Source organism: Sinohyriopsis cumingii, chromosome 11 (genome assembly GCF_028554795.1).
Source record: "Sinohyriopsis cumingii isolate HCF-2022 chromosome 11, ASM2855479v2, whole genome shotgun sequence".
NCBI lineage: Eukaryota > Metazoa > Mollusca > Bivalvia > Unionida > Unionidae > Sinohyriopsis > Sinohyriopsis cumingii.
Window position 1 is genome coordinate 13,391,047 of NC_142971.1, and position 288,358 is coordinate 13,679,404.

Genomic DNA, 288,358 nt, shown 5'->3' on the forward strand with positions numbered 1-288,358 from the left:
CCCTAACACTGATATACCATGGAAAACACTTTTAAATTGATACTCTACACTTGGTAGCTGGTGCATGTTTGTCATGCATTGAACGCAGGCAGTTATCGAGTTGTTCTGCGGTAGGAGTTAAGCAAGCTGTTAAGTTAGCTTGGATGTCGTGCATTAGTTTGGTTCTATTTATCATACGGAGGTTTCTCTTAGTAGCAGATACAAATGGAGAAAGTAACACTAATAACGCCAATTTCCAGTCATTACAAGATGGAGAAAGTAATATTAATAATGCCAATTTCCAGTCATTATACAATAGAGAAAGTAACACTAATAATGCCGGTTTCCAATCATTATACAATAAAGAAAGTACATTAATAATGCCAATTTACAGTCATTACAAGATGGAAAAAGTAACATTAAAAATGCCTATTCCAGTCATTATACAATAGAGAAAGTAATATTAATAATGCCAATTTCCAGTCATTATACAATAGAGAAAGTAACATTAATAATGCAAATTTCCAGTCATCATACAATAGAGAAAGTAACATTAATAATGCCAATTTCCAGTCATTATACTATAAAGGGACATTAATAATGCCAATTTCCAGTCATTATACAATAGAGAAAGGGACATTAATAATGACGATTTTCAGTCATTATACAAGAAATTAACATTAATAATGCCAATTTCCAGTCATTACAAGATGGAGAAAGTAACATTAATAATGCCAATTTCCAGTCATTATACAATAGAGAAAGTAACAGTATTAATGTCAATTTCTAGTCATTGTACAATAGAGAAAGTAACATTAATAATGCCAATTTCCAGTCATTATACTATACAGAAAGGGACATTAATAATGCCAGTTTCCAGTCATTATACAATACAGAAAGTAACATTAATAATGCCAATTTCCAGTCATTATACAATAAAGAAAGGGACATTAATAATGCCGATTTTCAGTCATTATACAAGAAATTAACATTAATAATGTCAATTCCCAGTCATTACAAGATGGAGAAAGTAACATTAATAATGCCAATTTCCAGTCATTATACAAGAAAGTAACATTAATAATGTTAATTTCCAGTGATTACAAGATGGAGAAAGTAACATTAATAATGCCAATTTCCAGTCATTATACAAGAAAGTAAAATTAAAAATGTTAATTTCCAGTGATTACAAGATGGAGAAAGTAACATTAATAATGCCAATTTCCCGTCATTACAAAATGGAGAAAGTAACATTAATAATGCCAATTTCCAGTCATTATACAAGAAAGTAAAATTAAAAATGTTAATTTCCAGTGATTACAAGATGGAGAAAGTAACATTAATAATGCCAATTTCCCGTCATTACAAAATGTAGAAAGTAACATTAATAATGCCAATTTTCAGTCATTACAAGATGGAGAAAGTAACATTAATAATGTCAATTTCCAGTCATTATACAAGAAAAAAACATTAATAATGCCAATTTCCAGTCATTATTCAATAGAAAATGTAATTTTAATAATACCAATTTCCAGTCATTATACAATAGAGAAAGTAACATTAATAATGCCAAAATCCAGTCTTTACACGATAGAGAACTAATATTAATCATAAAAAGACATATTAAGTGCGATTAATTATGCCAAATCCTGTCTTTTCGTTACATCTATTAAAGGAATTATTTTTCCTTCCTATTTCTAATATTGTGTACATCCTAAGAAGCGTATGTTTCGTTACAAGGTCTATTTCTGTCACACGCTCACTTGGTCTCTGATCCTTAAGTAGAGCATGTAAGTTCTGAGCAAAGCTTGTATTCTATGAAGTATTTTAGGACTTGGTACAAACAAATTTCATTTTAAAATGCTCTTTTAGTTACAAAACGCACAAATTCAAAAACTGTACATGTAAATTTGTAGAGAATGACAAAATCGTGAATATGCTCCAATTCGTGGAAGTAATTTCCATCCAGGAAGCAGCAGGGGGGGGGGGCGAATCCGACATTTTGTCCAATCGTTATTTTGCTTAATTAATACTTTCTGCACTCAGCGGATCCGGTGTCGTCAGCGCCCGGTAAAAAAAAAAACGACGACGGTCCATCCTACACGACGGTGACGTCATCTGGTTTAATACACTTTCTGCGCGCCGATCCCAGTGTTGTCAGCGTCCGGTAGACACAGCGACGACCGCGTCGATGTCATTTCCCCCCCCCCCCTGCTGCTAAGTGGTTATTTACAATGAAAATTATTTACAACTAACCGAATATTTGGTCAAGTCCAATACGATATCGTGTCCGAGGATCATGTAAATTTATCGTTACAAATCCATGTGGGGTCGACTGAGCATGACTAAAAAAGTTTCGAAAACCATTAAAGTCCATGTCACCGCCGCACCATGTCTGCCAAATATTTCGTAGCGTGTGTGTATCAACGCCGTTGAATACAGCAAGAATATTACAGTTGTCTCTGATTACTTTTGGAATCTGAGTGTATCGTTGAGTGACATATATCACGTCGGTGTTTTTATGCCTGCCTCTGGAAAATATCCTAGCTGGGTTTTTTTGATTGTCTAACATAACATCATCGTACACGACTAGATTGTTAACGTCGCCATCAATATCATCAATACCTGGTGCATCATTGATATCTGTAATAAACTCAATAACATTTTTTTCAGCGATCGCTGATGCATTCTCGTTAAAATCTTTCAACACCTCGTAGCATCGTTGATCATCCACGCTAGGGGCGATTAAATACAACTTATCCCACTTCATCCATCTCATTATTAAATTGAGTAACAATTGCGTCTTGCCGGATCCAGATGGTCCGATGATAATCATCCGGATCGAGTTTGGTAACGCTGCAACATGCTTAACTGGTTCTCTCGTTTTAGTCGCCGAAAAATCAATTATATTCATATCTCTATACATAAATTATGGATCTATATTGTGTGAAGTGTAGAGTGCGTACTGGCACAAATGATATGACAACCGTTACAACAAGAAATAACAGATCGGCACTTACTGGTAAGTGTGTACAATGCGGTACAAAAAAATTTAGATTTATTTCTGCTAGACCCCGGGATGCTTTAAAAAAAAGCGAGGAGGTGATATTGCAGCCAAGTTATCAAAACTCCCCGGAACACCGTGGGCAAAGTATCCAGGAGAAAAGCACCTCCCAGGATATAGCTACTGTGGCCCCGGAACACGATTAGATATCAGACTCGATGATCAAAATCAGCCCAACCCCGGTGAGTATCCAATAAACGCTATCGATAAGGCGTGTCATGCTCATGATGTTGCTTACTACAAAAGTAGCGATCTGCAACAGCGTCATATCGCGGATGTAAAATTAATTCACGCGTTAAATGCTATTCCTGATAAATCATTCAAAGAAAAATTGGCTTCATGGTTGGTAAAATCGGCTATGAAAGGTAAATTAATGATTGGAAGCGGAGCTTCTCGCGCTGGTAATTGAAAACGCTAGCGTTTATAATAACAACATGGAATCCATCTATTATTCTCCGAGAGGATACTGGAAGGGGAAGGCCGCAATTGGTAAACTCGCAAGCGCTGCAAAGGTAACAAAGGCCACTGCGGCTAATTGGTTATCCAAACAGGCTATATGGCAAATTTATCTACCACCACCTAAACAAATCAACTTCTCACACTTTGATGTCAGCGTACCTAATGAAGTTCATCAGGCTGATATACTATTTCTGCCGCATGACAACGGTTACAAATACGCGCTAACCGTAGTTGATGTTGCGAGTCGATACAAACAAGCGGAGCCGTTAAAAACAAAGTCAGCAACTGAAGTAGCCGATGCGTTTGATCGGATTTACCGAAGGGGTCCTCTGCGCTGGCCAAATCTATTACAAGTTGATCCTGGCAATGAATTTCGCGGCGCTGTTTTATCAACGCTGAAACATCATAGCGTCGCGATACGACGAGGTCATACTGCGCTACATCGTGATCAGGCAATTGTTCAACGATTAAATCGGACTCTTGCTGAACGGTTATTTGGATATCAATGCGCGAAAGAATTCATCCAGGAAAAACGATCTCGTGAATGGGTTAAAAGATTACCAGGTGTAATTGCAGCGTTAAATAACGAGATTACCCGAGCAATCAACATGAAGCCCAGCGACGCGATTAAAAAAAAGTATATACCCGGAAGATCAAAAATAGATAGCGTTTCCAAGCCGATTCTCGGCGATGTCACTGTTAGATATCTGTATGAACCAGGAGAGCTTGAAGGCGGTAAAAAAAAGAGCTACTGATCCTATTTGGAGTGTTACCACACATAACATATCAACGATAACACGATCAACTGGTAGACCACCGATCTATAGACTGGATTCAACTGCTCCTCAGCGCGGATTTACTCGCGAGCAACTACAAGTGATACCTGACGATACTCAATTGCCCCCACGTGGCCTTAACTAGCGCCGTTGCGTCTATTGCACTCAAGACAGGTCAACCTCACATTGTTTTTGACATGACCGAGACTGTTATCGATCCTGTCCACGGTAAATTGGCGAGTGTCTTTATCCGAATAACGTCAGCGCATTACACAATTGCAACTCGCGCAGTGATTATTCTGTTGTTGTCGTAACGCAATTATTAATTCGGCATCAATATCAAAACGCCGCTGTTTTTTTTATCCTGTTGGCGGTAACCCGAGAGTTTTCTATCAATGACGCTAGCATCAATAATGTCATCGTTGTCACTGGCTTCGTCAATAACAATTCTTCGAAGCTGATTCATTCTCCGTACTCGGGATACTGCAAGATAGACTAGATTTGACCATTCGATGCAATTATCAACCATCCAAACAATTGTGTCCGTGATGGTTAATCCCTGCGAGGAATGTATTGTCGTTGCGTATCCTAGCGTCCACGGGGATTTATCAGCACGTAGCGCGTCCTCGACGACGCTGATATCAACGAGCACGATATCATTCAGCACGAGAACTTGTTTTTTTGTCCCTGACGCTGTCGGGCCCGGGATTTCAACTTCAATGTTCTGCCGCCGTGTGTCCGCGGGTCTATAACATAACGGCACTGGGCGCGTTGGAAACTTTTCCTTATGCAACGCAAACAACTTCCGCTGAAGTGTGTCTCTGACTATCTTTCTACTCGCTACAATCAAATCGTTTGGTCTCCATGTTTCCCAGAATTCATTTAACGGCGTTTCCGGAATCACCTCGCGGATTATTTCACATTGAACTCTATCCGGCTGTAATCTGATTAATTTTTTAACCTCGCGCAGTTGTTCATCAAGTGCTCGGTAATCAGTATCGGTTTCTTCATAATAGTCCACAAAACCCTTTAACCAATCATGTGGACCCTCGCCGACAAATGGTGGTGGTTGGCCATGATCTCCGCACATTATCACCGCTGTATTCGCGCGCAGCAACCACTCAAGAAACATTTGTAAAACATCTAACGAAACAGTACATATCTCATCCCAGATGATAACCTCAGGAATAAATTTTTCACCCATTCGATCAGGAGTCCACTCACCGCCGCTGTATCGAAAAAAGCTGTGATAAGTAACGGTGTCAACATTTCGTTGTTTTATCTCTCGCGCTAGTCTATGGGTCGGTGTAAGCACGATTATACTTGCCCGCGTTCGAAATAATTCAATTGCCCGAGTCGTCTTTCCTGACCCGCCACAGCCGCTTAAATAAACTGTTTTATATCTACAAATTGGATCAGAACACGGTGGTGTATTAGACCATTCTGATAGATTATCACCGCGTAAGTAATTATTTTCAACGGTGACATCTGCTGACGGGGAATAATCGCGTCGTATTTCATTTTTAATTCTCCATATACCCCAACTCTCGTCCGGACTAGTAAACTCGGCTATGTTTCCCTTGTACTTTACGTCTATGTAAAATGAATCAATCGCAACTCTAACAGCGGTGTCGGGAAATCTATTTATCATCGAGAATAAATTGATAGCGGCGTAACCCAGCATAGACGCCCTCAAATGTGGATATGCCGGGCTGTCTCCATCGCTGTAGGTAACAACTGTACCCAACTTTGTTCCATTGGACAAGAAAGCTGTTTTGCAGTTCACGTATCTATTTTTTGCCACTGCGCCCTTGATTACGAAATCATATTCTGCGTCATCTATAATCAGCCGTGAGCAATATCGTTTGTAGTCGCAGTTTTTTCCACCTTGTGTGAACTTACCAATTATTCTTCTACCGAGATCTTTTGCCTCGCGGTTTCGTTGGTTGAATATCTTTTTGGACCATTCGATGATATATTCCTCGTCGGCATCAATGTGTTTTCTGGACTCGTCAATTATGCTATCTAGACGCTCTGGTTCTGGTAACCAGACTTCAGTCTGCGCCTGATATGATATAATCGCGTCACTGACAATCAACGATACAAGCATGCTACAATCAATCATAAACCGTAGCAGCGCTATTGGAAGCCATCTCTTTTTAGCCATGTGTCTACCGATCCAAATATAACAACAGCGATGAAGTCCTGCCGCGAATTCAAATGATACTATGCGAGCGAATCCGGTTAAATCAAAATCAGGCAGTGGTCCATTAATAGCAACACGAGTCATTTCATGTCTGGGGTGTCCAAATCGTTTAAAGTACTCAGCGGCGGATCCATACCCGAGAAAACTCGCTGGATAACAGGCAACCATATCAACGGAAATCATAGCGTCGCGGTTGTATTCAGTGTTCCATAGTCCACCGTGATAGTATTCCAAACAACTGGATTGTACATCCGGTATAAATTCCTTGCGCGTTGGTCTCCACGCATTTTTCCTTGCTGCAACATGAGCCGCAACCGATGGAATCGTAAAACAATTTGTTAGCAGTTGTTCATCATGCTCTTCAAATTCCATGGCGGTTTTTTTCATCTTGTTGTGAAACGCTTCAGTGCGATATAATTCACCGTTTGGTCTTACAAACTGATCAAAGGTATCCACATCGTTTTCAGCGCTGCGAAGTAACTACACTGACACAGGGTCGTTTTTACACAAACAAGCAATAGCATCAAATAGTTTCCTCTCCGCGAGAAAACCATCCTCTCCCAGGAATTCCCCCGGGATATACTTTACTGTTCTATCCCGTGGAAATATTGTGACCGCGGGCGTCCACGCGTGTTCGTTATGATCAATAATTTTGATTGGGGCTCCATTTGATTTATACTTTGATTCATATAATACTTCACCGGTTATCGTTGTAACGGTTATTGGAAATCTCAGCGACGTTTCTAATCTCGCTATGTCGCTGATGGTTGCTCCTCGCTCGCGCACTGTCTCCTCCCATTGGTTTATTTTACTACGTCGTAAATCGGTCAGTTTATTTCCTCGACACGCATTTGTAAAATGCTCTATTACTCGTTCTGCTACACAATTTATCCCCGTTGACTGTTTCATCGGCGCTAGTTTTCCGATATCAGGTTTCTTATTTAACGGGTATATTCCATAGACAACTGCTGTTTCAGGATACGCTCGTTCATAGTATGGTCTGTCAACTCCGGTTAACAGCCCTGGCTTGGAGTCGCGGCTAACAATGACTGATATCTTGTCGCTGAGAACCGGTTCAAATTTATCACGTATGATCCAATTACCTGATTCCACCCGGACAATGAATTTTACTCTGAAGAAATACTTTTTACCGTCAAGTTGTGATATTATCGTTGCTGCGCGGTTGTCGTTCATGGTAGCATCAACAACACCATCAATTCGAAATGTTGACCAACTATGAGATGCACCATCACGCTTGAATTCATTGATACAGTCGCGTATTTTATTCAACAGGGTTCTATCGTTTATTAACGCTTTTGGTGCGTCCTTGAGGACTCTATCGAGATTAAACCTAATATTTTTCCAGGGCTTAATTGCTGCTAATCTCTCGAACTCCTCCATATAATTAAAACAAGTATTTAAATGAAAGAATATAGTATAATGAATCACTGCAAATGGTTGATGAATGGGTCGACAACCCCGTGCAATAAATCATGTAGAGGTGAATTCTGCGGGTATCATTTACAAAGCGTTCGTAATGGTTCTCTTGGCCCCCTACCGTGCTTGGTTTGCCACGTTGGTGTAAGAGGAAAATCACAATTATGTATCAATTGTGGCGGAAAGCGATACAGAGAGTTAAAACGCTATTATGACAAGCGAATAAAAAACGCCGTCATTGACCCCACCGCTGACTCAGTCATTAAAACTCCTCAGGACTACATTGAAAGGTTTATAATTAAACCAAATAATGAATTAGACAAGTAGTATTATTATACAAATGAACCAAGAATTTCAGCCGCATCCTGTGCTCGTTAATTACGAGGAATCTCGCGACGGCGTTGTTAGAAATTGTAGACTGAAGAAGCCGGTTGGTACCGTAAATAATCAGGGGTATTTGATGTTTAGTGCCGGAAAGAAGAAGTATCTTGTTCACAGGGTGGTATATGAAGCGTTTAACGGACCAATCGAGGACGGTCTTGTTATTGATCACATTGATTCTGATTGTCTAAATAATTCTCTTATAAACCTACAAGCTATCTCTCAGAGTGAAAATAGTAAAAAAGGCGGAACTGGTAAACACGCAAAAAAAGCAAGGGGTGTCAAATCGTTTGATACAATAACGCACGAAGAAAAAATATTTCACTCTATGAATGCGGCTGGTAGGTACTTCGATATTTGTAGTAAATCAGTTCGATTTGTTGCAGAGAATATAACTAAAACAGCGATCTCAAAAAAGACGGGTCACAGAATTCGATTTTCATATATAAATAAATCCTTGTCACCGTGACGAAGTCGCCATGACGAAATACTTCATACTAGATAACACACCTCGGGATTGATACGCAGGGTTCATTTTGTAAAATAATTTTTTTTTTATTTAGAAATAAGATGTTTTATAAGAATATGAATATCGAAGACATCAATAATATATTAACCGAGATTTTAAAATTAAAAAATCAAGGAATTGTATTATCTGATAAGCTTGATAACCAAAAAATATTGTCCGATTATGAAATTATTAATGAGCAATCAAAGAAAGGTCGATATACCTTGCCACGCGAGTATTCTTTTATAAAGCGATTACAATATACGATCAATGAAAACCTGTATGGCAATGACGTAAATGCATTTTTATTGGACTATTTACTGCCGTTGAGACAGTACGAAAAAAACTCGGACAGGCTTTTGAACGACGTCGAGAAATCTCTAATAAAATTAAAAACATTAGAAGGATTATAGACGAAAACTCCCTGGAGCCTGGCATGTAGCGTACGGAAGTGAATTTTTCCCCCCACCCCCACCCCCCGATAGGTCGTGGTAACGGCTGCCACAGGGAAATTAGAAACTACGGAGCAATTTATAATAAATGGTAGGCGAATCACTTACTACTCGGCTGGCCAGAGAGCGGCTAGCGGCGCTTAAAAAGTTCATACCGTTACGAGACAGGGTCCGAAAACAACTTCAAACGCGGAAACAACTACAAACTGATTTTGCTGTTGGAAGCGAACAACTCTTTGCCCCGGTAACTAAAGCGACCAAAGATGTTACGGCGGCAACTGTGCCCGTCCTCGGTGCGCTTGAAAAGATAGCGGCTCAGACCGAACAAACAAAAAAGTCTTTAGAAACACTTCCCGTGGATATAGTAACCACCTCACGGCAACAACAACGAAAAGAACGAGTATTAAAAGAACTACAACAGCGCCAACCACGACCTATTGCACCGCCCCCCGATCCACAAGAACCTTATGTTACAATCGCCGACGAAGAAGAACTAGGCGCCACCGCAAGAGAACCAGAAGAAGAAATACCGGAAGAAATACCGGAAGAAATAGAGATAAAGGAGAATATACCCCGTAATGTACTTAAAAAGAGCACAATAGATAAAATTAGAAATCTCGGCTACGAAGAATTAGTTAATTTTACTGTTACAAATTTTGCTAAGGGCGTACGAGATGAGCATATCAATAGCGGCTACGAGAAAAATATAAGGTCGTTAAAGGACTGGACAAGAATAGTGTATTTGGCAAGTAAACATAAAAATGTATTACCACCGCGTGATAATAATTATATAATATTCCACAATAAAGTAAAAAATGAAGGACCAAAGCACGGAAAAGGATACTCTGTTGGTAAAGACGTTACTTGTCCTGGTAGTGTTCTCAGTGATATATCACGGCTGGAAGTACTAATCGGAGGAAAACGAGCCGGAAATAACTCTCCGGAAATAATCAATGAGGCCGCTGATATTTGCAGGCGGTTATTTGCCGGTGGTATCATGGACATTAATGTATATCGAACGCTCATAGACGAACTCGTGGACCACGGTCATTACAGCGATTGATCAATCACTGGTGATCAATCACTAATTGGAAAACACTGGTGTTTTTTATAATAAAGATGATTATACACTACAACCATGATAAACCAGTCAGCGTCTACGTGGTAAACTCACGATTGCCCGTATACCGCGAGTGGTACGGAGACGGTCTCGGTAGCACCATTGCGGGGTTATTTACAAGAATGGCTCCAAAAGTGGCGCCGTTAGCCAAACAATTAGGAATGAAGGCCATTGATGTTATTCGTGATAGGGGTATTAGTGCTATTGGAGATGTTGCCGGAAGGGCGTTTTCTGCCGCACGAGATAAACTAGCATCGTTGGTGAGAAAAAGAAAACAGAAACCACCGGTGATGCCATCAACGACAGTGATGCCTGCAAATGTCAGTAAAGTAATAAATAACGCCGTGGAAGAAAAACTAGAGTCGTTGGCGGCTCAGTCATCCACCGATGCAACAACCAACGCGCTCATGAACGCGATAGCGGGAAGTGGCTTAAAGAACTTACGACGAAAACGACGTTGATGAATTAAACATCAACATGATAAATAATAAAATGTTTGCGCAAACCGCTGATCCCGCGTGTGATATGGACGCCCCAGTGCGCAGGGATGATATGGACGCCCCAGTGCGCAGGGATGATTCTGTCCGTGATTACCAATTTTATTCCTATCAACCACCACAAGCCAACTTACGATCGCGAATTGAACTTCAAGTCCAAGATACCAGTAAATACTTTTTGCCGTGTGAAGCGTTTATCGAAATTGAGGGAGAACTTGTAACAAATGTTGCCGATAATGCACCATACGCAAATGACGGTCGTGTTCGAGTTGGCTTTGTCAACAACGGCATCATGGCGTTATTTGAGAGTGCTAGATATCTCATTGACGGGCGAGAAATTGAATCAATAGAAAACGATGTTGATGTTGCAACAACGATAATCGGGCTAGCAAGATACTCAGATGATTATACAAGATCGGCGGGCCCATCTATGATGTTCGCAAAGGACACCACTAATAACGCTGATCATATTCAGTACATTAACGTCCTGACACCACAAGATACTTCAGTTGCTAATCAAGCTGAAGCAGCCAACCCAGACCGCAGGGCAAGACCAGGCGCTGATTTTACTATTATAAAAAGTACTAATGATAATTTTAATCTAGGGTTTGCAACACGATTAGGGATGTTGCAAGGACAACGCCGACAGTTTTCATGCGCGATTCCACTCCATCACATATTCGGATTTTGTAGAAATGTCAGAAAAGTTATCTATGGGGCTAAGCATACAATTGCGCTATCGCGAAGGGGCGATGATAACAATGCAATATGGCGTGCTGCTGGTGTCGCTGCCGGTAAAATCATTTTAACTAAAATAGCATTGTGGATGCCGGTGTTAACTTCATCAGTTACCACGGAAGCACGATTGTTATCATTTATGGAACAGGGGGGAAAATCGTTGTTAAGTTGGCTAGCGGTAACAACTGATGCTAAAGAGGATAATGTCGCTGATACATTTACATGGCACCTGGAATCAAAACAAGGCGTTTCAGCCCCGCGTCATATATTTATAGCCCTACAGAATAGGGATCGATTGAATAATCAAGAACACAGTCATATGATATTTGATCGATTAGGAGTCAGGGAGGTTTCGCTGAGAATAAACGGACAACAGGAACCATCCGAGGATATACAGCTTAATTACGACAACAACCATATTGCTCGCGTGTATCATCGGATGCTGTCATATATGGGTCGTGATCAAAACGTTGACACCGGTTTGCAAATATCACAACTTGATTTTAAAAACCTGTATCCGATTTATTACTTTTCGCTGGAACATCTTGATTTAACGAGACAGTCCGTCGTTGATATACACTTCCGAGCTCGTATAGCCCCGGGTGGTGTTGATTATAGAGCGGTTGCTGTCATTCTTAGCGATAAATCAATGCTGTTGGAAGGTGTTGGTGGACGAATGAGAATCGTTGATGCACCAGTGGAAAACATGTAATTGAAAACATAAACGCGTTGACCGATGGTCAAGTCAAGAAATTACGATCAAAGTCGGCTAAACAATGTGGAACCACAATAACGTTAAAGCCGTCACAGATGGCAGGTGGTAATCATAAGATATCGTTGACGGCGCGTCAAATAAAACATTTCAATGATGCGATGAAGAATAAAAAGGGTGTTCAAATAGATTTTTCGGCCGCAGCGATTAAAAACATGGAAAAGACCGGTGGGATATTTCCGCTGTTAGCTGCGATTCCAGCGTTGATTGCCGCGGCGGCCCCAGCAGTGGCGAAGGCGGCGGCGTTAGGAGCCGTTGGTACCGCGGCGGGAATGGCATTGAAGAAGGCAACCGGGAAAGGCTATAAAAAAAAACCACCCGTAGCCGGAAAGGGTCTAAGACTACCGGGAACCCCGTATTCATGGTACTCGGGGAAGGGTCTAAGACTACCGGGAACCGTTTAATGACTCGCATGTCTAATTTTGATTTAATAGATGCCGCAAACGCGTTAGCGATAAAGAACTTCAGAGGTGTTTTTATGAGGGATCAATTACCGACAAAACCAAGGAATATTGAAACCGGTATAATTAACCTCGATAAATCCTCCGGAGCGGGGACTCATTGGGTTGCATACGCAATTGATCCGCGTGCGATCGTCTATTTTGATTCATACGGGCTATCCCCGCCAAACGAGTTCATGCGGTATATCCGGGCGTGTTCAGCCCCGGTTTTTTATTCCACGCTGCCAACACAACAATTAAGTGACCCACCGATATGCGGCCGTGAGGTATTGAACGTACTCGCGGCGATTTCATCATCGCGGAAACCACCTCATGTGGTTGTAAACGAATACACTAGTGGGGTCGTAGAGGCCCGGCGGGTTAATTAAAAACACTGTGTTTTTTTACAATAATAATGATTGATATCTGGGGACGACCGGTTTCGGCGCTGAAAGAATCCACGGAAACGCTCGCCACCGATGACATAAAAAAACTAATCGAGGATGAAATCGCTGATACGTTAAATCTAACCAGTGTTGACCCGGGCGAAATAGTTGTATTTCAAGACCGCCAGGGTAAATTGAAATCCAGTAATGTATCGCTGGATGACATTTTAATACGACAGCGTGATGCCACCGAGAACACTATCGCGTTGTATACCGATGACGGACGACTTAAATCAGGTGAATCCATCTTGACGATAAATGGAAAAATAAGTACACTTGGCGACAATTATATAACCATGTCGAATTCGTTAAAAAATTTCTATGATAGATTTAACGCGCAAGCAAATCAGTTCGAGGGGATACAAAAGTCTGTCACCGATATACAACTCACTACTGCTAGTTTTTTTGGAACCCCGACGGTAACCGAACCGAATCTTGTAGGGATAAAAAGTACTATTTCGGAGTTTACAACGCTGTCGGGCCAATTTTACACGTTACGAAAAAATTTTAACAGGGCTGATAACACCATTCATAAATTCTTTGGTAAAAAAAATACCAAACCGGATGAAATTACAATAACTATAAATGATATCACTGCGTATGGACAGGAAATAGAAACAATCAAAACTGATGTTGAAGCGAACAAAAGGAGTGTAGACGCGCATGGACAGGAAATAAAAACAATCAAAACTAATGTTGCAGCGATTAAGAGGGGTATAGACGCGCATGGACAGGAAATAGAAACAATCAAAATTAACGTTGAATCGATCAAAGGGAATGTATACACATATGGACAGGAAACAGAAAAAATCAAAACTGATGTTGAAACGATCAAAGCGGGGTTATACGTGCATATACAGGAAATAGGAACAATCAAAACTGATGTTGCAGCGATTAACAACAGACTATTGGATGTGATAAAAATAAAAATCCCTCATGAAAACACCATCAACTCGGTATACACAATTTGGCATGGACCATTCACTTGGACTCCTACACAGAATATAATAAATATCACCGCAACCGTCAAGGGTATTTATCGATTGACACTGGTTTCAATGATGCAGTTTAATATATCATCGTCAAGTTCATCCGGGTTTAACAATACAATATCAACAATTATAAACAAGGACGCAACTGAACAGTTTACAATTGAAGCCATTGAAAGAACTTTAACCAGGGCAAACATTACATGGTATGTGGAATTTGTAGCGGATCTAAGTAATTAAAAACACTAGCTCTTTTAAAATAAAAATGACCACCAAGGTAATTGAATCAGAGGTATCACCGACGTCACATCAATATCGATTCAATACCGTAAAAGAATTCTCCGCGAATTTGAAAACGCTTTCCGAACAATACCGTGTAAAAATAAAAAAATACCGCCGAAAAATAACCACCATCGACGCGGTCGTGTACTCGGTGTCAGGTATAGTAGCCGGTACCGGTGTTATTTTATCCACGGTGACCATGATGGCCCCGATCGCTCTTCCAATCGCTATCTCCGCGGCGACAACAATTGCTGGAGTCGCCAAGCAATCACTAGAAAGATATCATCGTGTTCTCAGAAAAAACTCAACGAGTATACAGTAAAACATCAAAGAGTATCCGACGCGTACTCGAAATTATCCGGGTTGATCTCGTTGGCGATAGATAATTCGTTTATATCCGATGTTGAATTCTCCACGATGGTCCAGTTGTATGACTCCGCGATGTCAAAAATCGAGGATTTTCAACTGGAAGCTGGAAACCACGTCGCTGAAACCACTTCAATGGGCTTAAAACATTCTCCTGAAAACAAGCAGGTTGTTAATATTCGGTGTTGAAATTAAACACTAGAAACGACAAATAATAATAATGTCGCTGAACCCCGAAGGGTTTCAATTACTTCAACGGATCGCGGAGAACACCACTCCGGTACAAACAAATATGATATCGATAACATCAACGAAGCCAGAATTCAGTGTAAACTTCCCTTCTCCGATTCCAGTGAAGGAAATAGCGCTGGCAAAATTGCGAATATATCACAGTTGGCCTAATATCCGAGCGGATGCATTTAACGGACAACAACCTAATAACTCGCTGGTTTTTGCATGGACAAATAAACCCGATGGGACCCCAGACTGGAAGGAGGTTACAATACCAACTGGGTCATACCAAGTAGAACAAATCAATAAAGAATTTCAACGCAGGATAAAATCGATCACAGGAAAAGAATCAAAAATCGCTATTACGGTTCATGAACCGACGTTATCGTCGACGATTGAAATAAGCACACCGGGGTATATGGTTGATATTTATAACAGTTCAATAAGAACCATACTAGGTTGGCCTGAGAATCCACCTAATGAAATCACCGCGGATTTGCACACGAATGCGCAATCGTATCATGAAATTAATCCCAGGTATCGAGATGATTTGTCTATTATGAAAAACACGTCACCATACGGCCGGTTTATATTTCAAGACAGGAATGCCATGCAGTGGTATTTTCAGTATGACAAAACCCCTGAATCGTTCACCATACTCACAGTTAATTTAAATGATATCGATAGTTTTTTTATCGAGATTAATCGTAATTACCGATTGCAACTAGAACAACTACGGAAAACAAAAGCACAAAAACACGTTGAGGTGTTAAATCAACTTATATCAGACATGGAATATATCAATGAACGAATCGTTAAAATAATATCCGATAGCAGCGATGATAATAAACAAAAATTCCTAACCGAGTATAATATCACAGAAGGCGATTTACCCGATTTCAAGTTTCCAGGATACAACGCGCCAGAACTAAGAAAGTCTCTTAATGATTTTCTTGGTCCATCAACTATCCTCAAACACGATAACGGAGATGGTGGTAGGCATATTGCTCCATACAACGTAAATATCGCATCGGTGATAGCAATCAATCTAGTGTGTGATGTTATCGAAGGGAGTTACCAGGTAGATACCAAGCAATCAAATCAAGCTCAACAGGGGTATATCCTTTATTCATTTTCACCAACAGCCCCTCCCGGATTCTTAATCGTTGAGAGCCCGATTAATCCGGTCTATATGCGATGCCATAATCGGTTTTTAACGAGAATTAATTTTAGACTTACCGATCAGTCAAATAACCTAATTGATCTACAAGAGGAGGAGTTAGTGATCACTCTGTTTGTAAGATCATTGTAAATAACTTCTTAGCAGCAGGGGGGGAAATGACATCGACGCGGTCGTCGCGCTTTTTTACCGGACGCTGACAACACTGGGATCGGCGCGCAGAAAGTGTATTAAACCAGATGACGTCACCGTCGTGTAGGATGGACCGTCGTCGTTTTTTTTTTTTACCGGGCGCTGACGACACCGGATCCGCTGAGTGCAGAAAGTATTAATTAAGCAAAATAACGATTGGACAAAATGTCGGATTCGCCCCTCCTGCTGCTCAGGAAAGGTTATAATCATAATCTGTAATAAAAGTGTGTGAAACTACGTCGACACTTTTCACTACAAGACATATTTATTAATCTGTCGGACAAAGAACAATTCTCATTCACACCAGTACACAATGATTTGCTACAAACTAAATTGGCATTTGCTTTTGTTAGTCATTAACCGCTCTTGTTTGAAGCGAACTAACCCAATATGGCCATCATCTACAATAAAATAAGTGTCATGCATGTCATAAACAAGTTCATTCTTGGTTAAAACAAGATAAGAAATGTCTTTCTAACCATGGGGATCACATTGATAGTAACAATTTAGTTGCCTGAGCTCATAGTGTATAGTCACATGGTATATTGTCTCATTTTTAAGGAATGTATATTAACCTTTAAGAACCTTACAGGTAGAGTGTGTGATTTGGATTTTTAACGTAGCTTTAACAGTTTTTCAGTCATATCGCTACGATGTCTGCAGTGTGGCAGTTTTTAGTGATGTCTAGCACTGGAGCATCATGCCGCAGACATGTAGCATGATGTCCCACCCAGTCACATTATCCTGACACCAGGCCGACCAGTCCTAACACTAACCTCTTAATGCTGAGCGCCAAGCGAGGCAGCTGTTAGTACCATTTTTGTAAGACTTTGGCATGACTTGGCCGGGGATCGAACCCACTACCTCCCTCATCCGAGGCGGACGCTCTAACCACTAGACCACCGGAGCGGTCCTTTACAGGTAGATGATTTCTGATTATGCCTCTTGATAAAGTCAGAGCATCAGCAACTAATATGAAACCATAATGTAGTGGTCCAATCTGACGTAGAAAACACGCAGCAAGGCGACATTCAATACATTTTAAACGTTTGGCTCTGAAAATACACCTTTTCGTATACAGATATTCATATATATTTATTTACCTGAGGAAGTTGTATCACTTCATTGTCAAGCTGAAGTTTGAGCTAATTGTTTGCAGCTCAAGAGCCATCAGAAAGACAAAGCACATCAACTGCTAAACCAGTTGAAACCATAAAACGCAACGGGTACTAAGCTATCGCCAATCTCAAAAGATGTAGCCATGACATGGTTCAAAAAGCAAGCTATGTGACATATTTACCTGTCATGCTAGTGCAAAATCACTCAGCCGCGGCTTTAATGTTTCAATTCCTAACAAATTGCACATGGCCAACCTCTTGTTTCTGCCGAACTACAAGTTTCAGCTGATCGTGGTTGATGTAACCAGACGTTACAATTAGTCTGAGCCTTTAGCCACTAAGGATTATTCCAAGTTGTTGACGCAGTTTAACGTATCTACAAATGGAAGCCTTTAAAGTTGCAAATGAGGTATGACGAATCCGGCAACAACCGCATCAGAGCTGCAAAGCGGCAAAGCCGCGCCAACAACGTTGTGTGATCGGCAAAAGCCAAGAGGCTACAGCATGCCGTTGCATTCCAAATAGGGCAAATTCACAATGCCTTTGACTATCATGGATTTGGTTCTCCAACATCGCTAGCTTTTTGCAGCTAGCCACTTTATGGGAGTTTCCTAATTTATGTATATCTATATTGTCCTAATTTATGTATCTCTATATTGTATGCTTGAGTTTTGTCCGTTATTGTGGATTGTCGATGGAGATTTTGCATTCGTGACTTTTGTCATGCTTATAAATAGCAAACAAGATGTTTACTAAATTTTGATTCAAGGCCTTACCTTGTTTGTAAGTTTATAATGGTCTGGAAGCGATCGTATTTATAACTTGATGATGGAATTTTCCATTATAAATTGCTCACATCTAGATCAAGTGAAATGCGTTTATATTGGGACTAAGCAAACAACTAATTCATTCCTGTCTGATATCAATCTTTGGGAATCTATAATCAGAGTTTGCAGTCGGGTTCAGATATAATTCGAAGGAATTATGTCATTGGAATTACTAAGTACTCTTTGACTGGACTAAAAGATTAATTTGGAATTATTGTGCACTCATTCTAAGATATTCTGGATTGCATTATTCGTATATCAGGACATTCAAGAATATTGGAATTCACTGGAAACATTCCATACTTTTAAACTTGTCATTATTTGGAAATTAATTCACAATACTGTATGTTTTGAATTTTCGACTTTTATTCTAAAGAAAAAAATCGTGTGCTGAATTTTACTTAAATTGTTGGTTTCACTTTTTCTTTTCGTTACATATTTTAAGACCTAGAGTCGTAACACCTGTATGGGCTTTCAGAGTGTTCTACCATAAGCTGCGCGACGCAATTACTGTGACCATCTCTATAAAGAGTCCGGTCGTAATCCGGCTCTCGAACGTGGTAGACATCGTTTTTTTATGCGTCACCGGTTAACCATTTTCATAATAAAGCTTATCATTACTAATAAATGTCTAAGTTTCAACCACCTTTTCTCCATTGCCGTGTTCTGTCGTCACCCGAGCATGCTTGTCTACTATCGTCCATTCATCCTTCTCCTTGTCGTGAAGTAAAACCTTTTGTGAGCATTGACAGACTCACATAGACGGGTCTGTAACTGTGTCCCTACCCACACACTGTCAACAAAGAAATGGAGGGCTACGGAATTGGTTACGCTTTTGCCTGTTGGAGTCCAGGCGAGCCTTCTGGTGGGACTCACGACTGCCAGCCTCAATGATGATCGCTTTTGCAAGGGATGTTTAAGGCTTCTCGTTTGGTTTCGGCACTGGCATACTGCGCGGCATTTTGTTTAGCCTCCAAGTCTTCCACACGTAACTTAATCTCGAAAATCACTTATTTTCAGTTTTTTTCTGACTTCCCTAAAAGCATTGTCGTCGTCTTTGGATAGACCGGACTCTCTACAACATTCAGCTTGTGTAAATAACAAACCATTATTGAGCTTACTCTCTAGCTGGCTATAATTCATTTCTTTTAGGCAAATATTCCGCATTCATTCGTGTTTTTCCTCATGAGTCAATCCCGTCTGCAAGAGCTATTTTTTTAAAAATTGTTTTTGCTAGAGCTGACAGTGGGTCTAATATCAATGGCCGCCAGGCGGTTTGCTTCCTGAGGTACTACGCTCTCGCTTCTTTCCTTCTCTAGTTGTTCCTGTGAGTTTTATAGAGCAACTCTATTCCAAGAGTAAAAGGGACGAATACTAGTCAAAGCTTCATCTGGTAGTCTACATGTTTGCTATGAATGTGTTATTACATCAGTATCACTATGACAGACAATTCTCTATTTAATAGTTTTAGACTAGGCAGACGTTCTATAGTACCGAGCTAGTCGAGGAGGTTGTGTGGACTGAATCTTAAGGCTCTATTAGGGCTACCTATTAGATAGCATGCATTATTTTAAACATATATAAATGTGTGCTGCCCCTTGTGGGGGGGGGGGGCATGGCCCATGTTTTAATAATGGATGTGTATGTGTCTTGACAGAATAAAATAGTAAAGAAGGCTAAACTTGTCCCATTAGCTGTGTCTATTTGCCTACTCTACTGCTTATACACCTCGGGCCATAAGTAGACGCCAACCCAGTTCTACCTACAACCAGTCTTTTGGTGGGGTTAGCGGTGTCGGCACAAAATCAAGACTTGTAAATCCGCAACTACAATATTCGTTGCAATGCAATTAATTCATAACACATATCTGCTCTCTCTCTCTCTCTCTCTCTCTCTCTCTCTCTCTCTATATATATATATATATATATATATATATATATATATATATATATACATGGGTGGATCTTACCCCAACTTTTTGTGCACATGCTATGCCACCAAGCAAAGACTATACAAGCCCGGCACATGAAAACACTGCCATCAATAACAGTAACGACCATATCAACTGGATGTACAGTACAAAAGGTGAATTCGACATTAAAACACATGCCACAAACTTAACAACTCCTGTCCATTGCAAAATCCTTGACACTGTATCTTGACATGTACCCGTCAGAAAACAGCCAGTATATTTAGGTGGGAAAATAGACAACATAATCTGAATTTACAAGTTATTTTTTTAACCATCCAAATGTTGTGAACAGAAAATTAGCTAAGGAAATTTTGTTAGGACGTTTGGGCCTTGGACTAAAACGCAACTAACATTTTCAAATATTCCACCCTGGGTGTAGGTCCTATAATAGTCCTACGTAAATACCGTTTGATCCATCATGTGTAATATCCAAATGACGAAGGCATATCAATCAGCGAAATTACTACACCAGGACAGCTACACTTTCTTATGCCGGGATCATAACCAGTAAAGACCAAGCTGATATGAAGAGCTTTGGAAACTGGTAGATACATGCATATATTTACATACGTATTATGTAAATTACCTTCTCCTCGAATCTACGCGAGCCTAATTTAAAAGCATCTGTATGGTTGGGTACGATATTCTATCTCGATCAATTTGACTGCGCATTTGAAAATAAAATTAGATTTGTGCAGCGGCTTATTTATGGAAATATGATAAAATTAGAACGTTGCGAAAAAGTAAACATATCTGTAAGTCGAATTTACATGCTCTAAACCATATTTTTGTCGTTTAGTCAGGTTTTAATTCGACTTTATAGTTACATACTTTATGGCGTAATTTAAAATAATTCATTTTGATTCAGCTCCAAACCTAAATCTTAAAAACTCAATTTAAAGTTGAACTTTTGAAACAAGGAAATTAAACTTAGAAATACACATGAATCCTAATAAACATGCCACTAGAAGATCAAAAGTAAATCTCTGGATACAATTTCCTGTGATAACACATGCCATATAAGAAGCTCTTGGGAAGTTTTTTATGTCGAAGACCCAAAATGAAAAGTTTACATTTTGTTTTGCCAAATCCCAAGTAAATGTCTGCCACAGACCACCACCACCACCCCGAAGGCTGATGCCACGATTGTTATTCAGGAAATTTAAAATTGTTGTCCTGTACCAGTCGTTTACACCGTCCACTCCCATCTCGCCATACACCACTTTTACCTATTGGTTTATTCCAATGATTATGTGCATCCAATGCACAATGTTTATCTTACGTTGTTTAGTTCTATTAGGATTATGTGCATCCAATGCACAATGCTTATCTTACGCTATTTAGTCCTATTAGGATTATGTGCATCCAATGCACAATGCTTATCTTACGCTATTTAGTCCTATTAGGATTATGTGCATCCAATGCACAATGCTTATCTTACGCTATTTAGTCCTATTAGGATTATGTGCATCCAATGCACAATACTTATCTTACGCTATTTAGTCCTATTAGGATTATGTGTATCCAATGCACAATGCTTATCTTACGCTGTTTAGTCCTATTAGGAATCCATTTCAGTCACAAAAACAGAAAGTGGTCACAATTGCACCACTTATGTGATATTGTTATTAGACGAAGCCAGTGCGACTGGATTAATAGACGCGCTTAGCACAATTAAGTGAATGGATTTTTATTTACAATGCATATGAATCATGAATGAATCTGACACCTTACTCGTGGACATACGCATCAACGAATATAACACAACGGTATCTCAATGGAACCGATGAAAGTAAAGAATTTCAGCAAATAATTACAGATCTCATTTGTCAACTTATCAATAAATATGACTGTCGTAAGGATCCATCAAGAGATATGAAAAACGATTTGAATTTAAAAATAAGAATGATCAATGCATTGGAATGGTAAACAAGTGGTCAGTGTATGATTCATCGACAAGAATAACAGATTATGATGGCTAATCATGCATATTGTTACACTGAATTTGATTGATTTCCAAAGATACAGTTACATTTAATTTTATTTATTATCACACATATAAAGGCATTGAAATTTATGTTCAGAAAGGAATATATGATGGTATTTATCTGTGTGACCCATTTGATTGAAATGAGATATTTCTGATCCAACAGCTCCAGTGAAATGATGAAGGAACAACCACGCATGGTCCGATCCTTCCAGCATGCCAGAGTGTCCATCGAGTTCTTCTTTATCCCACAGACGTGTTGGTCCAGAGAACTTTTGGCTACTCAGACTGAATAAACCAGTACCGTATTGTCACTGTACCAAAAAGATAATTTAGACCATAAGGTACCCAAATCGTAGTCAAATTTTGGGCCCCAGAAAACGGAGATAAACGGTTTCCCCACATCTGGCTCATTGTGTGAGCATCAAAATTTATTTATAAATCATCAAACCTAAAAGTAATACACCCCGCGCAAAGCTATGGGTGTCAACGAAGCCCATCAACATTTTCCTTAATATATAATTAATATGCATTTTCGCACACCCATTTCCTTGACAAATTTCACACTCTAAATTTACAAGTATCCAGGAAGTTGCTGTGCGCATGTTCGTACTTTGATCTGTTCAAAACATTATAGATACACCAACATTAAAACGGTTTGATCACCAAGTGTTATAGTGAGCAATTATTGGATTACTGAACTGAAATGTTCCGCTGTCTCTGTCACTTTCATGATATTTTTCTTGTGCGTCTACTCTCTTCTATGGCCTATCCAATATTTTTCCCCATTTCATTAAAAGCAACTGAAATACAATCCAGCCAGGATTTCATTTCTCAAGACCGTGTATTTGTCGGTATCGTCGTGGATCAGCTTGAACTCTTCCTCGGAGACGGCGTTGTCACCAAAAGAACTGGATACATTGTCGGATATTGTGATGAATTATTTTATCACGGCAAGGACGCGGATTTCGTCGTGGGTTTTGTTTTCGTTTTGCTTTTTCGGGGGGGGGGGAGGGTGCGCCTTCATTGAAGAAACAACTGACAACGTCAACGATGTCAACAAAAAAGTAGCCAAGAATGAAGCGATTTGCAGTTTCTGACCCTGGTAGAGTAAAAATACAAAAATAATTGATGATTGGATTCGTAATTAGAGAAAGATTGTTCGCCTATATACCAATGTCTTAACTGTAATTCATTTAAGGTAACTCGTGTGTGAGCTTGGGATCCGAATATCAAGCCGTATGCAAAAAAGCTGACATATGTGAGTTATTATGAATTGTAACGGAACCACCGCTGGTCGTGCAACATTTTTGTTGGGATCAACCACATCCGGTTCTAAATGCACCGACAACAGAATATCAACTGAAACAATTCGCGCATGTGCGTAATATACAAATGCATAAAGGCGCAAGAAAAACTGATATTCTTATTTAGTAGGCATTATAGCCGAACCGCGTCAGACTCTTGAGTTAGTTTCCTGAAACTACAGAATGATTCAATATCCAAAAGTCTTCCATGAGCCCGGCGAGTCAGAATAGAATTCATGGTCGAGGGTAAACAAAACCGTCGTCCTATTTTAGCAACAAATAGCTCTGTCTACGTTCGTGAATAAAACCACTGGTGCCTTGGACTCATATCATTGCTACCGAGGCTATCGCAAAAACACAAAAACAAGTACCCCAGTTTAAGTTTCACAAGCATGTAGGTGAATTACAAAATCATTTGACAATCATTCCACAAACATATAAACCATGCTGTGACAATAAACAATTTATATCAAATGTGATTCCTGAAGTTATATCGATATTACAAGGCTCTAGTACCTAGGGGATTAAGGCATATTGTTCTCAATCAAGTATGGGACTATGCCACTTAATCGTAAATAATCCGACAAAGGTAAATTAAAACTGCAGTCCAGTTGTTTAATGGTTGTCGACCAATAATCTTAAACTGCAAATATATCAATGTTAAAATCCACAAAGGCATTGAAAAGCTTCTTAACACGTTTCAACGTTGTAAAAATTTACGAACACAACATCGGGATGGACTTTTGACAGACACTGTGAGAATTCATGCTTTCTCAAACATAGTGTTCGCGGGTTTAATTATATACTGTAACAACCAAAGGAGTTTCTTGACGGATTTATGTCAAACCCTGTTGCAAATCCCGCTAGAAGTCATAAGTTTCCCCTGATTCCAAAGACTTCCATACAACTACTGTTGTAAACTTAAATACCAACGCGTCCAAATTATAAATAATTTTGCTCTAATTAATACATTACCACTAATCTCACAACTTCCCAATTGTCTGTCAATCTCACTGCATCATGGTTTGTCTTCATTAACTTTCCGTAACGTACCAGTATTTCACGCCTTGCAACTATACAAATCAACAACCTAATACAGGGAACTATTTTCTATGCCACATGATTTTAAGCATGATTTTAAGCCACGTTTTGCTTGTATCTCTATTCCATGTTTACCAACATAGCAGCAATAAAAGGCACCTGTTGACGACGGTACAGTCCCCTCTTGTTTATTCCATTGTATCATTTACTGTTCTCCAATCATAAATACGGCACCTGGAGTCACACAGTCAATTTACGCAATCAGATTTTAACAGGGACTACTGAGCGACAGGGACACTCGTGTGGCTCTGACCTGAATTCACCAAAAGTAAGCCATGGCATCATGAAGTCTCACTAATGTTTCCCTCATGGACGTTTGCTCCAAGTAATTAGTTAATTGTTTGCTCTGTGAGCTATTTTCCCTGCACCAACCTCCCTTATCAAGCAAGTAGTAAGAAAAATCTAAGAAATCTTTAAAATGGAGTGCTATAAACAGATGCACATACTCCAGATTTATTGTAATACCAAAGCACAAGTATTATTTTGCTGTTGTCAGTGATAAATGTGAAAACGATGAAAATGTATATTTTGTAGGGGCACTCTTATCCGTTCTACAGCCTGCAAGTGACAACACAGACCTGCCGCAGAAATACTGGCAATGCTTGGGTGAACTCAATTCAAAAAGTTGGAAACACTTAACCCATGTATCCATGTTAATGTGTTTATCTGAAACCAAAAAAAGGAGCTTTTATCCGCTTGAACTACCCTACACGTACAAAAGAAAGATTTTGATTGACAGATCTAGACTGATCTGCTGTTGCTAAGTGATACGAATGGTTCAGGATCGCTATCGCATTATGAATAGACAAATAATCTATCCCGGTTGCTTAATCAACACAGCAAGCACATGGATACGAAATTTCCTTGCAGACGTTGCATGCATATATTCGGCACACAACAGATGCTTGACGATCATGACTACCACCGTGGAGGAATCAATGAAAAGTAGTAGCGTACGGATATGACCTGGTAAAAACATTTAAACTTTACAGCAGTGCAACAACAAAAAAATGAAAGTAACTTGTATCATGTATGCAGACATAGACTGTTTAAACGTTCAAGTGGAAGATTCCAAGTCAAACACATACTCTCCAAGTTGCGGAACAAGTACCAAGTGGATTTTTATATAATGTTGATGCAATAGGCAACCTGAGTCACAAATGTTTTAACATTGTTAGGATTCAGTTGATGTGTTTCTTATAGAAACACAGTGACCATAAATCGAGGAATATTATTCGTCATTGTATCGTGAAGGAATTTCGCCAGATACGATAAATATGAAAACAAAGTTTGGTCTGCATTCGAATGCAAAATCATTGGTGACCATCATGCTCAACTTGTGTTTGGAGTCTTTCATGACACTGCTTTGCGTGTGTTTAAGTTAGTCCGTGCACATTACTATACGACACCAGGAATGGCTTGGGATGCGCTTTTCTGGGGGGATAAAAGAAACTAAATGGTAATTGGAATTGCTCACTGGTATTGATAGACATATGTTTATTGAGCCCTCACTTTGTGGCAAGATGACAATGGGGGAAGCCATCGATATGCGCTTGGGCAAACAGACCAAATAAAGATGGATATGACTCAGATATTCCAAGCAGTTACATCACGTTTATTTTTGAAAACAATATTTATGGCTGGACAATGACGTAACCATTGTCTGTTGGAGGGGATTTGAATGGCTTGATCCCTTACACTTCGACATCTGAACACATGTACACAAGTAGGCAGCAACAGCGATATCAGATACTTCTTTGAAGTGGCTCCAGAATACCAAGAAGTCAGAATGATTATCCGTTAGCACTAGAAGCGAAGTCAGTGCCTGCAAGTGGTTCTTACATTGTTGTGTTATTGTGTTAAAACATAATATGAGACGTCGTGTTCTAACTATCAATACTTTAATATATACAAGTGACTACTGTGAGGTCTTAATACAGAGTGCTATCAAAGAGGCAGACGCCTGTAGATAGTACCAGTGGAGCCATGACTCATGCACAGAGGGTTCTGATTGGTCAGTTACACATGTATAATGTTACATCTCTCTTCTTGCAAAGAAAAGGTTTTATTAACTTTTAATAAACTGTCTAAATGAATCATGAGCCATTATAATTAATATATCAAAATCAAGTTAGTCTTTGATAGCAATGCTTACAATGATCAACGAATAAAAGTCTGTGACAGACTGAGAATGCATTGTATATTTTTTTCAATATCCTGTTGCTTGTTTGATTGTTATTTAATGTACACAGCTGGTCCTTATCTTGAATCACCGTCTGTGTTTATCAACAAAACCATACACTGTGCTACACTAATGACTGTTCTGTTAGCTGAGTCTCTCTTATCTGTGAGAACAGGATTTCATAACTGTTTCTTATCCAGGATATGTACAGGTTTTAGGAACTGATATTACACTGACTCTATTATCTTTGGTTTTACTATCCTACCAGAACGTGTGTAGTATCCGCTTTGCTGACAATCTTGTGGGTTTCTTGCGGCAGGCTCAGGCGTACTTCGGCTGAAACATTGAGATTCCACTGATTGTGAAATTGGTTTACTGGCATTTGCGGGAAGTGTTACTGCTGTAAACAGTGTGTTTTCAATCTGAGAGAAGGGCGCATTTATATTACATTGTACGGGGTGTGTTTCATTAGTTTTCATGAGCTGACGTCAATTGCGACGATAAATGGTACTATCTTTGGTGCGAACTGAGTATGACCTTTCGTCAAGTTTTCTTATTATAACGGCAGGTTCCCAGTTTTGACCTTTGAATTGAACTCTGACTGATTCCCCTAACTTAAGTGGTTTTAGTGGTTTTGCACTTTTATCATAATAATTCTTTGTTTTCTTCTTGCGAAGTGTAATTTTCTTTTTTACCTCAGCGGTGATGGGTGTTTTGGGAATTAACTTTTCGCGGGTTGTTGGAAGAATTGATCTGAGTTGTCTCCCCATCAACAACTGAGCTGGTGAGAACCCGATATCAAGAGCAGTGGCTCGATATTCTAATATGCCTATAAGCGGTTCTCTGCCATCGGCTTTTGCTTTTGAGAGGATTCTCTTTACAGTTTGAACTGTTTTCTTCGCTAGGCCGTTCGACTGAGGGTATGTGGGACTCGATGTAACATGTTTAAAGTCCCATTCTTTCGCGAAGCTTGCGAACTCTCGGGAAGAATAGCATGTTTGATTGTCGCTGACAACGACTTCCGGTATTCTGAAGCGCGCGAATATACTTTTCATGTGATTAATAACAGTGCAACTTTTTGAGCTTGCTAGTGCCTTAACTTCAAAGTAGCGACTGAAATAATCTACTACAACAATGTAATCTTTATTATCCCATGTAAATAGGTCTGTGGCGACTTTTTGCCATGGATATTCAGGGACATCATGGGGGATGAGAGGTTCCTTTTGGTTAGAACTTCTGCGCTCCAAGCAGATAGAGCATTTTGACACTAAATCGGAAATGTCAGCTGAGATTCTTGGCCAGAACAAGACATCTCTGGCTCTTTTCAGACACTTCCCAATACCTAAATGTCCCGAATGTACAGTTTCTAGCATTTTCTGCCTGAGGACTTGTGGTATGACTATTTTTTGACCTTTCAAGATTAACCCATCTACAACTGAAAGTGTATCTCTATAATTCCAATAGTCAATTATCTCTGATTGACAGCTTGATCTCTTTTCAGGCCAACCTTCAATTATGACCTGTTTCAGTATGACCAGTAGGGGGTCTTGTTCAGTAAGAGATTGAATTTCTTCCTTCTTACGATCAGATACAGGTAATGCTGATAACATCATATGCACATGCATATCTATACCTTCAGATAAGGTGGGGTGTGTATCAGATAAGAACTTACGGGAGAGTGTGTCTGCTACGGGTATGTTCTTACCTTGGTAATGTTTTACCTCTAGGTCATAACGCTGCAGCTGCAAAAGCATGCGTTGTAGTTGCGGTGGGGCTGCATAGAGGGGCTTTTTCATTATAGCGACAAGTGGAAGGTGATCAGTTTGAACGTGTACCTTTCTCGCGTATACATACTGATGGAACCGTTTGCTTCCGAACAGTATAGCGAACATTTCTTTCTCTATCTGAGCATAATTAATTTCAGTTGTAATCAAGGATTTTGATGCATAAGCCACGGGCTTAACATCTTGCATTAGGGCGGTACCGAGCCCATATTTTGACGCATCAACTTGCAAAGTCAGTGGTTTCTTAGGGTCAAAATAGGACAGAACAGGTCCCGGGCTTATAGTAATTATGTCTTTGACCTTTTGAAATGCGTCTTTTTGCGAAGAGTCCCATGAAAACTCTACGTCTTTCGCTAACAGTTGTCTTAACGGCCTGGTGACCCCAGCCAAATTTGGGGCAAATTTGGATAAGTAGTTAACCATGCCAAGAATGGTTTCTAACTCCGTGCGGTTACGAGGGAGTTCCATTTCTCTGACCGCTGATACTTTGGCAGGTCGGGTTTGAGACCTTCTGCTGACAGAATGTGTCCGAAGCACTGTACTTCTGTAACACCTACTTCTAGTTTTTCCTCATTTAGCCGGATTCCTTTTTCGAGGGAACGTTTGAGAACATTTCTCAAATTTGTATCATGTTCGTCGCGTGTGCGTCCGAAAACTAGTATATCGTCGCAAATCGAAACGGTACCAATAAAACCTTCAAAGCTCTCATCGATCTGCCTTTGGAATTCATCCTGAGATGATTTCAAACCAAATGGGAGACGCAAGAAACGGTAACGGCCGTAAGGAGTGTTGAAAGTTGTGAGGTATGATGAGTCGCGTGACAATTTTATTGCCCAATATCCTGACCGTGCATCCTATTTGGTGAAGTATTTTGCACCTGATAATTGGGGTAGGATATCGTCTAATGTGCGCATAGGGTAATGGGGACGCAAAATTGCTTTATTAAGATCTTGTGGGTCGAGACATACCCTTAGTTTACCCGATTGCTTTTCTACGACAACCATAGAATTTACCCATGCTGTAGGTGATGTAACCGGGGGATATTTTCGTTTTCCATGCGATCAAGTTCAGTTTTGAGTCTGTCTTGAAGTGCGACAGGTACTCTCCGCGGAGGGTGCACAACAGATGTAGCCTTGGGGTCGATGTGTATGGTACATTCCCCAGGGAAAAGACCTATGCCGTTGAAGACTTTGGCATATTCCTTGAGAACAACTGTCTTAGTGAGGGGCGTTCTCTTGTTACATTGTAAATTTGACATCTGTGTCTGAAAAGAGTATGTAAATTTAACTAAGCCTAACTCCATACAAGACTGTAAACCAAGAATAGGTGGTGCTTTCATTTTAACAATGTAGAACTCGAGTTCATGTGTACGTTCAGTGCGCTTACACGTGAGATTGACTGTACCCATTGTACTCAATAATTTGCCGTCATATGCGGATAATGTGCTTAATGTAGGTTGAAGTGGATGTTTTATGTCTAGCTTTTTGAATATATGCGATGGTATGATGTTAATTTGAGAGCCAGTATCCAATTTAAAATCAATAGAAACTAAATTAGGTCCTACCTCTATCGCCGCATACGCCTGGCCGTTGGCAATTATATCCCTTTTTACACTGTCAATATATAAATCCTCGTTTTTATGTTCATTGTTAATCACACTGACCGTTTTTGATCTGCACACTTTCTCAAAGTGATTGAGTTGATGACACTTACTGCAAGTCTTTCCTTTTGCAGGGCACTTGTCCTGGCTTGAATGTGACTTGTATCCGCAGTGTCCACAGGTCGCGTTGGCGCTCCGTCTGGAAGATGTGGTCCATTTCTTCTTTGGCTGTAGTTCTTTTGTCTTGGCCTGTCGTTGAATTGTCGCATGTACTTCCGGTCTGGCTGATGCAGACATGGTCCGGAGCTGCTCCTGGGCATATTCATGGCTTTGACTGATGTTAATAGCCTTTTCCAAGGTCAACTTTTCACCTTCGTTGATAAGTTTTTCTCGTATCCTTGGTGACGATACCCCGAAGACAATTCTATCACAAATCATGTCGTCTTCGTCTTTGAAGAGACAGTCCTTGGAAAAAATTTCATTGAAGTTACATATTGGTCTATTGTCCTGAAGCCTTGAATTTCGTTGTTAAACTTGAATCTGGCAAAGACCGGATTTAATTTGGTTGCACGTGATGTTTGAATTTTGTAAAGAGCGTTGATGGGTCCTCTTTAACTTCATCAGTCAGAGTCCATGTGTTGAAAATATCTCTACCTTTGTCGCCTACCCAAAGTAGAATGTAATTGGCTTTGACCGCATCACTTCTTCTACTCATCGGTCCATTAAATATTAATTCACAGTGTTGTTGGAATTTAGCCCATGAGTTGGTAAGGTTGGAATTGTCCCAGTCCATGGTAGGGGTTGGTACGCCGGAAAGATCCATTTCGAAGGTATTAAGTTCGTATGCAGAAATTTCAACGTTTTTAAGGTTTTAAATTCGTGCAAAATCTTCCGTGGATTGTAAAGTTATTGTTTCAAAATATCCATTTACGATCCATGTACTATTCCAATTATAATTAGTATCCCACTTCTGACACCATGTTGTGTTAAAACATAATATGAGACGTCGTGTTCTAACTATCAGTACTTTAATATATACAAGTTACTACTGTGAGGTCTTAATACAGAGTGTTATCAAAGAGGCAGACGCCTGTAGATAGTACCAGTGGAGCCATGACTCATGCACAGAGGGTTCTGATTGGTCAGTTACACATGTATAATGTTACACACATTATGAGTATGACATTGTAGATAATTCGGACTCAAATTTACTGAATCAACCAAACTTGTCCTGAATCTTCGGAACAAAAACAACTATGAAGTGCTTGTACGAAATCTGCCGTTATATTTGCAATTGGGAGAGCATGCAAGTCAAGTTCATTGGGTGCTTTGATTTCGCCAGCAAAGCTTGGAAAGGTGCCGTATATATAAATGAATAAATATCTGCGAACGAGTGCATTTCAGAAAGATCTTTACAAGCTCATGAATAATTCCGTATTTGGAAAAAAGAGAGAATTTGCGAAAGTGAATTCTAGTTGAACTTCTTTATGGACAGTAGATAATATAAGGTTTGAAGGCTCATTCTTGAACAAGCATTTGAATCCCGAAGCATCGTTGATGGTAGACTCACTGTCGTACATAAAATCGAAATTGAAGCTAACAAACCTATCTATGTTGGCACGTCAGTGTTGGACTAATCTTAACTGCTAATGCATAAATTTTATTACCACAAACTGTTTTACAAGTAACCATGATTGACAATGTTCATTCAGATATTGCATCGAACACACTAGTCAATGAATTTAGTGACGAGTATCGGAAAGAACTTATTTTAGTAAAACCAACAAGAAAGTCGTGGGAAAATTCAATGATGAATATTCGGATAAACTATCGAGGAATAAATCTGACTGCGTCCCAAAATGTGCTCCATTGTGGCTGGACCAAAAGACATCAAATACGAAAAAGAATTACCCAGGTTGTTTTTGCAAAGGATCCCATGCATGTTATGCATGTGGAACGTTTTCCATAGCGACGTCAATTTGCAAGCACGGCAAATTTGGTTCGGTCAAAGAAAAATCGCTATAAAGACCAATGTGCCAAAAGTAGTTTGTCACTGCTTGATACCAAATAATGTATATTCCCCGATGAAATCACCTCTTATGCATTTGGTTCTAATGGCGCTTGTTGTGAAATTATTTTATAAGTAGTGGTAACAACACTTACTTCCGCAGAATCTCATCAGCAGATTTTAATACAAGCGTGAGTGTGATTTTATTTTTTGGTGCTTGTATAACTAATGGAAGATGTCTTGCCCTTTTGTTCGTTCACTCTGGTTTTCCATTTCCACCAACACAATATCAAACACAGCCATGCTCATTATTTCGTCTCAACAGCCATCAAGCCGAGTTTATTAATCTTATTGAAACTGCTTTGCGCTGTCATGAGAAGTTCTGAATAGACACGTATTTGCTGTTACGAGATTTTTCTACCACCATCATCAACACCAGTTACTATCGATATAGCACTGACAACAATCCTGATTGGTGTGGTTATAACAGTCGCTGCAGTTGCGATTAACACCACTCAGACCAATGTTTGTTGCTGTGGCGATTCAACAAATTGCATCAGCGACAATACAAACACATTTGTATTTCATAAGCAAAGCGATTAGCAGTTTTTTTTTTGATGCCTCACCATTGCATGCTCAAAGTTTAAAATAACTCTTAAAGTATAGATTTCCCTGCTGATACCAATCTGCAGTGTTATAGCTAAAGAGAACAAAATGCAATGGATACTTCACAGAATTTATCAAAATATCTAGCAGCAACATACTTCAGCTGCATGGTTATTGAAATGGCATGGCATCTATCAAAAAGCTGGCATAATACACCCAAGTCTCACAATGTTGTCAGGTTGTGGCTGAAGAAACAGGCCATGTGGCAGATTTAGCCACCCAGAAAAATTCCAAGACCGAAGTTAAAGCTCCAGCCCATAATGAAAAACACCCAGCCGACTTCTTGTTTCTCCTATATGACAGAGTAAAGCTCGAGGCAGTGACCAGCAGTAAGCAAGTATATGCTAACCCTTGTTAATGTTGCCATGGAGGCTGAGCCTTTGGCCACCAAGGAGGATTCCAGAGTCGCTGATGTGCTAGCATGTATCTACAAGCAGGAACCACTAAAAGTTGCCTTAACTGCTGCAAGTTGACCATGGCTGAAATTTACAGTAGTTATCTAGATTAGCATCCAAGTTGTGCATGGTATTGTGGAATGGTTCAGCTGTACCCTGGCTGAGTGACTGTTTGGGCACCAATACGACTAGGAGATATTGTTTACAGCCGAGACAGTGAAAGCTCCTCCAAAGTGTAACACGGAGTGCAGTGCAGTGGTGCTAAGTGGTGACACTGCGTGACTTACATTCAAGAGGTCTATTGATGTCATTCATGACACAGGGTCAGCTTGCCACGACAGCACAGTGTAAACTCCTGGACTTGAACTCATTGGTGTAGTACCTATATACCATCTTTTTGGCAATGGTGCTAAGCGAGAGTTGTTTGTATAATTAAAGCATATTAACCGTGACAAAAATATATCATCAATGAATTCCATATTCATGGAAACTGAATCAAACGTGCATAAAGATACATGTGCTAGGAACTGATTGCCAACATTATAGCTCAACATAATCTCCAATTTCAGATAGAAGATTATTTTTCAAATCCAGTCAAAATAATGTTCCTGGATTTGGCAATTGCACAAAAGTTCAGTTGAATATATGGTCTGTTTCATGACTGTTTTCACAACAGCTTTTGAATCAATTACTTTTACTCTTTAAGCTTCACTTCCAGTGGTAAATAATTGTTACCTTGACTAGTCTGTACTTAAGTAGAGTGATGATGTTCAGTTAGCTTCTTGAAAGTATGTATGTATGACTGTCAGAACTGCACCATTTGTACAATAGCTCCATGTTCCATCCTAAAGACCTATATACAGCCATTTATGTTACTGACGTTCAGACAAGAGCAAATGGTATTGGGGATCTGTATCATACTGGGGATCTGTATCATAACAGTTCTTTATATTGCTCTTATGTAGTACAGATACATAAAAATAATAATGTTGAAAGTTCGTCTCAAATTAACAATGTTTTCATGCTCTTCAAAGTTTTGTCTGTTTTCACAATTATTATTATTATTAAACCATATTGTTCACCTTACTACACTTTACTTTGGTGGCAGATAATTCACTTACCTGGACAATTATGTGGTAATGTTGCAATCTAGCTAATGCGATAGAAGAGGTGTGGTAGATCAGATCCCAAAAGTTTGAATTAAAATAAAAAATATAGTAATAATATCAATTTTGCATGCAGTAGATCTGAAACCAAAACCTTAAACCTAGCTATCACTGAAAATTACTGAGTTACTCACAAGAAAGATGAAAACACAGAACAAATGTATAGTAACATTGACATGGCTTTCAATAGTTTCTGCATCCTATTCTGAAAGCTATCATAACTGGACATGAAGCTTAAAAGCTTTCTTGTTGAAATTTTCAAACGTTCAAAAAGTCATAATGATGACTACAATTTTCCACTTCACAGACAATAAAACAAAAATCCATCTATACGAGAAAATAACATTGACCAATTCGATAGAAAGTTTGATAAAACTTCATGTAATTTCAGTACATGCAAATTTAAAATAGTTTCAGGAAATAAACTTTCAAACAGTCCATAATATTTTATTTGTAGTAAATTGCAGCAAGTGCCTGTTTGTATTAATTTTAAATTTTACACCATGAATCACTTTGGTGTATTCTGAAATCATTTAATTCAATAATCAACAAAGAATTCAATGCATCAATATAAATACAAAATTGCTCATGAAGTTAATCTGGCAATATTGAATAATTTTAGTACCTATATTCCTTTTTTGTGCATACATGATGAATTTTCTTTATACTTGGACAGATGTTTCTTTTCTTTGGTATATTCAGCTGGAAATTGTGGCCTTTATTAACAGCCAGAAGAGCGTCTAATCAGTGTAACTTTGATCTTTATGCTGTACTCTACATATAGCTACATCTGTTTCTTTCAGATGAAAACATTTTGTGTCCTCTAATCCTATTGCCCCACCTTACATATTCTGTAATCACAGAATTTCCAGAACATATCTGGGAAAAACTTACTAATGCTGTTTACCTATTATTTCTAAGATTTATGTTTGGTTCTAGAACATAAATAGTACTAAAGAAAGATGCACTTATTATTAAAGCAAAAATTACCTAATTGGACACACGGTGATTTAAAGAAAACAATTACTTAATTGGATACACACTGATTTAAAGCTAAAAACTAATCGGATACATACTAATTCAGCCACCTCTTCAAACGAGCACGATATAGTGAATTCAAACTGATGTGCCTAATTGGTAAAGGTTATAAGTCACTAAATGCCAAACTCATTACTTTGCTGACAGAATAAAAGTCAGAGTGAAGAGCTGAGTGTTTGTACCAAATTTTAAGATGAATAAAATCTAAGTATTTTTGAAAAAATGTACCAATGAACAGTTTGTGAAATTCAATAATAAACATCTTAATGACTAAATACAGCAAGATTTGTCAGATAGGAAATAAAACTCTTCTGCTTGATATCTGTCAGGAAGAAGCAATTTTAATGCTTCATTTACACAGTAATAATTTATGTCACAAAAAAAGGAAGTGATTGTGACCTAATTCCATGGAGTGGTTCTTGTTGAGGAAAAGTTCCCCGCTGATCAAGTTACACAAAGTAACCATGCCTACACCTTAGGTTCCATGTATGCCTGGAATTTTAAACTTGAACACTATCATTCGTGTTAACCTGCCAACAAAAAAAGTTACTGGAGTACATGCTGGTTATTGTGACCTTATTTTCCTTGGGGTGACTATGCAAGGAACGCTTGAACCAAGTTTGAAAAAGTCATGATTATGGTAGAAAAAACAAAATTGAAATACTATGATACATTAATGTTTACATAAGAGCCAATGGTATTTGAAAATTTGATCTTTGCCAAGAAAATGGTGTATTTTCCACAGAGCAAGATCAAAAGCAGATGAATATAACCTACTTTCCCATTGTGCAGTTTCCAATTATATGGGAAGACCTATTCAAGTTCCATACACATCTCATTACTACATCTCCTGATTTGACAAAAACTGATTTGTCCTAATGAAATGTTTATTTAAGAAAATTTACCCAATCATGACTACTACTTCAGAAATCCAGCCCTCTCATATACTGCTTTTAGCTAAAGGAGCTAAATGTTGTCTGACAACTCAGTGACTACTGAGCAGAGTAATCTCCCCTTAGGTATAAGCATCGGTGGCAAAATCCAAGAACCTGTCTCTTACTAATGGAGAGGAAGGCATGCTCTTTATGGAGGCTGGGATGCTGTAATTATATTCTGATTGGGTAAGTATTCTCAAAGAAACATCTGGAATGAAAAATTGGTTTCTTCTTTAAATACATTACCCGATAAACATATCTGGTAGGAAAAATTGGTTTCTTCTTTAAATACATTACCTGATAATAATACCTTATTAGAAGAGGTAAGAGGTTGAGGTAGGTACATCCCCTTACCCTGGAAATACCATCTCCAGTCCCCTAAGATATGTGGGATATCTTCTACATAACTTGACTGAAGGGGACTCCATTTGCCGGGGCATGGCATCAAACAGAGAAAAATGTTCCCACTGCAAATCTAGTGGAAGTCGTGAATATACATTTTAAGTAGCTGTCGACTGACATAGAAGGGTAACCTATTTGGCTGCAGATATTGGTCCCACCAGATCGAACTGAATCCTTTGGGATGACGGTTAGAGAATGCAGACTCTAATCTCCATCTCACTGCTTGAAAGATGTCGGCTAAAGAACAGTTCCAGTTGAATGTTAGTGGCAATTGCTCTAACCTTGTGAGCTAAAATGTGTAAATAGTTCATTAAGCTGATGTTATTTCTTGATATGCAAAGAGAATAGCCCATTTAATCCAGGACAAGATTGTGCTGATATATCCTATTCCTTCTTGAGAGGTAAAAATAGGCACGATCTCCCTATATGCAGCGGCTCTATCCATTTATGGTACCACTTCAGAGCCCTAAGTGGGTGTTGTAAGTGGCCTTGAGCAAATGTGTCCAGGCTAGACAGGCTTCATGTCGAAAGTCTAGTTAACTGTGGAAGACACCTGTTCTTGGCAATGAAAGAGGACGCCTTCATTAGTAAGACTAACCCGTCTTGTAAGAACTGCATGTAATTAGGGTCTGCTGAGAGGGTATATATTTGCTAATTCTGTCCAGTGCCAAGAGGAAGTAGGTCTTATATGAAAGATGCGCCAGAAATGCCCTTGAGAATGATTCAAAAGGTGTCTTGTTCAGCTAGGTTAATACCCAAGACAGATTCCACTTTGGGCAGAGGGCTAGTGTTTTGGCCATGTATACTCAAAGTAGGAGAGATGGTAGGATAAGTTCTTGTTTTGTCTGATATTGTCTCTGTGAGAATGAAAGGTATCATTGATCATGCAGCAGTAACCTTTTATTGTACTTGCTGCAATCTTTCTCTCTTCAAAGAGGTAGGATGTGTTTGTGCACCACTGGATGAAAATTTGTCATGTGCCCTTGTATGCTTTAAGAGTGGAGGGCCTTCTTGCTAGAGCAAATCTCTCCATGACTGGTTCAGAGAACTGTTTATTTCTGAGGGCATGTTTAATATAATCCAAATGTGCAGGTTCAGTAGCTCTGGGTAGGAATGAAACAACTGCCATCATGGATGCTTGAGTAAATGAGAGAAAATCCAAAATTTACAAGGAGTACATACTTCTAGGCATGAGTGGAAGTAATAACTGCAAGGTTATTGGGTGATGCTACCAATCCTTATATCTAACGGGAGATCACTCTGCCCAATCGTCACCTAGGTTGGCAGACAACTTTAAGCTCCCTTCAGCTAAAAGTATTATCTGGGAGGGCTAGATTTTTGAGAGGTATTAGTAGTTCTCTAAAGTTATTATGATTGGGTAACAGACTTAAAGAAGAATGACAAAACTTTCAACACTAGTGTTAACCTGTCAATAACTCATTCTTGGCTGAAAGGAGGTCACAGAGGCCTTTATTTCCTCTGCAATGCAGCATCCCGAATAATTTACATTCAGATAAACATGTTTTCATCTGACGTTGTGCCAAGAAAATTTAAACTTTAACACTGGCATTATCAATGTAAACAACAAAGCCATTAATGCTAGAGAAAAAACAGGTCACTGTAACCTACAATCTATCATGGTAGTTCAGAAAGATCCATGGAACACCCTACTGATGATCCATGAAAACCTCATGCCTAAAGTTCAAAGTTACCAGTGGAAAAGAACTCTGAACAGCTGAATTCATCTAAATGTGGATGATGCTGATGAATCTGGAGTGTAAAGTAAATGCTTTTCTACACATGACAAAATAACAAATGACTAATTACCAAGTAACTCTCTCATAAGAATCAGGTATTCCACAAAAATCATGTAAAAGTACCACATGAGAGATCTTTAGCCACAATCTGAGACAAAGTCATCCATGCTACTGTATATAGGTCTTTTGATTCAAACTGGACCACTTGTACTTTCTGAGGAGAAATTCTATCATTCTACTTTAGGCTACTTATACTTACTATTTAAAATATTTCCAGCTTGTAACTTTACAATGAGCATGCAATACACAATTAAGTATGAAGACAAGACAATGTCAGATTTTATTTGTCTCTCAATATCACAGTTAAACAAAATTCAATAAAATCTAGAAAAATTAACTGAATATATACAGACAAACCTGTTTTAATGGTCACCTACATCTAACAGTCACCTGGCCTCAAAGACTATTCTCATTTCAATACCCAAATTTTATGAACAACAGCCTTGTATTCAATGGTCATCTGCTTTCCATAACAAGAACTTGATGTTTCCTATCCAAACAAAAAATGGGCTTTTTTTTACTCCTGTAAGATCTTAAGTGCACTAACAGTGACTGATTTATACATCAAACAAAGCATCTGCTTTGAAAGAAAGACAAACATTTTAGATGACATGTCTTGTAAATGGATATGTAAACATTTCTTATCTTACTTATATTCACTGTGATCTAGTCACTTAAAGAAACATCCAATAAATCCATTATTTTAAGATTGTGAATTAAAGCTACCACATTTATAGTAATCAAAAATAATTTGGTCCAAAATATGCCATCTCCAAATTGGAAAAGTGTGCAACTGAAAGACAACAAAAACTGAAAATTGCAATATTCCCTAAGTGATTTCAACCAGTGACACTGATTAAAAGAATAATAGTAATAATAATAATAACAATAATAATAATAATATTTTTTCATTCATATTTGCACAAGAACATAATTTGAAAGGTGAATTTTCATTCACAGGTCTCCTGTGTTATGATTCCAGTTTGGCATTTTCCCATGTGTGGCTCAATGAAGACAGGTCCGACTACATCTTTACATCAAAAGATTATTAACGCAGCTTTAGCTGTGAATTATTAAATCATTACATGATAAGCATACTGCCTTATCAATGTTCATTATGGAATGCATATCAAAAAGAAAATATGTCAATATTTCACAACAATTTATAAAAATTGCAAAATAAAATGATGAGTATTAGCAAAATGTGCCATAAAAAAATAAGACCACTGATGTGACATTCACAGAAAAACACAAACATACAATAATGCTTCAAGACTCTTAGTCCTAATTTTGATATATATATCTGGTGAGCTAGCTATGCCTCATGGATTATTGAACCAAAGCCTAGTGTATATTTAATAAAGATCAAAATATGAAAATATATTAACATCTGATTTGCTTTCCTAACTGGATCTATTCACAGTTACAGCCATGATTCATCAATCCAGGGAACCTTTTAGTAAAATATGCAAAATACATAGACTAAATAAGGTATACTTCCTACCTACTGAAATATTAAAAACATACACTTTAGAGGACAAAACTATGATTTTCTAACAGAAATGTTTAAAAACAGAAAGTGACACTGAGATGTTTAAAATTGGCTCACACTACATAAAGAAATGTCTAAAGCCAACAAATGCATGGACATAATAATACTAAAGATTTTCACCACAAATTCAAATGTATCCATTATTCACTCAATTCAAGGAAATGTGCTTTGTATTTTATGCTCAAACATATTGGCTAGCAATATGCACAACAGATTTAAGTATCAGATTTTCAAATGTATCCTGCACAATAAAGTCATTGGTTTTTGCCATGTTCTGTGTATATTTGCATGGAAAATATCAGTAATAACAGAAGTTGCCTTCCCTATTCAAAATAAAATGACACACTAAAATATAATGAATAAAAATGATATGTACATCACTGGATTTGAATTTGGTTTGTTTGTATGCAAGGCAGCCATGCTTTCCACTATGCTATGAAAGCATTAAAAATAGCTCCAAATTTCTTGAACATGACATTACTGATGCAGCAGTGAAAAATATATATTTCACTACTGATAATTGTCAAAATTATTTCTCCTGGAAAATCCAGTAATTCAAGGAATACCATAAAATAATTATTTTTCATTGAAACTGAATAAAAATGAGGTACAAAATGATAAGATTAAATTAACTTTACAAAACATGAGCAATGATTCCCAGGGACCAATTTTAGCACAAGCAGCAATATGACTAGGCACCAATGCATTAATTTTAAATCTGTCAGACAAACTCTGCTTGAATCTAATCCACAGGAATATCAGATATTAATTATCAAAGTAATCATTCACATGCTCTGTCAATCAGGCCTGTAATTTTGTAAACAATTTTGAAAGTATAAATTAATTTAAAAAATTTAGTCACTCTCTGCTACAACTGTGAACACAATAAATCAATCTAAATGCTGCTTGGGTAAAACACTAGAAAATATACAGAACTGATATTTACTGAACCTTGATGGAGGAATGTGTTAACAGAAAATTAATACATAAATAAGAAACTCATTTATTTTAACCATATCTGTCAACCCAAATATATGTCCCCAAAAAATGCATATTATGTTTTGGATTTTATTTCTTCTTTCAAAGTCCAATAGATCCAAATTGTTTGTTTCCTGAACAGTTTTACATAAATGACTTTCCTATAATAAAAACAGTGTATATATACATATAAACATATATCAGCCTTTATTTCTTGTTAAAACCATTCACCAAAAGCAGCTAAGTGTTTGATTCTTGTCTAATGTCACAACTATTCCTCAAACTTAGCAGTGATGCATTTGAAAATGAAATGCAAATTCTAATAAAATATGCATATTTCTCCTCTTTTTTTCAGTCTGTACCATTTTTTGTTTATTTGGTGGGGGGGGTTTTTTGGGGGGGGGGAATGATGTAGTGTTCCAGGATAATGCAGGTGCTATATACCAACTTTGTCTTCAAATATTGTAGTCATTGTCACTTGCATTGTCTTGAAAAAATTATTGCAACAATACTAACACATCTGGATCCCACTGGTTTATAAGTGTAATTCTACCTATGAAACTTTTGTTCATTTGTGTTTGCCTACAATTGATACACATGGTTTGACAAATAAAGGGAAGCAACACAAATTTGACTTTTGTGCAAATTTTTGAACCCTGTATGCCTTGATCTAAATCAAAAGACTGTTGTCAATTTATTCACTTTATTTGAATTATTAAACTAAAATATTCTTTAATATTAAAATCAAATAAACACAAAAGAGACTGAAATACTCGTGTATCATTTCAAGTTTCTATTACTGTCCCCCTCCAACCCAACTGTTAACCAAAACTTATTTTCTTCACTATCTTGTGTTCTCACTTGTGCTTCAGATCTGTAGATGTTAATGAATTCCTCTGCAAATGAGTTATTGACAGAAAAATTTACATACATAAGTATAAATATCAAACAAAATGAAATACTAATTTCAAACTTTATATCCTTTGAATAATAACTTAATTTCATGATTAAAAAAAAAGTATTTCATGTTATTGCTAAGAAATGTACAGGGTCTTATCAAGAAACCTACTGTTAGCAATAAATTCCGACCTAAAATCAGGGAAAAAACCATAATCAAAATCAAATAAATAAATCAAACAGCAAATGATCATTTTTCTTCATCTATAAAATAAAATAATGACTAGACCAAAAACTTCTTTTAAAAAATTTCCTTGGACATTTCATCCTCAATTTTTCAGCTCCGGGAACAGTTCTTGTATTACTATATCCAGGAATACATAGGAAAGCTAAAAGAAAAAAGTATTTATCTGAAACAGTACTTTGCATTATACATATATAAACTGTACATTACGTAGATCAACAAGACATTATGAAGCAACTGAGAAACCCACACAAATTTTGCATAAGTATGAGAGATGCTCATAATGACAACATTTTCCATGGGGCTATGCAGAATAAACATCTAACCTTCCATATGGCTATATATGTATTACACCTTACCCAATGTGAAACCTTGTAAATAATCTTTTAATCTTGCATTAATGTATATGATACTTCACCTCAGGTGATGTTAAAAAGGATTCGGACTGAATGAACATAAACCTGGCATTCTGAAGAAATCATCAAATGTGTGAGGTAATACTCATTCCCACTTTTACGTCCAGTTGAATTTCACTGCAATTTAGCCACATTTTTTCAAGCTTTCAAGAACTCTGACAGTGTAAATGAATCAGAAGCTTCCAAAACTGGATATATTTTGTAATTTAAAGCAAACACTACTGTAAAGTCTATACTTAGCAACTGTCTATTTGTTTATGTCAAATAATTTTTAATCTGGAAATCTGAAAACAAAAATATAATCAACTATGAGTATTGATGTATTTTATTTATTGGGGGGTTTTAATAGCACTTGTAACACCTGACTGGCTATAAAATATTAAGCAAATGGGAGGTAAGTACAGTCAAACCTGTCCTAATGGCCACCTATACATAGCGGGGTCCAAGGTGGCAGAGTAGTCTAAAGACCACTGACATCTCACCTCTGTCTACAGTGGGTACGTATGAGAACTTGCCAGTAGCTTTCCTTGGGTTGGTGGTTCTTCCCTGGGCTATCCCAGGTTCTTACCCCACCAGTTTTACTGGTCGCCATGTATAACTTATCATGCACTGAAAAATGGTGTTAAACCCAAAACAACATCACCACCTATACATAGCAGTCATGTGGTCACAATGCCATTCTAATTTCCCTTGGCCATTTCCTATATAAATATCCTGTGTGTAATGGTCACCTGCATTCTGTGGTTAGTGGCCAGGTGTTTCATGAACAAAAGTGGTTTTCCCCTGCCTAAGCAGTCAATGGAGCATAAAAAACAGTGACCACTCTAAGTGTGCAAATAGAACTTCAGTCTGATGAGCAAGGCATCTTTTAGATAAAGGGATATGACATGAATTAATATGTTAGTGCTTCACATCTCTGTTGTACTCACTGTACTCCAGTCATTTCACACTCTCAGTCCAACTCAAAGGTGTCAATAGGTTGGGTTTGAGAGAATGGCAGGTTTTATTTCCCTTACTGGACAGGGTTGAAGCAATTTTGGATGCTGGATGGTATAAAAATAACAGCCATGTTAATGCAACAAAAAACAGAAGTCGCATGTTGTTCAATATCATCTTCTATTTGCCCACGAAGCTTGTGTGGAACATAAATTTGGGACAAACCAAAAGAAACACATATTTCACTATTTTACAAAAGTGTACTACCTTAAATACTTTTAGGACATCTTTTCTTGTTGGACTGATTATTATCCATTTATAAAGCCTGAACAAAACTATGGCCAAATTACTAGCTATACATTACCTGTTTGTTGAGCTTTGGTTTCTGAAGAAACTGAAGCAAAAGTTCGGTTCCAGCTTCATGGTTTGTATGTCCAACTACGGATACAATGACACCTAGATGGGAAAAATTAGTTCCTATTTATCTTGCAGTTTGAATTCAACTGATTGGAATATATTACAAAACATTAATAACTTCAACATTCTGATTTCAGTTTTATATTATTCCTAAATATGTTCATATCCATTATTTCACAATACTGTACAGAGAAACCTGCTCTAGTGGACACATCTACATAAAGAACATTTGTTTACATAATACAATTATGTATCATTTCTCTTACAATAGGATCATTTCTAACCTGAAAATAAAGAACATCTGTTAATTTTTACTCTCTGGAGTGTAATTTATAGACAGGTTTCAGTGCATAATGGACAAGAACATAAATTCATTTCCTTATAAAATCATGAGTAGAACTTCAGCTGACCCCACTAACATAACACACTCTTTTAGACATTTCATCCCTAGCAATCTGCAAATGGTGGCACCAGAGGTGCATAGAATCTCTGATAAAAGTTTGCAATATTTTGCATAAGCCCTTATTATGGAAAAATACTAAGAAAAAGCTGAGTAAATCTTTGTAACGTTCATCACATTATTTTCTAAGTAGAGCGACTTATTCACCGCTAAATGTTTCTAAGATTTGTACTCTTAATTTCAATTCAATAGCTGTATCACAAAATATTTCTTCCAACTTAGAAACCTTATTTTATACAGGTAAAGAATGCTCATGAGATGTTACACATTAAGTGACATCAGTAATGACACACACACAACTGATACCCAGCATGTGTCATTCAATAATAGGTTTTTCTCATTTCATAACATTTATGTGTTTTCATATGGAATATAGTTCAAGAGCTATAAATCTACAATTATAAACTCAAAAGTCTGAGTGAATCCTACATGTAACTAGGAAACATTTTGTTTATAAACAAACAACTGGAATGAACTTTCAGGTAATCACTGATCTCTTTGTCATTGATTGAGATTAGTGACTTCATTTGTATAGTTACGTTTTGACAATTTCATCAACATTAATTAGCAATTTATATCTTATTTATTACTGATGATAAAATAAAACAACCTGTTCTTCCCATTGCATCCTTGTGTTTACAATAAAACTATAGATTTAGCTCAGTCCTAGAAACAATTATAATCTTTTACTATTCTATTATGACTATGCCCAGATGCAGGGCCGTGAAACAATCACTAAAAAAGGATACTTCGAATATTGTAACAAATTATTTTTACCATGTTATTCTATTGTGCCTTCAAAAAACACCATAACACTGGACCTAATAATGTACATTATGTTAATGAATACACACATGCAGAGTCCAAACAAAGGTTTTACACACTGTTGCTCACCATGGCCTTTACATGAAGTCCTGACACAATCTCATGGAAACCAGACAACTCGGGGCAAAGGGACAACTTGGCCCAAGACAAATCAGTCCAGGTTTGGGACAACTCAGATGCAACCCAACTTCAACTCAGTTCCATGCACTTTGATAAAAGATGACAAGACAGACAACTTCTTAAAGACAAGTCAGATTGATTATAATCATATAAAAAAAACTCAAACCTAATTACACAGTGAACATCCTCTAATAAAAGACAGAATTTGGACAAAAGGATTTGTCATGACTGAAAGGAAGCATGCGTTGACTTTGTTAGCACTTGAAACTGGCACAGAAGTGTCTCATAACAAGGTCTTACTATCATTCTGTAAGAACTGTTTTAAAAATATCCTGGAATCCAGGTTAAGACCATTTCTTCTTTATAACAGCTGATTTCTGAAATGTTGTGGTGGTCATATTTGATGCAAGATTGTCATCACATTTATTTATGAATGAACAGACATCATCTATTCATGAAAATCTAATGTTGATATGACCATCATTTCAGCAAAAGTTCATGATGGCCATGTTGGATGTGATATCAGCACCATTTTCATTTCAAAAGAAGTCTTTTGGTGAAAATCCCATGTTGATATGATCATCCATTTAGGAGGAGTAGCTAAAAAAAGATTTTCAAGATAGTGGTCATACTGGCTGTAAAATTAGCATCATTTTCTTTTATAACCAACCTGACATCATAAAACATCTTCTGGTGAAACCTGCCTGTTAATATGACATTCCATTTATATGGAGAAGTGATAAGATTTTCAAAATGGCTGTCAAGATCACTGGATATCAGATCAGCAACATTTTTTATTAAGGATCAATTAGACATAAGAAAACCCATGTCAATAGACCATCCATGTGGAAAGAGCTGTGATGACAAGATTTTCAAGATGACCATTGTGGTGGCAATACTGGATGTCTCAGCAGAACCATTTCAAATTATTTTCATTAATGACCAATTAAATCCTGGGATAAATGTGTGCATCAAGTTATATGGCATTTCTCCAAGTAGTTTATGACAACCAGTGATAACAAACTTGTGCTACCATAACTGACAGATGATAGATGACAAACAACAGGCCATCCCATAAGCTCTTCTGCCTGATATCCAGTAGAGTTAAAACTGAGTTTGACTTGTTTTGAACAAATGGTCTGTGTTGTGCTTTATCAAAATGCACAGGACCAAGCTGAAGCAGGGTTATATGTACTATACCTGTAAAAGGTGAGTGTGTGTGTGTGTGAGATTTGGATTTTTTAACCTAGCTTTAACAATTTTTCAGCCATATTGCTACAATGTCTGCAGTGTGGCAGTTTATAGTGATGTCTAGCACGGGGGCATCATGCCACAGACATGTAGCATGATGTCCCACCCAATCACATTATCCTGACACAAGGCCGACCAATCCTAACACTAACCTGTTAATGATAAGCACCAAGCGAGGCAGCTGCTAGTACCATTTTTGTAAGTCTTTGGTATGATTCGGCAGGTTATCAAACCCATGACCTCCCGCATCCGAGGCAGATGCTCTAACCACTAAGCCACCAGAGTGGTCATAAAAGGTGACAGCATAGGACTAAACTACACTCAACCTCATATGTACGGATCAGGATTTTTAGCTAGTTTGTGGATTGTGTTGTACTCTATCCCTTCAGAGAGAAAAAACATGTAGCAACTCAATTCCAGATCAAAAAACACTGCAGTATGGTATAACACAGGACTCAAAATAAATGAAACTGCACAATAAGCAACTGCACAATACTATATAGAGTAATCAGGTCTAACTCTATTTACATTTGCCTGCATAACTGGATGCAAATAATCATACGTTTTACATGGTGCATGTCTGGCTTACCTGGAATAAACTGTTGACAAGCCTTCAATGTCTTTTCATATCTTTCCTTCTTCTGCTCGTCAGTTCTGTCAGAAGCAAGGAAAACATATTAATTGTATCTAACATTGTGATAGCTTTGTGACTCTATTATTTGTACTTTATTTGGGCAGTGGAGGGGTTTGCTTTAACAACACTTTTAACACATTACTAGCTATATCAAGCCAAGACACTGGAAACTAAGTGCATTTTCTTAACGACACACTGAGGCATTCAAAGTTAGGAAGATGACAATTATTTTACCACTTCCATTCTAATTGGGGTAAAATCTTCTTATTACCTTTCTATGGAGACCAAGAAATTACAATCAAGTGAAACCAAGAAACCACTGTGCTAGAGCTAGTCCACTTTTTTAAAGCAGCAGGATACATAAAGTCATCTGAAAGCAGTAGGATACATAAAGTCATTTGAAAGCAGTAGGATACATAAAGTCATCTGAAAGCAATAGGATACATAGTCATCTGAAAGCAGTAAGATACATAAAGTCATTTGAAAGTAGTAGGATACATAAAGTCATTTGAAAGCAGTAGGATACATAAAGTCATCTCGAAGCAGCAGGATACATAAAGTCATATGAAAGCAGTAAGATATATAAAGTCATTTAAAAGCAGTAGGATACACAAAGTCATCTGAAAGCAGTAGGATACATAAAGTCATCTGAAAGCAGTCAAATACATAAAGTCATTTTAAAGCAGTAGGATACATACAGTCATTATGCAGCCTTCAGATTTTTGGTAATAAAACATTTTTGCATTAGATCCTGTCAATGTCTGTATCAATGTATCTATGATACTCATGTAGTCATCAAAAGAAAGTGGTGGAAAAGGTAATAAATGTGTGTGTGTGTGTGTGTGTGTGTGCGCGCGCGCGCTTGGGTCTATAACATAGCTTTAACAATTTGAGTCATATCACTATGATGTCTGCAGTGTGGCAGTTTATATTGATCTCTATCACTGGGGCATCATACTGCAGACATATAGAATGATGTCCCACCTAGTCACATTATTAGGATACCAGGCTGGCCAGACTAAAATAAATGTCACTAACTGCTACTACTGTACCAAAGCAATCCAAACTGCCATTACAATTAACCCTTACTTCCTCAAAGGGAGTAGTCATGGATGTACATGCCTGTAGTCTATTACAAATTCCTCAAAAGGAGTAGTCATGGATGTACATGCCAGTAGTCAATCCCCAGTCCCTCAAAGGGAGTGGTCATGGATGTACATGCCAGTAGTCAATTCCATGTTCCCAAAGTGAGTAGTCTTGGATGTACATGCCAGAGTTAATTCTAAGTACCTCAAATGGAGTGGTCATGGATGTACATGCCAGTAGTTGATTCCATGTTCCCTGAAGGGAGTAGTCATGGATGTACATGCCAGTAGTTGATTCCAAGTTCCCTGAAGGGAGTAATCTTGGATGTACATGCCAGTAGTCAATTCCAAGTTCCTTAAAGGGAGTAGTCATGGATGTACATGCCAGAGTCAATTCCAACTTCCTTAAAGGGAGTGGTCATGGATGTACATGCCAGTAGTCAATTCCAAGTTCTTCAAAGAGAGTAGTCATGGATGTATATGCCAGTAGTTAATTCCAAGTTCCTCAAAGGGAGTGGTCATGGATGTATATGCCAGTAGTTGATTCCAAGCTCCTCAAAGGAAGTAGTCATGGATGTACATGCCAGTAGTTGATTCCAAGTTCTTCAAAGGGAGTAGTCTTGGATGCACATGCCAGAGTTAATTCCAAGTTCCTCAAAAGGAGTAGTCATGGATGTACATGCCAGTAGTTGATTCCAAGTTCCTCAAAGGGAGTAGTCATGGATGTACAGGCCAGTAGTCAATTACATGTTCCTCAAAGGGAGTGGTCATGGATGTACATGAATGTAGTAAATTCCATGTCTCTCAAAGGGAGTAGTCATGGATGCACATGCCAGTGGTCAATTCCAAGTTCCTCAAAGGAAGTGTCATGGATGTATATGCCCGTAGTCAATTCCAATGTCCATATTGTTTCTTTATCCTTAAAATTAAAGAAAACCCCATACAATGCAGATAATGTCCTATTGAGAAGTGTTAATAAGCTGCACTGTAGTGGTATAGTATGTTGCTTCTTCTGTGAGTCAATCCCTAATGCCTGGAGTGAATGAGTCTTTGTGAGTCAAGCCCTAATGCATGGAGTGAATAAGGTCTTTTGTGAGTCAATCCATAATGCCTAGAGTGAATGGAGTCTTTTGAGAATCAATCCATAATGCGTGGAGTGAATGGGGTCTTTTGTGAGTCAATCTATAATGCCTGGAGTGAATGAGGTCTTTTATGAGTCAATCTATAATGCCTGGAGTGAATGGTGTCTTTTGTGAGTCAATCCATAATGCCATGAGTGAATGAGGTCTTTTAGGAGTCAACCCATAATGATTGGAGCAAATGAGGCCTTTTATGAGTAAATACATAATGCCTGGAGTGAATGAGATGCTTTGTGTGTCATTCCATAATGTCTGAAGTGAATGAGGTCTTTCATGAGTCAATCCATATTGCCTGGAGTGAATGGGGTCTTTTATGACTTAATCCATAATGCCTGGAGTGAATGAGGTGCTTTGTGAGTTATTCCATAATGCCTGGAATGAATGAGGTCTTTTTCTTTTAAAGATACTATTGTTTTCCAGATCTGACAGTCATAGTTTTTGAAGTTATAGTTATTAAAACCCCAATGCCAAGCCACCACCAAATGTTGACTATAATGTAGCCAGTTACACCCTTAGTTTTTAGAAGTAATCTTTTTGTTAATGGATAATTAAGCCATTGGCTTTTGGCTTTCAATATTTATCTTGCTTCTGATGTTTTTTTTTTATATATGTCATTCACTGATACATATATATTCCATATTTTCCCAACGGTTGATCTTAGCCACTAATTCATACATTGAGGGAGTAAATGTTATCATGGCTAACTGTGCAATTCTTATGCTGCATTTCAATTAACTATGTAATTTATAGGCACATTAAGTCAACTTAAAGACAGGATAAAGAAATATGACAGTTAATTTTGCAATTCATTTGCTAATACATCTACACCTAATCTTCATATTTAAATGTGAGTATTTTTTGACAAATATATATCTTTATTGCCAAATATATAAAAATTGAAATGATATGAAAGATTTTAATAAGAACTTTAAATAAAGAATAAAATGCATGTACTTCATTTGTGGGTATCTGTCCTTAAGCCCTGTTAAATTCTGACCTTGAAAACTGGTAATCTTGCAGAAAGCTTTTATAAATGACCACCTGTCTTGAAAGACCACATTTTTTTTGGCAGAAGAGATGGTCTCTTAAAAACCAGTTTTGCTGTGCTTACCATATCATACTATATTAGGAGTACATCAACTACCTAAAACAATAAACAAATCCATTTCTACATGACATGTTTTAGCAACAGATCTGCTTCACAACTCTCAAACAATGACAAGTCCAATGCGATATCAACAACAAACTCCTTTTTAATGTCGTTGTACAAAATTTCAATTATATTAAATGAAAATCTGATAAATTTTGTACAAACCAGAAAAAATATATAATTCTCAACATATTTATTTCACGAACAAATACAAGAAACTTGGCCAGTCTGATTCATCAAGCAGAGTAGTCTGGTTCATTGCTTCGCATGCTCCCTGCATTAGAGAGCACATGTCAACGTGGTAGTCACATGATACAACAAAACTCCGGAAGCTGGTCTTGAAATAAATATTGAGAATTTTTTGCTCTTTCGTTTTTTAATTTTTATTACAACCAGTATACGACTTTCATTCAATTTTTTTCTACAACATTTGAAAATGACAGTTGTGAGATTCTGTGTGCTCATGCGACTAGCAATCAAAATCGCTAGTACCAGTTCAAATTTCATCATTGCATTAGTTGTATGGTCTTTCAGCAGATTAAAGACAATGATTTTAATACTCGCAATTTCTGAGAAAATAAATAATTTCATATCGATTTCATGCAGGTTTAACTTGATTTAAGTTTGCTAGCCCATCCGCGAAGCAGCTATGTTTTAACGCCATCATGTTGGCCTCTTGTGATGCTAGACTGGTTTTCATACCTTCCAAAGAAAAAAAATATATGGATATCAAACTAACAGTTTGGATTGTCTCAACAAATTTATTTATGGCAAGCACCCAAATGATCCATACTGCAACCTCCTAATATTATGGTTAGAACTCGATAAATTTAACTCACGATAAGTTCAGTTATGACTCAGTTAAGTAACTGTTTCGGGCATCAAGTTGTGGAGGAAAATTCCTGGGTTTTTCCTGACTTTCATCAATATTTGCAAAATTCATGAACTTTTCACGGTCAGGAATTTTTATATATAATTTCTTCTGACTTTTTCCCAATTTCCTGGTAACGTGGGATCCCGGTAAAGTATGCACAGACTTTATTTACCACTAGTGCAGTTGCACAAACTCAAGTTCCTAACCCTATGCAGTTCAATGGCTCATTGCTATCTCTCAACTTAACATAATTCTTGCAAAATCATTTCTGTTTCACACGATGATGGCAATCATATCTCCTGCCACGGGACATACTCAAATTGGCACGTGATGTGCAATAAACGTAATTATGTCCTTTCCAGTCACACGAATCTGAATACTCCTTTTTACTCTTCTGTGTTGATTATTAACATTTTCCTAGAAGCTTATTTTCCCTTTTGTCTTAAACATGCATCGCTTTCTGGATGCCATTTTTAAACTTTTTATCATTAACAGTTAGATCATGCAGATGCTTTGCATGAATAAATAGGTGCGTTTTAAAGTGTCTGTAGGAGTTGGCAGGTCTGTTAATGTCATGCCTAGATTTCCATTGAGACAACCAGCCATCTGTTGCTTTGAAATCATTGTGACCCAGCTTTTTTAGCTAACTCCTCTGCCTTACGTTTCATTATTGGTCCACTGACACTTACACATCATCCAGTTACAATAGAGAACCACTGATTGAGGGCCTCTTCAACATCTGGATCCTTGCCTTCACGGTTCCGTTTTTTGGGTTGTTTTATGATGTCCTTTGCGGAACGCCCATTCCTCTCTCAGTTTATCTTACTGCTGTATCATGCATTCAATTGTAGATTTTTGTACTCCAGTTATCTCAGCGATGTCTGGTGTTTGGCGGCTTGCTTTTAATTTGGTTGAGTAAGGCAATTTTGTTTGCTAATGTCAAATCCTTCCATGGCATCTTGGAAAGGGTCTGATATTTTTCAGGTAAAAGTGCATTACTGATTGAAACAGTGATGAACACAGTAATGGCTACCATGCCACTGCAGTAATGACTGTCATGCAACACAACACAAATGCACCATCTAGCAGTTCCTGTTCCAACTAAGCGGGATGTCGTCTCAAAAAAGCAAAGCATTATGCATTTCAACAGATTTTATTACATAAAGATGGAAAATTGTAAGTTGTAAATTCATTGATGACACATTTCACTCAATAATATAACTGTATCTTTCACTAATTTTGTCTTTATTTTTCCTCTCTATCTATCTATCTAGTTTGGCATGTTTATGTTTGCAAAAAGCAACTCTGACTCACTGATGACAAGTTGACCCTTCAGATGGATCTTACTTGCAAAATACACCCCAATTTATAGGATGGTCAAAGAGAAGTTTGCTTTTTGTAGCCCAACAAAGGGGTGGGTGGTTGACATATAGCCCAGTTGACTTTTAATCAAGTATGTATGGTAGATCTTCTTACTGGAGCAATTCTGTCCACAGCTCGTTTTGTGAACCGTTTTCTTCTGAGGGTTGCAAGATATTAGCCATGCATGAAGATTTCACATCCATGAGTAGAGAAGGAAGATTTGCATTCACAAATATATGAGCAGATGGGGAGAAGGCTGGACTTTCCTGTGAATCACAGTTGCTAAGAACATACGATCATAATGTGTGATTTTTTCCCACTTCAGGATTTGTCAGTACTCAGATTCTCTCATGTTTTAACAAGGTTTTGGAAATGAAAATGGTTGGAAAAAGTATATACAATGAGACTGCCCAGGCTTTTGGATGTGAGACTGGAGAGACAATGGCTGAGAGAATGGTTTCCACTTCATTATAGAAAGATCTATGTAAGGTCAGAAAGATTGGGTGCAGATTCATTGGAAGGCCAAGTGAGGAAAATTAACATTTGCTATAAATCTGTTGCATCTTACATGACACAGACTGGGAATGTGGAAGATGAGATGTGAATTTGTAGATGATGACACAACCTGAGAAAATTCAATACCAGAAAGCAGAGGTAAGTGATGAAAGTTGACTTGTCAGACAGAATGAGAATACCTTTTCTAGACAGCGCATCTTGCCATGACTGAAATGCATGTACCATTGCCTTCATCTCCAGATAATTAATGTGTAAGTAATAGGCCAGACTTTGATCACTTCTCGAAAAGAGGGCAGGAGATGGGTACCTCAGCAAGCATTTCTGGTGATTTCTGGCAGTTGCCAGAAAAGCATAGTTTTTGCATGGTACATGATCCATATTGCACAACTCAGTGTATTATATCTGGAAGTCATTGAGAGGCCAAAGTACACATGTAACAGAGGCTCATGAGTTTAACACACAATTTTTGATTGTTTGGAAGTGTGTGTGTGTGTATGTGTGTGTGTGCAACTGATTTGTATTTTTAACATTGCTTTAAAAAAAAATCTGTGATATCGCTGTGATGTCTGCAGTGTGGCAGCTTATTCTGATGTCTAGCACTGGGGCATCATGTTGCAGACATGTAGCATGATGTCCCACCCAGCCACATTATCCTGACACAAGGCCGACCAGTCCTAACACTAACCTCTTAACGCTGAGCACCTTGTGAGGCAGCTGCTAATACAAGTTTTCTAAATCTTTGGTATGACTCTGCCAGGCTTTGAGCCTGCGACCTCCCGCATTCAAGGCAGAGAAGGGATTCAGAGGTCAAAGCACACATGTGAAAGTGGCATGTATGACTTTAACACACAATTTTGATGGTTTGGAAGGAATTCCGGGCCATGGACACACATGTAATAGTGGCATGCATGACTTTAGCACACAATTTTGATGGTTTGGAAGGAATTCCGGGCCATGGACACACATGTAACAGTGGCATGCATGACTTTAGCACACAATTTTGATGGTTTGGAAGGAATTCCGGGGCATGGACACACATGTAACAGTGGCATGCATGACTTTAACACACAATTTTGATGGTTTGGAAGGAATTCCGGGGCATGGACACACATGTAACAGTGGCATGCATGACTTTAGCACACAATTTTAGCTTGTTTGGTAGGAATTCAGGGGCTTGGACACACATGTAACAGTTGCATGTTAATATGTAGGATTTTAACACATCTTTGCTATTAGTAGGTCTGAGTGGACATACATCTGTTCATGTTTTTCTTTATTTAACAAATGGCATGTTTAAAATTCCAACAGTGTACATACAATAGCACAGCAAGTTGAACTGATTTGATTTGACTAAATATCTCTTGATAATACAACATTTGTACTTGGGGAAAGGATGATATCCCCATCATAAAAACACCACCAACATGGCAGTAGGAAGTCTAATTATTAAATATAATATAACCTTTCAAGATTTTTCAATGTCTAATTCATAAAAATTATACTTTCCAACAGTACCATTTTATATCACTAATTCTTTTCTTGACACTCTCTCTAAAAATGGCTTATCTCCCCTGTGTACAACTAATGAGGAAGGTGTTTCAGATGATTGCCTATTTCTAATGTACCCTAATTGTGTGAGTTGAAGTAAACCAGAAATTATATCATATAAGAGTTCTTTATAGTTTCAGTAAAGCTTCAAAATCTATGTTGCTTATGGAAATAAAGACACATACTGATAAATTGTATTCTCCAATTGCAGCAATTTGCTGCATTTTTTTTAAATAATCCTTTTTTCCAGCTTAATTAAATTACTGAAGACTAACATAAGAATGTAAAGACCTTTATGATTTAGTTCCAACATATTAAATATACTTCCTCTGCTTTACAAAGTGATTTTTACATTATATGATCAAAGCTAAATGAGTCATGTTCATGGTTTTTCAAAATATTGCAGTTTCATACACACATTTTAGAAACTGAAGTCATGTTTTAGCAGGAAAACCATGCTTCATCCTTTTAAGTTTATTTGCATAAAAGATATCTAAGTACCATTAAAACATTCTGCATATAAATTCATAATGATGCAAGTAGATTTTACAGGAGGTGTGTGTGTGTGTGTGTGTGTGTGTGTGTGTGTGTGTGTGTGTGTGTGTGTGTGTGTGTGTGTGTGTGTGTGTGTGTGTGTGTGTGTGTGTGTGTGTGTGTGTGCGTGCGTGCGTGCGTGCGTGCGTGCGTGCGTGCGTGTGTGTGTGCGTGTGTGAGATTCAGATTTTTAACATAGCTTTAACGATTTTTCAGTCATATCGCTATGATGTCTGCAGTGTGGCAGTTTATAGTGATGTCTAGCACTGGGGCATCATGCCACAGACATGTAGCATGATGTCCCACCCAGTCACATTATCTTGACACCAGGTCAACCAGTCCTAACACTAACCTCTTAATGCTGAGCATCAAGCGAGGCAGCTGTTAGTACCTCTTTTGCAAGTCTTTGGTATGACTTGGCCAGGGATCGAACCCATGACCTCCTGCATCCGACGCGGATGCTCTAACCACTAGGCCACTAGAGTGCTTTGAAGGTGTGTTTGTAAACATCATTTGCAGAAATGCATTACAATGTTTGTAACAGGTGAAAAAAATATGACAACAACAGTCATGGCTGTCTTTCTTCAGATATACAGCATCACTTTGAGAAATTCAAATAAATTAATTTAGAGAACCCTTTCATTTATATAAAGGATAAGCCAATGCCTAACATATTTTATTTCTGTGTAATACATCACAGCATATTCAAATTTATTTATAATATTACCATATGTATAAATGATAGACGTGTAACAGCTAAATTGAACATTAAACATACCGAGCTTAGAACCAATCTATCCCCATGGATAAAGGCATCCAAATACTTAATGATAATTGTTTCCATTTTTGTATTAGTACTATTTTAGAAACAGGAAGCTCACATAATGATACATTAACACATTAAATTTCACAGGAAAGTAATGTTTTGTGGTTAACTTGTACAGCAAAGATTACTGACACTGCATATGGCATTTACTCCTATTATATCAGTAACTGTCTTGACAAGTGTCAGCCAAAGAAGCCCTATTTCAGACCTGCCAACCCTGACGAGTCCGTCTCAGTAAAGCAGTTGATTTTTTCCGTAGGTTTGACCAGTTTTTAGTAAGGTGTAACAAAATACCATAAACTGTTATTGTAAAGCTGGAAAACGTAATTAAAAGTTTGGTATTCAGAACATGAAGCAACAATAAACATTATGTTCAAATGAAAAGTTTGTGAAGTACGTGTAGACTTTATTTACCACTAGTACAGTTGCACAAATTTTAGTTCCAAACCCTATGGAGCTCATTGGCTTGTTGCTATCTCTCAACTTGATGTAATTCTTGGAAATTCTTTTTTCCATTTCACATGACGATGGCAATCATATTTCCTGCCATGAGTCATACTGAAATTGGCAAATGATGTCCAATAAACATAACTGTGTCCCTTCCAGCTTATATTCACAAGAATCTGAATATTCCGTTTTATTTTCCTGTGTTGATTATTAATTCTTTTCAAGAGGCTTACATCCCCTTTTGTCTTGAACATGCATTGCCTGCTAGATGCCATTTGAATAAAAGTCTGTGATCAACAGTTTGATCATGCAGACGCTTTGCATGAACAAATATGTGCAGTTTAAATCATCTAATGAGATGCTGTAAAGTTAGTCTGGTTCCCTGACCAATTTAACTACTTCTAATATGAAACCTGGATCCAAATCAAACAAGGTTGGACAAATTTTCTAGATTTTTTAGCAATGATCATTTTTCTGTAGTTTTTGCTTGTATGCCATAAGTTCGTCTTTTAAGGGTAAATTTTGTAAGACTTATGGCAAAATCATAAGAGTTGGCAGATCTGCTATTTTCTCCAGTCACCATTACAGTTTGTTGTTAGTATATTCTTGAATTTTGTCTCTAGAGTTGAATTCTTAGTTCCAAAGCCAACATCGATGCAATATAATTCATCAGTGTCATGCTGATAGCTACAGAGTGTCATGCTGATGGCTACAGTGTCATGCTGATAGGTACACAGTGTCATGCTGATAGCTACTGTGTCATGCTGATGGGTACACAGTGTCAAGCTAATAGCTACAGTGTCATGCTGATGGGTACACAGTGTCATGCTGAGAGCTAGTTTCATGCTGATGGGTACACAGTGTCATGCTGATAGCTACTGTGTCATGCTGATGGGTACACAGTGTCATGCTAATAGCTACAGTGTCATGTTGATGTGTACACAGTGTCATGCTAATAACTACAGTGTCATGCTGATGGGTACACAGTTTCATGCTGACAGCTACAGTGTCATGCTGATGGGTACAAAGTGTCATGATGATAGCTACACAGTGTCATTCTGATAGCCATACAGCATCTTGCTGATGGGTACACAGTGTTATGCTGATGTGTACACAGTGTCACACTGATATCTACACAGTGTCATGCTGATGGCTATATAGTGTGATGCTGATGTGTACAGTGTCATGCTGAAAGCAACACAGTGTCTTGCTGATGGCTACACAGTGTTATCCTGATAGCTACATAGTGTCATGCTGATAGCTACACAGTGTCATACTGATAGCTACACAGTGCCATGGTGATGGCTAAACAGTGTCATGCTGATAGCTACAATGTCATTGCTGATGGGTACACAGTGTCATGCTGATAGCTACAATGTCATGCTGATGGCTATATAGTGTCATGCTGATAGCTACACAGTGTCATGATGATGGGTACATAGTGTCATGGTGATAGCTACACTGTCATGCTGATGGCTACATAGTGTCATGATTATGGCTACACAGTGTTATCCTGATAGCTACACAGTGTCATGCTGATGGCTACAAAGTGTCATGCTAATAGCTACATGGTGTCATGCTGATGGATACAGTGTCATGCTGATAGCTACACAGTGTTATCCTGATAGCTACAGTGTCATGCTGATGGCTACACAGTGTCATGCTAATAGCTACATGGTGTCATGCTAATAGCTACATGGTATCATGCTGATGGCTACACAGTGCAATACTGATGGCTACACAATGTCCCACTGATAGCTACACAGTGTTATGCTGATGGCTATACAGTGTCATGCTAATAGCTACATGGTGTCATGCTGATTGCTACAGTGTCATGCTGATAGCTACACAGTGTTATCCTGATAGCTACACAGTGTCATGCTGATGGCTAAACAGTGTCATGCTGATAGCTACAATGTCATTGCTGATGGCTACAGTGTCATGCTAATAGCTACATGGTGTCATGCTGATTGCTACAGTGTCATGCTGATAGCTACAGTGTTATCCTGATAGCTACATAGTGTCATGCTGATTGATACAGTGTCATGCTAATAGCTACATGGTGTTATGCTAATAGCTACCTGGTGTCATCCTAATAGCTACATGGTGTCATGCTGATGGCTACACAGTGTCATGCTGATGGCTACACAGTGCAATACTGATGGCTACACAGTGTCATGCTGATAGCTACACAGTGTCATGCTAATGGCTACATAGTGTCATGCTGATAGCTACACAGTGTCATGAACCGAAAGGACATAACATCGTCTTACGAACAAACCCTCATTTGTTTCAACCCAAAAAAGTTTAATATGGTTTACATTTTAAACAATTATAAATATAACTTATACCTAAAGTTGTACCTACTTTTCTTTTAAAGAAATTGTAATACAACATTCAAAACATTTTGCAAAATGAGATTTAGTGAACACAGAAAGCTAATACAGACTTTTTCCTCCATTATTAGTTATATGTGTTTTCCATAGTCCCTTGCCACAATAAACAATATTGCATATTACACATTCTCCATATAATTATTCACTCTGATAACTTGGGTGCACTGGGCTAGAATATTTTATTATAAGGAAGATTTTTTGTAAACAAAAGTTTTGTGGTAGCTCCTATTTTCTGTTTCCTTGAAGAATAAAGCTCACATGAAATGCAGTTAACAAGGTAAATAACACTGCTTACCTTGGGGGATCGTTGTCAAAGAAGAGGACATCTGCAATGAGAGTAATGTGAATTTTTTCCATTAGTCACCAACTTAAAATGAAGGTACAGAATGGACCTCAACAATGGTATATAAAGTATACTTTAAACGTATAATTAAATTATATTTACTATTTATCCATAGTAAATATAATTCAGTTTTGGAACAACATTAGAAACCAAATACACAGAAGCCATTATTAAATAAATAATAGTACGTACCTCAAGACAAGATAATGATGCAGGTTAAAATACAGTTGTTTTCTGAGCTCTAATTGATCAAAGAAAATGGGATCAAGTACTGCAAATGTAACCATTAATATATAAGATATTCAACTTTGCTTCCCATGATGTCATATTTTGCTTCTTAAAAATGACAAAGGGTTCACCATGATGTTTGAACCTTGTAAGTAGAAGAAAAAAGTCACTTTCATGCCAAACATTGAGATACAAGCAAATTAGCCGTCTATAAGTGGGCAGTACCTGCTTCAATAATAGTGCATTGTACAGAACTTCTGTATTTTGTTTTAGGGCCCAATATTTTCACCTACATGTGTGTGTGTGAGTGTGTGATGTGGATTTTTAATGTAGCTTTAACAATTTTTCAGTCATATCGCTACAATGTCTGCAGTTTGGCAGTATATAGTGATGTCTAGCACTGGAGCATCATGCCGCAGACATGTAGCATGATGTCCCACCCAGTCACATTATCCTGACACCAGGTCAACCAGTCCTAATACTAACCTCTTAATGTTGAGTGCCAAGCAAGGCAGTTGTTAGTACCATTTTTGTAAGTCATTGGTATGACTCGGCCAGGTCACCTACATGTACTTCTTCCTTAATGACAAGGAAGCTGATGTTTTGCAGTGGTAAATAATCCAGAAATAAGTACTACATTTTTAAAAAACACATAATGTGCCTCCAAGACAAGTCTGTCAGTATATCAAAGTGCATAACACCATGATTCATGGTCCCCAAGGACAGGAATGGAACAATAAGCAAGTGCAATATGGGATACATGTATATTCCAGATTGTGTGTACACTGGCTGCAGAAAACTATAGCCACAGTATATACTGATACTTTATAATCCAAAGACCCCATCCAATGACACCATTCAATGACATCATCCAATGATATCATTCAAGAACCAGACTGGTACAAGGTAATAGGCAAGAATGATGGATGTCATGTTGAAAATACACACTGAATCAGATCATGAAAATATACACTGAATCAGATCATGAAAATATACACTTAATCAGATCATGAAAATATACACTGAATCAGATCATAAAAATATACACTGAATCAGATCATGAAAATATACACTGAATCAGATCATGAAAATATACACTGAATCAGATCATAAAAATATACACTGAATCAGATCATAAAAATATACACTGAATCAGATCATGAAAATATACACTGAATCAGATCATGAAAATATACACTGAATCAGATCATGAAAATATACACTGAATCAGATCAGGCTTTACTGAAGAAAACAAATTAAAAATAATAATAATAATGAAATTAATTTTTTTAAATATCCTATTTTCTGTACTCCTGACCCTATCTGGGGCATACCAATGTGGCAACAGTGGTATACAGGGAAAGGAAAGTATGGGATTATATAATATTCGAACAACAAAGTGAAGAGTTACTTGCATGCAACTCCCCTGCACCCCACATGATAACTGTAAGTGATGATACTTCTTGACATCTTATATCCAGGGAAATAACCCAGGAGACAATGAAGTATAGGGAGAAAGCAAAATCAGGGATCATCTAATATTTTACATTGCAGTGTTGTACAAAAAGTTAATTTCAACATAAAAGATGGAATTGAAACTTTCACTGAAAAGTGTCATACATAATGACCCAATGAACAGGAGTAGTAAAATCCATATGGCCAGTGTGTGATGATGTCATATTCCAAATATGAAATTTACTGGTTATGGAAAATCAAATATAAAATTCCAAACCAAAATATGTCATCAGAATTCTTCACTCCAGTCCCACCATGCATCCACAGGCAGCAGTGGTACTGATTAGCCCCCCACAGGCACATACACAGAATTGAAAAACAGGAGTGGTACTGTCAGACAGGGCATATGTGATGCTATGTTCCAAATATGAAGCAAATCAGGTAATAAGACAATGAACTGAACTTGATGAAATAGAATGTCACCAAGATCTTTAACTGAATTGTGTCCCCAATATAATTCTTGACCCCAAAACCCTAATGAAGGGCTGAAACCTGGGACATGAAATGTTTTAAATGAAGGGCAGTAGGTAGTGCATATTCAAAATTTTGAAGTGAATTGGGTCACTGAGCTACAGATGCTGGAAATCACAGTCGAAAGATCCACATATCCACATTCAAAACAAACACCCACACACAAATGGGCAAGCCAAATGCTAGATGCCCCCATCTTGGACGCATAAAAAAGAATAACATAAAGCAATGACTCTGTACAAGTGTGAGGCTTAGAAACTGAAATACAATAATTATACCAACAAAAATTTGGTCAAATTGTAAAAACAAAAATTGTAATCTCAATACTGGAGATGCTTTATTTACACCAATTTGATTTACACACTTCATTTTAATGCCATTTATTATGTAAAAATAACATTAAATTTGTGCAACTGTGCTTGTTTTTACACCATCACTGGTGCCATATGTTGAGACCTGCATGCATTTCACATATATAATTTCTTTGAAATTTATGCCTAAATAATTATTACCTGAAAACTATGTGGTATAATTTGCACAAGAATTTCTTTATTTTACAAATATCATATGGGAAATCATTTTCAATATATGCAATTTTTTATTTATGCCATAATCTCAGGAACAAAACTATGGCATAAATCAATCATCACCTGTATAATAAACAACATAAACATTGTGTGAATATCTCATCAGCAATACCAATGAGAAAGGGCTGTTCCATTAAAACACAGGTAGGACCTGAGGATGTCAACTTAAACAAATAAATATATAGGTTGTTGGGACAAAATAAATTTTGTCCCTTCTGTGGTTGGATGAAATAACTAGCTGGGTTGTTCTTAGTCCTACAATGTAAGACGTATCACATGTTATTTATGTTTTAGTGCACATCTTACTACCCAAATAACGGCCTTGTATAGCAAGTTCCAATGTGGGTTGACATCGCAATGAGTAGTCAAAGTTTCAGAATATCTCACACGCTTGGCAGACCATACTGACACTCTTCCACAAATTGATATATAACTAATATACTTACTGTGCTGTTTTTACTTACTGTGCTTGTGGAATCAAAATCTGACACTAGCAAATGGATGCATTTTCAGGTTCCATTGACATACATTTGAATTTGTTGAAATGTGATGGTAGTCGAGGTATGCCAAAGTATGTACAAGTAGGTTCATGTGGGGTATATGTTTCTTGAACGAAATGAAATTTTGCTTACCATTCCAAAAGGCATAATGTATTTTTATTCCTTTTGTTTAAGAATAATATTTCAACTTAACCCGTTTTCTGCATTCCCGGCTTTCATCGCTTTCCAGCCAACTGAAATGTAGGCCAACGAAACTTGAAAACAAGTCCATTTATTTTGAGAGAATTTGAATTTATTTGAGAAAAGACATCAGAGTAAGTAAAGTCTGATTAAAACATTATGACTTCACTTTGTAGAAAGGAGTCATTATTGGAGATATTCCTGAAAATTTGACTTTTGTTATGATGTTAGTCGACATCAAAACACGCTACACAGCGCCGTTAGTTAGGCAGTAAGACCCAGACATCTAAAACATAATATCAGTGTTGAGGTCTTACATGTAGGACTAGACTGTTCTGCCTAAACATGCAGGACAAAAAGGTGTGAACAGTCCATGATAGGACAAGTATATCTCCATAATTACCATTTTGATTGGATGAATAGAAAAATGTTCTTATTGGTAAGCAATAAATAGGATGGGGAAAGCCTAGAATAAGATTTCACAATAGTAGCCAAAGAATGAAGGTGAAGATCACTGAAGATACTACTGCAAAGTTAAATTCAATATCTAATAAATAGGATGGGGAAAGCCTAGAATATGATTTCACAATAGTAGCCAAAGAATGAAGGTGAAGATCACTGAAGATACTACTGCAAAGTTAAATTCAATATCTAATAAACAGGATGGGGAAAGCCTAGAATATGATTTCACAATAGTAGCCAAAGAATGAAGGTGAAGATCACTGAAGATACTACTGCAAAGTTAAATTCAATATCTAATAAATAGGATGGGGAAAGCCTAGAATATGATTTCACAATAGTAGCCAAAGAATGAAGGTGAAGATCACTGAAGATACTACTGCAAAGTTAAATTCAATATCTAATAAATAGGATGGGGAAAGCCTAGAATATGATTTCACAATAGTAGCCAAAGAATGAAGGTGAAGATCACTGAAGATACTACTGCAAAGTTAAATTCAATATCTAATAAATAGGATGGGGAAAGCCTAGAATATGATTTCACAATAGTAGCCAAAGAATGAAGGTGAAGATCACTGAAGATACTACTGCAAAGTTAAATTCAATATCTAATAAATAGGATGGGGAAAGCCTAGAATATGATTTCACAATAGTAGCCAAAGAATGAAGGTGAAGATCACTGAAGATACTACTGCAAAGTTAAATTCAATATCTAATAAATAGGATGGGGAAAGCCTAGAATATGATTTCACAATAGTAGCCAAAGAATGAAGGTGAAGATCACAGAAGATACTACTGCAAAGTTAAATTCAATATCTAATAAATAGGATGGGGAAAGCCTAGAATATGATTTCACAATAGTAGCCAAAGAATGAAGGTGAAGATCACAGAAGATACTACTGCAAAGTTAAATTCAATATCTAATATATCATCTTTCATCAGATTTTGTCAAAATTTGTTTACCCAAAAATATCTATTGTCGACATTGAGTAAAGTCAAAGGTGTGGTGTACTTGCATCAATACGATGTTCTCAGATACAAGGAACACTGCAAAAATGACCGAACTTAGATAATAAGAAAAAAGGACAAAGTTTTCTGCATTTTTTTGTTCTCTTTTGTTTGCTTTGTTTTAAGGGTACTTTTGATCAGTAAGATATAAAATACACACTGTAGATACATGCAAAAGGTTTCTGAAACTGAGCGTGTTTTTGCTTCACTTCTGCCTGAGTTGTCATGAGCAAAGTACCAAGTTGAAATCTTGCTGGTTAACTTTAACAAGTCTGAAATTAAACATAACCATGCATGTTTCTTGTCACTGTGTGTGCCCAGAATTTAAAATGGGCCATATGCTACATCCCGCATGTTGAAAGAAGCATCTAATGCAAGGCAAACTATTTCCCTGGGATGTGTCCCTTGATGAGGTTCCAACTGAGGAGGTCTTAGACACTTTAACTGATTAATTATATACTGAGAATATGACATATTTTAAGGACTGCACTCATTTTGCTTTTATTGTTGTTTTTTATGAATTTCTGGGAGGAATAATTTATAGTCTGAATAGCCATGATTGTGCTGATGTGCCCATATGGCATGATATTTTATGTGCTTTTTTTTGGCATGATATTGTGAAATATGAAACTACATGCCACTTCAAGTTTGTTAAAAAAGAAAACAATGGAAAATAAACTAAAAGCTACTATGTAGATCCCCTCTTTACTATAAGGCATGTATTGGAACCAAGGATCTACTGCCTAATTTAGTATTATGCTTGATGCAGTGTAATGCAAGTAAGATGGTGTAATACAACCTTATTTATAAGCAGGGTCCACGTAACATGATCACCCTGACAGAATAGGTTGAAGTGGTTGGAAAACAGGGAGAAGTGAGTTTACAGAAGTCAAAATTTACAAAGTCTAAAACAGCCACTTCAAACAGATCATTTAGCTAATCATTTGAATCATATGATAGAGAATAAATACCAACTGAAGTTTCTGAAAATTAAAACTTTTCACTTAGTTTGCCTAAGCAAAACTGCTGTATGACTGTTTCTGCCAAAGATGGTGAACTTTATTATTATATAAAACAGTTATTAATAAGCCAAGGCACGAGTCCTCTCTTCCTACTTTACTAGATGCAATAAAACTTCTTTATTTAAAAGCAATTATAAATACATGTATGATAAATGTTCTGACCCTGTATAAAAAAAACAAATTCAATAAATGGGTGGCTATCACCTGCAATAAATTATATGTGTGGATCCCAAAAGGCCTTAACCATGTCTCAGGGTTACAACCCAAATTTGAAAATGCTGTCCCCTGCTACCATGCACATTTTAATGGAAGAGTTTTATGTATGTGGCTTTTTAATGATACTTTCATTACACTTTATAATTCACAGTACTTACGTTTTAACAGATGTATCAAGCCAACCAATCTATGTTCCTGTGTCACCTGCTCCACTTTTTTGTCAATGTACCAGTCTAGGTAAGATTCAAGTGTCTGCTTGAACAGCATACGACCAGACAACAATACATGATGGACCCAGTTTGGTACCTGGTATACATAGCGTGCTGAAGTAAAATAAAGACAACAATGGTGCTCATTTAAACAATGAAGGTGTAACAACAAAGGTGCCAGGTAACATAAGTTTGATAATCACACCTCATTCATAATCAATAAATAACAAAGGCCAAAGAAAGGTGCCAGGTATCAAAGGTTTGATAATCACACCTCATTCATAATCAGTACAATAGAATCACAGGTTACTGGTTCAACACAGAAGATGAAAATAATTCTTTTAATTTTGTAATTTGTTGACTAAACAAATTAAAAATATCCTTTAGCTATCTCTTTATACTTGTATGCTGCTTAATAAAATACACTTGTTTACTGACACTTTCTTCCCATCCAAATAAATAAAAGACTAATTTACTAGTTATCAAGTCATTGAGCTAAGATGTTTTCACCTACATGTGATTTTATGATTCACTGGCCGGTACATGTACATGTAGACTGACACTTTCATCGGATGCAGAATTTAGTTTATCATTATTTTTCTTCATGATAAAATGTATTTATACAAATGTATGTTGTTTGAAAATATTATTACCATAACATACAAGTTTTGACAGTAATTATAGCACCAAAATCTGATTACTATATAAGTCTAACATCATGGAAAGGTACAAGTATACAAACATTTTGAAAATAAATGATGAATTTTGATATAACATTTTTCAGTTATAGCACTTTGACAATCCCAATCCATGTGAAACATTATAAACAATCTTTACTAACTCCCAATTCAAACCAGTTTTTGCAGTCCCATAAGGAATCCTAACTGGAAGGTTTGTATCAATATAGGAGAAAAATATTCACATGGACCAGATTGCTTTGATATTTCCAAGCTCATCTTGTATGTGGTGTACAAAGTCAGGTCCTTGGTAAACATACAAAAGCTTGAATACAAAACAATTTAGGATGGGCTCTAAAGTTAAATTTTTGGTTTCTGTAACCTTAAGTAAAAAAAAATAATGGTTTTTTGAACCATTTAATAAATTTACCTTTTATGTTCTACAATTATCAAAATATAATAACAGACTGTGTCATGGTATTAATCATACCTACATATATGATGGTATCAAAGATTCCTTCTATTTCCACACACTCTGTTACATCACTAAATTCCTCATCTGTTGTGGACCCTGACAAACCTTCTCCATTGTTCTCATAAATACTTTGACACAGCTGAAAAAAGAGAACATTTTATTGACTCAGAGAGAATATCTTACATATCAGGAATGAATATTTCTAACACAAGCTAATGTGTATTTTGGACAATTTTACAGTTCCTGATAACTCTGATTATAACCCACTTAGAATATCTCTAGAACAGAAACAGATGAACATCAATTAATAGAGAAATATATTTTATGTTGGATAAATAATATCAAAAACAAAACCATATTTGATATACCAGCCACACAAGCCTAATAAATGCACACCCTTCTTGTCTGAAACTCATATTAAATGCCCTTTTTAAGTGCACATGACTTGACTGTATTATGGTTCAAGAAATGGAAACCTGCATAAACCACGATGATTTTTATGGAGGTTACCATCATGCAAACCTGTTGTCTTGCTAATACACAATTTTGTGGGTTAATTAATACCAAAAAAAAAGATTTACACATGCTTTATTCAGCATGACCATACATGGAGAGAGAAAAACAAACTGAAAACTTGCTGTAACAACTGGAAAATCTAATCAGATCATCTGAATATGGATATAAATCTGCCTGCCAAATTATATTTGTCTATCTTAAGTATTTTTTTGTACACTCTTGTAACAAGTTTTCATGAATGGATGGATGAATGGATGAAAAGGATCAAATCAAGATGACCCCACTCCAAACAGTAACAGGATCCACGGTATATTTAATAATTCCTGAGATCTGGCAGTTATAGGGTTCTGAAGATGAGAAACATGAGAATAACAGAAAGCTCTTGTCAAAATGGTAAACCACCACAAAAAACCCTGTAAAGATGTATTATGACAAAGTAAATGTAAATACTGTTGCCAAGGTCTACTGGTCACAATATTTTTTTCAAAAAACTAAACACTGATGGATATATAACTGGAAGTGTATTTACCAAATAAAAAGGATTATAAATCTGCTCAGACAGCATGTAGCCCATTTTGTCTATCCAAAACAAACTGACATCACAAAAGAATATAATGCTCATCTTAAGACTTGCACATATTCTGAGCTAATTATTTCTAATAAACTTTAAAACTGGGTTTGTTTAATATTACAAAAGAACAGCTTGCATAAATATAAACATATGCAATTAAGATATTTGTTTTGTATACAGAAGAACAGCTTGCATACACATACACATATGCAATTCAGATACTGGTTTTGTATACAAAAGAACAGCTTGCATACACATACATATATGCAATTCAGATACTGATTTTGTATATAAAAGAACAGCTTACATACACATGCAATTCAGATACTGATTTTGTATATAAAAGAACAGCTTGCATACACATGCAATTTAGAAACTCATTTTGTATTTAAAAGAACAGCTTGCATACACCTACACATATGCAATTTAGATACTAATTTTGTATAGTTAACATTAATCATCTTGAGTGCATGCACACCAAACTTGGATGTTTTCAAGAATTTTAAATATTAATGAAGTAAAGGTTGCATTTAGTCTATAAGCCTAAGACTGTTTATCTCAATTTGGATGACTTGATTCACAAGCCAAATAGGATGACTTGATTCACAAGCCATATAGGATGACTTGATTCACAAGCCATATAGGATGACTTGATTCACAGGCCATATAGGATGACTTGATTCACAAGCCAAATAGGATGACTTGATTCACAAGCCATATAGGATGACTTGATTCACAGGCCATATAGGATGACTTGATTCACAAGCCAAATAGGATGACTTGATTCACAAGCCAAATAGGATGACTTGATTCACAAGCCAATTCACTCTACAATCAGTACACACTTCAGTTAAGAAGCTTTTAAGTGACTTCTGAATTAGTATGTGCAGATATACAGAAAGACCAACAGACAGAATCAAAGACAGACAGACAGACAGACATTATTTACCTTTTCACTTGATGTGGATTGGAACGAGGCATTTGAATCTCTCCTTTCCTGCTTACTAAAAAAAAGAGGACTTATTAATAAAAACAGTAACTGTATCAATTTTCTGTAATAAAATTAATAAGTAGATACTAGCCATAGCTTTCATATTCTTAAATAACCATTAACATGTACATGAAAGAAAAAAGTGGAAAAAACTGGCTTCAGCTCTCAAAGGCTTTCAATTGATATATGTAACATGTATTCATAATAAAACCATGAATGAGCATTAATTCCATAAATTTAAAATACAAAATATGAAACAATAAAGGTCTGGTTTGGCGCTTTATGTCACAGCAACACAAATAGGTTGTTGTAGGGTTTAACATCATTTTTCAGCACAAGATAGGCTATACATGGCGGCCAGTATTAATGGTGGAGGATGAACCTGGGGAAAACCCCGGAAAGAACCACCGACCCACAAGAAGCTACTGGTAAGCTTTTTCACATACCCACACTGGCTGAATCCGAGACTTGAACCCATGCAGACAGAGGTGAGATGAAAGTGATCCATATTGGACAGTAAAAAATAGGTTATTTAGTGCCAAGGCAATTAAAGTAAAGTACCTTGCCTAAGGACCCACCATGGTAGCTATCCCAAGCTGGTCCAATGGTAGGAATCTAACCGGCATCCTTTCAGTCGTGAGATTGGCTATACAATAAATGACCAAACTATGCTCTATATCACATAACTTTCATAAATTAATAAAAATATTACTTATTACAAAATCATGAATTCTGTGAACATACTATGTGGAATTACATAAATAGTACTTTCAGTGACCTACATGCTGAAAAAAGTAAAACTGAACATTTTAATGTATAAATTCAAGCAAATTTTATGAATAAATAAATGCCTCAAAATATTCTTCATGCCACAAAATTATTAAATGTACAAAATAAAATGATGAAAGAAAACCAAGATTTCCATATTTGTTTCCTATATGTGATTCATAATATAATATTTCAACTAAATAATAATGAAAACTAAAGTTGTGTATTGCTACAATGTTTTCTTATTAAGTGCTTTCATCTGAAGACCGCCTATATTACTTTGATCTTGGTTTGGGAGCTTCTGTTGAGGCCTCAAATGCTTGCAGAAATGTCTCCAAATGTTGTCCTTTCTGCAAAATCAAAGCCATTGAAAAGTGAAAGTGAGTGATCCATCAAAATGTATCTCATGTTATGTTCTATATATGTGTACATTCAGTTTGGTGATATATTTTATATAGATTTTGTTACATAACTCATTCACTGAAAGCAATAATAGAGGTTTTTAATCATTCTTAAATGTATCAAGATATTCATGATTTCCCAGCTTTTAGCAGACTCATAAAATCATATGTACATCAGGCTATATTTCACAATATAATAAAGATCATTTATTATGTTCATGGATACAGCATTTTTCTGTTAGAACATTTTCTGTTAGAACATCTTCTCAATTAGAACATTCCCTTATTACAATGTTTATCTGATCTGTGTGTTCTGCCTCAAACTATTAGCTCAATTATAATTGTTTTTATCACCTGACATGCCAAAGCCAGGTAAAAAAATTGGTGGTCATTTAAATAACAAAGGTGTGATAATCACAACTGATTCATAATCAATAATTTAGAAACAGATGATATGAAAAAATGTGTACCATTTTGACCAAAAAGGGAGAAGTATATTTCAGCTATTATTCTATAACTGTATGCTGAATAATTGATTACAGTTCAGAATAACAGACCAGAGATTCTTTGAGCATCTGCATGCCATTGAAAAATATATCAAAATAAAATCTCTGCTTAACAGAACAATAGATGACCACTGACAATACCTCTACATCCAAATGTGTGTGTGTGTGATTCAGATTTTTAACATAGCTTTAACAGTTATTTAGTCATATTGCTATGATGTCTGCAATGTGGCAGTTTATAGTGATGTCTTGCACTGGGGCATCGTGCCACAGACATGTAGCATGATGTCCCACCCAGTCCTGACACCAGGCTGACCAGTCCTAACACTAACCTCTTAATGCTTAGCACCTAGTGAGGCAGCTGTTAGTACCATTTTTTTAAGTCTTTGGTATGACTCGGCCGGGGATCAAACCCATGACCTCCCTCATCCCCAAGGTGGACGCTCTAACCACTAGGCCACCGGAGCAGTTACACATCCAAATGAATAAAGGATTAATTTGCTAGTCGTTAAGATATAGCACAGCAAAGTTTTTACACAGAAGAGATTTTTGTGATTCACCAACTAGTGTATGTATGACTCATGACAAAACATACTGGTTTCTTCATGATAACATGTATTTTTATACAAATACATGCTGTCTGAACTTTATTTTTGTTTCTAAGCTATAACTTTATAAAGAGCCAAGTCCCCATGAAATATTATCAACAATTTTTTCTGTATTAAGAATTTGTATTGGCACAATGATATGTGAACATGTCATGTTTTTAAGTGTATATTGCAATTATATTATTTGTTTTCAGACGTGTGAATTCCCTCTGAATCCTTTTCAAGCTTGTGGCTCTATTTATGTTTATTCCACTCTCTGTAATAAATACAACCATTACTGTATACTTTTACTACTTCATCTTCAAATAAAATTTGTTCCCATTTACCCAAAATAGCGTCATTCAAATTTTAATCGCTTACCTCTTTTAACAACTTCAGTGGAACTGATCTAAACATTTTTCCTGCAATAGGTAAAGATATATGCAAATGAAAAAAGATTGCTACATATAGGAGGAAAGACAAAACAAAATAAAAGTCCAGCAAATGCTTGCTAAGAATTCTAAAATATCCTCCTAATGGAAATAGCATTATCAAAGTCATGAAAGGTTTGTTTTTTTACACTTGATGAAATCTTTCTTTGTAAAAGTCCTGTTGGGGATTATAAGATTCTGATTTTAATTTCCAGGCAAATATAAAATTTGTTGCATGTTATTCATCATTTGTTAGCTTTTTGTTAACTAACTTTAATAATGTAATTGCCATATATGCGGGGATACAATAAAAGCTGGGATGCCTCAAATCATCTAATTAATTTATTTTTACTGCATTGTAAGTTCTGAGACAGTTTATTTTTAATAACTTGTTTCATGACAAATGTTTTGGGACACTTGTACTTGGCTCTTCTATACAGAAGGCTTGGTTTGTTTGTTCATCTAGCATGACTAATTAATTTTTTTCTGATGTCAAATTCCTCATCACCATAAAAAGATCTACTACTGTTATAATTGCTTATAATAATAGTCCAACTGCAAACTGCACAGACCCATATCTGCCACAGCATAATGTACCAACAGATCTAGGTCTGTGCAGTTTGTTAGGAGTAATCAGTAGAACAAACAAAATATACTCTGGTCTGCAGGTGCATCATGGTATGACAGATCAGGATCTTTCTGGTTTACATTTTGATTCAACATATAAACAAATATATATGGTAAATGACTGAGTAAACAGCTGCTTTTCAAGCTCATCCAAACACATCTGACACATGACTATACAAACAAAAGTACTATCCAACTATTTAGTCCAAATTTGACTGTATTTTATCATCCCGAGGGAGAAAATAAGCCAGAAAAATATTTTTGCATTGCTTGTGTAGTGTATGTATACCTGGCTGCTGGTATTAATAAACCTGGCTTTTAAACAGTTATAATGAAATGGCTTCTGTGACCATTAGAATATGAAACTCAAGCTCTGGACATTTTAATTCACAACATGACCTATAGTTTTAAGTTATCACTTCTGAGTCACAATTTGTAAGAAAAATCGGTAATTTGAGTAACTATGATGTCTGCAAAGGTGACAGTAGGACATGGTGATGTTTAACTTGTTTCCTTTTTGTTTTAATTATTTGTATAAAATTAGTAGGGGAAAAAACAAGCAAAAGAAAGAATAAAGGTATTCGTGAAATTCTGATTTTTCGAATGAAGAATAACTTCCATATTAGATGCATATTAGAATGATAATTTCTCATTTTTATCAACTTTTGAGACAATTTTTTTTATCTGGGTCTTCACTGAGGGCTGTTCCAGTAAAACATATATCCCCCCCCCCCGGGGACAACACTTCAAAAAAACTTCTGTAGGAGGTTGTGTTTTGAACTATTTTGATTCTGACAGTAGAAGGTTGGTTAGGAAAATCACTTCTGTTCTGGGTTGTATTAACAAAATGCGAAATCACTGGTGGGGTTGTCAGAAAGAAGAAGAAAAAATGAATATATATTTAAAATCGCATTTAACCACCTCCTAGCGGTCTAACGTGAATAAAACATTGGGTCAGAAAATGATGCCAGTTCATGCAAGTGCACATAATTTGTACGAATTCGCGTAGTTTTAAAGCAGTGATACACGTTCAGCAAATTACGAAAGGTCGCGGATATAAAAAAATGTGCTTTGCGCAGTATGCAATTTTTATTAAACTTTTAACTTTAAAAGTGCATTTCACGACATAATTCGCGCTGCCGCAGCTATCTCACAGCACTTGATGCTACATCCAGATATCTGGATACTTCGGTTCGACATGAATGGCTGTTAAACTAAATTTGATCGATTCATTGGCTCTGGAACAAGCATTTTATGGAGTTTTAGCCTTACTTTCATCGTGGAAGTTTTACAAATGCATTATTTCAATAAGGGCCACACAGGAAACCAAAATATTTTAATCACAACACGGTTTGTCTTCAGACGATGTTTTCAGTTGGCAAATACTGGCTGGTGATAGATATGATGACAATGAATTTCATGTATATCAGTCTGTTGGACATTGGGAAAATGTCACTGGAAATACCAGTGTGTGATTTTGAGCCCAAAATTGATGTTGAGTGCGAGTCCGATGTATGTGTTGGATTGACAATATGCCGGTTATATTTATTCAAGATACCCATGTCTGAACAAGCAGATTATGGGAATGTTGGACTTAAAACCCTAATACAGCATTATGGAAGAAAAAAATCTGGCATTAGAGGCAGCAAAACACTGATTCAAGGAAGTGACTCTTTGGCAGAGTTCATGTTGGTGAAAATTGACAGAGGTCTCAGAAATGCTTATAATCATGTATATTTGGATGCCAATTTTTTTTATTTAGGTGGGCGGTAAAATTCAAAGACTTGCCAGTCCTGCTTCAGTCACCTGCATAATGGGAAAATGTGTTGATCAGTTAGCTGTGCTGATATTTACAATTTAGTGGTTGAAAGCCCCCCCCCCCAAGTCGTCACCATTATAACAGTATATCAAAAGAACATGCTGCAATAGCTAAGCGGCAAGATCAAAGGCTTTGACTGGCAACTGGGTGGGAAAATCTACTGATATTTACAGTACTTGAATTCAGAGGCAGAAATACCCAGAGATGTACATGTGGTCATTTATAACAGTACATCAAATAAACAACTTTAGCTTTCATTATTGTGTTCATTTCCAAGAATAAGCAGTGCATGTGACCTCGGAATCATGACATGTTGAGACTTAGACTTGAATGAGTATTTTGGGGTTCAACGGCAAACTGACGAAGATTGTAATGAGATTCAGGAGAGTGCTAAAGTTGCTAGAACTGATAGTTTGGAAGGGACAGTAGCCAAGTGTAAGAAAGTGTGTGATGCCTAGCTTAGTGCTTTGAATAAGACCTTCCTTGGATTGAAAAAATTCTGACTCAATCTGACGGACAAACAAGAGCTATGTCAGTGTTATAAAGAATGTAGAAATTAAACTATGGCAACCAATAGTTACTATAATTGGCATAGTTTTCTGAGAGGGGACTGCAATTTTTCCTGGTGGGACTCATATTTTTACCAAAATGGGAGCCATGGACTCTTAGTTTTAAAGTCCTAACGAGACCTCTGGTTCAAAACTGTTCTTTTTGGAACAGAGATATCCAAGAGAGAATACCCATGAGAGAATACAACATGTGAGATATTGAAAATTGCACAACCATAAAGAACAGTAACTTGTTCAAGCTAGTTATGCATATGCATTTCAGACAGCTGGCAATGAAAGGAGTTCACAGCACAGAATAATATTCGTACACAGAAGAGGAGGATCATATTAAATTCAGAAACAATTAACAGATTAATGCTCATAGGGAACATCAGAGAATCCCCATACAACATAATTAAGTGTGTCTAGATCTCTAATTGGCAGAACCACTGAACAACAAAAGAATAAAAGAAAAACTTTTATATCATGCAGATGTATGACCAAATGAAGTACATGCTATCTATGTGCAAAAATTAAATGACATTAAACATAAGAGACTGATCTGTGTAAACTCAAAGCAAGATGGATAAAATTTGTCCTGTTTGTGTTCGGTTCTTCCTATGTATATTTTGATCATGGTGGTATTTTCTGCAGACCTTTTGGCACTTGGTTCCAAGCCATCATTTGGTATTTGTATTGCAAAATGGATAACTAAAACAGTCTATTATCTAGTACAATGCATTTTTAAGTAGTATCATTAACTGATGATGAAATTGATGAAAAAATACTTGATGTCATTCTGAAATATGGATTCTTTACTACACTACTAATCTGTTCATCCTGATTCTTTTCTTTCTTTTACCATCTCCTTTAGTCTTACTGGTACCAGTGCTTTTAATAAAATTGTAACTTCTATTTTCTTGCCATCTACATATTTGTAATGATGTGTTATTGTCAAAAGGTACCGTATATACTCGCTTATAAAACTGTTTGCGTATAAGCCTACCCCCCCAAACTGAATTGGTAAAACTGTTATAAAGTGCATGACCCGCATATAAGCTGACCCATAATTTCTAGACTACCGGTACATCACAAGATGCACAAAGTGAGTTATGAATACGTTTATTTAGGCAAATCACATTATTAAATAAAATGAAAGTAAGAAAGCTAATTTATATGTTGAAATAAAAACAATTCTAAAGTGTTAAGTCTTAATGGAAATTTAATTTATCCTCATTCTAAAATCATGAATTATAAAAGTTCTATCACTTTTAAAATCCTTCAAAATCTGGCTCTTTAAAGACTAGCCAAACAGTTCATGAAATTCAGCTTCTGTTATGGGCGTGCTTTCATCATATACGTTGTCATTGTCATCATGGTCATCCGATAGTGTGTCATTCTCCTTCTCGCTCTCCTCGTCATTGTCGGATTGAAATATAGCATCATCCTCTGTTCCATCCATGGCATTGCTGATACAGCACTTCCTGAATGATTTTGCAATCATTTCCGATGGAATTGAGTCCCACGCTTCTTTTACCCACTTGGCGACCAAATTGATGTCCGGCCTCATTAAATTCCCGCCTTTTGTCATTTTCACAGCCCCTGAACAAACCCATTCTGCCCACATCTTTCGTAACTTGTCCTTAAAAGGTTTGTTAAGGCAGACATCAAGAGGTTGTAACACTGACGTTAAACCTCCTGGTATCACAGCCAGTGTTGTTTTCATTTTCTTTCCGGCCTTTTTTACTTCATCGGTCTTGTGTGCACGAAACATATCCCATACAAGCGTTGAAGGTTTCCGAAGAATTGCACCTGGTCTCTTGTTCTATACTTTCTCCAACCATTCCAATGTTCCACTTTCATCCATCCATCCCTTTTGCTGTGCACGAACGATGACACCAGCAGGAAATTTCATGCTTTTTGGCAGCGTCTTCCTTTTAAAAATGATGACAGGAGGCAGCTTTGATCCATCAGCTAAACAGGCCAATACACCGTGAAATGCATTTTTTTATGGCCGGTCGTTTTTATCAAAATAGTTTTCTCACCAACTGCACTGACTGTTTTATTGCTTGGTAAGTCAAAGGTCATAGGCGTCTCATCCATATTTCCAATTTGTGATAGTTCAAATGAGCACTCTTTTCTGTGTTTGATGATGAACTGCTGAAATGATTCAATTTTTTCTTCCAAGTCTTTTGGTAGCTTTTGTGCTATCTTCGTTCGCTGTCTGAGGCAGAAACCATTCCGGTTCATAAAACGAGAACACCAGCCAGCTGATGCAACAAATTTTGAATCTGCCAACTTATATTTATCATTTTTCGCCATCTGCACAGCACCTAGATGAATTGCAGTTCGTGTGAAAATGTATCCATTTTGTCGACGTTCACTTGCAAAATCACTGAGTTCTTTCTCCAATTCAGGGAAAGAGGCAATCCCAGTCCGACGAGCCTTCTTGGATTTTGGCATTTCTTCTAATGCTGCTTTGCTTTTCTGCCATTCCCATACTTGCTTCTCGTTCACAAAAAAATTTGCATGCTGCAGCACAGTTGTTATTTGCTTCTGCATATTCAATAACTTTAAGTTTGAATGCTGCATCATAAGCAGAATGCTTTCTTTTACTTCCAACTTTATTCATTTTATCTGATTGAATTGAAAATAAACTTCTAGAGAGATTAAACTGAAATAATTTCTTATAGTATACTACTTATATACCTTATCCTGTAATTATTTCCAAGTGTGGTTGGTTATCAATTTGTATTATTTATCATTGTTGTTTATTTGTGGGTTTTTTTAAAACTACCAGTAGTGTGATTCAATTGATCAAGATATGATTGGTTTCAGCGTGGACATTATTCAAGTATTGTGACAGTTTATAACTTTGAGCAGAAACCATGTCCACTACCATATCTCATTAAACAATACATCTGAGAGTCGGCATGTATTAGTGAAGTCATTGGCATTGTGCAACAAAACAAACCTATTATCCCCGAGGCATTTACCACAGATTAAGCATATGGTAGCTATTGTACAACACTCTACCGCTAAAAAACCACTCTGCTTTACAAACAACTAAACAACAGTAGTATATAAACTGTGGCTGCTGATTACTTCTAAAACACCTGTCAAAGAAATCCCACAAATTATATTGTTTTACAATTATTCACGCTGACTCGTATACTGCCCTGTTATTTACCCTTCCTAAGCTTGCATGCAACAAACCCCTATGGAGCCTCTCGATATTGTTCCGTTAAGACTATCGTACATGTATTTCTACTCTCGATCAAAATGTTTGTCATATATACCTTCAGTATCGTAATTCTTTTATTTTTTTACGTAGATTCTTTTCATATTTACACTGAAATAAGCTAGCGTGCATTTGTATGATACTGTAGAGTTTAATGATTACTGATTAGCTGAGGGTTAAATACTTGACTAGAGATTACTAATATGGCGGTTCTTTTGGAAAATACACGTACCACCGTGGCTCAAATAACATGTATGGCTGCATTTTCTGATGGATGGACATCTGTCAAAAAGATGTCAAGTACCTTAAAACATGTTTTTTCATTCATTATCCTACCACTTAAGTTAGAAAAAAAATATTTGTTTCACTTCATGACAGCACAAATCTTATGAGCCATGTGGCATCATTAGGCATGTGATCTCATCTTCGGTGATCGAGAGAAACAATAAATACTGGAAATCGAGGGAAAAAAAGTGTTAAAAATTTCAGACTTGGACCTTGGCCCGCAGATAAGCCGACCCCCCTTCTTCCAGGCCTCATTTTGTTCCCAACTTTTTCAGCTTATACGCGAGTATATACGGTAAAATGTGCTTAGTGTTGTAAAATCATAAACTATTAATTAGCAGAGGACTAAAGTAAAAAGTGGACAGAAATTATTGCCATATTACAGTGTTGTTAGAAACAACAGAATAGTTGTACAAGATGTATTTTGCACAAAGTTGTAGAACTAGTGCTCGTATTGTCACCACATATTCTACTTAAATAATTATATCATTATTTCTGTATATTCCTATCATTATTTTCCCTGTGGTAGTAATTTTCTGATCTGATGTTCATTTGTGCAATTTTTACACATCAAGAATTCTCACCGTATCATTAAAAAACAATGTAATCTGCACCAAATTGAGTTGTTTGAGAAGAAATTAATTTTTTAACCCAAAAATCACTGAACCTACGAGTTCTTGCATTAAAGTCTCACATTAAATAACATTTGAAGTAGCCACGATAGTAGTTTAGGATGCAACTATACCAATTTCACCTTTGGTATATCCAAATCTTGAACGTGATGGAGGAACATAGCTCCAAAATAAACACATCAATTTTAGAACCTGTTCATTGACTATGAATCAAGTATCCGAGTTCAACTGAATTGTTAGAAATTTTTTCATTCTTTTGACAACATCATAATTAGCTGTCAAATATGAAGTAAGCCTACGGTCTTTATGCCATCCCAACCAAGACCCCACCACAACCACGTGACCATGCCCAATGACATCACAGTAATAATCACTATACAACTAGAGATAACATCTCCTCGAGAATTTTGATTTCAGTAGATCCGTAACAGAGTGGAACAGTAAGAAAGAGTGACAGATATTTAGGCTATTCCCACTGCCACCGCTTCCTCATTGGAGATCACACACACAGAAAACTTAAGAGTACATCCTGATATCCCGGCAGCATCCCTGCAGGGGAGATAACTTGACTATTCAATTTTATTGGTCTCTGGTTATCCCATGGTATTTCTGCTACTTGAACATTATCTTACAGTGTGTCCATTCAGCATGGTTGAAAAAGGCTTACAACCATTGAGAGTTGTTAAAGGACTCACATTACTACAGATGTGAAAGAACGAGAACCATACTATAAATCAGTGAAGATTATTTAAAATAGAGTATATATGGGTTTGACTGTCCCTGATTGGCTGATAATGAAAGTAAGATTTTAGTAAAAACAATTTTTTGAGAGCTTGTCCTACTTATAACTGAAAAAAGTGAGGGACATTGTTTAATTAACATAATTTCCGTCCCTTTACAGACCCGAGTTTGGACGACTCATTACTGAAATCAGCAGCTGACTCTTTGGTGCATTATTGAAAGCACACATTTCAAATTTGTAGATTCAGAAAATGGTGCGGCTGTTATGGTTTTCTTTTCACAAAAGCTGTCGTCATAGATGTGTCTATACTGATACAAATTTGATCATGAGCACTCAAAATTTTAAGTTACTGAATTTTAATATCATGGTGTTTGCACAGGTTTACAGTGGGAACTGAATTAGTACAGAGAGTCCTGAACTCTTGAGTTTTGTGCAGAAATATGGAATCCAAGCAGAATACATCCAGAAATGTAGAGGTTTTCAATCTTGGATTCAGTCTCCCCATTGTGTTTCACACTGATATGCATATTCACAGAACATCTGTATAGTAGTAGGAAAAGTAAGTGAGAAATTTAGATACATATCATAAACAAGGCTTTCATCCATTTTTTAAAATCTAACTTATGATATAAAAATGTTTGACTTGCTATATTTTTTTAATAACTTTATATTAGTCTTGCAACAAGGTGTAAAAATAAGACATCGGTAACTGAAAAAGATGCTTTTACAAGAAATGGTATAGTGTAAAAGTATGCAGAAAATAATGCGACATCACTTCCACAGGCATCATTGGGTTTTATTTCTTTCTGACAAATCATATAAGTTTACCAAAACATTTATTGAAAAAAATAATAACAAGGAATCAAAGAATCTGACCACACATTTAAAGCAATACAAGATTTAACTATTATTCTAATCAAAAGCAGCATGCCTGAGAACAAAGAAAAATAGCAAGACAAAGTGATCACTTTAGTAAACACAGAGTTTAGTAAGGATACAAATTCATGATTTCTGTATTAGAATAGAAATGTCTACTATAAAATCTGTATTCATGGATGTTAAATTAGTAGCTATTAAGGGACTGGTCAATGACATCTACAAATAATAAGCCACCATGAAAATTTGCGATTTCACAGTATCAGAGACATACTTGGCTGACAGACAAACAAACAGAAGTACAAAAGACTGATTATAATGAATGAATACAAATAAAAATATGCAGTAGATTATATGATCTATAAGAATTCAGTAGATTACCTCCGGCCAGCTGTCATTTAAATCGCTTCTGTCCCCAACCCAATATTAAAATCGCTTCCACCGCCCACTAACCCATAGCCAGAAATTATGTTAAAAAAATTATACTTCTGTAGGAAGCACTGTTTCTCGATTAAAACACATCTGACGGTGGATCATAATTTTTTTAAATTGCTTCTGTTGTGGGTTGGCTGAATTTGAAAGTGCCTTCCCCTCAGGGGGTATATGCTTTACTGGAACAGCCTTGAGTGGCCGAGTGGCCTAAAGTGCTCACCGTTCCAGATCACTGCCATCTCACCTCTGTCTGCGTGGGTTCGAGTCTCAGGCTCAGCTAGCATGGGTACATGGGAAAGCCTGCCAGTAGCTTCTCATGGGTCGATGGTTCTTCCTCCACCAGTTATACTGGCCACCATGTATAGCCTATCTTGTGCTGAAAAATGGCATTAAACCCTAGAACAACAACATCTTAGTCAAACTGACCTTGACCTTCAGCCTTCTGACTCTAAAACTGATAAGCTTCTTCCTTACCCATGTGCAAGCCTTCTAGAAAGTTCAGTCAATGTCTGAGATGTAGAACAAATTGTATTGTGCAGAAACAATTTCTCCTCTTTTAGTCACTGTGACCTTAACCTTTGACCTTCTGACCCCAAAATCAATAGGTTTTATTTCCTTACCGCAAGTGCAAGCCATCCACAAAGTTTGGTTTATGTTCATACTGAAAAAATAATTTATTGTCTGGAAACCATTTTTCTTCTTTTAGTCACAGTGACCATAACTTTAAACTTTTGCCCCAATAATCATTTCTCTTTTGTCAAGAACTAAATAGGTCAAGTTCAACAAAAGTTCATTTTCAGACAAAGGTTGTTGTTGTTGTTGTTGTTGCTGTTGTTGTAGGGTTTAACACGATTTTTCAGCACAAGATAGGCTATATATGACAGCTAGTATAAATAGTTGAGGAAGAACTCTGGAAAACCCTGGGAAGAACCACCAACCCATGAGAAGCTACTGGCAAGCTTTCCAATGTACCCACATTAGCTGAGCCTGGGAATCTAACACTCACTGACAGAGGTAAGATGGCAGTGATCCGGAATGGTGAGCACATTAGACCACTTGACCATTCAGGGCCCCTCTGACTTAGGTAATTGAACAGAAAATGGAAAAGATAGTGGGCAGACAGACAGACAGATCGAGGGAGACATGGTCATCACATATAATGTTCTGCAAAAGTAACAACATATAAAAACTGCATACAATACAAAACTTAAAGGCAACAATATTGCAACATCGTAGTTGTTTACTCCTATGAGAATATTCAAATCTGGTCTTAAAATTTGCAATAAACATTGAAAACAAAATGCTAATAAAACAATGACCATAAAGAAAACAAAAGGGAAACACCAGTTCCCTTGCTACTGTGACCTATAAAAGTGAAGTAAGGAATGACAAACAGTATGTGTAATATCTTTATCTTACTAAATGTTACTATATATATTCACTTATGAGTCCAACTGCAAACTGCACAGATCCAGATCAAGCAAGTGATGTTGGTAAGACAAAACACAAATGCACAGGTCTGTGAGACTGTGATGTTCCTTTGGATTATTTTTCTGCTTTCCTGTTTAACAGCAAAGCAACAAAAGTATTATACTGAGAGTAAAGGCAACTGGAGTCAAATACCTTGCACCAGGACAAACCATGGTAACTGAACCAACCAGATCTAATTGTAGATTTCACACCTACATCCTTTCAGTCACATATCCAGCACACTAACCATTAAGTCACAACCATTTCTGTCTCCATCCATCACCTTTTATGACATGCAGCATGCAGGAGAAGGCACATGGCCTATTCAACATCCCAAAATCCACAGGGTCTATTCCACATTCCAAAGCCTATAGGGCATATTCTACATCCCAAAGTCCATAGGACCTATTCAACATCCCAAAGTCCATAGGGCCTATTCAACATCCCAAAGCCCACAGGGCATATTCTACATCCCAAAGTCAACAGGGCCTATTCCACATCCCAAAGCCGACAGGGCAAATTCTACATCCCAAAGTCAACAGGTCCTAATCCACATCCCAAAGCCCACAGGACCTATTCTACATCCCAAAGTCCACAGGGCCTAATCCACATCCCTAAGCCCACAGGGCCTATTCTACATCCCAAAGTCCACAGGGTCTAATCCACATCCCAAAGCCCACAGGGCATATTCTACATCCCAAAGTCAACAGGGCCTATTCCACATCCCAAAGCCGACAGGGCATATTCTACATCCCCAAAGTCCACAGGGCCTAATCCACATCCCAAAGCCCACAGGGCCTATTCTACATCCCAAAGTCCACAGGTCCTAATCCACATCCCAAAGCCCACAGGGTCTATTCTACATCCCAAAGTCCACAGGGCCTAATCCACATCCCAAATCCCACAGGACCTATTCTACATCCCAAAGTCCACAGGGCCTAATCCACATCCCAAAGCCCACAGGGCCTATTCTACATCCCAAAGTCCACAGGGCCTAATCCACATCCCAAAGCCCACAGGGCCTATTCTACATCCCAAAGTCCACAGGGCCTAATCCACATCCCAAAGCCCACAGGGCCTATTCTACATCCCAAAGTCCACAGGGCCTAATCCACATCCCAAAGCCCACAGGGCATATTCAACATCCCAAAGTTCACAGGGTCTATTCCACATCCCAAAGTCCACAGGGCCTATTCAACATCCCAAAGTCCACAAGGCCTATTCTACATCCCAAAGCCCACAGGGCATATTCTACATCCCAAAGTCCACAAGGCCTATTCTACATCCCAAAGTCCACAAGGCCTTTTCCACATCCCAAAGCCCACAGGGTATATTCTACATCCCAAAGTCCACAGGGCCTAATCCACATCCCAAAGCCCACAGGGCCTATTCTGCATCATAAAGTCCACAGGGCCTATTCTGAATTCCAAAGTCCTACAGAGCCTATTCTACATCCCAAATCTCACTGGGACTTGGTCCCTTGGATCTCACCTAGACTGATGTCAAATCCGGTGCTGAAGTCGGTCTCAGAAGTGAGGAAATTATACAACAGCTGGCTGCCCTTAAGCTGAGGTCTTGTCAAGAGGTCCTGAAAAATATCACATGAATACTTGGACAATTCCAATTCATTCATAACACTTTAACTAGCCAAACTCAAAACATTAACAAGAAATTCACTTTATACAGCAGAAACTATAAGACTGTTTTGCACACTGATGGTGAAAATATGCCTATTGAAAGTAATAAGGAACTTAACACAAAACACTTGAACAATAACATACTGGTAAAAAACAGAGAATTCGGAGAAACATTCTTATAATAAACTGGAATCTACCAAATATTTAGTCATAAATAAAGGAACAATTATAGAATCCAAATGATTATTTAAACCTCACATTTATTTTAAAAAAGTTACCTTCATTGAGGTTTTTGTTATGAACAGTATGACCAGTATTTATATTTATTTACATACATCCATAGATTCAGTCTTCAGTATTTATATTTATTTACATACATCCACAGATTCCGCTTAAAACATTCCAGAAGATCAAGAAAGTGATCAGACAAATCAACTTCAATAATGTAATCAGGCAATAAAATATTAGATTTTGCACGTGTTTGTTTTATTCTAACCTTTAATAAAGAAGGAATTACAAAACACTGAATATCATTTCAGTACACTTGTATGTATACATTATCTGCTGCTGTAATTTTCACTCAGTGATTTAAAATCGATATGTTATCAGTAAGTGAGGATAGACAAATAAATGAGAAAAAGCATAAGGTATTCAAACACTATTATTACTGAAAATTAACGAAAAAATTGAAACCAGTATATGAAAATTCGATGTAAGATATATTTAAAGCAATTCATCGTTAAAGTGAAGAATTTAAATACTCATGAAACCGCATCTCATTTTATCCATGCATTTTTAATCAAAATTAACAACAATACAGTACAATACTGAATTACTGCATGAAGCACAATTACTAATGAAACACAATGAATATGCATTAGTTAAAGCATTGTATTAGAGCTCACACTTACTGATTTTCAGACAAATACAATAAAAACAATTGTGTCATTCAAGTCTGCTGGTACACATAATTGTTGGTCAGGTAAACAATCCTGAAATTGTTGAATCAAACAAGTCCCAGCGTTCTCAAAGCCATGTATAATTAGGTTCAATGTTTCAAACATTTTTCGCAAGAGTCAAAATGATCCATTCAGCATGAATTGGATTGAGGTTTAGAAGTCCACTACAATAGTACACTGATTTGCATCATTACATCTTCCTTTTCCCTGATGGTCTATATGACCTTTATAGCACCTGTTGTGAATGAGTGAAGAGTGATGTTAATTCTTCACTTAAGACTTTATATATTGTCAAGTCTAGTGGCTGAAGTTGGTTCTTACATGAGTCAGGCTAAGTAATTCCATTTTGTCTTTTAATTTTGTTAACATCTTTGCACTTTAATGTTTATTAACATCTTTGCACTTTAATGTTTATTAACATCTTTGCACTTTAATGTTTATTAACATTTTTGCACTTTAATGTTTATTAACATCTTTGCACTTTAATGTTCATTAACATCTTTGCACTTTAATGTTTATTAACATCTTTGCACTTTAATGTTTATTAACATCTTTGCACTTTAATGTTTATTAACATCTTTGCACTTTAATGTTTATTAACATATTTGCACTTTAATGTTTGTTAACATCATTGCACTTTGAAGTCTAATACTGACAGTGCTGGCTAATTTCACTAAGCAAGAAGCAGCTGGTCATGTGTTTACTGCACATGAGGAATGATGGCAAACGTAGATCTAAGTTAAATTCTACCATTCTTAAGCCACTGTGTGATATGAAAGTGCTGATGGTACAACTTTATGGACAATGTTTTAAGTAAAGACAGAACACATGCTATAATAACCAATTAGCTAAGTGTTGTAGGCTGAATCATCTGCACTTGGACAAAAATACAGTGCAAGTGAATGATCTTGATAGGTCATTGATTTGTGCTCATACAGTATTGTTTATAGCCACTTAAATGTTGATAGTTTGTTGTTGGTATAGCATTGCTCTTTCTTCATTTGGGATTTATATAGATCTTAATTCACAAAATTAAATACCTAAAATTATGCAAATATTTTCACAGACAATTTTAAGTACCCATAAAAATGTCTCTTTACAAAGCCATATAAACTGAAACCCAAAAAGATCAATTAAACCACAGTATACTTTTAAACCAAATAAAGAAAACCATAAATGGCCAAGTCCCACTCTTAGGAATCATATGTGTCTATTTACTAAACTATTTTACCAGCCACAGACTAAAATACATACCTATTATGTTTAATGTATAATTAAACATCATGGCTGACTATGCATATCTTAGCTGAATTCCATAACAATACCTACCTGTAAGTATTTCTCAAATGGTTCCCTCATGCTGTCAATGAAATCCTGTTTCTTTGTACCAATTACTTTCTTGGAAGGCAGCATGCAATGTGAGAACTCACCTGCCATGCAACAACAGAAAGAAACAAAAAATGTAAAATTATGTATATCAAAATATGCTTAAAAGGACTCAGCCTCAATTAATGCCAAAGGCTACATTTTGATTTTGTGTCAGTGTGGAAGCCAGATGTACAATCAGCAAGAAAAACATGTTTTTTCTTTAAAAATAACAGATTTTACACAAAAATCAATGTAAGAATGTATTGACTGTGCTTCAAGATTTACAACAGTTTCATTATTTGTGCCTGTTGGAAGCCTATAGTATCTTGAAGGAAATGAAGGCTGTATTGTTGTTCAGCTTACTGACTGGAGGTCACAAACTGTTATGCACATTATACATGTAATAAGCTGAATAAACCACAATGTAACTTTTTACATATATTATTGAGATTTAAAAGAGATACATTACCACATTCTGAGGACCAATTTTCTATGTACAACAATATGAATCCAAAAGTAATAAAGGATACTTGGAAAGCTGTCAATACAAAATTATATGTAAAGTATGTAACTCCATCTTATATTTTTCTTTTTCTTCAAATGTGTCTCAGTTTTAACAATTACTATGTCTCAAATGACATTACACTTGTTGTATCTGGGTTAAATCAACGAAGACTGAAATCCAATTTGTTGAAATTATGCTACTTTAAATTTTTTTCAAGATATATATATATATATATATGAAATATGTCTAATGTCATTCACCCAAATGTAATTAGAGATATTTGTTTCATTAAAAAACCTTAATTGGAAGTTCAAACAAATTCAGCATTCCTCTGCTACCATCTTTCTTTGGCCAGCTGAAACAACAGCAGTCATTAGCAACACTGTACAGGAGCAAAATGTAGTTTGTACATTTCTTGGAAATAAAGCATGCATGCTTCATGAAGCTTCTAATCCTCATCTTTTTGCATGATATGCCCACAGAGATTCAAGCATTTTATGCACAATTTTCAATTTCAGGCAGATTTTTACAACTGCGTATCCTAGATGTAACCCTGCTTATATATAAACACACCATCAAAGGTCATGCTTTATGGCACACCTGAAAAATATGGTTGGGAAAAAAATAACTTAAAGTAAAAATTAGGGAAAAAAAAGTGAAGAAATTAATTGCTATGTTGCTACTTGTGAGCTGTCTGAAACAGTGGAAAGCAACAGCATCCAATTTTAAAAATAAAAATTGTTTCTATGCTAGCTTATAAAGTGTTAATGTTCATTCACCTACCATGAAACTCTGTCAGTTTTTGCTCCAACACATAGAACTCAAGGTACCGTCTGAAGAAAAGTAACAAAAATCCTATTTTAAACAAGCTGATGCAAAACTGTTTAAAATTTCAATTCTTATAACAGCATACTTCCACCTTAGAAAATATGATATCAATGTTATAGTGCTTTTCAAGTAGAAAAGAACAAACCAATATGTCAGTTATATAGAATCCAGGGATAGCACTTGTTGTTCTGTCTGGTGTGTCTATTTATAATTCTCTCACTCTCTCTCTCTCTCTCTCTCTCTCTCTATATATATATATATATATATATATATAAAAATAAAATTGTGTCATATATTTTCCTTTTTTCAATGTCCTAATTTTTCCCCATAAACTGAAACCCCACATCACTGAAAAATAAAACAAATTTTCAGTCCAAATTTTATTTTCCACTTAAGAGAACTCCATAAAACTGAGATTCACTTCAAACCTAAAAATGTATTTTAACATCGAAATTCAATAACATACTGATATTTATGGTCCAGAAACAGCCTGTGGTCAAGCATTAAGTAAAACACACAATACATACTGTAAAAGTTATGATCAGCAAATACTGTTGTAAGTTTATCCATGAGTCTATCAATCACAAATGTCTGATGGGCATGCAAGGTAAAATTAATACTTGACATATACACCAAAAGAGATTACCGGTATGTCTACAACAGGCCTATCTGCTTGTTCAAGAAGGGCCAGCTTTAATTATTAATAACTAAAAGCTTGTACACACACTAATTAAGGTTATATTTATCTGCATATTATCTAATCATGTTTGCTGTTATTCTCTTTTAAACACTAACAAAATTTAACACTCAGCTTTAATAACCAGGCCAGAGGTCTTGCTTTGTCAATGAAGACTGATAAAACAGTATTGGGATGGAATGTTCAGCTAATTTTTCATTAAACAATTAAACATTACAAATAAAAACATCTTTCTTAAATGTTTACATTCCTACATGGTTATGGACACATTTGTTTTCTTATAGTTACGTCTTTTCTCTCAAGTTACAAAATCACTTTCCCTATTTCACACACACACACACATACACACACACATGCTCTCAATTTCTCTCCCAAAACACCTGAAAAACAAAAACATTATTTTGCTTTTAAAAATGTTTAGGTCTTTTGTATTGTAAAATTTAAGGCTGGTATTAATAAGGATGTCTTTATAGAGGTTTTTTGTATTGTAAAATTTAAGGCTGGTATTAATAAGGATGTCTTTATAGAGGTTTTTTGTATTGTAAAATTTAAGGCTGGTATTAATAAGGATGTCTTTATAATGGTTTTTTGTATTGTAAAATTTAAGTCTGGTATTAATAAAGATGTCTTTATAGCGGTTTTTTGTATTGTAAAATTTAAGGATGGTATTAATAAGGATGTCTTTATAGAACATGTATACATATATAAAAGATTTTTTTGTATCTATGATACCTTCAGTAAACTTAAAACCATTCAAAACTGAAAATTAAAATTTGGTCCCCAAAGTGGACACCATTGGGACAAAAAACTGTTTTATAAAGGCGGCCAGTAAGAAGAGGTTTGACTAGTATCTTAACTGAACTTTTATTATTCTGCCAGCCTGCTAAAGAAACTGCAAAGGGGACCAGTTTGAAAATTTTCATTTTACTTTAGGCAACAATGTATAGATCATTACAGCTAAACCCCAACTTACATGATGGTGTAGTGGCATTCCCAAGAATGGTGGCCTAACTTGAAAAAGCGTAACTCAAATTTTTTAGTTTCATTGTCTTTAATTTTCAATGAAAAAATATTTAATTCAATTAAATTTCATACAATTAATTTTAACAATTTATGAATCCTAATTTTTTTGTTGCCAACAAATAATTTCATTATTTTACAGTCTTCACTAAAAAAGATTAAGATAAAAAAATCATATGAAATTGTGTTTATGCAAAATTTTTGCAAGTGGAAATCATGTTCAGTTGATGGATACCTGTATATACTGACAACTGTTTTGACAGGTATGGAAGGAAGTTAAAATGTGTACATCATCAGTTTTAAGAACTATTCATACAACAGCCACAGCATTACAAAAGAACTTGCCAATGTGGTTATGTGAGAAAGCTTGCCAGAAGCTTCTCGTGGGTCGGTGGTTCTTTCCGGGGGTTTCCCGGGTTCTTCCTCCACCATTTATACTGGCCGCCATGTATAGCCTATCTTGTGCTGAAAAATGGCATTAAACCATACAACAACAACAACAAAAGAACTTATTTTGATAATATATTTTCAATTTCAAATCTCACCTTTCACTACAGGTTGATATATTAGACAAATATTGCTTCACAACTGATAAGTACAACAGATAACACATTTTCAGATAATAAAACCTGTTCATAATGTCAACTAAATAACTCTAGCAAAAATGCTGTATTTTAGGATTGCCTACAACTGGATGTTAATTCAAAAAGACATTCTAAAATTACAGTATATGAACATAATGATAAAGTTGGAAGCTCAGTATGTCTTAATGCACTTCAAGCAGCATAAAATGAGTATATAAAGGTGTTCTTACCTGGGAACTGTCCAATGTGACCTACCCTCTGCAAACAGAAAAAAAGTGTTTACATGTAAACATAAATCCCCTCACAAACAATAGCACATTTGGAGCAGCTGACATAAGACAAACGGGTAAGAAGGAAAATACAAAGTCACTCATAACTGAAAATTAGGTATCAGTGACCTATTATTGGGATAGTCATGCTTCGCAATAGTGATGTACTCTTCTTGAGATGCATCCAGATGCCAATTTTCACTAATGCAGTTGAAATAAGGTCAAATGATTGTAGCAAACAGCTGAAAATATAAAAGTCACAAAAGCAGGAAAAATGACTCACAATGACCCAGTTTGAGTAACTCCCTTTGAGATTAATCAAATTAGTAAAATTCAGGTGTAGGTGAAATAGGTTTCAAGATACTGAGTGCATGACAAATAGACAACTGAAAATACAAAATACAGTCAAGTGTGAACATTGGGTTACTGTGACCTTCATTTTTTTGGTATGGCTGAGTTACTCTGTTTGATCTGCAAACTAGTGAAGTTGAAATAGAGTCCAAGATATTGAGAATGCAACAAACAGACAGCTGAAAATGAAACATGAAATATGTTTATGGAACATGGATGCACCATGAGAGTGCCTAAAATGAGCTAAGCACTGAAATAATCGTTTATTTGTGTTCCTCCTTTATTAAAAAAATGTCATTTGCGAGAGACATCTATGGGATTTTCAGAATTAACAATTTATTATGATAACTTTCCATTCTCAAAAAAGAATGTTTATTTAAAACACTAACCAGTTGCCATGTCTACCCTCCTGACATCTACAATGAAGACATAGTACTGTTTGTGGGGCTTGTCAGGCTCAGGCCTAGCACCAAGTCGGGGTATTGTGACACGCCAGGTACTCAGGTCATGAGGATGTATTTCCTGGTTCTCCTCCTGACTATCCTGGGCTGACACTACCTCGTCCTCCAATGAACTATTGGACTGAATAATTAGAATCAAACATAAACTTAGTAAAAAAATATTTGAGCATAAGTTTTGTTACTTTTATTAAGTAAATCTGCAATGGAGTGAATTATAAGTGATTTCATAATTAGAAGAAAATTCAGACTGAAAATATTTGCAGACAATACACATTCCTGTCTTATCAACCAAACCAATGTTTCCTATTAAATCATTAATTTCTGCGGGACTTCATGATTTTTCTAAGATAAAATAGAACTGAACTATAATTACAATTCAAAAATACAATAAAACAGTACATTTTTAATTGAAGAAGAGATTTGTTTAAAATTTTTAAATGTTATGCATGCTAGATATGTGAACATGATAACAAAAGAGGACAAACACAATTTTCTAGATAAAAGGTTGCCACAAATTAATGCAAGTAAACTTCTAGTGATAGCAATGTGTATGAACTAAGTTACTAAGGCTTAGCTATACAGGTAATCTACTTACTGCTATTGTGATCGTGTCAGCATCATCCAGCATATCTTCAAGCATTAAAGATGGCTTCAAATCTGAAATCAGCGATACTTTTTGCTACATAATACAACTTGGAAACTTACATCAAACTTAAATAAGTTTGGCAGACTCCATCACTTCTGGCAACTCTATCATAAACTTTACTTGACAATAAATGTTACTTAAAAATAATTAAATATATCACAATGCTGCTTTTGATGATTCTTAGTAAGATTTCTAAGCCTGGACTAACCTTTAGGACTCACAATACTGCTTTTGATGATTATTAGTAAGATTTCTAAGCCTGGACTAACCTTTAGGAATAACAATGCTGCTTTTGATGGTTCTTAGTAAGATTTCTAAGCCTGGACTAACCTTCAGGACTCACAATACTGCTTCTGATGATTCTTAGTAAGATTTCTAAGCCTGGACTAACCTTTAGGACTCACAATGCTGCTTTTGATGATTATTAGTAAGATTTCTAAGCCTGGACTAACCTTTAGGACTCACAATACTGCTTTTGATGATTCTTAGTAAGATTTCTAAGCCTGGACTAACCTTCAGGACTCACAATACTGCTTTTGATGATTCTTAGTAAGATTTCTAAGCCTGGACTAACCTTTAGGACTCACAATGCTGCTTTTGATGATTCTTAGTAAGATTTCTAAGCCTGGACTAACCTTTAGGACTCACAATGCTGCTTTTGATGATTCTTAGTACGATTTCTAAGCCTGGACTAACCTTTAGGACTCACAATACTGCTTTTGATGATTCTTAGTAAGATTTCTAAGCCTGGGCTAACCTTTAGGACTCACAATACTGCTTTTGATGATTCTTAGTAAGATTTCTAAGCCTGGACTAACCTTTAGGACTCACAGTGCTGAGTAAGATTTCATGACTGTGGGACCAGATACAAAAATAATTTAGCACAAGTACAAAACAACCCCGATTATGCAATTATAGAAATTTGTGTAAGCTGCTTGACCTTGAATGTACACAAAGGGATGGCTCTAAACTCCTTTTATATTATATCAAAAGTTTGGTAAAGTCAACAGTTTCCATTGTTAGGTTGACTTATTAGGCCTTAATTTCAGAAAAGAGCTTTCAATTTGAAGCTTTTATGCAATTTTCTAAATATCGTAAGTAAATTGATTGTGTACATTTTGTTATACAGCAGTATGATTACTTTGGGTAAAGGAAACTGCGCCAGATCAAAAATGAAAAACACAATGGCTCAAGGGCACAGTTTGGCAATTCAATCACTAGAAGTATTTTATTTGCTATTCTGGGAATTTCTAACACACACCAACAAGACTTTCTGACTGTCATGAGGAAAATGATAACAGAAATTACACACTCTCAACACTGTGGCAGTTTGGCTTGTATGTGCTACCTAAATACCATCTAAGAAGATTTTATGGCTAGAATTATAAAAAATTATTGTTCAATCTGAATCTGTGACACTCTTATTGTTCCATAACATCATAAAAAGCAAAAGGTAAACAATCTGTACAGTCAAATATTTCAAATAAATTGCTGACACTTGAAGAAAGGCAGATTCACTTATAACCATCAAGTTTTGTTAAACTTTACTTCTTCTTAATCAATTTTATAAGATATTCTATTTATTTATTCTTTGAATAATTAAAGTGCTGGTGTGAGAAGTTATTGTTGTGGGGTTTAATGCCATTTTTCAGCAAACGATAGGCTATACATGGCAGCCAGTATTAATGGTGGAGGAAGAACCCAGGAAAACCCTGAAAAGAACCACCGACCCACGAGAAGCTGCTGGTGTGAGAAGAGACAATCAGCTGGAGAACTAAAAGTATATGAAAACCATTGACCTTGGACTGACAATAACTTACAATTACTTGCATGGACTGAATAAGGGAATGCAGGTATGAAAGTACAGTTATCTCCAGACAGAGTTATCTCTACACAGGGTTATCTTCAGACAGATTTATCTCCAGACAGGGTGGGCAGGATGCTTTCTGCCTGAGTGAAACTAAAAGCCCAACAAAGTCTCTTTTGAGAACACCTTTTCATCAGGTCATATTAATGCACTCTATTAGTGCATCAAGACCAACATTTGCACTGCAAGTGAAAATCTGAAGTTAATAATGCCACACTGATAACCAAATTGCACAGGTTGAAAGATCCCATATAGTATGTATTAGGCCTACAGAATTAAAGTACACTCCAGAAATGCAGGGGGCCAACTAGGGAAAGCAGTGGTCAGCACCCTCCAAAACAGACTATGGACAGCAATTAAGTCTATCATGTTTACACTACCCAGTTCCATCACAGGTCTGAGAAATGTACTGGGGAGAAATACATTCAGAAAAGTTTGACAGCCAGAAATGTGTATATTTAACATGTATGCCCTGTCACAATACCTGAAAAACTGACCTAAATGAAAAACTTAAATGGATATACAGACAAATGAATGGAATGTACATGTCTGTACAACATTCATTGTTGGGCAAGAATAAATATGATTAATTCAACCTACCAAGACTAGGAGAAGACTTGAACACCTCTTTGAGCTTTGACCCAAGGCTGCTGATGAATTCTCTTTTCTTCTGCTGTCTGCAACCAACCATCATTATTTAATGTAGACCTAATTGTTTTAATAATTTAAAGAACTTGATACTGAGTGCACAAATTACTTAATTTCTTGCAAAAATGAACATTTTATGGAATTCAACAACATAAACAAAACTAGATGGTTAATTAGGAATACATTAGAGTGAATTTCTGATGCAAGAGTTCATCTTTAATCTGAATAATGAACAGAACTGGTCAGAATGTCAAATGACCTTACCAAGGAAGACCCTTAATTTTTCCTACTTCATTAACATATTCATGTTAAAACTGAAGTATTAAAATTCATGTATGATAGTAATTATCACTCTGAAATGAATTAAATTTAAATTGCATTAAAATTTTATCATTAATTTGTTTTAGAAATTGACAAAATTTACTATTGTATATAGATAGGTCCAACAGCAAATCGCATAATACGATGACAGATCTTCTGTGGAGTTATCAGAAATAATCAGTAGAACAAACAACAAAGACCCTAATCTACAGGTGCATTATGATATGGCACATCAGGATCTTTGTTGTTTGCAAGTCGAATGGACTTATAAGCAAGTATATACAGTATATAACTGAACTAAATCATGATCAGTTGTCTCATTGTTCAAAGCAAATGCTGTTAATTATGCCTTATCAACAATCCCTGATGACATGCTGTTAATTATGCCTTATCAACAATCCCTGATGACATGCTGTTAATTATGCCTTATCAACAATCCCTGATGACATGCTGTTAATTATGCCTTATCAACAATCCCTGATGATATGCCATTGGTTAGTTCTTTGCTGCGATGTGATGGCAAGGTCGAGTGCACAAAATCTTTAAACTTTTCATATTGACAAAAGTGAATAAATTCATGCTATATTATTATGACGATGACATAATAAGGTGGCTTGGACTGTATGAAACAGAGCTTAACTTTAAGAACTTTAAGCTGAATGTTTAAGACATATATCTTTAAAGGTATACTTTTCTAATTTACAACTTGTGTTTCTTGTGCATAAAGCTTATTTTATAAGTCAACAAAAGGAAATAATTTTACAAACTTTACTGAACTTATTGTGCTAATAAAAACATAAAGTACAAAAAAGCAATTTATCCCACAAATGCTGCAAAGAAAATAAACAAACACACACATGCACATAATACACGAATAATAGATTTAAAAGTTTAAGCAATGCCAATATTTTGGTTTGGATTTTACAGTCAATTCATCATCTAATTATTGTAAAAAGCATTATAAACAGCTTAAGTTTGATTTCTGATTGATTGAGGTTTTACTATTCAGAAAAGATAATCAAATTTTGAAGAAAAAAATCTGGAATGGTGGATTCCAAAAGAATTTGCAAGACTTTCAAATATTAAATGGATATGATTCAGAGTTTACATTTTGAAAGAAATTATTTATTAACTGTTTCTTCATGAATATTTACCTGATTACATTAACATTAGGAACATAATCTTCACTACTTCTCAATTCCAGCAGTTCCAAAATGACTCTGTGTGTGTGTGTGTGTGTGTGTGTGTGTGTGTGTGTGTGTTGTGTGTGTGTGTGTGTGTGTGTGTGTGTGTGTGTGTGTGTAAATGCAGGAAGAAACTCTTACCCATTACATCCCCATACCAATACCAGGTAGCACCAGTTGTTAACCAGCTTAAGCAGAGTATTACATCAGTGAGCATGCACGCTTGGTGGGAGGTGTGGGATGGTTTACTAGTAACTTTAGTGGTTAAGCGTTATTTGAAAAACATAATTTAATAAAACTTTGCTGTATCTTTCAAATACATTCCTCTATCACATTAGCATTAGAAGAATAGGTAATAGGAGGAAGAAATTCAACAGCATCCAAGTTCGACCAATTCAAAGGGATCTAAATAACCTTTAAGGATAGATTGTTCTCCTAGTATGAAGGTAGAACAACCTACTGTCACATAACCCGTGACCATGACACTAAGATAAGGAGAACACAAAATGACCTCTCCTTTCTGACCAACAAAACTTTGGCAAATCCAGCAAAAATACTATGTCCATGCCTGTGATGAGATTGTGCCAACTTCAAATGGTCTGGTGGTTATCATGGCTGTGACGAGATTGTGCCAACTTCAAAAGGTCTGGTGGTTATCGTGGCTGTGACAAGATTGTGCCAACTTCAAAAGGTCTGGTGGTTATCGTGGCTGTGACGAGACTGTGCCAACTTCAAAAGGTCTGGTGGTTATCGTGGCTGTGACGAGACTGTGCCAACTTCAAAAGGTCTGGTGGTTATCGTGGCTGTGATGAGATTGTGCCAACTTCAAAAGGTCTGGTGGTTATAATGGCTACAGCCACTGATCTATACCACTAAAGTTTCATCTCTATGATGGTAGCTTCCAGAGACAGAAACTCAAGAGGACAGACTGTGCATACCAGACAATGCTTCGGGTATATCTCACACCAAAACATTATATTCGCAAGCAAGACTTTCAGAGATTGCTGTAATTTTATTAGCAGAAATTCTCATTAGGCATGATGGGTTTTATCCTCTTTTCATGACTCAATGAGAAGACATTTTCACAGTTCTTTGCAGTGCAGTTCAAATCAAATTTTAGAAAACAGTCCTGGACTTACATCCTGGACTTACATAGCTGCCGATCTCGGGGTATCAATCAAGGAAATTTCATGACAATGTTCAGATTGCTGCAGGTGGCAACTGATTCTTAGGTATTAAACCCAGTTGTGTCACTAGGACCACAGAATCATCTAAACTGGAGATAGTTTGGGTCCATAGAAAGTGCTGAGGCTAATGCTATCAAGAAGCATGTCTCGAAAAATACCAGTTTTAAAGAGTCTCTGGCTAACCTTGCAAAATTCTCTGAGTTGAACCAAGTCAAAACCCATGAAATATTCCATTTAGGAAAAATGGTGAGTAACTTAGGCCTATTCAGATCTACATTGGCCAGCAAGTCTGACCAATCCTTGTTTGTTCTCTCATGAAGCCTGAATGTGTTGAAATCATGAAGTGATATCCCATAATAGTAAATTGAGCTAACTTTTTCTCCTTAGAAAGCAAAGAGAAAAGCCAGCCACCTGAGAGATCAAAAAATTCAAAGGGACAATGTTTTTGTTTTTCCACCAGTCTCTGAATACTTGCCACATCCCATGTAGGCTTTCAAAGCAGGGTTTTATTTTGCTCACAAGATTCTCTCCATGACTGAAGGTTGAAACTCCTTTCTATGCAAGGTTTTCCTGACAAGAGGCAGACATGAAGAAGCCAGTCCAGGCAGGGATGAAGTACCTCTAAGCAGGATTGATACTGCTGAGAATATGTCTGATTTAAACCATTTCTTGAACTTGGAACAGGGGAATAGAAGCTCCCAGAACAGAATAAAAGCTGGGTGATTTGATCACAACTGCAAGCAAACTGTCCAACATTTCTCACCCTGGTTCTCTCACAAAGAACAAAAGCTATTCAATATTGTTTATATGATGGGCATGCTCTGCTGGGTTCCAGTTGCTACTTACTATGATAAGGAAAGGTAATAAAGGTAGACCCACAACCAGATGAATTGGTGTCCATACAAAGCATGTCTGATTTGGGCTTCTTACAGAAATTCTTGCAGTATCCATCATTGAAGGACAATGTAAATGGGAACAGAGCTGGATTAAAGATATATGAAGTCAGTGCGAAACAACTTGGAACACACATTTGTTCTGCAGGAAAAGACTAATCCAAGCATGATAAAAGTGGAGGAATCTGGACCCAAATGGGAGACTCAATGAGCAGAGGATTTTGCAAGTCATTGAAGACACTGAAAGACTTGGAGAAAGATCAACTTTGTTTCCCTATACCCTAATTAAATGACCTCTGACACTAAAAAAATCAGTTGCCATCCAAAGACTTGTTGCAAACGAGTCTGTTCTTGTTCACCAGTTGTTGTTGTTCTAGGGTTTAACGCCATTTTTCAGCAGAAGATAGGATATACATGGTGGCCAGTATAACTGGTGAGGAAGAACCCTGGAAAACCCAGGGAAGAACCGCCAACCCATGACAAGCTACTGACAGGCTTTCCCATGTACCCATGCTAGCCAATCCTTGGACTCGAACCCACGCAGAGGTGAGATGGCAGTGATCCGGAACGGTGAGCGCTTTAGACCACTTGGGGCCCCTCTTGTTTAGCAGCTTACTGTCATCAATCCCACTGCCTCTGAACATCTCTCTTTTGTGCCAGAGACTGTAGGAGATGAAAAGGTGGAATGTAAGGTAAGGAGAGATGGAGGGACACCTCTTGCACCACCTGCTTTCTAACTTCTATCTGACCTCCCCCAAATGGCAATGTTTGTAATGCTAAAGAGTGATGCAGCTTCAGTGATGATGAACATAGAATAAAGTTGCATCATATCAAATCAAAGTTGGATAAAGCCATCACTGTAGTGACACTAGAATGTTTAACTGCCTTCTTAATCCCTTTAGCTATCCAGGCCACTGACTCCTATGCATGCTTATCTCCCACATCTGAGTTAGGCAAATAGTCACAAATGATTTTAAATCAAACATCGATAACTTTGCTACCAAACTGCAGACATGCTTCAAAGTTTCCTCAAATACTTTGTTTTCAATTTTATCAAATAGTGAAGTTGATGGCATATGTACCGCTGACATGTTCTTATCAACTCTCTAAATGTCAGTGTTGTATGTGTCCAAGTGTGTGGTACCATCCTGCATTATACAACACAGTCAACACAGTAAGAGGTTTCCAAAATCAAAAGGCTCTTGAATTCCCAGGTTCATGGACTTCTGTCTCAAATCATTGGAAATCTTGCTGACTTTCAACTGTAGAAGATGGTGAAATTATTTATTTTCTTACTCATCCTCAATATTAAGAAGCACTGACTTTGTAGTTTTGGCTTTTTATCAGCAGATGGAAGCGGTGGACATTCAGACTGCATTAAGATAACTACATTTCCTCCACAGTAGCCTTGAAACTGAATTCCACCTTCTCCATGGTGGGATGAGAATTAATTGTCATGGGGGTGGGGACCTCATCTGACAAAGTGTCATATCTGCATATAAAATACCAAACAGCATAGATGTAACCCCAGCATTGTTCTTATTTGTAGAGCAGTATTTTTTATTAGACATACCAATAATGTCTGGCTTCCCTGAAAGTACTGAAAGTCATACAAATGATAAAGTATTAAGCTACCAGACTGGAAAGCCAGAAGGAAGGCTCTCAGGAAGGCCTGAAGAATATCTGGACAGCAGGCTGGTACAAAGGCCTGATTGTCAGCTGGAAGGCTTGCTGGCTACCCAAATGGAGGACCACTTAATCTATTATGGTTCCACGTTCAATGAAATGGATGGCCAGAAGTAGATACATGTATATTCCATTGCCAAAACCGATTTCTAATCACCAGGATGGAAAAAAGACAAATACAGGATGACCAACAAATGGAATGGTGGTATGCGGCACTGATGGTTTGAAACCCACATCAAGACAAATCATTCGTAATCATACCCATTAAATACAGGATGACCAACAAATGGAATGGTGGTATGCGGCGCTGATGGTTTGAAACCCACATCAAGCCAAATCATTTGTAATCATACCCATTAAAACTCTTTAGAAGCAGCAATGAAAATAGATAATTTTGATCGTTGCCAGCACAGGTAAGACTGACACTGGGGATATCTATAGGAAGTGGCATTACCTCAGATAGCTTGATTTCTTTAAAGATACCTGGTTGGCTACAAAGATATACTGACTTATAACTGCCACTGACCTTTAGATAACCATGCTCAACAGACTGGGCATGAAGTTCATTCCTTCATCTCAAAGACTCCAAAGAGAGTAAGAAAACGGTCTTGAGAGTAAGATTAGCAAAGGAAGCTTTAACCAAAGGCTCATAGATGGTTTTAGATGAAAGATTATTGGACACACAAGAAGTTCAATTCTGGCACAAGTGAACAAGACACTGGTCTCTGCAGCTCAAAATTCCTTATAAAGTTGGCAATGTGAGAATCCAAACCAATGGCTGGGCCTTAGAAAACGTGACTGTGTTAGACAGGGCTGCCTTATAGCCCCTGACGGTAGAAACCACTTATTATTTCTCATCAAAACAAAATCAAGTAACTCAACCTAAAAAGGGATAGCTTGGATCAACACATTTCCTACCGTAACAAAAGCAAAAGTCTCTCCACTCTGCATTATATACCTTGGACATGGGTCATATCTAGCTGAATGAGTCATTTGGCAACTTTGCTTGAAAACTTGTCCTTGTGAGTGGATCACTTGAGATGAGCCAAGCATGAAGATGGAGAATTGGTGGGCTGTTGGATGGAAGGAGCCTTCTGGTGAGGTTCCAAGTGAGCACCAAACCCTAAAAGTGAGCTTTCCATGAAGTGGGGTTCATGGACATGCATGGGGGCTCCAGACCAAAACTGGTCTAAAATTTTCCCACCAGTTCCAGAGCTGATGCAAGTCTGGTTCTCAAAAAATCTGGGCAATCCCTATCCAGTTTGCAGTTCACCAAGAGGAGAAACTGGAGAGGGCACAAAGTAAAGTCTTAACAGAGCAAGGTTCACTGTGGTGTTCAAGGTCCCCAGAAAGAAATATAGACAAGAAGGCAATCATTGATAGCTCTCAGTGCTTCCAACAAGGTCACTTTGTCCTGTGAGACATGGACTATTTCAGTTTGTGAGAAAATTCAACCCAAGTTTACAAAATTCTGGGATGGGAAAAGCTCTGATTTCTTTAGGATGGGATTGCAGTTCTCTCCTGCCAGAATGGCATGAACTACCAGTTGCTACCTGTTCTGTACTGCTCCCCCCCTCACAGGATGAAAAACTTGTTCTATCAAGCCACCAAGTTATGTACCTGGAGAAGGTGCTAGTCTCCCCTCACAGGATGGAAAACTTGCTCTATCAAGCCACTGAGCTATGTACCTGAAGAAGGTGCTAGTCTCCCCTCACAGAATAAAAAACATGCTCTATCAAGCCACTGAGCTATGTATATGTACCTGGAGAAGGTGCTAGTCTCCCCTCACAGGATAAAAAACTTGCTCTATCAAGCCACTGAGCTATGTACCTGGAGAAGGTGCTAGTCTCCCCTCACAGGATGAAAAACTTGCTCTATCAAGCCACTAAATTTTGTACCTAGAGAAGGTGCTAGTCTCCCCTCACAGGTTGAAAAACTTGCTCTATCAAGCCACTGAGCTATGTACCTGGAGAAGGTGCTAGTCCTCCCTCATGGGGGGGGGGGCACATCTCAATCTCCCCCCACTGGGTCTGGAAAGGGCACTGCTCTTCTCCTGCAGAAGGGCATGGCTCACTTTCTACTGTACAGGCTGTTCGGTCCTCCTGGGTGGCCTAAACAATGCTCCATCATGGTCATTCATCCTTTAAGGAAGAGCTGGGACCCCACAAGTCCCCAGGCATTATACTTCTCTGAACAGACTGAACCCAAACAGAAAGGGCTAGTTATTCCTTTCTGAGACCCAAGCAGCCTAGAAGCATGAGTACTGGCATGAGGTCTGTGTTATGTTCTGGATTCTTTCCAGAACTCTCTGTGGAGGTTCATCAGTGGGAGGATGAATTCTTATTATAAGGACAATGATAATTCCATCCCCCAAAAAGTTATAATATCAACAGGTAATGTTTTAATGATATTAAAATGTTGTGATTTACTGTAGATGCAAGCCAATGCTGGCTATATTTTGTCATATAAAGCTGACCCAATATTTTAGCATGCATATATCAAGGTGAATGAACATTTATACTGAAAATACTGAAGCATGCACTAAAATTACCACAGAACATTAAGAATTACCTAGCATTAGATGGGATATTGGTTGATGACTTGGGTACATATAAATAACTGTGGGAAAAAAGAAGAGTAGATTAACAAGTGTAGTCAATACAAACTAAACTACAATTATAATTACAATAACTAACCATCACAAATCCCAATGCTATTCAACTGCATATTATTCCAGTCCCCACTCCAAACCACAACCCAACCCTGGTATTCACCCACCCCCATAGACTGTAGCCCAGAGGTCACAACATACAACTTCTTATTTGTATGATGCATCTGCCTCCCATTATTGCATACACAAAGTTAGGTTGTAAAAAAACTAAATGTCATTGCAATTGAAATTTCTATACACCATACAGAAGCATCCTCTACTGAACAAAAGGGGCGTCATCTTCGCTCCCATCCCTCTGGCAGATGACAATCCAAGGGCAAGAGTTACAAAATTTCAAGAATGTTCACCCAGGAGTTAAAGAAATGATGGTTGGGCATAAAGAGAGACAGGTGGAGGATGTTAGGATGTTACAATATCCCCAACACTATTTTTTTTTAAAGCATGGATATAACAAGTGGTGCTAGCTGGGCTGCTGATGTAATTTCCATGCCTGAGCAGTTATACACATGTAATACACAACATGATGCTAGCTTGGCTGCTGATGCAATTTCCATCTTTGCCTGAGCAGTTATATGCCTGTAATACACAACATGATGCTAGCTTGGCTGCCGATGCAATTTCCATCTTTGCATGAGCAGTTATACACATGTAATACACAACATGATGCAGGCTTGGCTGCTGATGCAATTTCCATCAATGCCTGAGCAGTTATATGCATGTAATACACAACATGATGCTAGCTTGGCTGCCGATGCCATTCCCATCAATGCCCGAGCAGTTATATGCATGTAATACACAACATGATGCTAGCTTGGCTGCTGATGCAATTCCCATCAATGCCTGAGCAGTTATATGCATGTAATATACAACATGATGCTAGCTTGGCTGCCAATGCAATTCCCATCAATGCCTGAGCAGTTATATGCATGTAATACACAACATGATGCTAGCTTGGCTGCCGATGCAATTCCCATCTCTGCCTGAGCAGTTATACACATGTAATACACAACATGATGCTAGCTTGGCTGCCGATGCAATTCCCATCAATGCCCGAGCAGATGATCCTGGCATAACTCATACACATGCAACTATGTCCCATGTCTTACAGCAGCCACTATTTCAAATCACTATCTTAATCAACAAAGGCAATTGTCAATTGTTCCACCTACTAGTACAGTGAACTCCTCAAAACCGAAACTCGAGTATACCAGAATCCCTCCCAAATTTTCCTTTTTAAATATCATAATTATTTTTTCCCCCAGTAAACTGAAACCCCTGAACTCCCAATATCAAAACAAATTTGGATCCCAAATTTCAATTCCACACAAAAAAAAATATACAGCTCATTTTAAACTTGGATATGTATTTTAGCTGCTAAATTCCTGGCACACACTTGACCTGATTAATTATGGTGAGAAAGTACTGCAGTAAGCTTGTCTGAGAAACAAAGACCTGGAAAATGTCTTAAGGAAATGCTGGGTTAAAACAATACTAGACACATGTGCTGATACAGATGAGGGCTTACCTGAAATCATTGCACCATTAAAAAATAGCCAGCTTATAAGGCAAATTATTAATAACAAAATGTAGGTATGTCATTTATGAATGACAATGTTGATCTGCCCATCATGTAATTGTAACTCATGCTATTTATTTGTATACATGATCAATTGAACATTTTTCTTTGTTATTGTAATACCCTATATACTCATGTATAAGTCAAATAATTTAGGAAGAAAATAAAAGCCTGAAACAAGGGGAGTGGCTTATCCAAGGAAAGACTAGACTGTTCTATAATGTACAGTACTTACACAGTGCAAATTGTGCTTAGCATCAATTACATCCTTGTTTATTGCCAAAAATATTAGATGTAGATCTTGCCCTATTCACTGTTTCTACCAAATCACATTCTACTGCGTCACATTTCAGTTAAATGTACATATGGTAGCTGTTTCATTTATGCCGATTCACGCTCTCATGAGTTAATCTTTTTCATTGAATATAAGTGATCTTCCAAGTACACAGTCGCTAAATGGCCACACTATGAACCAAGCTTAGTTAATTTCCATCCAATAGTTTAGGAGAAGATGTGGTTATGGATAGATGGACAGAGACAGTGGGTATCAATATGACACATATTATTAATCTTAGTGATAAAACAAGATGGACAGAGACAGTGGGTATCAATATGACACATATTATTAATCTTAGTGATAAAACAAGATGGACAGAGACAGTGGGTAACAATATGACACATATTATTAATCTTAGCGATAAAACAAGATGGACAGAGACAGTGGGTATCAATATGACACATATTATTAATCTTAGTGATAAAACAAGATGGACAGAGACAGTGGGTAACAATATGACACATATTATTAATCTTAGCGATAAAACAAGATGGACAGAGACAGTGGGTATCAATATGACACATATTATTAATCTTAGTGATAAAACAAGATGGACAGAGACAGTGGGTATCAATATGACACATATTATTAATCTTAGTGATAAAACAAGATGGACAGAGACAGTGGGTATCAATATGACACATATTATTAATCTTAGTGATAAAACAAGATGGACAGAGACAGTGGGTATCAATATGACACATATTATTAATCTTAGTGATAAAACAAGATGGACAGAGACAGTGGGTATCAATATGACACATATTATTAATCTTAGTGATAAAACAAGATGGACAGAGACAGTGGGTAACAATATGACACATATTATTAATCTTAGTGATAAAACAAGATGGACAGAGACAGTGGGTATCAATATGACACATATTATTAATCTTAGTGATAAAACAAGATGGACAGAGACAGGATGGACAGAGACAGTGGGTATCAATATGACACATATTATTAATCTTAGTGATAAAACAAGATCAAAACTTAAAACTATTTATTACAGCATGCCTAAATCTTATGCTGACTTGTGACACATACAGTGCTCACCCTGATAAAAGTCTAATTGCTAAATTAAAATGATTCAATTTCCAAGAACATAAAATAAGTAAACATTTTAAATTTTCTCTAATGTAGATCAAATTACAAAAATTATATTACTGGCATCTATTGTACAAAGTGGTGCCTTGTCTTAATGGAAAATAATAAGAATTATGGCAGATATGGTAGATTTACTTACTTGGATGTACTTCGGCAATGAGTTTGTGTTTCTACTCTGTCCCCACACAGCATGCTGTAGTACTGCAAATCCGAAACAAGCAAAAGATGAAAACTGATAAAAGTAAGCATAATGAAACTATATATAAATGGACTGAGAGCACATTCTAACCAAAAACCATACTTGTTATTAAACAAATATGAAAGCATGCACATATCCTGCAACTCTCTTTGATTTCTCATATAAATTTACGATTGATCAAATATACTGACTTGCAACATTTTTATACTCGTGTCAATTCACTACTGATCAAATGTACTGACCTGCAACTCTTTTACACTCATATCAATTCACCACTGATCAATTACAACTCTCTTTTATACTCATGTAAATTCAGCACTGATCAAATATACTGACTTTCAACTCTCTCTTTATACTCATATCAATTCACCATTGATCTAGTATTTCATTCATCTGCAACTGTCTTTAATACTCATATCAATTCTCTATTGATTGATTATACTGACCTGCAACTATTCTATAACTCATATCAATTCACCATCGATCAATTACAATCACTTACAACTCTCCTTTAATACTTATATTAATTCACCGTTGATCAATTAATCTGACTTGCAACTATCTTTTAATACTCATATCCATTCACCATCAATCAATTATATTGATTTGCAATTCTCTTTTATACTCGTATCAATTCACTATTGATCAATTACAATCACTTGCAACTCTCTTTTATATTCATATCAATTCACCATTGATCAATTATGCTAATTTGAAACCCTTTTATACTCATATCAATTCACCATCGATCAATTTTACTGACTTGCAAATCTCTTTAATACTTCTATCAATTTCATCATTGATCAATTATACTGACCTGGAACTCTCTTTAATACTAATATCAATTCACCATCAATCAATTATAATGGCTTGCAAATCTCTTTTAATACTTGTACCAATTCACCATTGATCAGGTATTTCATTCATCTGCAACTGTCTTTAATACTCATATCAATTCTCTATTGATTGATTAAACTGGCTTGCAACTCTTCTTTTTTACTTAATTCATCATGAATCAAATATACTGATTTGCAGCTCTCTTTTATACCCATGTCAATTCACCACTGATCAATTATACTGATTTGCAAATCTCTTTTATACTCATATCAATTAACCATCAATCAATTATACTGATTTACAACTATTTTATACTCATAAATTCATCATTGATCAATTATACTGATTTGCAACTCTCTTTTATACTCTTATCAATTAACCATAACTCAGTTATACTGATCTGTAACTTTTTTATCCTCATATAAATTACCATCGATCAATTATACTGACTTGCAACTCTTTAATACTCATATCAATTCACCATCAATCAATTATGCAGTTTTGCAACTCTCTTTTATACTGATACCAATTCACCATTGATCAATTATACTGATTTGTAACTCTCGTTTATGTTCATATGAATTCACCATCAATCAATTATACTGACTTGCAACTCACTTTTATACTGATATCAATTCACCATCAATCAATTATACTGATCTGAAACTCTCTTTTATACTCATATCAATTCACCATCGAGCAATTATATTGACTTGCAACTCTTTTATACCCATATCAATTCACAACTGAACAATTATATTGACTTGCAACTCACTTTTATACTGATATCAATTCACTATCAATTATACTAATTTGTAACTCTCTTTTAATACTCATATCAATTCACCATCAATCAATTATACTGATTTGTAACTCTCTTTTATACTCATATCAACTCACCATCAATCAATTATACTGATTTGCAACTCTATTTTATACTCATATCAATCCACCATCAATCAATTTTATTGACTTGCAAATCTCTTTAATACTTATATCAATTTCACCATTGATCAATTATACTGACTTGCAACTCTCTTTAATACTCATATCAATTCACTATTGATCAATTATACTGATTTCCAATTCTATTTTATACTCATATCAATTCGCCATCAATCAATTATACTGTCTTGCAAATCTCTTTTATACTCATATCAATTCACCATCAATCAATTATACTGACTTTATAAACCTACTCCTTAATTTATATATAAATCACCATCACTTATGGCCACGATGAATTCTGTAACAAATGAACTAAAAATCATTTTAGCACATGTTTGCTACCCCACCCCACCCCCCAAAAATAAAGAAGGGTGCCTAAATGAGGGAGAGGAAAAACAGGACAGGATACAACAATGCAGACTTCTATGATTCTTGATTTTTTTATTTACAAAAAATTGTTATACAAAAATCATGGTTCTGACACTTTTCTAAATATAAATTTCCAGGTCTTTTCCAGGTTTTTTCCAGGATGAAATTAATTTTTTCAAGGTTAACATATGACCATTACTGAACAGAATTAAAGAACATTTTGGATTATAAAACATGCATTTTCCAAATCTGAAGATGTTTCTCTTTCAAGACTCTCCAAAACATGTATGTTAGAAAAGACTATCACGTACAAAACCACAAAATGTGTCACACGAAACAAATCCGACTATATTCTTATAAATTGATATTTAAAGCCATTTCAATGTACAGAATGCAAATTCTAACTTTACTTTACTGACCTGCATTATGTTGCTACATGGAAACAATATAATGAGCATAAATTATTTTGTTTCCTTTCAAAACTTTAATTCTAAAGAATTCTAGAGCAATATATGTGCATATTATACAAAGCAAACATTTCCTATCATGGTATGAAAAAGACCCAATAAAAGCAAAGTATTAGATCTTATTCTGTAACAAAAAAAGTTTAACCCTGAATTTATGTGCGCCAATAAAATCACAAACAACATTTTTCAACCAACCTAAACTCCTTAAGATGATTTGTTTAAAAATTCAATCATTTAAAGATATTTACAAAAGTGTTGATTTGAATTTTAACAAAAGACCTTCAAAACTGTATATCATTGATTAAACAAGGATTGAATTTTCTGTAAAATCAACTTTTCTTGTAGTTCAATAAACAAGTACCCAAACCCGAATTGATATATGGGCTATTATGGTTTCTTAATATATAATAAAAAGGATGACAATTTCTCATTTCTCCAGTGTTCCATTTAAGATCTGAAACCAAAGCTTCAAGCTACATGTCACTGTGTAGTAGTTTTGCACCAAAGTTCAGCTCAGAGATTCAAAATTTTTCTAATCCGGGTTTCCTCTGACTATTTCAACCCCATTTTTCACATTTGGACATTTAGGATGGAGTGTGGGTTCTGAGCAATTACATATAAAAATTCTGGCATCTGCCACCACCTTAAGATTGCATACCAGCGGGCCTAGCAAATTTTAACTATGTTATATCGATAGCAAAATTATTTATTTTCTCAAAAATGGCAAGTATTATAATCGTTATGTCTTTAATCCGTTGAGAGACTTGATGAAACTCAGCACAGATGAAACCTGACCCAGTTCTCGCCATTTGCGTTAATAGTCAAGCAGTCTGGTTCCTGCTTCGTATGCTCCCTGTGTGAGAGAACACAGGTCAACATGGTAGTCACATGATACAACGAAACTCCAGAAGCTGGTCTCAGAATATAATGTTGTGCTCTTTCGTTTTTGTATTTTTATTACAACCAGTATATGAATTTCATTTCATTTCTTTTCTACAATATTTGAAAATTACGGTTGTGAGATTCTGTGTTATTGTGCGCCTAGCAATCAAAATTGCTAATACCAGCTCAGATTTCATCAACGCATTAGTTTTATCATCTTTCAGCATATTAAAGACATAACAATTTTAATACTCGCAATTTCCGAGAAAATAAATAATTTTTATATTGATTTCATGCAGGTATAACTCGATTTATAACATCATTTAAGTTTGCTAGCTCATCTGCTAAGCTGCTATGCTTTAACACCACCATGTTGGCCTCTTGTGATGCTCGACTGGTTTTCATACCTTCCATATAAAAAAATACAGATACTGAGCTGTCTGTGAAACAAAAAGTCTAATCCACTGAGCGTTTGGATTGTCTCAACAAATATATTTATGGCAAGCACCCAAATGATCCATACTGCAACCTCCTAATATTCTGGTTAGAACTCAATAAATTTAACTCATGCTCAGTTCAGTTCTGACTCAATTATGTAACTATTTCGGGTGTCAAATTGTGGAGGAAAATTCCCAGGTTTTTCCTGACTTTCATCAATATTTGCCAAATTCAAAGACTTTTCACAGTTTCCCGATTTCTCAGTAGCGTGGGAACCCTGAATTATTGGCATTTGATGCAGTTGATATGATGTGTTCTCAACAAAATAAAACTGATTCTGACTGAAGCTGCAGTGAGTCGCATTGTGTTTTTATTCAAAGACCAAAGTTAGCTTTCAGTGGTATCAAAGGTTTAATAGTGATGTATTTCAGCTCGAACCAGAAAACTCTCAAAACATTAAAATCAGTACTGGTTGCTGCCATGGTGAGTCTTATCTTTCTGGTGTTGATAAATCCTTGTATTAACCAAACTAAAAAGTCAGTAATTATTTTATTATATTAGTTGTCATTTACTTACTCACTGTTTAATTTCACCATATCTCAAGATTTCAAAGCTGTTATCACTAAACTATCTGTTCATATGAAGGAACATGCAGGGCAGAAAATTAATTTTCTTCCCTTGTAAGCAAAATTGGTGTATAATAATGACATGTAATCTGAGTGAATCTTAAAAACAGTGATGGTAGTAGTTTGAATAATTTGGATATAATCTTAGCAATAACACAAGGAGGATATAAATATTTCATAGCTTTGTAATATAACCATCCTGTAATGTGTAACATAACTGTCATATATTCATACTAATTTTGTATGTTTTCTTTACTTACTTCTTCACTCTGGTGGTATAACGGCAGGAATGTTTTGCTAAGGAGGTTGTAGACATGTTCATAGGCTCTAAATATGAAACAATAAAGTGATTAGTGTCATAAAAAATAAGTATAACAACACAATCACTCACTCAATATTTTTCTGTTTATTTTTAATGAAGCAAAACAAAATGCTTGATATGCCACAAAATTAAGCTATTAGTCTCAGCATAGTTTCAATCAATCAATCATGAAAAATACTTGTATCTCAATCATAACTGTTATTATAATTAATTACAAAAATACAACTGTCTAGAGTTCTCAGCATACTAGTCATCCCTACCATAGTCTTAATGAACTGTAAAAAAATCTGAACTTCATTAGTTTTATATTTTGATTAGAATGCTAGCTTAATCTATTAGTTCTTACTTTTAAGAAAATAAAGAAAAATAAGAGGTATCCTGTTTTAATGTGTACCAATTAATGGTATCATGTTTTAATGTGTACCAATTAATGGTATCATGTTTTAACGTGTACCAATTAATGGTATCCCATTTTAATGTGTCAATTAATGGTATCCCCCATTTTAATGTGTCAATTAATGGTATCCCCCATTTTAATGTGTCAATTAATGTGTGCAATAATTATACCAATTATATAATATTTAATTCCTTACATTAAACAAAATGAATAATATGTACATCTATAGCCATGATGTCTACTTACTTAAACAGAGGAGTAGAAGTTCTTAAGCGAATAACATGGTGTGGTGGACCCTCAATAACTGAAACAGAAATTAATACACAGTGTAGAACTCTCCATGCATTTGTCAGTACTAAGCAATATAGGAGTTAAAATTTAATGAAATCTTTTAACCATAAATTGCTATCAGTTTATTCAACATTTGCCACATCTTGCTCAGCTAGTTTAGTACCCATGTTAGATTACCCCTTGGGCAAGGAGCCAACTTTATTCATCTGTAATCAAAAATGGACAAAAGATTGAACAAATCATTGGTTAGTCCAATATCCTCTCTTCCATGATAATGCAGTGTACTAGTGATCATGAAATCGATGGTTTAAATTGTGATTGGTGCTGACTGTTTCTTGTCGAAAAGTCAAAGGAAGTCAGCTAGTGATGTATGGATGCCTACAGTCATTTTAGCAAAAAATGTTCTTGTGTGCACCAATGTCCTTGTACACCTTTACGGTCATCTCATATAAGTGATATTTCCACCAATGCTTGTGAGAACTGTTTGTACCTGTGGGCGTATTTTAATAATATACAGACATGCAGGTTCAGCAGATCTGGGCTGGAATGTAACACCTGTTGCATTATTTTCTGGAGCAGATGAGGGAATATCTTGATTTCCTGGCAAATCTGTTAAGAGACTGATGAAGCCACTGATCAAAAAGTTCCAATTTGAGTGGAGTAATCAGGTAGAAGCGATGCTGTTGCTTCCTCTATCACCTTCAGATCCTGATACATTGGAGAAGAAATGTATAAATTTGTCCATTCAGGAAAGAACACTGACTGTCCTGGACTTTGAATCTGGTACTAGTGAGACAAAGGTCGGGATTTTAGAATTGTCAATAGGTTCATCACAGGTCAATCTGACTGGGTACCTACTGAGTAAAACTGAGGGATAAGATCATTCTGTAGGTATTAGTCGGTTCTTGCAGGACAAGTTCATCAATACATTAGCTGGCCTAAGATATGTCAAACTTGGACATAGATCTGTCATTGAAGACACAACTTTAGAAAATCCCAAACAAGAATACAAAGGTCTGTGGAATGGGATCCACCTTGCCGTTTGATATAAATCACCACAGTGAAGTTGATGAACAGAATAAGAATTCCATTCACATGTAGATTCTTCAGCCACAAACAAAAATCTTTCAGAACGGTCTACATCTTGAGAATGTCGATATCTAAACAACGATCCTGAGGGGGCCACACTCCATTGATACCCCATAATGATAAAAGTTACCCCTCAGTCCACTGTGTTTGCATCTGTACAGATTGTAGTGGTTGGAGGTTGTACTTGCAGAGGTATGCCCAATTTGAAGCCAATCCTGGTATCAAAAGGAGATCACTCAAACTGACACCAAGGTGGGCAGATAACGTTTCGCTCTTAAGCTAAGTTTTAATCTGAGATGGCTGGGTTTGAAAGGTAAAAGAAGTTCACCTAAGGTATCATGATCAGGTAACATATTTGAAGAAGAAATTTAAGACTCAAGATAACACAATGACAATGTTGCTGCCATCCAAAGGTTGTACCTTAGCTGCAGAACTGGCTTATGTTGGGAGGACAACAGAGAATAAAATTATTTTTTTAACCAAGTAAATATAGGTTACAAAAAGAGGCCTACTATCTTTCAATTCTTCCACAATGCTCTCCTCAAATTTGATCCGATCTAGAGCCTGTGGAGAGCAGTAGTTGTGATACAGCTCCTTGGCACTGTTGTGCAGAGCCACTAGTTCTGACTGGGACAGCTCTGGATTCAGGATCCGCTTGTTAAACTCCTCTGAAAGTAAACAAGTAAAAAGAGCATGACATGTATATGCATCATATATAAAAGATTTATGACAGAAAATAAGCCATATAAAAAAGATTTTGTATTGTTCAATGAGTTTTATCAAATATTCCACAAACTGAACATTGCTATAACCAAAATCTTGATATTTTACAGGTGACTTATGTGAAGAGGTTTTCTTAAAATAAGAGCAAATTTTTGGGACAGAAATAGGTAACCTGTCTTGTTACAGTAAGTTTCACTAAACCTAATGGAAACATTACTAAGATTTTATATACCACATAATAGTAAGCAATCTGCATTACCAGTGACAATGGAATATGCTGTCAGGTGTTCTGAAAGAATATGACATAACATTTTTGTGAAGGTTTTATCTTACAAAAATCTGTGATAAAATTCTTTGCTATAAAATAATACATAGCAAAGATTAATATTTTCAGGCCGACCTTAAAAAATTAGAATGCTACAAATGTCTCATCTGCTGAGTGGGGGTACAATCCAAAAAAACTAGCAAACTCAATTGAGCAAGAAAGGATGGTCACTGTGATATACTTTTCTGAGGTGAAAATTTTCTAAAATTAAAAGCTCATGTGAATTTCAATGATGGCAAGCAAATGAGTGACAGAGAAATGAAGTCAGCTCCACAACAGAGCATAATCAAAGAATAACAAAATAGGCCACTGTGACATGATTTTGCCATTGCTCTGTGGTACCACTTCAATACGAAGCATACAAAAAAAGTTTCATGAATTAATATCATCACTCCCTGGTGAATACAGCCATAATGTAATTAATGGCACCTTAAAGCCATGTAATGATGACCCATTTTTACAAATGACAATTAGTTCACCTCAAGATGAATAAACCCATAAAATCTGCTTCCTGAACATACCATTGTGAGAGATGGAATAAAAAAGGTGCAAACTTAATCATTGGGGCATGAAAAGTATGTCACTGTGACCTACATTTACCTTTTATGTGGAGCACTCCTCAAGATGATTATATACACATCGATTTCATGACTGTAGATGCAACAGTGTCAGAGAAATTGAGCTAAATACAAAAAGCTCAGACATGCTAATACACTGCAGATGCTACAAATGATAAAAAAACTGAGCTGTTAGAAAGGTGATACCTACGACTCATCTATACTTTGCAAGTGAGACAAAAAACCAATCTAAGTGAGATAAAAACTAACCAATGTAAGCAAGACAAAAACTAACCAATGCAGGTCAGATAAAACTAAGCAATGCAAGTGAGATAAAACTAACCAATGCAAGGGAGACAAAAACCAATGCAAGTGAAGCAAAGAATCAAAGGTCAAACACATCTACCTATGTGGTACCGAGACAAGGTTGACAAAGATGTATCCAGCAGTGTAGCATTCACATCCAGGCATGTTTTATGCCACTACCATGAACAGTATGCGTGAGAAATTAACCAAAATCATTGAAGCATGACACAGATCACAGTAAGAAACTTTTGTGGTAAGGAAGTGTTACTAATAAATAAGCATTCTCTGTCGCAGAATAGAAACCGTGTGGGTTTTTGGACCAAATGAATAAGACAAACACAATGTGAGAAAGATGGAAACTTATGAAATGAATTAATAAAGAAAAATATATGATGTAAAAATACAATGATTCTCTCACGCTCTCAACATACGACTGACTCAAATCACTCTACACAACCTTCACACATTGAAAATAAACCAAAATATTAAATCAATATGAAGTACAGATCCAAGAAACCTCATGGACTGCAGATACACTTCAAACAGTATTGTACACTATAAGAGAGATTGACATAATCTCGAATATGAACTCTGTTAAGATTCAAAATAATCTTATGCACACAACTAAGATTCAAAATAATCTTATGAACATAAAAATGCAATTGGAACAACAATTGAACCAAACATATGCTTCTAGACCCCTTGTACAGTCGCACGATTCCTTGGGTTGGCCCACACTCTTATCGGCCGCTCGCACCCTTTATGGATCCACCACATGTACAGTCATACGTATACACACGTACAGACAGCATACAGCACCCTTTTTAATTTGCTGCATCTACGTCCGTGGCACAGACATACGTACATACATATGTATCGACAGCATGCAGCCTTAAATACTCTGGAAACTCCAGACAGCTCTAAACAACTTTAGACAGCTTCAGACAGCTCTAGTCATATTCACAGTCACAATCACAGCGACAGACACAATCAGTGCTATGGCTGGAGAACAATGGAGAGCATACACTCCTTGACGTGATCTAAAACGACCAGTGTCGGTTTTAGAAATTGATCTTACTTAAATCCACAGCAGAATGAGCAAAAGTCAGGGTAAAATATCCGTGCATATCATGTTATTAATGTTCCTTCATCACAAGTAATTTCTGGCTAGGTACATGTTAATACAGTCGCTTACCTGGAAAAACACGTATTCACCCTAGATAACGTTGTACGCATGTACAATGAGAAATAGTCAAATAGCTCTAAGGCAAAACCAAGTTATTTCTTTGCCTAATTCTGTGACATTCTCGAATCAATCTCCATGACATTAAATACGATATAATGTACATAAGGTCTCAAGAAAAAAGAAAGAGTCATGTGTTTAACAAAAACAAGTCAACCAGGAGTTGATTCATGTAAGTTTAATGCTATCTATATAACCATGAGGTTAATTCCATAAAACCTTCTTCTAATGTAGCATAGAGAACAGGTTAAGAAAGAATTGTCAGGATTGGATGATGATGTAGCAATTCGTATGCCCTTATATTGAAGAATGTGACAGATCTCAAATGGTGTGATTCAAAATCTATAATGTAGAAATGTACTATTTCACTTACAAGTATTCATGCATACTTTAGCTGATAATATAATTCCTACACTGACTTCCAAATAGTACATAGCCTCAAATGTCTTATCAAAGTTGAGTGCAGACTGTAACCTACTGACAACTGCATAATGCAAACTGAAGCCACATTGACAGCTCTAGTGATATACCACATGAGAATATAAACTGTCACACAATGACAGATATACCATATGAAAATGCAAAATGTAACACAGACAGCTGTAATTACAAACCACATGAAAATGCAAACTGCAGCACACTGACAGCTGCAATTACATACCACTTGAAAATGCAAACTGCAGCACACTGACAGTTGTAATTATATACCACTTGAAAATGCAAACTGCAGCACAATGACAGCTGTAATTACAAACCACTTGAAAATGCAAACTGCAGCACACTGGCAGCTGTAATTACATACCACTTGAAAATGCAAACTGCAGCATAATGACAGCTGTAATTACAAACCACTTGAAAATGCAAACTGCAGCACAGTGACAGCTGTGATGACATACCATGTGAAAATACAAACTGTTGCACAATGATGTCTGTAATTACATACCATACAAGAAAGTAAACTTTAGCACAATGACAGCTTTTGACATACCATATGAAAATGTAAACTGTAGTACAATGATAAATGTAATGACATATCATACAAGAATCCAAACTGTAGCATACTTACAGCTGCAATAGCCTTATAAATGCAGAACACAGATTGCTGCAGACTGATATCTGTTATGAACATACCATTTGAGAGTGCAAACTGTTTTGCTTTTGTTGGTTTTAATGACACTTTCAACACATTATTGTCTATATTATGCTGAGGAAATGGTGGTCAAGTTCATTTCTCAAATGCATGCCTAAGTAACCAACCTGCACTAGCCTGGGCAGTTATCAAACCTGTGACCCTGGATCTCAAGTCTGATGTTCTACCAACTGAATTATAATGACAACCTGAATACAAATTGTAGCACATCGGCAACAGTTGTTAAAGATAAAAAACATGAGAGTAAAGACTGATAGCTACTCTAGGCATACAACAAAGAAGTAAACTGTGGCATATTGAAAGCTGTTACAGAAATACCAAATGAGATTACAAACTGTAGCATACTGACAACTGTTATAGAATAACACATGACAGTACAAACTGTAGCATATTGAAAGCTGTTACAGACATATCACATGAGAGTACAAACTGTAGCATACTGACAACTGTTAAAGAATAAAACATGCAACTACAAAATGTAACATACTGACAGCTGTTATAGACATACCACATGAGGGTGCAAACTAGCATACTGACAACTACTGCAGGCATACCACATGAGAATGCAAACTGTAGAATACTGACAGCTGTTATAGAATTGCATATGAAGTACAAACTGTAGCATACTGCAAGCTGTTATAGACATATCACATTAGAGTACAAACTGTAGCACACTAAGAGCCGTTAGTAAGTACCACATGCAACCAAAAAATGTAACATACTCACATCTGCTGTAGACATGCCAATGTAACACTGACATCCTTATACCACATAAGGGTGCAAACTAGCATACTGACAACTGTTGCAGGCATACCAAATGAGAATGCAAACTGTAGCACATTGACAGCTGTTAATATACATGCCACATGAGAATGCAAACTGTAGCACATTATAGACATACCACATGAGAGTGCAAACTGTAACACATTGACAGCTGTTATATACATACCACATGTGCAAACTGTAGCACATTGACAGCTGTTATACATACCACATGAGAGTGCAAACTGTAGCACATTGACAGCAGCTTCCTTCTTCATGAACTGCATGAAAGGATACAACATATGTGGTTTCTCTGGATCCATGGCATCTCCAAGCACCAAGCGTAGACACTGCAATGATAAAAATCAAATACTCTTTATAGGAAAAAGCTGGCTGTGATTGACTCTCCTCTTTAAAGGCAAATGCTAGTTGTAAGATAACTATCCTGTTTAAAGGTAAAAGCTACTTGTAGGATGACTCTCCTCTTTGGTGGTGGTCTACAGTTTCATATTTTTGCATAGGGTTAAAATTTTAAAGAAAAAGAATTTCTTCAGGTTTCTTTACTGCTTATACTGGCTATTTAAAATAGACCCTGTATATCTTAGGTATTGTTCCAAGAACTTTTATTTCCCTTTATTTTGGTCCATGATTGATGGGTGTAATATGGGTTATAGAGTATACAGCTTGGCCTTACTCCAGATGTGCACCTTTCAAAGAACTGCTAGCTCCGCTTGATCATTTTCAGTTTCTGAACTTCAAAGGTAAATTGTTTTTAAAAAGAGCTGATAACTATTTTTAAATTTTATATATCTTGTAATTCATCCATTGCACTTTCAGAATGTGGTATTATCTAGTTGGACAAAAATCATTTTCCTAATTTTAATAGGTGCTAAAGAGAGTGAACTTTAGACTAATTTAGGCTGATTGTTTTAGCACAAGGGAGCAGTCAATGTAGTAAGCAGTGTGCTTAGATCATGTACAATTTCCATAAGTACAATATCCAAAGACATGTTAGCCACATTACATCAAAGTAGCATGGAGGTATGCCAACATTCTCTCCACTATGCATGTTTCAAATGCAAACAACTTCAACATAAATACACCACTCTCTCAAAAGTACATAATAACTGGTGAGTATCCCCTTTAAAGTAAAAGCTAATTGAAGGATGACGCTCCTCTTTAAAGGCAAAAGCTAGTTGTGGGATGACTCTCCTCTTTAAAGGTAAATTCTAATTGTAAGATGACTATCCTATGTAAAGGTAAAAGCTGACTCCACTTTAAAGGTAAAAGCTTGTTGTAGGATGACTCTCCTCTTTAAAGGCAAAAGCTAGCTGTAGGATGACTCTCCTATTTAAAGGTAAAAGCTAATTGTAGGATGATTCTCCTCTTTAAACTAAAATCTAGCTATAGGATGACTCTCCTATTTAAAGGTAAAAGCTAACAAAAGAATTAGAAGACTTTACATTTTATGTGAGCAGAGAGATGAGTTTCTAGACATTGTGGATAATTTTGATTATTGAGAACTTGATTTTACCAGATGAGGTTTGTTTTGATGTGCTACTGATACTGTACTATAGCTGGCAAAGGTTTTCAAGGCAATGGATGTACTTCTAAATAGTAATAGTATACTATAATGTACATGAATACAAAGTCTAATTTATTTGATTCCTTAAGATTTCCAATTTTGTCAATTTTACGACTTTTAAAAACTGAAATTATAGAATGGGTTTGAAGAAAATGTTGCAAGTGGTTATTATACATTAAACTATCTACCAACAATATGTTTGTATATAGAGAACTGAGATGATAGCCACTTCATGATGCATTAATAAGTATTGGTTCAAAATGCTAAACAGAGAATTTCTTATTCTTCACAATATATATAAATTAAAACTTAAATATCTTGAAGAAAATATTTATAAAAACTAAGGTTTCTAACATGAGAAAGATACAACAGATTTCAAGCTTTGAAGAAATTTAGCATTGCTCTAATTCAGTCCTTCCTTTTTATAGTTTTTGAACCAAATTCCAAAAGACATATTTATTTGAAATGGAGTTCTGCTGGTGCATTGAAAACTATACGTATATCTTTGAAATGGCTCGTCTTAGATTAATTGCAAATGCCAGTCACAGAAAGGATTTAAGGAAATGAAGTGTTTCATTAAGTATCAAGATGGATAGACATGCTGGAAATGAATAACATGAAACATTGCATGAATTTCACATAAATAATGATGTCAAAGATGAATACATTTTGTTTTAATCTGTCCATTATACCTCTCACTTAAAATCTCTTACACTAGTCATTAGTATAGGCAGAAGCCAGGTGCATTTAATTATAATTATTAAAAGTGAATATTGAACAACTGTACTAAATCAGGGTAAATATGTGTATATTGCATTCCAACTTAGATTATCATCTCTTGTTGCTGAGTCATATCAATAAAGTTTTGTTCTGCATGATTCTCTTCATAATTTTTATACTTAACTAATGGAGTGATTAGCAATTGCACACATAAATATACCCTCAACTCCACCTCATCCCACCCTTACCACACGAAGGAGATCTGTCTAAAAGTGAAGATACACATTTTTAAATAAATTATGTCTCCCTGGTATCACTTAACTAAAAGATGAAAATTAATCTTTTCTATCATTTAGACAAAGGGCAATAACTCTTGTCCATTACTTTCCCTTGCCACCACTAGCTGTTGCTAGTTTTTAATGGTTGGTAGGATTTTTAAGTAATGTGATTGGGTAAATATTATCACAGAAATACAATTTAATTAAAAATTTGCTTTCTTCTTCAAATATTTTTTCTGATCAAATTAACGTTAGGAGAATAGGTACTAGAAGTCAGAATGGACTGGTAAGCATCCTAACTATACCTTGGGTAACATTCTAGGGGAGAAAGATTGGATTCCCTCTGTAAATGATAACTTACTCTCCTATTTAAAGCAACACAGCACATGGTCACATGAACTGTCACTGCTCTATCATATTAAGATGATTATTGAAATCTTACCATCAAAATTCACTGGCAAATCCAGCGAAGCTAAGAGGATGTGTTGGTTTAATTCAGTCTGGTGGTCATCTTGGCCACAGGCATGGGACCCACCAGATTCAGGTTTTGTCCCAGCAATCTCAATCACCCATGATAAAAAGTCTAGAAGGTTTACAATGCATACCTTTCAACAGCTTCCATGATGTCTTGGATAATAATGTTGCATTTGAAAGCAAGGCTTGCAGGGTTAACTATTATTTCTGAAATGCTCAAGAGGTGACTCAGATTTATTGAGATGTCAGAGTTGACTGAACATATAACCCACTTAAGAGGTGACTCTGATCTACTGAGATGTCAGAGTTTATTGAGCAGATAACCCACTTAAGAGGTGACTCTGATCTACTTAGATGTCAGTGTTTACTGAGCAGATAACTCAATTAAGAGGTGACTGATCTACTGAGATGTCAGTGTTTACTGAGCAGATAAACCACTTAAGAGGTGACTCTGATTTACTGAGATGTCAGAGATTACTGAGCAGATAACCCAGTTAAGAGGTGACTCTGATCTACTGAAATGTCAGAGTTTAGTAAGCATATAACCCACTTAAGCCACAAAGATCTGGCTTAGGAGGTGATGACCTGCTTTCTCACCTTCACAGGGAGAAGAAAAAAAATCTATGCACATGCCATTTGTCTCTGTGTGTGTGCTTCAAATAGTGCTCAAAGGCACAGACAGGATCATGCATTGCTGCTGCTTTAGAATTAACTACAGATGACAGGGAGTGTACAATGACTCTCTGATTGCCCCGGATGGTGACCGTTTCATGGCTACTAGACCTAACTGAGTCACAAGGATCACCAAACCATCTGATCCGAACTGATTATAACTTGGGCCAACTAAAAAAGCAAGTCTCTCAACCTCCATGATGATGCTAAACCTACAGAAACAGGTCAGCAGGAAAACAGTTTCGGAAAGGTCTGGTCTAATGGATCAAATTTGTCTGATTTTAGCCATGATAAGATCCAGGACTGATTCCAGTTTGAAACAAGGTGAGGGATTTTGACCAATTTCAATCAAAATCAATACTGGCTAGTACATATGATAGGTCTTTATAATGACTGACGTCTTTTGTCTTGATGCCTGAATGTGTCAGATATCAGAAAACATAGTGTTTGATGGTAACTGGAGCCCAAATTTTCTCTTCATAGAGCCAGAAAACAAAAAAAGTTGCATTGTTGAGGGACTGAGGCACTGAGGAACTATGTTATTGTTTCAACACAAGCCCCTGAAAATATGCCCCTTTCCCTTATCAGCATTCAGAGTGGAGGGCCTTCATTCTCACAAGATTCAATAAAATCAAAATTCTTTCTCTTGCAAGGCTGTCTTGACAAAAGCCATGAAAGAGATGATGGTGCAGACAGGGCCCTAACCAGGGTCTGTATGGGACCTTGAAAACCTTGAAAAATGATGTTGTTGTTGTACGGTTTAACACTCTTTTTCAGCACAAGATAGGCTATACATGGCGGCCAGTATAATTGGTGGAGGAAGAACCCTGGAAAACCCCAGGAAGAACGACCAACCCACGAGAAGCTACTGGCAGGTTTTCTCACGTACCAACGTTAGCCCAGGCTGAGACTCGAACTCACGCAGACAGAGGTGAGATGGCAGTGATCCGTAACGGTGAGCGCTTTAGACCACTTGGCCACTCGGGGCCCCTTCCTTCAAGGCCTTGAAAACACCTTGAAAATTCAAAAATTTTGTCTGGATACCTTGAAAAGCCTTGACTTTCTTGAAAACAAAAGGAATTAGTAGTATTCGTTTTACAGAATTAAATAAAAAGAAAAGGGGAAAAAACAACAAAGAACAATTTCTCGCTAAGTTTGTTGCAGAACTGAAATTTTTCCACAACTGGCCACTGCGCAGTCATACATTTTGAACTTCTATTGGTATGAAGCCCGGATGTAGCAGTGTTTTAAATTTGAATCATTTGCTTTGACATGGTTGGCTGCCGATTCCAACTTTGGTGGCTAAATGAAGAGAAATATAAAGTTTGGATTATGAGATCTTTCTCTGAGAGCTTTGCAAAATGCAAATTATGCCAGAAGGATACTGATTAGTGTACAATGGGAGAGAGTGCTCCACAATCACATACAGATGAAAAAAACCAAGCTCTTGTAATGGCACTTAATACAGGCAAAACAAGAAGCCTTCAGCATTAAATCATTTATGATGAAAAAGGTATGGCTGTGAACACAGAGATTCAAGTTTAAAAATAATAACTGTATATAGTCTTAATTATGAAATTAATTCAATCTGGTTCTATATTGGCATTGAGTGGAAATAGGACAGACAATAATTGCAATGAACATGATAAATCTAATAATATAGAAAGAACCTAAGCTGAGAGAAATATTAATATATCTAATAGGAAATAGTTTCAAATATCCAAATTAAATAAGCAATAATATAAACAAATATCTTTACTTTTTTGTGTTTATGGGGATGAATGAAGAAGAAAGGAAGGTACTGAAAAGACATTGAGACAATAACAGCTGCTGCTAATGACTATGCATTGAAAGCAAAGATCCACAGGAAAATTTCCTTTATCATGACATCAAAAAAATTTGAGGAAAAGTGAAAAGGACAAAATTGCTGAACTTGGAGCTCTTCAAAAACAGCTTGATGGCAAGCTACGAGAACTGAAAAATTCACTCTAAAATATTTTGGACTTTGTAAATAGTGTAGTGTAGACAGAGTAAAATGAAATTTTGTTCAGTGACTATGTTATGCTAATGCCCAGATGTAGGATGTTTAATATGAATGGGAAATATATCAATGATCTTACTGCTGACTTCATGTTTTAATTTATTTTTTTTTTCTTTTTAAATTGCAAGAATGGAGTAATATAAGTAGTAACTTGTGTTTTTATACAGTTTTATTTATGTATCCTTTAAAATTAATGTAATAATGCACCTTGAAAAACATGATTTTAAACCTTGAAAAAAACTTGATAAAACCTTGAAAATTTTGAATGAATTATGCTACTAACCCTGTGTAACACTTGCGACTGTGGCTGTTTGGCTGTAATATATCTGGGTAATTCCATTTGTGGTTCTACCTTGTTACAAAAGATTGATCATCAGATGCCCCAATCCCATAGAAGAAGGGAACATTCTGTATGGAGAACCTGAATCTTTCTGGAGACAAGATCACACAGGATACTGAGTGTGCTGGGAATGTGTCTGATTAGTATGTTGATCTTAAGTTGGCAGCAGTGATGCAAAAACTGCCAAATCAACACACATTTTGGGCAATTTGATGACATCCTGTTTGAGGTAAGTCACCACTGTGGTTTTCATACAATTTTCACTGTCCATTTGTAAATGAGCACTGTATTTTCTGCTGAATAGTTCTGTTCACATGATCTGGTGAAACATCCATTAGAAGGTGAGAGGGAGAAAGAGGAAAGATTGGGATAAACAAAATCCAAAGCCCCTCCTAAATGACTTGGATCACTTATCCATTCTATGGCATTAGGTTCATCCAACAGAACTTGAATCACAAGAGTCTGGTGCCCCCCAGTAGCTTGTCTGTGGGTGGTAGGGGTGTATAATCATGGGTGGGAGACAGGCGGCTAGGGGTGGAGAAACTTGGTATCTTACCTCCCCTGTGAGGGCGCCTCCTAGACTGGTTTGGCTGTTGTCTAATGGCATATGGTTGAGATGTGAACTGAACTTGTAACAAATATGATCCCTTTGCTTGGCTTGCCTGTCTTCCATCCAATGTGGCAGGGACAGCTGGTTTCTTAAATGTGGAGCAGCAATTTGGAGGGGTAGTTCTTCAGCTGCCAGCGTATAAACTGCTCACAAACAGCAATGACAAACCAAATTCAGTCATTCTTAAAAGCCAGAGCATGGTTGAGTTTTTTTATTTCATGAAGCGCAAACATGTGTTATGGTGTATCAAGTTATGATTGGCAGAGGCAATCAACATATTTGCCATCTAATGATCGTGAGCTGCTTTCTTAATCACTCAAAACAATTTGGGCCATCAACTCCAGGCATGTTGGTTGGCTAAGTAACCCATCTCCCCCACCCTCCATGTCAGAAAATCACCTAGGAGGCCAAATCTAAACTCAAAAATGTGGTGAAAATGTTCTGAACCCACTCATATGAGGCAGGAATTTGTTATTCCTTTTTTTTAAAGCTACTAATATAAAATGTTGAGGCAGACATGTTAACTGCCACTGACTTTTTTATATATCTAATGCTGGAAGTCCATTACAAAAATAAGTGGTGAAATGTGTCTTTTACCAGACTGTTAATGGGCTGCTTCCATTATGGGGTAAACCATTCCTGTGGCAACGATAACACAATGCTACCTCCTCTTTATAATCCATGGCCAATCATCATCATCATCATCAGTCTCATGACCTAGTGTGGTCGTTGAGGCACTGTGCTGCTGAACATCTGACCAGTTCCCTCCACTTGTCTCGATCATGTGCCAATGCCTGTGTCTCCGCAAAACTTTTCCTGGTCCATTCTGTGATGCTGTCAGTCCACTTTTTTCTCTTTCTACCTCTCCTTCTGCCACCCTGGACGCTGCCCTGCAGGACTGTTGTGGATAGACTGTTGGCTCTAGTGACATGGCCATACCATTTCAGCTTTCTCTTTTTGACGGTGCTGAGGAGGTCCTCATATTGGCCTACTTTGCGCCTGATGGTGTTACGCACTTCTTCATTTGTGATGTGGTCTATGTAAGAGATGCCAAGGATGGTCCTGTAGCATCACATTTCAAGTGACTGGATTCTTCGTTGTAATTCTGCTGTCAGGGTCCATGCCTCACATAAGTACAAAAAGACTGAGATGACTAGAGCTCGCAATAGTCTGATTTTAGTTTTCAGACAGATATTCTTGTCTCTCCAGATGGGTCTTAGCTTTGACATAGCTGCCATTGTTTGTGCTGCTCTTCACAAACTTTCTACTCTTGATCCCTCTTCAGTGATTATGGAACCAAGATATTTGAACTGGCTCACTGTTTCCAGTTCATGTCCTCTGACTTTAATCTTGGCTGAGATTTGTTTGCCACTATTTGTCATCAGCTTTGTCTTCTCAGTGCTTATCTCCATGTCATATCTGGAAGATGTTTCATCCAGGTTCTTCACTAAGGTGGCAAGCTCGTCTTCACTGCCTGCCAGCCCATCAATGTCGTCTGCAAAGCGGAGGTTGGTGATGTTATGCCCTCCAATGCTGACTGTCCCACAGTGGTTTTCCAGGGCTTCGCTCATGATGCGCTCTAAGTAGATGTTGAAAAGCGTGGGTGACAGGAGACAGCCTTGACGCACTCCCACTGTTGTCTGGAACCAGTCCCCCACAGAACCTTGGGCAATTCCTGCACTGGTAGCCTTGGCGTACAGCTGCTTGATGGTATTGGTTAACTTTTGACCCATGTTATACTTCATTGTGGCCCACAATGCCTCATGCCACACTCTGTCTGGCCTGTTTGAAATCTATGAACATATGATAGACGTCTTGTTGGTGTTGCGAGTACCTTTCACACAGAACCCTGAGATTGAATATTTGTACTGTTGTGCTTCTTCCACTCAGGAACCCGGCCTGTTCTTCAGCGATTATTTCTTCTGCTTATGGTTTCAGTCTGTTCAAGATGATCTTCAGCATTACCTTGCTAGCATGGCTGATAAAACTGATAGTTCTGTAATTTTGGCACAGCTGGAGATTGCCTTTTTTGGGGAGTGTTATAACCAGTGACTGGGTCCATTGTGTTGGCCATTCACCTGTCTGCCAGATCTGGTTGCATATTTTTGTTAGTAGCTCTTTCACTGATTCCCCCCCCCCCATTCTTGATAAGTTCAGCTGGGATGTTGTCTACTCCAGCTGCCTTCCCATTCTTCAGTGCTCTTATTGCTGACTCCACCTCATTTGAGGAGTTTGGAATTTCAAGCACCTCTGGGTCTCCTGTGGACTGATGGTTGTAGAGTTCTTTGCAATACTCAGTCCATCTTTCTGCAATGTCACTCGCTTCTGTGAGGCATTTTCCATTTCTGTCTTGAATGGTACTGACTCTTGGTTGTTTCTGTCTGGTAAGGTCTTTCACAATTTGGAATGCCTTTTTGCTGTTATTCTTTATCAGACTGTTCTCCATTTCTGTGCACTTTTGTCCAATCCAATTTTCTTTTGCTTTGCTTAAGTTTTTTCTGATATTCTTGTTTATTTCTTGGTACTCCACTGCCCCTGTTGTGTGTCTGGCATTTTTTGAGTTCTCTTCGGGCATCACACAACTTCAGAATCTCTTCTGTAACCCAAGTTTTTTCTTCGGGCGATGGAGGCCAATGATGTCCTTGGCAGCTGCTGTCATGACTGTGTTGAAGGTGTCTGTCATCTCATTGACTTCACCATCCATCACAAGGAGTGAAGCAAATTTTCCTCCAATTGTGGCTTGGAATGACTTGCAGATGTTAGGGTTCTTCAGCTGTTCAAGGTTGAATTTGAGCCTGATGTTCTTTGGCTTATTAATTTTCTTCAGCCTCACTCGGAAGTTCATAATCACGAGGTCGTGATCACTCCCAACATCAGCACCTGGGAATGTCCTTGTTTTTGCTCTATTGATGCAAGATCAGTAACGGTTTTGAACCAGTATGTAGTCGATCTGGTTGTGATTTGGTTCCATTTGGTGAGTGCCATGTCCAGCATCGTGAAGCTTTATGTTGTCCTAGGGTGTTGGCTAGTACCAAGTTGTTGCAGCTTGTGAACTCGAGCAGCCATCTCCCTCTTTCATTGGTAAGCTCATTGCAAGAAGGTCCACAATGTACTGCCCAGTCTTTTAGAGCATCTTTGCCAACTTTGGCATTCCAGTCTCCTTGGACGATGAGGATGTCTTTTTTACTGACCACGTTTAGAATACCCTGTAGTTTGTTGTAACACTCGTCTATTTCTTCATCGTCATAATTGGTAGTTGGAGCATAGACTTGGATAATTGTGATGTTAAAGGGAGATGCTTTCAGACAAACGGAAATGATTCTGCTAGATATGGGGCAGCATTCAAGCACAGATCCTTTGATGGCTTTGTTTACAAGGAAGCCTACTCCATTTATGGACTTGTCACACTCTCCACTATAGTATAATATATGCCCATCTTCGGTTTGGTGTTCTCCTAGGGATTTCCATCTAACTTCACTGAGTCCCAGAATGTGCCATGTGTAGTGTTCCAGCTCATGTGTCAACTCTTGGCGTTTTCCAATTTGCGCCAGAGTTCTAATGTTCCAGGTGGCGATGGCAATATTGTCTCTCGCACTGATTTTATGCATAGTACCAGTAGCACATTTCTCACCTCCGTCCTGGTGGACAACGGCAGGCACGGTCCTTGTTGACCCGGGCAACAACTGATCCGGTATTGTAAGCTCAGATTTGTCCAGCATTATCAGTGCGTCTTGAGCAAAAGTCATCTGGCGGAGCCCATCCCTCTCCAGACCAAGGAGTTGCCAGAAGGGGATGTAGTACATCATCCAGCTGCCTTAGGGTCTCCACTCCGGATTTTCTTAAAGGGTTTACTCCCTTAGCCTTTGGCTAACCAAAGCTGACCTGCAAGGCAGCAGGAGACTCATGGATGGGCAGGTGTGTCCATTTCCCGAGCAGATAAAGCATCTGCCACTGCCCAACCATGGCCAATACTCTGCAAGAAATCAGTGGATAAAGGAGATGATGGTTCTCCTGGACAATTATTTTTCATGGATGGATGACTGGATGACTGGATGGATGGCTGGATGGACAGGATGGATGGATGACTGGATAAATGGATGGATGGACAGGATGGATGGATGACTGGATGGATGGATGGATGACTGGATGGATGGATGGATGGACATGATGGATGGATGACTGGATAACTGGATGGACAGAGAGAAGGATCACTAAAATCCTCATAATAATGAGCTGGATAGTCTTACACCAGGCAAGATGGATGCTAAGATCTCCACAATTAAAACTCTCTGTCCATAATTGCAGTGATAAAAAGCACCAGACCTGATGAGACAGATGAGTCCATCACAAAGATTCCATGTAACTGTAATTGAATGTAGCTCTAGGCATATTAGGATGGAAAATCTATCATGTAAGATCTACATAACTGTAGGATATATGAATCCACAGACCTTCTGAGACAGATCACTAACATTCCCAAAAAGATGAAGCCATAGGCCTGGTGACATAGACGGATCTTTCAGTATGATCCCCTGATTGAGATGGCTGGATTGACAGGACATCCTGCTGGACTGGCTGGATGATCATGGATGGCTTCTGATGGCTTTACAGTAATATAGGATAGATCCATTGGATCCATTAATAACATCATGCATGCAGACTTACAGGTCTGAAGGCCATGTTCAGATATGTGGGGGGAACTTGCGCCAACTAGGATGCCAAAATATTGTGGTACATTCCTCTACTGTATCATAATTCCTTGTAGGAATCTGAAATTTTGTGTCATCCTCACACTCTTTCTTTATCTGGTCAACTTTTAAAAAATAATGCAGTCTATACACTCTTGGACCATATAGTACACACAGGACATGGTACTGGCAAAGCACATTTTGTACACATAACACATGACTCATGTGTCTTCCTTAGCCTTGAACTTAGTGTAATGAATTACACTTTGTCAAGACGTTTCACTGAAACAACCTGAAAAAACACATCAAATGTACAGATGATTTGAATTTAACACAAATCTGCCTCTGGATGAGTCTTATATATATATATATATATATTCTACTCACAGACTTATGGATTACTCATTACTGAAAATATTAATTCTACTCACAGACTAATGGGTTATTCACTATTGAAAATATATATTCTACTCACAGACTTATGGGTTTTCTCTGTCTGGTCAGGATCACCAAGTCTGATTTTGGGCTGACAAGTGAAGTTTCCTAGAAATGGCACCATAGGAGAGAGGGATTCTGTAGCAACTGGGGGCTGAAATGTAAAAAGTAGTTGGTATGAAAACAATTTCCTAACAGCAGTGAACAAAAAATAAAATCAGTGTTTGATGAATGTTTCAGTATAATTCCATGCAAGTATTGATGATGACAGAAAATTATTCTTCTAAAAACAAATACACAAAACAGAAGAATAACTTTATTGTTTCACCATTTGGCACTTCTATCCATCTATTAAACTATTACTCATTTTGCTCAGTATTGTCCCGGCAACTTTATATGTCATAATATAAAAGATAAAAATTTCAACAAACCTGTACTAAAAATGTTTCCAGATGTACACGGTATGTTCTGTCTTATACTACAATAAAGGCTGTGAAAAACTAAAACTTTAAAAGATTGTTAGACAGTACCTGGTAAACACCTTCACACTGTGTAATCAAATATTGTTACTTTTGTACATATCAGATCTTTACAATATATGATTCTGAAAGACCATAAATAAATGCCCTAGCATCACAAAATAACCATGTCAAACTGGAACAATGTTCTTCATAAATATGTATTCACTGGTTTGACATTCAAGTAGTATTAACATGAATGCATGATATGTGTTTTTGTGATGTTATATTGTCACTTACTGGAGTATCATCCAAGAATAACAGGATTAAATTATTCACCATATCCTAAATAAAAGAAAACAGTTTATGTAAAAATACTATAAAATATTTATAATCAGGCATATACATGATATTTTAAAATTAGTAACAGGTAAAGCAGGGGAATCCAACCTTTTGTTGCCAAAACAGATAAAATGCTTTGGGTCAATGGCTGTACAAACAAAAACAATTTAATAATTAAATACAAATATCCAACATATTTATCACATGAAACTAATAACATTCATATTACATGGCCGAAATAAAATTGTTAAACAAGATAGTCACATACTGTGATAGATACATAAAATATCATCAAAGAGTATTAAAATGCATATTTTCAAAAGGACTGTCTACATGGCCGCAAGCTGCACAATGTGAAGGACTGGGTCACATGTGGCCCGTGAGCTGCGGATTGGACATGCCTAAGGTACAGGTTAAGTAAATTCATTCAAGCATGTATCTATCAATGTGAAATTCTCAATAGGTTTGCAATATGCTACATTGCGACTTGTGAACTCATTAACTTTATAGACTTCAAAATTGGTTAAAAAATATGTATTACCAGTTAAAATTACTAACTTGAGGCCATGCATGATTGAGATAATTCATTAAGTTTTATATGTCAAAACTGAAACCACTATTTTGAAACCATTTCTATTTATGTAACTTAAGTAGCTTACATGGTGTCATAAGAGAACTTTCTTTAATTGTCTAGTAAAAAGTGGTTTACAGATGATATGAATACATTAGAGGTTAGAAAATCCATCCCATTTAGGAAGAGTTGGTAAGAAAAGATATATTTCTTTAATCAGAGTATGTAATTCCTTCATAACATATGCATTTTTACTTTAGCTAGAAAATAATAGGAACACTTTACCAACGTATTTTTACTGATGCTAAATATTATGCATCCATTTATCAATCCAATTCTAAGGGATCAAAATCCATATTTTTTTTTCACAAGAATTTATCTGTGCTGTGAATTTAAACATGAAAGGGCAACATGCTAGATATAGATCAATACATATATATCTACAAATGTAATTCGAGTTCATGAAACATGATAGCAGTAAATGACACACATTGTCTGATGGGTTTTCCCAACTACATGACCTTTTGTCTGATGGGCTTTCCCATTTACATACTCAGTCTGATGGGCTTTCCTAATGACATAGTCAAACACAGTGTCTGATGGGCTTTCCCAATCACATGGTCAAACACAGTGTCTGATGGGCTTTCCCAATTACATAGTCAAATACAGTGTCTGATGGGCTTTGTCCATTACATTGTGAAGTACACTGTCTGATGGGCTTTCCCCTCCCCATTACATTGTCAGATACAGTGTCTGATGGGCTTTCCCCATTACATTGTCAAATACAGTGTCTGATGGGCTTTCCCCATTACATTGTCAAACATTCTGCAACAAAAACAGCTTAATATAAGATACACATTTCTGATCCTGAATCAGCTAAAGTGATATTTAATGTTAACTACCTATGTCCACACTAGATGTTGGTAAAATAAAACAAACAAAAAACTGCATGAATCACTGTAACAAAGTAACTAAACTGGTTGCATGCTTCCAATATGGTGAAATGGTTGATGACAGCTGAGAATATTGCTGATAATCCAGATACTGTGATCAAGCTTACAATCTCCTGTATTCTGTACAAAACTAAATCTAAAAAAGTTTGATGACTGAATAAATTCATTACAATAAGATGTCCCATTAACACACTCACAAGACTCCAAAGCATGTTTTGAGTAGACAGTAGATGCAAGCAGAAAAAGCCAGTTCTGCACTGTTTTAATTACAGAGCTGAATTATCTGTTGAAATCTGACAGGATTTGCTAAGTAACCTCTTAACCTTTTGTTATTTAATGCATTCACTGCTAAAAAAAAATAGCCTTGCTTGCCTACAGCTGCCTATATAGGGATCAACATTGTTTTGATTTTTTGGGTAACAACAAATCCTGATGGGGCTGCTGAAGCCCAAGCCTGAAGGATATGGGTTTCAAGACATCTGAGGCATTCTGTGAATGTTGGTACAAGAAAAAAATATGTCTGAATGCTAGCATTGCATACAATTTTTTACAATAACTTTAAAATTCTAAGTTGCAATTTATAATTTCCAAGTGAAGGCAACAATCTGGTATGTTGGCTTTAATATTTCCTTTACTAGAGCAATGAATGCTCCTGATCAACACTTGTAAAATAGTTAATGTACATGAACAACTTGCAAGGGAACCAACTTAGAAATATATATTGAGAATAACCATCAATTTGCATTATATTTGTCATTCCTGAGGAATAAAGCAACATCATTGCCAACTCACACAAGCATTTCCAGAAGAGGTATTTGAAAATCCCTGAGACTCAAATATGTGTATTGTAAGGTTTCACTAGATGAAATTGCAAACATATAATCTCTTCAGAAATATTCAGCCAGTGAAAATAATTCTTATTTGGAAAAGTGCTCAATTATTGCTTTTACACCCTAAAGGTGGGAAATGTCACTGAAAAAGAGGTCAAATGTAACCAAATGGCAACCTTCATGGATTCCAATGATTGCAATGCAAGTTTTGAAGGATGTCAAATAGATGACATCACCAATAACACTGACTTTGAATGTCATATTCAAGATGAAAATTCCATTTCAACACCAAACATTTTGTATCTATCTCATTCTGAGCAAAAGAGTAAAATATGTGATAATTTAAATGAATGGTCAGAACAATCAAGGCACATAGAAAAGGATGACTTCAAATATGTGATAACTTAAATGAATGGTCAGAACAATCAAGGCACAGAGAAAAGGATGACTTCAAATATGTGATAATTTAAATGAATGGTCAGAACAATCAAGGCACAGAGAAAAGGATGACTTCAAATATGTGATAATTTAAATGAATGGTCAGAACAATCAAGGCACAGAGAAAAGGATGACTTCAAATATGTGATAATTTAAATGAATGATCAGAACAATCAAGGCACATAGAAAAAGACAACTTCAAATATGCGATAATTTAAATGGTCAGAACAATCGAGGCACACAGAAAAGGACGACTTCAAATATGTGATAATTTAAATGAATGGTCAGAACAATCAAGGCACTTAGAAAAGGACGACTTCAAATATGTGATAATTTAAATGAATGGTCAGAACAATCAAGGCACATAGAAAAGGATGACTTCAAAGCAGATACAGGGCCAATATTTCATTTAGATAACAATGCAAGGCAGAAATATTTCTTTTCAAAAGTTTTCCTGTTGAAAATAATTGTTTTTGATATTAAAACTAGCAGGTGCACCAAAAAACAAATGACTGAAAAATCTGGTTACCAGTAGTAACCTACTTCAGTAGAAGAAATGAAGGCATTTGCAGGAAAACATGATGTTCTAGGGTTTTGCCTAGCAACAGTTGATGAAGGACAGATTCATCAGTAAGCATGGGAGCCAGGCCACTATGTAAATGCAGAATGTAAAGAGTTATGGTTTGAAAGTTGTCGCTGTACTTTTGATTTTAAGTCACATATTCTGACTGATTTTCAAACAAGGATACAGTGAATAGCATTTATATGAACACCCAGTGTTAACTGTCTTTTATACAGATAATCCTGATTTTTGTGCAGAACTATTTTTCTTCTTTCAATCACAGTGACCTTAACATTTGACCGTCTGATGACACAACATATACAGTTCTCCATTACACTAAATGTAGTTCATCATCAAAGTTTGATCCAGGTCTAATATACAGAACTAATGTCACTATGCAGAAATAAAATTTCATCTTTTGGTTTGCAGTGACCTTGACCTCTGAACATTCCACCCCAAACTTAATAGGATTCTTCCTTGCCCCTGGTGCAAGTTTAGTCCATGTACAACTCTTGCCTGTTACAATGCACTTCACTGTAACATGATTCTAGATATTATGTGGTGGAGCTATGGACACCAAAATCAAAATTCTAAAAATAATAGGTTTCTTCCTTTCCCCAAGTGCAAGTCACCAATGAAGTTTGGTCCATGTATTTGATCTAGAACTAATTTTATTGTGCAAAAGCCATTACAATCCTTTCAGCTAAAGTGACCATGACATTTGACCTTTTCACTCCAAATACATAAGACTTTTTGCTAACTCAAAGTGTAATCCATCCACCGAGTTTCATCGCCTCAGATAACGGAGTACTTAAGTTACTTTGTAGAAACCATTTTTCTTATTTCAGTCACCCTGACCATGATCTTTCAGCTTTATACAGAAATACAAGCCATCAACAAACTCTAGTGACCGGAGTAAGTTAATGTGATCAAGACAAATTGGCAACAGACATGAATGAACAGACATCACAACATAATATAATTGGCAGATAAAATAAAAAACAAAAAACAAACAAAGAATTCAAATATCTGTTGAATACATACTGGATTGGCAACTGCATCCATGGCAGGAAGCAACAAAGATCCAGCAAGTATCTCTCTCACCAATGAACACATACTTCTGCAATATAATTTATATAGGTAATAAAAATGTATGAAACAAATGTGCAGGATTTGAATGACAAGTGACCCAAGAGGGCATGATAGCACTCACATGGCTTATACAACTTCACACAATTTCACTCTGCAGGCTTATGTAGTATTGTCAGAACACAATCTATGTAAAACATCTCAAACTTTGCATCATGTACATTGTATCTATTTTCCAACATCATTATAAAAATTCCTTCTAATGATAATGGTATAACTAATAAGCATAACCTCTTGCCCATATGCATGGTCTTGATGTAATATACAATGGATCTTATTAATATCTGCAGATCACTTATTATACATGTCTATAACAATGATAATATAAGCTTAAGGTTGAGACAAATCCAAATCAAATTTAGTCTCCAGAGTGGTAACAAATTTAGCCAATCAGATACAAGATTACCTCATTAATTTGTATAAATCTTGCTCATAATCAGCCTCATCCAACATCTTGATAATATGTGTAAAAAGTCTGACCAAAGCCTGATCCAAAATATAGTTGCTGGCTTGTTGACAAATACAGGCAATGAGACACAACATCACACCATTCATACCAGTGAATTTCACTTGTAGTCATATTCAACAACAATATTGATCACATTGGCTTAATTGCAAAGTTTAATCAAAATTCTATTTAAATTAAGGCTTCTAGAGTGATAAATAAACCTCAGCCAACCAAACATAAGATCACCTCATACAGTGTGACCCCACTATAACACAGTAGTTGGGGTCCAAAGGACCCAACCATATTATAGACTGAACTGTGTTATAACCAACCAAGTCAGTTAGCTGAAGAAAATGATGCATGTACCTAAAAAATGGCTGGGGGTAGGTAAAAAAAGGAAGGTGCAAAAATATGTGATATTGATTAAATGAAGACAAACGCATATAAAATATACTTACATCTGTGAAGTACATTCCATAATCCATTCAGTACTTTACATGTATATAAAAAAAATTCCGTCAATTGGATTTGGATTTATTTTTTTAACATAGCTTTAACAATTTTTCAGTCATATCCCTATGATGTCTGCAGTGTGACAGTTTATAGTGATGTGTAGTACTGGGGCATCATGCCACAGACATATAGCACGATGTCCCACCCAGTCACATTATCCTAACACCAGGCCAACCCGTCCTAACACTAACCTCTTAATACTGAGCGCCAAGTGAGGCAGCTGTTAGTACCATTTTTGTAAGTCTTTGGTATGACTCAGCCGGGGATTGCACCCACAACCACCCGCATCAAGGCGGACGCTCTAACCACTGGGCCAATTCAAGTATAGATAACATGTTATATTTATGCATCAGTCATATCCTGTTAGAAAACATAAATAGTACATACATAACAAAATTGGTAGTCCTCATTTCACCCATATAAAATTGTCATTAAACAATTTACTACAATATTGTCACCAATATCATGTGGCTATAGTTGTTTACATATACATGTACTTTAATTGACCTAGATATTTGGTCAGCTGGAGACAGCGATCACCTTGCCGAGGCTACCCAGGGATGAGGCTATTTTAAAGGGAAATGAAAATGTGAAAAAGATTAAAAAGTTTAACAAACATCTTTGCAAGTTACCCCATCTTCAATTAACTTAATAACCAGATATCTATGGTTTCAAAAGATTAGAAATTTAGTTTGTGTCTTATGCTGCCATTGGTAGCTACCGTAAGAATAAACTTTTTTCCTGCAAAAATGAAACTTTCACAGCACAATAAATGTGTTTCAGTCACTTTGGAAAATGCAACAATACATCAGATCCCATTGCTTTTATTTAAGTTTGGTGCTGACTCCCTTTGATGAAAGGTTCTTTGTTTTTATTGAAGATTGTAGTCAGCTTTCTTTGATGAAGGGTGCATGTGTTAATGAAGTCACCAAAACATCAAATAACTGCAGAACATTGAGACTGATTTTTTTTCTCCATCTGCTCAGTATTTATACAGAATGATTGGTGCTTCAAAGGTAATCAGTTTTCTTTGAATTTCAGCCAAACTATATTTTCTGGGTTCATTTTTTTACAAAAAGAGCCAATAAGCTGTAATTTGGTTGACTGTAGCAGTTACTCTTCCTGCATTCAAAGGTAAGTCAAGTGTAGGTAGTCCCAACAGAATGACTGTTAGATAGACCTGCGAGTAGATCTCTGGTTGTATTTTTTGGTGGGGGATTGACATTTCTTGTAGCAGAGTGATTCTGCCTTCCAAGCATGCATCAAATATTTTAAAAAAAGATCAACAAACGATGGATACAAAGGGATTACTACAGAAAATGTGAGCATTTTGAAGGATTTAATTCTATGAGTGTAAAGAAGATGAATTTTACTTACCATCCAGACACAAAGGTCAGTCTAAATCAATATATTAATTACTAGCAAGCAGCCGATAGTTTGACACTATTTCATCTGAAAAGATGATTGAGATTGTGCAAAGGTACTGTTAAGATGATTTGTCATTATCAACAAAGAAATGTGTACATGTAGCAATAGATTCCAGTGCATTTTATATAAAGTTTGCAGCCTCCTTTCATGGTTTCTCTTAATTTCTCCACTCCAAACCCAAGATTGTATATACAAGTTTAAACAGCCAACAATGTCACAAATAAGATCACAAGATGGTATACTTTTTGCCAATAAGGAAACAAAACTGCAATTTGTGAAGCCCAGTGGGATCCCTGAATAAACATTTTACATTATTTTTCACACTTTTAAGAACAAAAAACTATTTTTTGTGTACAAGAAAAATACATGTATATGTAATTTCAGAAGCCACACCACAATCATCATAAATTAGAGCATAATCTCTTCAGGAAATGATAATTAACTTTTTACTCATTATGTTTCGTACTTTTAAGCAAGAAAATTTTCCCATGTACAAGAAAAATACATGTACATAAAAATGTTGGAGCCAAGCCACGATTGTGTTATATATGAATTCATGTTATAAGAAGCATTCTATAATGGGGTCACACTGTATTTATGCAAAGGTCTTGTTCACAATAAAGACGAATCAACATCTTGACAATATCAGCCTATTTACTAAGTCACCATTTTTAAAAATTCTATAATCAACAGTTTGATCATGCAGATGCTTCACATGAACAAATAGGTGCAGTTTAAAGCATCTGGTGTGCTGCTGTAAAGTTAATCTGGTTTCCTCATAAATTTCACTATTTCTAAGATGAAACCTGGATCCAAATAAAACATGGATGAACAAATTATCTGGATTTTTTGGCAACAATCATTTTTTTTAGTTTTTGCTAGTATGTCATAAGTCCTTATTTTAAGGGTAATTTTCATAAGACTTATGGCAAAATTGTTAGAGTTGGCCGGTCTGAGGTAGGTGGGACAAGCAAATATTTTATGAAACTACTTGTCCCGGGCGGTAGTTGAACAAAGCAATTTGATCAGCCATGACTACATTATCCCATTTTAGCTACTATAAATCACACAAAGGATTAACTAATACCTTGACATCTGCGCTTGTGGACTGAGAATGTACGGAAAAAGTTTTTCAGCTAGTCTGCGGAGATATTCCAGCTCTGCCTTTCTACTGTTCATGGCATAGTGAAGATTTGGACCAAGAATATCCATCACACTATCTTGCAAATCCCTTTCCAGTTGCACTTTAAAAATGAAATACAGGTAAATATATCTAGATAAATACAGACTGTCATTCATGTTTATGTCAACTAACTTTGTTAATTCTTTCAATGATTATAACTTGTGAAATATTTGTTCAGATGCAGTTTTCTTGACATACATGTACAATATATAGTCAAACAGACCCTTATTCATATTCATATCTATATTTTTGGTAACTCCTGGTATGTGATTTTATCTAAATTTTAAAATTCCTATTCATGGATGAAATGTGTACATGATTTGAATGTGGTATGAAATAGGATTTATAAATTTATGTTTATGTACATGTTGACAATCAATTGTTGTTGTTGTTGTGGGGTTTAACACCATTTTTCAACACATGATAGGCTATGTATGGCAGCTAGTATTAATGGTGCAGGAAGAACCCTTTAAATTTCCAGCTGATAAAGCGGACATTATTTACTGGTCAACTGATTGCATCTAATAACACCGCCAAGCCCAGCAAATATGTTGGCGGCTTTCATTTTTTTTATGTTTATTAAATTGTGAGAATCTTTTATCAACCACCACATTGTCTGCTGCTTGGTTGTGTATGCAGTTAAAGAAGAAACACACGTCGATTATTGTTTGAGCAATGATTGTATACAGAATTAATTGAAGACAATCACAAAGATGACTTACTGGCTTTGCTCATGGATCAGTAATAAGTAACATTTCCAATAATGTTTATTTTGGCATAACACTTCAAGAACCTGGTAAAATTGTTATGTTTCAGAAGCCAATCCACGATTGTATTAGAGTCGAATTTGTATGCAAACTCTTCCCCATAATGATAGCAAACATTTTACACACTATTTCTCATACTTTAAAAAAAGTATTTTTCCAGGTACAAGAAAAATATACATACATGTATTTAAAATTTCAGGAACCATGCCACGATCATATTATATATCGTATTATATTCAAAGTCATACACAATCTCTTCCCCAAAATGATAATAAATTTTTTATGCGCAAAGTGCAGAGAAAGAATTGCATTTGTGAACTTGCTTTTCCATAACAGTAAAATATTTTTACAAAAAATAGGAAATTAACATTTTCATAAGAAAACTCTATACACATGTAAAACCCGAGAACTAAGTGCAGTATGCTTGCAATGGTCCCGAGTCACTTTTATAAAAAAAATGTAAAGTTGAACACATGTACAATTTCATACCCTTTCAATTTCCAGCTAATAAAGCGGGCATTATTTACTGTTCAACAGATTGTGTCTAATAACTCCACCAAGCCCAGCAAACATCTTGGTGGCTTTTGTTTTTTAATGTTTATTGAATTGTGAGAATCTTTTATCAACCACGGCAATGACTGCTGCTTGGTTGTATATGCAGTTAAAAAAGAAACACATGTTGGCTATTGTTTGAGCAACGATTGTATACAGAATTAATTGAAAAGAATCACAAAGATGACTTAATGACTTTACTCATGGACCAGTAATAAGTAACATTTCCGATAATGTTTATTTTGGCATAACACTTCAAGAACCTGGTGATATTGTTAAATTTCAGAAGCTACGCCATGATCGTATTAGATTAAAATTCATACGCGAACTCTTTCATAATACCTGGTAAATGTTTTACACACTATTTCTCGTACTTAAACAAAATGTTCTTTCCCAGTACAAGAAAAATACATATACATGTATTTAAAATTTCAGGAACCATGCCACGATCATATTAAATTTGAATTCATACATGATCTCTTCCCGAAAATGATAATAAATTTTTTATACACTATTTCATGTACTTGGGACAAAAACTATTTTTTCATGTATGAATGAAAATACGAAATTTTGGGAGTCACGCCACGACCATGTTATATCCAAATTCACATTATAGCAGGGTTGCACTGTATACTGCAACTGTACTTCGCAAGAGACCCTATTTGACAGCATACACTGTTGATTTTGATGAACTAAGCATATTTACATGACCTTGTGCAACCAGTGGTAAACCACAAATTATTCTCAAAACTTCCATACTGAGAAACTACACCATAGGCATCATTTTAAGCTTATAATTTCGATTATTATTACGATTGTCAAGGGGCCCCCGAGTGGCAGAGTGGTCTAAAGTGATCTGCGTTACAGATCACTGCCATCTCACCTCTTTAGATGCAATCAGTTGACCAGTAAATAATGTCCGCTTTATTAGCTGGAAATTTAAAGGGTATGAAACTGTACATGTGTTCAGCTTTAAAAAAATTATAAACGTGACTCGTGACCATTGCAGGCCTACTGCACTTAGTTCTCTGGTTTTACATGGGTATGGTGTTTGTTTATGAACTCGTTATTAATTTCCTATTTTTTATAAAAATATTTTACTGTTATGGAAAAGCCATTTCACAAACACAAGTTGTTCTCTGCACTTTGCGCAATGATTAGTACAGTAGTTTCACGTTTCTTTCGATATTCACAAAATCTGAAGTAAAAGTTATATGCACACTGAAAGCATGTGTTGATTGTTAATTATTCTTGCTGTAGTCGTTCAAAATAGATGAACAAGCGTTAATTATTGGAAATTTGCAATGGATAAATGTACATGGAAAGGCATTAATTTTTTTAGCAGTATGAAATTTGTACAGACACTGTTCATAGACCCTGGAACGTAATGAACCGTACACATGCTTCATCTTTCTTAACCTAATTTTGCTGTTAATTTTTCCCACTGAATTCAGACACATGATGTGTGACAAAATTACTGAATAATTTAAATATGTATGGAGTTTTGGCAATGGAATTACATATATTATGGATTTATTGTAAGCCCCGATGGTACTATATCAGACAGCGAGTAAACTGTGTTGATACTCTGTTCATGCTGTATATTAGACGTTGAATTCAGACACAATGATCTAGGATTTTTTATTATTGAATATTGTAAATCTGTGTGTAATTTTTCAATGGAATTGCATGCATTATAGATGAACTGCATGCCACGATGGCACAATAGTAAACGGTGTTGATACCCTATTCATTATACACATTAGACATGAATACGCATATATGTTCCAATGAGTTGTTCTCTGAAAAAGTAAAATACTGTAAAACCCAGCATTAACGCAACCCTGATATTAACATGATCCAATTTTTGGACCCCAATTATCTCATTCAGATTTCTGGAGTCATTCACACTTTTTGTGTTCCTGATGTAAGTCTGCAAACGTGATTTTTATGTTGTACTTAGATATTGTTTGAGAGGTAAAACATTTGTTTGGACTGTTCAGTGGTGATAGATGGTGCTCATTATTTGGACAATAATATGCTGGAACTGTTATAAATTATTCGAAAGAATTCTGAAAACGCCATATTGACAATGTCATGGTTCTTGGAGGACTAGTACATTTCTAGCATTGAAAATTATAAGGGACTTTTCATTCATTGAGGACTTTCACAGACTTTTATAAGGACTAATTTGGATCCACTTCATTATACATTAAAACCTGTTACAAGAGACCACTTCTTCTGCCAAGAAAAAATGATATCTCAAGACAGATGGTCTCTCATAACAGGTTTTTACAAAAAAGACCACTTTCAAAAGTCCAGTCTCAGAACAATTTAAAGAAAAATAACTACAATCGCTGTACATATATTCTTAAAGGTTCTTGCTAAAATCTTGTATGCATTCATCTGAAAACAAAATTATAAAGCAATAAAGATATACTTCTATCAGTGAACATGAAGTCACATTTACATCTGAAGATCACATGTACATGTATTAGCATATGAAATCATTTCTGACTAATTATTCCTTTTCCTTTATAACACTTTAAATTTGTTTTACTGACATTGAAACTGCTATTTTGTGAGTGGTCTGCTTTTTTCACTTCTTTCAGTAACAATAATTATTTTCTCCAGCATAAAAATGTACCTTTTTAGTTGGAGGTTCTTCTATTGTTATTAAGATACTTAGGTGTTAACATTATTAGTGCTCAGTTGTAATATCAACTGCAGAGGTGATTTTGACTAGGCTTTGGGAAAATAGGAAACATTATTAGGTCTTTAAGTTTGTTCTTGCGGTCAAAATAAGTGTGTTTTAAGAGCACTCTTGAATGGGATCACTGTGTCTTGTGTCTAAGTTCAATTTGCAATTCATTCCCCATTGCTGGGCCCTGGTATGCAAAAGAACGTTGTCCATATGACTTCATTTTCATAAAGGGAATAATGAGTATACGATCGCCAGAAGAGGAGCATAAGTATTTTGCTGGTATGTACACATGGGTGAAGTCAGATAGGTATATTGAACTGGAATCCATCAGTGAAATGTAGCACAGAGAACACATTTTGTGTTTTATTCTGGACCGAATGGATAGCCAGTGTAGGGTACAGAGCAGCAGGGAGGTGTGCTCTGATCGTGGTACTCTACATATGGTCCAGGCAGCTGTGTTTTGAACTTTTTAAAGTTTCTGGAGTAGATATTGAGATGAACCAGACAGAACTGAGTCCAGTCTTGAAAGTACTAATGAACACACAGTTGTTTTAGCAGTGTCAAAATGCATAGACATCGTGGTCACTGGTCGCATTCAGCTGGTGGTCACTCGTGACAGAGCATTTACATAATAAAATTGATATGTGCATTACAATTGTGGTTGGAAATGACAGGTGGTCACTCATAACAGTTTTTCTGTACCGTAAGTTTCTCTCACAATTTTCATTTATCACTTTAATAAATTGCTTTGTTAAGTTATACAAAACTTCTTGTTTTGCTTCTTTTCTGTTACTTAAGTTTGTGACCATAGAGCTGTAACACTCACATATGACCATTGTACACGTAAGTATATGCAGCAAAATACATTTTTGTTCATTGTTACATTGTCATTGGTTTACAAGCTGTTATAAACTTGGGATTGAGGAACAAAGTAAAAAGTTTTCAAAGTTGTTTACTGTTGTAGCATATTTGCTCTTCTACCCAAAGTCTACAAACTATTAAAATGAAATTTTAAAAAGCATTTTTGTGCATGTAAGTCTGTTTAATCCTGACATGCAAGCAATAATTGATTAGTCATAACAAAACATGTATTATCCCTTCTATTCTTGGAATAATTACCATCACAACATGTAAACTACTCATCTACTGAACAGTAATTCTTGCTGGCAAACAATAAAATGAACAATTTGGTGTCTAAATGAGTAGTTCATTAGAACAAGACATTCACTTTAACGAAGTATTCTCTTAATGTATAAGTGCTCTCTAAGAGTCAATGTTGGTGTTCAATCAAGAATTTGCAACAGCAAGGTTTGTTTTAGTGAGGTGTATTGTAAATGTGACTTACAGGACTTTTTGGCTTTCAGACATATATGAAGGTGCTGGAGACCTGCCTTTAAAAGTTTGTCTGTCACCAACTTGGACACATCAAGCTTAAATAAAAATAAATATTATATACATGCAAAAAAGTATCAACTGTTTCTTCATTTCATGATACGAGCCATTTTAAAGCATCCATAACAATCTTCCTATATGTGATAACGTACACTTTGAGAAAAAAAGCTCTAAAACTTTGAGCAATCAGTGTAATAATTTACAAAATAGGAATGCTAAAATTTCCCCCATAACATTTTTCTTTTATATCCTCCTTAATCTATCTGGCCTGAGGTACCATATATACTTACATATAATCTGGTTCCATATAATGCACTGGCAGATTAGGGACTATGTTGTTTGTTCTACTGAGTAGTCCTAACAAACTCCACAGACCCAAATCTGTGCATGCATTATGTAATGGCAGATTTTAGGGTCTGTCCATCTTGCAGCTGAATCTGCCTTGTATGCAAGTACATACAATGGGTGAATCAGAATCAAATAAAAATGGCTTGCAAATATTTCTATAACAAGTTGCAAGATGAATAATGCTATATTTTAACACATCTGCAAATGTTGCATGCTAACAACTCCTCCCCCAAAATAATTTGCAGTAGTCAAACCTCCAATTCAGGAATACAGTCCGAGACTTTCATATAACTCTAACATCATAACTCTCCTTGTGACACAGTGCAATGAAGGATTATATTTTCAGCAATTTCTTGGATTAAAAAAACATTTCCTCAGCGCATTAGAATAAGAACTACAGTCTTGGAGGATTTGAAGCCATTATTGATAGTTTTTTTGTTGCAAATATCTGTTTTACTGGTCACAATGATGCAGCACTGGTGCAACTGAATTTTGTGTGTGCATGTATGTGTGTTTAATTTGGATTTTTTTAACTTAGGTTTAACAATTTTTCAGTCATATTTCAATAATGTCTGTAGCATGGAAATTTATAGTGATGTCCAGTACTGAGACATCATGCTGCAGATATGTGGCATTATGTCCCACCCAGTCACATTATCCTTATGCCAGAGGCCAACCAGTCCTAACACTAACCTCTTAACGCTGAGCACCAAGCAAGGCAGCTGCTTGTTCAATTGTTCTAAGTTTTAGGTATGACTCAGCTGGGGTTCAAACCCATGACCTCCCACATCCAAAGCAGAAACTAAGTTCTGAAAGTATACTACCATTACAAGACTTATCTATAAACACTTGCATGTAATTAAAGATTGATTGGTCATTATAATTCTAAAACTGAAAGATATAATATACATTCTACCATTTTTATATATTACATAGAGGATATTTTCTTTTCCTACATTATTACATTAATATTTCATCGTTTAGTATCAAATACAGAGCCAAAAATCAAAATATAGAGTTTTTGGTACAACAAGATTTAATTTTATCAGGTATTAATGTGGAAAAAGAATTTTTTCTTCTTATTATTTACCAAACTTGTTCCAACATTGAAGTTTAAAGATTAAACTCACTCTTCGGCACAACATGCTCAACCCCACTCCTTTTTATAAATTCAACTCACTTTTATAGCCTGATTATATAAATATGTGACATAAGAAAACGGAACATTGGGTTGACCTAATCTGTTGCAGTAAATTTTAAAAAATTCATTTGGTAAACTATCTGACCTTATCGGAAAACAATGTAAGTTTGATTCAGCAATGCATCACCGCAGGTTTTGTCATTGATGTCAAGGAAGTAAAGGGAAATAACTTCAGATTGATGCAAACATCATTGGGTCGAATTTCTTTATCAATATTAATTTTCATTTCCGAAATGTAATTAAAAGCAGTTTCTGTTTATTTGTTCTGGCTCAAAAAGTTCTCAATGTTGTTGGAGGTAAAATCTGTGTAGGCACACACAATCAAGCATCACATGGCATGATGGGAAATCTTATATTTTCTCATGTGAAAGTATAAAGAAATATTTTTTAACATGTGAAAATGTAAGGATATATTTTGTACATGTGAAAATACTGGAATGAAATAAATAATGAAAATGTTTCTGTCAATAAAACACATAAAACTATAATAATTCATTATTAAATTATGCCTTTATTTACTCACCCTCTTTATTTTTCTCAAAAATATTGAGGCAAGGTATCTGATACTAGATCGAAGCTCATCCACAAATTCTTCATCTGTACTCAGATTTCTACAACAACAAAAAATGACAGAAGGGCCAACTATTAAATAGTTAGAAGAAACATCCATACATGTCAACCACAGTGCTACATCACCACAAGGTATACCAATAAAAGGTGGTCCTTTTAATAAGGCTATATGGTCATAGGTCCTATTTCATTAGTCGTAATATTATGTGACAAATACCTCATTATATAATGACATAACCTTCAAGACTGTCCACTTGTATAACTTCCATGAACAACATTATAGTGATGGAGTACTGTAAAATTCAACAACACACAATCTCCCCTACCTTAACTTCCCGTGGGAAAGCCTGCCAGTAGCTTCTCGTGGGTCGGTGGTTCTTTCCTGGGTTTTCCAGGGTTCTTCCTCCACCAGTTATACTGGCCGCCATATATGGCCTATCTTGTGCTGAAAAATGGCGTTAAACCCTAGAACAACAACAACAACCTTAACTGCCCATATCAAACCTTGTACTTTTTTTCCTTTAATTTTATCTATACATTTGAACTCCCTTAAGCAGCCACAACTGTTCTTTTCTGTGAAAAGCTGGTAAAGAGATTTAGCAATGTGACTATTGATTAAGATTTTTCAAATGTGCTAAAGTTGTAGCAGTTACTACTTGAAACTGGCCATTTGCCTGCATGTTGAGCCTGCCCCAAATAGCTTGTTAAACTGATACTTGGAACATCAACAGCCACACACCACTGGATATGACTCTGTGGCTAACTGTGCTTGAGAAACTGAACCATGCATAGATAAACTTTATTATGGCCAGGCATGCTGATGGAAGTGCAATAAAACAAATACAATTGAAAAATGAAGAAGAAAAAAAAACATTTTTATACACAAAAAAAAGTAATCAAGTTGAAAATCTTACACATTTCTATTATTGTACATGACATATATTAAAGCTTCATATTTTGAATATATACATGAAAGGTACCCCCATGTAAGAAAAGGTATTTTACTCTGTATATCAGAATGTATTTAACCCTATGCCTCAAAAGGTATTTAACACACTCATGTATCATAAGGTATTTAACCCTATGTATCAGAAGGTATTTAACCCCCTGATGTATCATAAGGTATTCAACCCACTAGGCCCTGATTATACTGAAATTTGGAATGCCAATACAAGTCTATATTATAAAGACAACTACAGTACTTTCTGGCTTATAAGTAAACACTCTTTCACCAGAAAATCTGGGGTTTTGTGTTATACTCAAAATCAACGTAAATATGGTTTATGTCATTCATATTACTTCATCATATGTCACGTAAGTTTTTGTATGTAAGAAAAAATACTCTCAAAATGTATGTATAAAAATAATTATAATTTTGGAGAAGAGGAAAAAATATAGGACCCCAAAATGAGAAGGATCTTGAAATATTTATATGAACATCAGTATTCAATTTACATACATCAGATGTAATTGCACTAAAGCAGCATGTATTAGTAATAAATATTGCTTAAATTTGATTATATATATGTGTGTGTGTGTGTGTGTGTGTGTGTGTGTGTGTGTGTGTGTTAGAATAGACAAGTAAAAAATGAATAACCATGACAAAAAGAGGAATACATTTTTCTACTTACACCTCATGATTAAATAAATTATGCCCCGATGAGAGATGTTTCAGAACAATTGTAATCTGTATTGTATAGTTACCTGGTGATTGTGATCTTATTCATGTACAAAGGCAATTCTATATTTCGTTATCAATTAATACCACTGACTAAACAAATCTCTCAAGTTATAGTTAGGATATCCGCTGTCCCAAGAACCACATGGCTTTGCAGTGCTATGTATATGCTAATTAAATAAGCTACAGCTGTTGTCAGGTCATTCCAGACAACACCTGTTTGAGAACAAGATTCTGCAGACCAGATCTAAGTAATGAGGCTATCAATAGGGAAATGAGGCTACCCATAGGGTATTGTGAATATGATACTGTGAATGCCAGGAAATGTGAGGTGATTACTGTAGTAAGATTTTCAACCAGTGACACCTTATGTACTTGCCAAACGAATTGTTAGACCAATTCAAGCAGCAACTAGCATGAGCAAAGATCAAAACCAAATGCTGCCTAACTACTGGAAGTGTGTGTGCTCTCAATGACAAAGAATACTCTTATATTTTGGGACTGGAGAGGTCACTCAACTTGTAAAGAAATTCACCAAGCATGCTAAGTGGTAATTCTTGGGATTTAACCTAAATAGGATCTATATGTATATAAATACTGTGAATATTTAAACTCTGAAACTGAAGGAGTATGATATGTATGTTAGTAGTTCCCATTTAATATTTAATACTGTTTTCTCTCGTTGACAAAACCTTCAGTTAACAGGGGTAGCAAGGTACAAAATAGCATGAAGAAGGGCTCCCTCATATTGGTGCATATTTTATTTTGATCACAAGGTGCAAGAAGAATAATGTGATGATGCTAGGATAGTTGATCTGGTGTCATCTCATACTCAGCATCAACTTGTAAATGGATGAAGGATGGAAAATTTACAAACTTTGCAAATTATACTCTGCATCAGCATAATGGCCCGCAATTAAAGTAAGTACACAATGAAGCATATTTATTATTTTCAGAATAGTTTTTAAAAAAAAAAACTTTTCAAGGGTCCTTAGCAGTTGAGGCAAAGTCCATATGCCCCTAACTTAGCTGACCCTATCTATACCATATATATATTCTTCTTATTGACAATCCTTGAACAATGTTTTAAACCTCCTATTTATGCAAAAAAAATTATATTTTAAATTCTATGCAAATTGTTTGTATTTTGTTTCCATTAAAAACTGTACTTGATAAAAATCAAGTACCCATTTTGTTTTAAATGTGTTAAGAACATCAGCACAAGAAAACTGTCAATGTACATAAACCATTACATACCTATACCAAGTGTAGACAAATTCATTCAGGACAATATCAAGGAACTGGAAAAAATAATGAAATGTTCCACAGCAACCCATGACACAGGAATTCCTTAACAGCTGTATCCCATAAATTCCCAATATAGTTTTGATTTTTAATCTAGATAATATTAATTTTTTTAAAATTAAATGTGTGTCAATTTACATTCATCATCAACTGAGACATGGTAAGGCAACTGGGTACAAATATAAAACTTCAAATATTTCTTAAATATGCTATTAATTTCTCAAGTTTTTAAGTGGGACTATATCATTGTAGCTTAATAGCTTTACATAGATCATTTCAAGGATAAAATGTCTCAAATTTTCCTAATTTATATTGCCACAACTAATTAGACTTATCATCTGAGTCTGGTTCCATTTCATAGAAGTATCAATCATACCTCTTCCGCTGCTTCATCTACTTTCTTTCTAACCTCTAGACCAGTCCATGGCTGAAATGCCAAAATGTTCAGCTCAGGTCTGAAATATGGGAAGACAAGTTAAACTTTTACCACATAAATCAGACAGTTTGGGGAGCATTTTTAACACAACAAAGATTTAATTAAGTGGGATTTGCCATCCAAAATCACAATAGCATTTATTTCTAAATTTGTCTGGACAACTGTTAATGCTTCTTTTACAAACTAATGTTGTTTTAAATCTTAATCGCATCTTTATCTACAGTATTACATAAATGAAAGTCTGAAAGTTTTATTGTAGAGATTACAATCAAGAAAATTTGGGCATTACAGATTAAACTTAGAAATGGTAACAATTTTCCAATTTAGAAATAGTAACAATTTTCCTCTTCAACAACCAGACAAGAGAAATTTGACAACTTATCTGAAATGTCTGTAAGTTAAAAATAATAAAAATAATCAAAATGCTTGAATGTAGCTGAATTTCTAGTGCTAAGGAAATCCCAATGTAAGAAAATCTAAATTCACAGATTGGATTTCCTCTCATCAAAACATTAGTACCATCAAATGTTGCCTCCCTTGTACAGCTACTGAAGATGCATGCACCATAATTTAAGTATATGTAAATCTCACATGCCTAATTCCATGCACTTAAAGTTATTACCAATTTTCCCTCAATGCCAATATATGTACTGTAAATTTAATTGCACTTAGAATCATGCTGCACAAACATATTTTTAAATCTCCAACTGTAACAAAGATTGATCACATGGACTCAAAAATATGCATGCCCACATGTAAGCTTGATTGGTATGAAGAAAAAAATATGCATGAAACAATGCTGTACCAGTCTGCAAGTTACACGTTCTTAACCAAACTGCTTTAAGAAAAAGCCTGCATATCCTGCCTATATGACATGAATTAGGATTGCACTGGTACATCAATTTATTACATGTCCATTAGGTGTGCTCTCTGATATGACTTTTGAATACATTGACTTTTGAATACATTCACATCAGAATGGTTAAAATGCTTTCAAAAATGAATTTATTAGGTGCCTCGACTCAAAGCAAACACATCACAGCTGGGTTCTGAATTTTTAAGTTACTTCTAAATTTCTGGCATTTAGATATCTCACAGCAGCAGCACACAAGATAAAGTAACAGATATAGCCAATAAAATGGTGGGCTTTATAGCCGAAATACAGGTAAATAAAAACATGTTAGCATCATGAAAAACCAGTATGAACTGCAGCTTGTGAATTTCACTAGTGGTAGGTTCTTACCTATGCCTGGGGCATTTTCTCTGTCCGCATACTGTACAAAATGTTTTCATCAGTGCCAGTTCATCGTCATCTTCAAACTTTGTCTATAAAAATTAAAATTCATTCAATACTACTTAAAACTAAAAAGAAGTAAAATAGCTGTACACTAAAATTTGAAGATTTTTTGCTTCTAAATCATAAAAGTTTGGTTTTTTTCAATGTTCAAATTTGTACAGACTGTAATCATCTGATAATTTGATTGCTATGAATTATTTTTCTTATGAAGAAGTTTCTTCCTCTTTCCAATAAGACATGCAGACATCAGAAAAAACCTATAGAGAACTCGATGGTCATAATACAGTACTCCCCAATTATAAAGCTCTCCATGGAAGCCATAAAGTATACTGCTTTAAAGTAATAAGTGCACAAAACAGTAGTTATTTCGCTACCACTAACTGAAATAGAAAAAATAAACTTGCCCAATTTATAGAGTAGCCATGTCAAAATGAAGGACCTCATAATGAGTGAACGATGTACCAATTTGTTTGAAACTTACCAAAAAAGTTATGTCGGCCCACAGGACCAGTAACCTTGAAATACTAGTGGTTCTGCCAATAAGCTAATGGTCCTACATTTCATCATACAAGGCAATACGTACTACTTAGTGACTAGATGGTAAATGCAGGTAGACATAAATATCAGCCATTAGAAAAGTTATTTATATCAAGAAACATGGAAAATAATGAAAAGCATGAAAAAGATGTTTATATCATATGTCAAATATATTAAATTTGATTAAATTCAGTATAACATGTCCACTGTTTACTGACCATAATGATAATGATTAATGTGCAGTTGATCCTGAGCTTGTGTATAGGTTGGGCGTCAGGGGCCCCGAGTGGCCGAGTGGTCTAAAGTGCTCTTCGTTATGGATCACTGCCATCTCACCTCTGTCTGCGGCAGTTCGAGTCTAAGATTCAGCCAATGTAGGTATGTGAGAAAGCTTGCCAGTAGCTTCTCGAGGGTCGGTGGTTCTTTCCAGGGTTTTCCCGGGTTCTTCCTCCACCATTAATACTGGCCGCCATGTATAGCCTATCGTGTGCTGAAAAATGGCGTTAAACCCCACAACAACAACAACAACATAGGTTGGGCGTCAGAATATGTTGCTGCTATTGAAGACCCATCTGAATTATAGTCAGAATAAGAATTGGATTCTCAATCACTGCCTTTACATCATTGACTATCAGAACCAGACCCAGCTTCTCAAAATAAGCCTCTGGAATCCAAAGTATATCTGCCCATGAAATTAGATCATGGGAAAGATATGTTCCACAAGTGGACCGTTGGAACTGGATTCAATATAATTCAGTATTATGCAGCTGAACATATAATTAACAGCATTGTCTTAGACTTAGCATCTATCATGGTTCTACATTCAAAGCAAATACTCAATTGCTGGACCAAACTTTGTTTCCCATGCCAAATTTATTGTTGCCATAAAACACAAATTTAAAGACCCAACAAATTATCATCTCCCATAGAAACAGTAAAACCCTTTCTCCAATCCATGAATACAAGTACTAACAAAAATGATATTTTTTGCTAAACCACAAACATTCATATCCACAAAAAGAAAACACTCAGTACATGATGTTTCTGCTAGAATACTTACCTGATCAAATTAAACTTAGGAAATAAGGTCTGCTACCTCTCGAATGCAGCCCTTCCGTAATGACGAAATATTAACATAGACAAAAGGGAATAAACTTCTTCCTATTATCTCCCCATACCACTAGAAGGCTACCCATGAAATGGACGTTTACTAATTTCAAGCAGTATGAAACATCAATGTGGATGCTTGCACCGCAGAGATGTGTGGGAACGTTTAACAGTGATGTGATTAGGTAAGAATTCTCTAAGAAATATAATTTACCTTCAATTACACTCCAGAATCACATTAACATTAGAAGAATAAATAACAGGAGGAAGTTATACATGAGCATCCAACTGTTATCATGGGCACCCTTCTAGGAAAGAATGGCTGGAATCCCAATATGAAAGATAATCCACTTCCACCATGATGCTAAGGCTTGAGGGGTTAAAGAAAACTTTATGGGATTCATGACTCTTTCTCTGGCAACATCAAGTAGTTTTTTAGAGCATGGACTGGGTCTTCAATCACACCGCTTCGCTTATCAACTTAGGAGAGGGAGCAAATGATAAAATTTGCTCCAATGTTAAAATGTGTTATTAGAACCAGTTTAAACTGATCTGAGTTGATCAAAACTCAAGAAATTTTCAATTTAGGAAACAGAAATAAGAGATTTGATTCAATAAAAGTCTAAATCAGCCAGAAGGTCTGACAGATCATTATCACAACCAATGCCACCCCTACCACGATGCCTGAAAGTGTCAGAGATCATGAAGCAGTAATCTTTGATAGTATTAGGTACTCACTTTCTCTCATCAAAAAGCCACAGAAAAAAAGTCAGCCAATGTTCTTGACCCTGAAACAGTCTCTGAAAACCTGCCACTTTCCCTCATTAGCCATTAGTGTTGTCTCTCCATGACTGAAGGCTTAAGTTCCTTTCTAAACAAGGGGCTCCTGACAAGAACCAGGTGTAAAGGAGCAGCCTATCCAGGCAGGAATGAAACTTATAGCCTCACTAGGGTTTTCCTTTGAATGTCTACTGCTAGACTGAGCAGATCAATCACCCGCACTCACTTGGCAGCTTTGTCCCCAGCTTTATGTATTATCTTTGGTACCAGATAGTAGGGAGGAGGTAGTCATAGCCACAAAACCCGTTGAACTGTGTATCTACATATTACCCAGGCTTCTGGTTCCAGGACTGGAAAGGTGATGGTTGGCAGTTTGCGGTTCCACCTTGTTGCAGATTAGTATATCACTGGCTACCCCCAAAAAGCACAAATCCACTGAAAGACCAATAGATGAATGGACCACTTAGTGGGAAGGGTTTGGCTGCTTGTTAACAGAAAGTTGTCAAGGACATAGAGCCAGCCAGAAATATTTGATCTGGATCATAATGTTTAGCTGCGATCACCAACTCAGAAAGTACCAGGCATGTAAGTCTGGTGATGCGCCCCCTACCCTCCAACCACAGAATTTTTCAATGTGATGAAATCTACCATCCTGCTGAGTGGATCCTTCCAGAAATCAAATTCATTTCCAGAAAATATTATGTGACATATCATCCAGCCCCCAACTTATTGCTAACCATTCTGTAGCAGGGTAACAGATGGTCTACCCAACCAAACAAACTGGCATCCATGCAAAAAATAACTTCCAGTTGGGGTGTTTCAAGTGGAATTCCTGTTCTGGTCACACCACTAATGCAAGAGAAGGTTTATTTTAGTCGAGATCATACCTCTCTGACTCCAAAAAGAGTATCAATGGGCCATCTGCAACATGCGAATGAAAAGGCAGCAGAGAAGAATCAAATCCATCACTACAATCAGCAAGCAGAGAAGAATCAAATCCATCACTACAATCAGCAAGCAGAGAAGAATCAAATCCATCACTACAATCAGCAAGCAGAGATGAATCAAATCCATCACTACAATCAGCAAGCAGAGATGAATCAAATCCATCACTACAATCAGCAAGCAGAGAAGAATCAAATCCATCACTACAATCAGCAAGCAAAGAAGCTGCAGAAAACCTCTCATTGAAATCACTACCATGTTGTAAATCAACTCTGTGAGCTCAATTGTCAGCACCAAGTACACAGGATGGAGGTGATTAAGGTTGGGACTGGTCAAAAACTCCATATAAAGATGGACAAAATTTTGGGATGGGTTGATATGTCAGATCTTTTCTATTCCAATTCATTAGAAACCCCAGCTGATATAAAAGAGAAATAAAAATTACTCTCGCCCTTCACCAAGTATGATCTCACTAAGTATTTTCGAAGGAAGTCATCCAAATACACTGCAGCTGCTGTAGACGATGTCAACCTAAACAGGGTGATGACACTGTTGATTGTTTTTGTAAATGCCTATGGTTTGATGTTCAGACCAAATGGGAATGCACCTCATTTATACATTGTTCCTTGCAATGCAAATCAAATGAACTTGTGTGAGGCCAGGTGGACAGGGACATGAAAATATGCATCAGTTAGATCTTAACTGATTGCAAATTTCTCCATCTTAACAAAAAGCTTGACTGAACCTGCCATTTCTATTTTGAACCTTGGTGTTGCAATGCACTTGCAGAGCCTTCTGAGACCCATTATCAGCCTGAGCTTGGCACTGGCTTTAGGCACTAGAAACAGCCTGGTATAAAAGCCAGGAGAGTTCAGCTTTTTAGCAGACAGATCTCCCTTGGCCCCTTCTCTGAATTAGATGGAATATTTGCCTTGGAAGAAGAAAATGAGACGAGGAGGCTGCATAAGAGATATCCAAAGACCCTCCAAGATAACTTAAATCACCCGTCTGTTTTGAGAAAAAAAGGAGAAAAACCAGCCAAAAATGATGTAGTCTGGCACATATAGGCTGATTGTCAGCTGCCAGTTGGGGCGGAAAATCACTGGCAGTTGTTGGGAGGCATAGGGAACATTACACTGAAATTGAAGAGCCATTTGCTACCTGAAACTAGAGTGAGGACAAAAATACTGTTGGGCAATGTACTGCCTTCCCTTTTTTGCTGATGACTGTCTCTCTCTTGTGGTTGAAACTATGTGGCCTAAACATGTGAATAGGTGGCAGCTTAAAGTAAGCTGAAGAGGCCTGCTTGCTTCGTAAATTTTCAACTGTACCACCCAACAGTAATCATGACAGAGGGGAAAAATGATTATGTAAAGATGAACACCATCTCTGTTAACCAGATCCAAATTCACTCAAGCCATCAGGGCATTTGCCACAGAATGATGTGCAGCCTTGCTAATTACATCAGGACTTTGACGACAATCATCCTCAGCTTTCAAATCTAATGAAACCTCTAATCTAATGAAACCTCAACCTGGTGATGGACGCTCTGGAGGTGGTAAAATCTGGTAAATCTACTCAATGGCTGCCTTGAAGCTAAACTTCATGTGCTGTGTTGGCACAGATCATATTCAGTGGCATGGATGAGGCAGTACCATCACTCCCTGTGTGTAATATCAGATATACCATGAACAAAGGGAATGCCATTTGAACTGGCATCAGGGCAAACAACACACCTTATCTTTCCAGCTTGGATGGTTGGAAGATCAGCTGGAAAGATAATTCAACAGCCAGATTGGCAGATGGTTGGACTGTCACCTCTGCAGTCTGCTAGATGGATGGGCATCAAAATGAAGAGACTGATTTGGTGGATCCCCACAAGACTCTGCATACAGTGGGATGGCCGGTCAGTATGCAGTACAGGTTACTGATGCTAGGGCCCTCTGGTCAAAAGGTATGGCCATCCAGGTGTCCAAAAAGCTCATCAGCAACCAAAGTGGTATCTTATGGACTGCAAGACTGGAAGTATAGATTGAGACCAGTATTATACCTCATGTGCCCTGAAAGTTATATATGGACATGCATGAGGACTTGCACCCATTGTACTGCCATAGAATGGGAGGACGTTCTCTCATCAACTCTAAGCCAATAATAGTGACAGGCAATTAATGAAGGGACAGAAATTACTAAATGGCCAGCAACTGCATCATCGTTTCTTTTGCAAAAATCTCCATCTTTCTAACTCAAGCAGCATCGAAGAAGTGTGCAGCATTGGTATCTCTGAAGCACACTGTTCCTATTAAAGATGGCCAGGCATTTCAACCTCACTGTATCTCTTTACTCTTCAGCTCTTGTGCATATTTGTGGACCATGTCCCTTCCAACCACACTGCACATACGCTGCATGATGAAGATGTATACGTATTATGTGTATCTTTGCTGACTCTAAATCTCTTGCATTTCAAAAATTTTCTTTTAACTGAAACAGCGAGAAAAATGTCAGCAAAATTACAGGTTGTGTGCATGAACAAAACAACCAAAATAAGAAACTGTGACAAATTAGCATGAAATAATTAAAAACACAAAAAAAATACCAACACTTGACAAAAACATTCATACTGACTTTCTACATGGATGAGTAGAAATAATGCTGATTTGAGAGGCAATGCAGGATGGTTTTTATCAACAATGCACTACAGTGAATACTTAAATTAAACTAAAGTGGTAAACATCCAGTTGAGGAGTAGCAAACATGCAGTAGTATGGGGAGGTAACGGATAAGAGTTGTTCCCCTTTGTCTATGTCGTATTTAGAGGGAGAAAGCTGGAATATTTGTCATTTTGAAATGGCTGCATTCATGAAATGTATTCAGTGGTTAAACAAATGAATTAACAGTCTCTTATTTTACCTTATTTTTTCTGCTGTACATAAAAAGCAAATTAGGCATCAGGAAATCCACACTGTAAAGAATAACAAAGAAGCATGAATTAAAACAAACATTTACAACAATACTGAGAAATCTCGGGTATCAATTTTCACGGTTTTCAAAGAAAAATTAACATTTTCCTTGGTACTTAAATCCATGGATCTGCATATCCACCACAGACTTATTATTCATTTTGGACTTTGATTTTTTTGATTTGCAAAAACCACAAAATCCACAAAATTTGATACCCACACAAAACTACAAATTTACAGTCAAGGCTCTAAACAGAATTTCTGAATGAGGAGTCTTGGACTCTTCACTGATGTAACTCAGGATTTGAGAGTCCCTGGCATAAATCCTAAAGTCAATGGTACAGAGAAGAAGATGAAAAAGAATATTATCATTATTTTGTAGCTGGACTAAATTCTTAGCCATTTATACTATCACATTGAAAAAAACATTTTCTGTAGATAGAGTGTCAAGTTAAAACAATGTTACAATGTTAAAATTTTTTAAAAAAAACAGAACAATAAAGTTACGAACAATTAGTTTCAATCCCAAGAATGATAATTTTATGCTGTGTAATTTCCACTGCAAGTAAAATGGCATCTCCATTTACTGCCTGAGCAGTCTGTGGCCCTTAAATGCAGTGAAACATTTAGGCTATATAGGGAGTGTGGAGATGGGCTGCCAGGTTCGACACCAGCGACTTCCAGCAAATCGGCAGTGGGATAGATATGTTAAAGAGTTTGTCATCAAAAGAGTGACACTGCATACTGTACCATCTAGTGAATATATATGCTAGCCATTGCTTGATTCTTTCTGGAAGCAACATAAGAAGACTCAGCATAAAGTTACTCCAAGCATACCAGTACCAGTACTCCTTATTTTCTCAGTGAAGTTAGATAATGGAAAAAGCTGGTCATTGTAGAGATTCACTCCCTAGAGGCATACCACCAATTTATCATCAGCTGGAGGCATACGACAAATTTGTCATTGGCTCTTCCCAGATCAGATACTTTGCCAGTTTTTAAGTCTGCTTTTAAGTTGTACAAAATCAGTTTTTTATTTTATAAAAAAACATTTGCTTTGTTGCAACTTTTACTGTACAATGATTATACTTATTATGAGGGAGGCATTCATTAAAGATAACATGAAATGCTGTCAGGCTCTTGGGGGACCAGAGTTTTCAGGTCAGATATTTAGGAAATTCTCAAACGATGCACCTATTCTCCCTGTAATGTGGCCCTGTGCTTTAATTTTTTCTCACTTGTATTGCTCCCTCTTTTGATATATGGATAGCTGTGGGCAATCTGTGGAAAAGTACAAGGCTGGAATTTAGTTGTTGTTGTTGTGGGGTTTAACGCCATTTTTCAGCACATGAGGCAGCCAGTATTAATGGTGGAGAAGAACCTGGGAAAACCCTGGAAAGAACCACCGACACTCAAAAAGCTACTGGCAAGCATTTTTACATACCCACATTAGCTGAATCCGAGACTCGAACCCATGCAGACAGAGGTGAGATGGCAGTAACGGACAGCACTTTAGACCACTCGGGGCCCCTCAACATAAACAGTACAGACAAGGAACCACATGAAACATAATGCAGTAAAGACAAAGAAACATATAAGCAATAAGGACAAGGAAACACATAAGCAGTAAGGACAAGGAAACACAGAAACAATAAGGACAAGGAAACACATAAGCAGTAAGGACAAGGAAACACAGAAGCAATAAGGACAAGGAAACACATAAGCAATAAGGACAAGGAAAAAAATGGCAGTAAATACTCATGGTAGTCTTAGTTAAGTAAACAAACTTCACATAATCTAACAATAAAAAAGAACCTAAAAAGAAATTAGGGTGCTACTTACCTTAAAAAACTGTATGCCACAATAACTCCAACAAGAAAGGACCATATTGCCAAGAAGACATTGATATAACTGAAAGAAAACAACATCTAGGCCTTTAGGAATGTCATTACACAGGCAATAAACATAACTAAATAAACACAACCTAATCAATGTCATTACACAGGCACTAAACATAACTAAATAAACACAACCTAATCAATGTCATTACACAGGCAATAAACATAACTAAATAAACACAACCTAATCAATGTCATTATGCAGGTACTAAACATAACTAAATAAACACAACCTAATCAATGTCATTACACAGGCAATAAACATAACTAAATAAACACAACCTAATCAATGTCATTATGCAGGTACTAAACATAACTAAATAAACACAACCTAATCAATGTCATTACACAGGCACTAAACATAACTAAATAAACACAACCTAATCAATGTCATTACGCAGGCACTAAACATAACTAAATAAACACAACCTAATCAATGTCATTATGCAGGCACTAAACATAACTAAATAAACACAACCTAATCAATATCATTACACAGGCACTAAACTTAACTAAACAGACACAACCTAATCAATGTCATTATGCATGCACTAAACATAACTAAATAAACAAAACCTAATCAATGTCATTACGCATGCACTAAACATAACTAAATAAACACAACCTAATCAATGTCATTATACAGGCACTAAACATAATCAAATAGACACAACCTAATCAATGTCATTACACGGGCACTAAACATAACTAAACAGACACAACCTAATTAATCTCCAGCATTTAGATTTATACCCATCGTTAACATCCTTCACACAAGTCAAATGTGCAAGGAGATGCATTATACAAATGACATGTAATGGTGTAATTCATGCATCTTCAACCCATGACCCACAGACTGTGTGCACCCCAGTTCTTCCATCGTATGCCCCACCGTTTGTCACCTTGTGCTGTAGAGACTTCCCGTGATGTACATCATCACCAGGTTGATAGTAAAAGATGTAATTCATACACTTTTGTAACACAAGCCCTGTGTTGTCTATTACATCATGCAGTACAATACACATATATGCACTCCTTTCTGTCAGAAGAGAGAACTACTAGAAGGTGAGTGGGAGTTACCAAAAGTATTCCTTTTTCTTTAAAACAGATAAAACGTACCTACCATAATATGGCGCATCATGCTAAAAACAATTTTTATTTGCTCCAACACCACCTGAAAGGTCGAGTTTCAACAAACATGATTTTCAGTACATCAAAAAAAATAATTTAAAAAAACACTTCAATCTATGCCCATTCCATGCAGCAGGCATAAATGGAAAACAGTCCTGATTGGAACTGATGTAAAACTACCCACTGGACAGTTTAAATAGTCACAATTAAATGGCAAAAGGTCAGGCATAATACCACTATCTCACACATTACTTAATAGATGACAATAACTACTGTGATATGTCTGTTGACTACAGTGGGACAGCCCATTGTGCTAATACGCATAGGTAAAGATTAGGAAGTGGAACAACACAACATAGGTAAATCAATGAGATGCTAGATGCATGTAGGTAAGTAAAAGTTGTTACATATCATTGCCTTGAATCTGAATATAATGATTATTGACAGGTTTGTGAATAGTGGCACTGAAGTCAGATTTTACTAAATATATAAAACATAATACTTGATTATTTCACTTGCTGAAATAATGTCCAAGTGTGATCAATTTTTAAGGTGATTCAGGAAGCAATTAGCTATCAGCAAAGCAAGCAAAACCCAGCAAAAATAAATTTAAGAACTCCTGGTTGATGGAGTTCTACTTTGTGAAGCACAGTAGAAAGGCGTGGGGGGTGGAGCATTTAATTCTTTGCAAATACTGCAAACAATATATTGATATACATGTTTCTTGTCAAGATAGGAGCACCACCTGTGTGTAACATATTTGACTGAACAATCAGATTAGTTTGTGTTAAAATATTAACTATTAACTGACCTGTACTTCTCAGTATGGTTTTATCTTTGAAACAGGCTGTCTGAAAGACAATATTAAACACACACACAGACTGACTGAAAGATAATATTAAGCACACAAACAGACTGACTGAAAGACAATATTAAGCACACACACAGACTGACTGAAAGACAATAATAAGCACATGCTGACTGACTAAAAAACAATAATAAGTACAAGCTCATATTTGTACAACTTACTTTTGTTGATAAAGCATTAACACCCATACTGGACAAAAGTGATTACAATGTATTACTAATGTGTTACCTGTAAATCCCTCACCAAACTTGAAAATATTATGCCCCCCTTCCCCCAATGAAATTGCAAGATCCAGTATGTGATGTATATTCACTGCTATGAAGTCAAACATATCTCAAGATCAGAATGCATCCAATACAGATCATTCAATGCTGATGATATGGTTTTTCCAGAACAACTTGTATTCTGACCAGAAATTCACTCAGAGAATAGAGCAGAGAAGTCTGAACACCAATACCCTCCAGTCTCTAATGAGGATATTAATGGACACTAATAACACTTGCAAACCTTCAAACCTCCTTTTGGACTACTAAAAGTAGGAAAGGCTAACTAATTAAGCCTATATTCTGCTATCCTATAGTCTTGGTGTGTGTTTTTATCTAATTTCCGTATGGATGTGGTTATGTGAGTGTCTGCACATGTGTATGGTGACGATATTTGACAAAACTAAGTCTGCTAACAATAATTTTTCTTTGTAAGTGTATTAAATGCTTTGAACAAGAAAGAAAAGTTATTTTCAGATTTGAATTTCCAATCATCTTATATCGGCTTATATAAAAAGTTTTTTTTTTTCTCAATTGTACAATGTTGCTTTTCTTGGGTCATGCACACTTACCCCCTTTGTGACCTCAAACACTTTTAGAGCAGTCCAATGAAACATCCCAAACCAATCCAAACCATCTCAAACTCTTGAATCACCTCACACCCTCTTATTACATATATGTGTGTGTGTGTGTGTGTGTGTGTGTGTGTGTGTGTGTGTGTGTGTGTGTGTGTGTGTGTGTGTGTGTGTGTGTGTAATTTGGAGTTTTAATGTAGCTTTAAGAATTTTGTAGTCATATCGCTATGATGTCTGCAGTGTGGCAGTTTAGAGTGATGTCTAGCACTGGGGCATCACGCCACAGACATGTAGCATCATGTCCCACCTAGTCACATTATGCTGACACCAGGTCGACCAGACCTAACACTAACCTCTTACTGCTGAGCGCCTAGCGAAGCAGCTGCTAATACCATTTTTATAAGTCTTGCTGAGCGCGAAGCAGCTGCTAATACCATTTTTATAAGTCTTTGGTGTGAACCGGCCAGGGTTTGAAACTACAACCTCCTGCATCTGAGGCAGACACTGTAACCACTAGGCTATCAAAGTGGTCTCTTATTACATACATAAAAAATCAAATAAAAAGATACTTTTTATTTATATAGTTTACGAGAGCTACAGTCAACCAGCAATCATAAAATTGCTCTGCCCACACAATCACAAATACTTTTACTCTTTCCTTTGTCATGTTCCTAATGATCATATTCTCATCTGGAGTGTTACTAATTCTGTACTGTTGCTTGGCAATTTTTGCTTTGTGTATCATTATTTCCTGACCAATGTGACCTATTAGGTCCAGTGCAACTCAGAAAGATTGTTATTAGTTGTTTAATATCACTCAATATAGTTTTGAGTGTTAAAGGATGGGACAACCCAACTCGCAAGAATTCAACCACAAGGTATTGTAATCTTTTAAGAATGATTCTTATGCCAATAGAAAGATTTATATGCAAACAAATGGCATGACAATGGGTTTAAAACATGCCTTGTCTTAAGCAAATATTCATGTAGCTGAGTGGGAGAAAAAAATTGTCATCAGAACTCTGGAATTACCATTGTATTTATGAGGATATTTTCTTCATTTGGATAAAGATCTTGTCCAAAGTCTTAAATTAGTACAGAAAGTGTAGACTTTTCACATGTAACAGTTTAAAAGGAAATAACTTCACATGGAACAGTTTATAAGGGAAATAACTTCATAAGCAGATATATTTTAATACTAGAGCACATTTCAAATAAACCAACACACATCAGCTAATGCATCAAAAAGTTTTCATCCTGGGCATACATTCAAGAGCATTATTAAATTCTAAATACTGAAGTTTGGATGGACTGATAATAGTTTTCAGCCATTGTATAATGTGAATGCGGTTGCTGATACATGCAATATTCCTGAACTCAAATGTTGCTTACCTAGTGTTATATGCTGGAGGAATCACTTTTTTCTACAATTTTTGTGAAACACTGCAATATTCAGGTGCTACAATTTTGTTTTTACTGAGACAAATACAAATTTAAGTTACAACAATCAAATATGCATTTCTATACAAATTTCAAGAAAAATTCAATTTTAACAAATTTCCGATTGGTACTCAAAATGTTATATATATGTAATTGTTTAGACCACAATAAACAATATGTAGGTGAAACCAAAAGTAACATATACAGGAATTCGAACTGAGGACATTGATCCCATATACGTTTAAAAAGATAAATAAAACAGTTATTGAGACATTTGTCTACAACATGTAGAATGGTCCAGGGTGAAATACTGGACAGATTATTAAGAGTGGAAATAAATTAGGTTTTCCCTACATCGTAATCTCTTGTTTTCTTGTATTATGTTCATCATGACGATGATGATGATGAAATGTCGATAATTATAATGATTATGATCAGCAAGAGTGTCAATTTATATATGTAATTATTTTTTAACAGAAGTTGTATGGGATAATTTTAGACATATCGATTTAATTTGTACCTATGAATCAATCTATGCATCATTTGCCTATTTAGATATTTATATAGTGATGTAGTTTTCTTTTTCTTTCCTGACTGTTTTTTAGCTCTTTGTTTTCCAGTCTCATGCCCTTTGTTGATAGGTCTGTGCAATTATTTATACTTATCTGTCAGGCTACCTGACTATCTATTTACATATCTATTTAATCAAAATACACTCCTACCATTATGCCTCTGTCCTTCTGTCCCTCATTCTCTAAGATAATGTACCCCTGTATGTCTCTCCTTTAATGAAGTCTGTGCTTATATGTGTGTGTGCGTGTGTATTTGTGTGTTTGTGTGTGTGTATTTGTGTGTGTGTGTGCTAGTCTGGATACATACATGCCTTCCTACATAGTCCCACCCATTATTCAGACTATATCTCTCTGAATATTTACTGATCATTTTTAATTGTCGTTTGATATGTTCATCATTTTCATCTGTCTATCACTCTGTCCATCTGTCTGCTAGCCTGTTCACATACTAGCCACATACCTTCCTCCTTCAGATTCTCTCTCAAGGAATATTTTTCCTCTGTGTTTCAGTGTAAGGTGTACACAAATGAATGGTGGGGTTTTATGGCGTTGCAATTAGGTCTCTATTACAATTACCAGCATTATATGCATATCCACTTACTTAAAAAAAATACTCATATAGTTTTGCAGAGTAGGTGAATCAAATAAACAAAGGTACAATGCACAATGAGTTTCTTTTTTAACTGAAAAGATTAAATGCTTCAAAAAACAGTACCAGGGTATTTTTTGATTATGTGTACACAAACAGTTGGAGTATGCTATCCCTTGTATCATATACACGCTAAAAAAGAAAACATTCACTTGTCTGCTTGTATTATGTAGAGTCCAATGGTCGTTTGCTTCTCTTTTGTTTTGAAGTTTCTTTCTATAATAATATCTATGTATGTAAGTCTATGTAATTTTGTTGTAAAGTGCTTTGTTTTTATTAAAGTTAAAGAGTTATAGTGTAATTACAGTAAATTATATAAAAGAACCAGTAGCTTATTTCTTTATATCTATTATTTAAGAGTTATGAGTGGGTTTTGGGGGTTGCGGCTGGTTTGGAATGGTTTGGGGTGTTTCGATGGACCCTAGTCCTACATGTAAGATCATGACGCTGATATTTATGTTGTGGGCGCCAAGGTCTTACAGCCTAACTAATGGCACTGTGTAGCTTGTTTTTATGTCGACTAACATCGTTACGAAAGTCAAATTTTCCGGAATATTTCACAACTGACAACTTAAATAACGACGCTTTTCTACAAAGTAAAGTCATACTGTTTTAGTCAGACTTTACTTACTCTGATGTCTTTTCTCTAATAAATTCCAATTCTCACAAAAGAAATGGACCTGTTTTCAAGTTTTGTCGGTCTACATTTCAGTTGGCTGGAAAGCAATGAAAGCCAGAAATGCTAAAATCGGGTTAAGTTGAAATATTATTCTTTAATGAAACTAATAAAAATATAGTATGCCTATTGGAACTTAAAGCAACGGTTCATTTCATTCAAAAAACATATCCCCAACATGAACCTACTTGAACTTACTTCAGCATACCTCAACTACTGTCGCACTGCAACGAATTCAAATGTATGTCAACTGAACGTGAAAATGCGTCCATTTGCTAGCATCATATTTTCATTCCGCAAGGATAAAGACAGCACAGTAAGTATATTAATTACACATAAATTAGTGGAAGAGTGTCGATATAGGCTGCCAAGTGTGTGCAATCTTCCTGAAACTTGATTACTCATTCCGATGTCAACAACATCGAAACATGCTATAAAAGGCTGTTATTTGGATAGTAAGACATAGCACTAAAACGAAACCAACATGTGATTACATTGTAGGACTATGATGGACCCCTTCTATATAGGGTCTGAATATGGCAGGTATGTATTAATAGATGCATGTAACTGCATTGTAAGCTTTAGATTCTCATGGGTGTAAAAGATACGCTATCAAATGTTTTGCCATTATTTCTGTTCGAAAAATATTTATTAAAACAAATAGGGATGGTCGTTAGTATCGTATGAGACCCGACATCATTTCAAGATTAACCCGAAACGCAAATCATACGAGATCACGTATCCATCCAGTAGGGTGAAATATCACGTGATAAACGGTCTACAAATATAACAACCACTTCCAGTTACATATATGAGATAATGCCAAAAGTAAGAACAAAGAAAGAAAAGGTATTTACAGAAATACTGTAAATTCTGCTTAAGAAATGGTATTTACAGAAATACCATAAATTCTGCTTAAGTATCCCCATACCGACCCAGCTCTAACACATTATGCGGCGGCATAATTTACCCAAATACACCCAAATACTGCCCAAATATACCCAAATACTGCCCAAATATACCCAAATACTGTCCAGAAATAAGCACATGATACATTTAAAACTAAAGAGATTTAAATTCATTGCAAAGTTAAGTTCTGGATTACACCTTCGACAGTTAGATACAATTAGCTATTGTGTGGTCAGATTTTGTCTTTTGGTAATTTGCTGTTTATTTCTCTTAGAAAAGATGTATACTCTGATGATCAATATATATTTGGTATATAAATATAACATGGAAATGAGACAGTAATGAGAAAGAAAAGTCAAAGAATCAGTTGGAAACGATCAGACACCAAGTTATAAATAGATTCGTTAACTATATCAACATTGGTGCTGAATTGGATTTTTTTAAAGCATTTTTCTATATACTATGTATATAGAAAAATGCAAGGGAAAAACGCAATTCAGCATGCATCCAAGGATTTAAGCCAAAGGTAACAATTTTTGCACATGTATATATATATATATATATATATATATATATATATATATATATATATATATATATATATATATATCTCTGTGTGTGTGTGTGGTCAGAGTCTATATTTTTTAGCAGAAATAAACATCAATAAAAGAAAAAATTTGACCACACGAAGGCCAGTCCAGACACAGAAACTATATAGTAGACAAAACATTACAGCATATACATAGCGAAAAGTTTTAAGAAAAAACAACACAAAAATATCAGAGTTGGAACAGGAACACATAAGTCTTTGAATGTTTCGAACAAAGAGCCATGGGTGGGGGGACACACTCTAGGCCAATATCTAATTATATCTAAATGTTGAAGGTGTGTCCACAAATAAAAATTAACATTATTGTAGAATATAGATATCTAAGTATTAAGTATGCAAATTAGGGACATATATATGTCGTCCCGGACTATGTCGATAATTTCCGAGCAAATGGTAATTGGAGATGTACGAAACGTTTCGTACAACGAATTTCTAATTGCTTTAGTCATTTAAAGTATTCATTTTTGACCCAGAACTTAACTTGACAATGAATTTAATTAATTTTTTTAGTAGTAAATGTATCAGTTGCTTGTCTCTGGACAGTATTTGGGCAGTATTTGGGTATATTTGGGCAGTATTTGGGTGTATTTGGGTATATTTGGGTAAATCGTGCTACCCCACATTATGTCAAGTGAATGAGATTTTTCTCACAACTATTGGTTTTAAATCCGCAGTTACCCGATTTTACAACACCATCTGGAATTACCTGAAGAAGACAAGCGTCAAAATAAGCAATACCCCAACAAATGATGTAAATTTTATATGTTGATGGATGATGTTTCTCATTCGGTACCATGTTACGGCCATTTTTATGTACTTCCGTTTTATTTGGAAAGCTTCGGTTTCGTAACAAGAATATCATAAATATTCTATCCGTCACTTCGTTATGGACATGATAATTTTTTGGTACTCAGGATTCGAGTAAATTAGTTTCATGAAGAGATTTACAGAAAAGATTAAATATTTATCAATGATATAAAAGAAGATCCCAATTAAATTACAGTCTTTCTTTTATTTACATTGTTAGTCACGCCATCTTTACTTTTGTTTGTTTCTATAATGCGGGGCATTCTTAGGCGTCACTATAGTGCATACGGGGTCAATCCATGCCAAGAAATAATATTGGATGAAGTTCTCTCTCTCTCTCTCTCTCTCTCTCTCTATATATATATATATATATATATATATATATATATATATATATATATATACACACACACACACACACACACACACACACACACAATACACTGACAACGAACAGTGCGAAACTAGTATCTAATTAGCCTGAGCGCTTTCGACTCTTTAATGTGTCTTTCTCAAAGGCAACTACAAAACATATACAAGAAAAACAAATAAAACAGAAAAACTGCTATGTTTGCGAAACTTTACATCCCGTACGAAATAAATCATTAGGCAGATTTCACCTGGAACTTAAGCAGACTCCAGGCGGAATCTGCCTAAAATGTTAAAAATCTGGTTAATACAAAGGCGGACATGCAAAATTGGAGAAGTCAAAGATGAATCCATCTAGAGTCTGTTTAACTCTAAGATGGACTTTTGTCAAAATCCTGCTATATAATACATCTTTAGGCATAATTTTGGACTTGGTTGATTTTCCACCTACCATCTAGGTGGAATTAGGAACTTAATCACTGGCATCTATTATATGAAAGGAGGAATCTGGACTTAGTTTATTTTCTAACCAACATCTAGGCGGAATGAAGAATTTAGTCATTATTAATTACATCAGTTAATAACGCAGAATTAGGACTTGGCTTTTGTGTGACTGTAAAGTTAAATGACTGAAAATATAGTGACATTTTGTGATTGCAATATCAGTGACTTTTCAATAAAAATATCAGTAAGATATAATAACATTTATTGTTTCTTGTACAATTTGAATGATTTTCAGCAGCATTTATATTTCCTGTTTCTGATAGCTGTAATTTTATTGTTTATTTTGGGCACAATTTATAACTTCTTTCCACATCTTCCCTTGTTAAATTTCTTTTTCAAAGTTGTTGTTGTTGTATTTTTGTTTAACTTCAATTGGATTTAACTGCCCTCAAACAAGTTTTCATCTTGTTTTCCGCTTTAAAACAGAATTTCGCTTTTCTCCTGACCTGAATTTCCTCGATATGGACCCATTTTTTAATATCGTCTCCGAATTTTTTTTTTAAATAATGCTCTATCCAGTCCCATTCCTCAACCAGCTTTCAAATAAGTATTTGTCCCGTTTATTGTTTAACAGAGGCTCGTTGTATAAAGCTTTCTGATTGGTCAAAACTTTGTAATTGCCCAATGAATCGTCGCGTAACAGAAACTGATGGGAATGAGCATGTTTGCTAAACATAGCGATTCAAATTTTCGAGCGGGATACGAGATTGAATAACCATTTAAAAAATGTGCGGCGATGAGAATAGCTTGAATGCAGAGTCGATGGGAGCATAACTAGTCAATCTATATGAAAACTGAACGCCACGACAATCATTTTGTTTTTTGTGCCATAAAGAACTTTACAGTAGCGGTTAACTAGCTACGATGTAGCCTCAACTTGATTTGTACACGAGGTACGAGTAAGGGTACTAATATTAGTACTAGCGGCTAACGTGCTAAATAGGACAAGGAATTGAACCAGGAATCAGGATGATTTCGAAGTTATACAACTCCAAACTGATTAACTTCAGAATTTAAGGAGGGACAACATGTAGATCACTGGTGGAAATTGTTGCCAGATATCCATGTCTATCAAAGATGGTCATATTTTTGCGGAATTTTCTTGGCTGAAACGTAGAATCTACTTTCAATAACGTGAGGCATTATTGTGTATATTATCCAAATATTCTAGATGTGTTAGAATTCAGTGTAAAATAAGAGTAATTATATCATGATAAACGTTTGTCACGGCTGCTTATGGAACAAGGACTAATTCAAGAGACCACAACAGCATCATAGTTTGTGCAATCAAAAATCCAGTCTACAGTACAAGTGGCAGGCTCCTAGCTTTTCTTCCCATAATCAGTGTCTCAAATGGATGATTTTCTGTAATTCTGCATTATTCTCAAGGCTGAATTTTTCAATGCAGATTAATATTTTATATATGTTTATGTGTTCACAGATGCCTGTGCATATGTTCCAGGCTTGATACTTTGATTTTAAAACCACTTAATTATTTAGTGTCAAGCCAGATATTTCATATCATGTTGTATATACTGTATATGTTGTACATCACAGATAGAAGGCATCAAGGTAGATTAGTTCTGTAACTAACTGAATTACCTTCTCTAAAAAAAGTCATTATTATTATTATTATAATTTTTATTATTATTAACTTCCATTTCTCTTGCCTTGGATGTCATATAATTACAACATCAGTATCATTGTTTTCATGCACACTTAAATATCACCTTGGTTAATAAAGTCCTGTTTAATTCATATGTTATTTCTTTGAAACCTACTGAAATGTCTGAAACACTACTGAAACTTCAGTAAAATACTATATAATGATCAAAATTTTAGTGAGACCTCTACATATTTTCAATGAAAGTTTTGGTCAAAATATTTGTGAAATCTCACCAAACTTTAAAGTGAAATGAAAAATACTTAAGTCATGCCATCATGGATTAGATTTTGTATGCAAGAAAGAAAATGGCATTGCCCCTCGGGACAAGAAAAACCTAAATCTTGTTTGATACTGTCTGTCAAAATAAAATTTATGATCCATTTTAAATATTACTGTGAATATTTATCATTGATTCCCAGTAATGTCTAAAAATCATTAGGCAGTTTAGTAGAAAACTGAAGTATATTTTTTATGTTTTAGGCAGAAATTGCTTTTAAAAAAACCCGTCTGAAATCCACCTTGACAGTTTCATTATTGGATGGGGTTTCTGCAGGTATTTCCATCTAATTAGGCAGAAGTAAAGATTCCGCCTAGTAACAGTAATTTGCATATTTCGAGCTATATTCCACCCTGAATCTTCCTAAAAGTGATAATAAGGGGAATCTAGGTTAAATAAGCGGAATAAACAGATTCCCTCTAGTAGACGGAATAAACAAATTCCGCCTTGTAGGCGGAATAAACATTCCTCCTAATAATATACGGGAGTAATTTGCATATTTCGGGCCATATTCCACCCTGAATCCGCCGTGAATCCACCTAAAATTTATAATAAGTGGAATCTAGGCTTTATGTGAAATCGCTTTAAAATTCCACCTGGAATCTGGTTGAAGTCAGGGCGGAACTTTTCGTACAGGATGGCTGTTTCTACAGGAATTAAACCTTTTAACTTTAATATGTTTCAACTAGTTTATTTCAGCTTGTTGCTGATACTGGAAAATATTTGTATTGACCTAGAAATTGATGGGCCATAACGGAGTGCTTATTTAGGCTTCAAATCGAGCAGGAATTTTTAATGAAAAGTAAAACGCTTTCGACCATGGGTGATGCGACCTTGCCCATTCATTGGTACACCAGTTGGAATTGTTACATCTGCATCAACCAGCACGCATTTATTCACAACTTTTCGCAGCCGCCAAAAGCAGTCTTAGCACAGTTACCAAGCCGTGGTTTACCATAACCGAATCTGAGACGATGATAGCTGAAAGGAAAACCGCGTGCCGGTTTGAAGCTGGAGCACTTTCGCGGAGACAAATCCGAAACATGGATGTGATTTAAATGCAGTAAATTTCCAACAAAAGGCGCCTATGGTTATAATTTTTTTTTTTTTTTTTTTTTGCCGTTTTTTGTCTTTCTTATTTTTGTTGCGCGAGACTATTCGCAGGCATGACTTTGGACCTTTACGAATTACATTCGCGCTATACTAGCAGGCGAAAAAAGTGAAAGTCATGGGATATTGAAGGTGTTGACTCAGATCGGTAAGCCCGGAATAAAAACCCCATTACCACGCTTCTATTCGCAACTTCAGGTAAGCAGCCTCTGTGTGTGTGTGTGTGTGTCAAGCAGACTGGAGGTGGGCATAATCGCAGCTTTGTGGTTAATCCTACTGATCATGCATCGAATATATGTCGAGAGCTGCCACGCGGACCACCTCTGCTGTTTACGTAACAAGACTGACCGTGAAGTTGCGAATGCATCGAACTATTTTTCCTTCACAACTTTTGGTAAATCATAAGGTTACAACACTCGTGGAAATGGTCGAGAGGCTTTGAATAGATTACGATTTCTTTTTTTCTTTTTCTTCTTTTTTTGAGAAGAAATTTACAACTCATTCTTTACTGGTATCATCATCATCATCAGTCTCATGACCTAGTGTGGTCGTTGAGGCACTGTGCTCCTGAACATCTGACAAGTTCCCTCCACTTGTCTCGATCATGTGCCAATGCCCGTGTCTCCGCAAAACTTTTCCTGGTCCATTCTGTGATGTTGTCAGTCCACTTTTTTCTCTTTCTACCTCTCCTTCTGCCACCCTGGACGCTGCCCTGCGGGACTGTTGTGGATAGACTGTTGGCTCTAGTGACATGGCCATACCATTTCAGCTTTCTCTTTTTGACGGTGGTGAGGAGGTCCTCATATTGGCCTACTTTGCGCCTGATGGTGTTACGCACTTCTTCATTTGTGATGTGGTCCTTGTAAGAGATGCCAAGGATGGTCCTGTAGCATCTCATTTCAAGTGACTGGATTCTTCGTTGTAATTCTGCTGTCAGGGTCCATGCCTCACATGAGTACAAAAAGACTGAGATGACTAGAGCTCGCAATAGTCTGATTTTAGTTTTCAGACAGATATTCTTGTCTCTCCAGATGGGTCTTAGCTTTGACATAGCTGCCATTGTTTGTGCTGCTCTTGACAAAATTTCTGCTCTTGATCCCTCTTCAGTGATTATGGAACCAAGATATTTGAACTGGCTCACTGTTTCCAATTCATGTCCTCTGACTTTAATCTTGGCTGATATTTGTTTGCCACTATTTGTCATCAGTTTTGTCTTCTCAGCGCTTATCTCCATGTCAAGTCTGGAAGATGTTTCATCCAGGTTCTTCATTAAGGTGGCTAGCTCGTCTTCACTGCCTGCCAGCCCATCAATGTCGTCTGCAAAGCGGAGGTTGGTGATGTTACGCTCTCCAATGCTGACTGTCCCACAGTGGTTTTCCAGGGCTTCGCTCATGAAACGCTCTAAGTAGATGTTGAGCGAAGCCCTGGAAAACCACTGGTAGTATATACACAATTTTTTTTCTTCTCAAAATGAATCAAATAGGTCTACATTCATCTCCATTCGCGCATTACATAATTTTAGGATAGAAATTCAGCAACACCTCTGCTACATTATTTAAGCCAATAACACGGTTAGGACTGCAAAGTAAAGTTTTAAATGTGTTGACAGCATGATTGATGACGACCGCAAATTCAGCTCAAGCGAACGATCGATCACTTCACAATACCCGGTAGAAAAGTACTGCAATACAAAACAATGCAATGCGACACTATACAATACAATACAATGTTTTTTTTTTGTTTTTTTTTATAAAGGCGGTACAATAGTATAACAGTTAAAAACAAAGATTGTTATACATTGCATCGACCACCAATGTTACTAGTCAGCAAACAATAAAGACGATTGCATGGGTAATCATGTTTCCAGAAGATCTGGCGTAATAAGCATGTTCTCTTTCCAAAAGAAAAAGAAAATTCAAAAGAAAAGTAAATATAAAGGTCTCTTTTGTGTATCAATTTTTGGGAAAATGGTTTCAGTCTGTTCGGGTTTTGTAAGAGTGGATCAATTTAGGCACAGATTTGCAATTACAAGGCATATTTTATGCAAGACCTTTACATTGAACGTTTATAAATCTACAAAACACTATCGAAAACTCGTGTATCACAATACATCATTAACACAGACCTTGCAGACATGTATATAAGAAACTGATTTTAAAAAAATAATCCATTTCTTGCATGAACGTATTTCCAATTTACAAGAATATGTAAAAAGAATTAGGATTGGGAGCAAATTCATTAATACCGGCACACGTCATCATCACCTGCCGACCGTACATGCGTCATAGATCATATTCCTTCAGTCTGAGATCAGTAAAGGACACTGAGTATAGCATCTCAGAAGAAGCTTATTTTTGACACCTTTACAAATCAAAACAGGGCTTTTACTTCGATAAAATAATATCTTATTTTAATTTAATTACTGTGTATTCTGTAATAAGATTGCATATATACTTGTCTTATTTCTTAAGTTTACGCCCAGGTGTGTATTTTCTGTATTCATGATTGCACTGTATTCAAATCAAATACGCTGAGCAGACTGTCAACCTAAGAACATTGCAACCTCTGTGCTAACGCATCTGATTTATTTCAGTTTGTTAACAAATACCGTACGAACACAAAGTAAACTAATTCCATATTTTCTGGGGAAACTTCTTTCAAATTTATGAATGTAGAGAGAAGAGAAACTAATCCAGTACAAGAACCTAACATTGGTAAAGAAATCACATCGATTAAAAGAATACATTCAATTTAAAAATAAAAGCAACATACTGGACAAGCTGTAACATTAAAAGGAAGAATCCTCAAAAAGCTACTCTGTAAGAACTCCACCAATGTATCTAGAACGGTTTTCTTGATACTCGTCATCTTTCCGTATATTTTATGTAATAATAAATAAATTTCCGTTATCAATTACCTTTTAATAACACAATTACTCAAGTAATATCAAAATATTTTTTCTTTACTCTCTCATTTTTTAAGGTCGAGTCCTAACAACGGCCCTTTTGCTTGGATGTATGATTAAAATTAATGCAGGCTGTCGATACAAGAGGGACCGTTCATGTTTGTTGAGCCCATGTTCAAAACACTGCTGTAAGCATTTTGATCTGGACCCCTAAGTTCTAAAGATGTGTGAATGTGGTTCAGAATGAATTGCATTGGCTTCAAAGCGAAGTATCCCAAGTATGAATAAAAAATATGAAGGGACCTAGAATGTAATACCAATGTAATATTAACAGAAATCTAAGTTAAATTCCTCCACAGCTGTGAGCTCGACCTCAAGGCCAAAACAAAAGTAATTGCGTTTCATGGTGAATCTATGTATTTCTTCTTGATGATTCAGCCCAGTTTTGAGAACACTCCATTATGAGGTTTATGAAACAATAGCAAATGAAAAATATATGCAAAAGCTTAAAACAAATCTTCTGTGAGTGTAAACTTGATCCCAAGATGAAGGGTGCGCGTTAATGAGTCGCGGATGGAATTGCCTCTGCCATGACCTTCCATCAGATCACCTCTGCATTATATGTCATCTTGACGTATCAGTTCCTAACCCTCCACCTTTATCTGCTACTAAGACAAACCTCGGTATGATAAATATAACCAAACTAATGTACGACATCCAAGCAAACTGAACAACTCGCTTACCTCCTACAGCAGAACAACTCGATAACTGCATGCGTTCATTGCTCGACAAACATGCCCCAGCTACCAAGTGCAGAGTATCAATTCAAAAGTGTTCTCCATGGTATAGCAGTGTTAGGGACCAGCTTCGCACTGCTAAACGAGACCGCTGTAAAGTTGAGAGGCTTTGGCTTTCCACCAGACTCACTATTCATAAGCAAATCTATGAAGCCGCTAAGAAGAATGTTACAAATATAGTCAATGCAGCGAAATCAGCCCACTACACTACTAAGATCATGGAAAGTTCCAGCTGCAAAGAGCTATTCGAGATTACTAACAAGCTAATGTCAAGGAACAAATCTACACCACTTCCAACTACCTTCTCTCCAGTCGACCTTCCGGACATGTTTGCAAATTTCTTCTGCGACAAAGTACAAACCATTAGAGATAAGCTTGACACCACAATTTCAACTGACTCGTCGTCACCATACAGTTGGGATACAGAATTTGAGCGGCAACCATTAGCAGCGATTGAACCTGTCCCTATGGATTTCGTACGTACAATTCTGATGAAGAGTGCATCAAAGTCATGTGACCTTGATCCAATTCCAACATCACTGCTGTTTGAGTGCTTAGATCCGGTATTGCCTTCACTAACTGATGTTATTAATACCTCTCTCTCATCCGGGGAATTCCCATCATTGTTCAAAACGGCCATTGTAAAGCCTCTGCTGAAGAAACCAACACTAGACCATAACGATTTAAAGAACTACCGCCCAGTTTCTAATCTCCCATTCATATAAAAAATCTTAGAAAATGTTTGTTCTATCCCAGCTTGTATCTCATCTGAATTCAAACAGTCTTTTTAGCAATGTACAATCTGCATATCGCCCTTGACACGGTCCTGAAACTAGTCTTCTAAAAGAAGTTAATGCCATTCTCTTCGTTGGATAGCGGAAAGATTACAGTCCTCACCCTCCTTGATTTGTTTGCAGCATTTGACACAATATACCATGATATATTACTTCACCGTCTCCGGCATGTATTTGGCATTCGAGATACAGCCTTACTGTGGTTCAAGTCCTACTTGGTCAACAGGACACATATTTTATCTGCAAATGGAATACATTCCAGTCCAGGTGATCTATGTTGTGGTGTTCCACAGGGGTCTGTTGTTGGAACTGTTCTCTTCATTCTGTACACTCAGTCGCTCTCAAGTGTCATAGATCATCATCCAGTGTCTCACCACTTGTACACTGATGACACCCAAATATACAAATCTAGCCACCCAACTGAAGTTGATGCTGCCATCCAACGTTTAGAGAGGTGCATTTCTGATGTGAAATCATGGATGACATGTAACAAGCTGCAGATGAATGATGATAAAACTGAGGCCGTTCTGATCACAACACAAAGACTTTCTCATTCACATCCTTTACCTCAAACAATAAATATCAGCAACACCAATATTAAATTCACTCAGTCAGTACGGAAACCTAGTGTTACTCTGAACAGTACTCTCACATTGCACCAACGTGTCATGAACATATGCAAGGCTGCATATCTTGAGCTGAGACGCATCAGCTCAGTTCGCAAATATCTTTCAGTTGATGCCACTAAAACATTTGTGTGTTCATTAGTACTTTCCAGACTGGACTATTATAACTCAGTTCTGTCTGGTTCATCTGAATATCTGCTCCAGAAACTTCAGAAAGTTCAAAACACAGCTGCTCGGATCATATTTAGAATATCACGATCAGAGCACACCTCCCCGCTGTTCTGTATCCTACACTGGCTATCCATTCGATCCAGAATCAAACACAAAATTTGTTTTCTATGCTACGTTTCACTGTCGGACTCTAGTCGGGCGCTATACAAAGTCCTCATTTTTATTATTATTATTATTATTATTATTATTATAACAATTTATCACAAATATGAACAGAATTTACCAATAAGTTTAGAAATAAAAAGCTAATGAAAAACATAAAACCAAAACCGTAACAAAACTGCTGATGACAATGTCGGTTCTTCCACTCGATGACATTCGCAACAACTGAAATTGTAACATCTGATGCGTTGGTTATATCGTCCGCGTCGAGTTACAAATGGCTTCAAGCAGACACAAATACGCCAACTCCATTTTCAAGCAACGTATGGCTTTTTCCGAATCAGCTACCTTCCGAGGATACATTCTCCAAATGGCATATGCTAGGAGAGAATGGATAACAAGCACTGGGGCGTGAAAGAAATTAGTTCTCTTTTTATGTACTCCATCCATGCGTGACTACTTTAAATTCGAACTAAAAAGTGATAAATATCCAAGCCGGAACAGAAGCAGCGCGTGATAAAAGCAGAATAATAAGAATTTTTAATAAAAACCGATCACATCTATTCAAATATGAAGTAGGTGTGTACTTGTTAATTTTACAAAACTTAAAAACGAAATTATATCTCAAGACAAAACTGGTAACATTACTTCTGAATGTGTATATATTTGTTCCTTATATCACGCACACATTTTTAGTAAACAAACTTTCCGAGTAATTTACGTGGTACGAGTTTTGAATTTAGGAAAATCTTAGTGCACATACTAGTGTGAAACGGGTCCCTGGAAGGAAACTGAATTGTGCAGTTGTGCAGATTTCAAAGTTTAAGCATATAACATATCCGCAACTTGATATCCTAATATATATATATATATATATATATATATATATATATATATATATATATATATATATATATATATATATATATATATATATATATTGTATGGTATACTTAATTTGTATTATTTGTTGGTTTATACGTAATATCGTTATATAAATCTGTTACATCCGTACTTTGTACTTGACCTTATTCAAAATCAAGTTCACTGTCTACTTTACCAGTGACATTTATTTTGTGAACAACAGAATATATAACTAATATTTTCTCTATGATTGTGGATTAAATATTCAAATCTTCATCAATGTAAACATGTTTACCCGAATTTTAGTTAAAGATAAGTCTTGATTCTGACCCTAGACATTTTTAGGATGGAAGTTTCCATTAAGTGACAGTACGTTTCCATAAAATGGTAATTGCGATCTAGGTCAAGAAGAGAAGTATATGATCATGTTTACCTAAAACAATTGCTCATTCTTGCCTTAGCATCTTGAAGCAGAATCAGCCTAATTGTTGTGTTCGGTTTTTCATTGGTTGGATTTGTTTATTCAAATTATTATTCACTGGAGATACAAAGAGCTCATCAATGCTATTATTGGACTATTCTTGGACTGGAACACCAATTTGGAATTATAATAATTCAGACAAGAGCATTTTGTGATTATATTACTGTGATACATCAAAAGACTGTTAGCACATCATCACAATTCAGGTTACTTGTACATCAGAATATTCGAGACAAGAGGCACATACAAAAATTCAATATTAGAAATTATTTGGAACACAGCTGGAATTCAGTTGGAACTTTGCATATTTGGACTTGTGACAGAATTTTCCGGACTATTTGGGATTTAATTCATAATACTATAAGATCATTTTAAATTTTCACGTTGTATTATAGGGAAATAAATTACTTGTTAAACTTTACAAAACTTGTTGATTTTCGCTCTTATAAATAAACTAAATGAACTCCAGTCACAATACAATTGGGGTGACACCTACATCATCGGAAGTGATGCATTCCGGAAATTTTAAGACACCATGGTGGATTTTCACTTCTATTTATGGTACAGTTTGCTATAAATTATGTAGTAATCAAACATTTTCAAGCAAATGATGGTATGTACGAAAGACAACAGATTATCAGCTAATTAGTTGTCTTTGTTTGGGTATTGTATGACGTGTAATTTCTTCAAACACCTCAACGGACGTGTCAGTTGAGGTGTTTGAAGTTATCAGCAGCGCTTGGGACAAATATTTAACATCGATAATAGTCTGAGAAACTGCTGACTTTGGTACAGTATGTATTGTTTGTATGAAAACTCTTCAAAATACGCATATATTTAATAAACTTACCTCGAAACAACAGTTTAGTCAAATATGGTGGTCAGTCAAAACACATTTTGTAGCGTTATAACCCACTGACTTTACATGTGCACTCCCACGGCTCTAATATTTTATTATTATTATTATTATTATTATTATTATTATTATTTGTATTATTCTTTCCAAATTATGTGAAGGCAAAATATGTTCTGGACATGGATATTTCACGCCGAAAGAAGCACGTCCAAACAAAACCTCCATATTTTGATATGAGCTCCATAGCTGGGTACTTATCCGAGGTCCGAATGAAATCATCTGCCTTGTATACATAGTCCTTGCAAGTCCAAGTCTCACCTGCAAGTCTCCTACAGATCACTCACAAACGTCACATCTATCTGTGTGAGCTTAAGTCTCGGCTCGACCAGTGTGGGTATGTCAGAAAGCTTGCCAGTAGCTTCCCGTGTGTTGGTGGTTTTTCCCCAAGTTCTTCCTCCACCGACCGAATGTACGGACCATATCTAACCTATTATGTATTGAAACACGTAAAACTGCAAAATCTCTCTCTCTCTCTCTCTCTCTCTCTCTCTCTCTCTATATATATATATATATATATATATATATATGTGTGTGTGTGTGTGTGTGTGTGTGTGTGTGGATCAATAAATAACACAAGTAGTGACACATGTAGCTATTATAATTAAGTCACATAACATGTCAATTAAGAACAGTTGCAGTATATAAATAAAAAACTACACTGGGTATTTTAACAAAGAAACAAACAAGTTGAGACAGCTATTTTCACCTTCGAACAGTTTTCTGGCTTGATATCCCTTCATTTTACATTATTGTAAGTCTTCCATATGTATCGCACACCTGCCGACGTATTTTGGACCTAAATATGTATTTCCAGCTTAGCGTAATTGAAATCAACTTATCAGCTTCATAAAGAGCAATCAATATATTCAACTTTTTTAAAGGCTTCAAATACTCCCCCGTCGAGCCTCAGCCAAGTTTGCTCTAAGCTGAACTAAACTAGTTCTTCCTTTATTTGACTAGATGACTGACACGTGCATTTAAGTGAGCAGATACTAGACAAGGTAAGTATAAAGGCATGATATTTTACAGTTTATGGACAGCCATTCCCTGCTAGTTCGTTTAATGACCTCTTGGTTATAATAATTAGCTTTACGCATTAAGTTTCAACATCTAGTTCGCTTACTGCTCGTTTAGTTGAATCGTGCTGATCGTTCCGACTGATCTAGATATCGCCATATTGTTAGACTTGGTGAGGCAGAAAATCAGAGGCGGTCGACGGGGTGGAATAGTACACTAAACGTCTAGTTCGTTTTGTCTTTCAAAATGACGCTCTGCACGCAGTTTTCATGATTGGCTCATGTACAGACAGCTAAATAACATTAGAATTAACATCTTCTAATAATTTAATTTTTGGTGGAGATTTTTGCCCATTTTAATTATACACCATGTATTTTTATGATTTTAGATGAGCACAGCAGAAACTATAACAACTAAACAAGTACTAAGTAAAAGGATGAAACAGCTTATATCCACAAAACATACACTAAACACAGATGGGTAGAGAAAACGTGGATTATTGCATATTTGAGTGAAAGGGAGAATCTTCACATACTTTTTATAAAACGAGAGAAAAGAAGAAATAGGGAAAAGTGTCTTTAAACGAGTGAAACTACACGTCTATTTTGTGCTTTTGGCAAATTATCAAACTTTTATAACAGTAATCAAAGTAGTCTGTGTAATTACGTGTTCATCGTACGTATAACCATATTGTTTTCAAAGAGTTTCGAATGTTTTCATTAGCGAATTGACTCCAAAGATTTACAATAAAAAGTACTAGGAAACGGTGCAGACGTATACGCTACGGATATTCCCCTATCCATTCGTTCCTAAAACATATAATATCATAATTTTATTCACCGATATATATATATATATATATATATATATATATATATATATATATATATATATATATATATATATATATATATATATATATGTGTGTGTGTGTGTGTGTGTGTTAATACAAAATGATACTATCATACAGGGATCGAATCTCCGTAGAGTACGAATTAAAATCTCTCTGACCTGTATGATAGTATTATTTGTATTAAAATATTAATTCTGCCTTCTATTATCAAGCATTCTTCTATAGAATCCAGGGATAGAACGTTCTGTTCTCTCTGGTGTATATTTATAATTCTCTATAATTAATTCTATATACCTTGATTTCTTTCGTAGGAATCCTGAATGACTATGTAGGCACATGAGAATTAATTACTAGGTCGTCATGCGAGTGTGTCTGCTATACACGAGTGCGTCTGCTACACACGAGTGCATATGACACAGATTGGGTAACATCATTTTTTTGGTGATGTGTGCTTAGTCGTGAGGGAATTTAGGCACTCGTGCGCAGGCAAGGCGATGGGTGCCGTTTACCCGCGGACCTGGGTTCGAATCTCTATAGAGTACTAATTAAAAATTCTCTAACCTGTATGATTGTATTATTTGTATTATAATATTAATTCTGCCTACTATTATCAAGCATTCTTCTATAGGAATCCAGGGATAGAACTTTCTGTTCTGTCTGGTGTATATTTATAATTCGCTCTCTCTCTCTTTCTCTCTCTCTCTCTCTCTCTCTCTCTCTCTCTCTCTGTTCAGATGGCGAAGAAAATGTGCTGCTTGCATTCATACACATAATACACGGGGTTTTGTTTTGCTGGTGTAACGCCATTTTTCAGCACATGATAGGCTATACATGGCGGTCAGTATATTTCATGGAGGAGTGTGTGTGTGTGATTAGGATTTTTAACGAAGCTGTAACAATTTTTCAGTCATATCGCTACGATGTCTGCAGTGTGGCATTTTATAGTGATGTCTAGCACTGGGGCATCATGCCGCAGACATGTAGTATGATGTCCCACCCAGTCACATGATCTTGACACCAACACTAACCTCTTAATGCTGAGCGCCTAGCTGTTAGTACCATTTTTGTAAGTCTTTGCTATGACTCGGCCGGGGTTCGAACCCACGAACTCGCGCATCCGAGGCGGACGCTATAACCACTAGGCCACCGGAGCGGTCATTTTCTGGAGGAAGAACCAGTGAAAACTGCGGGAAGATGTGTGTGTGTGTGTGTGTGATTTTGGATTTTTAACGTAGCTTTAACCATTTTTCAGTGATATCGCTACGATGTCTACAGTGTGACAGTTTATAGTGATGTCTAACACTGGGGCATCAGGCTGCAGACACGTAGCATGATGTCCCACCCAGTTACATTATCCTGACACCAGGCCGAACAGCCCTAACACTAACCTCTTAATGCTGAGCACCTAGAGAGGCAGCTATTAGTACCATTTTTGTAAGTCTTTTGGATGACTCGACCGGGTATCGAACGCACGACCTCCCGACCTCTCGGATGCTCTAACCACTAGGCCACCGGAACGGTCCCCCGGGAAAAACCACCAACCCACAGGAAGCTACCGGTAAGCTTTCTCACATATCCAAGTTGGCCGAACCAAGACTCGAACCCACACGGGCAGAAGTGAGATATCAGTGATCTGTAAAGGCGAGCGCCTTGCTCAGCTACACTGAGCTTCGCCGTCCTACCCTCGCCTTCTCACACAAAACTCAGGACCCTGGATGTGCAAATGTTGTAGTCGTATGATTCTTTAAGTACGATGGCGGTATTTGGCCAGTCTTAGTTTTGTATTTGACGTTATCAGGGAATGATCAAGAAATATCGTTTAGGGTGAGCGTAAACAAGTTAGCAAGGGGTCTATGCGATTTGACCACAAGTGGGAGTTAAGGCTGACTCCACTCCCACCCCCATATCCGACCCTGGTTATATCCAAGTAACCAGTTTAGCTGGGAAGTAGTAAATGGGGATACCCTAGCGACAATGGGAATTAGCATTACAAACACCCCTGGGACAATCTGGCGACAAGGGAAAATTAACATGGAGAAAAATCGTGGGACAATCTGGCGACAAGGGAAATTAACATGGGAATAAATCGTGGGTCACTCTAGCGACAAGGGGAATTTAACATGGAACTATAGTGTGGGTCTGTCTAGAGACAAGGGGAAATTAACATGGGAATAGAGTTTGGGTTTGTCTAGGGACAAGGGGAATTGAATATGGGATTTTTTTTTTAAAATTTAAATTTAAATTTAAATTTAAAAAAAAGGGGTAGGCAATGGAAAGGCTATCTCTTTTCGAGAAATATGGCTGGCCCTGAAAAGGGCCTTTGGGTTTATGTTAATATTAATATTAACATAGATGGCATCTGTCACATCTTCTTCTTCTTCTTCTTAAACTCCTTCTAACTGCCGGTCCATACACAAGTACCCTCTTGAGACATCCTTGTCTTTCTATGTAAACTCTCCTCATCCATTGACTAGTATCTGTCCTATCAACAACAGTCCACTTGGACCTGACATACATGAGCATGTCCGTCCTAAACATCATGGAAGACACAAGGGTGGATGACTCAACTGTGGTCCACATCTTGAAGCGACGAGAATAGGTGAATCAATGCAGTGAACTGCGCTTATTTATAGGTACAGGAAGGATTGAAACGGATTGAATTCATTCACCAATCCGAACACGCGTTACAAAATTCAGTCAGCTCGCATCCAATCCGAAGAGAGCAGTCTGTGACGTCACGTGGTCTATATAGATTCGTTAGCGCTTGTGTGCAGTCAATCTATGCGACAGTGATTCAACATGACGGAAACTCAGAAAACGATCCATTGGGGTGCACCAGCAGGGGAGACTGCCCAAGGGAACCCGGACTTACTTTCAGAAGAGGTACATTGGGATTTTGTGGATTTTCTTACCTCGCAAGAATTTGTTCCGGAACCTTCGTTACCTTCTTCATTACCGCAAGTGGAGAATTTTAGACAGAGACAGAAAGAAGAATTGGAGAAATTTATGCAACGAAAAAAGGAAGCGGAACAAGCTTTTCTCCTACAGCAACAGCAACAGCAACAAGAAGAGGTAAGAAAAAAAACAACAGCAACAACAGCAAGAAGAAGTAGCAGCAAAGAAACAAGAGGGTGAAAATCAAACGGCTACGGTACTGTTGGACATTTTAGCGGAGTTAATAAGTCTGAAACAAATGTATCAGACTTCTTTATCACGACCGAAGAGAATACGACCTTCCCGAGCTAAACACGCCCTTAGTGATTTCAACCCAATCATCAGAAGTAGGCCTTGGCCGTGGCAAAGGCTTAAGGCAGTTAAAGTTGATTGGTTAAACTCACCCCTACACCAAAATAAAAAGGCCCTTTTCAGGGCCACCCACATTTCTCGAAAAGAAATACAATTTCAATTTGCCAATAACTCAAAAATAAACCCCACCCATTTTACCCTTATAGTACGTGTCTGTGTATGAGTGCGTGAGTGTAGCTTCTTATTTTAAAATCAAAACTCAAAGACACTTACCTTATATCATTCATGTATTCTTTTATCCATTTTTTACAATCCAATTCACAGCACAACACTTTAATTAAAAGTTCATTGACTTCTTCTTTCTCCTTGTTTAGTCTCTCTGTTTTTTGAATTTCTTCACCGTTTTTTCCTCATTTTCTTCCCTTCTTCTTTTCTTCTCCTGTTTCTTTGCTTCTTTTAAATAGAATTGTCTTCTTTCTTCCTCTGAAGAATCCCTCTCTTCTTTCGAAGAATCCCTCTCTTCTTCCGAAGAATCCCTCTCTTCTTCTGAAGAATCCTTCTTTTCTTCTGACTCCTCTTGTTTCTTTTTTGGGCAATCTGGAGACCAATGTCCTTTTTCTTTACAATAATAACAGGTATCTTGACTTTTGTCTTTTTTAGCCCCTGTTTTTTTTCTTTTTTGACGGTCTGGACACTCTGAAGACCAATGCCCTTTCTTCTGACAGATATAGCAAGTATCCTGACTCTTATCTCGAAAGGAAGGAGAGCAGTCTGTCGGCTGGTCTGAAGAGAATTTTCTAATGACCCCTCGCAAAGCTCTGACGAAACGTTCGATTTGGCTAGTCTCTTCCATCGTTCTCCTCGGTTTGAGACTGAAATGAATAGTGAAAGGACAAGACACACCCTTTTTATATACGCTGGTTTGCCATAACTATAAATTAGTCTATGGTGTTTGAACTTGAGTCATTTGACGTTTTGCACTCAAGATGAAACGATCCTATTCATTCGAGAAGAAAGAAGAAGAAGAAAGTAAGAGGCAGAAACGTGATCTATCGCCTCGTACCAGGGCTGAAATCTTGGCACAAATTCATGCCAGTGATTTTGAAGAGGACATGAGTGAACCAGAATCCGAACCCTCTAAACCAAGTTCACCACCCTTAGTCAACCCTGAAAAGTACTATTCCATTCGAGAGACGGAAAAGCGCTCCTCTAGAAAATTTAGAACCACGGCTTACATCTACACGGTGAAGTTTAAAGATTTCAAGGCCGATGTACCCTTGGAGAAAGCAGAAGGGTTTATCACCGAGATGTGGGATTCTTTGCTCACCGCACTCAAGCGACAATGTCAACCCAAAGAAGACGATCGCTTGACACTATCCATAGATCACGACGGTTTGAAATCCCCTGTTTGGATCGAGTTTAGCAGACCCGCAGAACTAACCCCTTCCAAAATCATGGACAAGATTCAACACGTACAACAATCTAATGACCAGTTTGACATCACCGATGGTAAAGCCACACTGAAAATGGCCCACGTCTCTCTTCCTCAAGGGACAGGACGCAAAAAGATGTTATTGGTGAACAACCTTCGCAACACCAAAACAAGTCTCGTCCGAATTCACAACCCTCAAGACCAGATGTGTTTAGCCCGTGCCATCGTGGTGGGACGAACCTATGCCAACAAGAACGACACGGTAGAATGGAAAAGAACCTGGAAAACTATTCAACGATCCGATCGAGCCAAACAACGGAATGAAGCAGAACTCCTGTTACAACAAGCCGGACTGTCCAAAGACACACCCTGTGGCATTCCTGAGATGCAAAAATTGCAAGATGCCCTAGCTCCACGCTACACCTTGAAAGTGCACCCTCAAGAAATGCGTGGAACTCTGTTGTTTCGAGGCCAAGATTTTAAGGACGGAAAATACATTCATGTCTATTATCACGATGAACATTTCGATACCATTACCAGTATCACTGGATTCCTGGGATACGGTTATTATTGTGAGAAATGTGATTATGGTTATAACAATCGAGAGCAACACAAGTCTTGTGGATGGAAATGCCCAGGATGTTTGGCCTCTCCACCCTGTCTGAGCGAAGAACCAGTGCCTTGTTCAACTTGTCTGCGCACGCTTGTCAGCCCTACCTGTTACCAGCAACATTTGAAAACACAAGGTTCACAGAAGAAATGTGCTTGTCAACTCCTGAGATTGTGCCCTACGTGTGGACAAGGCATACGTACCAATAGTACCAAGGCACACGTATGTCGAGGAAAGAAAAAATGTCACATTTGTCACCACATCATGGACTTGGAACACGAATGTTACGTGCAAAAATACCAACCCCCACCAGAGGAAGAGGACGGTCACAAGAAGAAAGGCAATTTCATCTTTTTCGATTTCGAATGCATGCAAGAGACCGGCATTCACATTCCTAATTTCTGCGTGGCTCATCGAGCGTGCGCGAAGTGCATTCAAGAACCTATCTTCAGTCATTGCCCTCACTGCAGCAAGATTCCTGGAGGACGTGAAAAAATCTTTCGAGGACCAAACACGTTAGCCGATTTTGCCCAATGGGTCTTAGACCCCATCGACAAGACGTGGAGCCAAGAGGACATCGAACGTTACGGAGATTGTCATCGTCATGCCACGGTGATGGCTCACAATTTCTCCGGATACGATGGACAGTTTCTTCTCAGATACTATACGGAACAAGGCACCGAACGTCCTAAAGTCACTTTGAACGGAGCCAAAATCATTTTCATGCAAGTGGGACAAGTACAGTTTAAAGATTCGATGAGTTACTTGGCCATGCCTTTGAGTCGAATGCCTAAAACGTTTGGAATGACAGAAATGGCTAAAGGATACTTTCCACACTTTTTCAATACGGAAGCCAATCAACATGCCGTTCTACCCCATTTACCTGAGGCTCACTATTACGACCCCGACAACATGCGTACCGAACAACGAGAAGCTTTCTACGCTTGGTACCAGGCTCATGCCTCGGACCCCTTCGACTTTCAGGAAGAAATGTTAAAGTATTGTCGTTCCGACGTGGACATTTTACGACGTTGCTGTGGAAAATTTCGAGAACTGTTCATGGAACACGGAGGGGTCGATCCTTTGAAAGAAGCTTGCACCATTGCCAAAGCGTGTTCCTTAGTGTACCGCCAACGATTCATGCCTGAAAACACCGTGGCTGTCATCAGTCCTCAAACGACCCACTATGTCAAGCGTCAATACTCGGTCAAAGCCCTACGTTGGTTACATTACTTGTGCGACAAGGAAGACAAATGGATTCAGCATGCCCGCAACGGAGGAGGCGAAAAGACCATCGGAACGTATTCGGTAGATGGCTGGGACTTAGAAAACCCCAAGATCGTGTACGAGTTTAACGGTTGCTTATTTCACGGATGTCCCGTCTGTTACCCTGACCGTGACACTAAAAATCAGTTTTTGCAACGAACCATGGAAGACTTGTACCAGGACACTTGTCAGCGACGCCTAAAGTTAGAACAGCAAGGATACCAAGTGGTGGAAATGTGGGAACACGAGTACGATCACCGTTTGAAAACCGATCCCGAGTTTAAACGCCTCGTGGAAAGTTACCAGTTCATGGACCCGCTGAACCCGAGGGATAGTTTGTACGGAGGAAGGACCAATGCCACCTGTTTGCTGTACCAAGCCGACGAAGAGAAAGGAGAAGAAATCAAATACTTGGACGTGTGTTCGCTGTATCCCTACGTGTGCAAATATTGTCGCTTTCCTGTAGGGCACCCGCAATTGTTCACGGAACACATCGACCTGAAAAACATTCGACAATACGAAGGCTTGATCAAGTGTAAAGTTTTGCCTCCCACGAACCTATACCATCCCGTCTTACCTCACCATTGTCAAGGCAAACTGATGTTTCCCTTGTGCCGTACTTGTGCCGAAACGTGCAACCAGGACCAACCTTGCCATCACAGCCAGGAAGAACGTGCCTTGACGGGAACCTGGGTCAGCGTGGAATTGTTCAAAGCTCTGGACATGGGATACCAACTGTTAGAAGTGTACGAAATTTGCCACTTTCCCAAGACACAAGAGTACCACAAGGGTGACCCTACTCAGAAAGGCATTTTCGCCGACTACGTGGATGCCTTTTTGAAACTGAAACAAGAAGCCAGCGGCTATCCTTCCTGGTGTCACACTCCCGAAGACCAAATACAATTCAAAGAGAAATACTACGCACAAGAAGGCATCTCTTTAGACCACATCGAAAAAAACGAAGGCAGGCGATCGTTTGCCAAAGTGATGTTAAATTGCTTGTGGGGTAAAATGGCACAACGCCCGTGTTTACCCAAGACGGAATATTTGACAGAACCTTCCCACTACTTCCAGATGATTCACGACAAAACCAAATACATGAAACACGTGGACGTCGTTCGAGAGGATTTGATCTTGGTCAATTACGAAGAAGATCTGGACTTTGTACAAGACCACCCTTTTGGAAATGTCATCATTGCGGCTTACGTGACAGCTCATGCTCGCTTAAAATTGTACGAAGCTTTAGAACTGTTAGAAGAACGCGTCCTGTACTTTGACACGGACAGTTGCATTTACATCCATCACCCGATTCAACAGCACCCTGACATCGAAGGAGACCGTTTAGGAGCCTGGACAGACGAGCATCCCGACGACAAGATTCTAAGTTTCGTCAGTGGTGGTCCCAAAAATTACGGCTACGAATACCGGGACAAACAAGGAGAAGTGCACACGACGTGCAAAGTGAAAGGACTGACTCTGAATCATCGTACCAGTCGAGTGGTCAACTTTGGGGTATTGAAAGAAGCCTTGCAATCGGGAGAGGATGGAAACTTTAAAGTGACCACCTATCAACCGAACAAGATTGTACGTTTACCCACTCACCACATCGTCAGTCGACCCTTGGCAAAAGTCTATCAAATTGTATACCAGAAGCGAGTGCGACTTCCCAATCACTTCACCTTACCGTACGGTCACGTCGGTATTGGTCTGTATATAAAAAGGAACCCTAGGCAAGATCGATAGTTCATTGTTCATTGAAGTAACTTACCATGTCGTTGACGAAGAAGAAACCAGATTGGTTAGGAGTCAAATGTTGGACATCACCGAGACCAGGGTTTTGAGGCTTGGACACAAGAGGTGGCCCAGTATGCACGAGAGTTATTCAAGGAAAAAAGTTACTTTTCAACCTGTGTTAGTGACGGTGCCAGAAGAACCCGTCACCCAGGACAGGACTGTCGTGGACAGGCCTGAAAGACCCATTCGGGAGGACACTTGTGTGACCTTACCCCTACTATAGAACTGGTTAGAACTTTACCCAAAACATGTTGTACAGACACTTGTGTTTATTCCACGTTCATGGTTATCATGTGCCTTTTATTCTTGTACTTAAGCCTTTGGCTTTTATGTATTTTTGTCTTTCGTATTCATGTTTGAAAAAAACATTCAATAAACGTGTTCTGAAAAAGTATATAAACTCTTGTCTTGTTTGTTTTTCGTGTCACAAGTGACATTTCTCACACCATGGCTACCTCTGCTGTCTCTGCTCCCTCTTCCTCTACTGTCAAAGTCATCGACGAACACTTAGATCGTGCCAGTTGGGAGGCTTTGTATCTTCGCCATCCCTTTAACATGCTCATTGCTGGACCTAGCGGTTCAGGCAAAACCGAATTCGTCAAACGTTTGATCGAACATAAACATCATTTGATCGATCGACCCCCTCAACGAATCGTGTGGTGTTACAAAGAGTGGCAATCGGCGTACAGCCTCTTCCGAGAAAGTCAAGGCGATTCCATCCTGTTTGTGGAAGGCATTCCTAAAGAAGACGATGGCATCGTCTCTGACTCCCGTCTAACCCATTTGGTCATTTTCGACGACATGTTAGGAGAAGACGAAGAAGAAATTAAACTGTGGTTCACGCGCAAAGGGCATCACCGTAATGCCAGTGTCGTTTACATCACCCAAAATTTGTTTCAACAAAGTAAAGCCCATCGCACCATCAGTCTCAATGCGCATTACGTGGTCTTGTTTAAAAGCCCTCGAGATAAATCGCAAGTGCAAGTCTTAGCCAAACAGTTAGGAACGCCTTGGTTGACTCAAGCGTACGACGATGCCACTCAAACTCCACACGCCTATTTACTCGTCGATTTGAAACCTACGACTCCCGAGGATTTGCGATTTCGTACCCACTTGTTTCACCACTGGTGCCAAGACGGAGGGCCTGTCCTGTACACGTCTCCGTCCTCGACTTCATTTCACTCCCCATAAAAAAATCTATAAAAACCTCAGACCCTTTTTCGTCTGTCTCACTCTCAGTGCGAACATGACGTCCCTTCAGTCGCATCTTCCCGTCAAATTGATTCGTGCCTTGTATGGCATCAGTCGAGAAAAAGATCCACAAACACGAGCTCGTGTCTTAGAAGCTAGTCTCAAAGAAGTCTTACGATGGTTCACGGTGACGGCACGTCAATTACTCCAAGGAATCATTCAGATTCCTCATCAAACCAAACGCTTTTTCGATCGAAACAAAGTCGCTTTGGTCCAACTGGCCGATCCCCGCATCGACACTCAAACCAAAAAACAAATCATTTTGAAACCTGGAGGGAGCGGTACTCTAGGAGGGGTCATCATTCGCTCACTCTTAAGATGGGATCCTAATGCCCCCAAAGTTATCCCCAAGACAAAAGTCCAACGAAACCCCAAGAAGAAAAAGACCAGGTCCCCAAGGAGAACTTTTCCAGTGGCAGGACCCTCCTCTGACCAGACACCACCACCACCCCGGAAAAAGAAAAGAAGTCCCCAGAAAAAGAAAAGTCCACAGAAAACTAGTCGCAAGAGAGGCACTTCGGCCAGGACGCAACCTTACACTCGCAAACCACGACCTGCCACGGCGGTGACTGCGTCTCCGGCAGCTTCACGTTTGTCCACTTCTCCGTTAATGACACCCAGAACTGAAGAGTACTTGGAGACGTTGATCACACCAAGAACTTCTCCGTTGATGACCCCCAAAAGAACTTCCCCAGTGGCAGGACCTTCCAATTTAGTGGCAGTGGCTGCTGCTCACAAAGTACCTTCTCCCAAAATCAAAGTTCAAGAAAGATAGGGCATGTTACAAAGTTTGCTGGATTTGTCCAAGCAAGAACTGGCTCGATTTAGTCCGTTACGTACCCCTGCACGACGTGTCATGCCTGTCCTCAAACTAATACGACGTAAAGACAATCAGTGGCGACGCGTTCCAGTATAAAAAAGGCCTGTGACCAAGTCGGGTATCAGTGTTTTTTGGTGCTCCTGAAGACTCAAAGATGTCACCCTCCAGAAAACCCCAAGGAAAGAAAAGGAAAGGACTGCCACCACGTTTAGCCAAACATGGGGACATGTTATCTGTCCTGTCCAAAGCTTCTCCACCCCTACGAAAAAAACTCATTCAAACAGCCTCCAAAGAGGTCATCGATACCGTGTGCGAATGTTGTTTGAACGTTTTGAAAGGCACGATCCCTTTGTCCAAACACCAGAAACAATGCTTAGGCAAACATCGTCACGTTCTTCGCCAAATGGTTCAAAAGAAAATTCCCATTCGTCAAAAAAAGAAGATGTTAGTGCAACGTGGAGGTATTTTACCTCTCTTGTTAGGCCCCATACTGAAAGGAGTCTTGGGAACCATGTTGGGAGGACTGGTGGGAGCAAGATAAAAAGGCCCTCTGAAGTCCCAAGATCTCAGAATCGACCCCTGACAACCCCATGGAAGGACGAAAACTAGCTTTAGTGCCTTACAAACGATGGATGGAATACCATCGGTGGCAAGAACAACGCACCCCGCATTTACCTCCCAATCCCCATTTGAGCGAGATGTCCCAGTTACAACACGAATTGCAGTCCTTGATGGATCGCCAGGATTTGTCCGAAACAGAAAAATCGCAAAAGTACGGTCAACTCTTGCAACGACTGCAACTCTTTCACCAGAAAGCTTTAGACGAAACAGCTCTTCCCACTCTGAAAGATTTTAAGACCTTGATGAAAAGTCCAGCACCATCACCAGTACCAGTACCAGTACCACCAGTACCAGTGACCAAGACAGAAAAAGGAGAAGAAGAAGAGGAAGGGTTTCAAACTCCACCAGAAAAAGTACGCAAGTTAACAACACCACCTACCTCCAGAATTGGATGGATTAAAAAGATGATGGCCACCCCTTCTTCATCACAAGAGAAAAAGAAAGTGAAGACAGAAGTGAAAAAAGAACCGATATCCCCCGCTCAGACATCCTCCTCCTCTTCGACACCTATTGCCGGCCGCAAACGCAAAGCATTGCAATCCAAGAAAGTACCCCAAGAGAAAAAGAGTAGCATCCTCCAAGAGTGGGTGTCTTATTAACACACCAACCAACACAAAAAAAATGGAAAAAGTCTTAGCCAGCATTTACTACGATCCCTCCCATCCTGCAGGTTACGCAGGAGTTCAAAAATTGTATCGTGCTGCCAAAACGCGACTGAAAAGTCTCCGTTTACCTCAAGTGCAACGATGGTTACAAGAACAAGCTACCTACACTTTACACAAACCCATTCGACGCAAGTTTGCCAGAAGTCGCACCCGAGTGGAAGGCATCGATCATCAATGGCAAGCCGATTTAGCCGATGTCTCTCATTTGGCCAGCTACAATCGTGGCTACAAATATTTGTTTTGTGTCATCGACGTCTTTTCCAAATTTGCTTGGGTCGTACCCTTGACTTCCAAATCGAGCAGCGAGTTAGTGCGAGCTCTGCAACGGGTGTTGAAACAAAGCGGTCGTCACCCTCTTCGATGGCAAACGGACAAAGGCACCGAATTTCTGAACCAAGCTTTCCAAAAAGAATTAAAGAAACGTGACATTCATTTTTTTACCACCGAGAATCCCGAAACCAAAGCTAGCATCGTGGAACGTTTTCAACGCACTTTGAAAGAACGCATGTGGAAATATTTTACGCATCACCACACTCTGAAGTACATCGACATCTTACCGCACCTGGTGCAAGCGTACAACCAATCTTACCATCGAAGCATCGGACGTGCCCCGCAAGACGTGACTCCCGAGAACGAAGTGTTGGTGTTTGAGCGCCTGTTTGGTACGTCCCCGACGAGGGCTGTCCCCAAGAAAAGTGGAGAGTTGGCCGTAGGAGATTGGGTGCGCATTGGCAAAACCAAACGCACTTTCGACAAAGGTTACTTACCTAACTGGACGACCGAATTGTTTCGCGTCACTGGACGAGTGCATGGCCGTCATCCTGCCGTCTATAAATTGGAAGACATGAACGGAGAAGTGCTCAAAGGAACGTTTTATTTGCCCGAGTTACAACGTGTCACCAAAAAAGAAGACGACGTGTACGACATCGAAAGCATTCTCGAACGCAGAACCCGTAAAGTGGGCAAACGACGTGTCAAAGAAGTCAAAGTACGTTGGAAAGGATATCCACCCAGTTTTGATTCTTGGATCGACGCTTCGCAAGTCATCGACTATAAAAAGAAGTGACCATCATGCCCTTTCACACAGCAGACGCAGCTACGTCGACCACTCCTCCTTCACCTAGTTCTTCTGTGCAAGATTTACAAAAACAACCCTTGTGGGTGTGGTGTGGAGAACGTGTGCCTAAAACGCAAATCGTCTTTTTCTGCCAAATCTTCGTGGTGTATTGTGTCATCGGGGCAGCCATCGCCAATTTGAGTTTGCAACAAGGAGACAAACAATTGTGGACCATTTTATTGAGCAGTTGCATCGGTTACCTGCTTCCTAATCCCTCCCTGAAATTCACGTCGAACGGGAACCCCGGGAACCTTGTGTCCAGTGCCAGTGCCAGTCACCACTTCAATCACAACCAGAACCCCATTTTAGACGGAGACACGCCTCTGACGTCCAGTAACCCCTCGGACAGCCACAGAACTCTGGAATTATGAGTCACCAAAACCAATTTTACTTAACCTTACCCAGTGACAGTTCCATGGAGGTGTTTCCCAAGAACACGTTGTGCTGTTACACGGCCAAATTACCTCAAGCCATCCAGTTAGATCACGAAGCCCATTGGGAAGTGGCTTTAGTAGAAATGATTCACCCGACCCAAGTCCTCAATGTCCTTCCCAATCAAAATTTTTTTGACGTGGAAGTTCATGACGAGCAAATGCAACAGTGGATGGATAGCAATGTCAAATATGACAAGAAAACCCGTACACAAAAGTACACCACCTATCACTTGTTCATTCCCCCAGGCTATTATTTTAGTGGTCAACATTTGGTCAGCGCCATAACCTCCAGGTTTAATGTCGTGTTTCTGAAAGCTTTGGAGCATGTCAACAAAAATGTCACCATGGAGTACCACAAAGCAGCTCGTCGCTTCTTGATGAAATTTGAACGGAGTAAAATCCTGTCCATTTTATTTTGTCCTGAATTGTTTGACATGTTGGGCGGAGACATGGATATGAGAAAGACCATGATCAAGAAAAACGAATTACCCATCGTTTACGACAACGAGTCTTTTAGCAAGTTATTTCGTGCCCCGGTAGAACTGAACCAAGGACTGAATTTGATGTTCGTGTATTCCGATGTGGTGGAGTACAACGTGGTGGGACACACCTCCGTACCGTTACTGCGTGTCATTCCTTTCAAAGTGGATTCTGCCACGAACACTGACGAGGAAGGTGGAAACACTTACCACGTCCACCGCGAATTTGTCCATCCTCACTATTTGCCTGTCAGTAAGTCGTATTTGGACACGGTCAACATTGCTATAAAAGGAGATCTGGGACAAAATATTCCATTCACCAAAGGAAAAGTCACGGTGAAACTCCATTTTCGAAAACGGTTCTCTCACGACTCTTAAGTCATGTATCCAGTGTACCGAGGGGTTGCTCGACAGCGAGGACACGGCTTAGGAGATATGTTAAAATCGGCCCTTCGTTCGGTGGCCCCGGTGTTGAAACCGATGGTGACACGCGGATTGCACGCCTTGAAAGATGCGGCACTGACGCAAGGCAAAGAATTTCTCCAAAATGTCATCATCGACAAACAAAACCCTAAAGAAGCCTTCATGAGGGCAGGCAAAAATGTCTTGCTGAAAACGGGCAAAGACATTTTAGGCCAACGAGAAACACCTATAAATGTCCTGCACGCTACCGAGTCAGGCATTCAGCAAGGACAAGGCAGAAAGAGACGACGAAGAAAACACCCTTTCACCAGACTTCAAGCGAGAAAGGCCAAGAAAAGAAGAACCGTTCGAGACTTAGACGTTTTCGATTATTGAGAAAAGAGACAAAAAAAATGATGCACCGAGAATCTTGCGCTTGTTCCAAGACGGAACTGGATCTGTTTGCCATGCCCCCCACGATGATGACGATGCAAGAATCCCAGTGGGTGGAATTTCACCCCGTCTCCTCACTGACCGATTCCGCTCCCATCGAGTTTGAAATCAAAGGACAGCCCGAAGATTACATCGATCTGAATAGCAGTTACTTGTACCTGAAAGTCAAAATTCTAGATAAGACTGGAGGTGCTATAGACGATGAAGCAGTAGCTCCCGTCAACAATTTCATGCATTCCTTGTTCAGTGGAGTGGACTTGTATTTGAATAACAAACTGGTCAGTAGCAGCATGGATACTTACCCTTATCGTGCCTACCTGGAAAATCTCTTGACGTACGGAATAGATGCCAAGAACACTCATCTCAATGCCTGTGTGGTATGGGAAGCTGACGAACCTACCAAGTTTGAAATATTGGAAACTGATGAAAAGAAAGACAACAATGATGGATTTGTAGAACGAAGAAAGAGAATCACGGGAGCCGACACAAGTTTAGAACTGATGGATCGTTTGCATTTGGACATGTGGTTGCAAGAAAAGTATTTGCTGAACGGGGTGGATGTCCGCCTGAGACTGAATCGTAGCAGTGCCGCTTTCCATTTGATGGCTGATAGTGACGGTTACAAAACCAAAATCCTAGAAGCCAGACTCTACGTACGCCGTGTGGAAGTGTTACCTAAAGTGGGAAACGACATCAGTCAGACGTTGAGCAGAACGACCACCAAGTATCCCATACGACGCGTGGAAGTGAAAACCTTCACCATTCCCAAGGGACAGCGATCCATGATCGAAGATCATCTGTTCCAAGGACAGTTACCCAAACGTTTGATCGTTGGTATCGTCGAGAATACAGCCTTCAACGGAGCTGCCGAAAAAAATCCTTTCTACTTTCAACACTTTGGCGTGTCCAAAATCGAAGTCAGTCGCGATGGCAAGACCTTGTGTACCCGACCTTTCGAACCTGACTTTAAAAAGAAGAATTACTTGAGATCGTACTTGTCCTTGTACGAAGCCACCGGACAGTTAGGAACCAATACCAGTCACGGTATTACGTACGAGGATTATGCAGGAGGCTACGCTTTGTGGGCTTTCGATTTCACTCCAGACCAAGGCAGCGACGAGGGACATTTCCACCCTATAAAATCCGGCCAGATTCGTGTGGAAATTCAGTTTAAAGACCGAGACCCTGATGAAACGGTGAACGTCATCCTGTATGCAGAATTCGATAATACCATAGAAATCAACAGTTTGAGAGAAGTCATCCTAGATTACTAGAAACCATGGAAGACTGTTATCCCTCTTTACCTAGTGGAGAAACTTTTAGTGTTGCATTGTTGTTAAAAAATGTTAGAGTTGTTGTTGTTTAGTGTTAAGTGATTTTTGAATAAAAAATGTTGTGTTTTGAAAAAATTGTTTGATGTTATATTGTTGGATTATTGTTAAAAATGTTAGAGTTGTTGTTTAGTGTTAAGTGATTTTTGAATAAAAAATGTTGTGTTTTGAAAAAAATGCCTTTGTCTTTTGTTTAGCTATAAGAATGTTGGATTGATGCTCTTTCATTTCTTACTATCCCTCTCATGACACTCACTAAACGTTGCGACTCAAAAACCGTGTGGGGGATGTTTTCCTTCACGTCCGCGCTTTGACTTTAAGAACCGGGTTGTTTCCAGTCTAACCATCCATTGTCGACTCATCCTCCTAAGAAGATGTTCTCCAAACTAGCTAAACTCAACGAAGCCTACGTGAATTTGCATAGGGTCAGACACAGTCTGATACCGAAGCCAGAAGAAATAGAGAATGTGAGAATGTTAAAAATCACTGAAGACCTGATAGAAGAGCTCTTCAGAGAAGAAATGAACAGGGAAAAAGAAGAATGGACAGAGAAGTACAGACTTCAGAGACAGCAGCAACAACAACAACAAGAGCAGCAGCAGCAACCTGAAGCTGACAGAGGCTTTGTCGATTGTCGTATCGACACCAAAGAGTTCTTCTTCTCTTTCCGAAGAAGCAGACCTATCGCCAGAAAGTCTATCCTCAGAGGACATCGCATTCTTAGAAACTAAAAAGAATGCCATAGCAGAGAAAAAAAAACAGCCCTTTTCAGGGCTACCCAATACTCTAGAAAAGAAATAACAATCGATTTGCCAATGTGTGTAGGTAGAGTAGTGTGAAAATAAACACTAACTCTTTATTGATAGTGAGAGTGTATGTGTTTGTGTGTTTGTGTTTGTAAGTGGTTAAGTAAGTTGGTATGGATAGTAGATTAAAATGATGTCTTTTTTTTTGGTGTTTGAGGTGTAAATTTGGGGTTAGATTGGATTGCTTTGCGTATGTGGATAGTCTATTGAAGTGATTTATAAAAAATTTAAAAATAGTGATGGGTAGCATAAAAAGTGAGTGAGTGTTTCTTTTAGGTCCGCGCGTTGTTGTTTTTTGGTCATGATGTAGGTAAGATCAATTTTATGTTTTTAGGGGATGTTTTCCTTCACGTCCGCGCTTTCACTATAAATTGAAACTCGTTCGGCAGTCCAGCTACCCTTGTTGATTGATCAACACCAAAAATGAACACGAGACTGGAGAAACTGTTGGAACTTCATGTGCATCTGGAATATGCCAGGCGCATATTAAATGAACTGGCCGCGGAAGCCATTGTGGAGGAGGGAAGGATAAGAGAGGAGGAGGAAAGAAGAAACAAAGAAGAGGAGGAGAGAAGATATCAAGAAGAAGAAAGAAGATACAAAGAGGAGGAGAGAAGATACAAAGAAGAGGAGGAGGAGGAAAAGGAGAGAAGAAGAAGAAATTTCAGAATCCCAGAGAGCGAAAATTGGGATTCTGAAGCGACATATCCTGCCTCTGCTCTCTCCCCCAAAAAGGTAAAAAGTAACTGGGGGACAAGATGTGTATGTGGCGCCAGGCCTGGAAGGTGCCACAATTAACCAGGTGTCCATGAAGTTCCAAAAAAAACAGCCCTTTTCAGGGCTACCCAATACTCTAGAAAAGAAATAACGATCGATTTGCCAATGTGTGTAGGTAGAGTAGTGTGATTATAAACACTAACTCTTTTTTAAGATAGTGTGAGGGTATGTGTTTGTGTGTTGGTGCTTGTAAGAGCTAAGGTATGTTTGTGGGAATAGTAGATTATGGGTTTCTTTATTGTTTCTTAGCGTAGGTGAAGAGTATAGTTAGGGTTCTGTAAGCGCTCACGTACGATTGTGTGGATAGTAGATTATGGATTAGTTTATTGTTCTTAGCGTATGTGGAGAGTATAGTTTGGGTTTTGTAACCGCTCACGTACGATTGTGTGGATAGTAGATTATGGATTTGTTTATTGTTTCTTAGCGTATGTGTTTGTGTGTTTGTGTTTGTGTGTTTGTGTTTGTGTTTGTACCCGCTCACGTACGATTGTGTGAATAGTAGATTATGGATTTGTTTATTGTTCTTAGCGTATGTGAAGAGTATAGTTTGGGTTTTGTAAGCGCTCACGTAAGATTGTGTGGATAGTAGATTATGGATTTTGTTTATTGTTTCTTAGCGTATGTGGAGAGTATAGTTTGGGTTTTTATTATATGAAATGAGAAAGTATAGTTTGGGTTTTATTATATGAAATGAAAAAGTAGGGGGATGTTTTCCTTCACGTTCGCGCGTTGTTTGGTCATGATCTAGGTAAGATCAATTTTACGTTTTAGGGGGATGTTTTCCTTCACGTACGCGCTTTAAGTATAAGAACCCACAGTATTCGTCGTTCAAACCATTCTGCAAAGAATAAAAAAAGAAGATGGCTTCTAACCAAATGGACAAAATACAAACATTACAAGACGTTTTAGACAACTTAGGAATGATGGAGCAGATGTTAATAAGACTGGTTGAAGACCATTATTCCTATAGTCCCCATCGTGTAAAGATGGAAATTAATAACTTAAAAAAGGTAAAGGACAAGATTAGTGGTGTCATGAAAGAGATAAAGGAGGAGAAGGAGGATGAAGAGGAAAGAATAAGAATAAGCAAATGGAACGAAAAGATTGAAAAAGAAGAAGAAAATGAGAAGAGGAAGAAAGAAGAGGAGGAAGAGAAGAAGAAGAAAGAAGAGCAGGAGAAAAAGAAAGAGAAGAAGAGAAAGAGTGTTGGAGATAAAATAAGAACTTGATGGAGAAAAAGAAGAAATTAGAAGCAGAAGAAGAAGAAAACCCAAAGGCCCTTTTCAGGGCCAGCCATATTTCTCGAAAAGAGATAGCCTTTCCATTGCCTACCCCTTTTTTTAAATTTAAATTTAAATTTAAATTTAAAAAAAAAATCCCATATTCAATTCCCCTTGTCCCTAGACAAACCCAAACTCTATTCCCATGTTAATTTCCCCTTGTCGCTAGACAGACCCACACTATAGTTCCATGTTAAATTCCCCTTGTCGCTAGAGTGACCCACGATTTATTCCCATGTTAATTTCCCTTGTCGCCAGATTGTCCCACGATTTTTCTCCATGTTAATTTTCCCTTGTCGCCAGATTGTCCCAGGGGTGTTTGTAATGCTAATTCCCATTGTCGCTAGGGTATCCCCATTTACTACTCTGGGATTGTAATACATGTTACAAAATATTTAGATGACGCCGTTTAAAATTATGTTTATGTATTTATTTGTATTTCTGTCCACTGGTCACAGAAGTAAATAATAATGTGTTGGCTAATGCGATTTTCAGCGGGCGCTGATTCTAGGATCAGGACATTTTAGGAAAAGAGTGATCGGTCGTTGACTTTTGTTTGATCATAGTAAGGGCAAATTATTTGACAGCTCTCATATGATGCTGTTTTTGCATGGATCTGAGCGAGTTTATGTGTGATATTCAATAATTAGCAGAATTACAGTTTCTTTGGTGGATTTGTCCCCTCAAATTTTAGAAAAATTAGTAAGAGTTTAAATATAGGTCACAGTGAGCTTCTTTCTTTGTATGATTATGGTAATAATAGAGGTGCACATTATCATCAGTGTGACGAATTGATCATAAACATTGCCTGAGAAATTAACGTCAAACACCAAATTGAATCAAACTCAACGAAGCGTAGAAGCTGGGCCATAATGAGCTATTTCTCCAATGAGTGTGTTCATAAAGATACCCTGACTATGTTTCATGATTCTAGTATCTATGTACAAAACATGCAAAATCCAATGTGTCCACGGCTTCCACACAAAAACGTAATCTAGGCCAATACAATGCAAACTGTAAACAGTGCTTGAAAAATAAAACATAAAATTGAAGTAAAGTTGGTGAAGCTTGAAATATGGTTCACCTTGATCTTCTTTTGTGATGAGGTTGTGGTACTCGTTAAGATGCATTCCTTGCGATGTTTTGTGATTACAGATATAACAGATGTACGCAGATTACACCCACCCACCCCAGGAAAAAACCTCCAAAATGCATGTGGTCATGAGCCATACGTACAAGCCTAACCATGCTTAGGTGTACATTAGATGACCATGATGTACATGTTAGCTCTCTCAGCACTCTCCCCATTCCGGCTGAGGTGTGGGTAGGTACTGTGGAACCCACTAAAAACCGTTGCCTAGAACCTAGGAAGAAAGACAGATTGACACGCTCTGACGCTGTGCATGTGTGTAATACAGTATTGCATATATATGGGCGTCGAGGCTAGTACAAAATCTCCCTTCTTGGCAGAGGCTGGCTAAAATGAATCTTTTATGGGGATATTGTCAAGGAAACGAAACTAATATATGCGTCTTTCTGAATTACAGACACAAAACAAAATGTCCTTGACTTTCTTGTTGTTTTCCAGTAACTTGGAACAATATTCATATATACTAGTAACACACAAAAACGTTAAAATTCCCTCATTTTGGAACTTTGTTTTTTTTTTCTTCAGAAAGAAAAACATCTTGCAATGTTGATTTCTCCTTTGTAAGAATAATGGTAAAAACAAGGCAACGCGTAGAAATAAGAACTGGTTTTATTGTCGTCGCTTAATAAAGGACCTCACACAGCCAGGCAAAAGCAAACACTCCAGTAGGATGGATGAGATTAACACACTCTAAACTGCTACTAAATCACTTACATAGGGGAAGGAAAGACAACCGGAGGATATACAACAACTTGAAGTGGAATTTTTATGGAAGGTGTCCTGGCTAGGTCAGTCAAACGAATAATAACTGAAGAAGCATTATAGTTATTATTAAAGGAAATAACACTGCACGGAGACAAAAGTGGACGCTTTGTTCGACACAATGCATAACATAGATGGAGTTCGAGCAGATTATTCAATTTGCAATTAATCGAACAAAACGAATTTTAACAAACTGATGACGTGTGTAATTATCAGTAACAGACTTCGGTGTCTATGTGATCTAAGACGTGTAACGTATACATGTAGTGTGCTGTTTGCATTACAGTACCATTAAAAAACTATATACATGTAGATTGGAGCATAACTTGTGAGTTTTCGGCTTTTGCAGTGCCGTTCGTCATTCACATACTTCCATCTCTTTTCTAGGGTGTTAAATTTTAAATATACGTTAGATTTGTAAGATTACCCGAGTTCAAGATGACATGTAAATGACAACGTAACGAAATTATATTTCATACATAGCGGTACCATTACTAAGTCCTGGTTGTAAAAACAAAAGTCGGTGTACTTTACGTTGTAATGCATCGCAGGCATAAAACAAACAAAAAACAAAAAATACATGTTTTATCTAATTTAAAAAGATTAGATTCTGTTGCAACATGTGTTCTTTCTTGGCGAGTATTGAAATTTGAGACAAGCTTGGAAATAATTTGTGAAAATCGATAATCGTTGAATCGGCAAATCTAACTGCGTGGTTGTCAAAAGTCGTCAGTTTTGCAATCAGACCTTCAGGAATTCGTTATTATGGAAATTAGGATCAAAAGTTGAATAATGTAGACATTCCTTGCATATATTACCTGCAGCGTTATTGTTTCTATGCGAATAGAATAGAGATATCAATAATGAACTTTCTACGTGGCTTATTCTGACAGTTTTTGAATCGTTGCCAGTGCAAACAAACATCAACAATTGCAGTTGCGTTGGCATCGTTGTTGGTGCTTTATGATTGACCAGTGGTTTATAATTAGAGGTGTGCTGTATACCGCTTTACCGCGGTATTTTATTTTCTGGTGGTACGTATCACGGTACTTTCTCATTGTACCGGTACGTCGGTAGTTTCAGTCGGTAAGAAATAGACGGAAATTCCCGAGGAATCGTGTTACGACTTTGATGATATTGACAGCATGTTTTATGATTTATAACAAAGTAGTTTAAAAATTCTCTTTTAATTACAAAACGGTTTTTTATGTCACAAATTAATAGTGAATATTACAACTATATTATAGTTATGGTCCTTGAGTCACATGTTTGACTCGTGTCATGTTGTGGAAAATTTGCCTCCTGTATACATATATCTTCTATAGTTAATTCGTCTGGTCTCTCAGTTAGACCGTAGTCGGAGAGTTTAGTGTACATGATCAGGGCGTTTGTTGCAAATCACCCGTGGCTCCATTCTGACATGGAAGAAATTCAGACTGGGGGAAAATGAAAACCAGAGTGACCAGCAAGAGATAGATTAATCAAGACAGTTTCAAAGAGGCCAGTCTGTATCCAGTTAAAACTAAGATATTCAAATTTAGAACAGATTTCCTACGCAAGCAAGCCGTTATTTTCGACTAATTTCATTTTGAAATGAATACATGGTTGAGTTATTTATATACTTAGACGGTCGGCATTGCTGACGGGGGGCTCTGAGCAATTTAAATTTTTATTGTCTATCTTTCTCCGGTATTAGAAATAATAGCGTAGGAGGCGTGTGACATATACCAATCGATGGGCAAATTGTTTAGTTATTTACTGAATGTGTGAATGTGCTAAGTATATGTACTCTTTTTTTTGAGACTGCGAATCATCTTACGATTTTCAGGAGTGCACTTTTTCGTGTTTTTTTTTTAAAAAATTTTTGTGTGTGTTCTTTATCTTTTCTTCTGAATTTCTCAGTTCCACTAAATATTTTCTCGTCTGTTGAGTAAGTGTGTTTTATGTTTACTGACCCTCTCTGATAGATACCTTGCCCGGGGTGTTGGCATCCCGCTCAAAGTTTCAATACCTATTATATTTATCGTGTAGCTAGAAAATTGTTGATTCAGTATTAACACTTCCTATTTTCATCAGTAGTCTCTCGTATGTCAGCATGGTGTCTTTATCAGTAGGTTATAGTGTAAGCTAAATCATACCACTTAGTTACAACTTTTAGATAACAGCTGGTACTACAAATTAACATACACATAGCCAATTCATCTACCATAAGGTAAAAACCATGGGGGGGGGGGTGCTTTTCTTGAGACCTGAAAATTTTCTTTTCTTTTACCTGAAGATAATTCATTCCCCACCCCCACCCCACCCCACCCCACCCAAAAAAGTAGCATGGACATATGGTGTTATTTTGCAATAAGTCACCATTGATGCTACAAACAAATCCACATCAAAATTGACATCTTTTTATTTCATTCTTAAATCCCCAGCTGTTGTAATAAAATACACGAATAACTGCATCTCTATATCTTTCTGTGTAAAATGCAGGAATTAATAGCTACAGCAGGGCTGAGCAAATCCCATAGCCCGACGTCCCGGACTAGTCATTTTTGAAGTCGGACAAGTAAAATTTTCCAAGTCGCTAGTCCGGGACAAGTGCTTTTTTAAAAAAGTCGGGCTAGTCCTTATTTTCGTGCTTTAATCACTATATCTGCCTTTATTTGGCCAATCATGCCCTCTGGGCGTACTGAATACTTGATTCTACCCCTCTTTGTGTATACATTTACATCCTTTTACAGGTTGACTGCATATTGGGCTAAGCGACCAAATTATCGGCAAATCAAAACACGTCAAACAAAAGAAAGCCAGGATGATCAGTTAGCAGTGTTTTAAGCGGTTTTGTTGCAATGAGTTTACTCAATCTAGATCATAACGAGCGGCTCACTATGATTGTAATTCAGCGAGTCAGTGTAATTAAATTAATGAAAGGTACTTTACCGACATCAGTGTTGGTTTCCTTTATGAACTGATTAAATGACAGTAATGATTCTTTAATTTATAATTGATTATACAGATGATTAACTTCCACGTGCGATATTGTGTTTGAAGCGAAACAATTACGCTAATTAATGAGCTGTTTTAGTTCGTATTTAAAAGAGAAAATTGATGTTATGATCACTTTAGAAGTAGTTGTCAAGCAAGCTGATAGTTACTCTGTGGATAAAATGAGTTTGCTAAATTATTTTCGCAAGTAAGGTAATAACGGCGATTTGGCGAAGGTAAATTTGTTTGAAAATGGAGGGATAAAACGTAAGAGTGTGCGGTAGCTATTTCTGAGGATGAACGAGGATTTAGTTCAATGAACTTAATCAAGACTTCTTTAAGGAATTCCTTAAACCAAAAGAGTTTACAAATGCTAATGAACATTTCTGCAAATGGACCAGAGCTTGAGGACTTTAACCCAGACACAGCTATCAACTGCTGGCTTAGTGCTGGTGCAGGTGGCAGACATATACATGGACATATTTTAAAATCCATCAGCTAAAACATATCTACATGAACCTGAAGAAGCCAAATATATAACAACCAATGTTTTTGAAAAATTAAATTCTTTTAAGAAATAATTATGTTGTATATCGTTTTGTTTGGTTTTTTTTTATGGATTAAGCACATATGTCTCATCAAATCTCGGCAAGTGATTACCATTTTGGGACCAGTGAAAAATAAGGTGGGACTAGTGACGAGTAAGGTGGGACTTGTGAAGAGAAAGGTGGGACTTGTGAATTTTCTGAAACCACTTGTCCTGGACTAGTGGTTAAAAAAAAATTGCTCAGCCCTGTACAGTTTAAATTTCTTTCTGTGTAAAATCTACAAATTTATAATTGCAGTTATATGTATTCTGTGAAAAATACACGTTAATAATCTTGTGTGCAGAGTGTAATATTATCTTTACAAAAGACGTATCATGTGGTTTTTTGTTTTCCCCTGAACTAATCTAGCTGTCAGTCAGAGCAAAAGTTCATTTTTGTTAACAATGCCGTATTATTTGAGGCAAACCGCAACCTCAGTTCGCAAAGTAAACAATTAATGCTGTCCAATAGTCTTGTATTATTCCAGAGTTTATTTGTAGGTAAGATTCTATGTATTTTTGGTGTCTTATTTGATGACCCCAATTTGCAACTAGTTCTAGTCAAGGTTTTATCACCCATCAAGAATTTTCTTTCTCACATGTGTAAGCATGTTGATACATATACATTATGCCTCACTCGTGTTAGCATGTTGAAACATGCACTTTTCTGCCTCACAAGTTGTGTAGGTATGTCGTGACATACACTTTATATGCCTCATCTGTGTAGCATGTTGAGAAATACACTTTCTTTGCCTCAACTGTGTTGCATGTTGAGACATACATTTTTCTTCCTCTCCTGTATAAGTCTGTCGTGACATGCACTTTCTCTGCCTCATCTGTATAGCATGTTGAGATACACTGTTCTAGCGGCAACGGGTTCGACATTTAAGTTTTATGTTCCAGCTTTGGTAACAGATGTTGTGGTGAGGACATTACACAATTCACAACCCGATGAGACACTGGATCTCATATTGATTTTCACATACTTTTGTCTTCGTCTGTAAAATGTGACATATAACAAACGTTTGAAAATTTCACGGGTGTACAAATTTAGTATATGTTTCAATAATCCTCTAAGCAGCATTTGAAGTACTCGTTTGATGAAGAAGCAATTGATCTGCAAAGAAGCACGATGTACACAAGCAAACACCAGTGAAATCTTTCTTGAAAGTTATAATTATTCACACCTCTTCATCCGCTTTCTTAATGCGGTATCGTCGAAATGGTTTTACAATGCATTGTTTTCACACGTTACCGCCGTTCTGTGTCCATGGCGTGTGATGTTCGGGTACTAAGGTCCAAACGTTTCCCAGTGTTAATATTCTTATAGCCCACTATCAACACTTCATTATCGAAAAATTAGGTTTCAAATCACAATGTATCCTTTCACACAGCGAAAGAAACAAGGTTGGCTCGAAATCTATATGGCTTATCGATACACAATCTTTTGTGAGAAGTTTATCACAGGAAAAGTAGGCTGAACGATAGTTAAATTTTGTCACTTAGGCTGGGATTTGTTGTTGTTGTAGGGTTTAACGCTATTTTTCAGCACAAGATAGGCTATGCATTGCGGCCAGTATAAATGGTGAACCATTGTAGTAAAGTAATAGTTGCAGCAAAAGTAATAACAACACGTATCTATCATTCAGTAATGTGTGTACGCGTAATTGGCAATACGATATTTTCAGCAGACTTAATCCCATAAAATCTCATTTTCCAGGTGTCCGTAAAGCACAATATGATCTCGGGCGCAGACATCCAAAGCATTGGCATCATCAACCTCTACGACAGTTTGCCGCAGGAGTTAGATGCAACAAAGTGTGGAAGCCGATCATCCCAGGCTCATGATCGTCATCCCATCCCTGAAGCGGAAAACCCCTTGGCCTGTAGGTATTGTGGGAAGACGTTCAGTCGAACATTTTATCGGAGAGAGCACGAAAGAATTCATACGGGGGAGAAACCGTATACCTGCGCGTTCTGTGGCAGGCGATTCAACAACCAGGGAAGCTGTGCTAAACACGAAAGACGCCATTGTTTTCCTCTTGGAACGGAGAAACACGAATGCAATATATGCAAGGCTACCTTCAATGCCGCTTACAGTTTGAAAGTACACAAGAGGAAACATTTCCAGACAGAATCTATATCGTGTGATGATTGTGGTAAGGTATTTGGCATTGAGGCAGCACTGCGGCGACATGTTTTGAGATTCCACACCGAGGACAAGCCCTTTAAATGTAATTTTTGTCACAAATCTTACGTCACTTCCTATGACCTGCGAATTCACAACCGTTCGCACACGGGGGAGAGGCCATACAAATGTAGGATTTGCAGACGAGGCTTCATCACAAACCGGCAAAGAACCATTCATGAGAGAACCCATATGAAGAAAAACCGACACCATTGCACCATATGTGCCACTGTGTTCCGATCGACTATTGCCTTAAATTCACATATGGTCAAGGTGCATAAATTTATTCCAAGGGATCTGCCAGAGACTTTGAGTAATCAAACAGATCGTCGTCAGTCAGACATGACAATACACATGCCAGAGTTAGCTCAGCAAAATGTAACGGTCGGTTCAATTACAAAGCCTGATTCGATCTGTGAGCAAATCCACCTCAGCAGAATAGTCCATCCCATTGCACAACCGCAGATTCTGACAGGCAGTCGAGATATACAAAATGCAATGGGAGAACCTGGGGTACGAGATATTTTGGGCGAAAGCGAAGCAAGTTTACAGATGAAATCTCAAATAAAAAAATCGCCTTCATTGGTTAGAAATCTCAAGACGACAGAAACTCTTCAGTCACTCCATCTGACACAAACTAGTTCTTGCAGTAATGAAAGCATTCATGTTTATGTCAAGACGGAACCAAATACGGATCACACATCACATGAAAATAAATCGCCTGAATTAGCGTATACATGGGAAGGATTTGGAAGATCTTTCAGTAATCAAGGTGAAGGGAGCAGAGCTACAGAAAATGTCTCAGTGGATGCATCAACGTCTCCTGGTTCATCTCCCAATGTGTCCAATATTGATTTAATCGCAGAAAGGATTCAAGGTACCTTAGCTCCCGATACGATGGGCACGAGAGGTAATGCAGACCGAATGGAAACTCCTTCAGGTGCTCATCAAAGCAATTCCTCATTAGCTGAGCAGCTGCGTATGCGCAGGCTGCACGAATGTCAATGGTGCCAGATCATTTTCAGGGACTACTCAATGTTTTTGATCCACAAGACCTTGCATGGTCGGGGAGAACCGTTTACGTGTCACGTGTGTGACTGTAAGTGTTCAGATCGCATCGATTTTACGTCTCATCTTATCTGGCACATGAGATGATATAAAGGACCGGTAAAGTCTCAGCAAGGCAGGCGAGAAAATATGTTTGCGTAAGATATATAGGTAGCCATGTTAACTGAGTGAACATAAATTTCAAGTCACGTATTGACATTTCAGGGACTGTCACTGTGGCAAATATTCGTCTATAATCATTTTTGAATTGTACCGATTGATTTTACTGTTATCTTTGTTTGGTAATTCTTTACAACCGCATAATGTTGCATAATATATCTATCAGAAACAATACAAGGGACGCTAAGAAATTCATATTAAGCCAATACAGTGTAATAGTATTTTGCTATTGTGCAATTTGTCGTATCCTTTCTGTTTTCTTTCTTAAGATGTTACTGTTCCAAATGTCTTTCGTAAAATTCGAAAATATTCCGACCTATGTAGTCTTCACACATTTTGATAAATGGAACACTACCATATCATAAGTAAAGCAAATGCGATTTTGGAAGCATGCGCGGTCGAAGACTATCTCTCGTTTTGATCATATATGAACAGTTCATTTACATTTGAACAATTTATTACGTGACCCTAGACCCTTCATCACTTAAAATACAGTTTTGTCATTTATACTCTCTCATTCTGATTTTATTTGGGAAAAGTCTTTCCTTCTATGTTTTATCGCTAAATCTTCTCAGTCTGACACACAATTAGCCAGAATTGTAAACTGCTTGATATTTCTCCACTCCTTACAGTGTGAAGTTCGCGTACAGAACGTTGAGCATGTTTTATATTTTGACTCACTGATATCAGCGTGATATTCTACAAGATAGAGAGCACAACAATTGAGGCAGAGAAGAGAAATATTGTATAAGTACTGAGACATCATATTCCAAATAGCCCGCCAAGTGTGCACACGATCGAAGGTATGTCTCTTATTGAGATAAAGGTCCTACGAATATATTTAATTTGCACATTTTTTGCTTGTTAACGGCAGTTCCATAGTAGTCAGTTGCTACTTTCGTTCCTTTGAGGTGACTTTGGTTAAAATGTAGTGGTTTGCTGACACTCTTCATGCATCCGGGATCCACTACTTTAATATTAAGATCACTGAAAATTCCAAGTGTAAAGAGCTCATCGCTATTACTGCCGAGTTTATGTCAAAGAAACAAATGTACACCACTTCCATCCACAATCTCTCCATTCGACCTTCTATTCTTTCTCACAAATTTCTTTTGTGATAAGTAAAAACCATTAGAGATCAATTTGGCAAGATAATTTCAATTGACTCGCACTCACCATACAGTTGTGATAATTTTAAATGCTCTCTTAAACATCATTCCTACCAATTTGTGATGTGCAATCCCAACGAAACATGCTCCGAAGTCATGTGAGCTTATCCGATTGCGGGTATCGCTATTACTTGGGTGCGTCGATTCTATATTGCCTTCACTAACTGATACTAATAACACATTATTCTCATTTTGGGTACTTCCACCATTTTAAAAGCAACAAAAGCTCCTGACCCTGACCACTTAAAAAAAACTACCACCCTGTTTCCAATTTTCGTCAAACACTTAGAAAACGTTGTTCTTTACCAAGTTGTATTTCATATAAATTTAATTAGACTTTCTCAGTCCATATACCGACCTTGTGTCAGTAGCGAAACTAACCTTCTGAAAGTAATTAATGAAATTCTCTCTGCTTTGGATGGTGGAAAGATTTCAGTTCTCACCATGGTCGTCTTGTCTGCAGCATTTGACTCAAGAGAGTAGACCATCACACATTAATGACCAGTCTCAAGTATGTTTTTGGTATGCATGATACAGCCTTAGTATTTTTAAGCCATACGTAGCCGAAGGACACAAATAGTGGCCGTAAATGGAAAATATTCCAGTTCAGCTCGTCTCTATTTTGGCGTTCCAGAGTTCTGTTCTCAGACCCGTTTTTTTCTTTTTCATTCTGTACACTCAATCCCATTCAAGTATCATATATTGCAGTCTGTGTCTCACAAATTGCATGCCAATAAGACCAAAGTATATAGAGTGAAGTGATGCTAGCATTCGAGGCATAGAGGAGTACATTTCTGGTGTGATGTCGTGTATGTCATGTAACAAGCCGCAGATAAATGATGATCAAACTGTAACTATTCTGATCATCGCAAAGACCTCATTCATATCCTTTACCACCGCTCCGGTGGCCTAGTGGTTAGAGCGTCCGCCTCGGATGCGGGAGGTCGTGGGTTCGATTCCCGACCGAGTCATACCAAAGACTTACAAAAATGGTACTAACAGTTGCCTCGCTTGGTACTCAGCATTAGTGTTACGACTGGTCGGCCTGTGTCAGGATAATGTGACTGGGTGGGACATCATGCTACATGTCTGTGGCATTATGCCCAAGTGCTAGACATCACTATAAACTGTCACACAGCAGACATCGTAGCGATATGGCTGAACAATTGTTAGAGCTGCGTTAAAAATCAAAATCACACACACATCCTTTACCAGAACCAACCAATATCAACATCAACATTAAATTCAAACAATACGAATACAGATCAGGTGGCCTAGTGGTTAGAGCGTCCGCCTCGGAAGCCGGATGTCGTGGGTTCGAACCCCGGCCGAGCCATACCAAAGACTTCTAAAAATGGTACTAATATCTGCCTCGCTTGGCGCTCAGCATTAAGAGGTCAGTGTTAGGACTGGTCGGCCTGGTGTCAGGATAATGTGACTGTCCCCATCATGATACATGTCTGCGGCATGATGCCCCAGTGTTAGACACCACTATAAACTGCCACACTGCAGATATCGTAGTGCTAAAAATACTAATCACACATATACACACACACACACACACACACACACCAATACGAAACTCAGGTGTCACTGTTGACTTCCCATTCCACAAATATATCAAGGCTACATATCCGGAGCTATTGAGACACTTCAGTTCCATTATCAACTTTCTGTTGGTGGCAGAAAAACCCTTGCATCTTCCTTAGTACTTCCTAGCCTTGACTATTGTAATTCTCTTCTTTCTGTCTGATCATCCATTTCGTAGAGTGTCAACAAATCAAAAATACCTATCTATCTGACCTCACCAATATGTACACCCACTCTATAAATATGCTGTCTATTGCCAACCTTAAAAGCAAGTTCTAAGGAAAATGCTCTCTTGCACATGAGAGCCCAACTATCTGAAATGAATCGCCTCTTGTGCTTATTCACGGTGGTGGCACCATGATCTCATTCAAGAGCACTCTAAAAACTCGCCTCGTGCAACTGCGAGAACAGACTTAATTGTGCTCACTATGCTTTGTTAGAAACTCGATGATCTCGTGCTAATTGTATATAGCTAAATGCTTGAAATATGAAGCGCTGTACTTAGCTCAGTGATCATCTTCATCATCATCACCATTATTATTATTATTATTATTATTATTATTATTATACTGTGTGACATAAAACAGGAATTTCCACTGACTTCAGTAATGTTCTTTTGATTTGAAGTATAGTTGCTGTATGAATCGCGATTTATAAATAGTACTTCTGCATCTTGCTGGCCATCTAATTGTACAACATTGCTTCAACTCACATCTGGGACATTTTTCACGTGCAAGAACTAAAATACTTGGCGACTAATCCAGAATTAAATGAACGCCGAAGATCATTTGTTCTTATTTTTATATAGATTCTTTCCACTCAAAATAAAAAACAAACTAAGGGATAAAGACGGTTAATGATTGAATGCTGAACTTATGAAACTTGTATAATTACATAATTTGCTCGCCAAGTTTGCGAAAAGCTCCTATTCGACTCTCAATTTCTTCAGAAACTCGTTGGATGCAATTATAAGATCAAAGTGCTACATTGAAAAATGAACGATTAAACAATTCACTCGTTGTTTGTGTTCAGAGTCTATGCTATTTATCTAAAGAGTAAAGCAGTGCATTGAACGCGTTGTCTGAAATGTTTGGTATTGGGATATATGTAAGCAGACTTGCTATGTTGCTCTTTTCTTTTGTTGATTTTCGTACTTGCTTGCGACTTGGTATGTACAGGCGTTATATCTCGTCAGCTTTAAAAACAAAAACAACTTTACTTTTGAACAAAGGAACAAGATACATAGAATAGCTATAAAACCACCACTCAGATAATAAATTTAGTTTGTTTCTTTTCTTTTACGCAGTGTTTTGTGCACTGATGGTACAACTTTTGATGTTTGTCAGTCCTTTCTTTAAACTTTCAGCTTTGGCTTTATTAAATTCATGTGAACGTTTCCGAATTTGTTTGCCAATTTCAACCATGCGTAGATTGTTTGACTTTTGTGAAATAGCCTTATCATGTTTTAGATAAACTTAGTCTCATCTTCCTTTTTGCCTTTGTTATCTTTCATTTACTTACAAGAAAATAGATGAACATAAATCTGAATCTGAACAAATGTCAATTGCAAAATGGCTTACAAGAGTACGTTAGGCATGGAAAAAAATGAAATCAGTTTGGGTAAATGAACAAGATGAATTCCAGGATATGTTCAGTATGTGGAAAAGTTGAAAAGAAATCATCTGAGTGTTACACAAATGATACAAAGAAATCATCTGAGTGTTACACAAATGATACAAAGAAATCATCTGAGTGTTACACAAATGATGCAAAGAAATCATTTGAGTGTTATACAAATGATACAAAGAAATCATCTGAGTGTTACACAAATGATACTCACTACAAACATTTTTCATACTGAGTACAATAAAAAAATAAAGTTAAAATATGGTAAACAGAAAACGAAGAGCATAGACGTCAAGAAATATACAAGAGATGTAGACCGCGATAATGAAAACGTCAGATTAATTAACATGACAAGAAATATATGGCAAAGGGTGACATACAACCTTCTTGTAGATCATATCGGATCGTGTATCATACCATGTGCCTGATTTGACATATATCGTCCCAAACAACAAAAAAAACTATTTCATTGTCTAAAGGTTAGATATATGATAACCAGCTTAAAACGATAAATGGGTTATGAAGATGATAAGGCAATCATACGTGAACGGCTGAATTGTTCAAGATGGCAACTTAATCATTACGAAAATTTGAACAGTATTTTATCACATAGTCTGTACATATAGTGTGTGTAGTTTAATATATTTTATATTAAATACGTTAACATATCACTTTATGTGATTCTGATTGGTCCAAATAAGCCCACGAAATCTTGCGAAATGTTCTCTTTACCAATTGGCTGCGATCGTGAGAAATTATTTTTACACCGGCTTGTGGAAAGTTTTCTTTTTACTGATGCTATGAATATTTTGGCGGCCATTTTTCGAACTGAATGCCCAAAGCGATTTGGGAAAAAAACGTCAAGTCTTTCGGGAGCTCGTAAGGCCATGTATATCATATAATGTGTTTTAAAAAGGCGTAAACCCCAAGAAAAGAAGAACAACAAGTAAATCGAAAAATATTGTTCATTTGATAACGGGTGTTGCATACCTGTAACATGGGGACAACCCTATATACAAGCGTTGTTTAAATATTAACTTATAGAAGTAAAAAAAAAAGCTCACCTCTGTTGACAGAAGAATGTGGATATTAACAAGTCTCCCAGATGACAGAATTTCATCCAAGTACAATACATGTACGCGGCAATTCCGACCCAGAATTAAATTTGCTTATGTCTTCTGTAGTCTACTGATCCAGATCGAACAATGCAAATATCCGGTCACAAATAAATTACAGTAAATATGCGAATTTCTGTATCCAGTAATCCCCCTTTCACATGAATATCACAACAATGTAATGTTTAGTTGCGAAAGTGACACTTTAGGGTAAACATGGGTCGTCTACCGCACTTTAACCGGTACTGTATCAAACAGTTTGACATACACATATTGGCCATTCTGTGTTGAAAATTATTTGTCTGTGTAAAATGTTCTGTTTATTCAGAAGGACACTGGTTCTTTGATTATTTTTTTTAAAAGTGTTATATACTTTCAAAACATAAATAATTGTTCAACTTCGTTTGGGACTAATTTTACGCACAGCAAATGAAAGATGCGGCGCCTCAGTCACAACGAACGAAATTATTCATTCTTTTGTCTATGTAAACAATTTCCACTGCAATAAAAACTGAAATAAAAGCTGGATATTATTCAATTTGTTTAATAAATTCAATATTATGTCAGTACCTACCTGAGGTCCTCTGTCTCATCTATTTTCACGTTCAGACCTTATTGAAAACTACGCAGCTACTCATGTCACAAATATTGTAACAATGTGAGGAAAACCAAGTGCGTCAGTAATAAAGCAACTAGTACAGGTTTTACCTATTAAGCATGTTTCAATATTTATTTTCCCTCTTCATTGTCTGTTGTCATTTTGAAATAGACTCGATCAGAGAGGCGTTTCTTTGAAACAATACAGTTTGTGTGTTATCGAACTTGGAACATGCTTCTTCATGTCTTTTCTCATTTACCATTTCGAACTATTTCGGCTAATTATTAGTGGTTATTTCTTTATGTATTTTTCCCAACTTTATTTTGTCCATTTATTTGTTATATAAACGAACAATAGATAGATAAGGGTGTTGGTGTTATATCAACTTATTTGACATAAATTCTTTTGTATCGCGATGATGCAAAAGATGCATACAATCTAATACAAAATAGATGCTAATGTAAATCTCGATTGTTGATTCGTAGCAAAGTATAGGACGCTTGGAAGATGGTATCCAAGTGAATGTGCTAGTGTTTCAGGCCAAAATCTCGACTTGTTCAAGAAGAACATTAAGGAAGGCTTATGATTCAGTGATTTGCAATATGAAGTAGAAATATATAATCTTAAAATAAACCCGTCTACTCTCCATTCTCTCTCCCCTAACCCTTCCTTCCAAAAGAAACGAAAATTGTCGATTTTGAAATATTCGTGATAACACTGTTCAAATGTTCAGGATATGCAACATCAGATCGGTGCTATTCCTCAGCATTTTAGCAATCCAGATTGGGACGAGATTGTCAAATTAGATTGGTCAAAGCGTGACCAGAGATGTGTTTTTGTTACCTGCGTAGGTCCCGACAACAAAGATCAACGGCATTACATCAATAGTGACGAAACAGAACCTCAATATTCAATTAAACCTACTGTTTCTCAGAGTCAATAATAAAAATACCAGTTATATATGCGAAAATTAGACAGTAATAAGCTAGTTTATGGATAGGTAAAAATGCTGACACAATAGGAAAAAGACTTAAAGGGTTAAGTAAATATTGCAATAGTTGTCAAACTGAAAATACAATTTATGAAATTTATGTTGAAATTTATGGAAAACAGACTAAAAATTTGAACTAACCAACATCAAAGAAACAGATAAATTTTAAAACAGTATTGCACGCATTGGTCGAACGAACTGAACGCATTAAAGCGCAAGCAGTTTTGACGTCGGTGCAGCTGGAAAGACTGTTCAGAAAAGTATTTAAAATAGTAATTCTAAAGTTAAGAAGTACCATTAAATGAAAGGCTGAAATGACTATTTAATTTTAAAAGGATGGAACAATAGATGCTATATCCACTACAACAGGTAGGACTATGTAAACTTTTTTGCTTTCTATAGTACATTTTGTGAAGGCTTAGGATGTGACAGAGGAGGCACAAGAGGCGGGAGTATTCCATCTGGAGGCAAAGTTGACAAAACTAGACAAATAAAAGATAAATTATTTGCAAAACTTAACGAAACATCGTGATCCGTTTTAGCAGGTATTATTAATGGTGTGATAAGCTGTCTTATAATACATCGGGCTTTCTTGATTCTTCCTTACTGAACATAATGTTGTACTTTGAATAAATAAACTATAACAGCTCCTGAAACCATTAGTATTAATATTATTGATTTTTTTTTAAAAATACCAATATATTGTTTGAAGTTTTTGATTTGATATTTGTATTTGTTCTGGACAAATAGTGTATTTACGTTAGAAACACCCACAAGCACTTACTTCTATAAACTGATGCATGTTGTTATTGATAAAGTTACAATAAACAGTTTTATGTTAAACTTCTTCGCCAATCGTCAATGTCTCAACAGAAGATATCAGAAATATTTCATCATCATGTTGATACAGATAACATTTTCGTTTCCCGTTTACTTTTCTATGGCACTCAAATAAATCTTTCATCTTGATTTTATTAAGTGCATACTTAATTTCAGATGAATATACTTTGGATCGATCAAGGTCTATTGTTATTTTTGTATATTTTTCTTGACTGGTCGGATCGTAGAAGTCATTATACTTTTCAGACAATACTGCACTCAGTTGTTCAAGAAATTTGAAATATTCTGAATCGTCACTCCTAAACAAAGACAGTTTTAATTTATCAAAGCCACCTTTGAAACAGATACCAGAAATTTCATTTGTAATTGTAACGGTGAATGGTTTATTGTCAGGTAGGATATAGTTAATCTTGCGGTTATTTCTATCAGTTATAGTCAAAGTTTCAAACATTATTCATTAGGTTTAGACAAAATTTCATGCTTAATCAGACAACGATTGATTAAGGAGATCATAATCAAATTTCCGGCAACCAATCACAAATGTATCAATTCCGTTTTCACAAAATATCGTTTGCCGTCAAAGTTCGAAAGACCAAGTTTATAAATACATCTGGTTCAGTTGATGATGATTTGAACATATTGCCTTTGTTCGAACTCGACTTACAGTTCCAGCAAGTGCATATTTAAAATCATCAAAATCCATCTTTTTATTGACTTAGCCTCGCGGTATTACTTTTGCTCGTTTCTTTATTATTCCTTTGGCTAGTTTTAAACAAATTTCTTGTTTCTGAATCCAATAAATTCAGCTATCGGAGTAAAGTTTGTTTCGTCTTTGAACTTTCCGGTGACTTTTTTATTTTCATTGTTTTGAAATCCGCTATTTTTAGGACAATCAGAAAGATAAAACAAATCTTTATTGTGATAGATTTCCTGATGAAGATCTTCTCTTTCAATTACATACATCAGAGAATCGGTATCTATAAATAACAATTTACTCTTAGGCCATTGTTTTTTTGACAAAATTATAATGGAAATCGTACATCAGCCATTTTGGTAAATCGAAAACCACAGCACCAACATAAATCAGTTTATTTAGTTTCAGGTTGCTTTTTTTTCCACTGTATTGCAACAAGATTTTCGTTAAAGATCTTCATATAACAAAACTGACTGAAGCAACAAGTTTATTTCTATGATCATTATCATTAACAATTTCTATGTTGACAGTTTACGAATATTTTCCATAGTCTTTCCAAACACGCTATTATTCATCAGCTTAAATAAATTCTTCTCAAAATCTGCTGTTGCTGGCGCTCTTCTAATGGTATTAGAATCAATATGATCTTTCATCCAACGCGATTGATTAAACTTTAAAAATCTATGAATGTTATGCAAAATAAGACCAGCATCTACAGCTTTTTCAGATTTTTATAATGAATTACGTAATGTTTTTTGTCACGTAAATTTAGAGCAAGTTCATTAACAACATACTTATTTCTATTTCCTGCTATTATTTGTTTGTTATGCCGATAACAAGCTGTAGTCTATTAACATTGATTAACCGCTCCGTTGTCCTAGTGGTTAGAGCGACCGCTTCGGATGCGGGAGATCGTGGGTTCGAACCCCGGCCGAATCATACCAAAGACTTACAAAAATGATACTAACAGCTGCCTCGCTAGGCGCTCAGCATTAACAGGTTAGCATTAGGACTGGTCGGCCTAGTGTCAGGATAATGTAGCTGGGTGGGTCTTCATGCTACATGTCTGCGACATGATGCCTCATTGCTAGACATCACTTTAAACTGCCACACTGCGGACATCGTAGCGATATGACTGAATTTTTTTAAAGCTATGTTAAAAATTGAAATCACACACACACACACACACACACATTAACATTGATTTTGCACAAGATGCATAATTATTATGCATATCGTGAAGTTTAACTGGATAATCAAGATCAACTTCAACGAAATAACTTACGTCATGAGGTACCGGTTTATAAGTTTCTCTTAAGAACTGATATGGACTAATCCAGTGAAAGTCACTAACCGGCAGTGTTTTGACATTGTATAATCATATAAATTATTGGTATAAAGATAAATTATATATATTGAAACAAGACCTTTGTTGTAGCTTTCCATGTGTTTGTTATTTACCTTCGCATACTTTTTTGTTATTACGTTTATTCCATCACGTATTTCCCGCTCAATAAAGTTAAACATATCAACGTCGGTCAACAACTCCATCTTTACGTCGCTGGACTCTAGTAAAGCATCCCAACTTAATCCAGGTACTGAATAATACCAACATGGATCTAGACCGTAATTGCTGTACCTTACTTTTCTAAACTTTTCAAATACAGCAGCAAGCAACAGCACTTCAGTAACAAGCTATAAATCATGATCACCAAACGTTTTACAGTTAAACGTGTTCCAAATAACTTTTGCATATTCATATTCTTTTTCTGTAATATCTTCCGTTGTCAGTTGCGAGTAAAAGGCAGATCGATCATGTAAATCATCGAATCTACACCAATCATCAAGATATTCATATGAGAAAACTCCTTTTTTTTTTCGTTAATTAAACTTTTTTCTCACCGAAATGATTTTCCAGATTATCGAATGTAGTACAACCTTTCACAAGTTCATCAAGAGGCGCGGCCATAAACTGTAGACTGTCTATGAATCTCAACTGGCCTAATGTAACTGAATTTATTTTTCAATGTTATTCGGGTAACACTTTATGTTACTGTTACGTTTTAGACTTTCTTTAACCACAGCATCACTAAACGCAATTACAATAATATTTTAATCATATCCGCGAAAATTATGTAGGACAACAGGAATAAAATCTGGAGATTTGTAATGCAAGTTGCATTTGTCATGTCCTGTCAAATGTTAATGATCTCTAATTAGATCTTATCCTAGTTTCTTTTCACAGATATGATATTATTCTGCTGTTATTAAATATACTTCTTTCTCGTTTGTTAACTGTTTCATTCTAACATTTCTGCTTAACAAAAGTAAATCGGCTTTATCAATCAATCTTTCAATAACCATTTTGATGGATCTGGTCCAAGATAAATATGAATCGGCTTTGATAAACTCTGATCTATAGCACAAATAATTTTATAAGCAACTCCACACGGAATATAATTCTCTATTTTTCTTGTACTTAATTGATCCAGATTATTTTCAGCACCAAGTACAGGCTGAATAATACACTCAAAATCAGCATAAACTACAAACGGCACTTTCATTTTGTGGTTGTAATTTTTTAATTGCAATATGTTATTGTTTTTGTCCGACATTGTTATTCGTTGGACATCAGAAAAATATAGAAAATGTTTTTCTAAACTTTTTCGTCATTACATCCATGCAAACTACGAAAATAAAAATGTTTTCGCACTTTGTGTTTGTTGTACTGTTTTAGAACAAGTCCATTAAAGTTTTATCCACACGTGATGATTTTCTTTTATAAAACAACATATTTATTGTTTATTGTGATGCGGTTTTTGAAATATACCGCGGATAAATCTGATCTTTTTCGTTAATTCCAAAGACATTTACAGAAATATTATTCAGTTGTACAAGTTTTGGTATATGATTTTGAGCTACAGGAAAATCCATTTCGCTAAAGTTTAACTTTGGCACGTGAGAAATATGTTTGTTAAGTCAATCTGCATCTTTATCTGCTGGATATAGCGCGGAAAAGCAGAAAAGCAAAGCATATTGAAACAATATATTGTCTGTATTTCTAACGTTAATACAACATATTGAGGTTTTATTTTTGTAGGAAGATCTACGTACGAACTTCAACGTAATGAATTATATTTTATTGTGTGAAATAATATTTCAGATATCGCTTCTAACGTCCATCGTGATCCAGATGCAGTATAGTCTTCAATCTTTTTAAACATTTCCTGATGAATTTCACCAGACAACATCTTAAGATCAATCCCATTTAAAACACTTTTGGATGTTGTTGTAATATATGGATCTGCCAATTATGCATCAGACGTTGTTTCAGTTACATGTCACTTTGTTAACGTTATATGAGACTGAACTAGAATCTTTAATCCTTTATGTTTATCAGTTCGCGTTTGATTGTTATTTGAAGCCGATGAAACGGATTTATAGAAGAAAAGTCAGCTAAAACATTATGATTGTCAAACTTCCAAGTGCTATCAAAACCTACAAATGCCGTAGCAATTTTTGTTGGAGCAGTGTTTGTTGTTAAGCTCTGTTTTGCAATATCGCGCAATTTCAACAAAATATATATTAGGTTTATTGTTTCTTTAAGTCAGTATCAGATATAAAAATCAAAATTAATATCAGAATACAGATAACCAGAATAACATTTAAATCAGAACATAAATATCAGGATAACATTTGATTCAGAAAATAAATATCAGAATAAAATTGAAATCAGAAATTAAATATCAGAATAATATGCAAATAAGAAAATAAACATTAGATGAAAAATTAAATCAGAAAATAAATATCGTACTAAATGTAAATCAGAAAAAAAATCAGACTAAATGTAAATCAGAAATTAAATATCAGAATATTATCTGAAAAATAAATATCAGACAAAAATCTGAATCAAAATACATATCAGAAATAAAATCCGAATACAAACTGAATATCAGAACATAAATCTCAGAATAAAATCTGAAGCAGAATAAATATCTGAAAATAACTCATATATAATAATGCCAAAATATACTATCAACAGATCTTATGGCAAGTGCATGTGAACAAGAGTATTTATATGAATCCCATCATCATTTCCTGCTGTACCTGTTGCAGTATCTTTAAACCAGAACATGTTGCAATAGATTTTGAATAATCATCGCTAATCGAAACAAGATCAAGTACAGTACATGCAACTGACAAGTGCATTGAAATATCTTCTGCAGTAACCATTTTTAACCAACGCACTTTAATCACCTACGGCAATTGCAGCTGGAGCATCTGGATGAACAGGTTTTGTAATAACTTTACCTTGTACTTCAAGTACTGCTTTATGCGTCAATAGAAACACATCTGCGTCTCGTATATTAAACGTCCTAATACCAGATTAATTTGGTTCATTTGAGTGTTCATCAAGATAATCAACATATTCATAATCAGTTGCTGAACTGCAAGCATCAAATTCTTCATTAAGGCCAAGCTCACTTTAATAGACATTCTTTATCTGTATTTGTTAGATAAATATCAGAACGCGCCAACGTCAAGTTTTGGTCTAGTTTTCATTACCAATTTACGCACAATTTCTTCGGCAGGTTTCGATAAACGTTTTTTTAGTTGTATTTACCAAAGCTTGCGATGTGTCTGATGTTGGTGCTATTTCAAATGTCACCTGTTTTATATCTGCTGTTTTTGTACAGGCATTCCTTTTATTCTATCTGCTATCTTTTGTCCAGCTGCAGTTCCTGCTGCATATGCAGCTCATGTTGCAAATGCTTTTGATGCGTCAATTGCAATTGGTTCAACTTTATTTGCGATACCAGGTACATATTCAGCTGTCTTTGAAAACTATTTCCAAAGAATCCCCCTACTAACTTTCGTTTATAAAGTTTTCTTTGTTTCATCATGTTATTGAATAACCGCATACAAAATTACATGAACCGATCTCAGATGTAAGCAATATGTTACAATTTCATTGTTAAGGTCAAGTTGTCTGCCAGATTGTAAGCTTTATGGTGATAGAAGATATTTGATTTTCTGTGGTTATTGGATAATATATTATTTGCTTAGATTCGACTTCCATTAAAGAAGCTGATGAAACATCTGGAAAGAAACTGTAACTTCTTTGACCGCGATTTATACGCGTTGTATAAGAACCAGATGCAATAGAACAATTAATCAGAATGGTGTTAATCTGAGTAACGTTAACCGGAACTTCACCGTCGTAAGATATACTTTGTTCAAAAACTGAACCGTATTGTTTGTTACTAAAACCTAAAACAGAAGCAATAATAGTTGCTGCAGAAAAATAAACAAGAAAATTATTTTTAACATGATTCTAGCACGTAGCCTATTATAGTTCGGAATAAGCTCAAAAAGCTTTTCTTGTGTTTTTGTGTTATTAGTTCTTTAACTGTCTTAAGATCATTTATATTATAAGCGTCTTGAGGAATTTTAACCGATATCCAGGGACCTGAAAGAGACGTAAACTATTTGTTGATATTTGTTTTGACATTAGCCATTGCATGCCAGGCAGCTATACAAATGAATCCGATTTCATATTGTGTTTTTAAATCAAGTGCAATCGGCGGATTATACGCAACTGGAAAGTTTACGCTATCTGCGGCTGTTGATGAAGAATCAAGTAATAATGTTGATGATATCATTCATCTTTTACCGCACGATACAATTATTGAATCAGATCTTGATGTAGAATCTGATATTCATATGTTGTTAACGATCCATTTGATCGGAGATGATCACGTATATCTACAATTTCATTATCGATTTCCGTACTTACATTTCCTGCTTCTTTAGAAGATATCAGCAACATTAATCTTTCAACCATTTATGCTGTAGATGTAAAAAATATTTACACCAATTCCTGTTTTCCTTCTAAAACATTTTTATCACGTTTTGCATCATAATGAGCAAACAATTTGTTGAAATTCCATTTATATTCTTTTTCGTTTGTTCTATATTGATCTGATGTGCCTAACATAACATTAGTTTATTATGTTCATTTTTATATCAAGTATGTTTTATAAAACTTAATAATGAAATACTTACTCACAATACAAAATTGTGTATCAGAGCTTAATGAAGTTAGAGAACGAGCTAATCAAATTAATTATGAAATACATTATTTTGACGATATCAAAAAGTGCGTTCAAGATGATGAAGAAATTAAAGTGATTAATTACAGAGGCCAGTTAAACACGCTAATCATGTCAAACTACGTCAATCACTGGACTTTGAAAAATTTGAAAAACATTGTCAAACGCGAACTATTTCTTATTAGAAGAACAGAACATATTAAAAATTATCGTTGACCGGCGGAACGATGACCGGCAATTAGAATATGAACGGAAGAAAAGTAATTGGATTTGAGCATAATTATCCTCCAGTAAATGCAAATCAAGGTCAAGTTGTAACTTTAAAACAGAGAAATTCTGTCTGCAATTATAAGGTTAACAAAAAGAGATACACAATGTCCGGCAATTTGACGATGAACAATGCAAAAGTAACTGGATTACCAACTGACTTTCCGCCAACTAATGTATCCGATGCGGTAGTTATGTTCATTTGAATGGTGAGCTAACACCGTATTTACATGTATCCGTTGAAACGATGATAGGATCTTTTGACATCGGCAGAAAGTTGATTTACAACATACAACTCGACAATGCAACGGTGGACAACGATGATTGGTTGACCAATGTGAGGTTCGTAAAAAAAAAAACAATTTCATAAAGTTGTCCGGGGACACGATGACAGGCACGTTAAATATGGTTGTTAATAAAGCAGTATCCGGATATGTTCCTAAAATGTATTTGATTTAACGAAAAAATATTACGTCGATAACTCTAAAATAAGAGCACTTACGTCTGTGAGTACTGTTGTTGGTACGGCTTACGTTAAAAAGGCCGGAGATGCAATAACAGGTCCAATTGACATGGGGTCGAATATGATAACGTCAACGTATACTCCAGTTAATCCAGCAGGTCAAACAAATAAAGTTTATGTTTATAGTGTTGCGGTTGGCGGTATAAAACGAATTGAAAACAACGTCGGTTATATTACAACTCTTGTTGAGGCAACCGATAATAGGTATGGATTTGTTGCAACAGCGTCTATTCAATACACAGGCAATGATCCGAATCAAGCTTTTCTGTTTAGTTTTTTAATAGTTAACGGTGAAGAATTTACTACAAAAGGCGGGACATCAACCATCTGGATCAAAATCAAATGCCCGGCTGGGGTTGCGATCTGGCGATTTCATCTACGAAGTAGACTAAATCCGAACGTCGGTCGAATATACAACTGGCGATTAGATTGATATAATGATAATACAACCTGGTCAACTTTGTATAGCACAACAAATACTTTTATCACTAACCAGCTTACTTTACAGATGATGTGGCACATACGGTAGCAAAGTATACTTATTTTCGGATCCTTGTCGTTGCTGCAGAAATTCCGTATCCTGGTATGACCACGTTTCAGATATACACCGTTGTTGATGAAATTTAATCTGACGTTAAATAATAAATTTGCATCAACAGACCCACCAAGCATAATTGTGGGCAAAATCTTTATGAAAATATACTTAACCCCAAAAAGATGTATATGTTGCTATGTTGATAAACTTGATGTTGATGCTGGGACAGAAGCAAGTGCGGCAAATGAAATTAGCAAAATGAAAAAGTTAAAATTAGAATCATTAAACGACGCCAATGTAAAGTTGATAGATATAAAAATATAACTTCGTTTGTGTAATGCATATGCGCGGACCGCAAATAAAAGATGCTAAAAGAAATTTCGATATTATCAGCAAGTTCTGTGATAGTGATGATTGTCGTGAGGAACAACAAAAAGTTGAGCAACTTTTACAAGACGTTTTGCTCTTGCTTTGCAAAGAAAATACGATTTTAATTAACCGATCCAATCTAATTAAAGCTCGAGTTCATGGTGGAAAAATATCCTGAACAAGATCGAGTACGACGAATTCATGATGAACTTGATACGATAGCCGAATCAAGAAAGGAAGAATATCGAAAAATAGGAAACTTAGAGATTCGTTTTAAAAACGCAGAATATTTGGTGAATTCGGTATGGATTACCAAGATAAAATCACGTTGCTTAAAATTGTAAATGATAGATCTGATGTAGAACTTATGATAAAAGCATACGATAACGCAATTTTACCGATGATGATATGTTTCCTCACTCTATATCTTTCTAAAAATAAAATATATTAGCTTGTAGTCTTTTAAATTGTATTTTGAGCCTTTCTAGACGTAGTTGGAATAATTTTAATATTTCCAAATGTCATGGCTTTTCATTTCTCATGTGGTATAATTTCCTTGCTAAGACAATGTTTATTCTGTATTTGTTTATACTGTAGTTGCCATATCAACCGTTTATGAACACTGTTTTGCTATTCACGTTCTCAAGCACCTCATGCGGTATTATTATTAATCCCAGAGAAGGACGAACAATTCAAATATTAAATAGCTCCGAACCCCCAGACAGCAAAGCCAACGGTCTAGGTGTATGAAATATAAAAATAATAAGGTGAAATGTATAACAATTTAATAAATCTTCTCGGTTACGACGTTCGGTCCTCTCCATGAAACTTGTAGCTTGTTGTGCTCCTGGCGTGATTTAACGCGTTTGTTTTAGTATCTCGCCTGTCGAGACTTTGCCTGCTTGAGGTTCTCCATTTATAACGTTCTAACTTAATCCAGTTTGTTAAGTAAGTTAGTGACGTACTGATAGGTAGTATGTTTCTCTTTAACATCTTGGTCGTCGGTCCGCAACTGCCTCAATACGGGGACCGGTCCTCATACCGTCCTCCCGTATAGGAGTTCAAAGGGGGAAAACTTTAAATCAGCTTGCGGATCTTCCAGATAAACAAATAACAGTAGCAGGAAAATACCGATTCCAATCCTTAGGTCATCCTTTACACAACTTCTTACGAGTGTTCCCATTAAACCAATATACCAGTCCGTTGCAGTGGGCATGCTACATCATGGTAGTGAGATGCTTAATTGACATCAGTCGGGTAACCTCCTCTATCAGGTGACTCATGAATGGCCTCCCTTGATCGGTCAAGATCTCGTCGGGCACTCCGACAGGTAACCAAATCCCAAGCTAAGCTACCGCGACGGTTTCCGAATCGACATTGCGTAACAAGACAGCCTCCGGATAGCGTGTAGCGTAATCAACGGCCGTGAAAATATAACGACTTCCTTGTGCGGACGTGAATTGTATCGGTCTGATTAAATGCAATGCGACACGGCGAAATGGTTCATCGATAAGTGGTGTATTTCCCAAGGGAACGGATCGAATAGCTGTTTTCGAGGGTGCCATCTGCTGCAATTTGTCACATGAGAGACAAAACTGCTTAATGCCTTCCTGGACCCCTGGCCAATAAAATCCTTTGACAAGGCGGTCAATCGTCTTGGCAATCCCAATGAGTCCTCCCATGAAACTTTTATACGTGAGTTTCAATACTTCGCCTCGCTTTGCTTTCGATGCAACTACTTGCTTGAAGTGATTGTGTCCCTTCCTGGTGTGGCGGTACAAGATGATCTTCTTGAACTAAAACCTCACCTCGCCATTTTGAGTTCTCTTCTCCGTTCCTTCTGCAACGTGTTTATGCAACTGCGCCAGAGTTGCGTCTTCTTGATGATGTTTCTTCAACTCGGCTGAACGTTATCAACCGGCGATTAAGTAACTTCCATCGGTGTCGACTTCGCCTGACGACTGTTCGACCTCGTGTCCATAGTACTCACCGGTACAAGAGTACAGGTTGCTGAGTTAGGTTTTGGTAACACATAACGACATCCCAGTATGACGTCATGTGACAATCCAGACGGGGTTTCGATTATTCCTTTCACGTACTGTGACTCGAGGTCAATGATGGTAAGTGGTAACGAGTCACGCGTGCTGTTGGCGCCCTAGACCTCAATTACCTCCACTGTTAAGTCCTCTGGCTTCACCTACTTCTTGTCGACAAGGGTGGGGACACTACACCCAGTGTCGTACAAGATGGTGCAAAGCCCTTTTCCGTTGTCGAAGCCTGTTTGGATCATTGAGTGGAATACTTACCCGTAGATCCACTTATGACCTTCTCGTTCACATGACGGTTACGTACGACTTGCTCTCTCTCAACCACGCGATTCAGTGGGGAAACTCCAATCTTTGAGTGCGGTTGTTCGTATCATTCCGCCATGCTGACAATTTCTTCGAGCGTCCTATGTTCTCTCCCCGCTAGGAAAACTGTTAATTCTCGCCTGTCTGTTCTCAGAACGTGTTCCTTGAGTATCGCCTCACGTAAACCTTGATACAACCGGTCGATCTTTGCCATTTTCATCCACGTCTCAAATACCCTGCGAATTTGGGTGTGAAATTGAGAGTGTGTCTCAGTTTCTTTTTTCATGGACTCTTGGAAACGTTTCCTGTATGTTTCGGCGGTCAGCTGATAATGGGAAAGAAAGGCCTTCTTCAGAGTGTTGTAATCGTCTGCTTGGTCTACTGCTAAGTTGTGATAAACTTCTTTAGCTGTACTTTGCGGAAAGGTCGAAACGTTAATCACCAAATGTTGTTCAGGAATCTTATGTACGCACGCGAATTTCCAGAATTGAACGAGGCAATCGTCAATTGATTCTTTCCTTTCATTAAATCGCGGTATGTTTATCTGGACAATATGGTGGTCAGCAATCGGTCGTCCATTCCCTCCAGGATTCGAAGCGGTGATGTCTCTATCTGCTGTGCTAGTCCCTACTCGTAATCTTTCTATCTCTAGAGCGTGAGAGAGCTCTCTCTCTCCCTCTAAGCATCTCGTCGTTCTGCTTCCCACTCTTTCTCGGCTGCTTCTATCCTGGCCAGCGCTTTCTGAGTTTCTCTTTCTGCTAATTTTTCTTTTTCAACCACTCGTCGTTATGCTTCTTTCTCTGACTTCCATTCTTAATTCTTTCCTCGGTGAACGTTGCGAGTTGGTCCCTCTTGTAACCTAAGTCGTCCATGCCGATGGCACGATACTCCTTTATCATCTGCCTTTCCGTCGCCATGGTAAAGTAATAATATCAATAAGTGATACTTTGCCTCAAATAACTACAGAGTTAACAGGCGATAAATTCTTATCAACGAAATACCTACCAGTTTCCATCGAACCAACTTGTCTCCGGTTAGATATCTGCCCGATATTTGTATCACTACTAATGTAAGTAAATGAAAGCTAACAAGCATGCAGATGTAAAAATACAAAATACACAGAACGGAAACTCTCTCTTAAAATTTCAATAATACTTCCTAATAATCTTTATTTGCTCTTAAGATGATATGTATGCCAATTTCAAATCACGGACGATGGCGCCACTATGTCACACGCACCCTACGGAATTATTACTAATCCCAGAGAAGGACGGACAAAATATTCAATAGCTCAGAGCCCCCAGTCAGCAAAACCGTCGGTCTAGGTGAATAAAATGTAAAAATAATAAGGTGAATGGTATAACAATTTAATACACTTTATCACGATATTCAACAATTAAAGGACAATTTTTCAATGCAATTGCTTCCAATCAATACAAGACCTTTTCAAACTGCCAGTTATTTCATCACGCGAAATTAAAGGTGAGAGTATTTCCTTCCCGTGTCCCTTCTATGTTACTCATCTGTAACTTCCGCCTAGTATTCCTTTTTCAGTACTTCCTGTACCCTTGTTTACGTTCTCACGTCTCCCCTTGTCGGTACTTCTGGTATCCTTGTTTCCGTCTCCGGTTCTGCGCCTTCGTGCAACTGCCTAATTACACCTGCTCTACTCGTCTCTTTCTCTATAATCTTCGGGTGGCTTCCTATCTCACCCGGAAAGCTTCCCGTGGATTTGAAGCGACGTACAATATCCCTTCTTGTTCAAACACAGGAAAATTAACACACTCTCACAGACCTTTCATCAGCGTAATGGCAGTTAAATCATTAACTCAACTCATACACTCTCATCTAAATATTCCATGCACGCTTGTTCTATAGTAAAGGCTATAACAACAATAATATCATGGCTTCTGATACATACACACATATCCATAATTCTCTATATAGTAAACTATCAACATCAACAATATTCCTACGTATTTCCTACCTTAAAAATTATAAAAGACACATATAAATATAAAAATGCCTAATTATACGTACACAAGGACAACAATACCAAACACTGCACAATCCACACTATATATTCAAATATAAACAAGTACTAGCTTATATGCTAATCACTATTAAATTCATTTCAGCACCACGATGCAACATCGTAGCAGATTACATCGTCCACTTCAATTTTATCCTAACAACTACATACATTAATCTTGAACATTACTAATGTGCCATACCATGCATTACATGTTGTTAATTCAGCTAGACATAGAAGATTAAAGTTCTACTAAATTAAATGCACACAATACCGTATAAATTTTACAACTCCTAGTTAAGAAAGTGAGAAAGATTCCTAATCTCGTCCGAACTTCCTAGAAGTCCCTTCTCGTCCTTTTAACGAGCGCACAACGTCAGCACTCGGAGCTCAGTCTAGTATCTCCAACTTCCCTATGATTTTCTCTCGCCACCGTCCAAACATGCACTGATTCCTTCACAATGAATGTAACAGAATAATGTCTGGCTGCGTGAGAAACCCGCTCAGAATTTGGCTATCTTAGTTTTGATTGGATACCGGTAGTCTCTTTGAAAACTGTGTGGGCTAGTAGCACTGATACGTTATAATATCGGTTTTCCGGCCTCTAAGCCTTAGCCTACCGGTGACATCCCTGCTAATTGCAAAACAGAGTTTCTCACCCTGCGGAAAGGTTATTTTTGAAGTAACCGCGAATTCGACCGTAACACAATGGCTAATTCACGGACAGGCAGTTTCTTTGTTTCAGAATCGGTCAAAAGTTGTAATATTATATAACATTGACATTACCCAAAGTACTCTAAATTGTGAATTCTATCAGAAGACATTTTTAAACGCGACGCAGGAATTGTTATCAAATTTTCTCACACAACGTGACACACATGTTATGGTCATGGATGTACAATATTGCATCGTCTGGTTTTGTTATCAACACAAATTCACATATGAGGCATGTTGTAAGTCATTCATGCTCTAATCATTTTAAACCATTTTGTTATCAGAGTTGAGTCTGATTGTTTGGATTTTTCATCTTTAAATATAATTTGTAAATCAATGTACAGATACATTTGAGTATATTGTTTTTATGCTTGATATCGGTAAATTAACACGGATGTTAACGTTCTTCTTCAACAAAACTAGCGCTAACCCTTTCAGGTCATGTACAAATGCGTAAATAAATGGGCACTCTATCGATGCGGACATTGTTGCTGTCATCATAATCTCGTGAACTATGTATATTATCTCGATTAAACAAGTGAGTTGCATGCTTTGCGTTGTAGTCAGATTTATTACTGATGTTTTATGAAATAATGGTTATGCTTGCCTAAACACTTGCGAAGTGAAAGTGTTTTATGTTGTGACCAGTTTTTGGCTAATTATTTTAATTTTCTTAAAACTACTTTAAGAAAAGAGATTCTTTTCCCAGGAAATACTCGTGCCCTAAATTATTTCTTAGACAAATACATTTATCGAAATTCATAAAGAATTCAAAAACTGGAATAATATTTTCTGTGACTAAATAAAGAAATGTTGACAAATCAGTACGACGCTGAACACAGCATACGTCATCGGCTTCCATTTCGGATTTCATCGGGATTCGAACTCCGTTTCAATCGGACTTTTTATTACTAGGACTTTTGTTTAATTCTTGGATTATTTTTGGGTTGTTTCCTCGGAGTTTCCACAAGTTGTGGCTATAAATATATACAAGGTTTCTCGATAGGATTTTCCACAAGACAAGTTGTTGCAGAAACTAGATATTAGGGTTATTAAATAGAATTTTACCACAAATTATGCCTAAAAATTGCTACTAGGTTTTTCATAGGATTTTACTACAAGATAATGCTATAAATAAATACTAGGGTTTTTCCAAAGGATTTTTTTTTAAAGATGAGGCTAAAAGTAGATACTAGAACTTTTCCATTTCTCACTTGTCTAAAAAAGATAGTTTTCTACTGTTGTCAACATTTCTATGTCTTTGTGTTTTAAAGGTGTATGTTTGTATATCTTTTTGTTTGTCCCCACAAACCCCTTTCTCTTCCTGCAATGACTTTTGTCCCTATTAAACCCCATCACATCACCCATGATAAATTCCCATTGTCCCCCAAGTGGCATTTCATCTTAAATTCCCATTGTCCCCCAAATGCCTTTCCCGTGTTAAAATACGATTGTCCCCCAAGTGCCATTCCCATGTTAATTTTCCGTTTGAGTCTCAAATGTTATTCCCATATTAATTTCCCGTTTGAGGCTCAAGTTCCCCTGTTAATTATCATTTGAGGCTAGAGTGTCCCTGTTCATTTTCATTTGAGTCTATAAATTTCCTTAAGTCTAGATTTGTTTCCACTGTTTTCCTTATATAAAATGATTTGAGGCTCAATCGTCCATACCTGCGAAGAATAGCGCGCACTGAAGTCAACTCGAACACTGTTACTTAGTTCCCCCCGATTGCGGTCAGCCACTTCCAACACTGTTGCCATTTTTCCCATAGTGGCCAGTGCTTTGACGTCATCCATGTTCAATTCCCCATGACCCAATACTGTCCTACCAAATTCCCATTGATCCTATAAATATTTTGACCCTGTAAATTTTGACCCTATTTTTTTCCGCTATTCACCTTATATAAACTCGTGTGAACCTTCGGTATTCACTGTTACTACTCGCAAGGTAGCTTTGTTTCGTTATTTACATTTAACTATAAAATTATTGTTTTTGATATCTGAAACAATAACTAATATATTTAACTCTTAGCATAATTTTAGCAAAGTCCAGAATAATGAAAAGTTGCTAACATTGCTGCGTATTTAAATCATATATTTACTAAGCTCATAATTGGTCAAATACTCGATATTGTTTTAGTTAACTTTGTTGATTCACAGGCTAATTAATATATACTAAAAGTATACTCTATTATTGCACCATCATTACTACCTCTATAGTTTTCCTATTTGATTTATAAGTTGGCTAAATTTACAAGATTTCAACCGAAACAGATCTGCCATGGATTTTGTGTACATTATGTACAAAGAGGAATTAATTTATGCAGGTTATACCAACGATGAATTCCTATGCATACATATTTATTAATATATAGCCTATTATCAAGCATTCTTCTAAAGGAATCCAGGGGTAACACTTTCCGTTCTGTCTGGGGTATATTTATAATTCTCTATAATTAATTATATATACCTTGATTTCTTTTTCATAGGAATCCGGAATGACTGTGTAGATATATGAGAATTAATGACTAGGTCGTCATGCGAGTGTGTCTGCTACAGAGGAGTGCATATAACACCGACTGAGTAATATCATTTTTTGGTGACTTGGGCTTACTCATGAGGGATAATGGACCCGCGTGTGCAGACAAGGCGACGGGTGCCGTTTACCCGCGGACCTGGATTCGAATCTCCGTAGAGTACGAAATAAAAATTCTCTAACCTGTATGATTGTATTTGTAAAGTGTCGAATTCTGAATTGTATTGAACCTTAAAGTTGAATGCATTGAGCAATGAATCAGATTTAAGCCAGAAAAGTCTTTGTGAAGGTCACTTCGACCTTTCTTCTTTTCTCCCCCTCCCCCCATGTCAGTAGCAAAACCTGAAATGCTAGAATTTATGACTCAGTGAGATTGTCTAGGGCATTGCTACGCTGTCCTGAGAAGTAAACAATTGAGCTACCAGTCATAACCGCCTGATAGGAACCCATGTCACATTATCATTTTCAAAAGAAAATTGATATGCCCCGTACTTCAGAGATTCTATGCTGTCTGAAATCTGACGGAAGAAATGATTATCTTGGGAAAATTTAAGAACCGCTGCCTACGATTGGGCAGAGTAAATTAAGGCGTACACATTGAAACTAATTTAATTCTAAAGTGACGACCTTAGTGAAAACTTAGTCTAAAACTACAGTGAGTCTCTCCGAGGAAGCCTAAAAAGAAAAGTGCTTTCCTCGTTAAATAAGAAAAGGGGACCAGGTGACTGTCTTGTACGAAAAGACAGGGGTTAGTGCCAGGACGCAAAATTTTGAAAGAGAACAGCACTATGGTACGTAAATTTAATTTTCCCACGAAATGTTCTATTATTTGATTGTTTGTTTTATGCCAATGTGTTTAATATGCCTAGGATTCAAAGTATGCATGGTTTATTCAATTTCATGGAAATCTGTTGATGCTAGAGTTATTGTGCAATTTATCTCGTTAATTTTTCAGTTGCTAGTTCAATGATAGTATCGACGATTGCATGCTATCCAAGTTTTCATATGTGTAGGACTTCATAGGGTTATATGAAATACTTTTCTTGGTCTGTTGGGACGATTTTGATTATCGTGAGTTAACGATAATAGCAAATTTATATCTGACTTTGTAACGTTTAAATGATCATGTAAGTTAGGGATTGCTGTGAGCTAGAATATTTTGTGAATTTTATGCAATTGTAATCTAACATGCGGTAGCGTAGTTAAAGAGATACGGTAACGTTCGATATACGTGGTTATTAGGCCTGTCGCTGTGTAGCGAGGGTGATGTTCTATCGGATTAGTTTAGAATTTATGCAGTGTGGATAGCTAGTTTGCTTTTGAGTAACGTAAGTGAGGGAATTTTATGTACATGTAGAAAGTGGTATATACATATATTTAGAGGTAATTTTGTCCTTTAAGGAACGGCTTTCTGGGGAGAGACAGCACAGTCCGAAGACGGACGTCCAAACAAAAGAAGTGACGAGGTTAGAATAAAGTACTAGGAAGTCTAGGAAGTGGTGAAGCGTAAAAATTAGGAAGGCTAGAAGAATGAGGAAGACGTTGATACACGGTCACGGGAGAAAGGTGATGCAATCAGTCGTGAACATTGTGCTCTTTTCACCACTCGTTATTATGATGAAATAACTCCATATTAGACACTGCTTTTAAATTCTGTTAACATAATTTATATCGAATTGGAATTACCCTATTAATTTGTTTTGATTAAATGTGTTATTGTTCTTGTCTAAGAGTTTGCTATTGCATTATTTCTTCTCAATATTCTCGCTCAGTTCTCTATTGAAATTCTATCGTCCACTCACACCGGGCTATAATATCGAGGGAGGTCATCCTCTAGATAACGCCATCCAAATCCAATTAACCAACTCTCTTACTAAGAGGGCGACGTTATAAAGTGGGGTCTATCATCCGGGATTATTTTGAACGGTGTGAGTGACAGAGGCTGAGTAGGATATTGAATAGAAAGTAGAGTACCATAGCAGTGATAAATTTGGTTATTGTTTAAGCAAGGAATTACGAGAGTGTATCGAATCAATATCTATGCAATCTGTAGTTAGTGCATGCCATTGTTTGATATTTCTTAAATGTATGCTATGACATTGTAAGAAATTTATATTCGTTATCTAAACTGCTTTGACAGCGTGTTCGTTGTTTGAATTAAAGTAATTCAGAAAGAATATTGCCTTTAGTTACTATAAAGAGAAGAGATAATTAAGGAAGTCCCGAGGGAGTAATTGCACATTGCTGGTGCGAGCAAGCTGAATTCGGTGATAAATTCTGAATTTTGTACTGCCAAACGGTGTTAGGTTGCATGAGAATTATTTAAGTAAGTCTGTATGTTAAAGACTTTACTGGAATATAATAAAGGTAAGTATTCTTAAAGAAGCTGTTTCCTGTAAGGCAGTAAGTGTAAGTAAATACTTAAGCTAAGTAAATTGGTTGGTGATACAGTCGAGTAGACTAGAATGGCAACTGATAGGCAGTTGATCAAAGAGTTTAAGTCTATAGGTAAAGACGAATAATCTTATGAAGGGACCCAATTAACGGAATTTGTAGAGCGGAGTCTCAAGGAATACAGAGAACAGCAGGCGGCAGAGAAAGAAAGAATTAGACAAGCCGAGGAAAAAGTAAGGGTTAGACAAGCCGAGAAAAAAGAAAGAATCAGACAAGCCCAGAAAAAGAATTAGACAAGCCGAGGAAAAAGAAAGAGAAAGAGAAATCGAGTTAGCCAGATTGCAGGCCAAAGAAAGAGCCAGGGAGAGAGAACATATGTTAGCCAAATGAGACTAAGGATCGAAGCGGAATCTAGGAGGGGCCAAGAACTGAAAGAACATTCAGGACTCACAAGCAAAAGATCAGAGGATAGACGTACCATCCAGATAACAATGCCGATATTTAACGACAGATACGAAATCATCGATAACTTTTTAACTCTGTTTGAAAAGTTAGCTTTAATCCATCATTAACTCAAAGACCAGTGGGCCATTATTATCTCTGCATTTTTGCGAGGAGCTGCCAAGGATGTCAGTCATAATTTGGCACCGACTGAAGTAGATGATTACGACGCTCTCGAGAAAGCGCTGTTAAGGCACTACGAGTTGTCGGCTAACAGTTTTCGCATACTTTTTAGACAGTCATCGAAGCGAACAACGGAGACACGCGCAATTTCATAATCGCGTACGCGTGCTTTTCGATAAATGGATTAAAATGACATGCACCGCGCTCATTTATGAAGGCATAGGGGAGGAGATCTTGAAAGAATATGTCCTCAGTACATATCAGAAAGACCTGATCGTATTTTTAGCGGAGCGTGATTTCGCGACCTTAGAAGATATCAGTGTGATGGCTGAGCGATATGAGAGTGCACACTCTCGTCCAATCACCTGGGGGGGGGGGGGGGCAGGGATCGACCCAATGTTACTGTCTTTAGAAGAGCTAACGGTTTGGCACCTCATAGGCGGAATGGTCAAAATTGTGGGAAGCTAGGGCTGATAATCTCAGCCGTGATCAGTTCTGTGGCCCAGGAAATAACCAAGCGGTAGATACGGGTACCCCTTGTAAGAACGCTGAAGTGGTATGCTACGGCTGCAACAAACCTAGCCATATTCTCAAAGACTGCAGGAGATATCGTACCATGATAAATGCAGTGAGATCAGGTACTGGTAGAAGGTGTATACCAGTAGAATTGTCTAATACAGCAACAACTACGGTAACTGGACAGAAGGCTACCGTGCTGTATGACACCGACTGTAGTTATCCAGCCTTGGTGGAGAGCAAGTTTGTAAAATCTGTTGACTATATAGGTGAGACAGAGGAAGTCCAATTTGCTAATAGGACTAAAGATTATCTTCCGGTTGTCTACATCGACCTTGATTCGCCGTATATGAAAGTACGAATTCAAACAGCGTGCTCCTCAGGATTGTCGCACAACGTAATTCTTGGATGTAGGTATGTGTTTCCACAGCCTAATCCTATGACACGTGGGGTCCATATAGACGAGGTATATGAAGCGAAGATAAGGGTAGAAGCCGCTGAACCCCTCGACTTCGCCAATATATAATTTGCTACCTGGCGAATTAAGGAGACTTCAAGAGGAAGATTCTACCCTTAACAGGATACGCGGGTATGCAAAGGAGGGGTCCTTGCGGTACTTGCCAGACGATGAGGTAGAGTTTGTGATGCAACGGGGTATCTTGCATCGATATGCCAGGAAAGGACCCGAGAGGTATAAACAAGTAATTGTACCTCGATCTAAGAGAGAAGAATTGCTTAGGCTAGCACATGAGAGTTTGCTTGGTAGTCACATGGGGGTGACAAAGACGAGATATAGGTTAGTGAAGAAATGCTATGGGGATGTAAGGAGGTTTTGTCTGTCGTGTGACAAGTCTTTGCGGGTGGCACCTAAGACCTCACATCGCCCAGTGTCACTAGGAACCACCCCTCTGATTGATGTACCTTTCTCGAGGGTGGCGATGGGCTTGATAGGTCTGATAAAGCCTGTGTCAGGAATGGATAATGGTTATGTGTTAACGATTATTGATTAAGCTACCCGATACCCGGAGGCCGTTGCGTTGAAAACATTGATTCAGTAACGGTGGCTGAGGCTTTTTTAGGAGTTTGGTCCGGAGTTGGTGTTCCTGAGGAGATACTAACTGACCAAGGGACGCAGTTTGTTAGCCAGGTGATGGAAGAAGTGAACCGGTTACTTTCCATTAAGCACCTGACTACTACCCCGTATCACCCGCAGTGCAATGGTCTAGTAGAGCGTTTCAATGGGACGTTGAAGCAAGCTCTGGAGAATTGTGCGAAGGTCGACCCATGGACTGTGATCTATACCTTCCCGCGACACTTTCGCGTACCGCGATATGCCCAAAGTTAGTCTAGGATTTTCACCTGTAAATTAGACACTGCTATTAAATTCTGTTGACATAATTTAGATTGAATTGAAATTGCCGCTATTAATTTGTTTTGATTAAATTTATTATTTTTCTTGTCTAAGGGGTCTCGATTTGCATTATTTCTTCTCAATATTCTCGCTCAGTTCTCTGTTGAAATTCTATCGTCCACTCCCACCAGGCTATAATATCGAGGAAAGTCATCCTCTAGATAACGCCAGCCAAATCGATTTAACCTCCCCTCTTACTAAGAGGGCGATGTTACAGTATTATTTGTTTTAAATATTAATTCAACCTGCTATTATCAAGCTCTCTTCTATAGGAATCCAGGGATAGCATTTTCCGTTCTGTCTGTGTGTGTGTGTGTGTGTGTGTGTGTGCAATTTCAAGATCTTTCTATATTTAACTTTTAATGTGTAATGTTTGGCGGCTTGCAGCGTTCTAAAAGCTTGTTTGAATACAAACATTACGATACGTTTAAATTCGTAAAACAAATATATAAATTCGTTGATTTATATTAAGACGTTTTCCTTTTAAAAATTCCCTTTTAAACTCCTTTGTTCCTATTGCTCACAGTACTTCATTTCCCAGACGAAACAATAACCGTCTTGTGATGACACATAAAACCACAGAAGTTCGAAGGGAACTAATTCATAGGTCAAAGAACAGCAGTGCAGACTTGTCGCTTACGACATAATGCATCATGATAAACCACTACCAAACCGACAGGAGTATGTTGATATTTAGGTCGCCGTCATGAGGCAGTCTTTCCCAGGAATCACCCTTGCCGGTTTAAAACACGATTCGCTTTAACCGAGAAATATTCGAAGTTATATCTTGTTATATAGCGTGCACAACGGATGTATCGCTCAAATGGAGAAAACAATACAACACTCTTTGTTCATACTCATTGGGATTTTAACTAGAACAGTGACTCCACACAAAAGACCTCATATAATCTTTATTGTTGCAGATGATCTGGGTAATTAACACTCTCTCTCTCTCTCTCTCTCTCTCTCTCTATAAACATGTATACTGCCATTCTAATATAAATTAGATATTTTATGACTAGATGTTATATTAGTCTAAGACACTTATCAATTTACAGATGTCAGGTTGGATTAGACCAAAAAGTAGATCTCCGCTTTTTTCTGACCCTTCTGGATGCTAATTTAACTTAATATCCGCATACAAAGGTCGGTCCAAATAAATATTTTTATTACAAGCTTGCGGCCGATAGTTCGGCCATATTTCATCCGAAAGATCCATTACGAGATAGTGCCTGGGCCGGTTGATATCCGCCACCAGAAATGTCAGAAAATCAACGGAGATCTACTTGTTGGTCTAAGGCTGGATTACAAATCTTGTGTGTGTGTGTGTGTGTGTGTGTATGTGAGAGAGAGAGAGAGAGAGAGAGAGAGAGTATATTATCCCTCACTTAATATTTATTTTTCAATTTATCTGTCGTGAAAAGACATATGTAGTCATTCGATAAGAGGGTTTTTATTACTTACATATATACATACATACATACATACATACATACATACATACATACATAGTACATCCATTATTTAATTTCTCATATTATCAAGAAATGAAATAGCATGAAATATATTTCGCTTGCTTCTTAAACATGGAGGAAAATGAACAAATCTACAGGGTAACTGTAATGAAGCGTTCGTTCATCCATACATTGTGGAAGAGACTTAACCGTGCCTTTGGATGCACTGTTGTACCATTAATGCGCTACATGGGACCCCATTATTCAACAATCTTCACACTGCATAACCTTTTTTCTGTGTTGCATTAACTCGAAATAGAATATTTTTTATAGGCAGTGGGAAAAAAACAACCTCTCGTGCTGATTTATTGCTTCTGTGCAACTGGTGAACTCCGAACAATCAAGTCAGCGATAATTTATTTTTAACATTCCGCAATATCGGTGTATAGAGAGGACTCAGCTGTGCTATTTACCTGTAATCCTTCCACGCAGGTAATTTTTATTCCTGAGGCAGACCGCTCCAGTGGCTTAGTGGTTAGAGCGTCCGCCTCGGATGCGGGAGGTCGCGGGTTCGAACCCAGGCCGGGTTATACCAACGAGCAGCAGAGGGGGCGAACAGACCAAAAGCTTTTTTCACAATAAACCCTCCCCACGGAAACTATTCGATAGAGGGCTTATTTCGACGAAATAAACCCTTCTATTCAGAATACAGGACAAAAAAAAATGTCCTTGAGAAATGCTTCGCATTTCCAGAAATGCTTTGTCGCCGCTGATATAACGCGAGTTACTTCAATAAATCCGACTCCGCCGACATAATTTCCACGGTGAGGTATCATTGAAAATCAGGTGTAGTTTGCGCCCCCTCTGCTGCTCTACGAAATGAGTTTCCGAGCGCGTTAACGCGCCAAGAAAACATTTTTATGTTAACCATACAGTGTATCAAGTCCGATACGGTATCTTGTTCTGGGATCGTGTAAATTTATTGTCACAAATCCATGCTGGTTTCTTCGAGCGCGACTAAAGAAATTCTTAAACTTATTAATATCCATATCGCCGCTACACCATGTCTGATGAATATTTCTCAGCGTGTGAACATCAACTCCATTAAACACAGCAAGAAGATTACAGTTATCCCTGATTACTTTTGGAATTTGTGTGTAACGCTGAGTAACATAAATGACATCGGTGTTTTTATGACGACCTCGTGAAAATATTCTTGCAGGATTTTTTTGCTTGTCCAGCATCACATCATCGTACACTACTAGGTTATTTATTCCCCCGTCGAGGTCTTCCACGGACGGAGCTTCTTCAATATCAGTTATAAATTCAACAACATCCTCGCCGTCTTCACTCAGCGTTTTTGCACTCTCATTAAAATCTTTTATAACATCATAACAACGTTGATCATCCACAGACGGAGCTATCAAGTATAGTTTGTCCCATTTCATCCACTTCATTATCATGTTCAGCAACAGCTGTGTTTTACCTGATCCTGACGGTCCTATGATGATCATCCTAATAGAGTTTGGTAGCACTGAATTATGCTTGACTGGTTCTTTCCTTCGCGTCGCAGAAAAATCAGTGATCTCCATTTATATATAAGGAATAATAATTATGGATCTATATTGTGTGAAGTGTAAGGCACGAACCCCTACGAATGATCTAACAACGGTTACAACAAAAAATAACAGACAAGCAACTTCAGGTACGTGTACGCGATGTGGCACAAAAAAATTTAGATTTCAAAAAAAAAGCCTGACAAAGTCAGCGGAGGTGACATTGCAGCCGCCCTCGGACGACTTCCAGGTACCCCTTGGGCTAAATATCCCGGAGAAAAACATCTCCCAGGATACAATTACTGCGGTCCGGGAACACGACTAGATATCAGGCTTGACAGCAACGATCAGCCCAAACCCGGCGAGTATCCGATAAACGCTATCGACGCAGCGTGTCACATACATGATATTGCTTATCGAAGTAAAGATCTACAAGACAGGCATATCGCGGATGTGAAATTAATTCATGCACTAAGCGCCATAAAAAATAAATCATTTAGGGAGTCACTCGCTAATTGGTTAGTAAGATCAGCGATGAAATCTAAATTAGTAATCGGGGCTGGATAATTAATAACGATGCAAACAAGTCCAAGGACTTCCAACGCTAGTGTTTCCATGCAAGCGATTTATTATTCCCCAATCGGATACTGGAGAGGTAACTCAGCAATTAATAAACTCGCCAACGCGGCATCAGTAACACGCGAGGTTGCCAAAAAATGGCTGTCAAAACAAGCAATATGGCAAATCTACTTACCACCACCTCGACAAATCAACTTTGCACATTTTGATGTTAGTACCCCCAATGAAGTTCATCAGGCTGACATACTATTCCTGCCTCATGATACTGTCCGCAGAAAAATATACAAATACGCGCTAACAGTAGTTGATGTTGCTAGTAGATACAAAGAAGCAGAACCGTTAGCGACTAAAACAGCGTCCGAAGTCGCCTCTGCGTTTTCGCGAATTTATCAGCGAGGACCTCTAAACTGGCCACGATTATTACAAGTTGATCCTGGTAAAGAATTTCAGGGCGCGGTGTCATCACTGACAAAGCAGCATAACGTTACCATACGACGAGGACATACTGAAATTCATCGGGATCAGGCAATTGTTGAGCGATTTAATAGAACACTCGCTGAGAGATTATTCGGATACCAGTACGCGAGGGAATTCATTTACGATACACGATCTCGTGAATGGGTTGCAAGACTGCCAAACGTGATCCACGCACTGAATAATGAAATTACCAGAACAACAAACATGAGACCTGTAAATGCAATCACAAAAAAATATATACCCCGCGTCAGTGAACGTGTTTCAACGCAGCCAACGACGCTAGCGTCCCCGTTGCTGGGTAATGTCACCGTTAGGTATTTATACGAACCCGGCGAACTCGAAGGAGGAAAAAAAAGGGCAACTGATCCTATATGGAGCGTTACAACACATAAGATATCTAGCATAACCAGATCAACTGGGAGAAACGCAATCTACAGATTAGATTCAACTGCTCCTCAGCGTGGGTTCACACGCGAGCAACTTCAGGTGATCCCCGCGGATACACAATTACCACCTCGATCACTTAAATAACTGCAGCAGCACCTCTGCGTCGATTACACTCAAGACAGGTCAACATCACATTTTCACGCGTATGACCGCGATTACTATCTATTCTATCTACGGTAAATTGCCTTGGATTATTTTTCGAATACTGCCACAGCAATAAACAATTACAACTCGCGCAGTGATTATTCTGCTGTTGTTGTAATTGTATAATAAATGTTTCGTCGAGATCAAACTCGTTGCCATTTTTTTTGTCGCTCTGTTTGTAACCGGCTAATTTCTTTCTTATTGTATCATCAGCGATTGATCTGTTGATGCTGTCGTTGATAACATCATCTAATACAATTCTTCGTAACTGACCTATCCTTCTTACTCTTGACACGGCTAAATAAACTAAATTTGACCACTCGATGCGATCATCAACAATCCAAACTGTTGTATCTGAAATAGTTAGTCCCTGCGAACTGTGGATGGTCATAGCGTATCCTAGCGTCCACGGGGATTTGCTCATTTTCAGTGCCTGTTCAACAGCATCAATATCAACTGTGACAATATCATTTAATACTAAATTCTGTTTTTCCGATCTCCCAGGTATATCAACGTCGGTATTCTGCAATCGCGTATCAGCTGGTCTATAACACAATGGCACTACCAGCATTGGAAATTTCTTCTGATGTAACTGAAATAACCGCTGCTGAAGTGTGTCCCTGACTATCTTTCTACTTGCCACAATTAAATCACCTGGTTTCCACGTTTCCCAAAAGTCGCTCAGCGAAGTCTCTGGAATTATTTCACGCATTATCTCACACTGGACTTTATTGGTTTGTAGCCTGATCAACGCCTTAAACTCTTTCAGCGTTTCATCGAGTGCTCTAACATCGTTAGTTATTTCCTCATAATAATCTACAAAAGTTTTCAGCCACGTGTGTGGAGATTCACCTGTAAATGGTGGTGGTTGACCGTGATCGCCGCACATCACCACTGCGGTATTTTTCTTTAGCAACCAATCCAGAAACTGTTTTAATGTATCCAACGGCACAGTGTCTATCTCATCCCAGATTATTATTCCAGGGATATATTTCGTACCCATTCGTTCAGGTGTCCACGTGCCGCCGCTGTATTTGAAAAAACTGTGATACGTGCACGCGTTAACTTTCCGTTGTCTCATCTCCCTGGCAAGTCTGTGTGTGGGAGTCAGCACAATCATGTCAGAACCGCGAAATAATTCAATCGCCCGAGTTGTCTTACCGGAACCACCAGCCCCGTTGAGATAAACTGTTCTATGTCTCACAACAGGATCGTGCACCGGCGGCAGCGAAGTTGTCGTAGAAATTGAAAATTTCCCAGATATTTCTGCGCCGCGATATTCATCCTCGATTTCAACATCAGCCGATTCACAATATCCATGCAACATTTCATTTTTTATTCTCCATGAACCCCACGATGGATCATTCGGTATAACCTTATTCAACGCCGCTAAGTGTTTTTTATCGATATAGAATGAATCCGTTGCAACTCTCACTGCGTCAACGGGAAACCTATTAATCATCGACAATAGGTTTATTGATACATAAGCTAGCATCGAAGATCTCAAATGTGTGTACTGAGATGATTCTCCGTCGATATAACTAAAAACAGTTCCTAATTTTTCCCCGTTTGACAGAAACACATCTTCGCGGGTACAAAACGTATTATTCGTGGCGGCATCAGCGACAATAAGATCCAATTCGGCCTCGTCCATGATTAATCGACTATGATGTAGTTTATGATCATACGCTCCACCTTGAGTAAATTTTCCTATTATTCTTCGTCCTAGATCTTTTGCGGCGCTTTCATCAGTTCGGGGAGTTCTTTCGATGATAGTGTCGATAAAAGATTCTGGATACTCCTGGAAATTATTAGTTTCTTCGATGACTTGCGGAGTTGGCAACCAAACTTCGGTTTGACGACAATAACATATAATCGCTTCACTGACCGTCAGCGACAGCAGTATTCGACTGTCAAGCATGTATCGCAATAACACTATTGGGGCCCATCGCTTCTCAACGAAATGTTTACCAAACCAAGCATAACACACAGGATGTAAACCCGTAGCGAGTTTAAACGACGACACACAAGCAAACCCGGTCAGGTCAAAATCAGGTAATGGTCCGTTCACGGATACTCTTGTCATCGAGCTTGTAGGATGACCAAACCGCGCAAAATACTCACTGCATTCTCCACGCCCAAGAAAACTTCCTGGATAACACGCCGTCATATCCACGGATATCATATCGCGGTGATCATACTGGGTATTCCACAAACCACCGTGCCCGTATTCGATACAGCTCTGTTGAATATCCTCGAGAAAGCTCTTCGGGGTTGGTCTCCATGAATTTCGTTCTCGGGCTATATGCGTGACAACACCCGGGACAGTAAAACACTGCGTCAGTAACGTATCAGTGTTCGTCGCATGATATTTTTCTGCGAGTTTTTTCATTTCGTGATGTAATGCCGCCGTTCTGTATACCTCCCCGTTGGGTTTCACAAACTGATCAAACTCTCCCTCGAGGTCACTTCGGAATAACCACACCGACACTGGATCGGTTTTACTTATCTGATAAATAAAATCAAACATAGAAATGCTTGCATTTCCAGAAACTCTTTGAGTTTCAGTCCCTGGACTTCCACTTTCATTTTCACCATTGTCATTTTCCAACTCGGAATAATACTTTACAACACGATCTCGAGGAAATATCCTAACCGAGTCAGTCCAGGCGTGACTGTTATGATCGATAATAGTTATTGGTGCTCCACGGGAATCATATTTACTCTTGTACAATACCTCACCGGTCAACGATGAAACCGTTATAGGAAATTTTAGTAATCGTTCGAGCTCGGCAACATCATTTACTGACGCTCCTTCATCCACTACTTTTGCCGCCCACGCTGCTATTTTAGTCTGTCTTAGCGGTGTTAGGCCGTTTCCTCGCGCGGCATTTTTAAAATGTTCCATTACTCGCTCGGCTACACAATTCAACCCTGGGGATTTTATCAATGACTCTGACATCTTCATCGGGGCGAGTTTATCAACGCGTGGTTTCTTCATCGGATAAATTCCATAAATGACTGCGGTCACAGGATACGCTCTGGCATAATATGGTATATCAATCCCAACAAGTACTCCCGGGTTTGAGTCTTTGGTTACGACGACGGTTTTTCCCCGTCGGGCATCAAGAATAGGGTCTAGTTTGTCTCTGATAATCCATGTTGTTTCACCTGTTTCCGCGTCGTCGACGCCAACGATAAATTTTATCTGAATGAAATATTTTTTATCATCGAGATACCCAATTATGTTCGACGCGATTGTATCGTTGATGGTACCATCAATGATGGCATTTTCAGAAATGATTTTATACGAAGACCACACATGTGCGGCACCATCACGACGAAACTCTTCTTTGGCGTTCTTGATAACACCAATTACGAGTGTGAGTTCTCGTCGTCGTCGATCAAAAGTTAACCGGTCAAGATCGAATCGACCTCGGGGGAATTGGAGATTTCCAGGTTTTATTCTGGATAGTCTTTCAAAACTCATTATTATAATTAAGACAAGTATTTAAATAGACAAATATATTATATGCACCAATGCAAGTGGATTAAACTAAATTCATCAGCGCCGTGTAGCAAACCATGCAGACACGAATACTGTGGACAACATGCTCAACAGGTCCGCGGTGGGAGTCTAGGACCGATACCGTGTATCAGATGCGGCATTGGAGTACGAGGAAAAACGCAATTATGTTCAGCGTGTGGGGGAAAACGCTATCGAGAACTAAAACGTTATTACGATAAAAAAAATCCAGACTCGAACACGTTCTCGGAGCGTGATTACATAAATAAGTTTTCAGACAAATTATGAATTAGACAAATGATTTGCTTATAGTATAATGAATCAAGAATTCGTCCCCGAACAAGAATTTGTTCCCGAACAAGAATTTGTTGCACATCCAACTATTCCAAATTATGAGGCAAACCGAGATGGCACGGTGCGACACTGCACGCGAAGACAACCAGTTGGTACAGTTGATAATGCTGGTTATTTAAGATTTACTGTTACCAAAGGGAGGTATTTATGTCATCGTTTTATTTACGAATGTTTCTTTGGAGTGATCCCTAAGGGTTTTGTCATTGATCACATTAACGGTAACATACTTGATAACTCTATAAACAATCTTCGCGTGGTCACTCAGAGCAAGAACTGCCTACTGGGTAACACAGGGCGTTGTAAAACAGTTGCAAGAAGAGCTATCAAATCCATAAACGCAACCGGTGAAGAAATTGTATTCCAGTCAATAAACGCCGCCGGTAGGTATTTCGGTATTTGTCCACCTTCTGTACAGCATGTCGCAGATGGGATCCACAAAACAGCATTTTCAAAGAAGCTCAAACAGAAGATTTCATTCTGCTATATAACTCTTATCGCTGACACAAACGACGATAACTCCTCCACGAGTGTGTAACGCTTTGCAGAGTTGTCGTCGTCAGAGGATTTGCTCCCCTGAGAAAGCCACCTTGATAAAATATTTTATCGAGTTCATAACATGTAATCATTTATTTACCGTAGAATATATATTTTTTTACAAACAATATCCTCGTTTTACTGAATATATCCGACTGTTTTGCTCTTCTGTGCTTGTTATATGACCGCGCTCAAGAAAACATACAATTAAAATATTTTAAACAAGTCCCGCCCACTACTAGAGCGAATTTGGAACTCGCAAGTAACAGTTGGGTTATATACGAAATCGCTCCCTAAGACCTTTGGGTCGATCGAAAGTCAGCACGCGCAAGCAAAACCATAAATTTAATCCGCCAATGGCGGGTGTCTTTTGTGCACCATCCAATGGTCGATTCAATGGATGGTTTTGCTCTGCTGCTGACCGTAGAAAATGACCCCCCCTGCATGTTTGTGTCGTCTTAGGATAAGGTCTTAGGATAAGTTAGGATAAGATTACATGTTCATTGTGCCTTTGCCTGCTATGACACTCGAATCAGAGGTAAAGGTTGTTTGTGTTGTCAAATAAATGTTTGCCGGGCTTGCTAGAAAACTCGATCCTAGAAGCCAGGATGTCTCGTTTTGTTTTTTGGCGATGCTAGTATTTTTCATGCATTTAAAAATATGAAAATATATAATAATATGAATCACGAAAATATAAATACCATACTTGTTGAAATTAAAGAATTACAACAGCGAGGTTTTAATATTTTACTAGACACTGAAACAATTATGTCAGATTTTGAATCCTTGAATGAGCTATCACGGCAGGGAAAGAACAATCTCTCTGCGAGATATAGGTTCATTAAGGGTTTGCAAGATCGCATTTACAGATCACTTGCCACGATAACTGAAAATCAGGTATCTGAATTTATTCCACTGTGCCGTGCAGTTGAGAAGATTCGTCTTGTATTGTCAAGCGAGTATGAGACTCGAAAATTAATTAGCACCAGGGTGAGGCAGTTAAAAGGTTATATAAAGGACACGGAAATGCCTGAAAATACTAGTATTTGTGACTACGAGGCCGACAAGGAAGTATAAATACAGCCGCGTGTGACTCACAGCACAAAGTGAAAGTAGAACCTGAGCTAGCGTGGAAACTCAAAGCGGAAGCGAAAATGCAGAGCATTTCACAAGCACATTTCACGGGTAAAAAAAAAGTGTATTATTTTTTTTGCCCTAGCGTGGAAACTCTTCGAGTTTTACATGAGAAATGCTTTGCATTTCCAGAGAAGTCCTTAGACTTCCAGGATTTGCTTAAGCGTTTCAACATCAATACAACAATGAGAATAGTTCATAATCTGTTCTCGTTGACACCAAACTGTGATTGTATTATTTTGCTGTAGCTCTGTTAATTGTGACGACGTCAACAAGAAGTCTTCGTTGCCATACACGTCAACGATTATTTTAACGGGGAAATACTGTTCTGGGAATGTCTGTATTTGAAATGCGGTTTTTATTGCCTCGTGAAGAATTTGCTTATCATGAATATGAACTCGTGCGTGAATGTATTCACACATTATATACAACTGTTTTTTTTTAAATGCGCGCCTGCGTGCTAAGCACTCGCATGAGAAGTCCTTTGGACTTCCAGAGAAACTCTTCCAGAAATGCTTTGCATTTCCAACGATGCCGGTTTTGATGGGGTATTTGCACGCGATGACGAAAGTGGACCACTGCAGAAAAAAACTATTATTATGGATCCGTTGACTTGTCCTTGTCCTCGAAGAGTTTCAGGACTTCACCAGTAAGTTCACGGAGACAGTCTCGCCACGCAGGTCCAACAACCCCCCCCGTTGGTCGGTGAGTTTAAAATTTATCGTTGACAACCACGGATTATTACACCGCAGATAGACCACATTGATTGGTTCTTGCACAATCAGAAAACCAGGGGGGTCTTTTGGTGTAAACGTATACAGGATAAATCCCTGTTGGGCCGTCGTTGTGTCAGCGCTAGCGCTGTAACTGCCGTCAATGACGTCACATACAAGATTGACCGCGACCACATCTGTGATATTTACGATCCCCGGAGATACGTGTCTGCCATCGGATGCTGTACTGTTGTCGTATTTTAAAATAACAGGTTGTGGTTTTGTTCGCGTGTACGTGGCAGAAATATCTTCGAAAGATTCCGCGATGAGATCCTGGACTGATTTTCTCAGTGTGTGCGCGTTATATCCAGGAAGTTTAAAATCTGAAATATCCTTCACGGGAATACCAAATAGGGTTGCAAAATTCGATCTTTTTCGGTTTCCATAATCGCCCTTGAGATCCAGTAGATGTTGAATTACTTTTTGATTTATAAATTCCATCGTGGATGCGAGTTTGTTTAGTTTTTCTATGGTGGTGATAATGTTCGTGCGAGAACTGCTTGCAGTTCCTGGTTTTGTTATATCAGAGATATAATCTTGGAAATGTCCCCGCAACAGGTCTAGCTGTTGTTTATGTGCTTGTTTGATCGGATTAAAAAAATGAGCTTCTATGTCTTCTGGCTGGTAATTCCGGAATCTCCCGTCTTCGAAACCTACCCCTATTATATCCAAGGGGAGTCTATCTGATGTTGAAAACCGGGCTTGGTCTGATCGTAATTGATCTGGAAATAATAAATGCTCACCGTACACGAGGTCGTGTAGTTCTTCCTTCGTGGTCTCAAAATCCGACTTCGATGGTGGCGGTGGACCCGGTTCAACCTCGGGTCGTTCTCGTGGCCATCCTAATACTGTTCGAAGAGAGCTGCTATAAATATCCACGGCGTATCCCGGTGTTGAGATTTCAATGACCGCAGACAGCGTTGGTTCGTGCGCGGCTATAGATATTTTGGCTTCCTTGCCGGTGATTCGTTTTATTTGGCGTTGTATCTCCGCGTTGATTTCTTCGATCTGATAACTTCCAGTGGGAAGTGTAATTGTGTCCCATTCAAGTTCACGTTGCGGGTCCGCGCTGGGTTTCCCGAACACGAACGAATTATTCGGCTGCTGACCGGAAAATGATTCCGACCTGATATTGGGCCAGCTGTGATACGCACTGAGCTTTGCCAACGCGATTTCGCTCACACGAATTGGAGTTGGAAAATTAATGCTGAATTCTGGTGTCGTCGAGGACACTGAGATCATCGTTGTTTTTACCGGCGTTGTGTTTGTGACTATTTGCTGAAGCAGTTCTTGTGGCGTTGCCATCAGTGACATTATTTATTTGTTTAGTTTTCAAATAGTCATTGTACACATCTGACATTAGTTTGAATTCAGAATCTGATATCAACGCAGCGTCGCTGGATTGCACGTCTAACGATGATGATATCAGCGATGATAATTTCTGGTATGCGGTCGTGGCTGTATTTAATTTTGTCGTGTAATCGTGTAATTTTGTGACCGCGCACGAGGATATTTTTTTTGCTATGATGCCGAAAACTCCTGCTGTTGCTGTAGCAGCGGAAACAGAGATCGTGGCAGCGACTACTGCAGTCACTGGAGTGACCGCTGATAGTATTACTCCCGCGGATGCAACAACGGCGGATACTGAATAAACCATAACGTCTAACACTGTTATGCGTCTGCGGTATTTTTTTACTTTTTGACTGGTTACTTCGATGACAGTTTTTAACTCAGATTGCCACTCACGGACTTGATTATATCGATATTGTTGAGCATCTGGAAATGTTTCAGATTTCAACGTTGACATTATTATTTAAAATCGCCGGCGATTTTCAATTACGCGGTAACCAATTGAGGCGTTGCAGCGACGAATTCCAAACAAAACCAGTAAGATGTTGCTGTTAAAGTATCGTCGGCGGCTTCAAGCATAAATGTTTCCTCGGTTCCGCTGTTTAGTATTACAGTGCAAACCCCGGAATACTTATCGGTGGAATGTCTCCAAGGATATGTTGTGAAGATTTCAAATTTAGCGGCTGAAAACACAGACAACCTGTAAACACCGGTGGCTGTTGCTGTATATTTGATAGTGTTATTTTGTCGTGACCATGTTCCGAATCCCGATGATACCGTGAATACGATGTTGGTGATATGCCCGGAAGTAACTCCAGTGGGGACTTTAATCAGACTGGTTTTGTTAACGATCTCAGGAATACCCGATACGATATTCTGCTGTGTTTGTTTGATCGTGTTAATGTTATTTTCTATTATCTGAACCTGATCTGAAAAACTTTTTTCCGTTCTGACTACACCTAACCGGGTATTAATCTTATTGATATCGTTGGCGTTATTAGTAAGATTTGGTATGATTTCAGAAAGTTTCGTGTCGACGACTGGAGGATCCCCAAAGAACTTATCCACGGCCTCATCAGTTTTTGAGAAGTTTCTTCGAAGTCTTGTAAACGCGCCCACGTGAACATCATACTCTGCACGCAGCGTATTTAGTTTACCGTTGACGATGTCCACGTATTGTTTGTTTGACGCATCCTGGTCGGATTCGGGATTTGCTAACGCGGTTATTTTGTTGCCGCTCATGCTGAGTTCACCGGTCATTACGTCGCCGGCTTTTGTTACTTTATCGCTGATTAGGCCATCAACGTGTTGGTACTGCGTGTCGACGTATTGTTTATTTGCGGCATCTTCGAGACCTTCCGGATTTTTTAGAACGGTTATTTTGTTTCCATTCATGCTGAGTTCTCCTGTCATTACGTCGCCGGTTTTTTTCACACATTTATCAACGCCGCTATCAATACTGTCTTTGATGCTTGCGATTGATATATTCGAGTCCTTGATCCGGCCGCCATCACTAAATGCGGCGAAGTTATCCTTGGTAGCTCCAAGAACTCTGCGAATTATATCATTCCACCTAATGTTGCTCGTTCTTAGTTTTCCCTGCTTGTCCTGAAAAATAGCAACTTCATCTGGGTCAACTCCAGCTATATTCAAAAGATTATCGACTTCATCTCGGGTCGCATATTTTGAGAGATCAACATCTGTGCTTGGTTTACCTCCTCGTGTGAAAGGTCTCCCGTAAATATCCACCATTATTCTTATTGCTGTTTTTCAAATGCTAGCATTTCTCGATGCGGTATATCCATACACAACTTTATGAGGAGGAGTTGCTGGATTTCTTGAGATTGCATCAAGAACATTTAAAACCTCGTTTCCACAAATGGGCGGATCAATTAATGTTTGTGTTGGTAACGTCGACTGCCACACTGGAATTGAAAATCCTTTGGATTTCTTAGAAAATCTGCTGTTGAGAGTGCGAGGCACTCCGCGGACATACTTGAGAAACTCAACTGGCGGTGCTAAACCGTACGAATCGAAATAGATAATTCCACGTGGATCGATCGCGTAAGCAACCCAGTGAGTTCCCGGACCATCTTTGTTGTCGAGATTGATAATGCCAGTTTCCGGATTCCGCGGCCGCGTCGGTAATTGATCTCGCATAAATACTCCTCTGAAATGTTTTATACGCAATTTTTTAACAGCATCGAGTAAATCAAAATTAGAAGCTGGAAGCGTCAACGGCGTTAGAATTTTTTTGGATACCATGATGGTGGAGTTCCTGGTAGTCTTAGCCCTGATCCGCGAGTGGATCTCCCCTTTTTTTTCTTGTATCCTTTTCCCGTTGCCTTCTTTAGTGCCATTCCAGCTGCGGTTCCAACTGCACCTAACGCTGCAGCTTTTGCCGCTGCGCCAAGTAATCCTGGAATTGCAGCAGCTAGTATTGGGATGAGGGGAAATATTCCACCGGTTTTAGTCATGTCCTTGATAGCTGCAGCAGAGAAATCAAGTCGGACACCGGTTTTTGCTGTTAGTGCCTTATTAAAATGTTTAATCTGAGTATTAGTCAACGACAGCTTGTTTGGACCGCCAGTAATCTGATCTCGTTTTAGTGTTATTGATGTCCCGCACGTGCTTGCGTGTTTTGATTGCAATTTCTTCGTTTGACCGGAAGTCAAGGTGACATTAACATGACTGTATGACATTATATTTCAGAAACTAATCTAATTGTTACATATTTTCTACTGGAGCGTCAATAACTCTCATTCGTCCGCCAACACCTTCAAGCAGCATTGCTTTATCGGAGAGTATAACCGCGACAGCTCTAAAACCACCAGGGCCTGCAATTGTAGTTGGAACTAGAGGGGGACCTACGACTTGATCTGCATTAACGATTGCCGGGGGGAACACACCGACGTTAGCTCGAAAGTAAATATCAACGACAGTTTGTTTGGCTAGATCAAGATGTTCCAACGAAAAGTAATAAATCGGGTACAGCGTTGTGAAATCCAACTGTGATATTTGCAGACCAGTGTCGACATTCTGATCGCGCCCCATAAATGTCATCAAACGATGATACGCGCGTGCAACCTGATTATTCCCAAAACTTATTGTTATGTCTTCGGATGGTTCTTGATGACCGTTTATCCGCAGCGAAACATTAGTGACTCCAAGATTGTCAAATATCATGTGACTTCTTACTTGCGAACCCGTTCTGCTACTATTTTGAAGTGCGATAAAAATGTGACGCGGTGCTGATACACCCTGTTGTGATGATATATGCCAAGCAAATTGTCCAACTCCAGAACCTTGAATAGAATCTGTTGTTGTTGTTAACCAGGATATTAATGATTTGCCGCCTTGGTCCATAAAAGAGAGAAGTCGTTGTTCCTCAGCGAGCGATGGTGTCATTGTTGGCATCCACAATGCAAGTTTTGATAATATTACCTTACCGTGAAGTGCTTCCGTGTTAGCAACTGTATCAGCTACTTGATGCCAGAGAGCGTCGTTGTCGTCACCTTTTCGGGTAAGTATAACTGAATGCTTGGCTCCAAAAATAACCTTTCGGACATTTCTGCAGAACCCAAAAATGTGAGACAGCGGAATTGCGCAGGAAAAATCTCTGCGATCTCCTGTTAGCATTAATTTACGCGTAGAAAATCCAAGATTATAATCAGGATTTGTTGATATTACTGCGGTTGTATCTGCTGCTCCTCCTCCTGCTCTTACAGGACCTATAATAACGTTTCTTTGATCGGGAAATTGACTATTATCCTTAGCGAACATCATTGTTGGGCCAGCTGATCTAGTGTAATCATCTGAATATCGTGCTAATCCAAGAATAGTTGTAGCAACGTCAACATTATCCTGAATTGTTTCAATCTCCCTCCCATCAATGCTATATGAAGCATTTTTAAATAGCGCCATGATGCCATTATTAACAAAACCAACTCGGGTATTAATGTTGTAGTTGGTATCATCATTTTTCAAAATAATACCTTCGACTTCAAGAAATGCTTCCGCGGGCAAGAAATATCTACTTGTGTCTTGGACTTGCAATTCAATTCGACCCCGTTGGTCAGGTGTTCGCGCTTCATAAGAATAATACTGATAGTCGCGCACGGACTCATCTTTTAGTGTTGGTGCATCCATGTCGAACGCTGGATCAGATATAGGTTTGAACATTATATAAAATTATTGTCTTCTAAAACGAAATCCGCTTCCTGATATCAGGCTTGTATTTATTTGTTCGGGTGTTTGGGTTACAAGCTCTGCAAGTTTTTGATTGGCAGCCTGATTTATTACTTTACTGACGTCCGCGGGCATAAGTTCAGTACTGGCCAGTTTCACCGGTGGTGGTTTTTTTGATCTGCGAATTAACCGTGACAGTCTGTCCTTGATTGACGCGAATGCTTTCCCGGCGAGATCACCAACAGATCCAAGGGCTTTATCCTTGATAACATCAATAGCTTTCATCGACAATTGTTTTGCAATCGGTAATGCCTTAGGGGCTATTCTTGAAAACAAACCAGTAATTGTATCACCGAGACCATCTCCGTAGGTTGCTCTGTAGACTGGTAATCGCGAGTTTACTACGCGGACTTGTAACACACGAGCGTGTCCGGGTTGAGAATTGTGCACGATCATTTTATTTAATTATTGTTTCTCTAACTAAATTTGCTAGTCGCTGTGGTAACCATCCGCGAGTTCATCAATGAGTCCCCGGTAAACGCCAATATCCATGATGCCACGCTGAAATAGTCTCTGACAGATATCTGCGGCTTCATTTATAATTTCCGGAGAGTTGTTTCCGGCACGTCTTCCTCCGATGAGAACTTCCAACCGTGATACGTCATTGACGATATTATCAGGGCAAGTAATGTGACCACCAAGACCACTACCAGTAGCGGCTGGTGCGTCGTGAAATTCTTCCTCTGGAGATTGCGGTCGAAGTTGTGGCTGCGGTGGTGGAGGTTGTTTTTTCCGCTGCCGAGTTTGTTTCTGCTGCTGCGGTGGTGGAGAAGAAGATTGCTGTTGTTGCAGAGGTGGAGGAAGTTGATACCCGGCGGGTTGTTTTTGTTCTATTTGTCTCTTTTGCTCGTTATAAAGTTCTTTTACTTTTTCAACAAGAATTCTATACTCTAAATCATCATCTCTAGCCTGCGGTTTGCCTGTGCGTATTCGATATATCCATTTGATAAGATTATCATCAGATACTTTATCATGGGGGGGGGTTAAAATTTTAGATTTATTAAACATACTAATTAATATTTTTTTAACTAATTCTTCTGGTTTAGAATTTTTAATATCTTCGACAACACCTTTCTTAAATCTTGCAGCTAATTCTACGTTTTCTTTTACTGGTTTTTCTTCCCCGGCGGCGACGTCAGTACCCTCAGGTATTTCTTCACCGACAGGTGGAGGTTGAGCCGCAGCGATATCAGCTGGAAGTGTTCGTAAAATCTTCTTTGTCTGTTTAGTTCTTCTTGCTATTTTTTCAGCCTGCGTCGCAGTTTGTTTTGATACCGGAAGAAGATCTTCTTTGATGACAGTTGTAACTTTCTCAGTAGCTGCAGTGACGGGTTTAAATAATTCCTCCGCGGATTCTGCAAAGACTTCCCGCGCTTGCTGTCTTAGTTGTAATTTTTGTCTGACACTATCACGGACAGGAAGAAATTTCTGAATTGCTTCGAGACGTTCTCGAGCTAATCTAGTAGTAAGTGCTTCTCCGATATTTGCCATTATTTATTTGTCAATGATTTAATTCCTTTGACATAAAAATGTTTTCGTAGAGCAGCAGAGGGGGCGCAAACTACACCTGATTTTCAATGATACCTCACCGTGGAAATTATGTCGGCGGAGTCGGATTTATTGAAGTAACTCGCGTTATATCAGCGGCGACAAAGCATTTCTGGAAATGCGAAGCATTTCTCAAGGACATTTTTTTTTGTCCTGTATTCTGAATAGAAGGGTTTATTTCGTCGAAATAAGCCCTCTATCGAATAGTTTCCGTGGGGAGGGTTTATTGTGAAAAAAGCTTTTGGTCTGTTCGCCCCCTCTGCTGCTCAACGACTTACAAAAATGGTACTAACAGCAGTCTCGCTCTGCGCTCGGCATTAAGTGGTTAGTGTTAGGACTGGTCGGCCTGGTGTCAGGATAATGTGACTGGGTGGGACATCATGCTACGTGTCTGTGGCATGACGTCGCAGTGCTAGACATCTCTATAAAATATCTCACTGCAGACATCGTAGCGATATGACTGAAAAATTGTTAAAACTACGTTAAAAATCTAAAACACACACACACACACACAGAAAAACATACACACGAGGCAACTAAATTTCCTTTAGCCGTTGCAAAATTAGGGCCGATTGGATCGATTTGACCTAATCGGGCCCCGCGCTCGCATGAACCCCGCATAGTAATTTTTAAATATATATTTATAGAGAGGAAGTAATTTTATAATTTGATGGAAAAAAATTTTAAGTTCAGTATCTTATACAACTTGTTTAAAAGTATATTTCCAAATGCCGTACTCACAGTGGGCCCCGTGCGTAAATCTGTGGGGAGGGCGCAAAACTGATCCAAATCGGGCCCCCAGTTTGCTTAGTCCTTTACTGTACAAAATGTACTCACCGATTCTGAATTAACGCACACAATAATGAATGCACACGATGCTATTTCCGCCCTTGTTTCGATTAATAGCTACAAGAGTGACTTCATTTTGCTTGTATTGCCTTGGGATTGAATGATCTAGGTGTGCTGATCTGTAAAACACTAAAGGCAATCCAAAACCAACCCAAACCAAACTGCGCATGCTGGTTATTTATTTGTGGACAACGGTAGCAATTCGTATTAGGCTGCCTTTTTCTTCCTAAAACATGGCTTATTACCATGATAATTATTATTTAAATACCTAATTGTAATTTGACTCTTAAAATTTGTACAAATCAGTCAATCAATCAGTTTAGTCAATCAAAACTCACTATTATTGATCTAAATACTGATCATTATATCGTTGATGTGAACTCTTAATCTAATGGAAAATTAAAATTTGTTATCGGAAGATAGACAATATAAACATTGTGCAATTATTTGTCAAAACCTATATATTCTTAAAGTATATTAAAGGCACAATTATAGTGTTGCATTTGAAAATATATACTTAATTACTGTTAAACTAATTACAAATGAAATTATTTTACATACTAAATGCATAAGAAACATATTTTGGAGACGAATGATTTCATTAGTTTTGTCACACACACACACACACACACACGCTAGAGTGGGTATCTGATATTATTACTGATAAAGCTCTTACAAAATTGATTATGCAATGGGCATACCCATAAAAAAAGTGGCGTTGGTCTTTTATATCTTCTGTATTCTCATTTTACTTATTTCACAAGATCTGTCACCTCTTTGTATTCCATCGTATCTACCTATTTCAAGTCTCAGCTTATGTGTGGACACGTGTATGATTCTAATCACGTACTATAGCTTTATTTTTAATTCAGTCAATATATCTGCCATAGTTGGTTTTCTTGTAAAGTAAAATCATTTGATTCCATATAAATCAGCTTTCCACGTGTGTTTCAAGCTATCAGATAATCTTTGTTTTAATACTGGAAAAGGAACAAATTTTAGGGTTCAGTAAGTACTCGAGTTGAGAAGCATTAATTTTATGAAAGTACAGCCTTGTCTATTGAACATGTGAAAGGTTATTCCCTCGAATTATGCTACATACTGATTCTCACGCTACTGGTATCTTTCCAAAGTGTAGATATAGGAGAAAGTAAGTGACCGTATTACGGAGAAAGCTATAGGTTACTGACACAGGTTTTGATTAGAGATAATGGGAACAACGTGTAGATACTAGAAAACTGCATCTTCAGATCTCTGTACAAAGGTCGGCCTGTCCTAGTACTCCTTTCGATTTATACTCTAGTCAGTTCATTAAAGATTTGGTTTCGTTCAGTGTTTTACAGTACAGCAACTGTAGTTCTAACTCAAGGGCATAATACAGTATCCGATTTGACATGACTGAATAGTCTGAAATGAACAGTCTTTCTGGTCACGAACCTCCAACAGCATCTCCGATCTGGTTTTAAAAAAAAATCAAATACTGTACCGAAGGGGTTTGCTGGAAATATGTGCTATTTTATGAAATTACAGTAAAATCTAAAATACATTGTAAGAATTTAATTTATTTCATTTTTGATGATTGAAATATCTGCGAATTTTAGGCCTATTTACAATTCGGTCCCATGAGAATAGGTTAAAAGGTGCAAGATATTTTCAGGACAATACAATCTAAGCTCATACAAATATCTAGTTCTTTATTAAGAACATGACTCGGGTCAACTCGCAAAAGGAACATTTTTAACCGAGTTTTGAAAACGAATATGGAAATGAAATAAACGGTTCATGAATAAACGTGTGACCAAAAGCTTATCTACGTATGCCAGACTCTTTATTTTAAACCCTGATTTTCAAGCGGTTTATATTTGAATACAGATTTAGAATTAGACGCAAACGATGCCGCCTGCATGGTACACTCATCATTTCGTCGCGTCATGCTACTAACATTTGTTTCAAACAAATTTCTACAAAACAGTTAAACATTACCAGCATATGTTATGTTCAGACGTATGAGCAACGCAATCACAGTTCAACAGATCTACTGGTGCAAAAATATGCAGGATTCTCCTTAACTTTTCCACTCTATGCCAAATATGCAGGATTCTCCTTAACTTTTCCACTCTATGCCAAATATGCAGGATTCTCCTTAACTTTTCCACTCTATGCCAAATATGCAGGATTCTCCTTAACTTTTCCACTCTATGCCAAATATGCAGATGGTCATTGAGGCGGTATAGTATCTCCATTGTGGTGGGAAAAAGATAGGAAGAAAAATTAGTTTTCTTTTCTTAAATGATGCATGTCAGATCTTATTTTAGGTCAAATAGGACCCAAGTTAAAATCTTTTCCAGGAAAAAATAAATACAATTTTGGACATTGGCAAGTCATGACGTAAGACCAGATCCGTGTATTTAATCTTTAGTGTACTTTTCTCATCAAATAAAATTTCCGTTGCAGAGGAGCACGTAATGTGGTGAATTTATTTTTTAAAGACGTGCATGCGTGTCTCTTTTAGGTTGGAACGATGTTGGCTGGATCAATCCGGACATTTACACTCCAAACCTGGATCAGCTTGCCGGCAAGGGAGTTGTCCTCAATTCATCATACGCTCAACCAACGTGCACTCCGTGAGTAAGACTTTTAATTTTGACATGTACGTACATATACAAGTATGTCAACACATTGCACTCGGTAACACGCCGTGTTGACCTCAAGGCGTCATCTTGATCAAGTATGCGATGGAAATATCTCGTCAGGACGACGGCTGCCTAATACTTCCACTGTACTTTTATACTCTTTTTGATTGCATGAAAACAAAAATGATAACTTTTATATGAAAGCTGACAATTAGACTAATGGATAAACACTTTGTCCACGTCCAAAATTCTTTAAATTTTTGTAGTTGTTATCAAGTTTCGTACCTTTTAGTTACCTATATAACAATAAATAAACTTTGATTTCATACTTCAAACTAATTATTTATGTGGCTTGCCTAAATATATCACTACATTACTTCGATTAAATTTGTGCATTTTTTTAATAGATCCCGAACGGCATTTATGACAGGTTATTACCCTTTCCATACAGGCCTCCAGGTAAATATTCAATCCTAATTTTAAATATAAATTAAAAATTACTTTCTGTTCAATTATTCGGTGTTTTGTTTTTTAATTTAAACATAATATGTTGGATTGTCATGGTTTCGATTCTCAATTAAACATTATGAGGACTTGATAGTGATCCGCATATTCATTTAGATATATATTTATCTGCAACCAAAATAAGCTGTAATCGAATACATTATATATATATATATATATATATATATATATATATATATATATATATATATATACACACACACATACATACTACAAAAATTTCATGAAAAAATGTCGGAATTTAAAACAATTGCATATGCAACATAATAAATGTTCTTTATTTGCTTTACTGGGTTGGGCAAATTCGTTTCCGACCACTTGATTATGTAAGGAGTCGTACGTGTTGATTCAGCTGGTTAACAGCTACTCGGATTCGCCATTATGCGATAGTTTAGTTGATTGACTGATGATGGCACCCGCCGGGGGGGGGGGGGGGCGGGGGAGTTAGATGCTGGGACATAGCTGTAAGAGAAAATGTTTACTTTCATACATTATATCTGCACTTATTAAATACAAATGTTTGCTGAAGATTCACATGCATGGCGAAGTAATGTTTGTGCAACACCTTGACTGTGAGGAAGTTGATAAATGTTTGTTGAGTTGTTGGGGGTTAAAGGGTTGAGGAGTCTTTCTTTGTTTTTAGACAGAATCCTTCATCATCGTAGAACTAAAGTAAAATATTGCTGGAAATAAGGACTTTTTTTTTAAACAATCGCTGTTCATGCGGAATACAAAATTTAAATTTTTAGGAAAATAAATGCTTTCTATATTACAGCATGGAGTAGTATATCCAGATCAGCCGAAGTATGTGCCCAGCAACTTCACTTTCTTGCCCCAGAAACTGAAAAAATTAGGATATGCCACACATATGGTTGGAAAGTGAGTATGCCCCCACTACATCCCCTCTCTCTCTCTGTCTCTGTCTCTCTCTCTCTCTCTCTCTCTCTCTGGTATAATTGACCATTCACATTCTATATCAATAAGACTTTTATCGTCGAATAATTAATTTTCAGATGGCACCTGGGGTTCTGTAACAAGCTCTATACTCCGACATACCGTGGCTTTGACAGCTTTTTCGGATCTTACGGCGGAGCCGGAGACCATTATACTCACAGACAGTGTATGTGACATTATAGCTTTGCTTGCCGTTAAGGTCGTTAAATTGACATAGTTTGGAGTGTAAGCATTCAGCTCTCGGAGAAAAAAAGCAATACAATTAATGGACTACTGTAGGGATCCAAGATAGATTGTAAGTCACAGTTTCATCCAATCACGTTGACCATGCAGTTCTTCCCACCACCGACCGGGGTAACTATGCGCTATGGCCGAGTCTTGCTGAAAATTGACAAATCAGGAGCTAATGCAAGATAAATCACAATGAGATTGGTAGCTAAATATCCATTTTACAGTTCTTTGTACACGTAAAGAAAGACTTCTCAAGACGTCGCTTCACTAAGAGACAATGTTCAAAATACCTTGCAAAAGAATCCCAAAGATACATTTTCCTTGTCATAATTTCATTATTTAAGGTAACCGATAAAAGTTTACATTTAGCAAAGTATGATTCATATTCTAATATTTAATTATTTTTCTATTTACTTTGTAGATAAAGGTTACGATTTTCGATGGAATAACACAGTTTATAAAGAAGCTAAAGGAAAATATTCTACGGTGAGGAGAGATTTTTTCTGCATATCTGAAAGTAAACAGTTATTCAATACAATACCATTTCAACGTGACAAGGAAGCATGACATGTCTAGTCTTGCCAAGTGGGGGCATTAGGGGCCGTCCATTTACTACTTACGCATGGAGGGTGAGGGGTTTTAACCCAAATGCATACGCTTGCGTATGGAGGGGTCTACTGATACTGTACGTATGCATATGAAACAGGGGGATGAAACCTCGATAGTAATTTGTCTAATAGGTAACCTGTTTGACTGGGTTCAGTCGGCGTATGAATTTTAGACAAACTTTTTAAAGTTACGCAGCTTATTTCTTTGATGCAGCCATGCATTCAGAGTCGGTGGACTATCTGTTTTATTAAACACGTTAATATTATTAATCCTTGATCGTTTGTGCGTGGATTAAATATAGGCCGTTCTATATAATTGGGGGGTGGGGGTCAAGCATACGTATGCAGATAGGGTGGGTAAAAAGTACGCATGTATACAGGGAGAGGGAAGATTTTTGCGTACGTATTAAATGGATGGCCCCTTACTCGTTACAAAAGCTTCAATCGGAACACAGAAATTCACCTCAGAAATATTGAGGCGGAGTGATACAACATGGAAAATGGACAATTCGCCCAAAAATAGCTGAGAACTCAGTCAAATGCTATTTTATACAATGTAAATTAGTTTCGTGCTAAAGTATCTTAACATTTTAACAGTTGCTCGTACGTATTCAGCATAAGAATTTTTTTTAAAAAAAAAATTTTGTATATGTTTCACTCTGGCAAGAAATAGAAACTGCAATTGGTATATATATTTTAGTGATTATTCGTTTGATAATGGGGCGTCGGTGTTGGGAATTTATTTCTTAGCCAGATTATTTAGCCATTTTCTCAGTGCAGCATCAGTTATATTGAATGTTTACGAGAGTTTTGACAGAATAGATTAGTTTCATGAAATGAATCCTCCCTGATTTTCTTATCATAGTGTTGTGATGTGATGTGATTTGGATTTTTAACGTTGCTTTAACAATTTTCCAGTCATATCGCTACGATGTCTGCAATGTGGCAGTTTATAGTGATGTCTAGTACTGGGGCATCATGCCGCAGACATGTAGCATGATGTCCCACCTAGTCACATTATCCTGACACCGGGCCGACCAGTCCTAACACTAACCTCTTAATGCTGAGCGCCAAGCGAAGCAGCTGTTCGTACCATTTTTGTAAGTGATTGGTATGACTCGGCCGGGGATCGAACCCACGATCTCCCGCATCCGAGGCGGACGCTCTAACCACTAGGCCACCGGAGCGGTTCTTATCATAGTGAATTTTCGGGATATTTTTAGCTATACATGTTTCGTAATTTGAGATTCTTTGCATCAGGTGTTCATGTTTTGTATTGCATGGAGTGAAGTAATAGTATTCAGCCCGGAAAGGAATAAACAAATGTGAAACCAGAAAAGCCATACAAGTGTGAAATTCGAATTTCTTGATATGGTGTGTGTGTGTGTGTGGGTGTGTGTGTGTGTGTGTGTTATTAGGATTTTTTAACATGGCTTTAACAATTTTTCAGTCATATCGCTACGATCTCTTCAGTGTGGCAGTTTATAGTGAAGTCTAGCACTGGGGCATCATGCTGCAGACATGTAGCATGATGTCCCACCCAGTCACATTATTTTGACACCAGGCCGACCAGTCCTAACACTAACCTCTTAATGCTGAGCGCAAACGAGGTAGCTGTTAGTACCATTTTTGTAGGTCTTTGGTATGACTCGGTCCGGGTTTGAACCCATGACCTATTGCTTCCGAGTATATATAATCAGAAGAATATACGTTGTAAGAAATGGTTAAAATAAGCGTTGGAAAAATTTAATGGATCAGATACAATCTGACATCACCGTTATTTCTCATGTCACCCAAATATTATAGCAACATTTATTCTGCATTTATAGCTCCAGTTGTCAAAGACCTCGTGTCGGTCGACAGTCCAGTGGCCGTCTAGTCTCCGTCCATCAGTCCGTTAGTACAACATACTAACCACTACTCCTCCTAAACTACTTAAAGGAAAATCACGAAACTTCGCAGTTTCACCCCTAGGTCTACTTCTGCCTGTGTGAAATCAAATGTGTCCGCCACGGTAGCCATCACAACAATACTGCTTACACTAATCCTCCTGAATAATATAGACATAGGTTTTTCACTAAAATACGTCTTATACTGTCTAGTTATACCTACCTGAATCTGTGTATGAATAGACGTCCTCTTGAATATCACTTTACCGCTACTCTTCGTGAAATGATGGTCCTATCAGCATTGGATTTTACTAAAATGCTCCTTATGATATTTGGTTGTTCTAAATGAAAATAGTGCCTATCTGACGTTCAACATGGCAACCTTAAAAATCTTGTTAATGATAATCCTTATAAATGGATGATTGCATTGCCATGTAAATTTCAATACAAGCCATTTTAGGATGTTTAGTTGTAAAAGGAAATGATTCCATGTTGACCTCCACCATGGCAGCCATCTTAAAAACCTTGTTATCACTACTCTTCTTACACTGATGGTCTTATCGACATGGGGTTTTCACTAAAAGACAACTTGTGATGTTTGGTTTTTCTAAATAAAATTGTATTCCTCAGCCAAAAAATCCCCCCAACGGTATTCTTGAAATCTTTCTTATAGCTATTTGTCCTAAACATGTTCTTATAGAAATGTGGTTTTCACTATATAAAAAAAAGACGTCGTATGATATGTTGCTGACCATAACGAGAATGATTCCTATCTGACGTTCAATATTGCTAGTATGGTAGCCATTTTGAAAATCATGTTTTTTTTTATACACATTTGAACGGCATTTGAACTGATTGTTTGATTGGAACATAGCATTTGACAGATTATTTTATGTGAAGATTTCTACTGACAGCTTGTTTTTATTGAAAGATTTTCATTGATAGATTGTTTAATAGGAAGACTGCCACTGATAGATTGTTTCAGGAGTTTGGAGAGTTAATAGATAACCTCAAGCGGACCTATTTTAAGCAAGCAGAGCAAAGAACATGTTGAATTTTCAAGAGTTCATAGTGCATACGATGGTTTTCCGCTCCGGCACGGAATACTATGTACACTAAAATACTGTTGTTGAAGTGTTCTTTCATGACTAAGAAGAGGTCAGTAGCTTTTTTTAATTTATTTTAAATAATTCAAGTACAATGATGCATGTTATTAGCAGAGAGGCACGTAACGCAGGTTTATGAAAATCCACACTAGAATTTATTTTTACAGACATCAATTGTGGTCAGGCTCAAATAGCCTTTTTATTTATTTATTTATTTATTTATTTATTTATTTATTTTGGGGTTTATGTTGTCGTGGTATTTTCTAACGGCGCTTTTAGTACTTTATTTGGAATATCATGCAAAGGAATGGGAGATAAGTGAATTTCGTCAGGAAATCACCGTGGCAGACGACCCGGACTGACCTGGGATTTATCAAACCCACGACCTGTGGAGTCCATTGCAAAAGGCAAAATGTGTCATAATTTCACTAGTAATCACACCTTAGTATCATCCCTTTTATTTATAAATATGTCCTTCTGATAGAAATAAGTGAGGATCACATATCTAAAATTCAAAGAATTTAAGAGGCATCAAAAAATGACGGCAAATGCATGATAATTGCAGCTGCATGAGTTGAAAAATGTAGGGAAGTTTTCCACTGGTCAGAACATAAATATGTGATCAGACCCAATTGTGTTTATTTCTGTACCAAATGTAAGCAGAACTATTTTATAATAAATAGAGTTACGTGCAAAGTAATGTAAACAGTGAACTGGAAGGCATAAACACTGCATATAATACGAAATAAAACCGGTGGGTTTATATTTTATTTAGAAAATTTAATAAATTGATTTGACAGAATCATTTAACACATCTTTGCAGTGTTTCTGAACATAAATACTTCTTTCTTTGAATAGATTTGAATACAATGCTGGGAAACTAAAAATCTGCCTAGAAGAATATTGGGGTTACATCACTTTCACTGCGCTAGACGTAAATGTATATAGGGATTGAGAGGAGAGGGGGTTGTTCAAAGACTAATTATATAACAATCGGACTCGCAGTCCTACAATGTAAGACACAGACTCTGATAGTTACGATGTGGCGTGGGTGGGAGATAGACACTTTACTCCACCATTGTAACTTGCCGTTTTGACTACTGGACCCTCACCTCCCCTATCACTCTAACCATTTACCGATATTCTTAATTTCATTATAAGTATCCCCTGTATGTAGCCTAAACTATTAAAGAGCGTGAAAATAGATTTAAAGAAACGAAAATTGGTTACTCACGTGTCCGGACAATAACGATTCGGTAAAGTCACAATAAACTTATGACAACATCAATCCATGAGTGATTTGTACATTAAAAAAAAAAAAAAAAAAAAAGCAACGAAACATTTTGCTTTCAATATTGAACTTCTACTCAGAAAACATATACCTATTTCGATAAAATATTACGAATAAATGTTAGATTCAAATCAATTTTATTTTTAAAAGTAACTGGGATCAACATACATCTAAAATAGTCAGTATTTAGTGTGATATTAGAGCTGCTTTATATTAAAGGTTTCCTGGTTACAACATCAGCGTTGTTAGTGATGAAAAGTCAACACGGGCATAATTTGGTCGGAATTTCCCTCTTATGATAAAGAACCTGGATTAAATCCGAGCACGATACAAAACATTACATACTATTGTTATTTGTCATAAAACTGGTGCAATCTTTACTTTTTAGCGAGACAAAGCATTATTTTAAAGCTACGATGACATAATTATTATATTATTGAAAGCTAAACAAATCTTGGATGATTTATGCCTGACTAGGGTCCTGAATTTTTTTTTTTTTTTTTATGAATGCCGCTTCTGAACTCGCGCGGAAGAGAGATACTGAGGTGATTACGTCATTTTGTTACGCGATGCCCTCGTCGCCTGGAAACAACTTTACTAATTTGCATACGCATGTTCTCAAATAAAAACAAAGAACACAGCTAGTACTTTGCATATCTTTGTTGTACATGGTCGAACATCCACGGTCGGAATTTTTTTTCCGTATTAATTTTATTTATTTCTCCCAACCTATAAGGAGGCAGACCATATTAGACTACAGCTAAGTTTATTAACTATTTACAATACTGTCTCGTAGAACCTTTTAATCTTAACACTGATAGGTACAACTACAAACACACTGAGAACAGGGTGTTGACCGAGCCGAGTAAGCAGCGCATGATGGTGTGATATCAATGCTACGTGGCTAACGAGAGGTAGTACGGGTCAGACTTGATCTCCCCAAAAGGGCGGTCAATAAATAAGAACATTACGAAAACACCAACACTGGGAACATAAGAACACTACTAACAACTACGATAGTAAACCACACACAGAACATACACTCACACAATTTATTTTAACTTTGTTTTCCTTGTATTTTCTTCCATATATATATATATATATATATATATATATATATATATATATATATATATATATATATAATAATTAGATAGAAACATGGTAGGAGACAATAAACTCCCATTTGTGAGGACCCACGTCCCTACCAGATCAACCAATTTTTCTTAGATAGCCCTTCTAAAATAATACAACTTGAATAAAGATTTGATCTCTCAAAATGCCGTCCATACAAAAACACAAGGATACATAACAATATAGCAGTACACAGATAACAAACACTGGACACCATGATCTTTGGCAAAGATCACTAACTAAATGAGACTCAATAAAACAGAATTAAGGTTTACCAAACCTTGAGTCTATAGAAACACTAGCTAAAATAGGTTGGTGCATAAAATTTCATCAGAATTCTATTTGTTTTTACATAATCACAGTTTATGGAACAACATACAGATTAACATTTATTATTTTGGCAATAGGGGATCCTCTCTATGATGATTCTGAGAGGGACCACACCAATAAAGATTACCATACTGGTCGGAATATGACCATGTTACCCTACTATGCAAGTGTACACTACAACACATTTATGGAAGTTCATAATTGGTAACATTGGTGAAGTTTTCCACGTAATGAATTTTGAAATTAAGAAAAAGTATTATCACAGTAATACAATTTTGATTTCGAGACTGATTCACATATCACAATGATTCAGATTTTCTGATGCTGACAAATTGACATGATCTAACAATCAAGATCCTGATGCTGGGATAATAATAGTTATATATCAATCTGCCCTTAAGCATTGCGAGAAACCAAAGCAAGGTTGTTTCATGTCTCACAAAATTTCACTTACTGGTACAACATAGCCTGAATATGGAAATTTCAGGGTTGAAAAGATAAACCGGTGAATGTTTAGGTCAAGACAAAATGATCTCAATCGATGGGTGGCTTTGATGAAACGCTTAAACGGTCGTACCATAATGTACATGTGTATACAATGGTGACCTCTGTAATATTTCCGATGTGTTTTCTAACCATTGGCTGAAATGACCACATGTATTACAATTCTAATTCCACTTCTACTTCCAATTAAACTATTCTAGATTATTTTTTCCAATGTTTTACTCAAAACAAAAAACGTTGACTTTCTACATATTTATAGAAACGAGATTGGGCGTTGATGGAAAAAAATATTATATTATAAAAAAAATGTTGATATAAGATCCAGAAAAGAAAGTTTCGGTGTCTTTTATGTCTGTTTTTATTCACATAATTACATAAGCCACACAAATACAGTATCTCACATTGAAAAAATCCTTTAAATTTACTTTTAGAATCTCTTCGCCAGGTATGCTATAGAAGTGATAGAGACCAATGACCCTGACAAAAAACCGTTATTTATGTATCTAGCCTTCAAAGCTGCTCATACACCTCTCCAGGTAAGTGTTGGTGCTGTGTGGAATGACACAGAAAAAAACTAATGACAGTGGATATATAATTAAAGAAACAAATTGTACAAAATTTGTATTTAAAAAATAAGAAAATAAAGAAAGCATGTTGAATCCAAAGCATGCATCACTAATAGTCATAACAATCTCTGTCTCATTATATATATATATATATATATATATATATATATATATATATATATATATATATATATATATATACACACACACACACACACGCACCAGATACATTAAAAATAACATGGCCTTTGAAGTTTTGGTATAATGCAACTTGATATACCAGTAGTATTGATATATCAAATTGTGATTTGCCCATAGTGTATGAATATGCATAAGGATCATGTTTTTATAGCTATTATACTCTCTAAACATGGATATGAATTTCTTGGGATATTATATTTCAAAAGGAGAAAACAACAAGAAATTGATTTTCATGTAAAATATTTTTATAGAAACACATTTTTTTTTTTTAAAACAACCATACTCGATCCAGGAAATAAATATTATTGAGCTCCACCCTGTGTCATCTCTGTAAAAACTGCTGTTTCCAGTCTCTCTCTCTGGCAAAAATCAAACATTGCAACTCTAGAAAAAAGTAAACAAGGACATCAGATTAGGAGCAAGATGATAAAGCAACATTTAATCTACTAAACTCTGAGTTAGTAGAAGAGTTTGATAGAGACGTGGCTGAGACATTTGTATATGACAATCATCATTCTGTGTCCAAATGTGAGCTTGTTAGGGAAGACAGATTTGTACACCATAAGCCTGGTGATATACTGAAATTTATAGAATGCAAACACTTTAAAAAAGACACTTTTTGATGTAAGGCTAGTAACATAATTCTTGCAGCAAAAAAATGAATTCAGAAATTTACACGAAATACACCCATCTGAACTGGATCAGCACCTGGCTTGTTTTATACTCAGTGTTAGGAGAAAAGATGGATCTGAGTTTGAACCGAACAGCTTAAGAAGCATCATCAGCTCCATTAATCGCCACTTAAAATTCAAGTAATATGCAAGAGCAATCATGAGAGGAACAGACACAAGTTTTGCATTAACAAAGGAAGCTCATCAGTCAACCGATCACAGATGAAGAAATAAATGCCTTGTATAGCAAAAACTAATGGGGATGGAAACACCTGAAGCCATTGTTAACACATTGCGGTTTAACAACTCTGTGCATTTTGGTTTGAGGGGAGTGAATGAACATTACAATCTGAAATGGGGGATGTTACACGAAAGACAGATGTGAATGGCCTCGAGTATCTTGAACTCAATGAAAGGCAGACAAAAACAAGAACAGGAGACAATGTCAAGGACATCATGGATATTAATCCTAAGATGTATGAAAACAAAAACAACAAAGAGAGTGATCCATTTTTTGTCTACAAATGGTATGCTGAGCTAAGACCAGCAGACTTTTGTCAACTTGAAGATCCTTTCTATATTAAGACCAGCAGACTTTTATCAATGTGAGGATCCTTTCTATATTGTGCCCAACACTATGTCAATCTCAGTGACAAACCCAAAATGATTTAGGAAACAAGTCATTGGAATAAACAAACTTGGATGCATCATGAAACAAATTAAAGAAAAGGCAAATATTAACGAAAGAAAGAAATTAACAAACACTAATAGCCAAAAGTACCTAATTCAGAAGTTAAGAGACATAAACATTCACCCAACTGATATCATGCAAATTTAGTGACAAAGAACAATAGACATACTCCAATTACCTGAGCAACACCGGCCACCCAAGTAATGATGCTGTCAGCCCCCACCCCAGCAACAGAGAAATTTCCAACTGCACAGCAACCGACTGTAGTATATCAAGTTCCCAAACGTGTAATATTCAACAGAATCAAATTATCAGCACCCATTCTATGGATAAAAACCACCATACGAAATACGTTTGTTATTAACCTACTGCAAAACGTGAACTTAAATTTTTCATTAAGAGAAAACTCGGCAAACCTGGCTTCCTTTTAATGAAAAATTTATACATCTTGTGGTATATCATTGATACAGCATACATAATATATATATATATATATATATATATATATATATATATATATATATATATATATATATATATATATATATATATATATAATCTGTGTGTGTTATAAAATTGTGTATGAAAGCTACAGTTGTTTCAGTGAGACACGTTGGTGATCTTTTTCTTTTTCTTATTCAAGTAGGATGATTTAGAAAAGGAACATTCAGCAATCTTTCCTTGTCCTTGATGTGAATCCACTGGTTTTATGCGACTCAGCATCACATGTATCTACACACAATGGCTTAGTTCTTCACTTAATTGAACCCTTCATCATGTTGTGCCGGTCGGATTCGGAAGATAGATATATATATATATATATATATATATATATATATATATATATATATATATATATATATATATATATATATATATATATATCTTCCAAATCCGACTATATATATATATATTCGTCTTGATAAATTCTACGGCTAGACCATTTTTCATTCTAAATAATAAACATTACAGCCAAGTAATACAAGACAAAACTGTTCCTGGAAGATAAAAAATAAACTAGCTGAGTATATTTTTTGCAGGTACCGAAGAAATACCTAGCAAGATATGAGCACATTGTAAACAAAGATCGTCGGATATACAGTGGTAAGTGAAGTATGTATGTATGTATGTATGTATGTATGTATGTATGTATGTATGAGTCTAAATGTGTGATTTTGGCTTGAGGTCAATATTTCCCTATTTCCGAATACCTCAAGATGAAAGCTGTTGTCAAATGAAGGATTCATGAACACTCAGATACCCAAATACTATTCCTCTAAAAACTAACAACCACACCTTCACAAGATCTTAATTTTACACTTGCATGGTTTTTCTTGATTCACATTTTATTTGACCCAGCAGTAAGCCTTTCCAAGCAGTAGAACGGTAGTTCATGCCACACACCACAAAACACAACCTAAACACCTAATGCAAAGAATTGTTCACATCCCAAATTACTAACGACGTATACCTGACAATATTCTGAGATTTCCTTATGTTAAGGAATCAGAAATGGTCTATTTTACGAAACTTGACTATCCTACTACAAAGTATCATGAATACTGTACATTATGACATCTGCACCTAGTAATTTGCTGATTAATTATCTAATTACTCTGTTTGAGAGATATCTTCTAAAGACTGACATCCCCATATCCAAACAAAACAAAGCTATGAACAGAGATGTAAACATAAATAGCATATACCTTATGTTTGTCACAATATGTTTCTAATATATCTGCAGTACCAAACAAATATCCATGTGTATTTATACTGCCGTATGAGCTATTGTAACGTGGGGAGAATTGTCCCTGGTGGTTGTCCTGCCAAATTTTTGGTTTTTGTTATCTAGGGGTTGACCGCCCTCGATGTTATTGCCTGGTTCAAGTAAATATAAATATAAGTGGTGAAACTTATAGGTAAAATAGATAGAGATCTGAGCAGGTATATAGAACAAACCAACACAAGCCCCCATACATGTAAACAGACAATTTAATCAATTACATAAAACGACTGTGAAAATTCATTACATCAGGAATATACTCTGCTTTTAGAAATTTAGACTTTCACCGAAATACAAAGAAAACGCAAATAGATTTAAATAAAACAGCCAATCTGTTTACTGATAGATATAGTTCATCATGTGATCGAGGGAACAATCGAAGTCAACATCTTGTACAATTGCATAACCTGCTTGTCCTCAGTTTGTCTGGCTTCCACTGTAGCTGTTCAGAACCTTGGATCTCAGGATGATACTTTCCACCATCTGTCTCAGGATACTCTCAGAATACGTTTCAGAAATTAATACTTCGCAGGATTGCGTCACAGGATTATACGTCTCACTGCACTTCTCTCTATACTTCTTAGTATACCTCTCAGGATAATACATCTCAGGATAATACATCTCAGGAGCTATTTTCCCCCTTTTAAAAAAATATAAATAGAGACAACCTAAATTTCCTGTTATTTATGAAACAGGAGATTCTTCATTATTCTCCCACGTTATCAGATTTTACTATCAGTGTTAGACAGATGCTAAGGCTATCAAGCGACTCCACATGTCCTATAATGACCCTAGCTAGTCGAATGGCTAATTCGTTACACCTTGACCTTACATATTAATGCACCATACGAGCCTGGGGTTCTGAGCCAGCCTCAATTTACACAGCGAATACATGGGATACATCACATCAATTACTAAATCATTTCAGTCAATACACACTTATTCTTAATCATACCTGAAATCTTCTAAATTCGGCGAATTCACACGGATTCTCGTAATCATATTAACTAATGTAATGCATTAAATTCTTAGAACATAACTTTTATGCAAACAAGATGACAAATTCAAACAATTCGTCAAACTTATCTAAAGAAGATTAATGTACGACTTCCTATGCATAAACTCAACACAGCTATACTTCATAAAGCAAATTATTAAACGAATGTAGAAAAAAGATTCATGCAAATACAAGTAAATAACTTCAGCAAAGCATTATACATGGCATCAACAAATTACATGGAATTGTCACACTACCTTAGCTTTCAGCGTTCCTCCCTCTAATTGGCAAATTAGTTCGTCGCTTCCTTTTGACAGTAGTTCCCTTTGGACAACAGTTCTTTTATGAGGAATTTCTTGCAAATCCCAAGGAGTCCTACTTTTGAGTTTCCTCTTACAGGAAAAGCTTAGACTGATCAAAATTTCCGATGTGGCAATTTTAAAACCTAGAAAATTTTGTGTGGGAAACACGCCCCTTATTTAACGTAACCAATCAGAATCAAATATCTCTGCCGACTTTTTCAGAGGCCCCAAAGTCGGGGTCAGCTTGACCTGGTAGTTTGAGTAACAAAGTTTCTGCGATTTCTCAATTGTGACAACTTTACCATGAAAATGAAGTTTTCCGTGTCCCTAATAGTCCATCTGGCTGCTGTATAAACAAATGCTTAATTAGGAACAAAATTCTCCCTCTAAAGGACATTACCATACATGGTAATATGGTCATATGATACGCGCCTGTCTCCATAAATCTAATTAATGGTTCTCTGGTCTCAACTAATGTATTCTTGTTTGATCGCCAGAAAATTTGCCCCTTCACAGCTATATACCTAATATATTCTGAGTTAACTTCAAATATATGATACTTTTATTATATTTGACTCTTTCCTATCTGTTGGCTTTATAACAATCTTCAGGGGCGGTTCTAGGGTTTGGGGTGGGATTGGATGGAGAGGTGGCGGCAAAGCCATCGCTCTGGAGTAAATTATCCCTACAGTTAGATAATTTCATTTATGCCACAGACATGCTTAAAATGCAAGAGTATCCAGAGACTTTGCCTCATGGGTCCCGTTCAGGGGTTTTATCTCACAGACCCTTTAATTAATTTTTAATCCCCCTCTGCATCTTCCCACCCACAAAAAAATAATTTAAATAAAACTTAATTCATAGATTCACCACTGATTCTTTTTGTGAACAATTCAATCATCATTTTCTTTGTAGCTATGATAACCGCGATGGACGAGGCTATAGGAAAGATTGTGACAGCATTAAGGGAGAATGGATATATGGAGAATCTACTCCTGGTGTTTACATCAGATGTATGTATAACAAGAGAGCACTGTGAATGAATTTGATGATTTTTCCACCTTTATTGGATTGTTTGTTGTAGTTGCGGAAATCCTGATCGAAATTGCATTGTTCTTAACATTTCTTGTGAATTTCTGTACCTACTGCTTATTTTTGAATATTTATGTTTATTGAAAATATTGCAAGTAGAGGTATATGTTACAGAAATATACACTGATGATGATAGTAACCTCAATATTTGTCGCTGCTATTACCTGTTTTTATCTTGAATTTCTTGTAATGCAGATCTTCTTCCATACTTGAGGGGATACTTGATTATTTTCAAAAATGTTGTCCAATACCACTGAAAAATCTTTTTGTAATAAAAGAACAGTTTTATGATACTGTTATATGTATCTATATCTTATGTTTAATTTTTGTCCATGATTGAGGGTTGTGGAGCTTTTTCATACCTGACTTTTGTCATGCTTGTAAATACTAAACAAGATGTTTACTAAAATTTCAGTTCAAGGCCCAACCTTGTTCACAGGTTAATGAAATTTTCCATAAGAATAATTAGTTTCCAGAACATTCTATTGTGTTTTAGGTCAAGTGTGGATTTTTATATACTGGGGACGACTTGGAAAACAAATAATTCATTCCTATCTTAAGATTGGTCCATGGAATCCATTTGTTATCAGAGCTTATAGTTGTGTTCCAGTATAATTCTAGAAGAATTATTTATTTAAGCCATTGATTAGAACTACTCAACTGCTCACTGACTTTGAATAAATACAATACTTTGCGTTTTTTGTGAATTCATTCAAAGACATTCTGGATTGCATCATTAGTATATCAGGGCATTCAAGACTATTGGCATATCAGGACATTTGGGACTGTTGGCATATCAGGGCATTTGGGACTATTGGCATATCAGGACATTTGGGACTATTGGCATATCAGGACATTCAAGACTGTTGGCATATCAGGACATTCAAGACTGTTGGCATATCAGGGCATTCAAGACTATTGGCATATCAGGACATTTGGGATTATTGGCATATCAGGACATTCAAGACTGTTGGCATATCAGGGCATTCAAGACTATTGGCATATCAGGACATGCAGGACTATTGTAATTCATTCATAACATTCTATACTTAAGGCTTGTGATAGAACAGGATTATTTGGAATTTAATTCACAATACTGTAAGTGTCATTTCATTTTCACTTTGTATTCTTGGGAAAAAATTGTTTGTTAAATTTTACAAAATTTGTTGGCTGCACTTCTTTCTGTTACATAGTTTAAGACGTAGAGTCGAAACAAAAAACACAGCCATGTAGTTCATAAGATACTAGGGTACATCAACTTTTAAGATTTTATTATGAAAATGCTTAAATCTATTTAATTATTACTATTCACAGATAAGACAATATTTACATGACAGTTTGAATGCCTAGCACGAACACTATTAGTGATGGAATGGTTGAAGAACTTGTCAAATAAAGTTAAATCTCTAGGGAAATTATGTTAATGTCATTTAAAAGTTACATATCTATTCATTTTAGTTTCATTTCTATGCTCTTTATTTTAATTGTTAGATATAAGACAATTATTATGATATAAAGTCCCACAGTCTGAAATGGAATATCTCGTTTTTGGAAAAAAGGGTTTTTCATTGTTCTTCAAATGATTAATGTTGAGTATGTGTGGAAGAGGATATAAACAAAAGGCATAAGAAGGCATCACTTAACCCTTAATGTTTGTTGAATTGCCCAGCAATCTATGTCAAGTGCAACTTTATTCAAATTCACAATATACCATAAATGGGTGATATATTTACTGATCCAATGTTTCCCTGCAGAATGGTGCAGCGTCTTACATTTCAGGCAGTAGCTGGCCACTTCGTGGAGCCAAGACCACTCTGTGGGAGGGTGGCACGAGAGTTCCAGGATTTGTCTTCAGTAAAACTCTGCTAAAAAAATCACAATATGTCAATAATGAGTAAGTCAGACTAATGAACATAACTGCAGATAAATACCGCAATGATGACATACAAACTTATCACAATTAAACCCATTTTATTGATTTGTCATTGATCGTGGCTGTTTGGAATATACAACTTTTGGCCAGGGCCGGATTAAGGCTTTAGGCGGCCATGGCACGTAAGATATGGGGCACTTATATATCTACAAATACACCCTGAAATCAGTCCTCCAACTGTCCTTTATATGTGTATAATTATTATAGCTATACTAGGCTAAATATTAGATGATTTATATATATACATGTATATATATCAACAGCAATCAGGGGGACCATTATGACTGGGGGTAGCATGCCCACTGTGCCTGAGCCCCTTACTTAATACAGTCTTGCTTTTGCTGACATTCTGACCACCTGGCAAGTAAAGCACATTTCAGTTCTCAAATTCATATTACAACAATAGACCACTGACACGTGCCATGTTGAACATCATTGCAGAGACTGAAGGTAAAAACATGTATATCGGCTGCTGACCTACCTTTACATGGAATCATACTTTATTAGTCATATTTAGTGCAGTTTAATATGAAATTACAAAGAACAGTTCCCAAGCTGCTTCTGTGATCTAGCAGACAACTTTCTATATTAGTACGGTCTGAAACAGAATATAGTATACTGTCGTATCCATGCAAAAGTTAAAAGGAAGTCCTTTGCCTCAGCAGGTATGGTAGAATTACCATGCTCAATCCCAGTAGATAGTATTAGCCGTAAACAATATAATCCCAATATCCTGATGCGTTTCCTAATTTCCTAAGTATGATCATATATTTATTCAATATACAATTCTCTTCCTTTCATTTGAAACAATTCAATTGTAACTTAGTTTATTTCCACAGTAAAATTGATGTTGATGATGTAGATTTCGGCAATATATCAATTTTTTCGTCTCACCTGTGACGATTGTTGTGAAAGTCCAGACGTGGAAATTACACTATCAATCCTCTCGACATTTGATCATGTGTGGTGGATGGTTAGTTGGATCATGTGTTTTATGGCAGTTGGATTATGTGTGATGTACATGAATTGGTGGTTTGATCATGTGTGGTGTATGGGTGGTGTGATCATGTGTGGTGTATGGCAGTTGAATTACAAATGTAAAGATTGCCTACATCAGCAGTAAGAAAACATACATTCTTCAAATTTCCATTTACAGAAAAAAGAACTGCCTCAGGCATGTGTATCAATGCTAAGTTATGGTCCTGGTTTCATCTCGTTACCAAATGTGCAGAAAATTATAACTTAATAAATAAATACAACGATAGAAAGAGACAGAGACAGAGAGATGTATATTCATACTGTTTTCAACTTCCTAATTTGTGTGCTGAGTTTCTTTACTATTTCTTGTTGAAAATTACAAGATTTGTAAACCTTTAGTGTAGAAACTATAAGTTTGGCACAAAGTCAGGTAAATGTGCCTGAGTATCGTCACCTAGTGCTCCTCATGAGAACGGTATATCTAACAATTAAAAATTACAAGACTTTCATTCTTGACTTTCCAAGGAATTTATGGATTAATTTTTTTAATTTTTATGTAATAGTTTATTTTCTTATATAATAGATACTTCATTGTTATTATCTGCATAATCTTTAGTTTACATATTTGCCTCTCAGTTGCTAAATTTCAGACTGATGCATGCAGTGGACTGGTTTCCCACACTTTTAGCTGCAGCGGGTGGAAACATACGTAAGTCTTCATTTTTTTCTGTAGTTTTTGTACTTATACATGCAGAAATACTCAGCAAATGTAATTCATATTTCATGCCTACATTTTATCTTTGAAAATATCTGTACACATACATAACTAATAATTAATATTTGTGCAGACCAACTTAGTGGTGATAACGAGTACATCGAAAACGAATCCCTAACTTTAAAGTTGCGTATTTAGACATTTCTTTTTTGTAAAGACAAAACTTTGTAAAGTCGAAACTCTGTGCATTTTCATAATGGATAGAGAGAACAATCTATATGTTCTTTCTACGTTAATTTCAGTGGACTATTTGATGCTTTTTACTCATATTTGTGACATGCCTTTAAACGTTTTGAGTACAATTTAATACGGTTTTTGTCAAGTTTTAGCTGTAATGATTCGTCATAAAGTTTTCTCAAAGTGTTTTAAATGACCACTACAGATGGCATTATAAATAATCAGCAAACCCACAAGAAACAGATGCTTTGGGAAACAAAACTTGCTAGAAAAACAGAAGACCACTGAAGTGCAGCTCTGATTATAGAAAACTGATAAAATATTAGTACTTTGTATTGAATAGAGTTTGGTCATTTTCAGTTCGAAAGAATGATATTTTATCAAAATCCTTTCTTTTTTATCTTTTCTATCTTCAGCTCAAGGTATAGATGGAATCAATCAATGGAGGGTTTTACGAAGTGGTCAGAAGTCGGCCAGGAATGAATTTATCTACAACATTGACGACGTAAAAGGAAACGCAGCTATTCGGTAAGAATGATGTCAGTGTAATCGAAGATATATATATATATATATTGAATTTTAAAGATTAGAATACATCTGTATGGATGTGTATGTGCGTATATCTCATGCGGAAGTGGATGTATATGAGACATGAGGACATGTTTTTCATGTGACTGCACATATACACTATCTAATCCGTTTAGTTGTAGCCTATCATTTTTGCTGCAATTTCTTACAACTCTGGGGAAAATGCCTAATTAATGAGAGGTATGCCTGGAATTGAATGAAAATATTGCTTATACCGTCACATCAATATCTGAACATATTGTATCACACACAGCATTTAGAGTTCTTACGATTTTTGTCGTCTCTGTATTTGTTCAACCATTCATATGAGATCTTAGCCTTATGATGTTTCTACCATCAAGATCTGAAACTTTTCTTTTGAGAAAATAACTGAGTGATTTTCAATTACCTTACACACATTGTCGTCTCATTCTCTTCCATTCTGTTCAAAAATTTATCTTCTGACTGTTTGAATCTCTCTTGAAAACTTAAGTATTTGGTGATAACACAATTACTTTCATTCATGTGTTGAATTTAGTGTGTGATACATCTTTCGGATATTACAAGGAATACTTCATTTGTGTTCAACAATCTTTGGAGACTAAGTTATCTAGCTTTATTCCATGTTCAGGTGCTTAGAAAAATGCAAACTCGAGTATACAAAACTAAAGATGTTCTGAATTCTTGCTCTTCGACTCATGTTCATGGATATGGATTGCTTTTACAGAATGGGGGACTACAAGTTGATTCGAGGTGGATCGGGTAGATACAACAACTGGTACCGACCCCGCCTACAGAAAGACTGTGACCTTGTTTACCATGGTAGCGGAATGGAAATGGAGGATGATGCCATCAAGAACCGGAAGTCCTACATAATGAGAAGCCTCAGTGAGTATGCGACCAGCTTTGCACAGAAGACAGGACTGAAGTCTATTTGGAACTCAGTAACCTCATGGTACAAGAAAATGCACTGTGCCAGGTTGAAAGAAGAAGAACGGATAGAGGAACGGAAGCTTATGCAACCTAAGATACAGCTATACAATATTAAAGGTGTGCTACTTTAACATTGGATTCATTGTTCAATTAAATGTATATAATATTAAAGGTATGTGACTTTAATATTGGATTCATTGTACAATATTAAGTATACATAACATTAAAGGTATGTGACTTTAATATTGGATTCATTGTACAATATTAAGTATACATAACATTAAAGGTATGTGACTTTAATATTGGATTCATTGTACAATATTAAGTATACATAACATTAAAGGTATGTGACTTTAATGTTGGATTCATTGTACAATATTAAGTATACATAACATTAAAGGTATGTGACTTTAATATTGGATTCATTGTACAATATTAAGTGTACATAACATTTAAGGTATGTGACTTTAAGATTAGATTCGTTGTACAATTAAATGTATATAACATTAAAGGTATGTGACTTTAAGATTAGATTCATTGTACAATTAAATGTATACCACATCAACTAAAGTTATGGCTTTTTAATAAAGATACATGTATATGCCACTTCAATTTAAATAACATTTGTAAACTCTTCAATGTATGACAAGGGTTCCTGGAGGTTGCAGTGACACAAAACTGGGTGGGTGGGGCATTCAGTGATGGCATATTTCAGCGAGTCTGGAACTCAGATCGGTAAATCATAAATTCAAGGGCAAGCCTTGGGTCTGACACATAAGTAAGACTAAGTTCAAGCATGTGTGTGTTGGGTTTTATAACTAATTGGGGGAGCATATATAGGAAGCTAATAAGACTGTGAACTACAGCATTCAAAAGGTATAAAACCATTATGTTTATAATACAGTAAATCACTATTTAAAAAAAAAGAAAATAGAAAGAACCTTCGTAAATGTATAGCATACATGTCCAAAACTTGAACATTTCTTATCTTTGCATGCTTTTGTATTATTTTCAGTACATTTAACTATGGATTCTGTTGTATTTTTTTTCAGTACATTTAACTATCGATTCTGTTGTATTATTTTCAGTACATTTAACTATGGATTCTGCATCATATTCATTATATAGCAAAACATATTTCCCTTTTTCTAAAATAAATGGAGAGAAAAAGGTAGAATGGGAGGGTTGCATCCCATTTTGCCTATTCCCAACTTGTCTTCTCTCAATATGTCTACTCCCAATTCATCTTGTATCAACTTTTCTGCTGTTTCATTGGATCTGCTCCCAATTCATCCACTGTTTCAGTTGATTTGTTCCCAACTCACCTACTTTGTTATCATTTTTTAAAACAGCTCCATTTCTGTTTACATAATTAAGTTTCTGAAAAATCTTCACATTATTGGCATTTACATTCCAAAACGCATGTAGTATGCAAATAAAGAGGGAGGAGATGCTTGTATCTTTCATGATTTTAGGTACACACTAAGATGTTAAGTCAAAATAAAAAATCCAAAAGAAAGTTATGACACAGTTCAATTTCGAAGTGGAAGAATACCATTCAGTACAACAAAACAAAGAAAATAAACACAAGATTCAAGAACCTGAAAAGCATTTTCTGTGTTAGAAAATATGAATTTAGAATTTATAGATTACAGCATATGCACATTTGAACACTGAATTTTTACCATTGAACGTCACTTAACTTTAAAAGATGTTCATTTTCCGTAGATGTTTATATTAATCATGTGGATAAAGATAATCAGACGTGTATGCGTAACAGGTCCGTGTTCCATAGCAAAAATATAAAAAAAGTTTTGAAAAAAGAGCTGCCAGTAAACGAATTGAGAACAAAGTTGATTTAGCAGATAAGTTGAGAGTATACAAATTGGCTGAGTACACAAGCTGAGATGTGTTTAGAGTGAATGACTCGGGAGTAGACAGTCTCTGAGTAGACAATGGGACTGATTTAGCCAGGAAAAGGGAATGGGTGATGGAATATTCATCCTTTCATTGGATAAGCCCAGATTTTATACTTGTCTGTTAATAATTCCAGAGGACCCGTTAGAGCAGCACAACATCGCTAAGAGTAACTACCACATAGTGCAGAAGCTAAAGCGACGGCTGGAGAGGTACGAGAAGACACTGGTCAAAGCAATTGAACCGCCTATAAATCCCAAAGCAAGGCCTATGTATCATAACGGCGTTTGGAGCCCAGGATGGTGTTAATGTGCAGAGGTTTATTTGTTGCCTTCATTTTAAGGAAATGCTGGAAAACATGCAGAAAGGAAGTGGTCGAATATAAATGTTTAGAGTTAACGCATGTAAAGAGATGATTCTAACTGTAACAAAGCATCCAGAAGTATTAAGTTCATCCTGTAACTTTTATGTTTGTACTTAGGAACATTTGCAATTGACATTTTTGTGTGATTTCAGCTAACTTATATGATATGGATTATCTTCTTCCAGCCATATGACAATGGCTTGCATTGGTCATTGTATTGTTATGTGTTTTACTATGCAAAGATGATTATTAAAAGGGGATGTATACCTATTTTAGCGATGAAAGAGCCATTACAGACAACCAATATACTCACTCAAATTTCTTGAAGAAGAAATCAAGTTGTCCCAGTAAGCAATACAAATATTGGAAAATGCATGCAAGGACAACTGTATGGCATATCTAGGAATGGTTATGATGGTGATACCTTCAGAAGACCTGATTAATTTAGACAAAAAGATTGAAAAATTATCTGTAATTTCAAGATTAAATATATGCATACTTTACCATCGTCTCTGGAAGCTTCCAACACATTTAAGTAGTTATTAACAATTCAAACCTTGTTTTGATCACATTTTGACTTTAGATTCGATTCTTTGTAGGATGTTGAAGAATGCTAGTCACTTTTTTGCTTGAGTGTCTGTATTTTATAAACATTTTTTAATGTAACTATACCGCTTTTTAGTTATAATGGTCAAAGAGCAGAATAGTTGAAGCAACTTCTTGCCCTCTGTCCATGTGACCGGTCATGGTAGTCTGTTAGCACAGCTGTTTGTAGATGCTATCATCCTAAACTACAAATAGAATCGCTATGAAACTTCAAAAATGCAACTAGGTTTAAAATCTTGCTGATAATATTATTTTAGAATGAATTATTGTATTGACATGGAGTTTTCACTAAAAGACATCTTGCTTATGATGTCAAGTTGGTCTTAAATGAAAATGGTGCCAATCTGACCTCCAACATATTTGTCATGGTGGCCATTTTGAAATTCTTTTTACTGCTATTTCTCTTTAACAGATGGTCATATCAACATGGGTTTTTCAATAAAGGACTTTTGTTCAGTGTCCAGTTGATCCTAAATGAAACCGGTGTCAAAGTGACTTCATTATGGTCGCCATGTCAGCCATCTTGTAAATCGTGTTACATCTCCTGCACTGATGGCATTTTCAACATGGGGTTTCCCCATAAGACTTTTACTGTCGTGTTATTGATCCTTGAAAATGCTGCTTATAAGAACTTGTGCATAGTTGCTGAGTTGACCATCTATTGATTGCATCTTTACCTGAATGGATGAGGGTATCAACATGACATATTCACTACATAACTTCTTTTGATGTATAGTTGGACCTAAATGTTGCCAATGAGCTACCATCTTAAAAATATTGTTATTGCTACTTTTCATGAACCGATACAAGCATCGGCATGCAATTTTCGCTAAAAACTTCCCATAATATATAGCTTGCCCAGAATGAAAACAGAGCTGATCGGACCTGCAATTTGATTGACATGATGTCCATCTTGTCATTGTTAATTCTCCTGCATTGATGGTATTATAGTCATTATGGTTCTTACTTGATGACGTTTTATGGTATCTAGTTGGACCTATATAAATTCAAGCTTCCAAAAACATGAACTCCAATATGATTGTCATAATTGCCATCTTGAACATTTTGTTACAACTAAGTCCATTGTAAGGATAGTGGTATTGACATGGGTTTTTCATTAAACACCTATCCTATTTGTAATTTGTCCAAATTGAAAAATGATGCCAATTAACAAGATGATAGCTGAACCACTCTGACATTAATACAAAGGTCATGGCTCTTAACTCAAGTTTTATCTTACTGATTTGAGTAAGGTAGCACAAACATGTATAATTAAATTTTTGCATTTTCGTCAAACCAGTGTGTGGATAGAATACCATGAATGATGACATCTCAATAACACTTTTTTCTCAAAAGAGTATTTAAATTTTGGTTCAGTCAACTTTAGCATATTGGTATATCTTGACATTGTGACACCTTACAAGATTTTCTATCTGTCATATCTGGTTTAAGATGAAGGCTATGATGTGGAATTTTGAATTGGAGTTAAAGTATCACGTGAACATGTATCCTAAGCATGTAAGAAAATAGCTTTGTTACTAAATTTGGTATGTTGAATTTTGATGCTTTACATTTAGCCAGAATAAAATGACCAGAAATAACCCAGACTAAACTTGGATTTCTTGAAATTCTTTTCGGGCAAAAGAAGACTCTTCTTAGTAATAGAGCATGGAAGTAGAATGCTTACACTGACATATTTGACCCCGTGGGCTTTCTTCATGTAGTCATTCATACTTCAGTTAGAACAGTTATCTCTTTTGGAAGGATCCTGTCTCTAAGTACCATTTATGAGAAAAAACTTTCTTCAAAAATTTGTATTTTTACACATCAATATTTTCTATACACCATCCAGTAATTTCCACATACAATGTTAGCACACGTTATTGTTATGAAGAAAATTTTAAAATAAGCAATTTAGAAACCGACTGAGTTGATCGACACTGTGTTAGATTTCACGTTTTTATTTAACTCAGTCAGCCCCAGCACTGTTATCAGTATCTCTGCTGCTATGCCCCAGAAACACTAAGCTGTGTCTAGCTGCTTATACACCCGAGTTTTTACCTGTTTGAACAATTTTGAAAACATCATGCACATGCTTTCTCTCTTACCTTAATTTCTCTTCTTATATGCAATTAAAATCCACAGAATCTTCACCAATTATTTCTAATGAATTTGTCTACACAGTAATGTACTGTATTTTTGTCCAAGTCTTTTACAACTTATTTATATACTATTTACAAAATTATGTGCAACGTTTATCCACGAGAACTCTATCATCATCATCATCAGCATCCTCATCTTCTGATGATTCAATCTCAGAAACTTCTTTGTCTGAATCTAAATCTCAGAAAATACCCAGCAGCCAAACATATCTTTCTTCAGCTTGCTCAATATTTTTTCAAGATCAAACCCGAGAAACTCCTCATTTTTGCTCTCATCAAAAATCACTCTTACATCCGCCATCATTTACAATTTTTCATGAACAGAACACATGTAGTGAAACTGCTCTCAAATAGTAACCCTTGGCTCCTGAACAATTCAAATTTCCACAAATTAAAGTAAAATCATTTCTGACTGGTTTAATAGTTGTTTAGTTCTTGGAAAAAACACATTTGTAACCAATCAGAGACGTATCTTACACGCATTCATCATGACTGGAGGCATGATCAGCCACTGAATGCAGTAAACAAACCACAATTACAGGCGGGATCAGCTAATGAATGCAGAAACCGGATCACACCTACAAAAAAAGGTCGGGGCTGAATGAGTTAAACATGAATATTTTGTTCCCCCATTTGAACAAATATTCTATGGGAGCACGTCAGTTTATTGCAGTAATGTACAATCCTTCCTATTATTCAAAATAATATCTGCACTCTGGAAAACATGATCATATACTCAAACCATGCAATGAAATGTGAAACTTTACAAAATGTGATCACATGTTTAAACTGTTTAATGAAATGTAAAACTTTACAAAAAGGGCTTGCATGTTTAAACTGTGTAATGAAACGCGAAAAACATGTTATATTCAAACTGTATAATGAAATGTGAAAATTGAAAACATATATATCATTAGCAATTAATTTCTTTTTAGATTTATTTAGCAATACATATGAGTGTCTTATTGTACAACCAAGACGTATCATTAATCATCTATGTCTAATTGTACAACCCAGACATATCATTAATCATCCATGTCTTATTGTATGACCAAAGACATATCGTTAATCATCGATATCTTATTGTACAACCAAAGACATATCATTATTCACCTATGTCTAATTGCACAACCCACACATATCATTAGTCATCCATGCCATATTTGCAACCCAGATGTATCATTAATCATTCATGTCTTATTGTACAACCCAGACATATCATTAATTATTCATGTCTTATTGTACAACCCAGACATATCATTAATCATCAATGTCTTATTGTACGACCAAAGACATATCATTAATCATCGATGTCTTACTGTACGACCAAAGACATATCATTAATCATCACTGTCTTATTGTACGACCAAAGACATATCATTAATCATCAATGTCTTATTGTACGACCAAAGACATATCATTAATCATCCATGTCTTACTGTACGACCAAAGACATATCATTAATCATCAATGTCTTATTGTACAACCCAGACATATCATTATTCACCTATGTCTAATTGCACAACCCACACATATCATTAGTCATCCATGCCATATTTACAACCCAGATGTATCATTAATTATTCATGTCTTATTGTACAACCCAGACATATCATTAATCATCAATGTCTTATTGTACGACCAAAGACATATCATTAATCATCGATGTCTTACTGTATGACCAAAGACATATCATTAATCATCCATGTCTTACTGTACGACCAAAGACATATCATTAATCATCAATGTCTTATTGTACGACCAAAGACATATCATTAATCATCGATGTCTTACTGTACGACCAAAGACATATCATTAATCATCCATGTCTTACTGTACGACCAAAGACATATCATTAATCATCGATGTCTTACTGTACGACCCAGACATATCATTAATCATCGATGTCTTACTGTACGACCAAAGACATATCATTAATCATCCATGTCTTATTGTACCACCCAGACATATCATTAATCATCGATGTCTTACTGTACGACCAAAGACATATCATTAATCATCGATGTCTTACTGTACGACCCAGACATATCATTAATCATCGATGTCTTACTGTACGACCAAAGACATATCATTAATCATCCATGTCTTATTGTACCACCCAGACATATCATTAATCATCGATGTCTTACTGTACGACCAAAGACATATCATTAATCATCGATGTCTTACTGTACGACCAAAGACATATCATTAATCATCGATGTCTTACTGTACGACCAAAGACATATCATTAATCATCAATGTCTTTTTGTACGACCAAAGACATATCATTAATCATCCATGTCTTTTTGTACGACCAAAGACATATTAAACATCCATGTCTTACTGTATGACCAAAGACATGTCATTAATCATCCATGTCTTACTGTACGAACAAAGACATATCATTAATCATCAATGTCTTATTGTACGACCCAGACATATCATTATTCACCTATGTCTAATTGCACAACCCACACATATCATTAGTCATCCATGCCATATTTACAACCCAGATGTATCATTAATTATTCATGTCTTTTTGTACAACCCAGACATATCATTAATCATCAATGTCTTATTGTACGACCAAAGACATATCATTAATCATCGATGTCTTACTGTACGACCAAAGACATATCATTAATCATCCATGTCTTACTGTACGACCAAATACATATCATTAATCATCAATGTCTTATTGTACAACCAGACATATCATTAATCATCGATGTCTTACTGTACGACCAAAGACATATCATTAATCATCGATGTCTTACTGTATGACCAAAGACATATCATTAATCATCCATGTCTTACTGTACGACCAAAGACATATCATTAATCATCGATGTCTTACTGTACGACCCAGACATATCATTAATCATCGATGTCTTACTGTACAACCAAAGACATATCATTAATCATCCATGTCTTATTGTACCACCCAGACATATCATTAATCATCTGTGTCTTATTGTATGAACAAAGACATAATTAATCTTCTAGTTGTATAACTTAGACGTATCATCAATCATCCATGTACTCCAGTTCGACAATGTTTGGCCTTTCCACTAACAATTGGAAAAACACCTCAGCAATACATCAGTAGCCTCTGTTGCATATACAAGAATCTTTTTTTAAACCAAATGACAATTCCTGGAGTTAACACATCATTACAATATTCACTATAAAGACTCAACTTAGATGACATATTTTCCAAAAAAAATTTGAAAAAATGTGAACTCACAAGGAACTTTGTTTAATTAAACTTGTGTAAATAATTCAGTCAAGCTATCATAATATATTTGACATGGCTCTATCTTGCCTATCATACTTTAGCGTGTGAGTGAGTTCTCAGATTTTGGAAGAAAATCCATAAGGAGTTCAGGCTGCCATGTACTTGTGTTTATTCTGATTACTGTGTACTCGTGTTTATTCTGATTACTGTGTACTCGTGTTTATTCTGATTACTGTGTACTCGTGTTTATTCTGATTACTGTGTACTTGTGTTTATTCTCATTACTGTGTACTCGTGTTTATTCTCATTACTGTGGACTCATACTAAAATGTTTGTAATATCTGCATTAGCAACAAATGAGAAAAGATTGTAGGAAAAATAGGTTTAATTGTCAGAAGATGTAAACCCTGAAATGAAAATTCATATGTGGAGCATAACTTTGTTTCCAAAAAGGACTAGCATTCCATTGTCAAGACCACTTTAGTCTGAATTTAGTTTCCAGAGATTAATTTTATGCTTCTTCTTTCTAAAAATCTGTTTCAAAAGATTATATCTCTGTCCAACCATAATGCTTTGATGCCTGTGAGTGTGTGTGATTTAGGTTTTTAACATAGCTTTAACATTTTTTCGGTCATATCACTACAATGTCTGCAGTGTGATGCTTATAGTAATGTCTAGCACTGGGACATCATGCTGCAGACATGTAGCATGATGTCCCACCCAGTCACATTATCCTGACACCAGTCCGACCAGACCTAACACCAATCTCTTAATGCTGAGCACCTAGCAAGGCAGCTGCTAGTACCATTTTTTAAAGTCTTTGTTTTGACTAGGCCAGGATTTG

At 37.0% G+C, this 288,358-nt stretch overlaps 4 protein-coding genes across 9 annotated transcripts; 2 read left to right on the plus strand and 2 right to left on the minus strand.

Annotated features, from left to right (window-relative positions):
* Positions 1-29,799: 29,799 nt before the first annotated feature.
* Positions 29,800-34,228, minus strand: LOC149787629 (uncharacterized). Its single transcript, XM_089973801.1, has one exon. It carries the CDS (start codon positions 30,829-30,831, stop codon positions 29,803-29,805), a length of 1,029 nt encoding a protein of 342 aa, XP_089829927.1. The 5' UTR covers positions 30,832-34,228; the 3' UTR covers positions 29,800-29,802.
* Positions 34,229-39,086: 4,858 nt separating this feature from the next.
* LOC149787630 (sorting nexin-14-like) lies at positions 39,087-167,192 on the minus strand. Of its 6 annotated transcripts, none has more exons than XM_089973803.1 (34): positions 167,085-167,192; positions 158,630-158,698; positions 156,738-156,789; positions 150,408-150,490; positions 149,105-149,183; positions 148,681-148,724; positions 145,699-145,786; positions 143,580-143,664; positions 138,116-138,272; positions 134,535-134,610; positions 130,095-130,139; positions 129,377-129,490; positions 117,723-117,843; positions 112,940-113,095; positions 111,294-111,351; positions 110,589-110,655; positions 105,702-105,763; positions 102,443-102,490; positions 94,553-94,629; positions 92,035-92,096; positions 91,368-91,560; positions 90,589-90,616; positions 88,013-88,062; positions 86,686-86,786; positions 84,252-84,348; positions 72,039-72,079; positions 70,443-70,513; positions 69,354-69,408; positions 67,333-67,456; positions 66,115-66,279; positions 59,723-59,753; positions 47,506-47,570; positions 44,208-44,299; positions 39,087-42,636 (listed from the first exon to the last, which is right to left on the minus strand). In XM_089973803.1, exons 1-34 carry the CDS (start codon positions 167,183-167,185, stop codon positions 42,577-42,579), a joined length of 2,817 nt encoding a protein of 938 aa, XP_089829929.1. In that variant the 5' UTR covers positions 167,186-167,192; the 3' UTR covers positions 39,087-42,576. The 6 variants fall into 6 exon arrangements, 5 of the variants coding, with proteins under 5 accessions (XP_089829929.1, XP_089829933.1, XP_089829931.1 ...); XM_089973807.1 differs by lacking the exon at positions 156,738-156,789 and adding an exon at positions 160,628-160,667 and having other exon boundaries at positions 167,085-167,181; XM_089973805.1 differs by lacking the exon at positions 156,738-156,789.
* A 12,575-nt stretch (positions 167,193-179,767) lies between these two features.
* Positions 179,768-212,621, plus strand: LOC149787631 (uncharacterized). The gene is made up of 2 exons (XM_089973808.1): positions 179,768-179,828; positions 206,679-212,621. The coding sequence occupies exon 2, from the start codon at positions 206,697-206,699 to the stop codon at positions 208,299-208,301; it is 1,605 nt and encodes a 534-aa protein (XP_089829934.1). The 5' UTR covers positions 179,768-179,828; positions 206,679-206,696; the 3' UTR covers positions 208,302-212,621.
* Positions 212,622-237,990: 25,369 nt separating this feature from the next.
* On the plus strand, positions 237,991-283,712 carry LOC149787632 (arylsulfatase I-like). Its single transcript, XM_089973809.1, has 14 exons — positions 237,991-238,312; positions 258,866-258,977; positions 259,394-259,445; positions 260,287-260,390; positions 260,525-260,631; positions 261,118-261,182; positions 267,990-268,094; positions 270,728-270,791; positions 273,685-273,782; positions 275,616-275,755; positions 277,423-277,481; positions 278,141-278,252; positions 279,019-279,341; positions 281,278-283,712. The coding sequence occupies exons 1-14, from the start codon at positions 238,204-238,206 to the stop codon at positions 281,448-281,450; spliced, it is 1,623 nt and encodes a 540-aa protein (XP_089829935.1). The 5' UTR covers positions 237,991-238,203; the 3' UTR covers positions 281,451-283,712.
* The last annotated feature ends 4,646 nt before the right edge of the window (positions 283,713-288,358 follow it).

What these genes read in the sequence shown, in the direction of transcription:
- LOC149787629 (XM_089973801.1), bottom strand. Translation starts at nt 30,831, where the DNA reads ATGATTTGTGATAGAATTGTCTTCGGGGTATCGTCACCAAGGATACGA.
- LOC149787630 (XM_089973803.1), bottom strand. Translation starts at nt 167,185, where the DNA reads ATGGCCGTAACATGGTACCGAATGAGAAACATCATCCATCAACATATA. An exon ending in GAGGGTAGACATGGCAACTG is followed by an intron (nt 90,617 to 91,367) that starts GTTAGTGTTTTA and finishes TTCTGTTTGCAG; the next exon opens with AGGGTAGGTCACATTGGACA. An exon ending in CGGATTTGACATCAGTCTAG is followed by an intron (nt 72,080 to 84,251) that starts GTGAGATCCAAG and finishes TACCTATTGCAG; the next exon opens with GAAAAATGTTTAGATCAGTT.
- LOC149787632 (XM_089973809.1), top strand. Translation starts at nt 238,204, where the DNA reads ATGGAGAAAACAATACAACACTCTTTGTTCATACTCATTGGGATTTTA. An exon ending in TATTGTTGCAGATGATCTGG is followed by an intron (nt 238,313 to 258,865) that starts GTAATTAACACT and finishes TGTCTCTTTTAG; the next exon opens with GTTGGAACGATGTTGGCTGG. An exon ending in TGCAGCGGGTGGAAACATAC is followed by an intron (nt 277,482 to 278,140) that starts GTAAGTCTTCAT and finishes TTCTATCTTCAG; the next exon opens with CTCAAGGTATAGATGGAATC.
- LOC149787631 (XM_089973808.1), top strand. Translation starts at nt 206,697, where the DNA reads ATGATCTCGGGCGCAGACATCCAAAGCATTGGCATCATCAACCTCTAC.